This window comes from Rhipicephalus microplus, chromosome X (assembly GCF_043290135.1).
Source record: "Rhipicephalus microplus isolate Deutch F79 chromosome X, USDA_Rmic, whole genome shotgun sequence".
Lineage (NCBI taxonomy): Eukaryota > Metazoa > Arthropoda > Arachnida > Ixodida > Ixodidae > Rhipicephalus > Rhipicephalus microplus.
In genome coordinates, this window is record NC_134710.1 from 39,401,092 (window position 1) to 39,635,960 (window position 234,869).

Below are 234,869 nucleotides of genomic sequence, written 5' to 3' on the forward strand. Positions count from 1 at the left end.
AACCTCGTAGTGTTACTTTCGTGCCAAGGAAGGGCCTATTTTAGAATAAAATAATGTTTTAGTGCTCCGCGTCGGGTTAGCGCTTTTCAAATTACCCGCCTCAAGAAGCGGACCGACCATACCGTCTCACGTCACTGTTGCCGTGCACAAGGTTGCCCGGCTTTACTGCGCTAGAAGCAGCAGCCCGAAAGCAGCGGGATCCACAGCAGCAACGGCCAATCATTAACTTCCCGCCATCGGCTTTCAGATTGCAGACGCTTTTGTTTCAACTGCGCCCCGCTAGATGAGACTACCCGTCCCGTGTAAACCACGCAAAAATAAAATTATAGTGTACTAGAATATGGGGTAGTGTGTTCAGGGAGGAGCCGTGGCTGAAACATTTGGTATCGAAAGCCACGAGATGGCGCAACCTTAGCATGGGCTGTCACCTCACGCTTTGCCTTTTATGCACTTCTGTGCTTTTATATTAGTAATAGCAGGGCTTTAACGTCCCAAAACCACCATAAGATCATGAGAGATGCCGTAGAGGACTGCTCCAGAAATTCGAACACCTGGTGTGCTTTAACGTGCACCTAAATCTAGGTACACGCACCTCAGTATTTGCGCCTCCGCCGAAAATGCAGCCGCCGTGGCCGGGATTTGATCCCGTGATATGCGCTTGCATACGTTAGTGGTGACACGTCCGTGAAAAGCTTTCTATTGTGTTTGTTTGCACTGCATTCAAAACAAAACGAAATTTCAAAGCCGCAACACACGGTTTAAATGCAAGTATTAACAAACGACGGCGAAGTGGTCATTCCTGGGTAAACTGCTTGCAGTTTTTAAAGCTCAGTTGGTGAACGAATAAAAAATGAGGAAGATTGAGTTATCGAAGGAGCATCTATAAACCCGAAAGTTTCTCGTTATATTACTGCTATATTGAGTCGTATTTTGCACACTGCGACAGCTTCGACTTCCTTTGTTACGCGCGTGGCACCATTCTTGTCGATAGTTGCATCATGCAATTTTAATTATGTTGCTAAGGCGACAAAACTGCCATTTGATTGAGAGGTACGCCGTAGCTGAAGACTTGGGAATAATTTGGCAATCTTGGGTCTTTAAACGAATACGCGCCCGCCGAAATACTGCTGCTGTGGCCAGAATACTGCAATGTACAGTCAAAAGAAAACATCACTTGGCACCACTGTCAGACTGTAAGAAGAAACCCTTTATTTACAAGCACGCATACTGCAGTGAGCAATAACATCAATTAAATTCGTCGCCATTCTGTTGAATTAGCAGTTTACGATCACTTCATCACGGTGGCACCTTTATGAACACCGACTGATTTTTGCGCGCAGCTTTTTTTTTTTTTTTTTTGCCTTTCGAGACTGGTTGATACCCTTCACGAAAAAATGAAGTCGTGACAGCACGTAAACTACCACCCTCTTTACACGAGATGCGGCGCGATCGCGCTCATTTTAATTGAAGGTAAATAAAGCTTGAGTAAGCGTTCCAGCGAAGCTACAGTCCCTGTAGTGTTCGCCACCTCGGGTTTGTAGTCAGCAGGAAGGTCCATCGATGAACCTGAATCAGTGGCCTCACCGTCAAGGCAGGGTGCTGCAGTTTTCTTGGAGATGGTAGATTCGACCACCGAGTTCTTCCGCTTTCTCTTAGGTCTTGGATGTGGCGCTAACTTTGATAAGTAGCTTGGGGCGTTAGGCATTAACATCGGCACAGCGTCCGGCGTTAGCTCTGGTCTCCTACGTGGTACGCGAACTTCTTCGCCGTTTATAACGTGCACGCAGTCTCCGAGAACACATAAAGGCTCGAAGTGTAGCTCACATACAGAGCAGCTTTCGTTCAAGGTCCCATCCTTTCAATGTAAATTTTGTTCCCAAACCTTCTTCGGTGCTTCGTCTTTGGGTGCAGCGAAAAGCGACGGCTGCTCACTTTTTTTCCAATGGTATACCCTGTTTCGCACTCAGGCGCAAGGCAGTGTCATTGCCATCGATGACTCGACATTGCCTCACTGTCGTGTGGCGAGCAAAAACATTGCCAGAAAAACTTTCGTTAAGCGGGCGTGAACACAAGCAACTGAACAGTACCCGAGAAGGCACAGTGGCGCGGAGCTGACAATCCTGCCAGCCCATGCTACGGCAGCGCCGCCTTGAGAACCGGTTTTCTGTCCGCGTGCGACGCTTCACGCGATGCATGGCGAGAGAAGGTGCTTGAACACACTACCCCATATTCTAGTACACTATAATAGAATTTTCGAACCACTCGCGCGATTCCTCATGTAACGTCCTGCAGTTCTTTTTTCCATTAATGAAACAGAAACGAACAAGCAGCATTTTATTGCGTCTCATAATGCACGCAACGTGCTTTATTAGGTGCAGTTAGATCCATTACTAGTGATTAATTGTAGGCGGCCCATCTGATGTCATCGGGATCATTTTGAAAATGTCCTACTGTGGCGCTTGTGTTCTTGTGCAATTACTTTAATTTCTCAGTATATAGAACACTGTTGTTCATAATATCGTCGTTTTAGATGTCGCACATTGAGCTTTCACTCTGACGTAAATTGTTATTCGACTTTACAGTCACTTTAAGGAGCAATCGCTGGCAGTCCTCGTTCGCAGCGCGATGTTGTAGCATGCGCCCTGTGTGTGAAAGAGATGGCCAGCTTGTTCCATCTATGCTTCAGCCATGTTCTTCACTAGCACTCCCGAGTTTTTACTCACGGGTACATCATACGATGCGCCTAGAAAATGTATTCCTTTGGGCTACATACGGAACAAGATGACGACGATGAAAATCTGTACAGATTGCCCATTTAATTTTGATCGAAATAATTAAAACTATACAAAAACCATAAAACCGGGCTCACCTTTCTTCTGAGAGGTGCATCGTATTGGCTGTAAAGCATGTATCCACACTATGGACGCCTCTGCAAAGCTTTCTTCCGCGAATGATGGTTCCGCTGCCCCTCCGGCTGCGAAGCACATCCAGACGGGCCCACATGTCAGGGTGGGCTGTTGGCAGCAGCTCTCAGAATCATTGCTAAGAATAGTTGGACAGGGCTACCGCGTTGATGACTAGGGTGTCACTGAGGTGTGCCGCCTTCATAGCAGGGTCGGCCTCTTCGTTCCCATCTATCGATCAGCTTCGTGTGATGGTTCACGTGAGAGATAACTTTTCACTCTTTGAACTTCCCTTTTGTTTCTATGTATTGAGATTCTGTTCTTTTAACATGAACACCTACCTGCTATTGTCTATAGGTGAGCTCTTGGTTATTAAAAGTTTTTCAGTACCTAAACTACTGTGTTCATTGATTCAGTCGGACAAATTAAAAGTAAAAAAGTCAATTAACCCATTGATATATGTATATTACTTCTGTTTTGTATTCATCTATGCAATGTGTACTATGTGCAAGGCTCCCCGAGTATGTTATCCAGTGAATTAGTCGTAGACTTTTAAGGCTGGAGGATGCCGCAACGTTGACATTAGGCCATACCCTTGGGACCTCTGGAGTAGACAAAAGTATGAGTTTGAACGAGCTTTTTTGATGTTTCCATCTAAAGGAGATGTCCACAATTTATTTCGACAGAGCGCATTCAGTTACTTAAAAAAGTAGTTGCTTGTTCTTGACCAGTTCAATGCGTCGAACCTGCCAGCACATTCCCAGTGTACGAAAGAAGTAGATAAAATTCATAGAGACGGGAACTTGTGAAGTCTGAACTTGCATATATATGTGTCTCATTTCAGAGATTGCAGAAGTATGCATGAAAAGTGTACCGAAATTCACAGGGGCGTTGGACGGGCGGCCAGATTAAACATAATTTTATGGCTCAGGCGATCAGAAGTTATGCGCGGCCTCTGAGATTTGCACCCAAAAGCGGATGCTTGGGTGCTGGATTCGTTGCGTTGAAGCCAAATCCGTACCTTTCATCAGTGTAGAGAGCGGTGAAATGTTTCTGACATCGAAATGACGTTGCAGAAGAAAAATCGGGCAATGGGTGGCGCACTGGTTGCCAAACTGCCGTCCATCATCTGCAGCTGAAATTAAGAGCCCACTAAGGGAACATCGAGAATAACTCCCCGGCCATAAAGTATGAGACAGGCGCATGCTGAGAACTGTGACCAGAGTATGGAACACAGGGAAGAGCGGCGTCGGCGAAGGTTGGTTTGAAGACGCTGATGTGAGCACGCTCGTCCATTTCCGTTTTTTTATTTCATGATCCCACAAAAAAAAAAGAAACAAGAGCCAGCTAGGAATTGTGACTCGAACCCGGCTAGGTAGCAGCTTCAGAGGACGTTGGCTTGTAGATGCTAGGCTGCCCCCCCCCCCTTTTTTTTTCTTTTCTCTCCATGATTGAAGCCCATTCCGCTCCTCTAATTAGAGCCGAGAGTTGTGAAAACTTCGTGACGTGAAAATGGCGTGTAGGAAAAAGAATCGGAAACAGGGAACGCGCTGCTTGCCGAGCTTCCACCAATCAGCGGCGGTCACTATATGGTCCTTGGTGGTGGCGCGAACGGTGTGTGCAACAGCAGGTGGCGGCGGCGCAAAGGTCCTATTTGAGGCCACTTCTTTCTTGTGTGGGTGGGAGCGTAGCCACATGTTATTTTTCCTATTTCGCGGGCTTAGTTAAGAGTGAAAAATGAGCACACAAATTGTATGTTGTTGAAAGCAGCACAGACAGATGACGTTTCAACAAGTCCATATATGCTTCATTCAATTTTTTAGAATTAGGTGAGTACTTTTGAAGTTACAAATGTAGTTATGACTGGTTAATTAATTCGAAATAATGAAAGAATAGTAGTGGCTGCTTAATTATACTATAAACATTATGTACCAGGTTTGCCTCGCCTAATGTCGTTCCCTTGTTTCTCTTTTGATTGTGCTGCAGGATATTTGGGACAGGCTGTCTGTGCAATTAAACATGGGAGTGTCAGTCAGCGCCACCAGCCATGACGGCGAGACTCCCCGCCATGGCTACTAGCGGTGCTGGCTAACACTCCCACGTTTATATGCACATACCCTCTAAAGTGTACGCCCCACCGCAGTGGTCTAGTGGCTAAGGTACTCGGCTGCTGACCCGCAGCTGGCGGGATCAAATCCCGGCGGCGGCGGCTGAATTTTAGATGGAGGCGAAAACGCTGTAGGCCCGTGTGCTCAGATTCGGGTGCACGTTAATGAATACCAAGTGGTCGAAATTTCCGAAGCCTTCCACTATGGCGTCTCTCGTATTCATGTTGCGGTTTCGGGACGTCAAGTCCTACATATCTATCATCATCAATCTCTAAAGTAGACGGGGGGATAGCCGCCGATGTAGCACAGCTGGCAGAGCATTGAACAATGTATTCGAACGTCGAAGGTGCGGTCCCTGCCAGAAGCATGTTACATTTCGTTCGCTTTACTTTAATTTTCTTTAAATTACAGTTATTAGTAATTAGTGTGTGTTAGTTATCATAATTACTACCTTAAAAAAGATGGGCCCTTAAAATTCCCCTTCTATTATTTATATGAATTAGCAGTTAATTCAGCAAGTGCTCCTTTTCTATACTCATCTTAGCAGAGTGAATGTTGCCAAGTTTAATCTCGCATTGTTAAAAAACGTGTTTATTACGTCTGAGTTTAGCACTGAACAGCACGCCAAAGTCGCGATTCCCTCAAGCGATGCTCAAAATTTTAAAAAAATGCTTTGCTTTAATCTGTCAACATTACGGTTTGTTCTAGAACGTGCGTCCGAGCAGCACAGCTTTCTCGCGTGCAATGAAAATGCGTCTGTAATCCTCATGAAGGCTGCTCATTTGTTAGAGCCTTAAAACATTGTGAGACATCAATACTAAAACAAACAGCTAAAACAAACCATCTTTGAGGCGGAATGAATTATTTGCATACAGCACGTAAAATATGCGATGCGCGGTTTACTTATAGTAAACTTAAAAGAACGGAAACATTATGAATAAAAGGGTGAAATATTTCAACGCAGTCTATACACATCGTCGATGCAGCACTGCATGCAGGTTTTATAATCTGCAGAGAAGTGAACTCAAAACACAAATCTATACGTGAATCGTCATTCCAATTTTTATGCAATACAAAAAAAAGCGAAAGAGAATAAAATACCGGGTCACCGATGGGCGGACATAAATTTCATCCTCAAGGTGCCTCAACAAGGCTATTGAAAATGAAGTAAACGTTTGCGGATCGAAAGGGAGGCTTTGCTGAGCCTATTGAGCTTACTTTCGTGCGGAAGTTGAGATATTCTGCTCTTTTTTTCTTTTTTTTCGTTAAAAACATGGATAGTTCTCTACCCAAGCAACAGAGAAGCGCGAAATTCAGCACGGTGAAACCTAAAATACGGGGCGTGTTGTCGTACACAACACACAACAAGAAGACAAAATAGTTTCACCCCGCTTGATAGATGGTAGGTTTTGCCACAAACTGTGTGCCATGGTGTTGTACGAACAAAAAAAAAAACGTCTGGTAGTTTTACTATCGGTGTCAAAGAGCACTCAAAAAGTTTGTATATTCTGGCGCTTTTATGGCCAGAATCATTATTTATAGCACCCTTGTGAGCGTGGGTGTTCCAGTTTGTGTTCTGAAATTTGTTTTAAAGGAGGTAGAAGTAGAATTTCTCTGACATCTGTAGGAGCCTCGCCATGGCGCAGTGCGCAACATTCCACGCACCGCAGGCACATTTTTATGACCTTATTACCAAGTTCACCCATCAAATAACTATGTAGCGCATATGCGAGGTTCAGTTGCAGGCGAAGCCGAACTTATAGTTCATATTTAAAATGTGTTACGACTTCTCGGTGCGCTTTTCGCCGAGGTTGGACGACAAGAGTGCCGGGACTCACAAGCATCAGTTAATGTGGAAGAGAAGAAACTAAAATAAAACCGAGTGATCTTTTTTTCTTATTCTTCATCATCCGCGTCTGCATTATAGGCGGCGCCAACAATCATTTGTGGCACGCACACTGTCTTTGTTAGGCGTACATGATCTGAGAGCCCTTTATCTGAGCTAAGCATGGCTACCGAAAGATCACAGTTTGAGACAGCGATGGGGGAAGTGAAATGAACAAACATCAGTTTCAGACGGTCAGATATCATCGGCACCACTTATTGCTTCTCGAAATACCTGTTCTACTTTAGTTCGTGGTGAATTACGTAAAAACAGTGAATGCAGCACATAACTAGGAAGAGAGAATGACAAAACATTCAGAGGCATTGTGTGTTCATGTCACTTCGCGCACCTGGACTTGTGGCCATTTTTCAAAGAATTAAATTACCTTCTCAACCCGAAAGCTTTGATTACAGTCTAACAAACTATTCACGTTCAGTCGTGGGAGAGTTTGTGTGACTATTGCAGAACACGGTTAAGCCCTCTGTCCTTGTTTGAGTGCACTTGAAAGTGCTCTGCTATGAAATGCCATCTCTCTTAAAAGCCGGTATTTGTTTTAGATTTATGTAATTGAATACTATTCATGTGTGGGAGATTTAGTGAGCTACTCATACAACACGAAAACTGCTGTTCTGTTCCCCAAAGAGCATTGTAAACAAAGTTTCTAAACTTGATATAGATATACATATGCTGATAGGATGATTCTGTATTTAGCTCTTCGACGCGGCTACAGCCTGCGTGGTGCGTCTCCGGTTGCAGCGTGCTGATTGTTGGCGCAAAATTGCCTAGAACTAATTACCATGATGACCCTATTAAAAAAAGAAGAGTCTGGAAACTGTGGCACACATTCAAGCTGGAGAATTGGCCAAGAACCGGGTAATTATAACGAAATACTTGTATTTTTATAGCTAACGGCGTTTGAAAAAATAACAAGGGGTAAAAAATAAATATTAGAGATTGAAAAAAAGAGTTACGGATATAAGTGAAAAAGCAAGTGATTTTAGCAACAATTACTACATGAATAAATGACGCAATTTGGGAAAGGTAATTTAGGAGTAATCGTTGATTCTACAGTATGAATCTCTTTGAACATTTAATAAACTTCTGCATTGCATCAGCAAATTTTCCGTCACTGAATCCTGGAAACAATTCTCTCGAAGAAAGCGCATTTGGAGTGTAACTCCAGCCTTATGAGATTGAAGCGGCACCTAATGTAATTTCGCACCATGCGGCATCTATTTTGCAATATATAGGATAATGGTCTGTTGTCTCAGAGACTCCCCAAAATCAACAATTAGGGGAAGCAGCCAGACCAGCTCTGCATGAATAAAAATGGAGATGAGGTGTTTGACAGCGCAGCCAGCCTAGAATTGCAACTACAACTGCACGCATGCGACATATTTTATTATTCCAACGATAATTTAGGTGTTGAAATTTCACTGCGTTCATTATGGATGGTAGAAAATTCTTATAACATCATTTTATTTCGAATTCTAGCCTCTATAACGAATTTAGGTGCTGGTAATAAATGAATAACCGGGCCATTTATTGATCACTCGCCAACGCATTCACCACATCAATGAGAAAAAGTCCCTTGTGTCCTGGCCCCAAACCAATTTCACCAACTGTAAATACAGTAGAACGAATTATTTGAAAGTAGTCAGCACCTGTGAGTTCTCTTTTGCAGTGAGAGAAGAACATGCCGAAAGCAAACCAGTTAACATTACGAACTAAATGATGCTGTTAATTTCCAGAGAGCTAAAACTATCGCAATATCTTTTGCCACAATAAAGGGTACAAAATCTGGAATGCGTAGAGAAAATGACCAATCTAGACAAGGTGTGAATATCCCATTTCCACAATTTGTGTTTCATTTTGCGAAGCATCCATCGCAATGATTGTCTTTATTTGTAAACGAATAATTGCTCAGAATAGAATTTAAGAGCCGGCGCGAGTTTTGCTTGTTTTGAAAAAATTTTGTCAAACTATATTTTGATATATTTCTAGCTATCACTGATTCAATATACGTCACTAATATGGAAAATTCATTTGTCAAGAAAGCTCTGTATATGTAGAATTGATGTGTGTAGAATTTCGGCCAGTATGCTTCAAAGAACAGGGGATAAAAACTGTTTCGGAACGCCATACTGGGGATTTAAAAAGCTTTAAATATAATTGTAATGCCAAACTTTTGAAACGTGACTCAAATATTGGGTGTCTAACTTCCAGATACAGAGATTTAATTGCTACAAACTTAGGAAGACCTAAACACAGTCGCAAAGCTTGCCTCTCGAGGATTACAACCGGACGAAGCTTATAAGCCGGAACCCCAGCGTATAGCATACATCCAAATTCAAGTACCAGCCGAACATACAGTGCAGTATATTGATAAAAGCGTTTGCATTCGCATACCAAAGTGACTATCATTAATCTTGCGTAGCAATCCATCCACTCCAACACCCTTTTATGCTATGTATCCAAAGTGTGCCTTCCCAAACATAGAGTGGTCGTATAACACACCAAGGTATTTTACCTGCTGTACTTGCAGAACATTCTTTAGATTATAGCAAAACGAAATATGAATGAGGTATTTCTAAGGAAATGGTAGTACAGAGCATTTGCTGGCATTTAGATGCAGGTGTCTTTTATGAAGCCACCCTTCTAGAGCTGATAAGCAGGACTGTGGTACCACAATGCCCCCCCGAAGCCCCCACAAAGCCCCCACAAAGCCAATACACTACATAAAAGTTTCACTGGATGCGGTAAAACCTTCTGGACTACAAAGAAAACGCACATTGAGTTAGTACAACTACACTACATAGTCTCAACGTGGATGAGCGGTCAAGTAGAGAAAGGTGGCAGCTCCATCTTACCAACACGCTGAGTGCTGGACGACGTTTAATAAACAGGAACGTGGTACCTCTGGCCTTAGGACGTGGCCTTGTCGGTGATGAGAGAATGCTGCAGCTGGCGATGCGTCACACTGAATTTCGGTGACGATGAGAAAACTGGAACGTGGTGTTTCCGGCCTTAGGAACCAACACCGGTTGGCTGTTGGCGATGTACGAACGCTGCCTAGTGGCGACGTGTCGAGGAACCAGGGTCAACCTATCCAGGCAGCTGTGCGCAAAGCTCGGGCCCGTAGGCCAATGGCTGTTGTTCGCCTGCCGAAACCAAAGTCTGCAGGCCTTGAGCAGGAGTTCAGGACCAGATGTCCATGGTCCTCTCGAGCGGGAACACGACGGCAGGAGGCCCCGGCTGGTTGAAGTCTTGGAGGCTCGGGTCTGACGCCCAACGGCCCATCTTCACCGCCCGGTCCAGTGATAACCTTCCCATGCCCCCATCCTGTTCGAACTCCTCTTGCTCTGCTCTGCTCAGGCTTCTGCTTTTGCTCTGGCCCACTTGTCTCGTTCTCATTGGATATACCATTGTTTCGTGAAGTCTAGCCGTTAGGCCTTGAAATCTCCGTGGTCTATGATCATAGGTGCTTTTTCATTGCATGTCTTCTCCTTTGTTTTACTGACGCCTTGCCGCACGTCCTCGTGCTTTCGCTTTTTACATAATCACCATCGTCTTCTTCTACCTCAGCTACCATCCGCGCGTTCTTCATTATTTTCCTGTTGCTCACTTTTCAAGGCGCGCACTTTAAACGTGCAATCCACTTATCACACACCCCTGCTCGAAGTCTCCTAAGCGCAAATTCCTCCGCCCTAGTAACGTGGGGGAGGAGAAAGCAGACACAGGGTGAAATGAGAGTACGTGTATCCTGCCGGAGGACATTTTTACGGGTATGGAGTAAGTTTAGGGGCTGAGGTGCAAGGGGAATGGCTAGAAGGTTAATGTCAAGAGGGCAGTGCGCCTGCTGGTCAGCAGTAAGGTTGTACGGATTTGAAGCATGGCGTTGAATTGAATGTGCTTTTACGCAAGCATCTATATATGGTTCAGCTTATGAATCGCGTCGCATATCTCCATCACCTTGTTTACTTTCTTAAGCTCCTTGATAGCTCCCAAGGAATTAGTGTATACGTCAATCTGCTTAATTGTAGATAGCTTAGAGGTGGCATCTTGAATTGCGTCATGGATGACTTGAAGTTCCATCACAAGAAGAGTGGCTTCCATAGATAGATAATGCTGGTGGCCACTGACAAAATTATGCGTAGTACTCAGGAATGATGTCATTCCGCCATCTTGTAGGAAGCAGCATCTGTATATAGTTTCCAGGTATTAGCGCATGGGCCTTGATGATGGAGCGTTCGTGAATTGTACATGATGTATCAGTGCACCGTAATTTTCTTGTCTTATTGAATGTGATGGTGGCGAATTCCCAAGAAGGCATAGACTCGGACTCGTTGTCAATGCGAGAGTCACGTTGAGAGTGAGCGTGCAACGCAGCAATAACTGGCACAAGTTGCTTTTTGATTTCATGAGCTTTTTCTTTTTGCAAAATCAGCTCTGCGATTGTGTTAAGCTGGGCGTGCTTCAGTAAAGACGGTATGAAAATGATGCGAGGTAACGCTGTTATTGTGCGCACAGCATCACAGTTATTGATCTCCAACTGTACCAACTGTGCCAAAGTTAACCGTTGAAATTGAACCTGGTATAGAATTCTTGGCTGCAGAACTGTGTGGACGAGCTGTGGAGGTACATCTGTACGAGCTTCAGCTGATTTCGATTCAACGCGGTGATTCAGATGAAGTGTTTGTGTGGAACTCTGTATGACTTTGCGAAGCCAGTGCACTCCACTGCCGGACTGGTGAATATGAAGACCTAGTATGCGGACCTCTGAAGCCTCAGGAATGGTCACTGCACCTAGAGTAAATGTAAAGGGGCACTGCTTGAGTTTTCTGCGTCTTGCCTTCTTAGCCACCAGAACAAAGCTTGATTTTTGGCCGGAGATGTCAAACCCAGAGTTCTGGGTGTAGTTCTGAAGAACATCAAAAGCTTTCTGAAGCTGTTGTGCTTGTCTTGAGACGTCTTTATGCACATACCACAAAGTCACATCATCAGCGTATATCAGCAACCTCACGTCTGGAATTCGGTGTAGTGGCCAAACTAGAGGTATTAGAGCAATGTTGAAGAGGAGAGAAGCCAAAGCGGATCCTTGCGGGACACCTCAGTTAGACATGAAGCAACCTTCAGGCTTTCCATCTACTCTTATCGCAAATTAGCGGTTGTGAAGAAAAGAGTAAATAAATCTTACTACCCACTGTCCAAGTCCGAGCTCAATGAGGTTGGATATAATGACTTAATCATTTAAGTTCTCGTAAGCTTTCGTTACTACTACAGTGCTATTACTGCGTGCCTCGTACTGCGTACTGCGTGGCTGTGTGGACAAACTTGTAAAATGTCATCCGACAACAGAGAAAGACCGCCTTCAGTCCCCAAATGAGAACGGAACCCGATTTGAGCCATATAATACTTATTGTGTCGTTCAAGCTACCAGGAAACACGTGTGGCCAGTATCTTTTCAGCAAGCTTGCAGATAGTAGCAGTCAATAAAATTGGGCGTAAGAATTGCAGGCTATTTGGAGTCTTTCCGGGTTTTGGAATCGGGACGACGACTGATTGTTTTCAATCAGATGGGACGTCGCCAGTCTACCAAACTTTATTATTGGCCTGCAGAAATGCATCAAGAGCTTCACCTTCCATGTTCTTGAGAACCTCGTAAGGAATACCATCGAGACCAGGTGCTGTTCCTTAGTGAGAAGTTTCAATCGCCGCTATTTGTTCGGCCATGCTGAAAGAACTGGATATATCGGATTTCGCACTTGGGTCAAGCTCGTCAATATCAGGGCAGGTTATAGAAGATGCGCTATCTTATTCAGGGAAAAATGCTCTTGCAGCCTGCTTTGCAAATTCTTGTGGCGCACTTTGCATCGATAAACTAACGCTCGCTGTCGGGTCAGGTTGCTTGTGACCACGTTCCATCGACCGGAACGTACGCCAAAGAACCATGTTTCCCATGCAAGATCCAAGTTTCTCACACCAATCACGCCAGCGATGTCGAGAAAGCTGCTTTTCGTGCCGACGCGCCTTTGCTTCCATGTGGTTGGCATGTGCACGGCTACCTGGTACATCTCTATTCCTCGACGCATACAGCTCCACCTGACGTCGCTTCGTCCAAAGTCTCAAAAGAGCGAGGTCCGGTTGAGGTTGTTCTTCGTAAACCATCGTCACGATTGTGTTACGGCGGAGCAGTTCTTGCAAAGCAAGAAGAATTTCTGTGGGCTCTGTGGGAACTTTATCAATTCATGATTCCCGAAATTTATCCCAATGCGTAATCTCTACGCGTCGTGGAATTTTCTTTATGCATCTTCTTTGTAAACTAATTATGATTGGCATATGATCACTGCCCCAGGTATCCGACTCCACTCGCCATTGCGGCGTCCAAGGACCCAACCACCATTTGAGAATTTGAGCGTGCATTTTAGACGTTGTACGTACAGAGCAGGTAGACACAACGTGATGGTTAATCAGAGTAAATGTGGCATCAGTCATGATGTTTTTAACCTGGCATCTTCGTTGGGAGTTGGGCTCCAACGTTGGGATCCCCAATCTGTATTTGGAGCAATGAAATTTCCATCTACGAGGATTAAAATCACCGAGTATGTAGAACGTGGTTGTGCTATCCATCCCAAGTAAAAACGTGTGCGCTGTGGTCTGGCATAAAAAGACATTAGTATGACAGGAGTCTTCAATGGTCGTGTCAGGACAGCGACAACTTCGTTGCCACTGCACCATGGTGCCATAATAATCATTGTATGAGGAATACCCGATGACACATACACTGTGGCTTTTCCCGGAGCTGAACCCATAGTCATAGCACGCTTATCTGTAATGGACGGGTTATGATACCCATTAAAATTGTACAAGGAGCACAGCCTATTATTCACTTGAATGAGTAGTGCCCATACATGTAGCTTGTTCTATTCAAGCTGGATTTTAATTTCTCCTAACTTCGAGCTCAGTACGCCTCGACAATCCTATTTAAGAATTCCATCACGTGGCAGCTGCTGCAGAAAGTTAGCCGTGATGCGAGCAATAATGTATGAGTGTCGTCGGTTAAACAAGCTTGTCCGAAACTGCTTATCCAAGCAGCTTGGTTAACCCGATGTGTCTGGTGGGCTGCAGGCGTAACTGAAGAATGCACACTCAGTCATTCGTTGCGTGTAGGTCCTGTTTTCTGGTGCCTCAGAATAACCAATTTTTTACGTTCGCGTAGCCTCTCAATTTTTTTTGGCCACTGCTTCTATCCGAGCGTCAATATTATCATGGCCATCATCCAAGTCAAGCAGTGGTTCAGCTAACTTTGGTTTCATTTTCTGGGTCTGTCTGCCTTGTGTGACCACAGAAGAGTACTGTTGTGTCTCGGAGCCTTGTGTGTCTTCTGTCGTGAGTTCCTCCGGCTCTTCAGCAAGAACTTCGAAGCCATTGTTAGTTCTTACTACATTGTTTTTAGTGTAGCCTTTCGTAGTCTCGCTGTGGCCTTCTGTTTAGTCAGACAGTTTGTGCTTTTCATGTTGTGCTCATCGGTTTACATAGGCTATATTGATATCGTGGTTGGCCCTCAGGTGTGAGCCTTTCTGGGTCAATAGTATGCTGTGGGCAAATGCCTGCATGTGTCCCCGTTGAAAGCAACGATAATATAAATCGTCCGAGGAAGATAGGGTTCAGGGCGCAACAAACACCCATAGTAGTGAAAGTTGTCTGCAATACATTGGGGGCCCTGCACTGTTAATAAGCAAGTGCGACTTTAGCCCATGGATCTGTCCGCAAGAACCTTGTGGGTCGGGGAGTACAATTCGCGACATATCTCAGGAAAGCCTTCAGGGTCAATGCCATAGACAACACACTTTTCTATATTAGGGTCCGATGCAAAGTAGCGCTACACAGGCCGCTCTCCATCTTTTGACACTGGTATAGATGTCAAAGAGCATAGTTTGTGCACATCATTGAGAGATGTGAAGTTCACAGCAATCGTGTTGGTTGATATGTATGCTGTGATCCCTTCGTATTTCTTTGGTTCAAGAGCATGGTCAATAACCCTTTGCACATATTTGGTGGACACTGAAGTTATATCGTAGCATGAGAGGGGGCGTATGTGAACTTGATAAGATAAGCACCGGGCGTTGGGTAAGACTGAGAAGCGGAGAGCGTGTAAGCATTATCAGGGGTGGCCCTTACCTTTTTCGGTGGTTGCTCCGATGCGATGACATCTTGTTGACAATGACAGGAGGACCTCGCTTTGCTCGAATCACGGGACCACCAGAAGACTGCACGTCCATGGGACCACCATTGTCTACCGGCACGACCTCTCGTTGGTTCGTACTCTCATCCTGAAGTGTACAGTCCTTGGTCGTTTCACCTTGAATCTTTGAAGTGTCAGCTGCACGTGGCTGCTTTACACTTGGCACAGAAGTGGTCATGCGCGATAGTCCAGTAGATGGCTTGGATTAACGCTCACATCTGCCACCAGCTCGTCTTCTTCTTCAGGCGAGTATGACCGCTTGGTCGCACTAGGTCTAAAGGATAGCCTTTCAGGTTCAAAGTCAATTAGTCGCACAGGATCAGCAGTACAGAGCAAAATAATGTCTTCGCTGAAATCCTCAGGTCCCCATACGTTTCCGAGAAGCTTCTTATCTGAATACGGTCGAGTTTTTTGTTGTTGTCGAGCAATTTCTAACGGAGCAAAAAAACCACGTCTGCTTACGATATAGTACGATTCAGGAAGCTAACTTGTGCTCTGTCGTGCCAAACTCCTAAAAATGCACCACAGGATTTGGGCAAGTTTCACTATCGAGTAGGGTAAGGCGTGACAGAACGAGACGCGGGGCAAAACATGCCATTTTGACAACGCCGACATCTGTAGTTAGTACAAAAAGTACTTTTTTTGTTTCAATATTCCTGTGATAGGTGCTCTTACGTGTCTACTTTATGTTTATAAGTTGATCATTACTCATAGTGTTCATCCGGAAAAAATGGCGTGGCTGGTGTCAGTGTGTAGGTGACCCGTCAAAAAGGGATGAAATTCTGCTCGAGCAAATTTTCGGATCCAAGCATGAAGCTACTCCGGTGTCAATGCAACAATGTAAGTATTTATTTTGTTGATTTCTACTTCTAGCTACTTACCACCAAAAGTTCAATTCATTTGGTGCCCGGGGCGAAAGCAGATTTTTTTTTAATTTGGCCATGTCGGGAGGGGGGGGGGGGCAAAGCATGACAAAAAGGAATAAAGTTGCCTTAGTGTCTCTTTCAATTAACCCATTTGTTGGCATTCTTTCTATATACCAACTATTTGTTCATGGGATTTGGACACACAAGACAATATTGTATAGAACTTTCTCGGAGAAAACCGACAAGAAAAAACACTGATTTCTTTTAGAACAGGATTCACTTAATTAGCGTGGTATCGATGTTGTTCCACGTTCCCAAAGATGCTCCATAGAGGTGCATGAAAAATGCAAGAAATCATCAAGTCAAGCCGTTCACAAACACATCTTGGAACCGAGTTTTGAGGAGATTCTTCCTAAACTGAAACTTTGAGCACAAAAAGTGCTAAAAAAATCTGAAATTCAATGCCTCACAAAGTCCGTCTGACGAAGTTGAGTAACAAATTACCCTTGCAGTTCTACATCAACACGCCAAAAAAAGCAGAAGATAACGTGTCAGAACATATATAGCATTCAATTCCTAAGTAATCCATTGAAGTGCAAGAGTTGCACAAAAGAGAACATTAGCACAAAAAAAGACTGGCGGTATTTGATGTGCAGGGAGCTCGGGGGCAACAGTGTGCCGGGGTCTGTCTAGATTCAATGCGTGGAGTGCAACAATTGGGCTCATGAAGACTGCGTGAGCGCCCGTGGAGTGAATTTCAAGTTCTTGTACAACAACGAATCCAGACATGCATTTATTTTTCACACTGTCTCGTTTTGTCCTGCAGGTTGGGGCAAAATGAGACACCTGGTGCATTTTATATTTCTTTTTATAAAGAAGTTCTGAACTGTGGCAACATGGTCATGTTTATGTAGCACATACATTGAGCCCAAAGGAAAGTTTCTGCATTGACTTTTAATGGTAACGAGTGGAATAAACATATATATTTGCTGTTTTCACATTTTGTTGCATTTCGCCCCCCCCCCCCTTCTCGCTACCCTATATCAGGTTCGCGAGTTAAACGAAAACTGCCCTGTGAAGCGGGGCACGCAGAAGATGTGAAAGACGGAGAAGTAGAGAAAGAAATAAACAGCGAGAATAGCGAGAACCAAAAAAATAAAAAAGAGAGAAAGCGACTATAAGAAACAGGAAGAAAAAAATAGAGATAAATAAAGAAAAGAACCAAAAAATAAAAATACAACGACGTGGCAGATAGTGAAAGCATTATGAAGAAACAGGCATGAAAAAGATAGAAAAAAAGCAGAAATTAAGACATAAAGAGGCAGAAAGTGAGAAATAAAGAGAAACAAAGTAATAGAGATCAGAAAAGAAAGAGAAGAGAAAGAAAAAGTCGGTGGGAGAAATAATGAAATCGAAGAGAACAGATACAAAGAAAAGGTACAGGAAAGTGTATTTTCTTTTATCGTTCAGGTCCGACAAATATTTCTTTTTAACAGTGTGACGGGTGATTACTGGAGTAATCGAAGTATTGCTGACCACCTATAGATTTCCTGTAAGGTGTCATCTTCAAGTTTCATAATTCAAAAGATGTCATTGTGTCTAGGAAGTTAACTCCACTAGAAGGATGCGGCATGTAAATTTAATACTAGACTGAATGAAACTTGTTACAGTGATTGTTCCTATATAATAGATATGTCGTCTACATAGCGAAAATAGCTGGAAAGCTTCACTAGAGATTATTTCGAAAGGTTTTATTCTAACTGTACCCACCCAGTTTTTTCTTTCATTTTTATTCACAGAATTTTTATTCCCTTTTGACTTTTACAATTCATCACGGATACCTCTTCCCCAACCGCAACACCAGATTCTACAGTTGCCCTCTGCTCCTGGTTTGTTAAGATTGGAAGAACGAATACAAAGCATATACCCACTTGCGCTAAGGAAATAGTTCCAGCCTTGAGGAAGACAAGTTCACTTATCGAAACATCTTTTTGAGCACGCAACTTCTGTTTACGATAATTTTAGTGCAATGTAGGAAAGTACGAGAATGGAGGACAAAACACGTGCGCTCACTTTCACAAAATGATTTATGGCAACCGAAAAAGAAATATATGCAGTGCTTATGCGGGCTCTGTCGCCCATGCCTTGATCAAGAAATACCAGCACGCAGATCAAGGTCGACAGTCCAACGGTGATGCCGCCCGAAAGAGGATAGCTGTTTTGCCATACATACAGAAAATCTCTCACAACATAAACGGGTGGCATCAGGTGCTGATGTGATAGTTTTTGCCGCCCATGCAAGCCTAGTTCAACTTGCAGGCTCAGTATTCTTCCTACTGCTTGCAAGATAAGGCACAAAATAGGTCTCAGTTCGTGGAGTGTGCAGAGGCGGTGGTGTACCAGATTCCCATTTGCTGCAGAAAGCAGTGCGTCGGGTAGACGGGGCGCTGTCTGAACGACAGTACGAGAGCACTGCAACCTCGTAGAGAAGGGTAACGAAGGCTGGCTCGCCATGACTGGCAGATCTTGTGGGTGCGCCTTGTTTTTAATTTTTGTTTTCGAATACTAAGGTGTTATTTACCAACTGTGATGAACTAAGCAAACTAATAGTAGAAGCCGCCAAAATCGCAAAGTTAGGTGGCGATTGTGTAAGTCCGCCATCCCTGTCTCTGTCGAATAAATAATTGTATTTTTCGTTCATGCATCAGTTTGCGATTTCTTTCGCCTATATTGTAAAACAAGAGTGAGGTAAGAAAAATTCACCTCTCTGCTCATATCGTGTATCAAAAAGTATTATAAGAAAAAACTAACTCCACAGCGCATTCTGGCTGTAGAGTGCGAGCATCATCACTGTAAATATATATATATATATATATATATATATATATATATATATATATATATATATATATATATATATATATATATATATATATATATATATATATAGACGATGGAGGCGATGGAGATAGATAGATAGACGATGGAGGCGATGGAGGCGATGGAGCCCGTTAAAAAACCACAGGTGGTCGAAATTTCCGACGCCCTCTACTATGGCGTCTCCTAAAATCATATGGTGGTTTTTGGTTGGTAAACCCCAGACATCAATCAATCAATTGCACTCTCCCTTAGTCGCATATATTACATGATTTTGTTCCGATACAAAAACAAGTCTTCAAGAAATTTTCTTCACGCCATTTTGCTATTGTGAAGCAAGAAACGTTTTATTGTTTTATTCTTAATTCTTGTTTCGTTTTGATAACGTGTCGCAAGTGGGGAAAATGTGTTCCTCGAATAATTTCTGGCCTAACTCAATCGCATTATGCGACAGCGTTTATATTTTCTTTTTGTCTGTCCCTCTCTAAGCACCTGGTATATCACCATCCACCGCGGCTTCACTATCGAGCGCAAGCACTTAGCGATCTTTTCGCAAAATTATTCGGCTCATGCATAAACAGGCGAGCCGACGCCTCGATTCCAAGAAAGTGGGTTTGAAATCAAAGCCATCTGTTGTTTACGGCAGCGATACTGGCGAAGTAATTACAATGCCCTCAAAAAGACCAAGGCTCCCATGGTAAAGAGCCCTCTTGCGAAATACCACCCGCCCTAACTACAGTGTCGCCTTCAATTTCGCTTCTTATTTGTCAAGACTGACCCTGAAATAGCATTCGATACCCATGTGTATCTTTAAAAAGCAAGTGCAATGTTTTTGCGACAAACATCTGAATAAATATATTAAGTATGTTTTTGTTATTGTATCTCCAACAATTTTCCTATTACACAACCATTGATGTATTGCCCAGTAATAATGCAAATGTTATGCTCGCTTATCAACCTAGCTGCCTTCATAAGGCTATGTCACATAATTTTGCAGTTCCTTTAACAAGTACAAAATAGCTACTTGAAAGATGCCCGAAAAACTAATTATCTCTGCAAAGAATCCACCAGCTTCTGAACCAAGAAATCCCTCATCCTATTAAAAATGAAGTAAGTTACAGAATCACTGTACTAGGAGAACCATTAAACAGTCTCTCCAAAAAGGCACATCGATTTCTGAAACCATTTTGTTTGAGAAGAACTTCTTATAGAAACAACATAAATTCAAACACTGCCTGCATAATGTTTCGTTATGCCTATGATTGCGTTTGAATACCAGTGCTGTGGAGGTCTAACACAAACCACTTACTACGTCATTCGCGATGCGCTAACTCAAGTCCCTTCGAAATGAGCTCCTGTTCATAGATTGCCCGCCTTGCTTGAGTGGACACGGGAACAGCATCACATCAAGTTTTCCTAATCTACTGTTCAACATGCAGGAATTACCATTACTCCTGCTGTCGTGGTCAGCGGTTACCTTTGCCAGCCCGATAACCGCCCCTGGTGTGCCGATGGTGCCGATAGTGCTTTCGTCCGGCATGGACTCCGGGCATGTGCACTTGCCGGCAAAGCTTTCTTCGGCTGTGGAATACGGACTGCCAACCGCATCGACCCTGACATCATGCCCAGAGAAGAACTTAAGCTGCTGCTTTCACCGACCTTCCTTCAGTGGACACGGGAACAGCATCACATCAAGTTTTCCTAATCTACTGTTCAACATGCAGGTGTGTAAACCATTACCGCTATTTGCTAGGAAATCAGATGACGCCTTTCTGCTAGTGTTCCCGTGTCCACAAATGTTATGTGAAATTGTATTAGACTGTTTTCAGTGGCGTTGCTTTTATTACGCTCTGGTGACATTGAAACAAATCCGGGACCAACTACGCGCTCAGAAAATCTATTACATATCGAATCTCTGCCTGAAAACCCAACTGAGCAAATGCCTGTTCTTTTTAAATTGATCAAGGATATTCATACAAGATCATTACAAAGTGCAAAGGTTCAGAACGAATTAGCAGCTGATATGAAGCCAATTAAATGTGGCAAGAAGAACATAGAGGCAAAGATTATCGCCGTACAAAAGCGCCTCGACGACCTCGAGCAAAAATCGGAAGTCCTCAAGAAATTTAAAGAAGAGCTATCTGAAGTGCATGCTTTGGTCAACAACCTCAAAGCACGCAGTTTTTCACTCCAGACACGACTTGATGACTTGGAAGATCGCTCACGGCGAAACAATCTTCTCTTCTATGGTTCTCCCAATTGCAAAGAAACATGGCAAGAGACAGAAGCCAAACTAACTTCTGAAATAAAGTCAGTTTTAAGTACCTTCACAGGCAGCATGATTGAGAGGGCACACAGGCTAGGTTCCTTTTCTCCTACCAAGTGCCACCCGATAATTGTCAAGCTTACCGACTTCAAATCTAAAGAGCAACTTTTTTCGCCCCGAGGCCAATTAAAACAAAGAAACATCGGTGTATCGGAAGATTTTTCAGCAACCACCCGCCTCGCCCACAAAAAGCTAACTGAATTTCGTAACAATCACCCATATGCTGCTTCCTTTAAACTTCGCTACAATAAGATGCTAGGTAACGGCAAGTGTTATATCTACAATAATAACCTTGGCATCATCGAAGAATCGCAATCACAAGCTTCTTATGCAGGCCACGCTCGACATCAACCTACAAACAGTTCACAATAGGGAAACAAGAGGGGAGATGGTCTATTATCTGCTTCTAAAGCGAAGCTATCCTTCCTTTATTCAAACACAAGAAGCATTGCTAACAAGTCTGACTCCTTATCATCCGCGATAGATTCGTGCGGCGCTAATGTGATTGCACTTACTGAAACGTGGCTTTCTCCAAATACGCATGACAATGAATTGTTTCATAATGCGCAAGATTTTACTAATTATCGCTGTGATCGCACACTGCGCCGAGGGAGAGGCGTGCTCTTAGCTATATCAAAATGCCTTCCATCGTCATGTGTACAGATTAATCACGACATTGAAATAAATAGGTTCTGCTAACAATTCGTCCCTTAAAAATCATCCTAGGGGTATGCTATCGGTCGCCTTCATCTTCAGAAACGTTCATAAGTGAACTCCACGATTCCATAAACATGGTCGCTTCGCACTTTCCTTTCACGTCTCTGTTTCTACTCGGTGATTTTAACCTGCCCAACTTAAATTGGAACACTGATCCACCAAGCTTATCACCTTTTTCAGCACACGCCAAAGATTTCGTAGATATGTGTTCTGTTTTTGGCCTGTGTCAACTGGTGACCCAACCTACAAGAATGACCAGTACCACTTCAAGTACCCTTGACCTTATCTTGACCAACTCGCCTGATCTAGCCTCTGAAATCACTTATATGACTGGTATCAGTGATCATTCTATGCTTGCTTTTCACCTTAAAATGCCACCCCCAAAACGAACCAAAGTGAAGAAACTCATAGTCGATTACAGTAATGCAAATTTCGATGCCATTAATGACGAACTATCGAACTTCGTTGCTTCCTTTTTCATCCAGTTCAGTGATCGCTCTGTCCAATTGAACTGGGATATTTTTGCTGCAAAAGTAAACGAACTTACTAAGGAATACATTCCTAACTGAACCATCATTTCTAATCACCAGGCACCATGGTGCAACACCTACATCAAACGCCTATCTAACCGTAAAAAACGACTTTACAGATCAGTAAAACTAGCGCCTTCTGAGGAACGTTGGGCGATTTACAAAGCAGCGCACAACGCTTACCTTACCGCCTTAAAATCCTCTAAATTACATTTCCTTTCTCGAACTCTCCCAGATATGCTTGCAAATAATGTACGTAAATTTTGGCGCTTAATTAACCCTTTACCAGATAACACCATAGTTCTAGTAGATGATTTTGACAATCCAGTTCCTACTGACATGTGCGCCGATCTACTTAATGACACTTTTAAAAACAACTTTTCTGGAGTTCTTAACGTCGTCCAACCCCATGTGCAAAACTTCAATTATATTGCCATGCCACCAATTTCAATTGATCATTCCGGTATCGCTAAACTCATAGATAACTTGCCTATTCACTCATCCCCTGGCCATGACAATATTGGTACCCAATTTCTGAAAAGCACCGTCACTTACAGTTCAGTGATTCTGACAAAAATCTTTCAACAGTCCTTAGATACATCAACCATTCCTACACAATGGAAAATCGGGAGGGTGGTCCCAATCTTTAAGTCAGGCAATAAACACTCTCCGAAAAATTATCGCCCTATTTCGTTAACAAGCACTTCCTGTAAATTATTAGAACTTGTCATTTTAACCAACCTCATTAACTTCCTTGAATCGAATTCTTTTTTTACACCAGCACAACACGGTTTTCGCAAACATTTTTCATGCGAAACACAGCTCATATATTTCACTCACAAACTGCATCACATTTTAGACCGTTCATCATGTGCTGATTGCATTTTTTCGGACTTCAGTAAGGCTTTCGATAAAGTCTGTCACCAACTAATATTGTTCAAACTGAACCTACTAAATATTGCCAATAGTTTACTCAAATGTTTTGAATGTTTTCTGTTTAACCGTGTTCATAATGTTACTGCTAACAATCACAGTTCGTCATCTGCTGCGGTCCACTCAGGTGTACCGCAAGGGTCAGTTCTTGGTCCACTTTTGTTTCTAATTTATATTACATCACCATCACCATCTGGTGCCCAGGAGGCTCATTGGCGGAGTTGGAGCAAGCCCTTCAAACTGCTCTCGATACCACAGAAGCCTACTTAAAAAACACTGGACTTCGTTTGTCGCCCACAAAATCAGAGTTGCTACTGTACCGGCAATCTCGCCAAGGCGTTCGTAACTTAACACCCTTAGGTGATCTACCCATAGCGCTACACGCCAAAGATGGGCAGCGAATACCCCGAGTGGACTCCATACGCATTCTCGGCCTCCTCGTCGAGGCCACTGGCTGTCATGCAAGAACAATTAAACATATCACAGCAAAAACAGAGAACATGCTCCGACTCATTCAGCGAGTCTCGGGTCGTAGACGAGGCCTTGGAGAGGCCAACCTTCTGCGCATATACCACGCGTTCCTAATGAGTCACATCAATTACGTCGCCTCTGCCCACAACTGGACGAAGGTAGAAAAGACGAAACTAAACACACTCATGCGCAAAAGCATTAAACAAGTCCTTGGTTTGCCTCAAAACACGAGCACTTCCCGTCTCGACCAACTAGGCATGCACAACGGCATCGATGAAGTGATCGAGGCCCAGACCACGGCCCAAGTGATCCGCCTCTCCTCCTCCAAGGCAGGCCGCCGACTTCTAAGCGAGGCCGGCATGTCCCCACACCCCTGCCTTGAACGCGCAGTAATCCTCCCCAGAGTTGTCCGAGCTACTTACATGGTAACCCCATTTCCGCGAAATGTCCACCCACAACACAACGAAGGCAGACGGCTGGCCCGCGCTCGCGCGATCCTAAACCGTACCGCCGCGAATCGCAACTCTACCGCATTCGTCGACGCAGCGCAATACGGTAACTCCTCCTCTTTCGCACTCGCGGTAGTAGATGGCGACGGAGCCCTACGCTCAGCCGCCTCGGTTAGGCTATCAACAAGCGCCATAGCCGAACAAGTTGCTATAGCTTTAGCGATGACCGACCCCTCACTCACTAATGTCTTCACAGACTCTCGCGCCGCCATTCGGGCTTACGAAACCGGCAACATCGCTCCAGAAGCAGCCCGCATTTTACAAACACGGAAATATACGGGCTCGCACTACCTCTCTTGGTTCCCTGCCCACATGGGCAAAGACGTTCACCCACAACAACCCAACCTCAACGAAATGGCTCATGATCGAGCACGAGAACTGACCCGCCGTGACGATCAATCAGCCACCGAAGAGCTGGGCCCAGACGTGCAGTTTAATGACCCACTACTCACCTTCCATGAAATTACCTCCCACTACCGACACAACAGAAGCCGATACCCTTTACCCCATTCAAAACTAGAACGCGCGCAAGAAGTAGCCTTTAGAATGTTACAAACGAGATCGTACCCATCACGGGGCCGACTCAGCCATTATAACTCAGACATAAATTCACAGTGCCCAGATTGCACAGAAGTGTACTGTTCACTCGCGCACATGCTCTGGCAATGTCCCGCGTTACCTCAGGGACCTCTCACCAGTGAGTCCGACTGGGAGGAGGCACTCAGGAGCCCCAATCTCCGAAACCAACTTAAGGCAGTCCAGAGGGCCCAAGAACTGGCGGAACGCCACCACGTTCCCGCCCCGACTCGGGCGTCGCCTACGGTAGCGGCTGCTAGGATGTCCCACGTGGGCACCCTGGTGGCTTAAACTCCTCAGGACCATATATTAAAGTTCTTGACTGACTGATTTATATTAATAACCTCACGTCTTCACTTTCTTCTAACATTCACCTTTTTGCAGATGACTGCTTCATTTTTCGTGAAATAACTAGTAATAATGACAGTTTAAGCCTCCAATCTGATCTTAACAAAGTAGCAGCTTGGTGCAGCACATGGCGAATGGACTTAAACATCGCTAAATGTAAAGTAATGCGCGTAACTAGATCTGCTAACACCCCACCAAAATACTACTTAAGCAACTTCCCGCTTGATCCAGTCTCCTCGTATAAATACCTGGGCATTCTTATCACATCTAACTTATCTTGGGCACCCCACATCGCATACATTACTAATAATGCTAATCGCATGTTAGGCTACATACGTCGTAACTTTTCAAAAGCACCTTCTGCACTAAAACTTCTGTTGTACAAAACATTAATACGTTCCAAACTTGAATATGCATCATCAGTGTGGGATCCTTACCACGATAATCTGGTTAGTTCACTTGAGCGCGTACAGAATAGCTCCGTCCGTTTCATACCTTCTAACTACAATCGCATCGCCAGTATCAGTTCAATAAAATCCAGTCTAGGCCTTCCTTCCCTTGCATGCCGTCGGAAAATATCTCGTTTGAGTACATTTCACAAATTATTCCATCATCCCACCCTACATAACCAATTAATCCTCAATCCTCAGTACATATCCCCTCGCATCGACCATCGTCATAAGGTTGGAATCGCATCCTGCAACTCCCAGTGTTTTTCTCCATCATTTATACCTCGTACATCAGTAGATTGGAACCACCTTCCCGAAGACATCGTCACTATTACAAATAACAATATTTACCGTGAAACCTTACTCAGTATTGTATGAGCTAAACGTTACTTAAAATTATATTATGTTCACCGTCGTTGCACAGCTACTATTGTATAATCAGAAGTTTTTCTTTACTTTTTTTATTTTTATGTTTTGTTGCATCATTTATTCTCATGTTGTATCTTTCTCTGCTGTACATTCTGCTGTATAATATGTATTTTTTACGCTGTATATTCTCATGCTGTATTTTCCTTTTCCTTGTAAACTTTATTTCCACTCCCCTCTATAATGCCATATGGCCCTGAGGGTAAATAAAATGAAATGAAAATGAAATATTTCTATGAGCAGTTAAGTCAGTGCAGTAATACAACATATTTTCTTTTTCATATTTTTATGTTATCGCATTTTCTTATATCATTTTATCTGGCTATTCCTACAACTCTAGCTCATTGAAACACAAAACCCAAGCAAACCTTCCCATCCTTGCACAACGCCGTCAAGTCATCCACCTTTCTCTTTCTCTCTCTTTCTCTCTCTCTCTCTCTCTCTCTGACAAGTTGTTTCACAAATCACGCTAAGCTGACCTCATTGTTCTCGCACATCGCCACTCAAGCCAGACCAAGCACATAAAGACTACATACGCCCCTCAAGCTCGCACTGTCTACCATGCACCCTCCTTCTTCAACCTGGCATCAAGGGATGGGAGTGGCCTTCCCGCCAAAGCAGTGCTTCAATCTGACCTGACTATCTTCAAACGCATCACAGAAGAACGGACTTTGCAGACATAGCTGCCACTCATCTATAAACATTTCAATTAGGGGCATTTGAGGTCATATAAATTAAAAAATAAATAACAAACGAAAACTATACATAACTTTGTCAGTTTTGTAAATCGAATTAATGCGCCAAAACAGTCTTGGTTATGCGCAGTCACCTCAAATGTTAAAAATATCACTCGAAACTCGCCATCAACTGTATGCAAACTTTCGGCTATTAAACAAGCCGAAGCACCATCTGCAGACATGAATGAATGGATAGACTTTGTTCAAAGTCCGGCAGTTTCACCGGGTGAGGTTGGGGAAGAGGGGATAAACCACTGCCCCTTCCCACTCTCCGTTGATCATGATGGCGGTACCTCAAGTGACCGCTCAAAGTCTTTGCACCCGGGCAGCATCTTCAGCTTGCCAGACGGCCCAAAGCTGGTCGGCCAGCTTGTCGCTGGCGAGTGGCGCCTCCCAGCGGCAGCGCTGCTGACGCCGCCGATCGGCAACAGTGACCGCAGCCGTGGTGGAGGCCGGCCCCTGCCCTCGCGCGGTGGTGGCAGCAGCAATTGGCCTCGGACTTCGTCTCTAGCTAACATGCGTCGCGAAGGGAGCGGAGGCAGTGCCGCTAACTTTTTCAGCACACTCCCAAAGCATGTGCTGCAGTGTGGACCTTTTCCCGCACGCTTTGCACGCGTCCGTCGGGTATAGATGACGATAACACAGGCGTAGGAACAGCGGGCTGGGGTACTTATTTGTTTGTAATAACCTCAGAGCTAGGGAGGTTTTTTTTTCTGAAAAATGGCATGAGCCCTCACACAAATAAACAAAAAGAAACAGAATTCTCTACGTGGACAAAACTAATTACATTTCGTAAACTATAGTTTTAGATATCGGCGTACCTTCCCCAGGGTTCACCCATTACTATTGTGATGCAGCATAAAGATTTAGGTAAAACAAGCAGTTTTTAAGGAAAGGAATTCAAATTCACTTTGAGACAATAATTAGTTGCTTTATATCACATCTCATTCTCTCTGTTATCCTAGTTCAAATAACACCAAACATAGGCGCTGCACGTAGATTTAAAATTTACATAAATTCTCGAAGTCAGATAGAAATAGCTCACTTTTCTTTAGACAAATGTTGCCATAAACTCAATTCACCCCGCTATAATCACAAAGCCTTCGGCTGCTCAGAGCCCCGTAATAATAATATTAATAATAATAATAATAATAATAATAATAATAATAATAATAATAATAATAATAATAATAATAATAATAATAATAATAATAATAATAATAATAATAATAATAATAATAATAATAATAATACCTTTTATTTCTTCAAATAATACAGTACATGTGACTAGGCCTGCCAAAGCCAATTGGTGGCTTGAGTGGCAGAGCCTGGAAGACAGCAAAACAAACCGCACACGTTACAAGATTGCATTTCATGGCCTAAGAAGGATGATAGGACAAAAAACAACGTGCATATAAGATTAGAAACAACAGGGCATACAAGCAATAGTTACAAGCATTATACAATAGTTACAGCAATTGAAAGTGAAAAGGTGTAAAGCAAAAAAGAAAGAATTAAAGCAAATGCTTCTTAAGCAAAGTACCACACTGGATGATTGTGCAGCATCATGCTTGAGAATGAGTGTATATGAAATAACACACGACATGCATTACAGTTGTAGACAGACACGCCGTAGCAGTTTCGATTCCAAAAATAGTTCCGCCGTAGCAGTATCGAAACGCCGTAGCAGTTTCGATTCCAAGAAGCTTCATAGTTACCATTGCCGCCGCAGGAAGCCGCGACGAGCTGGTGCATTCGCTCGTGATCAGACTATAAGCAGTGAGTTTGAAGAAAAAAAAAAAGACAAATGTGCGTGTCCCCCCCCCCCCGCATATCTTGTATAGCATACTTGCTGGTATGAAACTAGACAAAAAGCACTTAAAGCGTGCGACAAGTCCCTGTGAATGTGCTCATTCTTGACGCATTTTTTTACATTTTTGTGGCAATAAATTAGTCAGCCAACAAACTCCTCTTATGTTTAATCGACGTAGCGCGTTTGAAACATAGGACAAGGGAAGGGACAGAAGGGAGCGCTTCCCTTGTCCTATGTTTCAAAACGCGCTACGTCAATTAAGTATGTCTTACCAACATGCCCAACTTTATACTCTAGTCCTCTTATGGTACCTGGCAAAGTGTTGCGCCCTTTACACCAGCCGTGAGTAGAACCAGTATTGCAATATCTCCGAAGTCATTTTTTTCTCGTAGAGGTAGAGAAGAAGTTTTCAGAAGAAAACAATGAATCAAACGTAATAATACCATGTGAGATTTAACATCCCAAAACCACCATATGAATATGAAAGACGCTGTAGTGGAAGACTCCAGTAGTTTCGACCATCCGGGGTTCACTAACGTGCACCCAAACCTGCAGCACACGAGCACACGGGCCCATCGAAAATGCAACCGTCGAAACCGGGATTCGATCCCGCGACCTGCGGGACAGCAGCCGAGTATCACCACGGCGGGGCGATGTTTTCCGCACTCTGGCTAAAAAGGAAGAAAATACTTTCCGGTAAGTACTTTGGGTGACATCGGCTGTGGTACCGTATCCGTTTTTGGTGGTGATAGGGCAAGTCAGGAGATGCACTTTTGCTCTTGTGAAAGCAGACTGCCGTTTAGTGCACGATCGTAGCGCGTTCGAGGTGGGTAGAAATCATTGAGGTTTCACTTTATTACTAGATAATTAACAGGTACTCATATTGGTGCCACCACTTGCTCGGGAAAACCACGGTGATAACAGAAATGAGAGCCCCTTAAATGAACCGAATACAATGTGATAGAACTTCAGGGGATATGAATGTGGCTGTCCCCTAGGTGTAGCCAACACTCAGTATTGCTCGGTTGACGATAACAATCAGCCAGATTTGGCGTTGTACACTTCGAACAGAGAATTACCACAAAAAAATCACAGCATATTGATGGAGTGAATGATTTGTGGGGTGAAGCGCTGCAGGGTTTCACCGCTAAACCATGAAGCATCCATGAATATCCCCCACTACACATAAAAGACGTCACAAACACTGCATATGTTTATACAAGAAATTGTGCTATTCGTAAGGGTAGCTATACGTCGCTTCCGTTCCCCTTTATTATAACGGCTTTATGGTAGGTGAAGTGGTGGATCGGTGAAGGGGCGTAGTGGGATGTTCGCAAGGACGAAGTACAGTGGGCAGTTTACAAAGATGGAACTATAGGCGGTCACGTACAAACAAAGAATGGACAACGGGGGACAATCTATGGCTCTTTAACGCACACCTGGATACAAGTACATGACCACGTTGCATCTTGCATTTCATATTGCCTATTTCTCAACAGTATTTGCTTCATGGTCGGTGAACTGGTAGATCGGTGATGGGACGCAGTGGGGTGTTTGCAAGGACAAAGTAGTGGGTAGTTGGCTAAGAAAGAAGTATAGGTGGTCATGTACATACATGCAAGAGATGGACAGACCTACGCCTTTAGGAGATTTGCCCCTAAACTTGCCGTTTATGTGCATCCTGGCCAGCCAGTCTGGTTGACGCAAAATGGCGCGATCAGCGCAGCACTTCCACCCCTGAAAATTCCAATTAATAAGCTAGCGTTAAAAGGGAAAGAATATAAATTCATAGTTTCCCTTCAGAATAGATTCGAGGTATAAACGAGTTAACCGACGCTAGCGTTCACACAATGAACGATGATCTTACTAGTATAATCAAAGAGTGCACAATGAAAGTCGACGGTACAGTCACTTGACAGGACACTGGCAAGCTATCCCAGGAGACGAAAAATGTCATCAACAGACGGAAAACCATAAAAACATCAAATGCCACAGACAAAATACAGCTATGAGAGCTTTCCAGGTCAATCATTTGGCGTACGGTAGCCGACATAAGAAGGTATAACAAGGAGAGAATCAAACATATGGTAAAGAGAGGAAAAAGCCTGAAAGCTACAAAGTAAAGCGTGTCCATAAGCAAAAATCGGATCTATCTAATGAAGGACAAGGAAGGCAAAGACACCACAAATATGTATGAAATAGTGAATGTGGCGGAAGAATTCTACAGAGAGATGTACAGAAGCCAAAACAAACAGGATTATACCGTAACAAACAATAATGACCGTGAGAAATTCGACATGAGCAACTCAGGGGACCAATTACAACTGATGATTACTGACGTGAACACGCAAAGCAGAAGAGCAGGTTTGAACATTAGTATGCATAAAACTAAAGTAATGTGAAACAGTCTCGCCAGAAAACAGCACTATGTGATAAGTGGAAGGTTGTTGGAAGTGCTAAAGGAATATTTCTATTTAGCACAGGCAGTCAACCCAGAGCGAAGCCACGAGAGTGAAGTAACTCGAAGAATAAGGATGGGGTGCATCACATTCTGCAGGCATTCAGAAATCATGAGTACTAATCTACCACTAGCTCTTAGTAGGAATGCATATAACAGCTGCATAATGCCGGTACTTACTATTTACCTACGGTGCAGAAACCTGGAGGCTTACAAAGAGGGTTCAGCTTAAATTGAGAACGACGCCGTGAGCGATAGAAAAGAAAATGATAGAAGTAACCTTAAGAGACAAGAAGAGAGCAGGGTGGGTCAGGGAACACATCTAAGTTAACAATAATAAAGACGATAGCATTTCTTGGTGTACTTTGACGTAACAATTTTGATCTGTATGTTCTGTCTGTTTGTACATTTGTTTGTTTGTCCGCCATAACGATATACCACTAAACCCCAAACGATGCTTCTAACGACCAACCCCATCCGCAGCGCCCGCCAATATTGCTCAAGTTTCAGCTATCATACTTGTACGATTTTCAATCAAAAAGCAATATTTGTGCATATATGAGGCACAATAACAACACGTCAATATTCTGTATGTGTTTCTTTATACTATAGGAGGCATACATAAGTAATTCTAGGGACCGTGGTGTTTATCACGCTGCGCTGACAATACAACACTGTGGTCTAAAAGGCAAGTGTTTCCAACATTTTGCTAAGACGACACGGTGGTGGCACCTGTCTCTCGCTTCGAGTTCTACACCCTATCGGCTTCGAAACAGGCGTGCGCACCTTCCTTCGTTTTCGAAGATAACTGCCAGATAGCGCTCGTGTCTAACGTGCCTCGATGCGCTCGTTCGCATTCGCTGCACGGATCGAGACACTCTAACGAAGCACTTCCAGAATACAATTCACCGATTTTCTCGCGTAGAATATGAAACAAACGTTTTGTTCACTCTCTCCAGACGCAAGATTATCGTCTTTCAACGACATTTGCTGTGAAACATGCAGACACGGGGCCAATTTTATTATAGTTGAAAACAAGAAGAAGAAATGGACGTGGGTCCAGCGCGTAGCCCGTAAGCAAGATAACCGCTGGTCATTAAGGTAACTGACTGGATTCGCAGAGAAGGTGAAGGTGTGAGGAGAAGGCAGAAAGTTAGGTGGGCTGATGCGAATAAAACGTTTTCAGATATAAAGTGAAAGCAAGAATCACAAGACCGGGTTGATTGACGGATCATAGGAGAGGCGTTTGCCCTGCAGTGGGCGCAGTCAGGATGATGATGATGATGTTGGGCAATTAGTACATTCTCATAACTTCTTTTACACAAGAACGTGTGCCAGCTGCAAATCTACGATGTAATCCATGCATTTTTTTCCCTCACGTTCGTTGAGGCATTGCATATCTCTGCCATTATACGTCTTTGAAGCTTGCTGCACATAAGCCTCGCAACGTTATGAAAGCGCTTGTGTGATCTTTTTGTTCACGTATTCATGTGCTTACCGTTTTCATAATGGCGCTTTACGAACTAGCCTCAGAACAACAGCTTCTGAGCCTCACAACGACAGAAGTCGAGCTATAGTTGATGAGGATTCATCATAAAAAGTAAATCGTGCAAAATTAAACACAAAAGAATGGCGCTTGTCCTGCATTGTTCTCTTGTATTGCGTCCGTGTTTGCACGCTCTGCCTTCTTTCGTGATGGAGGTCACCACTCGCGTGAAATCCTCACACACAACTTGGCAGACCAATGCTCGTAAAAAGAAAAAGAGGGAATGTTTTTTTTTTATTCTGCTTATGTGACGTAATTGGAACCTAAGTATGAGAACATATTACGAGGTTGCTTGATAACTTCAAGAAAAAAGTGCATTGAAGAGGGCCACTATACCAAACCGAAGTTTGGATGCTGGCCGCTGCTACCGGTAATTAGCTGCCGGTCTGCTGCCGGCTTCAACCACGTCACCAAGTGACCAGGTCGTTTGGCGCAATGTCTTGGCGGGGTGTCAGTCAGGCTTCAGGTGGCATTGTTTATGTCATTTTTTTATTTATTTTCTTCCTTTTTGATGTAATTCTACCCTCAGTACCTAATGTCTTTATCCTCTCCGGGCAAGAGGTCCTTCCTGTGGATGTTCTCTTTTCTTACTTAGGACATTCCTATACAGAATTTTTTTTCTTTTGCGGAGCGTTTCAGGAGTCTTAGTGCGGGCCGATGGGGTATTAATCCATGTAAAGGATCCGAAGGCAGGAGGAGCTGCAGAAAAAGACTCCACACTTTCAGGGTATCAGCGATGTCACCCAATTCGGCAAATGTAGCCTTGTGTGTCGCTCTTTGGACAAGACCTGTGTTTCTGACTTCTTAGAGTGTGAAACACTAGCAAGTCATCTGAGGAGCCCATTTATTCCTGCTTATCTAGCTTGCGTCAGGGGCTGAACATGTTGAGTAGACTCGAGTCCTCCAGAAGTTTTGGAAAAACTGTGCTCATCAGAGGTTTTGGAAATGCTTTCTGTGGCTGGGGCCACTACAGCGTATCGCTACTCATAAGTCACTGCAGTGTACTGATCCTCAGGAGTCTCTGATAATTAAAGAGAACCAACAAAGTTGGCCATTGTAACATTTGCGGACACAAATAAGTCGCAGACATAAAACATGACCACTTCTAGACTTGAAGCACTTGCTCCCTATACACTACATTGCTTGCGCAGTTGGTGATATGTTTATACTGTACTTTTTATTCTTTATTAAATAATAACCCTGCAGTGCCTTCGGTCGTTTAAGCAGGGGGATTAGAACATAAGTACAAATATTTCATTTGAACAACATAGTTGCTCATCAGAGAGCTTGTTCCATTCTGCTACACACTTTGGAAAAAGGATTAGCGAACACGCGTGTCCAAGGCCAGTATCCACAAATTTTCAGTTTGTGATTGTTGCATTTAGAACAGTAAAAAGGTGTCTTAAGGAAATATTTCTTAGTAATGTCAATCTGATCGTAAAATGTCTCAAAAAACAATTTCAGCCTCAACTTTTGTCGACGTCAACACAATTCACAATTCAGTTCTCTTTTCATTTCATTTCATTTCATTTCATTTATTTTACCCTCAATCGCACATAGCTTTGCAGAGGGGAGTGGGGTACAGAAAAAAAAAACTATAACCAAGAGCAAACATAGTAACATCAAAATAATAAAAATTACAAAACATGAAAATTCGATGTTAGGCAGTACAATGAATGTACGTGTAAGTATCATCAGAATGGGGCAAACAGAGTACGTACAAAAATATATATGTACAATATACACTTCACGTGTCATCACGTAAGTAATTCTGTACTGTAGATGAGAACAAGTCGTGACTTGAAATGGAAACCATGTCCGAGGGAAGGTGGTTCCAGTCGTTGAATGTGCGTGGGACGAAGGAATGATGAAAAGTGTTAGTGCGGCAGCTAATGACGTGTAGCTTATGTTGATGATCTAAACGAGCTGAGTAATAGGCAGGAGTGGTAATGAACTGAGCTTTCAAAAGTGGATGATTGAATATCTTGTGAAAAAGTATGAGACGAGATGCTTTGCGACGTGATTCAAGTGACTGTAGTGAAAGGCTCTGTTTTATTGACGTAATACTGCTAGTACGATGGTAGTTAGATAGAATGAAGCGTGCTGCGTTATTCTGTACCATTTCAAGCGAGTGAGTCAAGTTCAGTTGAAAAGGATCCCAAATGGAGCATGCATATTCAAGTTTTGGACGAACTAGTGTTTTATACATGGTTAGTTTCACGGCTTGAGGGGCACGGCTAAAGTTGCGTGACATCATCACTATGACACTGTCTCTTCGATGGTACTTGCTCAGGAAATACCTGGCCGCTCTAGTTTGAATGCTTTCACACCATTTACCTTGAAGAGCTCATTGAGCAGCAATGTCGGCATATTCATTTCCCATCGCGCCGCAGTGACGTATTTGGCAGCCACTGAAATGTAATGCGGTGCCCTTTCTCGAATACAGTGTTCAGAAGATGCCTAAACGAAGACCAATTCCTCGCTTAGTCCGTGCGGCAGAGCTGAAAGCGAAGATTACAAAACTAAAGATCAAAAGGTTGTGGTAGAGGCGTCAATGTCATCGAAGACCACACACGTATTAAGAATTGCGAGAGCAAAAAGAGGCTCTCAGACGAGGGCCCATTTACACATCATATTTCAGAAAGTGCTGTTTATGTTAGTTCACAAAAAAATTGGTTGCGTGTCATCACAGCTCCTCCAAGTGGTCGTCGAGACCAGCAACTTGACTGGCTCTGGAATTAGACTGATGAGCTAGAGGAGTTTCATTCATCGTTTTTTTTTTAAGTTCTGCACTCTCTTCAAGCAAAAATTTGCAGATACCACGTAAATTTCGAATCGATTATATGCGAAGCTCGAATGAAAAAGGTTTATATGTCACTTTAAAATCACCACAACGTTACGAGGCGCATGGATGTAGTACACAGTAAACTCAAGTAGAAATGTAACGCGCACTCAGGTATCTGGATAAGATGCAAGCATGTTGTTTATAGTCGCGTGACGACGGTACCACTGACGTTTATATATATGCCTACCACTGCCCTAGCAGTGGTAGGCATATAAATTTGCCATACATGACTTCCATCTTATGATCATCGTGTTAGCGCCTGGCATTTGTTTTCGTCATCCATTGACGTCACGTAATACCAAGTTTGGTATATGTGAAGTTAGTGAAACGGCCGCGAGCGCACAAGTAGCGTGGCCTGTAGTCATGTTCTTACATGACACGCAAGTCGTGGCTATTATGTTTGCATTAATTATATACCTTCATCATCTATTCACGTCACTTCATACCAACTTTGGTATATGTGAAGATAGCGAACGACCACGAGAGCACTGTGAGCGTATGGCGTGCAGTCATAACTTACATGACATGCATGTCACAATTTCCACGTTAGAGCCTGCAATATGACATGTGAACGGAACCACCTAAAGAGCAGCACGACCATGACATGTAAATCAGGAAATTAATGACATACATGTCATAATTTTTATGTTATGACTAGTAACTTATGCTCGTCATAAAGTCCATGTTATGCCATAAAAATTTCGGTATAGATTCCATCGAAACGGACAGGAGGGCTAAAAGTCGCAGGTGGCGATAGATAGATAGATAGATAGATAGATAGATAGATAGATAGATAGATAGATAGATAGATAGATAGATAGATAGATAGATAGATATATAGATAGATAGATAGATAGATAGATAGATAGATAGATAGATAGATAGATAGATAGATAGATAGATAGATAGATAGATAGATAGATAGATAGATAGATAGATAGATAGATAGATAGATAGATAGACAGACAGACAGACAGACAGACAGACAGACAGACAGACAGAGAGACAGACAGACAGACAGACAGACAGACAGACAGACAGACAGATAGATAGATAGACAGACAGATAGATAGATAGATAGATAGATAGATAGATAGATAGATAGATAGATAGATAGATAGATAGATAGATAGATAGATAGATAGATAGATAGATAGATAGATAGATAGATAGATAGATAGATAGATAGATAGATAGATAGATAGATAGATAGATAGATAGATAGATAGATAGATAGATAGATAGATAGATAGATAGATAGATAGATAGATAGATAGATAGATAGATAGATAGATAGATAGATAGATAGATAGATAGATAGATAGATAGATAGATAGATAGATAGATAGATAGATAGATAGATAGATAGATAGATAGATAGATAGATAGATAGATAGATAGATAGATAGATAGATAGATAGATACGCTCAAAGTCGCCGAAGTGTTCGCTAAAGACTTCTTCGCATTTAAAATGATATGAATTACTTTTTTACTGCATCATGGCACTTTGCAAAGGCGAAAAACTGAAGGCTTAAAAATGGCTCAAGCTCTTTCTTCCTTTTTTTTCGTTCTTTTTCCGAAAAGAGGGGGGAGAAATTACGTTATTGAGGCAGAGATGTTGCCTACGCAAAGACGCCTTTTCTTTTAGAAACCCCCTATGACAACACGCTGTTGAAGATCATCCCATTTCTCTAATTCAGTGTACTGTTCTGAGTGTCACAAACTAAGGTATTTCTTCTTGTCCTTTCCGACTATACCAAAAGTTCTCAGTCCAATGGCTTAATCATACGGGCCTGCGGTGGTTCTTGTTCACGAGTTCCTCTATGACCTTTGCAAATAAGAGAATCTTTCAAAGGCTGCAGTAAACGTACTTCTTTTCTTACGTATAAGCAGGCGCTTTTGAAAGTCCCCAAAACTGTTTGACCATACGACGAGCCAAATAAACAAAACAGCCGGTCATTAAACGCTCCCAGGAACTGTTCGGTAATATTTGTGCGTGCTTGAAAAAGATGCGATATCTAGCATCACCTCAAGCCAAGTAACTGAAAAGGCTCGAATCCCATAAGCCATCTTCATCAGCCGCCTGGAAAAGTACGCGACTTCGAGTATTCCCAGTATTTAATGAACTCATCAAAGCTTGACACTATTGGAGTCTGATGATGCTCTCTCCTGATCTGAGAGGCCCCGTAAGATATATATATACAATATTTAGTTACTGAAGGAATGCAAAATTTATCCCTTGCAGTGTTCAAGTTTGCAATACCATTATGAATTAAAGAACAAGCCAGCAAAAATCCGGATTTTCACGATTGAATCATTGAACACCTGTGCCATGGCGAAAGATTCCCCGAAATACCGCGTGTCTTGTGCCCGCTTTAGGTCAGTTAACTAAAGCATGATTAAGTATGACAGCCAGCTGCTCTACAAGATAACCTTAGAGGAACTACACAGCACTCCATCTACAACCATTTTGACAGGACCCGAAGGAACCCTCTGCAACCGAACTGATAGTTGGGCCTGTTGGGTGCGCATGGTATAACTGTGGTTTTTTTACTGACTGTTCTCGAGTTATCGCTGTCGTACTTCTTGCCTTCACACGCATGCGTAGATATTGATTGCCTGCTTATATATTCTTCCATTTCCAATAAATATTTTAATTGCGAGAAAGCGCTTGTCCTGTGTTTCTGTGTTTAAACGTGCGTTTAAACTACAGTTAAACCCTCTGCAATTCAAGAAGGGCCCCTAAACGCACACCACTAAAAGACCCATAATATGGGCTATGGTTTAACTTCCCAAAATCACGACTATGAACGACGCCGTTGCAGAGGGCTTCGGAAACATCGACCTCCCCTCCCCCAGGTTCTTCAACGTGCGTTGATATCACGCAGAACACGGACCTCGAGCATTTCGGCATTTCGCCTGTGTCAAAGTGCGACCGTCCCAGCCGGGATCATGCCCGTATCCTTAGTCAGCAGCAAGCCCCTTATACAAGTACTGATGATTGGGCGAGTTGTTGATATATACTATATTCAAAATGTAGAGTGTCATCTACCGAAAACCCCACAATAACCGTCCACCGTTTTTTGCAGGGCACCAAAAAAAGAACCGTCACACCTCAGCATATCTGCTACTAGGTGCAGCATTTCGCCGTCGTTTTGCTGCGATGTTTTTCAACTGATGTGTGCCGCTTCGCGCGCAACAAGGGAGCTGCGGCAACACCGAGAACAAGACAGGACAGATTTTAGGTTGATTTCATAATTACTTGAGTGATGAAAAAAAATCGACCATCGCGCAAGCTTCTTTTGTCAATGACACTGGCAGTGCGTTTGTCCGAAACCATATTGAGGGCATCATTGAATCTTGCCTCTGAGTGTATTTTGAGTGCATTCCAGTTACTTTCGCTGCTACAAAAGCTATACTTAGCAAACAACCAGTGACAGAATTTTCAACAGATTCTCTACAAACAGACATCATGCGCGCGAGCGTGGTCAACCGAATGAAAGCGATCGATGGTTCGCGAGAGTAAACCACGCATGCATACGTCGACAGTGTCAAGTGAGCAGAATTTGAAAAGAGCCCAGTTTCTTAAAGGGCCCCTCAGCAGTCTTTCAAAATACATAAAAATATAATTGATCCCTCCGTCATAGGAATCGGTTATAACACGAAAGTAAAACTTGTCCTTACCAAACTTGTTCAGTGTTTACTCTACACTGATACAAGAGAGCCTCAGCAATGTCTTTTGGTGCTATAGCTATAGCAGACTTTAACGTGGATGCACCCACGTTGACGCTTGATCGTGCAGTCCAACCCGATGAAACCCTTCATGCTCCTTGAATAAACATGCACGTGGAAGTCGTAGAAGTTGTAGGGGATAGCGAAATCAGTGAACGCCATGTGACAACCAGAAGAGCGTCGCTAATTTCCCGAAGAACTTGGGCTAAAGTCGTATACTCGCGGCATGTTAGAGTTAAGAACACCACGGCTCGACTGGAGGGACGCGCAACGCGCGTCGTGTCCTCTCTGTTGGACTGCCGCAAATTTTCTTGGGGCAAGCATAAGCGGCGAACGCAGTGTTACAACCATGCTAGGCATGACATGCGTTGATTGCCCAGTAGTATACTCCAGCATAGTTATTTCTTGGTATGGATGGATGCTATGAGCGAGGCGGACGCTTGGGCTAAGGTTTCCGCCTTGTGGTCCGTTTATTCATCGCCAAAATTGCACTTTTTCTATTGAAAACGGGTCGACATATATGGACGCGTAGCAACGACGCTTTGAAGGAGCTAATCATGGAGGTATCACCAACGACCAACAGCAATGTGAGAATACAGCGTTAGATATTAAAAGCGACATGCACGGCCGTCATTGATTATGATCATGCTGTAATGATTACCTTGTCAGGCTGCTGCTATGGCGAACCTGGCGGTCGTGGTTTCGACGACCATTGATGGAACTTTTGTTCTTTGCCTGCTGATTGTGCACATTTCTTGGACAACATTTCCACGACGGAAATACTTCACTTATGCCTTGGTGGGCCCCAGCATAAAACTCTTTTGTGTTAAAAAGCACATTGATCTTCACTGGCGTTTCCTGTCTTTCTTGCGCACTTCGAGAAGCAGACAGGAATTCGCGTGACGTCTACAGTGTACATGCTCTCGATGAGTCGATATAGGCGAAACATCAGACGTGATTTGTCTCCTGCAAGGCTTTGCCCTGCAGCCACCCATTCGTTCTTCCTTGTCTCACACGACTATCATGCGCGAACAATGTATTTCACTTCATTTTGTGCGTTTACGACTACGCAAGCGGCGATAATGGTGTGTAGCCGAAAAGCACGATATCCTGAAATGCTCGAGCGCTCAGTGCTGACATTGTTCACGTGTTTTAAAAAATTAAGGGACAACCAGGGTGCATCACCTGTGCAAAGGGTAGCGAAGGTGATGAGGAAGCCTCTTCTTTGTCTTTGCAAGCGGAGTGGTGAGAGGCGCTTTAAATTTGTGCTAAAATTTTCGCACACCTTGCTCGTGGCAGCGAAACTATAATTGCGTGGGCAAAACCAAATTGCCTTAATCCTATGAGCGCACTAACTTTTAGCGCGTATGTGCCACAAATATTGGGCAAGTCCCACTGGCCATCACTGGTCCACTCAACGTCAAGGGAACACGCGTGTAGTGTAAAGGACCTAGGGGTAAATGTAGGTGACTTAGTGAGGCCTCGCGAGCCCTATCTTGAAAGCGATCTGTCAGGCCAGCCTGTGAACTGTTGTGCGCAGATACGGCTGATAAATTCATGTGAGTTATGTACTCGCAACGCAGTACCCTTACAAGTGAGTGCTATGGCGAATGCCTACGCACTGGCAATCACTCTACTAGGCCGGTGCTTCAGAAGCGTGGACATTCATTCCTCAAGGGCTGCTTCGAAGAGTGTCAACACGGGGTATATATAAAGGCTTCACAATCTATAAGACCCTGCTCCTAGGAGTCACTTGTCATCAACACTACCCTTTTACACGTCGCTTGTTGTGATCTTGAACCTCTCAATTCAAACGGGCCCAAGGAGGTTTTATATATTGGCCTAGCTACGCCATAGTACACCTTATTACATAGAGGGCTCGCTAATTCTTACTTCGCATAATATTTCAATGTCTTGCTATCGCATCAGGTGTTTAGCCGTCTGCGTATTTCTCTGCTGTTGTTTTTTAGATAAAGGTACCCCTCACGAATACATGCCTTGCATAATTCGAAGACAGATAAAATATACGATTTAAAAAGCACACAGACAGCTGCGGCTAAAGCGATTAGAGGAGGAGAACAGTCCAGCATTGCACAACTAGGTCGCGCTGAAACAGCACGGTTTTGATGTCTGAGAAACATTTGCATTCAAAGTAGTAAATACCATGGAGCATTGCATTTCAATGCAAACTTATATTCCAAGCTTTCCGCTTAAATTTCCAAGGCATCAAACGATTCCTTCAAACGCTTACCGCAGATCGGAAGTCTGCGTCACAAGACAGTGAGTTTAGGCGTTAGGTTATGCAGTGACGCGTCTTATATTCAGATGAGTCTTTGATCGCAAACCTCTGCTATTGTGTTATCGATTTGAAGGTACATAGCAACGTCCCTTGACCACTCGCCGTTGGATATCGAGTAAAACTTTTGCATAGTACCTAGATAAAAAGCCCGTGTCAAAGAATTCTAGCGCCGGTGACTGCGGCATTGGTTGTGAGAGAAAATTTATGACAGATGCAAATAAATAAATAAATAGGTTCCAGAGGTATCAGAAATCAGGCCTCCTGAGTGTAGGTCAATTGTTCGACAATCAAGTCACGCCAGTGCACATAGCTACATCGGGGAAAAAAAATCAAACACTACACATGCATTATGTACTGTGAGGCGTCCGGTCAACAAGTGTGATTCTGCGTGCCAGACGGATAGAATTGCACTAGGCGTCACACGAAGTGAACTGCGCAACGAAGTCCACCCATTACAAAGTGTTCAGACATCAGCAGCAACAACTAAGTGAGCAGTTGTGCATTTTGCCTTTCAGACGCAAAGTGGGTACTTCGCTATTTCGCAGAATGACTATTTAGGCCGTAGTGGGCTCCATAGAGTTTCTTGAAATTAACTCGAGGGGACTCCGGCGCTGCGATCGTTCAGCGACGATGGGAACGATGGGTAGTACACGGATTCGCTTAGTTTTCTTACTTGCGGGCGACGAATCGTACTTGCGGCTTCGTTTAGTGCAGGTTTTGGTTGTTTTTTGAAAGAAAAAACGAATCCTTTTGAACTTTGTGAGCCGATTTGAAATGATAAGCCTAGCAAAATAAGGTGGTGAAGCGCAACCGCTGAACATTTGCTGATTTTTGTTTCGTGAGAAAACAGCTTCAAGTCACACGAGCAGACACGGAGCCAGAAGTACGAAGATTAGACAAATACCTCTACTACCCATCATTCGCATGCTCGCTGAAGCGCCGAGCGTTGCAGCTCACATAGACACTAGCGCCAGAGTTCCCTCTAGTGCATATTATGAAGCTCTATGGCGCGCACCACGCAGAGGCGCTTGTTGTGGGCACTTTAAAAAATTTTAAAGGATGTTTCATGCACAGACGTTACTTGTAGAACATACTTAGCACAAAATTTGAAACAAGACGAAAGAAGAGAGACAGAAAAGCGCACACTCGTAACTGATTTTTATTAAACCATAGCTCATCTTCTGAAACCCTCTCACATGCATGCGTACAAACACACTAAAAGCACAAAAACTATCATCGCAGCCTATGAGATAAAAAAAGCAAACTCATTATCAAATATAGACAAGAACGGGACACTGATGCATTGTTCCCCAAATTTCTCAATGTACATCGCCTCTGCCCGTTCACCCGTGACTTTGTTTTTGCTTCTTCGTAAGATACTCGAGCTGTTCAGGAACGGTTCACACGAGCGCTCCTTGCACTGCTGCGGCGAATGCGAACGCGTGCCGCTCCTCATTTACAACCCATGTATTTTTAGGTGATCATTTATACATTGGTCCGACTGGCCGATGTTCACCTTGCCACAACAGAGCGGGATCAAGTATACATCACCTATTAAACATTTCAAAAACATTTTTGCGTACTTTTTGTATAATCAGTACATGGTGCACTACACGAGCGAGCACAAATGCCCAAAAGCTTACGAGTTGCCGAGAATACAAGAGGGACCTCAAAACGAGAGGATGTTCTTTATTAACGAATGAGCCACTCTGTGTATATAGGGAATGACCGCAGGGCGTTTCTTCGGTGTTTTATCTCTTGTGTCTGAATCGCTGATGGCAACATGTCAAAATTTTCCCATTTAATCTTCACATACTGGCGTTAACAACACGGGAGGAAAACCCGCAGATACGAGCCTGGAAATTTGCACCTTGAAACTTTCCTCAATAACGGGGTGGCCAGACTTATGGTTACAGTCATTTGTAAGCTCATTCTATAGCAATGGCCCTTTTCACCACTTTAGAATGGGCGGAATGATACGGTGAAAAAGCCATCTGAGCATGAAGATGATACACCCAACACACATGGTTCTTTTCCGGCGTGAGATGAAGATATAAAAACTGCAATTCATCATTAGTAGGAAACTAGTGGGTAAACTTAGCCCTTGTGCATGTGCTAAACTTATATAAAACAAACGGGGCACACACAGAGTAGGCTTCATATGACTCCTTTTTCAACAGAAATTAAAAATTGTCTACGTATCCAAATACGTGTAGTACCTTGTATTGGGGCAAAGCAGTGTCCAGGTGTCGGTCAATCTGAGCCAGAAAGATTACACCACACAGGTGCTATACAGACGAACCTATACGAATACCTTCCTTTTGTTCAAACATCTCGTCTTGAGAAGAAATAAAGATTGCTCCAAGATAAAATTCCAAGAGGGCCAAAAAACTGTCTACCAGAACTCTGGCATAGTTATTGAAAGACACCGACACATTCTTTTCTAGGCACAACTGCACACACCCGAGATACTTCCTGTGAGGTACAGAATAGAAAATATTCTTGACATTGATAAAGAAAAAATACCGTATAGAGTTATTGTCCTCAAGAAACGCAATTATCTCACAGGAATTGTTCACAGCGAACGGGTCGTCTAACACAAGAGTTCTAAATTGCTTCAACAGGTAACAGCTGACCATTCTGTGCCACGTATTATTTTCGCAGACAATGGTCCTAAAGACATCTCTGGTTTGCGAGCTCCAGTGCTAAAAAATACAGACAACTTATTTTTCTTATAATCAATAATGCTCTTTGCCAGCATACTCAGTCCGTGCTCACCACGCTAGACAACAGCCTTAGATTGTACCTTGTGAGCGGAAACCCGCACTTTCTTTAAGTTCTTTAGAATTAGACGACCCTTACGCTGTGAAGAATTCCTGCTACCTAATTGCGTTTCTTGAGGACAATACCTCTGTGAAGCATTTGTTTTGCTATCGATGTTGAGGATCTTTTCTATCCGGCACCACACAGTAGTGCATCGAAAAAAAGTAGGTTGGTGTCCTTCAATAACCATGCCAGAGTTTTAGTAGACACTTTTTTGGCCCTCTTGAAATTTTATCTTGGAGCAATGCACATTTCTTTTCAAGACGATTTCTTTGTACGAAAAGAAAGTATTTGTATAGGTTCGTCTGTAGCACCTGCGTTGTGTAATATCCTCCTGGCTTAGATTGACCAACACCTGGACACTGTTTTGCCCCAAGACAAGGTGCTACGCGTATTTATATACGTAGATGCTTTTTTTTTTTCGAAAAATTAGTCAGAGGAAGCTATACTCTACGTGCGCCACGTTTGTTTTAGATAGGTTTGGAGCACTTGGACAAGAGCTCAAGTTGACCCATGAGCTTCCTGCTAATGTCGAATCGCACTTTTTAAATCTTCAAGCCACGCTCAAAAAAAAACATGTGTGTTGGATGTACCACACTCGTGTTTTTTTGCCATATTATTCCACCCATTCTTAAGGGGTGGAAACGGCCATTGCTAGCACGAGCTTACAGATGGCTGTAGCTAGATCTAGCAACCACGTTCTTGAAGAACGTTTCAAGGGGCGAATTTTCAGGCCCGTGTCTGCGGGTTTTCCTTCCATGTTGTTAACGCCAGTATGTGAAGCTTCATTAGAAAAATTTCGACATGCTGCCACCAGCGATTCAGACACAAGAGATAAAACACACAAGAAGCGCCCTGCGGTCATTCCCTATATACACAGAGTGGCTCATTTATTAAAGAACATGGCCTCTCGTTTTGAGGTTCCTGTTTTGTTCTCGGCAACTCGGAGGCTTTCGGGCATTCGTGCTCATTCGTGTAGCGCATCAAGTACTGATTTTGCAAAAAATTACGCAAAAGAAGTTTTCGAAATGTTTAATAGGTGTTGATCTAGGTTTTAAATGCTGGATAGGTTTGAAATGTTTAAAACTCTTTATCCCGCTCGGTTCCGGCAAGGTGAACATCGGCCAGTCGGACCGACGTATAAATGATCGCCTAAGAATGCATGGGCTGTCAATGAGAAGCGGCACTTGTTCGCATTCGCCGCAGCAGTGCAATGAGTGTTCGTATGAACCGTTCCTGAACAGCTCGAGTATCTTACGAAGAAGCAAAGACAAAGTCGCGCGTGATTGGGCAGAGACTATGTACATTGAGCAATTTGGTTAACAATGTATCAGTGTCTCATCCTTCTTTATATTTGATAATGAGTTGGCTTTTAAAGACGATAGTGTTTCTTGGGGACCTTCGACGCAAAAATTTTTGTCTGTCTGCCTGTCTGTACATTTGTTTCTTTGTCTACCCTTAACGTTCTGGGTACTCTAAACAGCACCACCCGATAGCCCGAACGGCCGACCCCATCCGCAGCGCCCACTAATGTTGCTCAAGATTCAGCGTTCATACTTGTGCGATTATCAATTAAAAAGCAATTATTGCGCATATCTGAGGTGCCATAACAACAGGTTAATATTACGTATGTGTATTTGTTTACTAGAAAAGGCATACATAAGTAATTCGAGGGATCGTAGCGTTAATCACGCTGCGCTGTCCATGCAACGCTTGCACGAAAAGGCGAGTGTTTCCAACGTTTTTCTAAGGCGACAGGGTGGTGGCACCTACCCGTCGCCTTGTTTGTACACCTTATCACGTCTGAGACGGGCGCGCACGCCCGCCTCAGAGGCACGCGCTTTGTCTTCCAAGAACACTGCCAGATAGCGCTCATGTCTCACGTGTGACGTGACTTGATGTGCTCGTTCGCCTCTACTGCACGCTCGAGGCACTCTGAAGCAGCGCCTCCAGAATACCATTCACCAATTTTCTAGCGCAGAACATCAAATAAATTTTGTTTACTCTCTCTACACGCAAGACTATCGGCTTTTGACGGCATTTGCAGATTAACGTGCAGATACGGGGCCAATTTTTTTTATCTGATAGGTTGTGATGATAGTTGTTAAGGCTTTTCATGTGTTTGTACGCATGTGAGAGGGTTTCAGAAGATGAGCTATGATTTAATAAAAAGCAGTTACGAGTGTGCGCTTTCCCATGTTTCTTCTTTTGTCTTCTTTGAAGTTTTACACCAACTAAGCCGACAGCATACTTTACTGAGACGTCACTTTCTGAACAGTGGAGGCGCAAAACGAGAAGTGAAGCCTGGCAAGCTAATGAGAAGACAATTCGGGTGGGACACGAACACGCTATCGCGTTATACATTCGAACGCGAGGCTCAAGCGTCTTTTAAATTATTGTTGAGCTGAAAGACTCGATAACGACTGTTACTCAGCCTCTCCTAATGTACTCGCTAGCAGATGGTTGCGCAACTGTGCCCAACAATTAGCGGACGGTGGACGCGCCCAGCGTTGCCGAAGCACAAGGCACAATAAATGTCTCCTGTTAGCGCTAACAGGACATATGCCCACAGAACACAAAAACAGGACACAGACAGAAGAACAAACAAAAACAAGCCCTTGCAGTACACCGGCGGGCGCCCCGCAACGGTGGTCTAGTGGCTAAGGTACTCGGCTGCTAACCCTCAGACCGTAGGATTGAATCCCGGCTTCGGCGCCTGCATTTTCGACGGAGGCGACAATGCTGTAGGCCCGTGTGCTCAGATTCGGGTGCACGTTAAAGAACCCCAGGTGGTCAAATTTCCGGAGCCCTCCACTATGGCGTCTTTCAAAATCATATGGTAGTTTTGGGACGTTAAACCCCACATATCATCATCAGTACGCCGGCGGAGTATATCTGACCTCGAAAAAAAGAAGCACGCAAGAAAAAAATTCCCATCAAGAAGAAATCTCATCTGCGAATATCTCGCGCTGCATATTACAGCAAAACGTGTCATCAAAGAGCATACACTATAGTAGAGCAGCCAGTTAACAGTGTAACTAGAGGCCATGCCTTCGCAGCAAGGTCGACAGCAGGCTTCACGTGTGCTCCCAGGCTCTGTGCATCTTATACGCAGACATTACTGATACTGTCCCCTGTGTTCCGGTGGTGGTGGCTTTTACTGCCGTTTCGAGCTGACTCAATGGATGGAAAAGCTGTGTTTCCGGCCCAATAGCATCACTTTTCAAGCTATGTCAAGTTTACTGCGACACCACTCCTCCTGCCCATTGGTTTGTCACCTGTGCGGACAGCATACAAAAACACCAAGCGCACCGTCCACTCCTTCACTTGGCAGCAAGGCCGGCAGCAGTCGCCACGTGTGCTCAAGGGCTCGGCGCATCTTTTACGCAGGTTGGAAATCAGTTCTTTTTTTTTTTTGAAATTTCACTGCTCTTGTCACTGCTGTCCCTGTTGTCATTTGTATCATTTTGTATCATTTGGTACAGATGTTTGTTCAAAGGATGTCGACAGAGATCCGAGCACTTTTTGATGAGCTGAAGCGTGAACGTAGGGCGGTGTTTCAAGATTTCAAAGAAACAATCGAGCGAGACTTTCGCAAGATACTAAGAGACGTTAAAACCTTTTTAGCTACGGCAAACAAGGTGTAGAAAAATTTTTAAAAACTAATCCCCGAAAACCTTGAATGCTGAACTAAAGGTGCAGTGCTCTGATCTCGCACGTCAGGCAAACGACCATGAGATCAGATTACTTAGGACTCCACAGTGCTCCAGGACGACAAACATCGAAATTGAAGGCATCCCGCACGAATCCTCTGAAGACCCAGTTGAATTGGCCATAAAAATTGGGAAACATGTGGGTGTGCCACTTGTATCGACTGATATTGGACGAGCACACAGAGTTCCAACGACACACAACTCAAGCAAAAGAAAAGTGGTTGTGCAGTTCGAGAAGAGACACAGCCAGGATAACGTTTTGATGAAGGCGCCTGCGGCAAGCCTGATATGTTCTGGTTTCGGCATTGACTCTCGGTCAGCGATGTTCGTAGGTGAACCTCTTTTCTCAGAGCTGAAAGGACGTCTTGGTCGGGAGACTGATTAGAAATATGTCTGGGTTCGCGATGAAAAATCTTTGTACGACAGACCGGAAACGCACCGAAGACCGAAATTGAAAATAGTGATGACGTAAACAAAATGCACAGTTCGTCATAACAACGGTGCAGTGAAAGAGTTCGTTTGCTTTGTGGGTGCAGATATTACGGCGCCACTGTAATCGAGAATTTCGGTTTGTTTCATACTTATCTTTTTGGTTGCAAGTGGGTCAAATACCACGCGCACGCTCATAATTTTGCATTTACTAATATTCATAAAATATGTTTTACAATATCACAACAAAACATCGGCGTGTAAGTTATTTTTGAGAAAATACATTTGACTTACACTTGTTATTTTGTGATGCACCAGTACTCGTGAAGTAATCGGTTGTTTTTGGTAAATTTTTTGTCTATGATATGGTATATCAAGCTCGTGGTTGAAATTTGTTTGATGAGGATAGTTGTTGCTAATTTCGTCTTTAACTTGTCGTTCAAACGCATGGTTTATATCACAATGAACATCGACTTTATAATGCACAATTTCCTGTTGACAAATAAGCATTCTAAATGACCCCTTCTGCCGTTAGTCTGTCAGCGTTAAGGCATAATACGGTCGAGAAATGCAATTCCCCTTATACTTTCATTTATCTTAACAAGCAATCAGCACGAGGCAAACAAGATGAACTCAGTATACTTCTCAGTCGCTTCTCCTTTTCTGCAATTATGTTGACAGAAACGTAATTTTCGGCTGATGATGACATGTACCTAGAAGGTTATAATGCAGTAATCTTGAACAGGACTTTTAGAAGAGGTGGAGGCGTTCGCATGTTTATTAAATGAGATATTGATTATGAGCTGATTGATGACCAATTTTGTGTGCGTCAGATATTGAAGTAATATATTTGAAATGTGGACAGTATATTCGCTGTGTTGTACCGTCCACCTGATGGTAATTTAGGTGAGTTTTTTTTTAGCAGCTAAACGCCATATTTTTTTAGTTATTATGCATCAGTATCAATTAGTTCTCGGTGGCGACCTAAACACTGACATGTTTCCAAGTACATCAAAACAGGCGGAAATTTGTGTGCCTCTAGCATCGTATTTGTTCTCAATTGCGATGCTGAAACAAACTCACATTTCAGCGGTTATTGGATTGACGTTATTGGACCTTTCTATTACCACGTGAAACCACATGAAAGCCTATTTTCTAGGACATTGCACTTGGTGTTTATTTGCTTATATATTTACTTACTGATAAGTGCCATTTTGTATTCAACCCAACCTACCAATTTTGTAGACAGGATATAAATGAAAACTCTCTTTTACAGTTTTGAGAAGCAATACCCAGTACTGATTCGGCAGCAGTGCTCTCGTTCTCATCACGAAACGCATCTTATGACTGTTTATGGAGATACTTTCCCGAATTTGCAAGCGATATTTTCCATACCAAGAAATAAAGAAGTTGAAACGTTCGCGAAAACCATGGGTCACAAAAAACCTGTTAAAAGCGACAAATGAAAAAAAAATAGCATGTATCAAATTTTCTTCAAAAAACATAATCTAATCGCTTCGGATTGCTTTCGAAAATATAGAATTTAACTGACATCATGAGAAAAGCAAAACACAGTTACTATACTTGCATGTTTCAGGGTGTTTCAGTGATCAAGGAAATGTAGAGCAAATTAAATTCAATCATTATATTGCATAAAGCCAATTAACGCGCAGAAGAGATAACTGAATGAGATCGAACATACAGGCGCAAAGGATCGAATGAGAAATTTATTAATCGTCTTACTTCCTTAGTGTACTGTGTCATTGACACTACCGCACCACATTACATGTGCGCACCGACGGTAGCTTCATCGGTTGATGTTTCTCCGACAGATGATTATGAAGGTATGGGTGTTTAAAAAAAACTAAAAGAGGGGAAATCGGAAGATATTGCTGGTTTAAAGATAGCCCCAGTTTGTTCAGTTATATATATAGGCTGTGTTCTAATTCCAAGAGAGCATCATAGACAAGCTACACAGACAGCTTAAAAGACAGCATCACGCCCGTGTCGTCTGAAAAATGAAACGCGCCTCGATGGCTTCTACGCGACGAGGTGCCACATCGCTTCGAGAAGAGAAAGCCAAGATAAACAAACTTAACTGTTACTTTCTAGCTTATTTCTTGTTGAAATCTAAGAAAAATTGAACAATAATCACACTGAGCGTCTGTAAAAGTGTCTGCTTGCGTGCAGACAAAAATTCGGGCCATATCTGAACTTTCCGAGCAGTTCGCTGAGCTGCCATCTAGTTTAGACATCAAAGCAGTCTGCATCATATTCGTCTACGATGTTGTCTTCTTGAAGCTGCCTATTTTCATGGCTACGTGATAACTGGATTCCCACTTAGGATGGCCGTCGTCCCCTTAGCTGTCTATTTAGCCGTCTACGGGAAGTAACGGAACACACCCATAATAGTTATGCCCTTGACATACATTTACAACCTATAATTTTAGGAACAGATAATTTCCCACAACTTATGAAGCATGCAAAAGTTAATGTGCTCTTTAAGAGAGGAGACAAAAATGATTAGAACAACTATGGGCCCATATCTGTTCTGCCACCGTTTTGAAAGCTCATAGGAAAGTTAATATTTATAAGATTGTAAAACTTCTTTGAAAACACTCGGTAATTCCTCCAGAACAGTACGGTTTTAGGTCGGGGCTATCGACGAAGGTAGCATTATTGCGGCAAAAAGGAAAATATGTTGGGCAACATGAAGGACAGAAAACTTTTCCCGTGGATATTTCTTGACTTCTCCAAAGCCGTTGAGTGAAACAATCGCAATACTCGTTTACAAAAACCACCCTATTAAAGCATAAAAGGAAGTACACTGATTTTTAATCATGAGCTATTTGAGTAATAGGCAACAGTGTGTAAGTATGAGCACAAAACAATCATCTTCGCAAAACCAGGCTAGAGGTGTCCAATCGATATGTGGAGTTTAACGCCCCAACACCACCATATGATTATGAGACATGCCGTAGTGGAGGGCTCCGGAAATTTCGACTACCTGGGGTTCTTTGACATACACCCAAATCTGAGCACGCGGGTCTACAGCAGTTTCACCTCCATCGAAAATGCAGCCGCCGCAGCCGAGATTCGATCCCGTGACCTGCGGGTCAGCAGCCGAGTACCTTAGCCAGTAGACCACCACGGCGGGGCGGAAGGTGTCAAAGGTATACTATATTGGGTCCATTACATTTTAATACCTATGTTAACGACATTATCAATATAAACTGTACAATAAAATATGTCATATACGAGGATGACATTTCCTTGTTTTTGACAGGCATTGATGTAAATTATGTAATTTAATCAGCAAACATGATACCAGGTGACTTGTTTGCGTGGTGTACTGCTTAACACTCTATACGTAAATCAACTGCTCAAAAACCAAAGTGTAGTGGGAAATTTAATAAGGGTAGCCGGCAGGCAGCCGGTATGGACAGAAATGCTCGAGCAGTCTAGCGTCTCCAGCTCGTGCACACACTCGCACTTCGCACTCAGAGAGAGATGGTCCCACTAGTCAGTGCCTTGTGAATTCCCCACTACAAGAGGAGTTTCAGTTTACGAGGCTACTTCAAAGCTTCATTTGCATGATTCTATGATTGATTTTTCTGCGACGGCTAAAGAATTGGGAATTGTCTTTCATGAGCACATGTCATCGTATTCACATAGCAAAATGCTAAGAAAAAAGTTAAGGTACTCGGCATTCTTAGGAGATCTCAGTCATTTTTACCGACTGCTCAGATGTTTAATGATCTACAACACCACTTTTGTTTCAATTACGTTATAGTCGTCTCGTGTGGGGCGATGGCGCCTTACACTCAAGGCAAAAAATCATTCACACTTCGAAAAAATGCATTATATTTAATTGGAAATGCTGAATATAATGCACATATCTTGTCTTTATTCTACAAACTTACAATCTTAACATTCGAAAACATGTATAAATATTGCTGATTAGCGTATTTAAAAACCAAAATAAACAAAGAAAAAAATCCTATCTACATAGCATGCCTTGAGCGCAGCACCTCATCTCGACCTACTAGACAGAGCGATTATTGTAAGGTTCCTCGATGCCGAACAAACTATGGCTTCCAAATGCTGAAACACACTTGCGAAATAAATTCAGTTTTTCTTTGCGTTTGTTTTCGCGAGAAGACATGTCCTCTTTATTTTTAGTTAGATGACGCAAGAAAAAAAGTTTTTTTTTCAATTTTGCTTATTCTTACCTTTTTTATGTCTTTAAAGAGTGATAACCTGTCTACATGAATGAAATATTTCTGATTGTGCTACTTTTAACTATATGTATTTGTGTCTGTTTAGTTGACGTTCTGCCTTGATTGTTGGAATGTGGGGCTTGCCAGGCTGCGTTTGTATCGCAGCTTTTTTCCCGCATTCCCCACCACACTTTGTATCTCTGTAGTGACTTGAAAAAGTTGTAAATGTGTGCCTCTGTGGTGAAAAAAAAAACACAACTTCAAACTTCAAGCAGTTATTGTGAAGGCAAGCTGTGATATGAGTACTCCTGAACGTTGGTTATATATAAACTCATTATTGTCACCGGAGATTCAATGTTTACACCAAACTTATATATTAACGTTGTAGCAAACAGAGAATAAACGAATTTATCCGCTAAATGGCACTTTTTAAAGAAGAGTTGTTAACGACTACTGGTTCTTGAAGTGGCCGATTACCATAGGGGCTTTCGACAACAACACAAAAAGCGATTTTCAGTCAAGTTTTTTTTTTATTAGGCGTTACTTTGAAGGTCTACAAAGCAGTTTACTTTCTTTTTCAGTAAGTACCACACACCACATCACAAGAAAAACAGTTCCTTCTGCGTGCAAAAAAAAAAAGTCTCATGCTAAAGAAAAAAAATGCTCTCTTCTAACAGCATGGTCGCTTCTGTCGCCAGTAAGTACCACACACCACATCACAAGAAAAGCAGTTTATTTTGCGTGCAAAAAAAAGTCTCAAACTAAAGAGAAAAAAAATGGTCCCTTCTGACAGCATGGTCGCTTCTGTCGCCAGTAAGTACCACACACCACATCACGAGAAAAGCAGTTCCTATTGCTTGCAAAAAAAAGTCTCAAGCTAAAGAAAAAAATGCTCCCTTCTGACAGCATGGTCGCTTCTGTCGCCATATCTGCACTCAACTGTTGCCGGTTTCCGATGCACAAAGTTCAAGCAAATGAAAAAAAAAAAACGAGTGACCTCCAAGAGTTCTTGCACGTTATCGTTTACCACACCTTACACTTCTTCTTCGGGTTCATTTCCGTCGTGTTGGCACACATGAAGGCCTGGGAGAAGATTGCGTTGTTCTGCAAAGCGTGATTAACCCTGTGAAGAAACGCCAAAGACGAAACCGCATAAGCTCTCAGGTTGGACTCAGAACAAATGAAACAGCGTTTTCTGTTTATGTGGAGAGTGACGTATGAAGCGTTAAAAAAATTTCTTACGTTGACATCTTCCTCGGATTACGAAACATCATCACATATGAAGCAACATGGTTATGAGAAACGCTGTAGTGGAGGGCTCCTGAAATTTTGCACCTGGGGTTCTTTAAGGTATACCTAAATCTAAGCACACGGGTTTCAAACATTTCGCCTCCATTGAAGTGCAGCCGCCTGGCTGGGATTCGATCCTGCGGCCGTCGGGTCCACAGTCCAGCGCCATATCTAGCCTCTAAACCACCATGGCCGATCGAAACGAGACTTGCTAGCTATCATAGGCATCCGCCGTATACTGCATGGCATATAGTAGTATTGAGACTGTTCATTTTTATTACAGCGTGTAGGTAAGCCCTTCGTGCGTGTGGCATAATACCATTCAGTGCCATAGAAAAAAAAAGATCCCCACGTTTAATTTATTGCCCCGGTTAACGTCACGGGCTTCGTTACGATTACGAGTGCTCGTACTGCAATAACGGGACTGCAATCAGCTAGCATACGCCGTGGATTCAAACTAAAGCCTTGAAGACGTTTTGCGAAAGGGTGTGCGAACTCTTATGGATAAGTTCTCGCGAAGAACCAACTTACTGCAGGGAGCACGAGACACGTAATATGGAGAGACAAAAAAAAAATGGAGTTCTGCTCATCAGGATTCAGAGAAAGTTATGCGTCAGTCAACGGTTCTTAGCTCCAATGCGACGCGTACAAGTACGGCCACGCATGCAGCTTCACCTTCACATTGATCAGTGGGGCGCATTATGCAAGGTATGCCGTATCTTACGTTTCCGCACCTCTCAACTGCGTGGCGGCGCCTGAAGCACACCGCATGCGCGAAAATGAGTCTCGCTCTCTCTTTGTCAAATGGACGTCATTTAGGGCTTCTCAGGATAGCTCGACCGTGTACACTTGCGTGTGTCTTAAAAATTTCACTGGCGAAGACACATGCGAGTGCTATAATGTGAGTCAATACGGTGGTATACATGCAGGTGGTATATACGGGTGCAGCAGGCAAACGTGCCGGTTGAACGCGAGCAATAATGTAGCAGGCTGAGTGCTCCCTAGCTCAAAAGTGTAGCGAACCTGATCTTAGCTTACGCTCACCCGTCATTTCACCACCGAATAAAGAAAACAATAACAAAAAACGAAAATGAGTCGATGACGGAAGGTATATTACTTGCCTTCACCACGTTAACTTGACGTGTGAATAGAATGACGTTTTCGAATAGAGCTCTTTGCATACTTGGCACTTGTGCAACAGCGCAAGAGATCTGTTTCATTTAGCTTGCATATTGTAGCTACGCCCACGTGCTTCATCTGGTCATTCCCACGTCATATCTTTCTTTTTTTTTAGCCTTTACAGAAAATGTGCCGAAGCGTTCCTTACTGAAGCCGATTTGGTTTACTCTGCTGTTTGATTCGTTAAAACAGTTAAAACAGGTCTGCAAAGCAATTCGATTCACAGATAAGTGCGAACGAAACCACACATCTAAGGAGATGCACCAATAAACAACAGGTTGTCCCTGGACCATACCAACATAGGAATGATTGAACAAGACTGTTCTCTCAAACTTGAGCGTTATTTTAAAATTGAGAATGAAACATATGCTAAGTGAACTCTTGTATACTCCTAGTACTTACAGTGACGTATAGCTTACGTCACTAGCAAGTTTCGTGTCATGTATATAGCTTTTATCAGCAGTCATTTCCCTTTTTCAGCTGTTATCAAAATTATTGCAATAAAAACTCTACAAACATGCGCACTTCAATTCGTAGAATATTTGGAGACATTGTTATGAACGTCAACGCTTGGCATTCGAGACTAGTTTTCGACCTTCTTCCTCAACACTCTGGGTCTTATTTAAAGCTATATATTGTGGGTGCAGTCCGGCGCAATTATCATCAGCACAAAATAAGTATACTCCCAGAAAAATATACGTCCATATGCTTGCCAAGTCCCTCGGTCCTGCACTGTACAAACGTGGTTTATACTGGCCCATTTTCTAATCTGAGCACTTCCTTCTATTCTCTCCCACAACTGGCTGGTCGACTTTGTCATTCTTTTTTGTCGATTATCCTGCTCATTTGTACCAATCGCACGTGTTGCCACATTTCTCTCAATCTATAAGCGTTTTATTTCACATTTTTTAACCCGCGAGTTATATCAATAACTAAATACTAGAATGCTTGTAGGCGGCCTCTCATCACTTGCAGGATAGCTGTCGAATGTAATATGACCCAAGTCTCACCTACAATTGTGACTTACCGATAACGTCGTGGATGGGACGCCCTAATGATTTCATCAGCTAGCGCAGCTTCTTGGGAAGTTACCTCGCATTGACTCTGAAATCAAGAAAGAGTTAATGAGTGCATTTGTGAAACTCTGCCGTCCCAAGCTGGCCTTCGACCGAAATGCAAGGAGCAGAATTACTCACATGCTCACAAAAACGGAGGTTGGCGCGATATTAGGTAACTTAATTAACGAGAAATGAGTTGATCAAACGCATCGTGAATTGCAACATAAGTAGCACACAAACAATGGTCCAGGGTGCACTTTCAGTGCACACGCAGGGCAAGGCACACTGAAGACAAGCCAGCGTTCAACCCTCGAATGTTTATTTTTTGATAGTATAGAAGATATAAGCACCAGTCATATGCACTGAGCATTCACAAAAACTAGTCACCACATTTAACAAAAAGACTCCTTGTAAAATTTCATGCTCAATTCAAGAATTCCATCGCTTTGTCACTGATTATAACCGATAGTTCACTCAAGCACTTCTTCGTGCACTTTTTACATGGCAAGTTTCAGTCACTTCCCGTGTTTGTTTATTGTTACCTGAAAACAAAACCACAGTATCACAAAACCATGCTCACAATGGTTACAGTGGTTAGATAAGTTCATTTTTTTAGAAATGCAGGTAATTGCACGTATTTTAGCTTATCAATTTGAAGAAGCCAAGTGGATTACTGACCTAGAAAAGGTTACCACTTTGTTAACCCCCTTCCAACTCGCCATAACGAGTGACGAAACTTAAATCAGTCCATCTTCATTCGGGAAAAGCGGCAAGTAATCTCACGTGCACCAGCGAATCGCTATTTATTTGCCTGCGATGTTGGGCGTGTACCTGTTCTATTCGCACAGTGCGAAATAAAGCCTCGCCCCGCCACAGTGGTCTAGCAGTTATGGCGCTAGACAGCTAACCCGAAAGTCGCGGGACCGAATCCCGGCTGCATTTTCGATGGAGGCGAAAACGTTTAGGCCCGTATACTTCGATTTAGGTGCGCGTTAAACAACCCCAGGTGGTCGAAATTTCGGGAGCCCTCCACTACGGCGTCTCTCATGCCCCGCTGCGGTGGCCTAGTTGCTAAGGTACTCGGCTGCTGACCTGAAGGTCGCGGAATTGAATCCCGGCTGCAGCAGCTGCATTTCCGATGGAGGCGGAAATTGTACGTCCGTGTGCTCAGATTTGGGTGCACGTTAAAGAACCCCAGGGGGTTGAAATTTCCAGAGCTCTCGACTACGGCATCTCTCATAATCAAATGGTGCTTTTAAGACGTTGAACCCATGATATTATTATAGTAAATAAAGCCTCAACTTCCGCCATTGCTTTCCTTTCAAAAAGAAAGTCGGAGCAGCCACTGTAGTCTTTTTTTTTCTTTTGCGGACAGCGCGAGAGGCTGTAATATTTTGCACCTATTTATAGTTGAAGAAGAAAACAGCAGATATCACACACGGATGTAACGCCACGCGCTGGTGCAAGTGGTATGACTCGCCCTTTGCGCAAAAAGATATTGCCGTGACGCGTCTTCCTTCAAGTCGTGTCCCTCTTTTTCAATGGAAGTTCCAGCCTCACTAAATAGAGACCCTGTTTTTGGCGCAGTCACTACCGATCTTGCTATCTAAATTTGATAACTATTACCACAACGAAAACTCGTGGCTTCTGCATATCTTGAGGCTTAGCACTCAGAAACCATGCCGGACGACAGAAAACATGAAGACAGGCTACGTGTTCTTGGAACTCGGCTAATCCTCAAGAATATCTCAAATTACATACGTTTTTGGCAAGGGCAAGGCAGGTAGGGTTAAAAATGGCTTAGCCATCAGTCATAGCGCCCTAAAAATTTTATATAAATATCTGCACTCAATTTGACACTTAGAAAGTTATTATCATGTCTCCACTTATTATTTTCAACGAAACTGTAGCAGTGTCACCCATAAAGCAACGTAATAACTATAGCGGTGCTTATATATTTTTCATATTAACGCAACTTTTACTACCAAGAACACTCATACAATCACTCACTCATCCACCATAGAAACACACATAACACTTCTTTACACGCATGTATTTCCGTCTCGACGTAGAGTTGAACTGCGAAGATGACAGGTATCTCGCGGTCATTGATTTTTTAATAAAATAATTGCATTGCTTAGAAAGCGAAACAATTGGCACAGTACACTGTATCAAATGCTAACGTTTTCTCGGTACTCAGACAAAACTCTCACTCTGTACTAGAGTAGTAGATACACAATTATATACTTTTAATACAATAGCCATGCGTAAACTTAGTTCATTACACCCAATGCGCATACAGGGTGTGTCAGCTATCATGTGCCAAGTCTAGAAAATAATGTGAAGCTCCCAAAGCGGGCAAAAACAGTTTTATGCTATTATAGGCTTATAAGGACGGGCAACTCAGTTAATTTCCCTTGTTTCATTAACACCCAGATTGCCTACGCACGGGCCAACCATGGCACGATAGACGCAGTGCGGGCTCCACAAAAAATCCGAATGAGTGAAGCATTGACCGTGCGCCCGTATACCTCACTCCGTTCTTTTGTATTCAGGTAAACGCGCTTCGCCCCCATGAAGCCTTATAACCAGCCCAGTGTGATAGTAAGACAACACGGTGACGCATACCTAACCTTCATGCAGTTAATATCGAATAGACGAACTCTTGGAAAACAAAGAAAGAAGGTCGGATAACACATTGCGCAAGCTCACCGCGCCGTAGAGAAGAAAAAAAAGTTGCTCCATCGACGTTTGCGCAAAACCAGGCAGTACAAACACTCCAGGCTTGTAACCAAAGTCTTGCATGGTTTCCTTGAAGGCCTGCATACACTCTGGATGTTAAGGTGCTGAACAAAATTTGAGAGGTCCCACTTCAGTGACGTCAAGCATTATTTGAGGTTTGGGATAATTGTCAATGCAGCTTGCTGGTTCATGTTCATGGTCGAAAAAAAAATCGCAAATTGCACGAAGACTAAAACTGTTTTGTTATCAGATTCTGAATTTCCCTTTTTTTTGTGTAACGTGACTAAGTGATTTTCTTTTTATTCAAAAATTTACCACGCGCTTACCTGTTGTATGCAAGCGATTATTATGGTGGTCTTTCGTGGATTCACACTGTTTTTAGATATATATATATAAAAAAACGTTTTTGGTGATGTGCATTCGTGCGATGGATGCATAGCAACGTTCTTTTCTGAATAAACATTTTCAATTGCTAGGCACTGCGCCCTGTGTCCTTTCTAAGTATACATGCAAGTTACGCCTTTTTTTTTTTTCATCATAAATCCAACAGTATGTCTCGCGGAAGTTCTTTAAGGTATTGGGACAAAAAAAATTGTTACCACATTCTAATATGGTACCAAATGCTGCCTATCAATAGTCAGGCTTTCAGCAATGAACGCGCATGCATGTTTGTAGTTGTCTGGCTGCCGATCAGCTACATTTCTTTGGCTATAATACTTGGCTTGTGAAGCGTTATAGCAGTAGACGCGGCAAGAAGATTACAATTAGGTCTCAAAGACGGCTAGAAATCTCTAGCTCTTCTTTCGGTTAATTACGTCATTGACGGTAATAATACGTCAACGAAGGAAAAGGCACAGCCATTGGGTGATTAGAGCGACGCTATTCTCCATGGTAACCGCAGTCACCCCGGAACACAGCCACGTGCCGGCAGTGTACTACGTAGCGAAACTAACGGGCAAGTGATCTTGGTCTCGAAACTAACGGGCAAGTGATCTCGGTCACGCAGTCACAGAAACAAAACAAAAAACAAGAATAATCTTTCGATTTATGATACACCCTGATGTAGCTTCTTGTATCTTGGAAGAATTTGTTGCTGGGCTAGTTTGTACACAACTTTGAGGAAACAATTAGACGCCCAAGCACCCTCAAAAGAAAAACGAAGCGCAGGAAAAGAGTGCTCCTCGCGACTGGTTTTATTCACGGCAGAACAGCAGAAAATATATACGCTGCACCACACGCGGAAGCGGGGCTGCCTCAACAAATCACTACACATCAAACACGAAGGTGTTAAAAAGTCATTTCTAATCCAGCAAAGAAGTGCGAAATTCGAGTTCAAATGTGTGCAAAACCAGGCATGTCATTTATGTGAACTTGAACCTTTTTTTTTTTAATCTACAAGGCTTCCTGTGCTCTGGCCCGGAAATTATGCGCGCGATTTCCATTCGAAAATTACAAGAAGCGCAAACTTTGCATTCGAAACATTTGGGTGGCTCATTTGTCTACACATTGTAATTCCTGCTCGTGTTGGGCGAAGTTTTCCGGCGTTTCTGTTCTTGCCAAAAGCTCGGATGCTCGGAGCTGGTAAATAACGAACAACATTTGGGTATGAAAAGGACATGTGAATTGTGTGTGAGTGACACGTCTGTGGTTTTGTGCAGAACTGAGTTTGAATTTCGCACTTCTTTAATGGATTAGAAATGACTTTCCCATGCCCTCGTGTTCTCCGTGTAGCGATTAAGTGAGGCAGTGTTGTTTGTGGATGTCTGGCATGGCGTAAATATTTTCTGCTGTTATCCTGTCAATAAAATCAGTTGCGAGTGACGCTCTTTTTTTTTTTGCTTCATCCATATTATGCTTGTGCTTCGGCATATAAATTTTTGCTCAAAACTTCATGCACATTTGTCACCCCCTCCCCCAAGCTAGCTTTAGGCGCGCTCTTCGTGGGACGAATCTTTCCAATAGCCAGTTTTCGTAAACTCCCGTGAAGCATGAAGCGTGTCTGCAAATAAAGCTCTCTCTTCACGAGTATGCGGTCACTCTTGCGGCGCGCCTTATATTCCTGTCCATAGACCTACAATGGGAGCAGGCCAAGTGCTCAGACAATACATGACGACATGCTAGCCTAAATGGACTCATGTTAACAGCAGTTTCTCCGCACCTCAATGACGACATTGATTATGGCGTTGTCCTTCATGTCTTGGCGCAGTGGCCGAGAAGGGTGCAGACCCTGCGAAAGGAACAAAAGTGTATCAGGCGAGCTTTCAAAAGCTTCGACAACAACGACTTCCAATTTTTCAAAGAACACACTCGTGAGAATCTGTTTCCGAAAATTCTGTTGCGGGCAACTGGTTCGCATTAAGGAAACGCAGCATATCATCTTTTCTTCAAAGCACCGGTTTCTAAATGAAAAGGCGTGCTCTCACATGGACGCGCCAAAGGAGACGTCATTCGAAGAAACTACGATTCAAGAAAATACGTGTTTGTCCTCGGAGACTTCAGAAAAACACTCTTGCAGCCAGAGGATGCAGAATGTGACCTTTATTAAAGGTAAGGACGACACTTGGACGCGCTGTAGGGGATGAGGTGGGAAAGGGGCACGGGGCATAAAGGGTGAGGACCAACTTCAGGTCACGCTTTCGCATGGGTCAGGCGACGCTACTCGAAACAGGCCACTTGGACTGCCGTATATCGCGAAAGCTTTCTGCGCTTCATGGTCCTACTGTATTAAATTGCGTAGAGTGGTCATGTCGGCTTGCGGCAACTGTCGAATGCGCCGTCTGCCTTTAGATAATGCTGTGCATGTCCGAATCGGGTGTTCTAGATCTGCTTGGCACAGCGTCTAACCACGGAAAGCATGTTTCACACCGGAGTGAACCGAGTCAGCCTTTCTTTTTTTAAATTAGAAAGCAAGTTTTATGAAGACACGACATTCTAGAAATGCATGAACAGTGAGAACTGGGCTGATTACGGAAATATCTACGAATTATACGCCGCGAATGCCACATAGCCGGCTGGCCCCAGCACTGTAGTGACAGCTAATAACGAGACATGCGATTATGTGATTAGCTGTTGCCATGGGCGTATCCAGGGGCATATGGATGAGGGGGGGTGGCAAACTTTTTTTTTGAAATTCCTCACTTTCACTTGTGGATGTATACAAATACACACATAAAATGCAAAATGCAGGCACGAACATAAATTGAGTATAGTTGAAGCCCTCTTCCCTCCTCCCATTTCCTCCGAAAAACCTTTTGGCTATGCCTTGGCTGTTGAGCATCGAAGCGTTCTGTTCAGTTTTTCTTCTCTTTTTTTCATTTGGTTATGTGTTATATGCTGCACGCTAATGAAGCTTCGGTGCAAGCTACTGAGAATCAAATTTCTTTTCTGAGTGAAACATGGGAAGCAAGTTTGCCCTTATTAACCCGATAGACAATATATCGCCATGCTGATTACATTCTTTTCAGCATTAGATCCACCTCAATGAATCAGTGGATAGGGTGCTCGGCTTCTGACACAAAAGAAACGGGTTAAGTTCTGGCCGCGGTGGTCGCATTTCGATGGGTGCTAAATTCATTATAGTGCATTGTAGTCCGTCTACTGTGGGACGTCAGTGCACGCTAAAATACCGCAGGTGGTTGAAATTTTCGGAACCCTCCCCTATGGCGTCTTTCATAATCATATCGTGGTTTGGGGACGATAAAACCCCACCTATAGTATTATTATTATTATTATTATTATTATTATTATTATTATTATTATTATTATTATTATTATTATTATTATTATTATTATTATTATTATTATTATTATTATTATTATTATTATTATTATTATTATTATTAAGAACCTAGTCCTATTCAAAGCAACTAACAGCCCAGCGAATGCCACTGCCTCAAGCAAGAACGACGGGGAGCGATCTTTAGTCACTGTACATATTTTAATTGAGATTTGTCGTGTGATCCGACGTGCGGCAGTATACATGCTTCGTATGCAGCCCAAGCGATTGAAGGCACACGGGACGAATGAGCAAGCAGCACGTGCATAAGCTCTACCCACATTTAGTACACAAGTACATGCACTTTCTGAACACTTAGTTTCTCGTCAAGAAACAGAAAATAAATCTTCGAACTACCCAGCTTTCATTAACAAGAATGTAATAATAAAGTTGTGTATTCGCGAATGATGAACACATCACAACATCCTGCCACTCTTGATGCGTACAAGAGCTCAGTGGACGCCGGTGCTGATGTACAGCAGTTGTGATTAAGCGCGAGCTCGTCACACATGATCATCTTGACAACAAGATTAAAATTTGCACTCTTAAGTGATTAATGAACATAATCCATTATATTTCTCTATGCCCTCAATGTGTGAATAAAAGGTCGAAGCGAACCAGTTAGACGAGACACCAATGTAACTGTTTATTGTAGTGTCATGGTTCCTGATTTCACTAGTTTCTTGGAAGCGGGCACTGCTTTGAAAAAATTCAACACTTTACCATAGCTTTATAAAAGCTATAAATTAGTTCACATCGAAAACCAATCGGAACCAATCTTTTCCATAACACCGTGAGCGGCGATGCCGGGGCAAGAGATTTTGATGGGGAAATATAAGGGAAACGTGCACCATGTAATTGCCTCTTTCTAGGACACTTCAGCAGTGCACAGGGGAGGAGTAGTACAAACAATGCGGCAAAATGGGAATACAAAAGAAGGTTCATGCCACTCGCAATGGAGGCCACGTCGACCAAGTCTGTGCAGGCCGACAAGGTGCGTTTCAAGAACGCGCAGAGACAATCAGGGAAGAAGAGCAGGTATTCTGTTGATGCGACAACGCTTGCGTTGTAAGCCACGTGCGGCGTCTACAATCATCATCCCGGGAGATGATCTAGTGTCCCCAGATCAGCGCTGTCCACACAGAGGGAAGTACCTTTGCCTGAGAAGCGACGAGTATTTTAAGTGGTGCGATGAAAACTTGTGCGAAGGCGCAGAAGCGTGCGGTCCTTCTATGCGATCCTCTTGGGGGGAGCAGCGCCTGAGGCCGCTTGCAGGCTGTGATGCGAAAGTTGGAATGATGCTTTCGTGTGCTGCTTGCAAGAATGAGGCGATCGACGTCGGCTACTCAGCCGAAACGGACCATGGGCGTCATTAGCTGTCCGATTCGCTTCTTCGTTGGCGGGAGTTCTGACGGGAGCTCGAGATAGCAACCATATAGTTAAAACGAGCGGAGCATCCTGGTGAGCTTTCGCACTAGTGTGCCGTCGTCGCCCTCTCGCTCAAGTACGTCGAGTGTGGCGCGAGAATCGCTTAGTATCACTGACTGATGGAGTGATGTGTAGAGTTTAACGTCCCGAACCACCTTATGAGAGACGCTGCAGTGGAGGGCTCCGGAAATTCCGATCAGCTGGGGAATATCTTTGTATCGCGGCCGACTGAACCGACGGGAGCTCGTTAAGAAGGTCGACGGTCAAGCTTATAGCGCTGAGTTGCGCGATTGCGCAGAAGATGCGACACAGCGTTGGCAGCCTTGTCAAAAGTGATCGGAGCAGAGACGCAATGGTTAGCGGCATCCGCGGTGCGACCTCACCGGTCTCCCGTGTCGCCATTGACTGTGGCTATGCGATCGTGCGATCACCGCAACCAGGCGGAAGCTTCAGTATAACCTATGCAGCACAGAAACACATACCTTGAATTAATGTACTAACGTTCTTTTGAAAACATTACGTTCCCGAATCTAAAGCTATATTTGATATATACCCTTGTGAGTGGGGTAAAATAAAACTAAGGAGCCTTTTTGCTGACACGTGGGTTGTTTTTTCATCACAGGTTTCCGTGTTCCCCTGACTCCCGCCATTATTATTATTACTAGTATTATTATTTGATGCAACGCCTTTCGCGCCCCTTCTCTGTGCATGTGCGATCACTCGGCTAAAGCACTGAACTAACCAACGGTAGCTTTCAGATTGCGCAAACAAGCATGTTCAAACAGACTACTGTACTTGAAAACGTTTTCGTCTCGCGGCCTCTTTTTTGAACCACCACTTCGCACTGTCCTAAAATGCGAGCTTCAAACAGACTTCTTGCCACTTCAAAGACACCTGGCGCATATTTTTTCTGGTGGGCGCTTTTCATCGCGATGGCTGTTTGTGCAAGTACAATGAGCTCGCTTTGTTTACGGGGCACACTTCATGACGACGCTTCCAATTCAAATCACTGCGCGGCGTCAGAAAACTCTGACATTTCACGCCATTTTTCACCCTGCGAAACAACGTGCCATCAATGTCGTCAACAACCTTTCACATCCCCATCGAAAGATGGTCGCAATACAAAGTCTATCGCAAAAAATAATACAGCTTCCACGTATTGGGAGAATACGTATGCGCGAAGTTTTCAAGAGCCAGTAAGGCAGAACGAGGCATCACGACAAAACACGCACAACAGATTTTTTACAAAATCACTTTGACTTGGGCGAGTTGGTACTTAATTGGATGAAGCCTATTCAGATTTTCTACAAATGCGCATTTAACTACCACAGTAAACCTTCCCATGCAAATAAAAGTTCTATTCAACACCGAAACGTACTGAGTTATTTGACGAGAGGCGCCGTACGATTGCAAGGTACGGTGAGAGACCTCGCTCTCAGAATTTGGGTGATGACCGTGTTCTCCGGTAGCTTCGATTTTGATCGTAACCCGTCATGGCACTCCTTTTTTTTTTCCTCTTACACTGCGGGTTCATAAATGCGCGGTCTCCACTGACGCAACGAGGATAATGGAGATGCGAGCGGAAATGCTACCTAACACTTGCTCCTATTTCAATCGCGCGTGTCGTCGTCTAAGCTGAATATTTCACTTTTCACACTTTTGCGAGCACCCCACACTTGTGGATGAATTGCACATGGGAGAACTCTCAAATTTAAAAAAAAAAAGTAGCAGATCCCACGTACAGTGCGAATCGATGATAGGCGAAACAAAGATGAGAAAAGTTGATATGTAACATTAAAATTTCCACAACGTTACGAGGCGCACGGATGTATACACTACACGGTAAACACGAGAAGGAATGTTATGTGCACTCACGTATCTAGATAAGATGCGAGTGTGTTCTTAATAGTAGCGTAACGACGGCCCCACTAACGTTTGCAATACCAGCAACAGGAGTGGTAGGCATGTACATTATGCAGTGCATGACTTCCATGTCATCATTATCATGTTCTCACCTGGCGTTTGTGTTCGTCGTCCATTCACGTCACGTAATACCAAGTTTGGTATATGTGTAGCTTCGCGAAAGGGCCTCGCCGCGGTGGTCTAGTGGCTAAGGTACTCGGCTGCTGACCCGCAGGTCACGGGATCGAATCCCGGCTGCGGCGGCTGCATTTCCGATGGAGGCGGAAATGTTGTATGCCCGTGTGCTCAGATTTGGGTGCACGTTAAAGAAGCCCTTGTGGTCGAAATTTCCGAAGCCCTCCACTACGGCGCCACTCATAATCATATGGTGGTTTTTGGGACGTTAAACCCCCCATATCAATCAATCAATCAAGCTAGCGAAAGGGCCGCGAGCGCACTATGAGCTTTACATGTAGTCATGTTTAACATGACTAGCATGTAATGATTATCATGTTTCGACATGCCATTTACCTTCGTCGTCTATTCACGTACCGTTATACCAAACTTGGTATATGTGAAGCTAGCAAAACAGCCGCGATCGTGTTATGAGTAAAGCATGTTATGTTTTACACAATACGCATGTCACAGTTGTCATGTTTGACGTGTCGTTTACCTTCGTCGCCCATTCACGTCCCATAAAACCAAATTTGGTATATGTGAAGCTATCGAAATGGCTGCGAGCGTATCCTCAGCGTGGCATGTAGTCATGTTCTTGCATGACACGCACGTCATGATTATCAAGTTTGCACCGTTCATATACTTTTATCATCCATTCACGTCACGTAATACCAAATTCGGTGTATGTAAAGCTAGCCAAACGACCGTGAGCGCATCATGAGCGTGGCATGTAGTCATGACTTACATGACATGCCTGTCATGATTTTCGATTTAGTACCTGTCACTAATGTTCACCATGCAGTCATGTCATACCATACCAGTTGTGCAATATGTCATGTGAAGGAAACCACCGGAAGAGCAGGGAGACTACGACGTGTAAACCATGATATTTATGATATACATGTCATGAGTTTTATCTTATGATAAGTTAATTATGCTCTTCATGCAATAATTATGTTATGCCATACCAATTTTTGTTATAAATCCAAGTATCAAAACAGCCAGCAGAGCCAAATGTCGTGGGCAGATTGATAGATATGGCCAAAATCGCTAAAGTTTGCTGGCAAAGTGCAGCCGAACTCGTACTCCGGTCCCTGCGTTCCTTTAAATTAAAAAAGAGTCACCAAAGCATATCGCCTGACAAGCATTTACAGAACCTTAGCAGTGGTTCAGTGGTTGCGATGCTTGGCCGCTGAACCGAATTTCGCGGGTTTGATCCTGGCCGTGACGGCTCCATTTCGATGGAGGTGAAACGCTAGAAACCCGTCTACTTAGGTTTATGAGCACGTTCATGAACCACACGTAGCAGAAAGTTTCGGAGCCCTTCACCACGGCGTCATTCGTAATCATGTCGTGGTTTGAGCACGTAAAACTTGAGAAATCATTAATGATTAAGCATTTACTGAGCCTTCAAGAAACGTTGCAGGAAAACAACCTGATAAGCGACATAACAGAAATAAAGAGAATCTGCGCATGACTCTGAAGAGCACCGCATTAAAGCTTGCCGTTGCCATTGCAAGCTTTAACACAGCGTTTTTTTAACACGGTCCTTGTTTTGTCTTGGCGACAAACAATCTATACAGAACGAGTCACATGAAGAAGCGCCCTGTAACTGAAGTTTAAATCCACTGTGGAAACTTTAATAAGCTGCCAAATTGTTAACTTACGCACATGCACACATGCCATCAACTTTCGTGAATGATGCTAGAAAATCCCTTGAGCTCATGGTAAAAAACTGAACCTATATCAAGATGGTAGCGATTACACTTTCTTGCGAAAACCTCACTCATTAAAAAGCCCTTTAAGATGTGTGCTTTTTAGAAAATCTTCTGAAGCATAGTACAAAGTACCATGGCTCAAACCAGCCGGCAATTTATAACACTGAAAAATGAGAGCCCCAAAGAAAGGCCCTAGAATAAAAAGCACTGGCGTCCGACACAGCCTTTTTTTTTGTTTCTCGTTGTTCCATGTAGCAAACATTCAAATACAATTAATTGTAATAACTGTATCAACATTAAAGCCTCATGTGCTGGTCGCGAGATATCATGGGCCTCGTGAGATATCGATCGTACTGTCGGTCATATATGAGCGCTATGTTGCTTTATAATACAGTATAGCGCTATCTGTTCAGAAACAACACTTCTCAAGATCAAAATACAATGTAAATGCAGTTACAGCACGTCTGAAACGAACGCCCTTCACGTTTAATATTTAACGAGAGCGCCCGTCATGAACGAATCCTCTGTCAATAGGAAGTACATGAGAATTTTTTGAAAAAGGCTGAGTGCTTGTATGTGATATTTCTTCGCACTTGCAAGGCATCTTCCCTCGTTCATACAAATGCTAGCGCTACAGTGTAGTATAAGCGCATCTCTCTCGTCGAGTGAAGCCATTCATAATTGCGAAGGCTGTTAACGGGCCCCCATTATTCAGGCATAGTTGCGAAAAGGCACGGACATGCCCCAGTCATCGGAAGCTACCAGCAGGGCGCCATGCATTGCATAATTTATCTCATGGCGCGAAATAGACGCAGCCACAAGGGAGGACACGGGACGAAACGCCCATGCCCTGCCTTCTGTTTGCGGTTTTCGACTTGCGCAGCTCTTCGAGGGATAAGCGTGCTGTGCGTAATGAGTTGTAATGTGTAGCAAACAAGTTTATGAGGAAGTCGAAAAGAAGAAGGAGGAGGAGGACAGCGCTGACGAGGTGCGGTGCGGAAGCAATGCTTTCGTCGATAGTGATCCTCGTCATAACATGGATTGATATCGACCTCTGAAGTATACATACCAAATCACCCGTCCAAGCCAGAAAGAAACACATCGACACTTACGTGCAATAACTGCACGAACTCTCAATGTACTTAAAGAGAGGAGTGCTAGAAAGCGAATCTGTTGGCGGTTACGTGACTGCTGTACGAAAACTATGTATCGTGAGCTACAGTTTCAGGAAGAGCAGTTTCTCCTCGCAGGAATGCCGCTTAACCAATAAGCTTTTGAAAGCGACTGCAGACATCACTTCAGAGATAACTGCTGGAGGATCAAATATTCAAGTCAAAGCATGTAGTTCGAGACGGGCGTTTCATTCGCACAAACGGCATTACAAAGGAGGTGCCGACGCACGCTGGACATTGTGACTGATCATAATCATATCATATTCATGATCGTAGTTCATATTTTGTACCCTCACTACTAACCCTGCTAGACAATTTTGTAACCGTAATGTTATTTTTGTATCGTTTGCGGCCTGTCTTTAAAGCCCTCAAAAAATACAATAATGACGCAAAAAACATATTCATAAGAACAACTTCATGTGGAGCCACTGATTACGCTGTACTTTTCAAGTATGACTGATGTTTTCCAAAGAATATTTGAAATGTTTGGAAATCAGGCCTAACTAATGACAAACTAATCACCCATCAGAAAGAGTCCATATGACTCGACTGCGAACAATATACTGTTGTTACGATATGATTGTTTAAGTTGCATGCACGTAACATGAACAAAAATATTAATATATGCTTCATTTTTATATCTACCGACTAGGTTATACAGTAGTGCATTGTTCTGTTCGCTAAGCATAACCTCGCCGCTTTTTCAGTTTATTTATCTCTCCACTTCTGAAGATATTTTGTACCAACTGTATAAATTGTATGTACTTCAAGGCGGTACTTTCCTGGGCCTTTTAGGCACTTGCACAGGAACGCACTCATTTGCTCTAGTAAATTTATTTCTCCCCCAAGCTACTACTTCAGCTCCACCATCCACATCATTCACTACTATTATGGCGATAATCCAGAATAGTTTGAGGAACAGGTGAAAATGCTGATTAAAATCATGCTGATCCTCTCAGATAAGACGTGGTTATTCATCCCCGTGCTTGTAAATTATCAGTAAAATGGCGGTCGATCATAAGGAAAGGCCCCACTGTGGAAAGGCGCCCACTGTGTAAAGTATTACAAGAGGAATGGTGGAGCTTTGACTACCGAATAAATAATCCTATAGTGTCGCGCTGCGCATATGCTGGCCCTCGATGTGAACCAATTTAAGGGGTGTGTCAACATGGGGAAAATTTTGATGTCAAAATGAAATGTGACGAGCAAAAAAGTAAGTATGCGTGAAATATTTTGCAGTCATGAATCTTGTGAGCTACATGCCTATATTTACAAACGTCCTCTCTTGGACTAAACCACAATGTAACGAACAGCTATTTAGGCTTTCTCAAGGCAAGTGTGTGCTTATTCATGCATCGATATGAAAACAGTACGCGAAAATCCTATTTTTATGTCAAGCATTCTTTTTCTATCTCGCGGGGATGAAAGTATGTCGCCATTTCCACGCTGGATATTTTTACGAATACAAGTAACATGGGCCAACGGATATCCACATGTTCGGGTTGCGTCCTCATGGAGCAAAATAACTTGAGTGCCTGAATGAACTACTTGCCGCTCTATGCCATCTGGCATCACATATGACTCGGGTAATTGGCCATGCGCCACTACGTATATGAACCCACTCTTGGCCAATGCGAGGAAGATTGCGCCCGTCGCGTCGTGGCCCCAAAACCACAACATGATTATGTAAGATGCCTCAGTCGAGGGTTCTAGAAATTTCGCCCACCTTGGATATTTTTTTCACATGCAATTAAATCTAAGCACATGGGCCTCTAGCATTTTGCGTCCATATAAATGTGGCTGCCGCGGCCAGGATTCGATCAGGGTCCGAAGATTCAGACTCAGCAGTTGAGCACCAGTCACAAGACCACCACGGCGGCTGTGTACCACACTGACACAAGAAGACCTTAATATTACTTACATATTCGTGGCACATTTTTATTCGCACGACCCTGTGAATAACAACCTTGCAAACGTGCGTTGTATATAATCTTTCAGTGCAGACTGGTTGGTTGCACCATACTGTCCTTCGGTACCACTTTGACTTCACTAATTCAAACTCAAACGATCTCCCTGTGCTTTAAATTACAATATTGCGTTAAACCAACGAGTCATTTTTTTTCTATTTGGTTTGAAGATACACTAAGAAATACGGTGGTTTTTTATACTATACAATAATTATCTCTTTTGCGACAGATAGTGTTGCAGCCACACTAAATGAAGCTTTAACAAAAAGACAGCTTCTGGATATTCCTGTTGCCACTTGCATGACCCTCGAAATCTCGTTGACTATATTGCAAAAGATTAGCTTGCGTGGTGCTATCTGAAAGACGACGAGCTTGCCTGATTCTGCTTGTCAAGCGACATAAAAAAAAATATTCTTGGCCCCACTCCAGCAGAACTTCGGTGCATGCGTTAACAAAGTATTCATTATTCTGAGTGAAACGAATTCTCGCTTTCTTTCTAAAGCGGCTGCGCTGAAGCGATGACACGTGTTAAAGGGCCTGTATGTACCACGACCTATTATATTCCAGAGGGTGTATTATGCTACTGTCTGATGTGTCACGTTTTTCTCACGTTCTAAGCTTTGTCGTAGACTTTTCCCATCTAAAATTTATGCTAATTCATTAATGAACGCTGAATATAAAGGAACCATGCTCTAAGCATTAGGTAGCAGACACGGGTCTGAAGGGCAGAATTCAGTGGCATTACGAATTTCCCGAAATTATCTGAACGCCTATCATTGTCTTGTAGGGCCGGGGTAAGTTTCTACAAGGCCAAGGAAATCACTCTCAGTAGTATAATAATTTTTATTCTTTGATTGTGCTTAAGCTTGTTCTACAAAATCCACCATGGTAACTGAGGAAATTATCTGCGTGTCTGTGACCATGCTGTGCCAGTTCAACTCTGTAATTTAAAAAAATTCCGCTTCATAAATTTAATTGCTTGGATTTAATCTTGCAAAACTGTATGATTTGATTATGAGGAACACCGTAGTGGAGGCCTCCATAACTCTTGACCATCTTTTAGAAACCATAGACACTAATCTAGGTACACAAGCCTCAGGCAATTTGCCTGCGTTCACCTCCGGGATGCGATCCTGCGACCTTTGGGTCAGCAGTCAAGCATTATAATCGTGCACTAAACCTCCGTGGCGGACGCGCAACGTAAATACAAACTTTCGCGTTTCAGCACACTGATTTTCTCAAATTATGAAAGGTCCGCTTAAATGAACAGACATCAAGGATGCACCCTAAACAATTTGGACCAGTAATTCATTCCGATGCAGTTTCGCGGAAAAATGACCTGTCATTTTTTTCTGCTTTCGAAAGTGGAGGCGACTTTTTCATAAATCTCGGTCTATCGTCTCAGTTACCGGATGAGCCCACGCAACCAACTATTTAATAGTATTATGATATAGAAAACTAATGATTCTCTATCATTCATTACCCATTCAAAATCACTTATCAAAATCTCAATATACATCTACTTGTAAGAATAAAAAAATGTGAATTACTTATACGTGTAAAAAAATTATCATTTTAGAAAAAGGAAAATCTCCGCCTCATATTTGGGCTGCCTTTTCAGGACGTAGTAAAGAGAATCGCTTAACAGGCGAGATGGCCCCTAAACACTAAAAAAAAATGGGCAGTTGGCAGTTTTTTACACTCCAATTCTGTTAAGGCACACACAGCATTCGTTTTCATCATGCGTCTCAACAAATTTCTTTCGCATAAAGTTTTATTTCAGCCTTCATGGCTAGTCAGTATTCCTTGCTTCGGCTTCAACACCCAACACTGAAGCGCAGACAATTGGAGCTCCTAATAAGCCGTGTGGCCAACTTAACTTGAAGGACACTTGAGAGAGCGACATTCTTGGTGAATGAGCTACCGATGCTGAGTTGTTCCATCTGAACGAGCTTACGCAAAACTGAGAAAAGTGAACAAGGAGCGTAGTGCGAGGAGGTCGATAATGACCGGACATACGCTACGCACGCATGCAGAGAGCTTTCGATTTCAGTCGCGCATCGACAGATGAAAAACTGGACTCACGCTTGTCTGTCCAGGCACCAAGTGCGGCATGGCAGCCTTCCGGAACTGCTCCTTGAGGCAGCTGCGCAGGGAGAGGTAGCCGTCGGTGGTTGTGTAATCCCAGCTCGAAGCCTTGACCACCTCGTTATGCTGGCCGAAAAAGGAAGCTGCAAAAAATGGGAAGAGCGCAAACATTTTCTTTCTCAACCCGAGTGCATAGGAAGTGCCGATCAAAGCTGCATTTGCTCTCACTGCCATCATTTTGGCACTCCCATCTGCTCGCGTCCCGAAACACTTCGGGTGGCAAATAACACATCCGGCACCTGCTCGCAACAATACCGACTACTTCCAGGGAAGAAACATCGGGACGCTCTTTGATGTGAGCGTACGAGGAAGGAAATGCCTTACGTTGAGGTTGAACAGCAAAATGCTTTTTTTCTTTTTTTGGACGGAGCACACACTTTAGTTTATTCATATCGACAAAAAAAATGACATATACGGACGTTTTCAGCAAGCTGGAGCCTACACCATCGCTGCAAGAATATAGCAGCATGTAGGCTCTGACGAAAAACAAAAGCAGACTTTACATTCATGCCGAATATTTGACGAAAGATGAGGTGATGGTAAAATAATAAAAAAACTGCACCTTCACTTATATTTGAGGCAGTTCTGAGCGAAGCTTTATTTCTTGTATACTAGGTGTATTCGTTTCGCTTTCAATTGTTTCCGTTTTATAGCTCATCTTTCGTATTTCTTTCTGCAAACATTTCGGTTCATTTTCGTTCACTTAATGAAGTACTGACACTTTTTTTCGAAAGTTAGTTTATTCTGCCATGCAATTCTCCTGTACACGGAAATGGCCTTGAGCAAGCATAAAGCTCAGCAAACGCTGAAAAAAATATTTTGTTTTACCGATAACGTTATCGGTAAAGTCGCTTTACCGATAACGCACCTAATGACATCGCCACAAGCTTGACGTCAGGTTACAGTACTAATTCTGGTGACTTCACGCAGTCATGTGCCTATAGTTGTGCTGATGTCAGCCAACGAAATTTTAAATGACCGCTTGTGCGTCACCCTAACTTTCAAAGTGGCCACTTGTGCGTCACCAATGAAGCCACGGTGCGGACCCGCCATGGAACGACGCAACAAGACAACAGAAAATTTTTCTGCCAGCCTTCGTAAACCAAAATCCGCCCACCCGCCCGCTTGCTCGCTCAACCGTCCATCCATCCGTCTATTCATCCGTCCGCCCGTCCGTGCATCCGTTCGTAGATCCATTCATGGAGGCGAAAAGGCTAGAGGCCCATGTACTCAGATTTGGGTGCACGTAAAAGAACCCCACGTGGCCGAAATTTACGGAGCCCTTAACTACGGCATCTCCCATAATCATCTGATGGTTTTGGTACGTTCAACAACAACAATTAGTATTATTGTTATCTTGATATATACCATGATTCGCAAGGCATGAGTATGTCAAACATATATTAATGAGTCATGCATGCTTATATGCCCGAATATAGGCTTCATTAGCATAGTATGTACCGGAATGTATATGCATGCATGCGCGTCAAATACGCGACAGTGAACAAGATGCCATGACTTGAATACCTTGATTCGTATCAAAGCCAAACGTATTTGCCTTTTGCTTGTAACTACTCCCCTCCATATTGTTTATTGCCGTGAGGGTCTGTTAGATAAATAAATAAATAATAAATAAATAAATAATAAATAAATGTGTGGTGTATGCAGCTTCTCACTAGCTGCTTCGCATTGCATATATAGATTCTCACTCACTGTACGTAAAATTTGGCGGATTTTTTTTCTTTCACTGTATTCATAACTGCCCTACAAGTGCGCCACTCTTAATCGACGTTCTAGTTTAGTCTCTACTTTTTCTCTTCCACTTTTTTTAGCTGACATATTTTTTTGTATTTTGTCCCACGTGTACTTTCAGGCACCTGGCAATTTTAACACCCACAGTCGAGCCCAGTGGACGACATATTCTATTCGTAGGTGTACGCAGTGGTAAATACCCATCTCCACAAAGTTTCGCACAATAAGTGATGCTGCTACACCCAGAAAATTTATTATAAAGAAAAGTGAAGGCATTGTCGCTTCAATAAAGGATTCAGAAAGTAACAGTTCTTGTAAAATATTGCTTTTTATTGCCACCTCTTCGACATACAGAATAGCGTTGCCGAATGGGTGTATTCATTCCCTTCCAATTCCATTGCGGGGAATTTAAACTTGCCGTAATTCTATTCTTTTCAATTTCTCCAAATGAAAAAACTTAGCTTACTCCGGCAATATTCGGACAGGTCTATTTCATTCCTACAATTCCTCAACGTAGTAAAGGCACCTTAATAGCTTTATCGAGTTATGAATGAACGCCACAAAAAGCTGATGTCATCGGATGCATTAAGAACCGCAAAAGTAAACAAAACACGTTAGCACGGTCAAGGAATATAGCTTGGTCACTTATCTCCTGCAGTAAAACCACACTATACTAGTCCCTATATCGGCAGTTTTCCCGCTACCTACACTATTTGCAGGTCAGCACAATATAAGATAAACGAATTAGTAAACAGTTGGCAACGCATGTATTTACTTCGTTTGAACGCATTTTACTGCATTCGCGGCATCTCTAGTCAACTAGTAACGCTTTAAACTTATGCCGTTACCAAGCAGGAATGCTTTCTTGGTCTTTTTAACGAGGTAACTACTGAGCCACATACGTTGCCATATTTCTCATAAACATCCCCGTACCTCTTCCATCATCCAGACACTTTTCAAAAATATTATGACCGACCTTAATTTTGTCGATAATTTTGCAATAAAAATATTGCGCTAAGTGATGACACACATGTATACAAACAGAAGGGCAGACGATGATGTGTCCATTTTTTTTTTCAAAATCTATGGCTTCGAACCAGTACACAATGTGCCATCCCAAAGTAGGAGAACAAATAGCCTTCAAACAACTGCTGCTGTATACGATACCGCCTCCGTCTTGATATTCTGCGTGCGCGTTTGTGTGTATGTCCTCGTCTGTGATTCACTCATGCCTCTGTGTATGTTGCTGTGATGCGTACTTGCCATGGTAATTCAATGAATTATTTAGTGACCACTAATTGGTCCACGTGCACAATGACACATCGTTATTATGCAATATATATATTTTTATAATATAATTATTTTGATAAGGCAATGTGTACACGCACATAGAAACGCACGTTAACTAACAATTCAGTCATCTATTCATTTTTCGAGTCAACACTATTCATGAACTGCTTAGCAAGCTAGCAAGTTTCCCTAACCTTCACTAACCTTTACCTAATTTTTACAACTTTCACTTACGAGGAGGTTAATGCTTTTTGTGACAAGCGAACGGTTAGTATTTATGATAGTTACCGCGCGAGAACAGAACGATGACAAGGGACAAGAGGGAGACGAGCGCTTCTTGTCTTGTCGTCGTTCAGTTCTCGCGCTATAACTATCATCTTGTCGTACCAACTAGCCCAAACCTCCACACTTCTAAGTATTTAGTTAGTGAATATGCAGACCTTTTTTTAAGAGTGCATGTTGAACGAATGGCGACGTTTTAATATTGCTTAAGCTTAAATTCGTCAATGCTAAAATGATGGCTTAGCGATTCGACGCAGAAGAATTCCGAAAAGCGTTGCCTTGGTTTCGTAAGATCAATTGATTTTGCCCAACTGCGGTGGTCTAGTGGCTAAGGTACTCAGCTGCTGATCCGCAGGTCACGGGATTGAATCCCAGCTGCAGCACCTGCATTTTCAGTGGAGGCGAAAAGGCTCTAGGCCCGTGTACTCAGATTTGGGTCCGTTGAAATTTCTGTAGCCCTCCACTGTAGAACCGTTGAAATTTCTGTAGCCTTCCACTACGGCGTCTCTCACATTCATATGGTGAATTTGGCTCGTTAAACCCCACATATCAATCGAGATTGCCTGCTTTGGCTGGCTACCCGAACCAATGCTTTCAAAAGTCTACTCCACCTCTCACTGTGTGGTTCATCTAGTACAACAGTTATCGCACACACAGTTCACACAGCACACAGTTCATCGTGCATACACATGTGTGCTGCACTCACCTACAGTTTTCGATAGCTTTTCAGTCCAGGATGCCTATGTGTGCAGGCAGAGAGTAGCATATAGAAGAAAAAAGGCGGGGGGATAATATTTGTTGAGGCGGCGCACAAGCTCGTATACGAAAGCTCGCATTAAACAAATGCATCGAACCAGCGTCCATACGCATCACAACTTAGAGAAGCGCTTTTTTTCGAATATTTCAATACTTCATGGTTGGCACTTCTAAGCACCAGCACCAATAGCCTTTGTTTGCCCCGTGTAATGTACCGGCTGACGAGCTGAAGACAACACGCCACCGTAAATGAATCTCACCTTCTCTTTCAAGCATACCGTACAAGCCTTCCATGATGCGCCGGCCGCTCCTCGGGAAGTAGAGTGGCCTGCACAGAAGTGTATTGATTAAACGGGCTTTTAAACACACATCGCGAATCGCAAGAATGTAACCTAAGGTAAAGTATTCCCTTCTTTTAAATATGAATCAATTCTTAGCGAAATTCGGTGACTTTGGGCGTATCTATCTATCTATCTATCTATCTATCTATCTATCTATCTATCTATCTATCTATCTATCCTATCTATCTATCTATCTATCTATCTATCTGCATATCTATCTATCCATCTGCATATCTATCTACACTAGTATCATCAAAGAATGTGCAAAGAAAGTCGGAGGTGCAGTCACTAGACAGGGCACTGGCAAACTATCTCAAGAGACGAAAAATCTCATTTAGAGACGACAAACCAAGGAAGCCTCAAATGCAACCGACAATATAGAGCTAGTCGAGCTTTCGAAGTTAATCAATAGGCGCAAGGCAGCCGACATCAGAAAGTAAAACATGAATAGAATTGAGCAGGCTGTAATTAGCCGCAGAAGCTTAGAAGCTGCCAAAGCAAACTTGTGCGTAGGTAAAAATAGAACGAACGTATTATGGGACAAGGAAGTCATTGTCATAACCAATATGGATAGGGCAGTTGAGGTGGCGGAAGGGTTCTACAAAGAGCTGTGTAGAAGCTGAAATAACCAGGATGACACCGTGAGAAACATTAATAATCCAGACGAATTCTACATTTTATTAGTAATGACACAGGAACTAAGGAAAACCCTAGGAGGAATGCAAAGAGGCAACGCCACTGATGACGATAATGTAAATGACTGCTGAAAGGTGCATGGCGAAAAAATTGTGCGAGAAAAACTGACCACCTTATACACTAATTGTGTCTGGACAGGAAGGGTACCAATATCTTGGAAGCACACCAACATCATTTTAATTCATAAGAAAAGCAACGTCAAGGACTTTTAAAAATTACAGGCCAATTTCTGTCCATTCTCTACAAACTATTTACAAAAATATTAGCCAATAGAACTAAGGTGACATTAGAGTTCATTCAACCAAAGGACCAATTAGAATTTCATACAGACTACTCCATAATAGATCATATTCATACTATCAATCAGGTAATAAAGAAATGCGCGGAATGCAACCAACCCTTATGCATCAATTTCCACAAAACATGAAACCTGGAAATTTTAGCAATGGCTCTGTGTGTCGCAGCCTGATCTCCTTCCATCTTCATTTATTTATTGCAATCCTTTTAGAAGTCTATAAATACGTTTGAAGCGTGAATAAAACACGACGCCCCATTGGTCATACAAATCAAGAGTATCAATCTGCTGAAGCCAGAATATAAAAATTAATGTTGATTGAATTGAATACCAGAACCATTTCTCATTCTTCAAAAAGTCAGATGCCGGCTCTATGGTGTGCCTTTGGATGCGTCTCGTTTAAAACTCGAGATGGATACCAGAAAAAAATTTTAAACAGAAACCAAAAATATCATGTTATTGCCTGTTGCGAGTCCATTATAACATGTAATGAAAGAGGAATGAGCGCAGTAAAGTGCCTATCCCAGCCCTACCACTGTGGTCTAGTGGCTAACGTACTTCGATGCTCACCCACAGGTCGTGGGATTGAGTACCGGTTGCGACGGCTGCATTTTCGATGCAGGCGAAAATGCTGTAGACCCGTGTGCTCAGATTTGGGTGAAAAGTGAAGAGCCCCGGGTGGTTTTTTTTTCGAAATTTTAGAAAAAAAAACGTGAAAGAATAAATTTTCTTTAGCATTTGGCAATAGTTTATTGCCGTATGGTAATAGTTCTTGCCAAGTATCAAAAGCAATAACTCTCATTATGTAATTATGTAAATAGCAAAAATGAAATGCTTTCTCTTTTTGCAAAACGAGTACGGCATTTAACACATCGAAGGCAGGCCAGAATTATCACCACGAACACATCTAGCTTTCTGTGAATGGATCCGGCTTCCTAGAATTGTTACGGTAGTTAAAACAACAAACCCAGAATTGTCTGTTTCATCGTGGCTTCGGCTATGCAAACATTCATCAAGACTTGCACTAATTTCAAGACATGTCACAGTCACAGGTCATTCATTCAGCAACATCCAAGCCACAATAATTGAATCAGGTTTCAAAACACATCATGATCGCCAAGATATCGAGTCATACCTGATTCATAAATTCCGACTCCCTCAAACGGAATGAACTAAAGCACGAGAATACTCACTTGCATGTTGCAGTAGTTAATCATAACATTTTAGCAATGGCTGGTGTATGCTTGTTGTGCTAATTTAACTATTTACCTAGTATTGTGTACATAATGCATTTCGCCTGCGTCACTCAAGGCTTTGAACATACATGCTTTGCACACTTCTTGTATTGTGTTTCCTTAATACATTTTGCAATTATTTTATTTATTTTTGGGTTCATTTAAGAGATTATGCTATTATTTATGTGGTATCATGGGCAACTCTGCACAGTTTGCTAATTTGTTTGAATTTACGCAATGTGTAGCTTTATCCATTTCATTTTATTTTTTAGTGCTGTCTTGTAAATTAGGTGTGATGCACACAACCTACCACATATCTAAGATATGCCATATGACTAGTGAAAAACATCGCGTGTATGTTATATATAGCAACTTCTATAACTGATTTGCTTGCCTCGCCGCGGTGCTCTAGTGGCTAAGGTACTCGGCTACTGACCCGCAGGTCGCGGGATCGAATCCCGGCAGCGGCGGCTGAATTTCCGATGGATGCGGAAATATTGTAGGCCCGTGTGCTCAGATTTGGGTGCACGTTAAAAAAACCCCAGGTGGTCGAAATGTCTGGAGCCTTCCGCTACGGCGTCTCTCATAATCATATGGTGGTTTTGTGACGTTAAACCCCACATACCAATTAACGTATTTCCTTTGTTTATCTGTAATCTAGAGTCAAAAAGGGAAGAATGACGCATTCTGGTGATAAAAAATCCAGCCCCTTATGAATAGGCGCTCAGCAGCCTTTCATCCTTTACTCTGCCAAAACGTTAGTAAAAAATTGCATCCATTGATATTATTTCTCGCATATATATATATATATATATATATATATATATATATATATATATATATATATATATATATATATATATATATATATATATATATATATATATATATATATCACTCAGTTCATGAAAAAGACGACGTTTGGTTGGCTGGGTACACAGGCTGGTTCCGCCATTACCACTTGACTTGTCGTGACCACTCTCCTGTTTTATGAAAGAGTGCCGCTCTAAAACGCCTCATTTTAATTGGTGGAGGTGCTGGGTAACGCATAATCCTGGAATTGCGAAACCGTACGTTGCCTCCAGTTGCTACAATGTCCACGGACGACGATCAGCAGGCGGCCACCTCGGCTCCAACTACTGCAGCTCCTGTCTGTCTCGGCTCCTTTCGGCAACGTGATCCGCCTACATGCAGTGGAACCGATGAGAAAGACGTGGAAGACTGGCTCGACGAATACGACCAGGTGAGCAAGCACAACAAGTGGGACGATGCGCACAAACCACTGTCCAATTTTATTTGACCGACGTCGCCAGTTTGTGGTACCGTAATCACGAGAAAGACCTCCCCACCTTGTCGGCCTTCCAAACGGTGTTTGCGGACTTGTTTGGCCATCCAGCGCTTCGCAAACTACGGGCCTTGCGTACTAGGGCTCACTAGAATGGTGAGAATTACACTAGTTATATCGAAGATGTGGTCAACCTTTGCCGGCGTGTGAACTCGGCCATGACAGAAGCCGATAAGATCAAACACATCTTGAAAGGCGTGACTGACGACGCATTTCAGATGCTTGCCGCCAAGAGCCCACAAACGGTAGCGGAAGTGATCGAACTTTGTCAGAGCTATGACGAGCTCTGGAAACAGTGTGACACTACTCGTCATGCCAGCGCGCCGTGTGCAACAATCTCCGCGTTAACGTCGGCTGGAACTGCTATAGTCCACATCACTTTGCTTCTCGAGATCAAGCAATTTGTACGAGAGGAGGTCGCACGCCAGTTGTCCCTCGTGCCTTATACCTCCGAAGGTGCCCCATCTACTTTAGCGCCATCAATACAGCGAGTAGTTCAAAAGCAAGTGTCCGAGGCCCTACCAACAGCTCACGCACCACTTGTGGCTGCTCCACTGACCTATGCTGAAGCACTGAACGAAACCCGACGTCCGCCTGTCACGAACGCCCACGTTTCTTTGTCGCGAACGCCTACGTCCACGCGCCCCTTTTTCGTACCGACTGAGCCTATGTACCAGGCTGCCCGTCCTTTCTCCTTACCACCACGACCACGCTTTCAGAACCCTTGGCACACTCAAGACAACCGTTCCATATGCTTCGCCTGTGGAATTGCAGGTCACGTGGCGCGATTTTGTCGACGGCGTGAGTTTTTCCTGCGTGGTGACGTCCGGCCCAACAATTATGATTTCTCACCACGACCTGAGCCTGCTGTATCTGGCGAGCCTGCCACCACGGACCCATTTTCACCTCGCCAGAACTTCAACAGACACTGATCGCCTTCACCTCAACGCCGTTCCCTTTCCCCTATGCTACGTCGACCTCGCCCTGTCCCTGAGGAAAACTGAAAGCCGCAGTTCCGGCGGCAAGAACTGCGGATCTCTTACGAACTCCACAAGACCTTGTTTTTCACCGTCCAACGTCGTTGCTGTCTCCGTTGAAGGTATACCTGTTTTTGCATTGGTCGATACTGGTGCCGCAGTGTCTCTAATGACTGAAAAACTTTGCCGCCGACTAAAAAAAGTCACAATGCCTCTTCACGACTTCGTTCTGAGCACTGCGAGCGAGCAACGAATTTGCCCTTTTGCTGCATGTACAGCACGTGTCGCTATTGCTGACGATATTTATGTCGTCGAGATTGTAGTGCTCCCGCAGCGCTCCCATGACATTATATTAGGCTGGGACTTTCTCTGCACTCATCATGCCGTCATCGACTGTGCTCGCGCCGAAGTGAAGTTCACGCCTTTATGCGACGCTGCTTCACTCGACTCGCCCCTTCCACCAGCAAAAGTTTTCGTTGCCGCCGACACTTCGATACCCCCGTTCTCATCCGCCCTAGTTCCGCTTTCCTGTGACGTCTCTAGTGGCTAACTGTTATTTTTACGCTTTCTGAAACCGCTGTTCGCCGCAAGTGCTTCCTGATCCCTTTCGCCGTTCTGAACATTCACGATGAATCAAGTGCAATTATTATTTCAAATCCGTTTCCCTCACTTTCCAAGTTACTGTGTGGAGAGTGCCTGGGTATTGCTGATAACATTGATCCCTCGAGTGCACGTGTAGTTCCTGACCACTCGACTACGCTACCTATTGACGATGTTGATTACTGCGCGTCACTCTCTTCCCCATCATTCACCGACGCAATTTCACGCTGCATCGACACCAACCTTACGGCCCAGCAGCGCGCCAACATCATCGCCCTCCTCGAGCACTTCCGCGCCAGCTTCGATCACCAGCAACTTACTTTGGGCCGTGCTTCCACAGTATCTCACCAAATCGACACTGGCCTTCACGCTCCTTTACGTCAGCGTCCGTATCGGGTATCGGCACCTGAGCGTCGTATAATCGCGGAACAAGTTGACGACATGTTGAAGCACGGCGTTATTGAGCCAACAGCCCGTGGGCCTCCCCAATTCTTCTAGTCAAGAAAAAGGATGGCTCAATAAGATTCTGCGTCGACTACCGCCGGTTGAATAAGATCACGCGCGAAGATGTTTACCCGCTACCTCGCATAGATGATGCCCTTGACTGCTTACAAGGCGCTAAGTTCTTCTCGTCACTAGATCTGCGCTCAGGTTATTGGCAGGTTCCCATGGCTGAGGCTGATCGCCCCAAGACGGCTTTCGTTACCCCCGATGGCTTAGATGAATTTAACGTCATGCCATTCGGGCTCTGCAATGCGCCTGCCACTTTCGAGTGCATGATCGACAACATCCTCCGTGGCCTGAAATGGCCGACATGTCTGGGTTATTTAAACGATGTCGTGATATTTTCAAGCGACTTTGCAACGCATCTTCAGCGCCTCAAGACAGTGCTTACTTGCCTCACCTCCGCCGGTCTACAGCTCAACTTGAAGAAGTGCTGCTTCGGCGCTCGAAAACTCCTAATTTTGGGCCATGTTGTATCCAGAGATGGTATTCTTCTTGATCGGACGAAACTCCGTGCCGTTACCAAACTTTCTAAGCCAAACACCTTAAAAGAACTTCGCAGCTTCCTCGGTTTATGTTCATATTTTCGTCGTTTTATTCGCAACTTCACCTCCATCATATCGCCCTTGACTGACCTTCTTGCCGGCAACAATGACCTTTCTAGTTGGTCGTCAGCTTGTGATGATGCATTCGCCACACTCCGCCACCTTCTTACGTCACCTCCTATACTGCGACATTTTGATCCTCTTGCCCCGACGGAAATACACACGGATGCTAGCGGAGTTGATCTCGGTGCTGTGCTCGCCCAGCGTAAACCCGGATTTGATGAGTACGTCGTCTCTTACGCCAGCCGTGCACTCACAAAAGCAGAAGCCAACTATTCAGTCACCGAAAAAGAGTGTCTAACCATCATATGGGCCATAGGCAAGTTTCGACCCTATCTTTATGGGCGCCCATTCAGCGTGGTTACAGATCATCATGCATTATGTTGGCTCTCCTCGTTAAAGGATCCCACCAGCCGGCTCGCCCGTTGGGCGCTTCGGCTACAAGAGTACGACATTCACGTCGTTTACCGATCTGGGCGAAATCATTCCGACGCAGACGCTTTGTCCCCATCACCTCTACGATGTAGTGACAAGTCGCCGTCTTCACCTGCCCCCGACATATCGGCACTTAGTGTCAGCGACATGCACAGGATCAACGAAAAGACCCTGGATCGCATGTCTTATCAACTTGTTGAGTCGAACTGCCTCGCAAAATATCCCTAAAGTTACGCGCCGTCAAATACAGCCCTTCGTTATCAGAGATGGTTTGCTATACCGACGCAATTATCTCTTTGAAGGACGCCAATGGCTCCTAATTATTCTCCGACGTCTCCGCTAAGACATATGCGCTTCCTTTCACGCCGACCCACAATGTGCCCATGCTGGAGTGTTAAAAACCTACACCCGCCTGTCCCACCGCTACTTTTGGCGTGGAATATATCGCTTTGTTCGTTGCTACGTACGTTCCTGTCTCGCTTGCCAGCGTCGGAAGAATCCCACTCCAAGTTCTCCAGCTCCACTACAACCCATACCTTGTCCTGTCCGACCGTTTGACCGTGTTGGTATCGATCTGTATGGACCTCTTCAGATTACACCGACTGGAAATAACTGGATAATCGTCGCTATCGATCACCTTACGCGCTACGCAGAAACGTTACCAATCTCTTCTGCGTCAGCGAGTGACGTTGGTCATTTCATATTGCGTCAGATAATTTTACGTCACGGTGCACCACGTGAACTCCTGAGTGACCGAGGGCGTGTGTTTTTGTCGGACGCCGTCGAATCGCTTCTCAAGGAATGCCAAGTCATTCATCGCAGCACCACCGCGTATCATCCTCAAACTAATGGCATTACAGAACGATTCAACCGTACATTAGGAGATATGCTGTCAATGTACATCACAACCAATTACTCCAACTGAGACAGTATTCTCCCTTTTGTAGCATACGCGCATAATACTGCTGTCCAGACAACCACTGGTTTCCCTCCATACTTCCTCTTTTTTGGTCGGGAGCCCTCTGGCACGCTAGACACCATCCTTCCTTACCGCCCGGATGTTCCCGAGTCGACGACGATGTCACAAGCTGCTAAATACGTGGAAGAGTGTCGTCAGCTTGCCCACTCCCTCACAAGTGCTGAACAGCAGCGCCAGAAACACCACCGCGATAGCCCGACGCCTCCGACTTCTTATGCGTCGGATGACCTTGTCTGGCTTCGCATGCCTTCAACCAGCCCTGATCTCTCAACGAAACTGATGTGCAAGTACAACGGCAAGTTTGTTTATTCACACTTACCGTGTGATTAAACAAACTTCACCCGTCAATTACATCGTGGAGCCGCTTGAGCAAACCCATGATCAACGACGACGTGGACGTGAGACCGTCCACATAGACCGCCTAAACCATATTAAGATCCCTTTATTGTCTTCTGCCCATGAGTCGCCAGGATGGCTCTTTCCCGGAGGGGAGGAAAATGTAGTGAAGAAGATGAGTGCTACTCAGATAGGCAGGATGTATCACTCAGTCCGTGAAGAAGACGACGTTTGGTTGGCTGGGTACACAGACTGGTTCCGCCATTACCACTTGACTTGTCGTGACCGCTCTCCTGTTTTATAAAAGAGTGCCGCTCTAAAACGCCTCATTTTAATGTGTGAGCGCACGCGCGTGCGTGCGTGCGTGCGTGTGCACGTGTGCGAGTGCACGTGTGCGAGTGTGTGCGTGCGCGTGTGCGCGTGCGTGCGTGCGTGCGCGTGTGCGCGTGCGTGCGCGTGTGTGTGTGTGTGTGTGTGTGCGTGTGCGTGTGCGTGTGCGTGTGTGTGTGTGTGTGTGTGTGTGTGTGTGCACATTTTTGATTACGGCTTAGGAGAGAAAGATAACTTACGAATGGTAGGTGTTGTACTTGACGTCTTCCATAAACAGTGATGGTGGTATGTCTGCAAAAAAACGGCGCATTTAAGACGACGCTCACTCTTAAGCTAAGCGACGTTACAGCTTAGCTTACACAGCGTATTTTCGAAGTGGTTGTACGTAGCTACTGTGTCGAAGATCGAGCCATGCCACCTGAAATGTTCGGTTTCGTGTACAAGCGGCATACGAGCGAATTTTGTAAAACTGTTTCCACAAATAGCTCATTTATACTGACCTGAATTGAGGCCCGATACTCCCGTAGTAGCTCCAGTAGTTCTTGAGGACAATGTTCAATGTTAGAACATAATCAGTAAGGACATTAGATGGGTCGACGTCGGGCACCTGCCAGGGATGCGAGTGAAAAGACCTAAATTACTGAAGCTCGCAGATGTACTAAAAGAATACTTTGACTCGGTGTACGTACCCCGTGGTAGTGCCTCTCGCGCACTTCTGTGTTGCCGATAAGGGGACTGCTGAAGGAGTGGAATTTTAAGTCCCGTAACTGTGAAAAATCATGAAAAAGGTCACTTTGATAATGCGTATTGCTGCACAAGTTATCTTACGTACTCACACGCTGAAACGACGGTGGAAGCGCAGAATGGACAATTCACAATGTCTAATAATAATCTAGCGTTACATTTGACGAACTTGTTCCCAGCAAGCAAAACAACGCTTAAACAAAAATTCCAAGTACAGTGGGCTATCATCAAATAGAATTTCATGATTGAGTCTATTCGGTTCTCTCACACGCTTAAACGAACATTCAAAGGCTATCTTATATTTTAAAACATAACGGCTGCATTGATAGTTAATATGATGAGCAACTTGTGTTGATGAATTAACCGTTAGATAATCATGATTACATTTCAGTGTGTACACTATCGCACTCAATATTATATTATCTTAGTGGTTCCAGAGACTCCGAGACAATACACTAGCGAGGCCATCAAAACTGCTTAAAAACACTTTTCTGGTTACCCTTACTTAGTTCAAGAACAAATTGTATATAGGCTTCGCCGTGTCATCTTGTAGCCAAATGAGCAATTAAGACGGCTAACGCTGTGTACCAGAATAACCCATCTAGAACTCGTTGGTTCATCATATCGAGGCGAAAACCGCGGTAACTTCATATCGACATGGTTACCGCGGTGTTACCGGAAAACTGCGGTAACAACCAGTGCAGATATCTAGAACTCACCTTGGTGATAATCATTTGCCTTGTGCTGTGTCCGAAGCGACTCGAGTTACGCACAGTGCGGAAGAAGTGTTTCTTCAGGAGCTCCATGGTCCTGTTGATCTGCGGGGACAGGTGTCAGAGAGGAGTTCATGGGCAGTTGAGGCACTCACCGTGTGGAAGTTGTCCTTCTTCTCGAACGACTCCACCTGCAGCTGGAGAAGCGGCAGCTTGTAGATGCCCTCGAGCAGGCGCAGGCAGAAGCGCCACCGCTTGGCCGGCGTGCGCGTCGGTATCTCGCGAGCGAAGTGCAGATGCGCCAGGTCGCGCCCGTCGTTGTGAGGCAGCAGCGGCGACAGGGCCAGCACCGCACGGAAGCCTATGTAGTTGAGCAGGACATTCCTATGAGCAACAAAGCAGAAGCAACAAGGCAGGTATTTGAGGAACATTGGTCACGCTAAAGCGCGGTTGTGCGCCGGGGTGATGGTATTCGCACTTACGAAGAAAATGTTTTCGCGCCACAAGAATCTTTAAGAGCAGGTACAAGGGCATTCACTAAAGAAGAGAGCCGATTCTCATATTGTGTGACAGATTGATCGCGGCCAGAATGCAACTTCGTGGTAGCAGCACTGGCAGTTTTAATTGACAAGTGACAGAGAAATACCTTGAGCAATCAAAGGCGTCAACAGGACGGAAAATGCGTTCTGTCTCGCGTTAACAGGAAGATAGGAATGAGTGGCGTGAAAAAAAAAACAGCCCACAACTTCACGCGCACACACATGTGTGTCTGTGGCAGACTATCTGTGTAGCATCTGTAAATTGCCTCGCCGGCTTGTGTCTTTCAGGAAGCTCAACGGGTTCGTGAACGCTTTTTCGAGTTCGCGCCACACTACGGGGGATCAAGCACCATATCTCTACAGAAACGAGGAAAGAGTAAAATGCAAAATATGGGTGTTAGGAGAACTGCAGCAAAAGTTGCTGGAAATCTTCATGGTGGATGTAGTCGAGAATGGCGTGCTAGATGTAGGTAAAATGCCCCCACCTTCCACCAAGCTGTCAGCCTCCAATCGCCTTCTCTTGTTCGTGAGCCCCGCCGTGGTGGTCTAGTGGCTAAGGTACTCGGCTACTGACCCGCAGGTCATGGGATCGAATCCTGGCTCGGCGGCTACATTTTCGATGCAGGCTAAAGTGTTGTAGGCCCATGTGCTCGGATTTGGGTGCACGTTGAAGAGCCCCAGGTGGTCGAAATTTCCGGAGCCCTCCACTACGGCGTCTCTCATAATTATATGGTGGTTTTGGGACGTTAAACCTCACATATCAATCAATCAATCTTTTTGGGACATTAAAAGGCACTGCCACTCTTTCGTTTATCTTTAGCTTTTGTAGCCTGTGTTCTACTTTAGGTTTATGCGCACTTGTCTCCGTATTCGACCGATGCGCAATACTGCCCCTAGTTACGTCAGCGCAGTTGTGGAACTGGAAAAATAATTGATAATATGTTGGGTTTAACGTCCCGAAATCACCATATGATTATGAGAGACGCCGTAGTGGAGGGTTCCGGAAATTTCTACTTCCTGTGTTTCTTTAACGTGCACCCACATCTGAGCACACGGGCCTACAACATTTCTGCCTCCATCGGAAATGCAGCCACCACTGCCGGGATTCGATCCCGTGACCTGCGAGTCAGCAGCCGAGTACCTTAGCCATTAGACCACCGCGGCGGGGCAAACTGGAAAACTAACAGGTGGAAATTGAAGATTATAGCACCCTTGGAAAGGAAGTCGTAGCTCATCAGTACATATTAAGAAGACGAAGGGCGAAAAAGAGACATAGACAGGCGAGCTTCTCCGTGTCCTTTCGTCCTTCGTTGGGCGCCTATGATTTGCTTTCATGCTATGCACTGACTAGCCCGTCAGCAGCATGCGTTATAGAGCACAGTTCTTGTCCTTTTATGTTCATACCACATAAACGCTACGGTCATCGCCTTTTAAGAACATTCATCGCAGCATTTGGTCACTCAGTAAAATCCAGGAGTCAAAACTAACAATAAATGCTTTGAATTTATTATTTTGCCTCTTTCCTGATGGATGATTAATTTTTGGTGGTCAAACCACGCTTCTGTTGTTGTTGTTGTTGTTGTTGTTGTTGTTGTTGTTGTTGTTGTTGTTGTTGTTGTTGTTGTTGTTGTTGTTGTTGTTGTTGTTGTTGTTGTTGTTGTTGTTGTTGTTGTTGTTGTTGTTGTTGTTGTTGTTGTTGTTGTGTTTAACGTGCCGAAACCACCGCATAATATTATGAGAGATGCCGTAGTGGAGGGCTCCAGAAATTTAGACCACCTTGGGTTCTTTGACGTGCACCCACATTTGAGCTCACGGACCTACAACATTTCCGCCTCCATCAGAAATGCAACCGCCGCAGCCGGGATTGTTGTTCTTGTTGTTGTTGTTGTTGTCATTTTAGACAGTGCCGTTAACAGCTGGTTTGAGTGTTTGGTGTTTCAAATAGCTAGAAAATAATGTGAAGCCTGTGTCATGTGCTCCATCGCTTAGTTTTCTTGCTGCTAATAGCTAGTTGCGAGGCTTTTTGGTGCTCTTAAACTCGGCTCGTTAGTATCGGCTATGTTCATTGGCCTACAGGTCAGTGAACAGCGATTGGTCACTACAGTTTTTTTTTTATTGCTATTTTCTGCCTAATGCTCTAGGAAGCTACTCCTTCATAAGAGAATATTTTACATACGTCCAAGCCTTCGTATCTCCGCAGGAAGGATCGCATAGCACGTCTGCTGTAAACGACGCCCAGTGATATTCTGTCAACAGTCACTGTCGTGCGTACAGAGCGCATACGTTCTGCAGTTCACTAGAGAACGTATCTGAAATCAGCTATGCTAATTAAAATGCATTGTCTTCAGGCAACAGTGACCACATGCATCATTTTGATGACGGCGCCGTCGCGAGGCGGCTGTATGTGGTGAGGTTCTGCGATTATTGCCCCTTGGCTATTCGCAACTCTAAAATGCAACATTTCCCTTAAATATCCAGCCACAACTATACAACATTTAGGCTTGCCACACGACAGTGTGAATGATATAGTTTCCACGTGGCCACTGGATATTCAGGAAGCAGGTGTCACAACAGATCTTGAAGTTTTTTACCATTAGGGACCTCGCTTGGGACTGGTCATGAATGACGTTTATGTTGAGGTGTGGTATGGTGGCATGGAGAACCGGTGCAACACTGTATATTTGCGAAATAGCTCATAGGCTACCGGCTTAAATATAATTGCGTCACGCTGCGTGAGACTTTCTATAAAGCGTGCCCACGCTTCGCTTTACAAATTACATTGGTTGCATATGATAATGAAAGAGGAAAACGAAGGGGGCAATAGCCTGCAAATTTTGCAAGGCTAGATCCGCTGGCAACCAACAACATCCTAATCCTATTCTAGCATATAAATAGGGGGTAATCTTCCTACTATTTTATGAATAGGCGTACTGACACCCCCTTACTGTTAAACACTTGCATATCCGCCCACGTGGCCCTCCCACAAGAAGTATTACTTTGAAATCGAGACGTACGCCAAGCATCTTTTTGAGGTGACCTTTACTTGAAAGTGTACTCTAATAAATGGCTCATTTGTTGTTGAATCCTCGTGTTCATTGACTAAACAAACTTTGTATTGCAATATAACAATTTAAACTCATTGCGTGCAAAAAAAAAACGTTATTTGCGAACACAAAAACTGAAGTTACGGCTATGCCGTAGCCTTAGGCGGTGCTACCGAAAAAAAAAATATACCGATTCGGTTCGGGTTGCAGTTCAACATAAATCTCATTGAGGTTATCATAGTCCTCATATTGACTGATCACGTTCCTCGTCACTGTCTACAAAAAAAATTCTCTCCAGCACACTGGAAGGCAGCGATCGATGTCATTTCATTGCTATCACTGGATTTTAATGTGCAGTCACATCTACTGCATACATAAAGGTGATAATCTCGGGCAGTGGTGTTTCAAGAGCGTGTAGAGGCCGTGGTGGTTTACGTCTCTATGGTTTAAGTCTCGGCGCTCCTTCTTTCACGCGTTGGCTTTCAGTGCCATTCACAGAGAACTGCATCTTTGTCGCGGAATGTCGTTAGAAGAACAAGGACCCTTTATGTGCCTCACATTCTTTGTGAGGCTCCTTTTGAGACAAGATAACACTCAAATGTAGGTGAGTCAAAGAGAGGTTCAGTAGCGAAACCGGTGGATATCGCGTAGCCCCAGCATTCTCATCGAGAATTTCCGCCAAACGAAGCGAGTGCTTCAACTTCATGCCACCACCACAGTGAACCCAATTGAATCACAGTGCGTTCTAGTAGAATACACGCTTTACTAATAGTGACATAAAGCATAATTTTTTGCTGAAAATTAATAGCACAAATAGTAAAAATTTCTAGGGAGGAATCGGAGTTTCTATCGTCTGCGTCCTCGCTCTTTTGAGTTCAATGAGTAACATTGAGTACCATGATATCACTCCATTACCTTAGCATTACCTTTTTTTAGAGTAAGAAAGCAGGAAAGGCACCTTAGCATAAACCCGTTCTATCTTTTCTCTAACATGCTCAATTTACGAATACATTTGCGCAGATGAAGAGTAATGTTTATGTACATATCAAAGTTAATTAGTGAGGGTCCCTGCGTCTGCATGTAAAACACTTTGCTCCTAGACGCCACAGGGTAAACATCCGAGTGGAAAAACATTGCCGCGGCAACAGTGTAGTCAAATTTTCATTAGCTTCAGGTAATTGCTACTCACCTGATTGTGAGCAACCTGTTGGAAGCAGCGCGCACTTGAACTGTGTTGCAAAATTTACAGCTCACGACTTTTAGTTTCTGGCCAACAATAAAACCAAAAGTTCGCCCTAACTAAGCTTCATGTTTCCGAAAACAAAAGCAGCTCTATAGACATTAGTGCTTTTGAGGTCCGAACAAGGACAGCCGCTACTGAATCTTAACCCGATATACTTTACGCATATGGACGTGGTGCACAATGCTGTACTGATCAAAGGCACACTAAAATGTCTAAAGCACGCACATTGTGTCTCAAGAATGGTTTTCTTAAGTTCAAGGACGTTATTAACTGCTTGTAAACGTCAAAGGTACATTGAGCAATGGCAGATCCAGCAATAGTAAGGGCCCAAATTTAGAAAGTTTCATTTTTTTAAGCGTTTGTACGCTCAGCTGACTGCGGTATGTGATGTGTACGTACATCACTATGATCAGATAAAGTTTTATTTTACTGGCGATCCTAATATCGAATGCCTTGCCATAATAGCGGATTACGAGTACGCTTTTGGACTTAGCTTTCTTAACAAGCAGCTACGCAAACGTCTCTAAGAAACACAAACGGCACAATTGTGTGAGCGCAACACGATCTACATTTAGGTGGTTCTTACTTCTCAAAGGTCATTGTCACATTCTGCACGTCTTCCAAGAACGAAGTGGTGGGGATGACAAACTCCACTTCGTTGTCCAAGACTGCAATCCCGTCCATCAACGTGCTTAGATACGATCCGACGTCGAACTGCGAAAGAAAAGATGGCAGCTACATCTAAGCGAAATCTAACATGCGAAGGCGTACCTCTCTCCGCTTGTTGACGTGTTGGAGAGACTTGCGGTAGTGCTCTCTGGTGTAGTCGGTAAGCCGGCGGTTTTTTTCAACCATCTGTGGTGTTGTAACAGCAGCATCTCAATCCTCGACCCGAGAGAAGCCATTGAGGAAAGCTGACGTACCTTGTGCACTTCCTGATCAACGTAGAGGACGGGTTCTGCAAGCGCCTGTATATTTTTATCGCTGTTCACGAGCGACATAGCCTGCATGACCAGCTTCTGGTATGTTGATACCACGTCGCCCGCGAAGTAAGCGTCTTCTGTGATCACTGCCCGGGGCTCTCGAATCTGACGAAGAAAAAGCACGGGCAAACACCGGTAACCTTTCGGAGCTCGCTTGTTCTCGAAGTATCCGCGACTGTGTATCGCATATTATTATCTGAGACGTACCACAAACACCCATCCTGACGTGGTGGTAGTGTCGATCTCGAGGGAAGGAACGAAGAACGGGTTAACGTCCATCTTGCGCGTGGCAAACGCGATCGCTTCGGGAACATCCAGGTCCAACGGTTCTTCATCGTAAGGCCAGTCCGTAAGGCGAACATCGTCCAGAGCTGCTTGCAGTGCCATGGCTGGATTTCTTAGAAGGAAGCCTCCAAGCACACAAAATTTATTTTTCTCAGCGAAAGCGTACTCAATAATAGACAAATAAAATTAGACGTCTGCTACGGCTGGCCACACATCAACAATTCATTACCGCGGATTATTTTCTAACAGATAGAGCTTAATGAAGACTTTAAGTAAAAGATCTTGTCACGTCTGAACACCTCCTCATTAAGTGAACAGGTTAAGTAAATAGCACAGCCCATTTTAATGACCTGGACGTAGAGTTAAGAGTTTCAAAACACTTTATTTTTATTTTATGCCTGTAGTATCTGCTGTTTTTATCTTCTGCTGCTTATGCTTCTCACAATTAGCATACTTGTAGTATATTCTTTAGATAATGTTTTATATAACACTTGTTATAAGTCCAAGTAGCTCATTGCCAGATAATACCATCGCACAGAAATCTGTATTTATTGTTGCCCTCCATGTCATATATAATAGCCCTTCTTTTCGTATTGTATCTCTTGTCTTGGCAATAATTGCGTAAATATAAAATTAAGTTGACAATTTCTTTTGTAATGTCAACCACCGGCTTGACACGTACTTTCGAGCAACGTATAGAAACGCTATATTTCTAATGTACCCAGTCGACTTAATTAGTTCAGCGCTTACTCTTGTCGCTGCAGCCTTGAAACATTCTGGCAACGTTGTGCAGAAGAGGGTCCGTGTACGTTGCATGATCCAAAACGTTTTCTGCATATAATAATAATATTAATAATATTAATAATAAAATAGAGTGTAGACCGACATACAACGCGTATAATTCGGTCTAATATATTACCCTATACTTTCCTTTGCATTATTATCTATTAGATCCCGTTATTATTGTGAAAAACACGAAAAAAACTCGCCCTTAAGTATGCACTTCTTTCCTTAATTCATTAACGAGGGTCTCGTACTGGCAGACTTTGTGCCTTTAGGTTGTCTACGAGGTACTATTGGTCGGCTGCCCACTCGTAATAAGTTCACGTGCTACGTGACGCCAAACAGGCTCAAAAGAGTGTGCCACACCCGTGGCCATGGCTATGGGTGACGCTGACTGACGTTTAAATTCACATATAAAACACAATAAAGTGGCTGGGGGGATGGCTGAAGTGGTAGCTCAGTGGTAGAGCATCGATCGCGTTATTCTAAGGTCGCAGGTTCGGTTCCTGCACACGGCAAGTTATCTTTTCAGCCACTTTTCTTTCTTCATATTTACATTATGATTTGGTCTAATATCTTCCCCTATACTTCTTGGCATTATTGTCTGCTAGATCTCATTAATTATATGTCAAAACACGGAAAAACGAGCCCTTAAGTATATACTTCTTTCCCTTAATTATTAATGAGGGTTTCGTACTGGCAGACTTGGTGCCTTTAGGCGGTATATGAGGGACTATTGGTCGGGTGCGAGCTGATAAAAAGTTAACACGTGCCCACACAGGCTCATAAAGAGTGTGCCACGTTCGCCGGACTACTGGTGGCGCTGACTCACACACTCCAACGTTTAAATTTATCTTTATATATATATATATATATATATATATACTTTTTTGTCGCCTTACCATAGATAAACTCCATTGTTTTCTTTTCGGCAATCTGCACAACAAGGTCGTCCACAGAAACTTTCTTTCTGTTTGATGGGTACGGGTGAGTTCGAACCCAGCCACTGCATGCGAACTCGTAAAAATTTGTGCAAGGCTTCAAAGTCAGGTTAGTGAAGGTGTGCAGTCGCCCACCTGGATGCAAGAAAAAGACCACAAGTAATTATGCCTTTATGTTACGAAATCACCGTTTTATGTAATTTGAAATAACCTCTAACAGTGAAAAAACGCGCGTATTTGTCCAGTTACCGATGTTAATAGTCCTGTTTACAATGTCAGAGCGAAAACCCGGCTTGAAGTTGTCGCAATCATATAATTTTGTTCTGTTGATTCCGGTAACACTATATTTCAGAGTGGTCGTGGCAGCTTCTGCATTCAGCGCTTTATATACCGTCTTTTAAGCCACTCTTTATGCCTATCTTTTAAACTGTGGTTAAGAGTCGGCAAGACTAACCAACTCAAATAAACAACATTCGTATACGCCCCTAAATATTGCAGCAGTGGTAAAATCTGAGTTCGTAAGTAAACAAGATGATGAGGTTGACCACCGAATTTGTCGCTTATCCTTAAGGTGCAGCAGCGGCTCACTCAACAAGAATGAGAACGCAAACTACGGCAAAAAAAAGAGTAACATGTCTCCATCTTGGACACTGAATCTTACCTTCCTCCATGCAGTCTGCCGTGGGACAACGCACGACGGCACCAGGAACATCCTCTGACACTAGGGTGGCAACACTGGCCACGGTAGTCTGGGTGATCATATCCTTGTTTAAAGCATCGGACACTGGACTTTCGGTCTCATTCTTTTGTTGACTTGGGAAATAAAATGGCAACGTTCGGAGGTCATTTAAATTGTGCTTGATGTCTGCCGACCCGTTTCCACTTGATGTTTCTGTAATATTAAGGTCAGTATCGTTAAACCCGGAGCTGAAACTGCGAATGATCGGTGCATAGTTCGACGCATTTGAAACTTCTAGTGTCTTATTTGTCGCGTCCGAACTCGCATTGTCTTTTAGAGTTACCGCTGACAAAGACGTCGAAGTTATCGAGGAGTGAGACGTTGTCGCTGACGTTGTCGTCGACATTGCTTTTTTCAGGATTGAAATGGAAAATGTCCCGTGTGTGGGGCGTACGCGTTCTGCAGACCATTCTATGGGAGCCTTGTACGGTGGCCTGGTCATGACAGTGTGCTTCAGCATTCGGGGTCGGCGGTTATCACGCGGACGTTGTTTATTCTTATGCCCAGGATGTTCTTTCTGAAGTCCCGAAGCATCATTCGGATGCTCCCAAACGTTCATTCCAGCATGTTGGTAAATGTTATTCGTTAAATCCGTCTCATTCACCTGATCACCTGGCAGTTCTAGGTTTCTTTTGGTGTCGTTTGCTATGAAGTGGGCCGTTATAATCTCGCTTTGTGTATTTGGACTTTCTGTTAGAGCCGCTTCGCGTTTTTCATCCAGACTATGACGATGTGTGATCTCCACGGGCTTTATGTTGCGTTTGTATGATCCTTCAGACGTAGATGAGGCGGTTTCCCCACCTGCTCTAGCATTGCGTATCGGATCATTAGTGTTTTCTAAAGTCTCATGTGATCCGTCCTTCGATGAGGTCGACTTCAAGTACAGTTTTTCAGCTTTAGTGTTTTCATATTCTGATGACAGTCTTGTTGTAGAGGTCAATTTCGCATGATGCCTCTTCTTCGCATGTTTTCTTGGTGGGTACCGGTTCCGAGTTGGTTCGGTAGTCCCCAATGTGGTTGGAGCTGCAGACTCTTCTACAGTCGTAAGTTTCGTAGTTAATCGCTTGCGATAGCGTCCTCGTCTTGACATTCGTATCCGGCGTCTGGTGCGAAGGCTGCCTTGAGTGGAAGTTTCTGACTGGCTGATCAAATTGGCGGTTGTTCCACCAGACAACCTTAATGACGATTTCAAAGCACTCGGCGAGGTACTCCACGTTTCGTGCGAACTAGGCAGTGTTACCTGTACTTTCTTTCTCTCTCCGCTGCCATGTTTCTCTATGATAATTTCATTCCTAGCAACGTCGTGTGAAACCACAGTGGAGCTCGTTTCTACCAACGCGTTGCTGCTTTCACCACTGGAAATAGTGCTAGTGCGTACAGACGACATTAATTTATGGTGTCCGGCATGTCTAACATCAAACCCTGTGGTTATCTTGCTCACTGCGCCAACAGACTGTCGAGAGATATCTTCCACGCTATGAACTTCCGTCTGTGATTGTTTCGTCCAAGCTTTTTCTTCGCGCACGCCTTCCCTTGTGTTTATAGCCTCAACTATCGGGTTATTTTTGGTATTGTCTTTCTTCTCTTCACGTTTCGCTCCGTTCATCGCCAAGTTGAATGAGTCTGAAGAGCTTGTCGGCTCAGCTGGAGGGTGTGAGCCTTCATAAGAGAAACTTAGTGGTGAAATATCGCTGCCATTGATGTTCTCAGGAACAGTTCCCACATTTAAAAGACCAGCGGACTTTTTAGTCGTTGGGCTGCCAGTAGTTGACATAACCTCACTTTCAACTCGATTCTCACTGTGTTCAGCAATGTCACCGCTTAATGAGTTGTTGCTGCCTGTAGGTAGAATAGTTTCGTGGTTGTATCTCGTAGATGTTGCTTGAGTGCTATTGAGTAGTTCGTTTAATGAAAGCTCTTTCGACGCAGCTTCATATTCTGAAGGCTTGTGACCAATGTCAAGGGTGATATTATCTTGAATCTGTCCGTCCCTCAATGACATGGGCGGCGTTTCAGACTCGTTCTGCTGTGTAACTGCGTTGGGCTGTGACACAATCGCTGCAGTACCGTTATCAATCGACCTATTCTGGGAGGACATTGCAACTGCTTCGTTTTCTCTGGCACTTTTATTTGCCTCCGTCTCTTGTTCGAAAGTCCAAAGAGTAGGCAAGTTTCTGTCACCATTAGACACCACGTCTGTTGGAGACGATGACACGACAGTCAACATGCTTCCATTTGCTGCCGTCCATTTCTCAGGTAATGACGAAGATAAGCTCAAAACGTTGTTTTGAGACACATCGATTGGCTTGTCTGAGATTATAGTTGTAATGTTACTTCCATTCAAGGGGACAAACATTATTTCTGCTGCGAGCGTAGAGACTGATCGAAGTAATTCTGAAGGTTCACTCATGGTAGTACCGTCTGCCAGATGCTTGGGGGAATTAATTCCATTAAACAGCGACTCTGGTTTCTCCTTGTCGACACGATGGGTCTTAACGTCGACTCCTACAACGGTTGTTTTCTGTCCCGCGAAACCTGTGAGTGAAGGTGACGTTGCGTTTTGCTCTTTGCTCCCGTATAGTCCTTCCCTCTCATTTGCATAGGACACTATAATTACCGTTGACCGGCTTATGCGCTCCTCTGGCGGAACTGAGTGAGCATCCAACTTGGGCTTGTCTGATTGCTCAGAAGATACATTCTTTTGGGACTCGTCAAAGTCAAAAGCTGGCACGATACGACCTATTTCTTTGTCGTTTATGTCTTGCCGCCGACGGTCAACGACAGGTGAATGTGTTGTTACATGCCCTTTTGTCTCATATTCATGAGATCCGATTGATGGTTCGCCAAACAAACTCGTATCACGCACAGTAGGAGCTGCGGTAAGAGAAACAACACTCTTGTCCTCAGAGAAAAGGTTCACGTCATGGACTGATTTTGAGACTCTCTCCGTGACAGACGTGCTAGCAAACGCCCCACTTGAGGTCACGCCCAGCGAAGGTGGCTCATTGTCGGAGGTTTCGGGAAGCTGATTCCACTTAATGAAAGGTTCTGCCACTCCCTCAGAGGAAAATCTCTTATTCACAGTGCCGAAAGTTACCTTGCTGGAGGTAGCGGTGATGTCAATTTCACTGACCGCATTTGGGGTGCTGTTGCCGGAACGGCTCGCATTGGCGCTACCATTTATATTCCCGCCAACCCTGATGACGTAGACACTGATATTGTCATTCCCTATGGCCTTAATACTACCAATGCTGGTTGTAACTGCCGTTGTGGTGGCTACTGTAGAAAATCCGCGTCTGCCGATGAACCGGCGAACTAGATTTGGAGTGACTGGCAAGGAGTCATTAACATTGTTCCATACCGGAAGACTTTTGCTGGTTAGACCAACGTCTTTGCGACGCAGAGCTGCTCTCCAGTGAGTAGTGACGGCCTCCTGCCGGAATGGTTCGTTTACTTCCGGGTCACCGATTTCGTACGTCACCGGAGAGGCGGTTTTTTGGGTGCGCAGAGAGTCGAAATTGACGTCCGCGATTTCAATCATGGAGAACTCCGTAGTTGGTTCCCCTGCAAAGGCTCGCATCCCAGGTACCATGAACTGCTTATTCCGGGGCAAGGTCGACCAGTTACGAGGCGACTTCGCACCTCCAAGACGACCGATGAACACTGCGAATTATGTAAGTGTCGATCGAAAAAGCTCAAAGTTGAATGAGTACAAAAATTCAGTAACTCATGCTTGCAACAAGTACAAACCTCTGTGATATGGTGGGTCTTCTACAGGAGGCACGACGACATCTGCGCAACATAGACACAATGTAAAGGCATTGTCACTAGTGCATCTAGAATGTATTTCCTTTCTTTTTCCTTATTTTGAAGAGAGTGCGGTGGCGGGAGGGTGTAACCATATTTTATGTCCGTGGTAGCGTTTGTACGTGTGCACGCATATACACACATGTACACTGAAAAAATTGCGGGGCATATAAAGCCATCGGTCCCCCCTTTGCTATGCCAGTGAATAGCACCCTTTATTATTCACTCATATCTATAGTCATTTTATATCGACACTAGCAACTTTGCACAAGGTTGGTTTCGCAACACAGTCTTAGGAAAAAATTGGCCTCGTATCTGCATGTAATCTGCAAATGTCGTCGAAAGACGATAGTCTTGCGTGTGAAGAGAGTGAACAATTAATTTGATCATTGGCGCAAGAAAATCGGTGAACGATATTTTGGAGGCGCTGCGTTAGAGTGCCTCGAGCGTGCAGCGGAGGTGAACGAGCGCATCAAGTCACGTCATGGATGAATGGATGGATGGATATGGCTGTACCCTTTAGATCGGGCGGTGGCTAGCGCCACCAAGCCGTAATACTTAATGAACTCAAAACTATATTTATTTATTTATTCCTTAAAAAGTGAGTTTGAGGATTCGTACTTTGCAGTGAAGAGTTTAATTTTCACTCGTGCCTTGACTTTAGCCACCAATCAGATAACCTCCTTCTAGTTAAGTCTACTTGCTTAAAGTCTATTTTGCCATCCCGGTCCCTAAACCCCAGTGCTTTGAAAAACTCTGCGCCATCATCCTGAACTATAGGGTGAAGCCCTTTACAGAACATTATCAAGTGTTCGGCAGTTTCTTCTTCCTCTCCACACGCACTGCATTCTGTGTCTACCCATTCGTATTTGGCCCAATATGTTTTGGTTCGCAGTACTCCCGTCCTCGCCTCAAACAGTAGAGAACTACCCCGAGTATTATCATAGATCCTTTCCTTGGCGATTTCCTGCTTAAAAGTTCGATAGATCTCTAGTGCGCACTTCTTAATCATGCCCATTTTCCACATGTCAGTCTCCATTTCCTTCACTTTCTTCTTAACCGATAGTTCTTTTTGGTTTGGCCACCTGCTGTTTTCTAAGCATTTACCAGTCAACTTCCTGGTTCGCTTCCTCCATTTTGTATCGACATTCTTCATGTACAAGTAGCTGAAAACCTTCCTAGCCCAACGCTCCTCCTTCATTTCTCTCAATCGCTTCTCAAATTCTATCTTGCTGCTAGCTTCCCTGCCCTCAAATGATGTCCATCCCATATCACCTTGTACTCCCTGATTTGGTGTATACCCGTGAGCTCCTAAAGCAAGCCTACCTATTCCACGTTGCTTAATTTGTAATCTTGCTTGAACTTCTGATCTCATGCACAAGACCGCATTGCCGAACGTCAGCCCAGGAACCATGACCCCTTTCCATATTCCTCTCACAACATCATACCTATTGTAATTTCACAGTGCCCTATTTTTCATCACTGCTGCATTCCTGTTACCTTCAGTCGTCACGTATATTTCGTTTTCTCTCAGGTACTCGGTCCCATTGCTTATCCATACGCCCAGATATTTGTATTTATCTGTGTGAGTATTTATCTGTGTGTATTTATCTGTGTGAGACATGTGAGACATGAGCGCCACCTGCCAGTCTTCTTACAAAACGCAAGCGCGTGCCTCTGAGACAGGTGTGCGTGCCCGTCTCAGACGTGATAGGATGAGAAACGCAAAGCGACGGGTAGGTGCCACCATCATCGCGTCTAAGCAAAGCGTTGAAAAAAACTCACCATTTCGTGCAAGCATTGCATGGTCAGCGAAGCGTGATAAGCGCTACGGTCCTTAAAATTACTTTTGTATCCCTTTTCTACTAAGAGATGCACATGCAGAATATATACGTGTTGTTATTGGTTTCCCAGTCTTGCGCAGTAATTTCTTATTAATTGAAAAGTACACAAGTATGAATGCTAAACCTTGAGCAACATTGGTGGGCGCTGCGGATGGGGTCGGTCATTTCAAGTACCCGGTGCCGTTAAGAGTGGACAAACAGACAAATTTACAGACAGACAGACCAAAATTTTTGCATCGAAGGTCCCCAAGAAAGACTATCGTCTTTAAAAGTAAGCACATTTGTAACAATTAGGGTGAATGAAGGTGGAACATACGAGTGAGCTTTTAAGATGGGCATAAGGTGGCACATTATACCAAACTATGAGACTGTGCGTGGTTAACTGTTCCTCGAATATGCTCCCCACTACCTCATCTGTACCAGCAGACTGGTTAGCTGTTGTTCATATACCAGTTAAAGTAACTCGGACGGCCAGGCGTGCAAAAGGCAAATTGCTAGGTCAAATGTCCATTTATCACGGCATATACATTTTTCTCAAGCGGTGAGTATCTGACTATCAATAGCATGACCGGCAGACGTGTTCAAATACATGCCAGCTCGAATTTGCGACCCCCAAAGCGTTTGTGGACTCACCCGATGGTGGCACGAATTCCCGTTTATCTGTCTTCTTCCAGGCGATGGCCAGCATCGAAAGAACGAGCAAAGTGATGGCCATGCTGGCAATGAGGATTGTTTTAGAACACTCTTGACGACGCCCATGACTACTCGTTGTCCTGCAATTGATTGATTGATTGATTGATTGATTGATTGATTGATTGATTGATTGATTGATTGATTGATTGATTGATTGATTGATTGACTGATTGATTGATTGATTGATACGTGGTGTTTAATGTCCCAAAAGACCTGCGATTAAGATAGCCTGGTCAGTGAGGCCGCAGTGATATCTTGGTTTAAAATTACATATAGCGACAGATAGTGATCTCTTCGCCTAACGAGTAGTCGATATACAGAAAGCCATTGGAGTGACGCTAGAATCCTTAAATCTAACCACAATGCTGAGCAGAATAAACGGCTATGACGCTGCTGCGAGTGTGCGGTGGCTGAATTAATGCCTGTAGTGTTGACTGTCTAATTCTGCTCCAAGTAATGCTGTAGCCGTCCGAGTAAAGTACTCACCGTTGATCCCCCCCCCCTCACCCCACGGTACATGCAGCATACCACACGGCCATCGGAAGCAAGCGAACTCTCTATAATATTGTCTGGTGTTCTACATCACTAAACTATCATATAAATGTGATAGACGCCGTAGTGAAAAGCTGTGGAAATTTCGACCTCCCGGTGTTTTTTAACGTGCACTAGTGTTTATTTTTCTTTATTCAATGGTTACCACGCTTAGCCTGAAGACACTGCAGCAGGGGGGTTACAATGTCGAGAAAAGGCACACCTTCATTGATACAGTCAACTTGTTCATTTGATAAGCGATTCTATTCTCTAATGGAACGAACAAAAAACGATTTAGCATACAAATTAGATCTGATATGGCACTCTAAAATCTTGAAACAATGATCATTTTGCGAAGAGATATAATGAGAACTGTGAAGGTACTTTTCTCTTCGAATGCCCGTTTTACCATAAAATATTGGGTACAGGATCTTTAGCAGCAGTTTCATTCGAAGCGACGAGAGCAATTCCCATCCTAGTTCATTTTTTTTTTATGTTATAGCAACTGTCATTTCTTGAGTACCGGCTTAGGGAAAACGTTGCAGCTCTATTTTGTATTTTTTCAAGTTTTTAACTTCAAGTACTTTGCCAGGAGTCCCACACGGCAGAAGCGTAATCAAGCATAGGGCGAATGTATGCTCAAGACGGCGTTGATTTTAAACATGCCGGCGCACGTCACAGGCTGCTCCGATAAAATCTAGTCATCGCACAGTTCGTGGGCCTCTAACATTTCGCCTACACCAAAATGAGACTGGCATGGCCGGTATCGAACCCACGACCTGAGCAGCTGAGAACCGTGACCGCTACGCCCCCTGGCGGATAGCGAGGCATTTCCGCCGTATTTTCCTTGTGGCATTCACCCTAACCGTGCATATTCGTCAAACGATGTGGTTCAGGGTAGTCTACAATTGACTCGGTGTGATGTGGACTCCTGATGTATCAGTACCAGAGCATCAAAAGGTATCTTATATAGCCACGTAGCAGTGACTCGTTCAACACCGTTCATGATATCGAACTGCAGGCGCTGCTTCCAGACAAATCCCAATGGCAAGACACTTTGTACCAGTGGAGTGGGCAGCATTTATTTTTGTTATTTATTCAAAATGCCCCTAAGGGTCCTCTTACGAGTGTATTACATAGAGGGGTGGGTACCTTGAAGAAAGAAGCGGAAAAAAGCTACATCAGTGGACGAAATACAATTCGGTGACATGTTAAGCACTGCGATAAAATTTGCCAGGCAAGTAATCAATTGCGTCTATTCAGTGTGAAAACCAAATCAATAATATTCCCCACCTAAGAGGCGATGCAGGCACAAGAAATGAAATCCCGATGGTTCGATGTCAAGTTATGCAACAAGAATGCAATATATGCCAGTAAACTGCCTACGCATAATTCGTTGTTTAGACGGAAGTGTCGTGGTGTAACGGTTAGAACTCCTAATTCACACGCGAAAATACTTATCCCGAATTATTTGGTTGTACGTGTTTCATGGTTGCATTCAATTTAATACGGATAGGTGAAGCTGTGCAATGGAGAGATCGGGTAGCGTATACGTCAAAGAGTAGGTGAAGCTGTACAAGTTAGTGAATGGAATTTTAAATAAGAATATTACGTTGATTTACAACACTGGAAACGCTGCAATGTGTTAAACACAATGCTCAGTGCATGGACTGGTGCTCTAAGAAGTGGTTTATGTGTAACGCGAAAAGCAACATGACTGTCAAAACTACACATGTTCTACGCTGCCTTTGATGGTGTCAGACTGAAATACCGAGTGAAAATCAAGTACCACGTAATTAACAATACACTGCCTCCCCCAGATAAAAAAAAATCTGGTTCATCCCGGATAAAACACCGCGCGCGGCGAAATGTGGTGTCGTGTTTAAGCTAGATGTGGCCTACAGTTTTTTTTAAGCCGCATATAAAGCATCGCACACTACAAATGCAGATAATGTGGGCGCCAAAAATGTAACACTTGTTGCATTTACGAGAAAAAATATTCGTTCGCACAATTGCAGAATACTTATTCTTGATTCACAACCTGCCGAGGGAAAAACGATTGCCGAAGAACGTTAGCTTTAAAAAGCACGAGCATGCAGTTCACAAATCTATCACTGTATGTCAAAAAAAAATGTAATTGTTGAGGTTCAACGTCCCAGAACCATCTCATGATAATGAGAGACGCCATAGTAGAGTGCTCTGGAAACATCGACCACTTGGTGTGTTTTGAACGTGTTCCGGTCTAAATCTAAGTGTGTCTGTCATCTTCTATTTTTTTGTACGTGCCCCTAAGCTGGTTTTTCCGTTTCTTCAGCTTACGACGTCTTACTACGCTCTACGATGTATTTCGTATAACTGGTAACAATCTACAACCATGGGGAAAACGTGCATAGACCTTGTTTTTGGCAACATTACGCTAGATCCGATAGAAGAACCACTGGCTCACCATTTCATGGACTACAGAGCAGTAATAATGAAAGCAAAACTAAATCCACAGCTCAACGCAACATACAATTTATGACCAATAAGTATTGTGTGTAACTTACACCACTTTATCACGTGCACGCGTGGGCGTCGGCAGGGGGGTGCAAAAGGGGCACTTTCCCCCCTGAAACCTCGCCATTTTTTGCCCTCATCCGCTACGCCACTGCTTCTCCCCTCTCCCAGCCGTGATGCAACACTAGTTTGCATCCCCCAAAGAAAACTCCTGCCGACGACCATGCATGCGTGACTGTTCAATGTCACGGGTGATTTACGGTAACACTGAACGATCCAACTGTTTCGCCCATGCATCATCTACTACTCTGCGAAAATGCATTTTTTTTTTTTTTTGACGGAGGAGCAAATTCCGGAGGCCCGTGAACTCAGCTTTCGGTACCCCGGTGGTCAACATTTTTGGAGTCCTTCACTACGGCGTACCTCATTGTCATATCGCGGTTCGGTACATAAACTCCAACAATTATTTTTGGGTACCCGGTCAGTTTTCATATCAAGCGTACCCATATCAAGTGTACCCGGTCAATTTTTGACCATCTCCGATCATGCTGAAAAAAACGTACAGGTATGTGGGAATGTGAGAATTAATTACCGAGGTGCTATATTTCGTGAAAAAAAAACTTTTGTGCAGCCTAGAGGGTGCTTCAAACTTTAGGCACTCAAGTGAAACTGTGTCGCGCTAAATAATTTATGTAATATTACTGCTTTGAGAAATTACCATGAAACATTTTTTTTTCTTTAATCTGAAGGCGCTACACATTCATTACCTTGATAGTTCACTTAGTGCTCGTTTATCTATTTTTCCCCTTGGCGAAAAACTGCAATATGCTGCATCTTTATCGTTTAGTATAATTTTTTATCGTGAGTAATGTATTTACATTTTATGTTACATATGTTCCTATAACAAACATATAAGCTACTTCGGGAGTGAATAAAGCACGAATATTGGCAAAATATTTTGAAAAAATTGGCAAAAACGGCATTAGACTCATATTGCGGCTTCATTTTCGCAATGTAGCGTTCCAAGTAAAAACATGGCTTATATAGTATTGCATAGTATGATTTGTCAGTAATACATGCAGGAGGTTTCAAATGATTAGATTTTGTTTTAAGGCAGAAGAAGTTTTCCATCTGAACAACATCAAGTTGTACAAAGCTTGCCTCACCTTCACTGCAAAGCACGTCCGCACGAACTTCTAGCGGGGGCTTTCCGACAGTGAGTAACCAATGTCCTACAACTGCTTGTCACTTGTTTAAGTAATACTGCTGCATAGAACGTCAAAAAGGGTCAATGGTGCTAGTTTTACGAAATGGTATCTTCGCCCTTGCACCATTGAAGGGTAGGTTTCGCATTTTAACAGCTTCTCCGCCCCAAGGGGCCGAATTGTAATGCAGTCGATGGCCTGAAATACAGTATTGGGACAGTGTGTTTGACTTCTGATAAAACAATGGTTTTATAATAATTACTGATATAATTAAAGTATAGTTTACCTAAGATATGCTTTTATGATGTTTTAGATATAGGCTGAGGTGTTATCGCTTACCACTGGTGTGCGCGCATGAAAAAATGATGTATTCAAGGTCCCCACATTAGAAATGGTTCGATATCGTGTCCGTAAATTACACTGCTGTTGCCATTTCCGAAGGGATATAAACATTCTCATTCTTCTCTTTATTAATGGTCCGAATGAGCTGAAAATGTTTTAATTAAAAGCCCGTCTCGTAATGGTGACCTGCGTCTGGTAATCTGGACCATTAAAAAAAGATGTATTACAAGTTTATATGAAAAGCGGAAATAGCTAATTACTTGTCATTCAAGAGCATGATAACGAATCTCCTATGTATATACCTAGGATACAACATTTCATCATGCACACCAGCAGTAAGCGATCATGCATCGGACTATATACCTGAAACGTCATATCGCTGCTTAGGTAAACTATACTAAAATTATGTCGTTATACATTAACGCAATAGTGTTAGATAGCTCGTGTCGCAGATTTTCCGCCGTCGGCGTCGGCACCGTTGGTTGTGAGCAAAAAATCGTCTGTAAGCAAAAAATCGAGAGAAAAGCAAATAAAATAAAGAATAAAATTTTCGGTCCCATTGAGGATCGGACCCGGTTGTTCAGGTGGCAAACAGGTGTCCGAAGCCACGATGCTCGGGAAAAAAATTGGCCCCGTATCTGCATGTAATCTGTAAATGTTGTCGAAAGACGATAGTCTTGCGTGTGGAGAGAGTGAACAAAACATTTATTTCATGTTTTGCGCAAGAAAATCGGTGAATGGTATTACTAGAGGTGCTCAGTAGAGTGCCTCGAGTCTGCAACGGAAGCGAACGAACGCATCAAGTCACGTCACATGCGAGATATGAGCGCCATCTGGCAGTTTTATTTGGAAAACAAAGCGCGTGGCTGTGCGTGCGCGTCTCAGAGGTGATAAGGTGTAGTATGCAAGGCGAGGGGTAGGTGCCATCGCCGTGTCGTCTTCGCAAAGCGCTGGAAACACTTTCCATTTCGTGCAAGCGTTGCATGGTCAGCGCAGCATGATAAGCGCTACGGTCCTTAGAATTACTTATGTGTGCCTTTTCTAGTAAAACACGAACATGCAGAATATATACGTGTTGTTATGGTGCCTCAGATATGCGCAATAATTGTTTTTAATTGCAATCGCACACGTATGAACGCTGATCCTTGAGCAACATTGTTGGGCGCTGCGGATTGGGTCGGCCGTTCGGGGTATCTGCTGGTGCTGTTTAGAGTACCCGGTTCTCGGTAACGGTGGACAAACAGACAAATATACAGAAAGACGGACGGACGGACGGACGGACGGACGGACGGACAGACAGACCGAAGTTTTTGCGTCGAAGGTCCCCAAGAAAGACTATCAGTGACCCGAGTCTTTAAAACACTGGATAAATGCCATGTAGTGGAATGAATCTTAACTCATTTAGTTCGACAGGTGTCACGACGAAAACGTGCCCGTTCGGCGATTTGTAGGCGCATTTGGGAGGCCATCAAACTACGTAGAAAAAGGCCGGGATATTGCAGCGATCGCCGCTAAAAACACACACGAGCTTTAAACTATTCTAAATATGGACAACTACATCCATCTAGCGGAAAACATACTATGCCTTTCTAGAGGCGTGGATCAAGCAAACAGCAAACGCTAGATAATGTGCTGCCATCTGTGAGGCATTGTGAGACTCTTTATTGCCATTTTTTTTTTATTAAGACCATGTGTATTATTTTCAGAAGCCAAACACAATGCCTCGATACTGTATTGCAGTCCATCGGCTGTATTTTAGTTCTGCTGCGTGGGACTAAGTAATGGTTCAATTCAACCTGCTCTTTGATGGTTCAAAGGGGAAGTTTCTGTTCCATAAGGAAAGCTATTCTGCCCCTTTTTGTCGCTTATTGCAGAAGTATTACAGAACAAAAAGTGACAAGCAGCTGTATGACATGCATTCCTCGCTGCCGGAAAGCGCCCGATGGAACCTCACGCTGACGTGATATGCAGTGAAGGTGAGGCAATGGCAAGCTTCCTACTACTTTGTGGTTGTTCAGATCAAACATTTTTCCCCTTAAAACAAAATCTACTCTTCTGATTCTTTCTGAATGTTTTACTGACAAACCATTCATTGATATGTGTGGTTCAACGTCCCAAAACCACCATATGATTATGAAAGACGCCGTAGTGGAGAGCTCCGGAAATTTCGACCACCTGTGGTTCTTTAACGTGCACCCAAATCTGAGCACACGGGCCTACAACATTTCCGCCTCCATCGCAAATGCAGCCGCCGCAGCCGGGATTCGATCCCGCGACCTGCGGGTCAGCAGCCGAGTACCTTTGCTACTAGACCACTGCGGCGGGGCTACTGATAAACTAAACTATGCAACAGTATACGAGCCATATTTTTACTTCAAATGCTACATCGCGAAAACTAAGCCGTTATGTGAGTCACAATGCTACTTTTTTCAAACTTTGTGACAATATTCTGGCAACGTTTTTGCTCAATTCACTTACGAAGTGGTTTAATCATATAGTATAACAACATATAGAACAGAAAATGTAAATACATTGCTCTAGAAAAAATTGTGATTTCTATAAAAAAGCACTAAACATTCAATATATTGGAATTTTTTGCCAACGTGAAAAACAAGTTGAAATAAATATTAATGCGCTATCATAGTCGTGAATGTGTAGCACCTTGAGAATAAAGAAAATTTTTTTCTCGCGGCAATTCTTCAAACCAGTAATATTACATAAGTTATTTAGCGCGACACAGTTTCCCTTGGGTACCCAAAGATTGAAGCGCTCTCTGAGTAATACAATTTTTTTTTTTGGAAATATAATGCCCCATTAACTACTTCTCGCATTCACTATACCGGCACGTTTTTTTTTTCTCCAGGCTGATTGTAGATGGTCAAAAACTGACCGGGTACACCTCATATGGACTGACCCTATTATTATTATTATTATCGTTATTATTATTCCCCTTTATTTTTCACTTCCTTCCCATAATTCTCACCCTGTCCTTTTTATTATTCTAATTTTACGCTGATTTTTTTTGTGAGTGTTTTCACTCTTTATTCAATTTTTCTAAAGAGACTGATTGATTGTTCTGTGGGTTCTAACGGCCCAAAACCACCATGTGATTATGAGAGGCGCCGTAGTGTAAGGCTCCGGAAATTTTGATCATCTGGGGTTTTTTAACGTGCACCCAAATCTGAGCACACAGGCCTACATTTTCGCCTCCATCGGAAATGCACCCGCCGTAGCCAGGATTCGATCCCGTAACCTGCGGGTTAGCAGCGCCGTAGATTAGCCACTAGACCACTGCGGCGGGGATTTCTGAAGAGTGTCTGTAATATATTGTTTTATTGCTTTATTTACTGTTTATTTGTATTGTTTTATTTTTGCCTGCGAATCCACCAAGACCTCAAGGTTGTTTCAGGGCACGTTAAGTAATTGACTCATTTATTTATTTATTTATTTATTTATTTATTTATTTATTTATTTATTTATTTATTTATTTATTTATTTATTTATTTATTTATTTATTTATTAGTATCACTAGGAAACACCCAAGTCAAGACCAGGGGCGCCTTGAAATTTTACAATAATGTCACAACTGAAGTACCATTTACAAAAGTGATATCGCATGCCGCGATTCTGTCTCGCTGTCTAACAAAGGCAACATGTCTCAGAACAATTTCCTGGTTCACGTGTACGTGACGTCCACCATGTCACCAGCTTCGGTTCCAGCCTCTCAAGCTCCAAAGAAGTACAGTGCATTTAAGTCCTCGAAAGAGAACCATTATGATTACAATGTTTAAACGGCCACAAAAATACCATGTGACGAACGCACACTTTACGCCCTTGGGCTCTAAGTGTTTCGGGGTATGTTTACCACACGAAGAGCTCCAATGTAACCTGATATATTTCCACTCCTCGCGCAACGGCCCCAGTTTTCAGCCAGACGAACCACTACCAATACTGGGGTACTTATTTGCCCCGGCTATGAAGCGTTGGTTATTCGCAGATATAAAAACGTCATTTACGCTTAAATCGTATAAAGATGTTCATATCTAAAATAAACAAAACCAGAAAGTGAGAGAAAGCGTTCATTTAGACCAACCGTTAAAAATAGTACATACATCGCACAGAGTGGGCGCAATTGACTTATATTGCATGATACATGTTCGATACGCAGAATTACGAATAAAGTAGGAAACTTTGTGACATGACGGTACGCACATGAACGACATGAACGTACCTTCAAAAAACGAAAAACGAGTTGTTACATTCTATATTTCTCTGCGCGTGCTTGCGTGTGTGTCATTCACACATACATACGACACGTGACAATACTTTTAGGGTTTATAAACAATACGCAATGTCTTGCCCAATTATACTGTAAGAAATTCACATCATAAAGAGTCTCAAGCTTCTCGCGAACCATCATCATGTAGTCACACGAATTGTCTCTTGTTTTTTTTTACTTTTAAGGGGGGGGGGGAGACATATTGAGAGTTATTTTACGTGCTTGCGTTTTGCATATGCAGAGTTTTCAAAGTAGAAATTGTCAGTTAGACCTCCAATTAGTTATAGATACATAATCGCATTTCACGCAGCAGGTAATGGTGGTACAAGCTTATTAAGCTTTAAAAAGAACACACAATATTTTCAACTTCTTTTTCTGCACGTTATTATTAAAGTTAAAAATGAAAGAAAACTCTGACTCACTTGTAAAATAATTACAGAGACGCGTTAATATGAATCGGCACGGCTGTGAGGCCTGCCGGCACTTTTTCTGAAGTCATATAACTCCAGTATTATTTATAGCGATAACAAATATACGGTCTCCATTGTTAATTCGGCAGCCCGCCTAAAGACGCGGCATTATCCGAGTGACTAGTGGCAAACACCTGCACTCACAAACTTCTCCTCTCTTCATCCTCATCTTCATCTGTGAGCTGAGAGGAGTTCAAGTCGACGTCCGAAAATTCACTCAGGAACGATGTCTCTTGCCTGAAACCACAAAGGAAAAAAATGTTATCTCAGCCACTCGAGTACCTCGAGGTAACTCGTCCCGTGAGACCTTCAAGCTCTTATCTGGACATATACTATGTTTCCGTGAAAAAAAAAAGTACTGCAATAATGCTGCATGGATGGCTGGATGGATTAATATGGCTGTACCCTTTAGATCGGGCGGTGGCTAACGCCAACAAAATTTTAAGTGCACGCCATCTGGCGGCGTTGAGTTACAATACAAAAGACGTGGCAACGATAACGCTGCGTATACGTTGCTTCGAGTGCCGTTGCCGTCGTACTAGAGAACTGTGTCAAACAAATGAACTTCTCTGAACACTGTGCAGCGTATCGGTCGATCTCTACGAAAAGCGTGCCCGAATCATGTCACTTTAAACGACTCAGGTGTGCCCAACGCGTGCTGGGCAGAATCCGGGATGACCGAAGCCGCAGGCACTGCGAGCAGCAAAAATGAAGGGAAGAAAACGCTGGTCAGTTTATTTTTTTGCTTTTTCTTTTGTATATTGCACCTGAAATTATGATGAAAAAGGCCTCTTCACCTCGTAAACTATCGTCAATGGGCACTCGCTAAATCAATGAAGTTATTGGGATCTTACTGGCTTACATATTTCCGACATCGACTTTCTGCCCATGAGTCAATAATTTTTTGTCATAAAAGAGCGTACGTTTATGTTGCTATAGGAGCCACCTAATTTGAGAGTACGTGCCGCAGTACGCCCCTCGCGCTCCATTTACGTGCGTCCTGGGAGCTCGCATTATTCGATCACCTTTGCGAAAATATTTGCGTCGTCGACGAATCCTAATAATTGCTGCCCTTCTCTGTGCCAAGGTTACATCACTTTTTTTCCCGCCCTTTTGTTCCATCCTTCAGAACCATGTCATATTCCACCCGTGATTTAAACGATTCAAGCATGACGCGTGAAACGGCCGAACTAGCGTCGATAAGGACCGCTGTGAACCAAACTCTCCGATAGGAGGCCAGCGAAAGTGGCCGTTTGTCACAAACGGTGCTCCGCGCATGACCAGGCCGATTAGGAAGAAAAGAGCGTCTACTCACAGCTTCTCCGTACTCATTCTGAACGAAGTGGCGTAGATTACGGAGCCGAGACAAACACTGAGCCCTTAACTCAAGGCCTAAGAAAGGGCTATCCCAGGAACGTTGCGGAGCAGCGCTCGCTCAGCACGGGTGGCAAGCACGCACTGGCAAGCACGCACTGGCAATCACGCGCTGGCAAGCACGAACTGGCAAGCACGCGTGGGCCGCAGCGGACGACGGCGATGTGAATTGTAAGTACGTTGACGTCTACAGCAGCAGAACAGGTACAAGTTTGCATTCTCTCAAAGGGAGCATGAGCTTAGGTAATGTTACTCATTAGCGTCCTTCAATTCTCCACCGTAGGTATGAGCAAGCAAAAAATAATTATTATTAATATTATAATAAAGATAAATGAGTACTCTCGCTCATTTTACAATAGCGGGTCTACGCCATCACTAAAATTAGTAGCAAGTTAAAGTTCACTCTATACTTTTCAAGCTACCCTGCTCGGGAGAATTGTTACGAAAACGTTGGTGCAGCTCGTATCTGTAACTGAAGACAGTGATTTAGCAAGCATTATTGATTTTCCTTGCACTCTCATTATTCTGGTCCTTTTCATTACGCCTACCAGATTGTACACCAATATTTGAAGCGGAATTAATGGCCGTTATACTAGCTCTTCGTAAACTTCCCGCGACTTATTCGACAGCTGTGGTAGTGACTGACTCGTATACCTTATGTTAATTTTTATCATCGTTGTCGGAATCAGCAGTACTAGAAACTTTTAAATCATTAATCCCACCAAAAATTCGTCTAGTGCGAATGATATGGGTGCCAGGCTATCGTAGTATACTTATAAATGAGATTGCTGACTCACTCGCGCGAGCATCCCTTGATCTTCTGATTGTGTCAATCATGCCTCTTACAGTTTATGTAACAGCTGTGAGGTTCAGAAAATTTTCCCTTCTTAAAGACTCATTAAAAATTATGATACCGAATCCAGATTTCTCGCACTTGCACTTCGCATGCAATAATAATTAAATGGTGTCCCGCGCGTAAATTGGAAGTTTCTATAACAAAATACATTGCCATGTACCACCTCCTAATTTCTACTTTAACAGGTCTAGTCTGGTGCCATTCCTTCTGTGCTCAAGCTGTAATGAACCCGAAAATATCCACCATTTTCTTCTCACATGTCACCATTTTAAAAATAAAAGAAAAAAATTGTTCTGAAATTTTATTCAAAAAACTAGGAATATCCCTAACTACTCCTAATATTTTGTCCTTTGGGGCTGCTTCATTAGCAGTGAGCGACAGGAACATCTGCGGGGCTCTCTGCAAATTCCTATGTAAATAAAAAAGATTGCCTTGTAGCCATTGATCAGCTCTCAATTTTTACTGGCCAATCTAACATTTAATAATTAACTATTACACTGTAATGACTTAACCTTCAGAAGAATTTCATATAACGATTACACCTCAGTTTTTTCAACAAATTCTATTATTTGTCTTCTTTTCCCCTTTTTTTTTACATTGTGCCAACTTATTTCCGCCAAGTAAAAACAAAGTAATTCTGTTGCACTAGTTTGGATAATCTTAAGGTATTTCCTTACATTGATCGCCGGCTTCTGGGCCAATGCCCTTTAGTGGGTGAGAGCCACAAAAAAAGATCAAGCAAACCGATTTATTTCTGCGGTGTTTTAAGCGTGTAAAATTTTCCCTCAAACTATGTACAGTTGCCAAAAGAAAAGAGAATTCGCACAGTTGTCGACCCACAACAATAATCGCCTGATTCTAGCCACCTAAACCCATCATTCCATCCAAAAATAAATAAATTTGGCAGACCCCACGCCTCGTGGCAATCGGTCTCGACGCTGAGTTTTCTGGCTTTGGGCCAAGCATTACGAGGTGGACCGACGCTTTTTTTGTGAGTTTAGTAGTTGTGTGCACATCAGCGGGTTACCAGGAACGTCGACTCCAACGGAGTATAAAGGGTAATTCTTGCCCCGATGTAACGGCAGCACTCACGTTAGAGCAACACGTCTTGGATTAACAGCACGTGAAGTGCCCTCTGTGGTGCGATGACGTGAATTTCATGCGGAACTTTTCTTAGCGTAGGTTCGCCTCGGATGATCAGTGGCTAGGGCACTCGGCTGCTAACCTGAAGGTCACGGGATCGATCCCAGCCGTGGCAGTCACATCTCTGTGGAGGCAAAATGACAGAGGCAATTCCAGGCTAATTTATTTCAAGCTTCTTTATTTTGTGCTTGAGTGTACGTGAGAGAAAGAATGAACTTTTATTTGAGCAAACGCATTGTACGCCCAAGGTAGGCGGCCTCCTTGTTCCAGGCAGCCGCGGGCCTTCGCGATCTCCCACGGCCGTTGTACCACGCTGTGGTGATTCTTCAGGCCTGGGTCTGATAACATGGCCTCCCGATGCTCTTCGGTTAGTGTAGTGGCTCTGGGGCGTTGTCTGCTTCCCCATACCATATGCAATAGGGTTTCCGGGACACGAAAGTGAGAAAAATTAATTTCGGATGAGCAATGAAATACAAAATTGGCGAAAGTTAATTATTTTACTGAATGGAATCATTTAAAATTGATTTAAATTAAAGAACTGTGAACCGCAATCACCAACATAGCTTGTACCTAAGTATTTATTAAAGCTTTCGTGGACATCTTCCAGTGGTGCTGTCAAACATACTATAGGTAAAAATAAACTACAGAAAAATCTGAAATGACGAAAAAGATGACATCTGCTGGGAAACGCCATTTTCGTACACACCGTGCGTCACAGATGCCCGGCATGGAGCGTCATGTAGTTTAGCCTAAGTAAAGTGCTAACACTCTCCGCTCGAGAAATTCAAGTTAAAGGTAACAAACATTTGCTTCAGAATTAGCTGGGATTGCTCAAAGCTATGGCTGCAAATGAGGTCACTGAGGAGGATAGGAATAAATGCACCTTAGAAATTTTGTTTACAATTATCTTTCTTTATTCGATACATGTACTAAGCGAAAGAGGCATATACAGTAGGCTCAAAGTAATTCAAACTCCACTAAACCACAAAATTTTGTTTCACTTATCAGAAGTATTTTTTTCACAGATGTGACTATGGGCAACATACCAACTAGCGTTGTGATTGTTTCTCAGCGCCGTGGCAATATTACAGACAGTAATGCATGGTTGTCAGTAAATTTTCCAGACATAGGCGATCATAGTGGTACTTGTTGTTGTACAAGGCGTGTATAAACTTGTGTAATTGAAGGACGAAATGTGTTGTGTCCCAAGACAGCTGGTAGCCCCTTCCCAATCAACGCACGCTTTCTCGCATGACATTTGGAACTGCGTCGAAAATAGCCGAAAATAACTTCCGAAAGCGTTCGGAACGTGATAAATAAAATACAAACCTTATCAACTTCGACGGAAAACTTCAACCTTCGACGGAAAAATTTTGGTCGGTCTGTTTGTCTACCTGTCTGTCTGTCTGTCTGTCTGTCTGTACAATTGTCTATTTGTCTGCCCTAACGATACCTCAAACGGCACCAAAACGGCCGACCCCATCCGCAGCGCCAACGAATATTGCTCAAGATTCAGCGTTCGTACTTGTGCGATTGTCAATTAAAAAGCAATCATTGCGCATATCTGAAGCACCATAACAACACGTCGATGTTTTGTATGTGTGCCTTTATACTAGAGAAGGTACACGCAAGTAACTCTAAGGATCGTAGCGTTTATCACGCTGCTCTGGCAGTGCAATGCGATTGCTCAAAGAAGTTAGTCTTTCCAACACTTTGATAAGACGACACGGTGGTGGCACCTGCCCGTTGCTTTGCGTTCTACACCTTATCACCTCCGAGACAGGCACGCATGTTTACGCCGTCGTTTTCAAAAAGAACTGCGAGATGCCGCTCGAGTCTAACGTGCCTCGATGTGCTCGTTCGACTTCGCTACATTCTCGAGGCACTCTAACGTAGCGCCTACGCAATACTATTCACCAATTTTCTTGCGCACAACATTAAATAAACGTTTTCTTCACTCTCTCCAGATGCAAGACTATTGTCTTTTGACGACATTTGCAGTGTAACATGTAGATTTGGGGCCAATTTTTTCCTCGGTCAGTACACGATTGTTAGTGCGCGCGGATTGCATGTTTGACTGTTTTGGAGCCAGACAATTGGCTTTATTTAATGCTGTTAATTTATATGAAAAGGCAAATTTTCAGACAGATGTTTCCACGCATGGACAAACAAGAAGTTTAAATTGACCGAGTTTGTACAATATGGAAGTTTGAAATAAGTGGCTATGAAATACGTTGAAAACAAAGCCGGCCTACCAAAAGTTTAATATTTATTTGAATCAACAGTAAGTTTGGATACTTACAGTTTGATTTAGTGAATGTCTACTCTATGCTGTAACTTTCATGTTTTACGTCGGAGGCGCTTGTTCCGAATTGTACAGTGCCGATTATGAACAAGTTGTAGCAAAGCTCATTTATTATCATCATTCTCAGATTGCTTAGTCCACTGCGCGCTGGACGTACGCCTCTCCCAATGATCTCCAGTTTACCATATATTTTGTGTGAACTGATTCCCTTTCATCCCTTCGAACTTCCTAGTTTCGTCAATCCATTTATCTCTCTCCCTTCTCCGACTGCGTTATCCATTCATTCGTAACAACTCTGTTGCTTTTACTGAGCACCAGTTGTGTTTTCTACGCGTTACGTGACCAGCCTGCGGGTCCATTTTTGTCGCTTCATCTCAACCGCATCTTCGCAACTGCTGTGTGTTCTCTTAGTCGTTCAGTCATCCTGAAATCTGTCAATGTCATTCCCATTAGTCTGCGTTTCATTGCACGCTGCATGGTCCGCATCGTTTGCTCTAGTTGTCTTTTTTTTAATCTCCCCATACGTCAGAACTGGCATATGCAGTGGTTCTATACTTTTCGCTTTGATGATAGTGGCAAATTTCCGGACATTACTTGGGAATGCCACCCTAGTGAGCTCCAGCCTATTCCTATTCTTAGGTGAATTTTTTGTGTGATTAGGTTCTCCCGTAAATAGTTTTCCTAGGTTAACGTCTTCTCGTATACACACGAATGTATTGTTGTCTATCTTAACTTCTTTCTGTTTCACCAGGTAATTTAGCTTGTACCTTTCTTTTTTGCCCATACTCATTTTGAGTTCTACCTTAATATTATTTGCTCAGTTTAGTTCCTCATTCATTTTTCGCAATTCGCTTCTATCATTACTGAAGAGCACATATCGTCTGCAAATAGCATGTCGTTAAGCTATTATCCGTCAACCGTGATTCCTTGCTTTGCTTTACCGATGACTTTGCTTGCCTATGGCAGAGCTATCGACAAGCAAATTATAAACCCCTGGTCATTTAAATTGGGAGGCTCTTCGTAGATGTCTTGGCCTCTAGAAGGTTTCTCGGGGCGCCTTCTTTGGGTTACAGCAACAAGAACATCGGCTTAGCCATATGCAAATTTCTTGGTTACAAAAAAGGAATTCCTTGTTATTTTATTCCTAATCAAAATTTCGTACTTCCAAATTCCTCTCTATAATAACTTGTCCTCAGAACTTCTAAATGCTCTCATTAATTTATTGTTTCTTATCATTGTACTATTGTTATTTTAATTATTATATAAACAATTTCTTTTTACTTTACCTCGCCAAACAATTCATCCTTCCTTCTTCGTTTCAACTGAATTTTTTTTTCTTTATTAAGCGCTGCTTTTATGGCCGATCCGCCTTAGAGGTTTATAATAATTAATGGGGTTTAACGTCCTAAAACAACAGTATGATAACGAAAGACGCCGTAGTGGAGGGCTTCGGGAAATTCTACCACCTGGGTTTTTTTTAACGTGCGTCTAAATCCAAGTTCACGGGCCTCAATCACGTTCGCCTACACAGAAAATGCGGCCGCCGCTACCGAGATTTGATTCCGCGACCTACGGATCAGCAGCCGAGTAGCCTTTTGAGTCGTTATGGGTCTAGACTCAAAGCACAAGTGAGCCAGCATCGTCACTTGAGCGACGCTGCGAATGCTGAAAGCGTTCACTTTGAACATAACGATGAACGCGTTGATAATGATGATGAACGACATAACAATGAAGACGACCGGGTCGAAACAGAGCTGTGTGCCCGCACGAGCGCCTTTAAATATGAGAATACGATTATGATTTTTCAAAGAGTTGAGCATAAAGATTGAGCAGGTTGATTGTTAAGGCAGTCGAAGAGAATCACGAACGTGTTCATGCACAATTTTGTTAACAAGATAAGACCTCATTAACCATTATGGTGATATTGATGAATGCTTTGAACGAGAGCTGTGGGCAAGCTAAGTTCCTAGGGGCAATAAAGAAGATTATGGACCTGTACAATACACTAGGTGCTTTGGCTCTAGGCTTCAGCCACAAGAATGCTTTTGATGCCGTTTGCCGCTACCTTCACGAAACGAAACAAATTCTTAGAAGAACCGGGCATTGGGCGAGTTGGTATTCCACTGTGGTTGGCATTTTGCGCAAAAAAAATGAACAAGAAGAAAAAGAGCACAGAGAGGTGCGGTCTGCGTCTCCTTTTTCTGCTTCTTCTCCTCTGTCTGTTTTTTTTCTTCCATCTTGTCCGTTTTTCTTTATTTTGTGCAAAATACCATCCACAATGAAACAGAAGCGGCTGCAGGTTACTACTTGCGGAAGTATTTTATTGCAGTAATGAATTATTTTTTAGGTCTTTTTATCCCCTACATTTCTGTTCAAGATAACGAAAATATGGTCTCATCTCAATGGGGGGAAGCAGTTATTTCACTTTTTCTCTTTATGGACGCTGTTTTAGGTATCAATATTCTATACTGAAAGTGTGTCAGAAAATCACATAATTAATTCTAGGCCGATCCCTCAGAATGGGTATGAGCCATGTTAGAGGAGACATAGAGGTATCATCATCATCACCACCACCATGCCACCTTGTTACCAACGTTCACAATAGTAATCACTCGTTTTCTTTTAGAAGTAAATCTACATATTCCTGGTTTTAATTGCGAAGCATTTCTTGGTGAACTTCCGTGACTTTGAGCGTATCTATCTATCTATCTATCTATCTATCTATCTATCTGTCTATCTATCTATCTATCTATCTATCTATCTATCTATCTATCTATCTATCTATCTATCTATCTATCTATCTATCTATCTATCTAGTCGCTTACGTTTGGGTGCTCTCGTGGCCACCCCCTTAACTTGGCGTGAACCAAAATTAGCATGGGAGGGTAACGTGGCTTGACGAGTTTGACGCGCTGGTCAGAACATGAATAATGTCAACTTTCCATCGCGTACGTCGTCAAACACTTCCCGCAAGACAGTGGCACCTACCTACGGGCGGGTATGTGCCCCTGGCATGCGGGTATGTGCCACAGGTGATTGACACTTAGTATCTACCCAGGAACGACAAGAACACACATGGGCAATTTTAACGCGTGAGCGCTAAGCAATACCCGACATTGGTAGCGTCGACCCAACGAAGGCATAGAATAAAAGTCAGTGTTAAGAAAAAACAGACATAGGCAGCGTTGACAACCCGAAAAATGCAAATAACAAATTTCAGGGTTCCAGCAGGAATAAAACCTAAGCATTCTGCGTGGCAGTCAAGCATTCAACCACAGAGCTACACCAGGTCTCGGAACTACTTTTCAAATAGACGGTAATCTTCATGAAACGTCAATAACGGTTGCAGTACTGCCTACCCAATTTTACAAATATTACATATGAACTCCTTTAATACAGCCATTACGTCGGCTTAACGTCAATTGTGGTGAGGTGCCATGCGCTGAAGTTGATTTATGTAGCAGTGTCTCGGGCCAGTATCTTCGCGAGCATTAGCGCTTCATATCAGCTTCTGGTGTTGCTAATAGGCTTGTTCCTGTTAGCATCATTGCACTGGTGCAAACAACTGGTTATATAAATATCTGCAACTCTTCAACATATGTCTGTGTGTGCGACAATTGTACATATATGTAGCATCCTTTCATGACGTGTCTTTCGAAAAAAAAATTCGACACGGTCACTTTTCCTGCGCATGCTTCGCATATCGTAGATTCCCAGGTACGTGGAATCTGCCAAACATTTTCGGTTATTCTCATTCTCGATCATTTGTATTCTCATTACACGTGTTAACTGGATAACTGATAACTGAATAACTGATAACTGGATAACTGATAACTGGATAAGTGACCATGGCATATGCTGGCAAATTTCATCATTCACGCATCAACCCATGCACACTCTATTTACAGACTGTAAAAGTGCATACATCAGTGTACAAGGACTCGCCGTTCTTATTTCTGGGCGTCAGCAACTATACGATGACTGCTTTGATGACGCGTCCCTGTCCCCTGAGTCGACACTTGCTTCGTTTTGCTTAACTTCCCAAAATAACAATACTTGGGCGATGGGAGGCCTGGAAAGGCTGTGGCATCGAAACTATCGTTGTTCTCGTTTTTTTTTTTTGCTTTTCAAAAAAAAAACATTTATCTCGTGATCGCATGGTTACCGAACTGTCCGACAATCAGCAAAGCATGAAGTCGTCGTCGAAACCTCTTGTCTGGAGTTTTGATGGCCGTGTACCTTCAAAAGATGTTATGCAATGCTTCGAGTATGAATGCCACACGGTATTTCTGTGAGCTTGCCTCGTACCCAAGCTTGAGCCAACGGAAACCAACGTACTAGTAATCATTAAAAATAAGCAAATAAATAAATAAAATTGCAAATCGAGTGCTCTAAAAATGCAAATGTTTGTTATTAATTAAATGAAATTGCGTCGAAACATTTTCTATAGGTGCAGATGTTCGCTTAAGACCTATCTCTTATACAGGAGTAATGGGTTGAATTGTAGACACAATCAGGCACCCTTGAGGGCGCAAATTTACTTCTCGTGCACTTTTCCATTGTTGAAGTCCACAGTTTGGCAAAACAGATGTACTTATACAGTACATCCCAACTAATTCGGGCGGTGATAAAAGTAAAACAAAGTAACCCGAGATACGACCAACGGCATTTTGTTAGTGGCAGCCTATTGCTTGGCACCTCCTTGCTTTTTCGTTGTTGTAGTTGACGCTTGCTTATTTACCTAAATGATTAACTGCACCACTACAAAAATTCAGACGTCCCATAATATATTCTATTTGAAAAAATCAACCTGAAAGGTAGCCCTTCACCATTTCTATAAATTTTGAAGCGTTTGCCACTTATAGTAATTGATTTACATGTGGGATTTACATCCCAAAACTACCATATGTTTATTAAATACGCCTTAGCGGAAAACTCCAGAAATTTCGCCCACCTGGGGTTCTTTATGGTGCGCTCAAATCTGAGCACATGGGCCTGCAGCATTTTTGCCTCCATCGAAAATACAGCCGCCGCCGCCTGAATTCCATCCCGTGAGCTGCGGGTCAGCAGCCGACTACCTTAGCTATTAGACTACCGCGGCGGGGCTTTCACACTTATAGGGCAAAATTAATAAATTGCATCATTCAAAACGAGAGAACAGAGGGACAATAAAGTCAAATAACAATTTACGTCAGAGTGAAAGCTCAATGTATGACAACATCTAAAACGACAATATTATCAACTACGGTACTCTGCTTACCGAGATATTAGGGTAAATGCACAAAAACACAAGTGCCGCAGTAGGACATTTTCAAAATGATCCCGATGACATCGGACAGACCGTCTTCAATTATTCACTAGTAATCAATCTAACTGCACTAAATAAAGAACCTTCTGTGCATCAAGAGACGCAATGAAATGTGTCTTGTTTGTGTCTGTTTGATTCATGGAAAAAAGAACCGCCGTACCTTACTATAGGGAATGGCGCGAGTTGTTCAAAAATTGAATTTTCCCGTGGTGACCAAGGAGGATACATAAAACTTGCGTTTTATTTACCCTCCTTGGTGGTGACGCGGTACAGGTAATGCCATCTAATGGGGCGCAGTTGAAACAAAAAAAATGGCAGCATATCCATGGAGTGAATGATGGAGAGTGGGGCGAAGCATCTGTCCGTCCATTCGTTCTTGCTTCCGTCCGTCCATGCGTGCGTCTGTGTGGTCGCCCATGCGTCCATCCGCCCGTCCGTGTGTGCGTATGTTCGTGCTTCCGCCCGTCCATCTATTCGTCCGTCCCTGCGTTCGTCCATGCATCTGTTCCTGTGTCCGTCCATGCGTCCATCCGTCCATGGAGCCATCCGTGCGTCCGTCCATGCATCTGGCTGTGTGTCCGTTCATCCACCTATTCAACACTCCAAGTACCACCATCTCGCATCTTGTCATCATGTATTCCTCATACGGAAGCACCGCCACCTAGTGGACATTCCAAGGACTGAACGAGAGGAGGCACACGCACACTTTCTTACGGCTTGCGCTTCGTGTCTACTTCCCACCATTAACCACCTCGAGTTCATGGTATATACTAGTCCACAGTATTCATGGCACTGCGGCCCAACGCTCGCTAAACCTTTCTAAAACCAAGGAGGTTACGCCCAGCGAGTATAACCATAGCAACCCTTTCTTGTCAGATAGTGCTCAATGTACATGTCAATGGCTGCCAATGGGGAATGAGAGACAGGAGAATTTGGGTTTGAGTTAACGCACATTAACGCCGACGCTGCGAATTTTGTATTGTTCAACAACGCACAGAAGAAATCTCCCACCGGCACCACCTTGGAGGTCAAATGTAAGACTGCTTACACACTACTACTACGACTACGAGGGACGAACGGGTGCCGCTATAAGGAGTTTCGCCCCTAAAACGTCGGCAATCTCGAAGCTAATGGCGGGAAATGGATCAATGACCATTGTTGCTGCTGTGGCTCCAGCTTCGGTCTGCTGCTACTATCGCAGTAAAGCCGGGCGATGTTGTTCACGGCAACAGTGGCGTGAGACGGTCCGGTGAGCCCGCTTATTGAGGCGGGTAACTTTAAGTGCGCTAACCCGATGGGGACCACTAAAGCGTAATTTTATTTCCAAATAGGCCCTTCCTTGACACAAAAGTAACACTACGAGGTTTCTGGACTGCCATTTTTGAACAATCAACGTCGACTAGTGTCCCTTTAAGCTAACGAGCACCCGCACCCGTCGCGCGTGACAGCGGTACTCCCGAGGGGGGCCTTGAAGAACTGCAGCCCTTTTTCAGGCTGGCTTTATTGGCGCAAGAATTTGAAAAGGCACTTGACACGAAAGACTGATCACGGACTATTTCGTCAACTTGTTTTGTGTCACATAATAAATTCGTGGAGACTTCTATTTTTTTTCTTGCTAATGTTATAATTTCTAAATAAATAAAGAAAACAAATACTTAGAGGCAGCGGCGTAGGATAACATTTTTTTTTTCGAGGGATGGGGCGTTTCCTCAATTTCAGGGGGAGGGGCAGGAAAATGTGGTTGAGCGCCATTTTGTGCTCCATAAGCTATTAGCGGTTCGGTGTGCCATTCACTGACTACGCGACTGCTTAGAGGCCCGTATACTGTGTGATACAGGGTCCAAATTTTCGGAGGCCTCCACTACGGCGTCCTTCTTAATCATATCATGGTTTCGAGACGCACAACCCCACATATTCATCCAAGGTAACAATACAGGACTGCCTGCAGGTACAGTGCCTAGAATAATGCACTGCAGGCACGAAGTAACCACATGACTACTATCAAAACACCGCTGGTCACGTCTTGGTATATCGTTACATTTGGGCGCGTTGGTCACTAGCCAGAGGAAAGGGGAAGAGGGGGGAATTCGAGGTATTCAACACTCCGTTCATCTTCATCCTTCGCACGAAAAAAGTTTTTGGCTACGCCCCTTGCGTAAATTATTACTTCACGTTGGATAGAGCAACTATTCGCTTTAGATCATTGGAAAAAAGTCAATCAGTGAAAAAAAATTCTTCCAAATGTTTTAGCATGAGAAGGGCTATTTATTTAGAAATATAAGAGAAACTTTCTTCCGTTTTGAACTTTGTTCACGTCGCGGAGGTGTATTTTTATGGCGTATCAGGTGTCTGACACAGCAGTACATGGAATCGACTTCCTGATATTGAACGCTAGTTCTGTGTTTTTGTGTGTGTCTGGTCGGTTTACGAGGCTAGTTGTTCTCGTATACCCGCAGACTGTACAGGATTTAATCAGTACCCGTGGCTTCAGTGTCCTCAAATATCGTGCCTCTCGCATGACTTCCAGTTATCACGTGTAATTATTTTTTTGCTAAACAGGAAGCAAACAGCTGAGCCCTTGTGTCATGAATTAAGCTGATGAATGGTTTTTCGGGGATGGTGTATAGCTGTCCTCGGTCGTCACGCGTTCTTCGTTTGTCGTTCCTCGTTTTGCAGTATTCTGGTCTTCGTTTCGAAGCTATCCCGGCTGTGGCGGCTGCATTTCCGATGGAGGCGGAAATGTTGTAGGCCCGTGTGCTCAGATTTGGGTGCACGTTAAAAAACCCCAGGTGGTCTAAATTTCCGGAGCCCTCCACTACGGCATCTCTCATAATCATATGGTGGTGTTGGGACGTTAAACCCCACATATCAATCAATCAATCAATCAATCAATCATTAAAGACCACCATATGGTCGAACACTCCGGAGCCCTCCACTACGCGCGAACGACCCACATGCGAACGTACGCGTTTCAACGCTTCGAGTGTCGCAGTCAGATCTTTTTTGCTAGCGAAATGCCAGTACACTGCTGTGTGCCACTGTGCAAGCAGCGCGGAGTCACAGACAGCGATGGGAGCAAGGTATGTGGCATGAATTACAATTTTGCAGCGATCATTTAAACGCAAAACAGGGTATGGCGTGCACAAGCTTTATGGGCACAGTCTAGGATGCATGTATCTCCGCAGTGCGTGGGCTGCACGAGAGCAATGCAGGACTAACCATTTTACTGTGTTACGAGGACAGGCCGTGTTTTTATAGGTTTGTCAGCTTTGCGGCTAGGTGTTTTCACTACGTCGGGCCTCTACACGACAGTGGTGATCTTCGATTTACCGTCTCGAACTCGCTGAGAAGCTGTGCGGCATTCAAATTTTCTTATGACTTCGGGGAACCCTTGGACTACCCGCGGTGAGTCTGAGATGGTAAATCGAAGAGCCCCGGTGATTCCCTGCAGTCAAATAGAGAGCCCGCCACTGCTGGTGGTGTAACTAGTGCGACAGAACTGAACTGTTAGGACGGGCTTTTTTGTGACGAGATTACACCATGTAGGTAGACGACGTATAAATGTTATTTTTGAAGGTGATTGCGCACAGAGACGTGCAGAGCTTCCGCTACTCCGAGTAACATGTCGTACACGCATCCTAGAAAGGCAGCTTGGTTGCTTGTCCGCGTTCAAGCTCCGTTGTGTCTGTAAGTGCGGTCACCGCGCAGCAATAAAACAGTCATTCGGAAGATAAGGGCTATGCCCACTTTGGAACAAAAAAGTATCTGCTCAGGCACTTAACTTCAATTTCCCCAACGTCCGCACCCGCAACTTTTTCATTGGGGCCTCTCTCACTAATTTTCCTTTACCAACGAAATAAAATCGAAAAGATAGCGGGGCGCACTGCTGTAGGTTTCAAAAACTGGCACCATAAGTATCGCCAGGACTTGACTGAATAACGTTCTGTATGAGTTCAGAGCACGGCAGTCCTATTTATTCGTAAGATGGGATTCATTCTCTGCATTTTTGTCTCTTTGGCTCAGTTGCGTTGCAGCTGTTTTTTTTTTTTTGTGTTGCAACTCACCTCACTTAAAAAAATGTTTCATGTTGCATTATAAAACATACAGCTGTGGAGACAGCCATAACGTAGTTGTATGGGATTCAGCATTTTGGCTGCCTTACACTCACAGCTCCTAGAAACCTTTGAAGCTACTTAGATATGAAAAATAACTGCAATGCACATATAAGTGGGACCTCTATTCCCTGTGAGATGAATCTGTGATAGTGCCTATGTTTGTAAAGAACAATCGTTTAAACAGCGAAAAGAAACCTAGCTCATGACGTCGCACTGAATGTTTGTTTGCTTATATCTTGTAGGTATCCTTCCACCGCTTTCCGAAAGATGCAATGACATACTAGTGGTAAGATGTGGCAAGATTCCTAAACAGTTTGTCCACATGACATGTTCGGGCACTGGGAAATGTTTTGCTGTGGCCATCGCAGTAGCTCAGCGCAGTGAAGCAAGTGTTCAGGAGTCGTACGCCCGTACTAGCGAACGCGTTGCCGTCGACCGCTCGCCCACATTAAAATGGCGGCGGGGTCAAAATGCACAGTGTTGCCAGAGCACAAAGCAATTTCGCATATGGTCCATTGGGTTTACTGCCGATGAATTTGAAAGTTTGAGGCCATTTATAAAATTATGCGTTTGAGGTACAGCCATGGTATTGACATTCAATATTGTAAACATTATGTTCTAGTAGGTCGCAAAGTTATGAAACACTAGCTGGTTTAGCTTAGGTGGAAAAAAAATCTCAAATTAAGCAACTTTTAAAAAATGTCACCTGTTCAAATATTTTTCTGAAACACTTTGCTTCAGCATACAAGCTTCAAACAATGCTGCTTCACTCTTCATTACTTGTACATTTATTAGAAAAAAATCATCAAGCTAATATTTGTGTTTTTATATGCTAGTTAACTTTCGAAAATGACAAGAGACGAAATTGGTCCCTCTGTACAAAATAAGTACAAAATTTTTTTTGTCCTAAACTATGCAGTTAGTAAAAAAAAAACAAGCTGCACTTTCAGGCTACTGGGTGGTATGTGCACAAAATATAAAATAAACAATCGAACCTAAAATATCAACTTTTTTACACGTGTCGATCTCTCATTGAATCACCCTCAACTATTTTTTTAAAGGAATTACATCCTTCTTTTCTTCCGTGTGTGCTCAAAAAAAGTTAGAAATGTCAATACATACCAACTCTCCCAGCTATCTGTTTTACTGCTATCGCCCTTTTCCACAATTAATACCATGCCGTCCTCAGTTTTACTGCTGTAGCACTTTTTTTAAAATCAATACCATGCAGTGCTCAGCGAGAAGCAAATTACATAGAGTGAGCCTGTGCCACAGCAATTGCACGGCGCCTCGGCAAGACGTACATGGGAAACGGGCCGCAGGCTCCACAAAGATACAAGCAGAGAGAATTCAGCTGGCTTGAGCGTTGCATACTAACAATGCACAGCGATGAATCCAGAATAATTCATTTGCTGCAGAAGACTACAAATATGTCTCGTACAAATCTTAGACCTCTAAATTAAGCATATAAACAGCGTGTCGTTTACGACCTGGCCTTATATGCAAACAAGTTGGGCCCGGTGAAAACTAAATTTAGTAGTTCCATACAAAGAGGTTCATACAAAGCCTTGTACCGTATTTACTCGCGTAATGATCGCACTCGCATAATGATCGCACCCCTAAATTTTGTCGCCTAAATTCGACTTCTTTTCCCCCCGCGTAATGATGGCACCCTGAACTTGCCGCATCGACATGTTATGTGCCAAATCTAGCTGAACGCGCCTATCATTGTTTCTGTGATCTGAAGGCGGGCATCACTATGCTAATGCCGTAAATTTACTGATTTAAATGAAAGCATTCCTTATTTAGATGGAAGAAACTGTTTCGACGCGCGTGACGTACTCACAACCTTCATAACTGACGCAAAGAAGAAAAAAAAAAAGCGGTGGCTTCGCTCCACGGAGTGCTTCGCTCCGTTACAGTGTACTAAAAGAGGGCAGTGGGCTTACTCCACCGCTACTCTGACGCATTTGGCGTCACATAGGAGAGATGGCGCCACAGGCATCTTCAATGGAAGCTTCACCTGCAGAAGCTGCTCACCGATGGCCGCTCGTAAAAGTTGGAACGTGCATTTATTCGATATTTGTAATAAACTTGCATGTTTTGACTGCCCTCTGATTATATTAAGAGCTTCTGGTGCTCTCGCTTCACAGTAAATGCGACCCCGCATAAGCATTCATTATTTGGAATTTTGGTCGTTTGTGCTTATAGCGGGTGGGGCCCTGCTAGCGACGGTGGCTGGTCGGCGGGGTCCTATTTACAGGTACGCGCGAGTCGCGCTTAATTCGCTCCAACTTCGTCGATAAAGCAGCCTTCCAGGCGCATTTAGCTGTAGCATATCCGACGTACCCCAATTAGCCAGCCTTGGGACGTTTATTCGTCACATGTACACGAGTCCGAACGATATGTCTTGTACTGACACAGCTAGGGGAAGCGTAGCGTCCCCGTCCTGGCACGCGGTCGACGCGGCACGATCAGCTGTGAAAAAAAAAAAAAGAAATGGGGGGTGGGGGGTGGCAGCGCACCGCCTGCTGCGACTCTATTGTTTTCCCCGTCGTCCCTAATACTGAGACGCGATCTCTTAATTGCACAGCTGCGCACACAGCAAGAGAACGCGCGGTTCATTGCGTTAATTACGTCGTACACACACTCGCGGACAAGTTCATCGCACTCGCGAAACGCACGGCGGACGACGCGTCGTTGATTACCTAACTCTGAGACACGATCTCTTCATTGCAGAGCAGCGCAAACAGCAAGAGAACGCACCCCAACGTCTGCAAGGCGCGGTTCATTCCGTTAATTAAAACGGCCAGCATCGCTCATGCACTCGCAAAATGCACCGCGGACGACACCAAACTCTCGCGAGGAAGCCACAACTACAGGGGCAAATTTCTCTACCAAATTTGGCGGCAGTCTGGCAACACTGACCCTCTTAGTGTGGCAACAAATTATACAACGCTATAACAACGCCAAATAGAACCTTGCCCAACCCGCTCGACAGAACGGAAGATGACCCTCTGTAGCCCCGTGTACATGGACGCGACGGGGGCGAGCTGAGTTGAGTGGCGGGTTCAGCTTACCTCGACGCGCCCGAGTTTGGACAGTGCGACCCTCTGTGGGACACTGCCGGTTCCGACAGGGAATCGTGCGGCGACGACACTGACGCCAGTGATGCTTCGGAATCTGAATGAACGTAGGGGGTCATAGAGGTAAAAAATAAAGTGTGCCATGCATGTAGCTCCTGCCTAATGCGTGCATTTTATTACAAAGGTAAGCTTTAATTGACTTTTATTTTTGGTTATGTTCATAATAGCTACCGTAAGAATACTGATTAGCGACTTTTTTGCGTTTCCGGTGCTCAGAATATTTTTTCACAGAAAATTTACCCCGCGTAATAATCGCATGCGAGTATATACGGTATGCAACGTTATTGCACAAGCATGTTCGTTTCAATACATTTGATTCCAATTTTAGTTGTCAACCACCAATATTTCCGTCATAGAGATTATTCATTAAATATCATTTATCAGTATCTTCATATTTCTTCCCACTAGTTGCATGGCAAAATGTCTGAAAGTTACATTTAGTCCCATGCACAAAAGTGACCACTGCTGCTAAAATATACCTGAAATGTGAAGAGCTTCCCAGTTAGCTAAAACTTTGTGTACTTCAATCATCAGCAAACTGCATTTGATTGATTGATTTGTGGGGTGTAACGTCCCAAAACCACCATATGATTATGAGAGACGCCGTAGTGGAGGGCTCCGGAAATTTCGACCACCTGGGGTTCTTTAAAGTGCACCCAAATCTGAGCACACGGGCCTACAACATTTCCGCCTCCATCGGAAATGCAGTCGCCGCAGCCTGGAATCGAACCCGCGACCTGCGGGTCAGCAGCCGAGTACCTTAGCCACTAGACCACCACGGCGAGGCCAAACTGCATTTGACCATCACTTATATACCTAGCAGAATTCAGGTCCAAAAAAAAATATCGAAGTAAGTGAGAGCACTTGCCCCAATACGGTATGCTCGTGGTAATATTATGTACTCCCAGGGTGCAGCACACAGAAACAACACCCGAAGCACTTGCCCCAATACGGTATGCTCGTGGTAATATTATGTACTCCCAGAGCGCAGCACACAGAAACAACACCCGAAGCACTTGCCCCAATACCGTATGCTCGTGGTAATACTATGCACTCCCAGGGTGCAGCACACAGAAACAACACCCGAAGCACTTGCCCCAACACCGTATGCTCGTGGTAATACTATGCACTCCCAGGGTGCAGCACACAGAAACAACACCCGAAGCACTTGCCCCAACACTCGTGATAATACTATGCACTCCCAGGGTGCAGCACACAGAAACAACACCCGAAGCACTTGCCCCATTACGGTATGCTCGTGGTAATACTATGCACTCCCAGGGTGCAGCACACAAAAACAACACCCGAAGCACTTGCCCCATTACGGTATGCTAGTGGTAATACTATGCACTCCCAGGGTGCAGCACACAGAAACAACACCCGAAGCACTTGCCCCAATACGGTATGCTTGTGGTAATATTATGTACTCTTAGGGTGCAGCACACGGAAACAACACCCGAAACTTTTTTTTTAGAGCCGAGACATAGTTTGCTGTGCTCATTGAGTTTCCTCCTAACTCATGTAAGGGTGGAAGACACTTTCCAAATTTTTTGTATTTGGAAAAGTGATATAACCAGGGTTGCAACTGCCAAAATAGACTAGAGCAATTTTTGGAGCAGCAAAATGCTACTTTTGAAGCCCTAAAAGCCAAATTCGGAGCAGGTTTCTGGGAAAAAAACATTCATGTTTCATCACAAAAGATTGAACTTGGAGCCGTTTATTTATTTATTTATTCATGTTACTTTACAAGTTCCCGTGGGGACATTGAGTCAGGGGGAAAAGAAAACACAAAACATAACAGAAGCAACAGAGTACAAAACATTACAATGTGGTAATATAACATAACTTACAGAGGAAGGACATGCAAAAACAATGTAGTTACAATGGTGGTGTCTAATAGAAAGTTGAATAAATGGCAGGTACTCAAAATAAATGGTGCCAAAACATGAGCACGAGGAACAAAGAACACATTTGCAGATATGTACAGGTATACAGAGCTAAATTTCATTGATTGAAAGTGTTGTGTTAGGAAGATCATTCTATAGTGTTACGGCTGTGGGCAGTGCTGATAAGTTAAATGCTTGGGTGCGGCCGTAAATGCGTTTGAAACTTCGCTGGTTGTTTAGTCAATTTGACATGCGCAGGGAAGTTTCTAGGGGAAGGGGGGATAAAGGCAGTTTACATATTTGTGAAGTAAGCAAACGATTGTAACAGTGCGACGTGTTCCCAAGAGTTCAAGAGAGTTTTCAAATTTTATTTGAGTTGCACTAAAAAGACAGCTATATTTCTGAGAGATGAAACGTGCAGCATGGTTTTGAATTGATTCAATCAATCAATCAATCCATCATTTTATTTCCTTTAGATAAGGTGGAGTACAGGACTAAAAGCTCAAGAGCTTGACGAGGTCCTGACCCCGTTCACAAGTTGACAAAGCAGCAGGAATGGCAGTCAATCATGCACAACAAATATGAAATAAACATATAAATATAACAGCACAAAAAAGTAATACAAAAAGTTTATGAAAACAGGGCTAAGATAAAAAGAGAGTAGTTCAAATGTATGGTCATGAAGTGGCATCAACATGAAAAGCAATAATAAAAAGGAAAAAAATTCTGAGAGATGTATCATTGAGGATAATGTATCAGTTGGACTAAGTGTTTAATCCGACAGTTTTGTTTAGAGGAAGGATCGAAATCTTCGTGGTTTAAAAAGTTTAACAAAGAAGGTAGTCTGTAGGACAATGATTGTTTGTCATAAAAAGTCCTTGGGGTGGGTACAGTCCAAACTTCTTTGTGCCTGGTGAGTCGAACACTTGTGTTTACGCTAAGTTTAGCAAGATTTATTGTGGTATTGGTACCATGTTTGACAGACTCTTTATAGCATAACATCAGCCTGTAATTGTACAAAAAGAAAACTGGAAGAATATCATATTTTAGAAAAATAAGTTTTGTAGAGGACAGATAGTGTTCAGCCGCAATATGTCGTACGGCCCTTTTCTGTAGTAAGTGCAACTTGCGCAAATTCGTCACACCAGTTCTGCACCACACTAAGCTACAGTACTGTAACAAAGATAATACCAGTGCATTGTATATTATAATTTTTACCTTAGTGGGAAGAAGAGATCGCATACGTGCAAGGACACCAATGGCCGATGACATCTTAGAGTATAAAATATCAACATGTACATTCCACGTAAGGTGTGGTGAAAAATATACACCAAGAATACTATCAGAATCAACGATGTCTAACTGCTGAGAGCCCAGAAATAAGCTCATCTTATTTATCAAGGTTTTTTCTTTAGGCGTATATAAAATGACTTGTGTTTTTAAAGGGTTTAGTTTTAGTAAATTTACTGAAGCCCAGGCATCTATAGCAGACAGTGTTTCATTAGCCATTTCTTCTATCTCTTGTTTCCATGCTCCCTGTAATAAAAACTGTTTTGTCATCGGCGTAAGAGACAAATGTTGCGTTGTTTGTGCAGTGTACAATGTCATTAATATAAATCAAAAATAAAAGTGGCCCTAAAATACTTGCTTGTGGCACACCTACAACGACCGGCTTCTTTGCAGATATTTCATTGTTGGCATCTACGAATCGTGTCCTGTCTGAAAGATAGGATTTTAAAAGAGCATGCGCTGTCCCACGCACACCATAATGTTCGAATTTGCTGAGAAGGACAGAATGATTGATTAGGTCAAATGCCTTAGAAAAATCGACGTATATGCCTAATGCCATTTTTTTACGACTAAATGCATCTATGATTATTTCTTTACAAGTCAAGAGGGCTGTTTCAGTAGAGCGATGCTTCCTGAACCCATGTTGAAAATCTTCAAGCAAATTGTGATTAAAAAATGATAACAATCTGATATGCATCAATTTTTCCATTGCTTTTGAAAACACTGGGATTATTGAAATAGTTTGATAATTGTTAATGTTCTCTTTAGTACCATGCTTGTAAACAGCAATAACGCGTGAAATCTGCATTTCTTTTGGAAATACACCTGTAGATAATATTAAATTATAAATATGGGTAAGAACAGGGCATATGATGTCAAGCACATGCTTTATGGGGCGAATCTGGATACCATCGGCGTCCAAGGAGCGGCTGTTACTAATAGTACTGAAGCAAGAAAAACTTTCCAGTGGTGTAGTTGGGGCAAGAAACAGAGTGTTACTAAACGCGTTTACAGGCAGGAACTGAGCATAGTTATCGAGGCCATCAACATTATTTAACTGAGGTTTTAATGAAAACAATTCATTAAACGCATCTGGTATCGCATTTCCCAAAAGTTTTTGGCCATTGTGACTCAATACGCCCGGAAGTACTGAAAGTGAAGTAGGCTTTAACAAAGCATTCAGTTTGCGCCAGACCGCATCACTTTTTTGATTGACTGGGTCACTAAACATTGCTACGATCATAGAAATTCTCGATCATAGAAATGAAGTATTTTTGATAAGGGGACCTAACAGATGAAGCGCACTCAAGTTGAGGACAGACGTAGATTAAATAGGCTAGTTTACGGACATTCGTAGGGCAGTGTTTCAAATTACGACGTAAGTATCCCAAGGTTCTGGAGGCTTTTGCGCAAACAGTAGTTATATGCAGGGACCAGTAAAGATTGTGAGTTAGATAAGAAGATTTATATAGTTTGAGAAGACTTATAAAAAAATACATATGTATAAGCGATTCAACATTCCCTAAATCATGCAGAGAGAATATGAGCGCTGCTATTTCAACTAAAATAGTATTTTCTTTAACCACCCCACTCAGCAAACAATGATGAGGTCCACATTAGAATTCGCCACGCCTGTCAAATTGTTCGACAGTCTGAAGATGGTGATAACGAGATTCGTAGAACTAAAAAAAAAAACTAGTGCACAGTTCCCGCAAAAGCTCTTCAGGATCACATAAAGTTCATTGTCTGTCTGCCTGTCTAGTGCACAGTTTTGTAGGTATTTTTTCATGGCTGCAGAAATGTTATACAATACTCCAAATCATTTTGACAGTAACTTTTCTAGACCTCAGCAAACATATTGGTATTCACAATTATGCGGCGTATACAGGCATCAGTAATTGAACAAACTGTGCTGCGTCTAGAGACAACTGCGATATGCCCCTTCCAAATCTTAACTTTTCCACAGGCCACCCTTATACTGCGGTGAAGGTGGCTTAAGTGGTGTTTTTGCACAGGTTAGAGCAAGACCAATAAATTTTCAAAACACTACTCCCCCCCCCCCCCCCCCAACTCCCTTTTTTTTTTCCATGAAAGGGTCAAGTTTAGGGCATAACTTCTCAGCTTGCTTGCAAGGCACGTTTGATCAAATAAAGTAAACAACAGCATACCCCTGTTGGCCTGGCTATGGCACCAGGTATCTTTTGCATGTGGCATTGCTATGGCAACTAATGTGGTCAAGGCATGATCTAGAGCTGGAAACTCGCATACTCGATGTGCTGCGAGTTTATGCGCTTCCAGCTTTAGTTCTTAATGATTCCCAACATGCCATGGCCATGTTTACGAAATAGGTAATTCATATTTCCCGTGAAGTGTTGCTCGCAACCACAATACAACTTTGTATTGAAGTTGCGTCGTCCCATTGGTATATCCACTGTGGTCAGCAGACTGACGGGCGCGCGGCGTTGTTACTTCATCTGGTTTATCGCGCTTCGCAAGTGTCTTGGCCTAATGCGCAACCTATCTTACACCGTGGTTTAGGGTTAGGGTCTGCCCACTTGAACAATTGATTGATGACGACTCAAACTACAGGTGGCCAAGGTGGCCTCCTTTCTCGCTCAAATTAGAGCAAATTTGAAAATTTTGAGGCTGGTTGGGCATTTCGGCACAGCATGGCAAAATTTCGGCAAATTTCATGATTTTGGCGCAGCTCGAAGAATTGTATAAAATTGGCGCAGCTGTTGCACCCCTGTAGAACACATACTGGGCCACGTACTTTATTGGGGACAGCTCAATTTGCTCTCCATAATATCCTTTATGGCTATCACAGTGACGCTGGAGGCCAATATATAACCTTACAAAGAAAAACAACTTTTCAAGGCACCCCAATTGTTGGATAGGGTATAGCATGAGTCTGAAAAAGTGACCACAATAAAAAGTACATAGCATGTGAATAATTTTATTACCAGCAAACAACAAAAAAAAAAAAAACATTTGCACTCTGTTCAACTTCCCAAGTAAAGAGACCACAGCAAGCTAAATTAAACATGTCTTTCATGGCTGCTTGAAAAATAGAAGTAAAAACAAATATTTGCAGCTTATGTAAAGGTGCCACACAAACATCAGTAAATGAAGCTTGAAGAACGTAAATGTTGTAATCCTCACAATGAGATGGTGATGTTAGACATTTTAAATACTACATTAGCTCTGTGAAATGGAAACAGAAGCTCAATCCTCTTGTCCAGTAGCCATTATGACGACTGAGGTGCTTCAGAGCGAATTACATTAATCAGGTCCTGGTTGACAAGAAATATGAACTTCAAATTACCAATCTGAAAAAGAAGCAAAGGTTCAAGTCAGGATTGCGGTAGACTAAACACTCAAAAATATACTGTCAACTTTTGGTATCATGAAGACATACTTTCAGCTAAAAATGTTCATAGACTTCTTCCTAACTGCACCCATGGAAATCGATTAATTTGACATACTGAAAAACACTGCCATCAAAAATTTTCTATCAACTATTTTAGGCATATTGGAGTGACTTCAACAGAAGTTACCACTGGAGTAAAGCTTCAACAGAAGTTACCACTGGAGCCAGTTCCATGAAATGAGCCTCTTTGATGTATACACTGCATCAAGGTTTCCTCAAGCCTGGGTACATGCTTACAGGTGCACAGCGTTTGGGTTATTGGTTAGAATAAGTATGAGTACAACTTTTTAAGGAGTTACTTTTCAATAACACAAGTATAACTTATGCAGAATGCTTAGCATTGAGTAGAGTCCTACTCACACAATTGGACAAAGTTAATTTATTTCAGACTAACCTTTCACAAGATCTCAACCATCAGTCTGACCACTTACATTTTTAACCTCCCCTGTTCTAATGGTCTCATTCATTGCTTTACAACACTAACAACAATATACACTGCTATAGAGCACACTGCAAGTACAGCAGACTCTTTTTAAATAGAAATATTTTAAACAGTACTGTTACCTAAATGGAGCAATTGACTATCATGATTAGTATAGTAAATGTATTTTGCACCGCTGTTCACCTCTCAGTAAACACAACTACCGGTAAATGAAACACATTTCCCTGGTCCCTTAGATTTTGTTTAATGAGTATACTGTACCCTACAACGTATTTGAAGGCTACAGTGTGTTCCAAGGTGTACGATTACGCCAGCTTACTTACGCAGCCAGGCTGATTAGCATGAAAATGGAATATAAGAAGGCTTATGGTTAACCAGGCAATAATTAGTGTAAAGCCTAAAAAATAAAGAAAATTAATTTACCAGGTGATCGCTGCAAGGAGCATACAAAGCCATACACGTACAAAGTATGAGTACATCCCCTCTAAAGATGGAAGCAACTCCACCCACCCTTCTCTCTGTCTTATCTCCATGTGCCTTATCCAGTGAAAGAGACTGCCGGCTTGTTTATCTCTGCTTGAGCCTAGTTGGCCAGCAGCATTCGTGCACTTTCACTCGCGCATAGAACACGCAATGCATGGCGTGATGTAATCGCGATTTCGACTTCATATGGAAAGTGATGGCAGCGATAAAGTTCGCCTGGAGTGTCCACTTGATTGCAATCAAAACAAAAAAAAACAGTGCTATTCATGACACATTCATCTTGATCGCAATGTACCTGTTTTGTGACATCGTGGCGAATTGAGTGAATGAGACCCGCAACAATTCGCCAATTGCTAGTTGCCTCTATACAGGGGCTCAGCAGGAGTAGTACTGCAATTCAACTTTGTCAGAAAACATCCCCATTGTGCCGTAAGCAGCGGTGTGGCCAGTGAGTGCGTGCTGCAGCTCCAAAAAATATTGGCTGACTGCTTAAGACTTATTTCAGCAGTGCCCTCCAAAAACAAGAAAAGAGCTTTCCCTAACACCTCAGAATATCAAAGAACATCTTCAAAACTCTGCTCACAGGGTGCAAGAGTTATCTGGTATCCATCAACAAATGGCAGCGTTTGTTTCCACATCGATTGGAACTGCTTGCAAGATACCAGTCTTGTAGGAACGTCCGCTTACCGAATGATGGCGATAGTTTATGATAACTTAGCTTTTTACATCTACAGCTACCACCTTTTTGACTACTAATGCTTGTTACTGATTACGCTGCAATAGCAAAAACGACATATCTGGCACTAACGCATGGCATGCAGTACAACTAATGTGTAACTGCTTCGCATAGTCCTCAAAGAACAAGAACAACTTAATAAACAGCGTCGATAGGACGTGCCATGGTTCTTGGTTACCCAATGCTATGCATCAGCAGGGTGCTCTCATTTCATCACTTTGAAGTCAAGGAGAGCACCGCAGTGCACTGTTTTGGAGCTGCAGGGGCCACATGATTTGAAAAATGTAGGCTTGTGCAAATAGATAATTTCGAGAAATAATTTTGATGCAAATTCCAATAGTACATATCATATATTATAAATAAAAATGGGCTTTCAGTAGAATGCAAGTGATTAACTGTAAAATGCATTGTTTTACAATTTACTAGGAGTTTATAGGCCGACATAACAGGCTTTTAAACTTTAAAAAAAGAGGAATCGATGTGAGGTTAGTATGTTCATGTAGCTTTGAAATGGGGCTTCGTGGCAGTGCAGATTTCCCCTGGACACATGTTCTCACAACTCAGCACACCTTCACTGCAGTGAAACCACTCTTACAAAAAAATTGCATTCGAACTGATGTACACTTGAATAGATGCTTTCATGGCTTAGCACCTTTCCATCGCAGCATAACCACTTTTAAAAAGGGGTCACAGGCGGACTTGTATGCCCCTATTAGTTCATTTCAAATACCTCGAGACTTTCAATAACTTAAATTCAAATACTGTAATATTTGCAAAAGCCTAGAACATTGCGTTCACAAAATATCAAGGCAGCATTATCGAACTTCCATTCCCTTAAAATGAAGTTGCAGCGAATTTTCCTGATGGGAGCACTTCAGAGATCTCTCCCTATGTTTTCCCCGCCTATTAGAAATCCCTGAGAATTCCCATTTTTCTACCGACGGTAGACACCTTGGAGTGGTTTCAAGTGAGACCACATCCCTCAGGGACTGATGACGAGTTTGGTGCAGGATCTGTGCACCAGTTTTTTTACGGAATTAGCCGAGTGACAGAGAGAAGCATCCACTGACACCAGGCAGACTTTGTTAAATGAACAACAAGTACTCTGTCCAACTTTTTGTCCTCACATCGCACAATATTCCTAAGAAACAACTCATTTTTTCAGCAGCATATTACGCTTCAACACTGTGCAGGGAGGAGGCCTGCGACTGTCTACAGTATAGGTTAACACTACTGGGACCTGCATGTCCTCCATCGTATAGGTTGACCTTACTTGGACCTGTATGTCCTCATTGGCACTTGACCTAACGCAAACTTGTTTACAGCTTTTCTCCAGCACTGCATGTGCCAATGCCATGTGAACATAGACCGACATCTGGTAGCATTGGTCATGTGGCTCAGTTAAAGTCAACTTCATTCTGCAGCTTTATAACAAACTGATGAAATGTCACAAGTTGTTTTACTTGAATTTCAGAAAGTTTGTGTGATACTGATTAAAGTTAAAGTTTAGTCCGCACACTCTGCCTGCCGAGACCTGCGGTCTTCTCAAGATACAATGCGAACACTGGACAGCCTGGCGTACAGCATACTATCCTTCGAGATATCTAGTGCAGGGGTGTCTCAGACACAGAGCGGCACATGCAGCCCGTGGGTTCAAGAGGAATAAAATGTTTATGACCTTGCTGAATGGTATTTACATTATCACTCGTGTATTGCAAATAATAACGCTTCGTTCAGGTGAGCTACAGAGACTGGACTGATCTCAAACATTTTCTTTTTTCAGGCGCCTTGTTGGGTCAAGTATTGAAACATGACAGCAGAACAAAATATCAATATTTCACAAACTCCGTCCAGGTTTCAAGTAATTGTGGTATATCTGTGCAATTCTCGAGTCTCAACCCACATCATTTTCAGAAATGATACAAGTGTGAGATTTGAGGACTTGACATTTTTTCAACACCCTTCCGCTTCAATCTTGTTCACCGTCCGAGCCCCTGCAGGGCAATATTTTGTCTCTCTGGCCCGCTGAGGCTCAGGAGAGTTTGAGAACTCAGATCTACTGCATTAAATATGCTCAACTCAGTGAATGATCTGAGTCACCGCCACTTCTAACGAAACGGCTGCCCAAGCCTGGGATACGAAGCACAGGACATCTTGCCGGTCGGTTTTTATGGGTTTTGGAGGGAAGGGGGGGGGGGGGGGCACTAGCTCAGTGATTGGCACTTATTTCAGATCTCCTGAAAAAGGGAGAAGGGTGCTTGCTTAGGAGAGGGCGCTTGAAAATGACCACTTCAACCGAAACAGCTGCCCCTGCCTAGGATTTGAAGCACAGGACACCTTGCCGGTCAGTTTTCGCAGGTTTCGGAGAGAATGGGGGCGTTTGTTCAGTCATTAGCGCTTATTTCGGATCTCCTGAAAAAAAGAGGAAGGCGCTTGCTCGGCATTTTATGATATACAATATAGATTGCTTATAATGTAAATCGCGGGAGTCTCGAATATCCCCACTGTAAGCAGTACCGCACTATATCCAAAACAACCTTTTTCAAGGGCTGCACTTGTGCAAAACACGTTTAGCGTGTAGCCTCAATTGCCGGAGGTTCGAAACATGTGATGCATAGTGCTTACAAGCATGTAAATTTTCAAATTATAAATGAAAATTCCCGCGTTGCCAACTAAATGAATGTGAAAAGGGGGGAGGGAGGGTCCTAACAGAAAGAAGCACCATCGTGGGAATTCGCGGACTACTCCTTAGACTCGAATCACTTCCGAAATTTCATGCACTAAAAGAAGACGATCATTCGATTTCGCGGGTGCGCTCTCGATTTCAAGACATCGCAATCAAATTGCGAACCACCATTCGAGCGATACACGTGCCACCCTCGTTTACATTAACGATAGGTATCTCTTCCTGCGAAGTGCAGCTACTGCAAAGATTTGTTCATTTCGTACGAAACCGCAACTTATAAATAGCACACGACCTCTACTGAAACGCATCCAACGTCGATTAGGCATAGCCTGCCGTTCTGTATGTTGTGACGGAAAGTTCGTCAAAGAAATGAAGATACGGGGTCGAAAAGATTGTATTCAAGCACTGAATGAAGAACAGTGTGCATGATACGAAGTTTGCGTTCGCGGCCGGGAAATCAACAACGACCGAAACTTATCATGCTTACATAAGACCGCTCACTGGCAGCAAATGTGAACGCTCGCATCATAAAACCATAAATGTTTTCAAATTTACGTGTGAGGGAGCTAACGCAATATCTATAGCAAGCTCGATAATGACGCTTTTACCGACAAGAAACTTAAGCGCAGTTGATAAGGACGGGATCGCACGTGCCCTAGTGAGCCGTGAGGAGCTGGAGTCACGCTAGCGAGGCATACACAGTAGCCACATCGGCGCCGGTGAAAGTGGCAAGCACACACAGCCTGCCAGCGTCTTTGTTCCTTTTCTTCCCTTTGCTCTTTGTCGTTTACTCTGCGTACCCTTCATAACAACATCATCGCTCACTCCCCAGCGGTGCACCCAGCGTGCCTCCTTTCAGACACGCATTCTCTACCACGTTTGTCAAAAAGATTTTCCGGCAACCGCATTATAACCAATCTTTCATCTTGGGGGACTGCACAATAAGCGGTATGCATACATGGGGCTCTATGGGAGGGTCAATAGGAGTCGCAAAAGACCCCATTGTAACCGATTCTGCACTATAAGTGGTTAACTTTTAAGTGGTCTACCCTGTATACCTACAGTCTTTCCCAGCACAGGGTAGCCAGCTGGTCTGAGAACTGGCTCACATCCCAGTCCCTTCCTTCATTTCCTCCTCTTCCTCAATATGAATTTTGGAAGAGTGGGCATGTATGTCAATAGCCATATATTAAAAGCTTGTTATATGATGCCGAACTATTATTCAGCCTTTAAGTCCCATTCTAGCGGTGGCATATTGCTAGTGCAGCAGCTTCTTACGTACATGAAGTCACATACGCTGTCAAAGTTAATGTAATACACCTCTCAATCTACACAATCGATCATATCCCGTAAAGCTAGACCAAGGTTTTTTTAATGACCAGGAACTGCTTCAGTAAAAATTTCTCAGCAAATTTCCACTACTACATGCTAGGCTTGTACAACTTGTGAATTTTAGGTTCACAGCGAATAGTAATTTCACTCGAATAATTTCGAATCAAATTCAACTAGTACGTATGATGTATAAAGAAAAATGGGCATATTTATCATGACCCAACTAACTTGCACAATATTTTTCAAAAATTGAAATAGGGTCTCTATGGAAATGCCATTTTCTTTTCGTTCAAAGGAAGTCAAATGAACTTTGAGTAGTAGCAGCATTTAACTTTCAGCAGGATGAGAGTCATAACCCTTAAAATTCGTAAAATTTAGAAGTTTATTATACTTGGAGCATATGGGCAATCATAACTAGCTTTCAAGCTTTATAAAATGAATTAATTTGAGAGTAATATTTTCATTTAAAGGGGCCGTACAACATTTTTCCAAGTAGCCATGGAATGTATTCACTAGAGACTTATTTATGGCCTCATGAATTCCCCACCACAAATATTTTTCGAATCCGTTCAGTACGTGCGGAGTTGCAAATATTTCTCGCACGCTGCAAGTGCATTCTCTCTTCTCATCCCAACAAAAACATTGAAAGCTAAGCAGGGAGGGATGACACAGGGAAAGAGAAAACGTTGCACCTGCTTTCTGAGCTTGTTATTTGGCGAGAGAAGAGAGCAATTTTTAACTGACTGAGAAAATTTTGTGAAACGCACACCGCGTGCTGTGCTGTAATATTTGGCTTGTGTGTCCTTGGTAGCCTCGACTATAGATCGGCAGCGTTTTCTGACAATACTCAAAAAGTGTTGCAGGGCCCCTTTAAATTTGCAGAGGGGTTTCGCGACAAAGCGGGTTTCTTCTGAATAGATGCTTTCACGGTTCACTACCCCTACACTGCAGTGAAACCACTTTTGCAAGCAGTAGATTCGGACTAATATGCATCTATTCATTCCTTGTGAATACTTTGAAATTTTCAATAATTTAAATTCGGATCAAAGTCAATTCTAATACCCTACTATTCATTTGAATATATTTGAAGCATCTGAATATTCCCACAAGCCTACTATACGCACATACACTTCTATACCCATTCAAAAAGTAACATCAAGAGAAATGAGGGCTTTTCAGATTTGAGGACACGTTAAAGAACTCCAGGTGGTCGAAATTATTGGAGCCCTCCACTACGGCGTCTCTTATAATAATATGGTGGTTTTGGGACGTTAAACCCAACATATCAATCATACCAATTAGCATGAGGGCTTTTGACATTAGTATAAAGTAAACTTTAAAGTAAAATAAAGGAAAGAGCAGGAACAGAAGTAACATAACAAGAAAAGGTAATTCATTACCTCCACAACAGAGTTGTTGTTCAGCTTTTGCTTGTTGCCAGCTAGAACTGGCTTGCCATCAATGTAGATTGGCCTCTTGCCCTCGTTAGCAATGAAGAATTCCCCGGTGTTGCGAAGCTTGATCACACCTTGGCGACGCGATATTTTCCATGACGGGCCCTCCAAAGACAGGTCAACGTCAATGGCATTGTCTTTTGTCAAACGTCCAAGTGTTATCTGAAATTATAACACCATTTAGTATGGCAATGGCTCAAGCACACTTTTGCCAATACTGAGGTCATTCAGAAAGTATTAGAAGACATTTTCGTAAGGCCTGCATAGTCAGTACTTACTTCTTTGGATCGCATAAGATACCGTACAAGGCGACCACGAAGTACAGCAAGAGTTTGATTGTCAAAATCGGGTGGCGATACACCTGCAAGAATGATGACACAAAAGCTGGCATATCATTATAGTTTTTCCGCAAAGAAAGAAGTGTGTCAGCTTTGACACAACTCAGCTAGAAACAAAAACTACAAAATAAAGCAGCACAATCATATCAATCAATAAATCAATCAATAACCAATAAATAAATCAATAAAGCAGCACCAATGCAGTACCAGGTTATGGTGCGAGCTGAAATCTGGCATTTCTACTGAAATCTCCGTTTATGGCTGCGTAAATTTTATTACAGACAGTTTCACTACTACTGCATGCTGACAACTAACACTTCCCTTCCAACAACTGCACAAAAATATGGAGCATAAATGCATAAAACATAATCAGACAATAAAAAGTGCATTTACATCAGAGATATCAAGACGTTAATCTGTTTTTGGTTGTGACAGGGTTATTAAATGCCCTAACATGAGGGCCACTCAAAAAGTAAGGGCCGCTTGGTCCCCAAAATAAATATTCCACAGTAGAAGTTTCTGTTGGTGTGTTTACTTTAGTACAACCCTAGTTCACTTTCGTATAACAATCACCGTGAACTTGGAAGAACTTTTTGTACAGCGGCACCAGTTTCTTTAGTCCCTCTGCATAGAAGTTTGCCACCTGGAAGTATTTAGCTGTTCGAGTTGGCTGGTAAGCATTTCTGGTACAAAACTGGGACACACTTTGTGATTTCTAAATTTTTTAGCAACAATCTTGTAAATCGTAGAGCGGTAAACAAAAGAAAACCTATTAGACAGACTGCGAACAGTCAGTCGTTGATCTAATCGCAATTCTCAATCCATTTGTCGAACATTTTCTTTAGTCTTGATGCCCCACTCTTCGTCCTACAAATTATGTGGCAATTTGTGAAGTATCGACAGTATTGTCTGACCTTTCCGTTAATCATCTCTGTAGGTCCTAAACTAGGCACAACTCCCCATGAATTTGAGAAGCTGATGATCGTTTTTAGAAAAAATCCAATTACAGCTCGCACTTCCCAACTGGCAGGAGCGAAGATTCTCGCGGACAGTCATCTTCATTGCACGTCAAGCAGATGACTATTGAGACAGAACCAATAACTTCAGCACCTTGGTAAAGAATAAACAGAAGGCTCTGAGTGATTAAATTTTCAATCTGACTCATAATTATTTAAATATAAGCAAACGGCATTCACTTTTTGAATAACCCTTGTATAATGCTACTTTCACAAGGTGCAATTTTGCTCGAAATCGAACAACTAAATTTTCAGCATGACAAATGTGCTATAAGACCTTTCATGCCCCTAATTTATTATTTTCAAAAGTTCTAAACTTTGTAAGATCACAGCACATACAACACTGATGGGGAACCAATAGCATAGAGAAAATCACATGCATGTTTGTGGCTTGTCTTCTTTTTTGGGGCAGAGTAAAGAGCTTACATGAAAGCATGCTACAAGAGTTCCTAGCTGTATTTGGTTTTTATAGAGCCACAGTAAATAAGCCTGCACCAATAACTTAACTAGGTACTTAAAAATGGTAGACAGCAATGTATTGAAGGTCACCTTGAAAGCCTCCATTGCATAATTTTGTTATGTACTGTTAGTTGTAATGCTACATTTCTATGGGAGCACTTTATTGAACAAGTTTTCTTTTTCAGACTGGTTGATTAGAGGAGCTAAAAACGAGAAATTAAGTGTCTTGTTAGCATGCTACCAGGCGACAACCTTCAATATCAATATACAATGCTCTCCTTCAGTGTTTCCACAAGTCTGCAAGTGGAGTTTATCTGCCTTGTTATGAATTTGCTCTGTCGCGATGGTAGCGGTGGCGAAGAACGGCTAGCCGTCGAGCGGACTTCGATGAAGCCTTAGCCCGAAGGTGAAACAGGGAGGCAATCCGTTTGGAAAACAGCAACAAAAGTAGCGTTTACTGTAGCAGATTGTCGTTTTACAGAGCCGGCCAGCACGACAACGTCGGCTGGGGCAAAATCTTCTAACATGGGGCCGGCTCGGCCTTAAATAGCGTCCTTGGTCCATTCTCTCGGACCAGTTCTCGGGCTCGGAGGGGGAGATGTAGCCATACCCGGAACTGCAAAGTGGCCCGGCGGAGGAAACGACGTTATCCCCAGACTGCACGGTTCTCCTGCACAGAAGGCGGCGCTGGGAGGGGGGGGAGACAGTTCTTCGAAACAGGGCTCGATCTCGTGAGACGTGCTGCCGAACGAGGAACGTGTCGGTGGCACAACAGCACCCCCGCCGCCAGACAATGCATCCGGAGTTTCGAGCCGTCAGCGCGGCTCGGAAGGAGGGATGCTGGTTGACCGTCGGTAGCCGTTCCGCTCTCTCCGCCCGTTGAGACTTCCAAAGGCCTGCAGATGTTCACTGGAACGACGGAGTCGAACACAAAGGCGAACCACTCCGGCCAAAGCAAGCACCCTCCAAATGCTGATCAAGTCGCCAGACCAGCAGACACCAAATGTTTCCTCGAGATTACGCTGGGCTAACAAATAGCATCACGAGCAACGAATCTCGGGAGGAATACACAGTGCTGACACTCCTTTAGCCAAGTGTCAGTGCATGACACCGCTAAACCAAACAGAATTTTCTTTTCAAGCGATTCTCAATTGTGACTGAGGCAGAGTCTGGACGATCGAAGCTGCTGAGTTTAACTCAATTTGGCCCCGTAACTACAATTTAGAATACCAAGCAATTATGAATCACGCACATTGCCGTCACTTGCAAGCGTCAGACTGTTAAACATAACAAAGTTCGTCATCCTACAAGCAATCATTCAATGCGTGCCGCCAACGATCATCACGACAAGAGTAAGCACGCTTGAAAAACTAATAAAATAAGACTGAAAATGAAAACGTGCGTTGTACAAAACAAAGTGAAAAGTTGATCTATATTTACGTGCATACTTAAACGTAATGCAAAACCCAAAAGGTACTTTAAACAGAAGTTTTTACTCAGCCTTCTCTGTTAAAACAAAACACACTGACTGTTACCTTTTGAAATATTATGAAAACAAAATAATGAAACAAACATAGCAATGTCAGTTTTTTCTTTTACGAGAAGGAAAGTAAAACTTATAAAAATTCAAACGCATTGCTTCCTCATCGGCGAGCAACACAACTAGAAAAAGTTATTCTTAGAAAAAGTTATTAGGGTAAGGCAGCACTACCTCAGACGAACTCTGGGGAGTCGCGCACTCCACAGCTTTCGAGGGTTGCGGTCTGGACAATGGGACGACGAACCAACTTGTTCGCCGAACTTAGTAGCACCGACCCACTTAAGTCGAAGAAAAGGGGCACCTGCACTGCGTCGTTTACCCCTCCGGTTCGACCAGCGACCTTTTCGCCATGGTGGAGAACAACCGCTCGTGTTACCGCTCAAGCGCTCACAACGTTTCCCCACTTGCCTGCATCTACGCGGCAGTGAAAAGGATAAGACCAGGCGGGGATCTCGGCGTTCGAATTTCCCTGAAATTCGGTGTTTCTTCATGTGCTTCCCGCCTAATCTCGGTCTCAGTGATGGTATGAGCCTCAAACATTTTCTATAGAACCCTTTCGCGATCCTACGCGTAGCCCTCAACCTGGCGTCTCCAATGAAGACGTCACGGCACTTAACAACTGCTTTAGCATGTTTGACGCTTCTCGTCTTTTCCGTGCTACGCTTTCGCCGATGCCTCCTTTTGACGGAAAGGCTAGGAATGCGGGCTGCTTCGACACACCTAATTTCAAGTGCGCTGCCTTCTTTGTGTTGAGTCGAAGCTCCCGATTTGCTAGCTAGCGTTCCCTCGGGCCCGTTGCTAGCTGTCTCTGCCTGTGACGGAACGGGAGTCCCGATGACTTTGAAGCTAACCAACACGCTTACAGAGCTATCTATCGGTGTGGGTCTATCGCTGTCGTGGATAGCCCTTTTTCTCTCGCCTTCGAAGTCGGCCTTTTCCGCTCTTTCACGAGCTTTATTCTGTAGCGCTTTATGCCGCGCATCCTGAGGTGTCCGATTGGCCTCCGCCCCTAACTCCTCGTGAGGGTCCTCAGTGTCCGGCTCTCTCTGACGCCCTTCAGCGGCTTGCACTTCGCGACGGGCCTCAGTTTCTATAGCTTTTCGGCATGCCTTTTCTTTACGCGCTTTTTGACGCGCTTCTACTTCTAGCGCTCTTCGGCGAGCCTCATTTTCACGCGCTTCCGCCTCGATCACCTTACGCCGAGCCTCATCTCGCTCTCTCTGACGCACATCGGCCTCCTGCGCTTTGCGATGGGCCTCAATTTCTAGCGCTTTGCTGCGCGCTTCAGTGCTGTACTTGTATGCTCGACTTTCGCAGTCGGCATCACTCAGAGCAGCAAAGTGGCAGAACAAAGCGTATTTAACTCTATCAAAGTCAGGCGCTTCGTCGGCGGATAAGCGCTCCAAAACGCTTGCGACTTTGCACGGAAGCAACGTAGCAAGCTTCTCCGACCATAAGTCTCGGCCAACACCAACATCGTCACAGACCTCTTCAAAACTAAGGAGAAAAGACACGATGTTCTCGTTCATTCTGAAGAGTCCGAGTCGGTATTGTGCTCGCTGCCACTTAATCGCTTCAATTTTATGATCAAGCTCTTTCATTCTGAGAGCATGCTCTCTCCTTTTTCTGCTCTCCTCGGCCTTCCATTGTTCATGCCTTTGAGCTTCTTCGGCCTTCTGCTGTTCCTCACAGATGAGCTCCCAAAACTCGTCAGCTTCCTCGGCCGTCACATTCTCTGTCCGCATCACCTCGAGAATCGCTTCCCTTGTTTTAGCGGACCCGGTGGAAATCCCCATGGCTCGACAAATTTCGAGGAGGTCCCCCACAAGGTACTGCTCCATCGCGACCTCGTTTCTCGTGATGCTCTGCTGCTGATATTCACCTTACTCTAAAACTAATCTCGTGGTTTAAAGTAGGTGAATATCAAATTGTAACCACCAAAACAAAACAAAACAAAACACTCTCTTAACATCTGCCTGTGCTAGAGAGGTCTGGCGAAATGAACAGTAAACGTTGGGCACTCACCCAACCAAAGTAGCCGACGATGGTCCAACTCGTGGCTGCCGTTGAACAGTGTCAGGCCTTCAGGGATCCGGTCCAACTTGCCAATGTTGAGATCCGGGGTTGCTTGTCCCAGCTTGACTAACGATGAGAACAGGGTAGCGTGTCGCAGCGTAGCCAAACGCTATCACGGCGGTCGTCTTCGTGCTCAGAGATCCGATCCAACTTTTCAGCCGTTGAGATCGGGGTAGCGGGTCCCAGAGCAGCTAAACGTTGAGGACAGGGGTCTGATCCGGCGTGCCAAACGTAGGATATCGTATCCCGAAGCTGCCAACCACTGTTAGGATTTTCTCTCTGTTTCGATGGTAGCGGTGGCGAAGAACGGCTAGCCGTCGAGCGGACTTCGATGAAGCCTTAGCCCGAAGGTGAAACAGGGAGGCAATCCGTTTGGAAAACAGCAACAAAAGTAGCGTTTACTGTAGCAGGTTGTCGTTTTACAGAGCCAGCCAGCACGACAACGTCGGCTGGGGCAAAATCTTCTAACATGGGGCCGGCTTGGCCTTAAATAGCGTCCTTGGTCCATTCTCTCGGACCAGTTCTCGGGCTCGGAGGGGGAGATGTAGCCATACCCGGAACTGCAAAGTGGCCCGGCGGAGGAAACGACGTTATCCCCGGACTGCACGGTTCTCCTGCACAGAAGGCGGCGCTGGGAGGGGGGGGAGACAGTTCTTCGAAACAGGGCTCGATCTCGTGAGACGTGCTGCCGAACGAGGAACATGTCGGTGGCACAACAGCCTGCTTCGATGTAGCAGAACTGAAGTATTGGTGCAACAGACGAAAGACATATAACATTCACATGATGAGTGCCGCCTTCTTTTTTATTCTTGGCCTCTTTATCTTCACAAGGCATTTCTAGTGGCAGCATTCTGCACCTCCCATAGGATGACCAAGTGAAATTGTGTGCGACTCAGTCTTTCTTACAGTTCAGATGCTGTGAAAGACAGGGCACGTGGCCTCCCTTTGAAATTTGAATCCTTTTTAATGTTACACAACAGCTTTATACTTAGCAGACTTCAGCTTACAATAAGTTACACATGCCACTTGCCATACTTGTTTGTTCACAATGCCCAAACCTACAGAATGGCTTTTTATATAGAATGTTTTAATGGCAAAACAAACGACGAATGTGAATGCAAAAGGTCGACGACGTACCAGTGACACTCTCCACAAGCACATGCCACTTTGGTATTTCATTTTCCAACTGACGAATCTCTTTCAAGGCATTTCGTTGCAATAGATAGCGTTCTGGAAGTGAATAGAATTAAGTGGAAAATAAAAGATACAATATGTCATCAGGGAGTGTTTCAATTGTACATACCGTGATCCATGACTTCATCCTTCACCCAACCACTGTGAAAAAAAGCAAATGAAAATCACCTTTATTTTCTGTTGCCACGTATAGCAATACAGTTTGCACTAGACTGGAATATCTTCATTTAAGAAATTATTAGTAGCAAAGCCAACTCAAAAACAGATCAAAACAAAAGACATTCTCATTATACTAGAAAAGAGAAGTTTTATTAATCATAATTATCCCAAATAAGAATAAACTATTATTTAAGTGAATCAAACTTTTACAAAGTCTAAGTGCCCTGTACATCAGTTATATGGAGGACACTGTTTTAATAGTACCTACATACATTCGCTCTAAACAGGTGTTTTAAAAAATGTATGCACCGAAAAGAACTTCCTAAATTACAGTGAAATGTGATTGATGAGGACCCGATGTCAAAAATTCCATCAGACTAATGAAAGATTGATAAATTCAAAGTAAAAAGCCTACTATCCTAATGCATAAATACTAATGAACTACGAACTTCAAAATGGTATTACGGTGAAACATTTGAGTTTGATTCTTTGCATTAGGGCCCTTCAAAAAAAGAAGTTTTTATTCAGAAATATTAGTACGACCATATGAGAACTAACCCATACCTCTACAACATTTTCAATTCTTGTATCATCTCTTGTCAATGTTTAAACATTGATTGCAGTATTGCACACACTCACAACTTATGATGCTGCCAAATATTATTCATTACACCACTGGCAGCAGACATTCCCAGATGGCAGTGATTATAACATCCACTAGCTCTGCCACAATTACCCACGGAAGTAAAACTGATGCAAATCGGGAGTGCCAAAATTACCAGGTTTCTTTATTTGAATTTGAGCTACTCAAAAAAAGTTAGGTGCTGTGGTAGGTTAATTGGCTGCATGGCTATACAGGCGAACACGACTTTATCAAACATGGCTGAATCAAACTGTCCGATATATCAACTATTTTCGAGCACAATTCTTTAATGACATGCCATAGGAAAAGGTTCGGCTACATCACGCAAAAGTAGCCTGAACACTTGATATATTGAACATTGTGCAGCGCACAATGCCCTATTAGGTTGGCTTTCCCTCAAAAATTTTTCGCTTTGCCACATGATTTCTCATCGTTACGTCTAGGGCCCTTTGTGCTGAGTTGCTGTTCAGATTCTCCACTCAATTCGTTAACGTAACGGATGTCGTAAAACAGAAAAACCTGCTGTTCTTCGCAAAGCTGGCTGTAATAAATATGTTCTTATTTGGAGAAACTGCTGTGTACAGCATCACAACAAGTGTGCCAAGTACGATATTGAAAAATAAGGCCGACACTAAGGCCAAGGAAGATTGGACACTTCTGATGCCTCACAAGTATGGACAGCTGTGCATGAAGGTCCTGAGAAGCTATTGACATCGATATTGTATTTCCTCCCATGTAAGCACACTTCTGCATATACCGTATTTACTCGCATAATCCTCGCACTTTTTTTGCCAGAAAACCGATGCACGATGCAAAGTTGAGGGGTGCGAGAATTATGCGGGAAAAACTTTCTATGAAAACGCAGAGAGCGAAAAAGAAAACGAAGTGGCTGCAAATCGTAATTCTCACAAAAGCACCTTACAGCAAGCTTTAAGTACTAATTACAACTTACCTCAACAATGAAAGCAAAGGTTCAACACAAGGCAAGATTTATTTGAGACACAAAAAGTGGAAGCAAATAGTCGAGAATTAGAATACCATACGCGAAGCTTGTGGGCGTTGCGGGCGTAGCGGTAGCGGTCGGCGCTCTAAAGGAGCCTTCAAAAAGAAAGTGTAAGACGTCAGTATTGGGCTGATGGCTATTTAACAGAATCGTCCGCAGTTCCCTTCTGAAAAAATAGAGGTTACCATCAATCCCAGTTTTAGGCACACGGCAGGCCCAACGCGTCTTGGTGGCTTTCAGCTGCCGTCACCAGTAGCGAACACAAAACTCGTAGGCTCCGAACCTCTCCCCGACCGTTATGCACCCTTTTGTCCCCTCACTACTCAGAGTACCCCACATTACCAGACGAGGCACAGACAAGGCATGTGTGCACAGAGGTTTGTGCAGGGTGTTGTACTCGAACAACGCCCAGATGTTGGGGCGGGCTTCAAAGGAGCTTGCACATCTTTGCAAGGCTCTCCAGCTCCCTAAAACAGTGAGCATTTTTTTTTTTGCCAATAGCAACACAGCGTGGAAATTCATCGAACATGCACCATGGTAAGGCTTTTCTATGAATTACTTGTTCTCAGCATAAAAAAAACGGCCTTGAAAAAGGTTGTAGGCTGCCAGTGCCTTGCCTTTGTTGAGCTTTCAACAGTACTGGTGGAACTAGAGGCTGTTGTCAAATCTCAACCCCTAACGCAGGTGCAGGACGACCAGAATGACAGCGTCCCATTGACTTCAGCCGATTTGCTTGCTGGCAGACGTCTTAAGCCTTCCGCAAACAAAAACCACAGCGTGGAAAATGAGTCTTCCCTTTGTACGCTTTGGAAGAGGCAAAGGCAGATACTCCGCGCGTTTTGCCAGGCATTGCAGCAGGGCCTGAAGTTGGGGACATCTCTTAGTGCAAGAAAATATTTTGTGCCTGCTGTGGAAACATGCTGTAATCGTTCCAGTCATTTTCGGAAGGAATGTGAAGGTTGGCTCATGTCTGGTCAAGATCCTGGAAGGCAAACCTGTGAGGCATCACTGGCAACGATTGTTCGCCGTAAAAGTTTCGGAACATTGGAATGAGCAAGCTCATTCGGCAGGGCAGTGTTGTGAACGGCACACGTTTTTCCTTTCGTTGACAAGGGCTTGGCAACAAAGCCTTTCTTGTTACGCCGCTTTAGTGAGCCCATTCGGGGGAAAGAGAGGTGCCTATGGGGCGAAACTGGGGTGCTCCGAGGGGACAAGCGGCGGCGGAGCAGAGAGCCGAAAAGAAAGAGCGGTCGAGTAAAGACGTATGGACAGCCACTCGGATACTTCCTTGTGATGTTCGGAAGTGTTTTTTTTTTTAGTGCCTGTAAACAGTGCAAATAAATACAGTGTACTCTTAGTGAACTGTGCTTTCCCTGATCGACATCGTATACAAGGAATTCACTACAGATTCCACGTACCGTCCACAAAGTCTTCTTCAGACTGCGAAGTTTCGACGTCAAAGCCCTTTCCGTTTTCCGAGGGGTGCTTTCAATTTTGTTGAGACGGTGGCAGAGGATCTTCGGCAGTTCATCGTACAGCAACTGCACCTCCATCAGTTGCTGCCCTTAGTTTTCCAAATATCGGCTCAGGGAACAGCCCCAAGTCGGGACGGCATACTAGCGGCGCTGCGGCAACATGTAGAGGCCTAGCGACAGTGAACGGTAAGGTCATCGGAGTGTCTGCTGCGCTCCTGCGAGGTAATTAACAATATATTGAGGTCGTTCACCCTGCTTTGGACACGGCATGTTCACGTCCAAACCACTTAGCCCCATTTTCTGGTACTAGCAGCAGCAGCATGCCTGCCTGGCTTCACCAGAGTGGTAGCGTAGGGGGCAATGATGAGGGGCGCGCCAGACGTCAGTCTTCCTAGGAGTGTAGCGTATGGCCGGCAGGTGGGCGATATGGAGGCGAAACTGCAGTGCAGCAGCGTCCAGACGTGACCTTTGAGGAGCACTGCGGTAGATTGCGGCGGCGTAGCTCATAGCTTCCAGCTCAGTTTGCAGCACTTCAGGAATTCCAAGGTATTGTCTAACTTTCTCACGAACAATGTCGGTGATTGAATCCACTTGAGGCTGCGGCGAAGATAGCAGCTTGCACGGCTCCTCTCGCACGATCACTCAGATTGTCTTGTGAAGGTCGTCAGTGCCGAGGGCATGAGCCTCGGTGTAGTTGACCGATGAAGAGCGGCGGTTATACTGCCTTGTGCGCATCTAAAGTGCCTTCTCTATTTTCGTGGCCTCGGTGAAGAATTATTCGACAGTCTTGAGTGGGTTGCACACAAGCCCTGCAAACTACTCTTCCTCGACACCTCGCATCAGGAATCGGAGCTGCCTTCTCCTCGGCCATAGTGGAGTCAGCGTTACTGAACAGCCAGACCGTCTCTTAGACGAAGATGGTCACGTTTTCACTGGGGAGTAGCACACGCGTCTCCAAGATAGCAGTGGCATGTTCCTTACGAACAACGCTCGTGAACGTGCCGAGGAATGTTGTCCGAGAGATAACCCAGCTTTGTAGCGTGGACTCCCATCGAGCCACGTCTTCGCGGCATCTTCTAAGTAAAAGTAGATATGGCACAGTTTTTCATTGAGGTCCTAGCCGTTCAAGGCGGTGACTCAGTCGTACGTCTCCAGCCAGCTTTCTGGGTCTTCCATTATTGATCTGCTGAATGTTGGTGGCTCTTTGGGCTGCAGAGCACAATTAGTGCAGGTAGCACAGCGGTGGTAATCGTGCCTGCAGTTGAAGCCACGGTCTTGGCTTGCCTGGTGTTTTGTGGCAGAAGCCTGTGCTCCGGCTGTAGGCCCTGCTGCCTGCGGCTGGTTCAACGATAAGGGTTGTCTTTTGGGTTGTCTTCACGGCTGGGGCTAGGTTCACAGCTTGACGGGGGTGTCCAGTACATGAACAAGCAGCACCTCCACCAGATGTCTTGAGGTTCTGACGTGGACAAAAGTAGCAGAGTGGATGTTCAGGTGAAAACTGTTTATTAGGTCGATAGTGTGGCCAGTAAATGGAAAGGCAGATTACCTAACACAGCAGCACTAATAGCGGCGAACGGAGCGTCGGCCATCGATAAACTGACAAGCGGTGAAGCGCGTCGGCATTTATACACATGCCGTCGAATATTCCAACGTTATTGCTAGCGATTACATAGGTTCCAGAATAACCTGTAATGTTCAGGAAATGGGTGTAATCTTCACAAAATGATCTACTACAGTCCTGAAGCTTCTCAAACACTGCAGGCATAGTTTGTCTGCGAATTACTGACAGTGTAACAGGGCGGTAACAAAACTTGAGAAATGAATGTGGCAATATATCCTGAGTCTACTGCAGACAATTATTCTGGAGAAAAATTTCAAGGTTTAAGTCTGACACTGCCAATAAAAAAAAGAGACAACCCATGAACAAACTTCCACTTATGAAACAACAGTTGTTTTCATTGTTTCAGCAACAGACTTTCCATATAGCATTTCAATAGCATATGCAGGGGCGCAACACCGAAATAAAATTTGGAACAACTTTTAAAGCAGCAAAATGTTACTTATAGAGCACTAAAATTCAAATTTGGAGCAGGTTATGAGGAAAAAGCATGCATTTTTTATCATAAATTACCAAATTCGGAGCAGTATAAAAAGGCTTACATTCAGAAATATAAACCATTCAACATCACCTGAATTGTGCAGTGTGAACATAAGCACTGCTATTTCAACGAAAGTAGTATTTTGAACAACCCCACTGAGCAAACAATGATAAAGTCCATTTTAGCATTTGCTGTACCTGTCCTATCATTTGACTGACTCTGCAAATTTAAACATTGTGAAAAGGTGATCGCCTACGCCAGCAGGACGCTCTCCCGAGCGGAAGCTAACTACATTACGACGACGACGGAGAAAGAATATCTTGCAATCATATCGGCAGTCCTGAAGTTTCGTCTTTATTTGTACGGCCGCCCATTCACTGTTATCAGCAATCACCACTCTCTCTGTTGGTTAGTCAACTTGAAAGATCCGTATGGCCGTCTTGCCCGATGGAGTCTTCGGCTCCAAGAATTTGACTTAACTGTTGCCTACAAGCCGGGAAAACAACACACCAATGCCGACTATCTTTCTTGGTCTCCTATTGAGACGGCATCCCCGGACAACGACGATGACGACACGGTCTTTCTGGGAATTGTGGACACTGCCACCTTTTCTCAACAGCAGCGTGACGATGCGGAACTGCTACCTCTCATAAATTACCTGCAAGGGCGAACGAATAGCGTGCCGAAGTTATTTGCGAGAGGGCTGCAGTCGTACTGCTTGCTCGTCGTTCCTTCTTCGCTTCGCCATGAGGTCCTGCAAGCATGCCACGACGAACCTACCGCTGGTCACTTGGGTTATGCAAGAACATTGGCAAGAATAAGGCAGAACTATTACTGGCCAAGACTTTTCCAAGTTGTCAAAACTTACGTGCAGGCATGTCTAGATTGCCAGCGTCGCAAGCCATCATCCATCAAACTAGCTGGCCTGCTGCAGCCTGTCCGAGTGCCAGCGACACCGTTCACACAAATTGGCATGGATTTTCTGGTCCCCTTCTCAAAGTCTGCCACTGGAAACAGGTGGCTAATTGTCGCCACGGATTACCTGACCTGATACGCGGGGACAGGCGCTGTGCCACGGGCAATGGCAGCTGAAGCGGCGCAATTTTTCATCGAAGCCATCGTCTTAAGACACGGTACTCCCACAATAGTCATCACCGACAGAGGTACTGCATTCATGGCCGAGCTTTTGGACACCATTTTCCGACTAAGTGGTACACCTCACAGGAAGACAACGGCATATCATCCCCAGACCAACGGGCTCACCGAACACCTCAACAAGACCCTGGCTGACATGATAAGCATGTATGTAGATGTAGAGCACAAGAACTGGGACGTCATTGTGCCCTACGTCACGTTCGCGTACAACACGGCTTGTCAGAAGATCACTCGGAAGACACCCTTCAGTCTCCTTTACGGACGCGAGGTTACGACAACGTTAGACACAATGTTCTCTCATGAAAATGATGGCAATGAGACGGATGCCAAAGAGTTTACCAAGCACCTCCACCAGTGTGACGACGCGGGATCGACGAGCACACAAAGCGCCTCGAACAAATACGCTTTATCAATCGTAGGAAAAAGACTGCAACAACTTCGTCTTTTTTCCTTGGTCAAGGACACTCGCACTGCTTCGTTCTCGCCACCACTGGCACATACGCGCGGCAATATGGATGTGCCAAGCTCGCGACCTTAAAATTTAAGAAATTCGTAAAACTGAGAAGTAGGGGTGACGAAAAAAAATAAAAACTGGCACACAACTCAGTTTCTTTTTTAGGGAAACAGAAATGCCGTACACTGCTCCAAATCTTTGCCAGTAGCTTATTTAGGCGTCAGTGATTGGTATGCAGAATTATGCGGTGAACACATGAGTAACTGAACAAAATGAGCAGTGTCCAATGACTAGCATTAACAGCCCCTTCAAAATCTCAAAAATTTTTCCGCAGCACACCAGTGTGCCACAGTGAACGTGGCTTAAGCAACATTCTTTGCAAGAGTTTGAACCCAAGTCAAGACATTTTCTTACCGCTACGCTGTGCTCCCCTCCCCCCGCCCTGTCCCACCTTTTTTCTTCTTACACCAAAGGGTTAGGTGCCGCTTCGTCTCCCTTGCAAGGTGTGTTCGACCAAGTAAAGTAACAACGACGCATGCCCGTTGACTCGGCGACGGTACCGGGCATCTATCGCCAGGACCGTGGCCGGGACAACGCAACTTCAAGGCAAAATGTTTTATGTGCCACTGCTAAGGCAATCAACGTGGTCGATGGTACCGCTGGCGTTCGCGGCCCCTCGAGCTTGTTTAGGCGAAGAATATGTGGCATACGCTTTGAGCTTCAGTTTCTAACAAGCCATAGCCGCATTCAGGGGTGGAAGCGGGCTTCAGTCTTTTCGAGTAGCTTTAGGACCAGCTTTGGAGCACCAATAGCATGTTTTAGAGCATCAAAATTTAGTTTTGGAGCAGATTTGTTGGGTCACACATCACCATTAATTAAAATTTTTGTTTTCTCTTTGCTTTCTCATCAACACAACAAATTTCAGTGGTTTTTACTAAGCATTCAATGCTGATCAAGTGACGAGACTTACTCAAAATTGATAAATATATATTAAAGCTTACAACATCGAAGCTGAAAGCACAGCGACTCAAAGAAAAAACATCAGCAGCTCTCGGAACAGCTACGACGAATAAAAAAATGTTAAAACGTGGCAATATACAAAATGTGATTAAAACAATGCATCTAACATGAACAACAACTCAAAACTAGAGGAACTAATATAAAAAAAAATATTTCCGTACTGAACCATTAGAGCTCTGTTAAAATAAATGTGAAAAAACTTATGTTTCGCTCAATGAAGTGCCACAGCAGACATGAGAACCGCAAAGAAATTTACTTGAGAAGCACGGACTGCTAGGCGAGTTGGTGATTGGTCTTAAAATGAGTTGCATAAAAAAATTTAGATGTGCTCGCCGCACCACTGCTAGGCAATTAAATGATTTTTTTTATTAGGATAAAAACTACATGGGCACTCGACGAGTTTTCGCCATTGCCGTCATGTTCCGCATAAACTACAAGTTGGTAACAATTCCCACGCATCATACGTTCTACCCGCGCATATATTGGGCAAGATGAGCGCGTGAGCGCTGCTCAAGCAGAGGTTAAATAAGGTGACCGATCTCGGTCGCTCGAAGGGTGCATGCGATACTATCCCACCGCATGTTCGACCTACAGTCGAATGCTCAAGCAGAGATGAAACACCACACGTAGTGAACGAGCATGAAAAAATATGCAGGGGAAAGGGGGGGGGGGGGTCGCTCAAGCAGCAGCGGTGAACTTTGATTCTAAGGTCATCGTTGTAATAAGCTGGCTCCCACGCGCAATCGGCAAGCATCAGAGCGCAGCTCGTAAACATTTCTATGTGGTGCGCTCTCAACGGAAAGAGATCGTGCGATAAGACCATCTCTCCCTAAAGCAGCCGTACACCTTTTCTTACACCAGCAATTTTGTAGAGTGTCGAGATGTAGGATCGAAAAGCGTTAACTTTCAGCCTTCGTATCGTCATGGGGTCATGAGGTTGACAAAAGCAGCAGCCGCTGTTTTCATGAGTGAACCTTCTTTGGGTGACCCTGTGCCCAGAGAACGAAACGTCACTTTTGAAGCAATACAAGCTGTAGACTGATAGCAGCAAACCAGAGCTTCAGCTGTCAATAATCTGCCAAGCAGTAACGTGTGTCGGCATTTATACATGTGCCATCGAAGATTCCCGCGTTATCGCTAGCGGTTGGGTCCCAGAACAACTTCTAATGCACGCGTGGTGCACGTTATCTCATCAGAGGGTTCCAAGATTATCTAGATTGTTCCCAGTCATTCGGGAGCGGTTAGCTCAAGGCCAAGTTATACGGGTAATGGTGCGGTAGCAAAAATAGAAAGAAGCTCGTGCGGTATTACCATTATAACATTACGAATTTTTGCTATTGCACTCATCGCTTCACCGGTGAAACTTTTTTTTTTTCAGTTTGTATGGTTTGGCTAACAGCTTTGCTGGTAAAACATACATATATATAGATTCGCATAATGAGGAATGCACACAAACACCACTTCAACAAGACTCATGCATGAACCGAAATAAGACATGACAGAACTAATTTGATATGGACACCGTTGCGTCCTTTGTGTAGCCCTCGCGTGTTGCTCAGTCGATGATAAAACTCGACTAAATTTGACGTTGCACACGCAAATTGTCGTTTAGGCGCAGCAGATCAGATTGGTGCAAAAAGACGCAGCACTTCCACCCCTGCGCGTTTACAGGCCAAGATATTCCCATTTCCCGTGAAGCGTTGGTGGCTACAGCAATGCATTTTTGTTTTGAAGTTCTGTCGTGCCGCCGATAGGTATCAGCCGCGGTCAGTGGACCGATGCATGCACAGTGTCATTACTTTATTTGGTTGATCGTGTCTTGCGAGCATAGGGCAGGTGCCTAGAATATTTTAAGAACAGTAAACTCTCAGTAAACGAAAATCTGTTAAACGGAAGTACTGCTTAAATGGAACCATTACTTAGAAGTGTGGCGGTTTGGGCTAGTTGGTAAGACATGACAATAGATATAGCGTGAGAACAGAACGACGACAAAGGGACAAGAAGGAGACGAGCGCTACACGGATAATCATTACCTCTGCAACGCTTGGTTTTGGACTTGTATTCTGCACTTATGTTCACCTCTCAGTAAATGGAACTCCTGGTAAATGAAACATATTTTCCGAGTCCTTCCGGTTCCGTTTACTGAGGATCTACTGTATATTGACTGATGACGCAAACAGCAGGTGGCCGACATGGCCTGCATTTCTCGCCAAAATTAGTGCACACGAGAACGTTTTGAGGCTGGCTGGGCATTTTAACGCAGTGTGACACAATAAAAGCGAATTTCCCGGTTTTGGCACAGCTCGGTGCAACTGTCGGGAATTTTATCAAATTGGCGCAATCGGTGCAGCTGTTGCATCCCTGCATAAGCCCAAGTTGAACTTTTGAAGAGTTAAAACACACTTGAAGGGGTGGTGCCATCCTATTTAGAGACTATAAAAGTTTTGTGGGTTTCCTCTGTATGCAAGGACGCTCCACACAAATGGTCGGAGACAGCAAACATTCAGAATATATTTTAATCCACTTCCAAAATGTACCTGAATGCTCATTCTCCAGATTAAAGACCATCGCTAGAGCTTCCAATACTGACACAGCACTATAGAAAGGGCAGCAAAAGTTGTAGTGACGTCAGACTTGATCTGCGTGTGCGGGGTTTCCCTTCTTGGGGGACGAAGGCTCATCGCTGCGCCCGTGTGCCCATGTACACACCGCCAAAGCATCGCGGCTGCTGTAGATGGACATCACAACAGTCGGTGCGTTTCGTTTTGCTGATGCTGGTGTGGCATGTGCGCGAGAGCAGACAATACTCAGCATGAAGCCCCGCCGCAGTGGTCTAGTAGCTAAGGTACTCGGCTGCTGGCGCGCAGGTCGCGGGTTCGAATCCCGGCTGCGGCGGCTGCATTTCCGATGGAGGCGGAAATGTTGTAGGCCCATGTGCTCAGATTTGGGTGCACGTTAAAGAACCCCAGGTGGTCTAAATTTTCGGAGCCCTCCGCTACGGCGTCTCTCATAATCAAACGGTGGTTTTGAGACCTTACACCCCACATATCATCAATACTCAGCATGAAGTGCATCACAGCTTTATGTGGTCATGTGACCAAGCCACCTACACATCAATATCACTGCCTGAAAGTTTTACACATTAAGAAGGCAACATTAAATTGTTTAACGAAAATAAATGAATCTTAGTGCTTGTATCATGTTTCTTGGAGCTAAAGAAATGTTTACAGCAAAGATCATGCAAGCCACAAATATGGTGACACCAGTCCTTTAAGGTAAAAACTGAAAATGGCTTGATACATGAAAGACTGTACTTACACAAGCTGCTCATCATCAAGTTCATCTTCTACATCAGAGAAGTTGAGTGCTTGGTCACCTTCTTCTCCCTGAGGAGCTGAAATATGTAAAAGCAGTTTCTATAGACCTTCTTACTGAAAGCTCCCTGGGTGCCGCCATAAGCCCCTCTGGGCTGTTATTAAGATGTGTGACACGCCTAAAAATGCAGGGTCGGAGTTGTGACGTCTGCTTTAGTACTCCCATGCAACAGCCCAGAAAGGAGGGGATCCTCCTCTCCGTTGAAAACTTCTATATGATGACAAGCAAAGACTTTTCAGGAGAGAAAAAAAAAAAAAGAACCCAGTTTCCCTGCAAGGGAAAGCAGTGGATGCAATAGCAACAAATTGTAATATTTGACAAAATAAGAGAGCTTTTCAGATCTAATCTCGCGTTACTCGGCAAAACACTGCTATGAGAGAATACGGCTGCTCCAGGAAAAGGAACAGTTTTTGCACAGTCTCTGTGCTGAGCACCCCTGTATGCGAGACACTGATGTTAGAGACAAATTGGTATAAGAGACATCACTGTAGCTACATTGAAATAGGTGTTGATGAACATTACATACATGGTACCTTGCTTGTAAGGGACACCTCGTATAAAATACAGGAATTGAAGCCTAGTGTACGTCTGTTATAACGGGGCTCAACTGTACAAGCCAATCGATGCTAATGCCTGCTGAGATAGCAAGCATGCCAGCAATCACGACCATGTCCCAATAGCTGTTCGCAGTAGCTGCTTTGTAAACGTCAGTTTTGTTTTGTAAACGCCAAGGGCAAAAAAAGCATAGTTGCTATGCTGATGAATGACGACAGTGTAGTCACTATGACCTTTAATCTAGTGGTCATCCGCTGAAAAAGTAAATAATAACAATAAACGTAGTTCCATTGTGAACCCTCTTCCCAGCTATAACAATGGCACTGAAGGGACCGTGATCTACGATCAACCTACGAATACAGCTTTCATACCCGAGAAAAACTGGTACCAGCCCCTATTTACCCAGATAATCGAAATGGCTACAGACCACAAAGAAAGGGTCTGGTGCACTAGAGGTTTCAACAAAACCTCTCTGCCTTGACTATTGTCCTTTAGTCGCAGAATAGCAAGACACTGACTGAGCCTTGTGGTGCCCAGCATAAGTATCCAGAAATCACCAGCGTCCCCTGTGCTTGCTGTTATCCTCTATCCGTACGAACATTTTCACAGGGAGCTGGGAAAACAATTAAGGTCTGCCACAATACATAAAAATTTTGTTGCGAGAAGAGTGACGTGACGCTTTTAATAAAGTGCTGGTGCTTCACCAAGTCACATCGGTCTAGATAACTTAGGTATTCAGTTGGCAAGGGCCTAACGTACTCTCCATTCTTGAATCAAACCAGCTTTATTGTTGCTATGTCGAGAGCCCAGCATACTTTGTAAAGTTCAGTACCGTAAATTGTAAAAAAAAATCTTAAAACTATGAAAACAGGCCTGTATTCTTTTACATTGCATTCACTTAAAGGGACCCTGCAACACTTCTTGAGCATGGTCAGCAAACGCTGCCGATGGATAGTAGACGCTCCCTAGTATATGCGAGCCAAATGTTATAGCGTAGCACACGGTCTGGAATTCACAATAAATTATCAGTCAACTATATACTGCTTTCCCTTCCCTCGACAAATGACAGAAAATGCTCAAAAATCGCACGTAGAATGCCCATCTATTAGCCATTGGCTGATTTGAACATGGCGCGCTCGGTCGTTACACAGCTGACCGCGGCAGGCCATCGCTTGTCCAGGTGTGTGCGTGCGATCGCACTGAAAAAGCCCCGTATTCGAAGAAGAAAAACAAGAAGGGCTCAAGGTTACAAGGGGCGCATGACGTTTTTTAGTTTGCCCCTCCCATCCATTCCTGCTTAGCTTCCAGCACTTTCGTCGGGAAGAGATAAGAGAAAATGCTATTGCAGCGTGTGACAAATTTTTGCAACTCCGCTCCTACTGGACGGATTCTTAAAATTTTTGTGGCATTTAATTTGCGAGGCAATAAGCTCTTTCAGTGAATTCCATGGTTACTCAAAAAAGTACTTCAGGACCCCTTTAAACTCCCTAAATCTCAATAAAATCCAACTAGTAGTTCTTGCGTGGGCCTTATTGGGTTTGATAAATAATCCAGAATGCTCACACACACTGGTTAGACTTTCTAATAACAGGTCTGAGCACAGTACGAAAAAAGGGCATGTTCCCCTTTTTCCCTTGCGTTGCTTAACAGTTATCAAGTTTCTATAGAGCTGCAGGGTGCTCTTTTAACTCTACAGACCACTGACTGAACGGCATTCAAAACGTCCCATGTAGCAGCTCATGCATGACCAATGAGTCAATAGACTAATACTAGTTGGGAGGCCTTCCAAACACATATGTGACGAAAGCATCAAACTGAAGTTTTAAAAAGTGAATGATGGGCTCACACCTTAATCTCCCAACACACCAACATCATGCTAGACATAAGAGCAGTAAAAAAAAAACTGTTCATACTCATTTGATCAGGAAAGAGGAAATACTGTTTCATTAATGTCCAATGGTGCAACAACTCCTTGGGTGTGCGTGAGGGTAAAAAGACGTCCGCATGGTTCACGAGAAGTTGTTGAAAATCTTCAAGTGTGGGCTGCGAAGTCTGCACAAGATGCACATAATAAGGTCCAGAGCACCGTAAATGCATGAATAGCATTACCAACATACCGATGGTATAGTGCACAAGATGCGCTCTTCTTCTTTACTATAGAGGGCTTTGGCTTGCACGCTTGCTAAAACATCTGGGTGGAGCTGTTTCATTGAAGTTACAGCCAATCTGAATGAAAAGTTTACAGTAAGAATCATAAACACACAGCGCAACTTAATATAAAGTTATTGCAGCCCTTACTTGGATATAACTGGGTCATACAGCAGTGCATACCACCTTTCTTTGATTTCTTGTAGAGTGAAATTGCAAGAAAACTTGACTCCACGGAACACAGCCTCCAGGCTTGTTGTCTAGCAGTGTCAGAATGAATTTAAGATAAGATTCATGCACAGTGAAACTGAATCAGAAACAAAGTGGCTGCAAACCTACCTGCTGTACAGCCAAACAAAGAGTGTAGTCATCAACAGGCTTCCATCGACCAAGGTCCTTTGTGACCAAGGCCTGTGTATTCTGCACAAAATTGCCACGTGCTCTCTCAATAATAAAGCTGCAATGCAACTATTTCAAATGGGCACACAAGGTGAAATGGTAAAACAAAACAAAAATAATAATAAAGACTGTCTTGAAGCACAAACCTTGGAAGACTTTTTCACTCGCTTTGGTGTGGACTTTGATGACTACAAAAAAAAGTTATTTAAATGAATAGATTGAATGATCTATCTCAAAAAATAAATAGCAAAAATGAACACATCCAGAGATTTCAGTAGTACCCATTCTCTAACATTAGCACTTTGTCATACAGAAAAGTGTATCAGGTAGTTACAGTAAAACCTCACTAATTCAAACTTGGTTATTTCAAGTTTGAGCGGATAATTTGAAGCGGCAGTCAGCACCAGTCCGGTTAATTCGAAAATTTTGAGTACAGTGTGCCGATTCCCGATCCCGATTTCGCCGCAAAACCGCGGCAACAACAGCCCTTAAGAGCCACTAGGCAATGTACTGCAGTGATACTAATGAGTGACAGCTGAAGCACGCCAACCTTGATACTTCCATTTCGAAAAATAAAATTGTAAAAAAAAAAACTGTCGCGTGATCAACTGAAATGTGCACCTGTGGAAAATGAGACGTTCTTCACTGCAACACAGCCGTCCCGCTTGGGCAGCATGTAGCATGCTTCTCGAAACGTCAGCGTGTCATGATTTACCCATTCTTTCTGGAAATATAAAGAAAGTAATAAAGGACAGTCTGGAAGAATTCGCAATGTTTCGAACTTTCGAGTGCCTGTTGCTGCATTTTCGCACTTGCACTGCTGGCAAAGTCTTGCCTGCAACGCCTACTTCGAAAACTCAGTTTGAAAGCTCCAATGATCATGTTTTCTAGCCAGAACATACAGCGAATTTTGTCACAATGTCTCATGATTAAATTCTTCATTTTACTAGAAAGAATGGGCGAATGGTCACAAGATGACGTGCTGAAGCAGCGAGGAGCAGGCGACATGCTGCCCACGTGTCACTATTGTATTGCAGTGAAGATGCCTTGTTTTTTGCAGGTGTGCATTTCAATTGAGCACGACGGTCTTTTTTTTTTTTTGTGGCATTGCTGTACAACATAACCCTTCGAGCAGCAAACTAGCCGGCACAGCAAACTATCACCCCTGATTACTTTGAATAATTTCAAGTTTTTTGCATCCCACTTTAATTATGTTCTATTAATTCGAAAAGCCGCAAAATTTGAAGATTTCTCACGGTCCCGGTGACTTCAAATTAACGTGGTTTTACTGTATAAATGTCCATCCACAGTAATCCATCAACACAACCCAAAAACTTTGCTTAGCAAAACCTATTTCATCTCAGCCTCTAAAAACAACCCAGGTTAATAGAGTATACATAATTAAGAAAGGGGCCATGAGTAAAGATTAGGGCAACGCAATGCAAACTGTTAGGCAGACAACGTTACTTTTAGAAGATATTTACTTGAGAATTGTCAATGACACCTGTTGTTGACAAACTACCACCATCTCTCACTCTGCGGGCAATTCCAGGGTCGATTGGTGCTTACCTTTTTCCTCTCTGAATACATGGAGACAATTGAATCCACCTGACTGCTGTCAGAGTAAGTGGCAAGCACTGGTGCTGAACCTGAGCTGCCGACAGGGGCAACGCTTTGGGTCAGTGATGTTGAAGGGGTGCCAGGCAAAGGTCGCGTACGAGGCGTCTTAATGAGACTGCTCTCAACAAGCTCATCGTCGAACTTCTTGCGCTTTATGGACCGAGATGAGCTGCGTCTCTTCTGCAAATGCTCAGGCTATACAAACAAAGGAAACACAAAAAGTAGGTAAAGGGCGATCAAGCAAGCTCCGCCGAACCTTCCAGAAAGACACTAATAAAGCAACAATGAAATTATCAGATTTACTCATCACTTCCACATATAAAGGGACCATGCAACAAAAGCTCTGCCCAGAAAATAGAAGCTCTGTACATGCATGCCCTAGGCTAAGTGTTGTTTAAGGGGACATGCTACTCGAAGACGTGTTTTTTTTTAATATTCACCCGAGAGCAATGACACTTGAGCTGTTTATGAAACTTTTAAAGCTAGTTTCAAATATATAATTAGTTTTTTTTACAATACAGATACCTTTAGCTCTGCAACATGACAAAGTGAAAACCTTAAGCCTTTTGCGCCCTCTTTTCATCAATAAACCACCAAAATTTTTTACTGTTTATAGTTCATGTTTTAGATAAAGTGTAGATTACAAATAACCAATCGGAAAGTGCATACAAAATATGTAATAGATGTGAAAATGTCCATACTTCTCTCACCCTAGTAAACATTTATAGAAATTTTTATTATATAATAGATAATAAAATTATAACTAGATAATTACTTTTGCCATACTTTGGAAAACAGTTTGGCAAACTCATGTAGATCTGAGATATAAGCACCTCAAAAAAAAGGGGTTTAAATGAAAAAAATGCCAATATCCGTTTTGAGAAAAACGAGATTTAAAGTTAAAATAACTGCGATAAAATTTGCACACCAAAAAGAACTATACTTCTTGTAGTGGCTACTGCCACTAAAATGTGCCAACATCATAAACGCTTGCCAAACTACTGCTCGATCTGGCCGAGCTTTTGTGCCGACTGAAACTACTTCTTGACAAGACTTCGAAATTTAAATAAAGTCCAGTGTTGAGGGACACAACAGTGCCAATGTCATTGTGGCTTTTGTGGTTGCGTTTGCGCCACGTACCGTAGTAAATAACTGCAGTGTCATCCCCCCTAACTTCCCTCACTGTGAGCTCCCTCCACCTGAGATCATTGGCACAGATTGCATTCACTGCTGCATCATGGACTTTCTGGCTAATGGCTGTGAATGACTGATGCATTAGCTTTTGCAAGCCAAGAATTGTCGTTAATCGGACCAGCTGCTCGTAGCCCATTCTGCCAGACACGCGGCCACAACATCTTGCACGTTGACAGCGTAGCTGTCGCGCTAGCTACTGCTTTCTTCATCTATAATGGAGAGAAACACAAGAGAAAAGCGTTGTTCAGCTACGCTGCTATAAGAGACACGGACCCTGCAAGTGGGTTTATAGCACATACAGGCTTGCAGCAGGCAATGACAGCCCCGATCCATACCATGCCATCTAAAAGTCAGTCGCAGCACTAAAAAAAAATGCCGCAAAAGCTTGCTTCTTTTTATTATTTCTTGCGCTACAGCAACGCAGAAAACTGTCGTTATTTGTGTTATTTGAAGAGTGAGGCTCGGCTTTTCGCCTCATACAATCGACAAGGACAAGGAAATTTCATTAGAAGTCAGCAAATCTTTGAAATTTCTTATATATTTCCAATAGTTCCTGCTATTCAATTCAATTTTACCTGGAATTTTTATATTCGAACTTGCCCAGGACAATTACAGTCGGCGTCTGACTGGCAGTGGCCTCTTGAAATTTTCAATAAGCTTCACCCCATCACACCCTTGTACTGCGGCAGAGCCACCTTTAAGGCTGTTTTGGGTTAGGTCGCAAGAGTATTAACTCGAGAAAATACTGGTTCCAACATAGAGATGATAGATGTGGCAGACGTGGGGTCCTTAATTACGCTGTTTCAGTCCTGATATTCAGGCAGGAAGTCCGAAAAAACAGACGCCGAAGATTTCTAGCGTCCACAGTTTTAGATGTTTATCTTGCTGTGTCACAGCTATCACCACCATGGAGCGAGTACACTCACTTCACGTTGCACTAGCACGCCGACTGCTTGTCGCGGTGCCCCGTCGACGCCCCAGATCTCACAACGGACGACACGCCTGTCAGCATTTCCTCGCTTTCCGATTTTTTTGCAATATGGGTGGCAAACAAAGGCGTGACGCTTCCCTACGAGATTTTGTCAGCCGCCTGCCTACCGACTCGTCGGACAGTTCGCTTCGCATGTTCGTTATCATAGACAGCATCTTATACAACCGAAACATGTTATCGGAGGGATAGGCATTAATCGTAGTACCCACTCATCTGCGATCAACCGTGCTCCAGCCACTACATGATGTACCAACGGCCGGCCACCTGCCAGCACGTACGATCGTGTCCGCCGCCGCTTTTACTAGCCCAGCCTCAAACGTTCCGTGCATCGTTACGTTGCTTCCTGCGAGTCGCGTCAAAAAAAAAAAAGGAAAAATACAGCAATACACCGATGCGGGCTCCCGCAAACTATCGACACACCTGCAGAGCCTTTTTGTCCGAGTCGGCCTCTCGACCACCGCGGTACCCAATTTCAAACAACGGAAACATGTGGATCGCCGTTGCCACAGATTATTCGACCCGTTTTGCCTCACGAGACCTCTTCCGAGCAGCAACTCCACCGACGTCGCCGACTTCTTGACACCAGAAGTCATTTTACATCACGGCGCCCCGAGTTAACTTCTCACGGACCGAGATCACTAGTTTTTATGTGATCGATGACCTACTTCGTTCTTGCGCAACAAAGCACTAGCTCACGACGGCCTACCATCCCCTAACAAAAGGCCTCACAGAACGTTTGGATCGCACTATCACAGACATGCTCGCCATTTATGTTACGGCTGACCATTGCGACGCTGCACTTCCATCTGACACATTTGCGTACAACACCTCGCGCCACGACACTGCTGGGTATTCCCCCTTCTATCTCTTGTACGACAGAAAACAAAATCCGGCCTTTTGACACGCTCGTACTCAACCCTGCCGAGCTGTCAGCCGCGTATGCTCGACCGTGAGATTGCCCATCGATGGCTCTACAACTCGCCGCTGCGAAAGCATACTTACGGCAATCATCGTCAACCGAATGTCGTCTTTACCCGGTCGACCTCGTTTTGCTTGGGGCTTTTGCAACGTGTTGGCTTGTCCTGCAACAGTCATCACTGGAACGTCGCTTTTACGCAGGCGACCTTTACGCAGGCGACCTCGTCTTGGTTTGGACGCTACCAACGAGTCGGCTTGTCCTACGACAGTGATCGGCGGAGGGTCACTTTTACGCGGGCGACCTCGTTTTGGTATGGACGGGACCAACGTGCCGGCTTGTCCTACGGCAGTCGTCAGTAGAGCGTCCTTTTTAGGCGGGCGACCTCGTTTTGGTATGGACGGGTCCAACGTGCCGGCTTGTCCTACGGCAGTCATCAGTAGAGCGTCGTTTTTAGGCGGGCGACCTCGTTTTGGTATGGACGGGTCCAACATGCCGGCTTGTCCTACGGCAGTCATCAGTAGAACGTCGTTTTTAGGCGGGCGACCTCGTTTTGGTATGGACGGGTCCAACATGCCGTCTTGTCCTACGGCAGGCATCAACAGAACGTCGCTTTTACGCTGGCGACCTCTTCCTCTGGGCGGTCTTATCATGTCGACTTGTCCGAAAAGGTCCTTCCGAAATATTATGGCTCCTACCGCGTGCTACTCGAGGTGACCGATGTCACTTATGAAATGGCCCCTCTAGACTTCACCGCACCGCCCACGTCTTCAGGCGCAGTTCAAGTCACCTGCAATTAAGCCTTATCTTTCGCCCAATGTTTGCGAACAAAGGTCCACGCTTTCGCCACCTGGGGTCAATGTTGCGGTGTTGCAGCTATCACCATCGTGAAGTGAGAGAAGAAGAGGGAGACGACGTATAGACTTCTGGTTAATAACAGCCATCATCTTCATTGCTGGAATATTTTTTTTTCATTGTAAATATCTTGAAAATATATTCGCATCAATATAGTGATGTCTAAGAGGAAGGTTTAAGCCTACATACCCGAAGGGAGCACACTTTGCCACAACAGTTAGGGTTCCACATACGTTAAAAAAGGAGAGCCTGCAGAAATATATTTTATTTTTTCTGGGAAAGGGGGGGAGGCTACCCTACCTACTTTGTCTACAGAAGGGGCTGAGCAGGCAGATGTGGTCAAGTGTCAGTTTTGGCAACGCCTCCTAGAAAAACTATGCCTGGAACGTCGCTCTCTTTTCAATTGGGAGCCTCCTGCCAGCACCAGCACGCGATCTCGGAGGCCGTGCCTCCTGCATTGTGTTGCGACCGGCCGCCGCGGGAAACCGCTGGCCTCCGTACCGCTCTGTCACGTGATATCATAGCTGCCCGGAAGCAACTGTGAGAGTATTGCTGTAAAATCAGGGGGTAGGGCAGCGCTTCGCGAATCACGTTCCAGGCATAATTTTTAGGGGGCGTTGGTTTGGGCTCTACCATTACAAAAAAAAAATATCGCGGTAGAGGGGGGGGGGGGGGGGCGGGCCTGGTGCGCCGCCCGCTGGCTAAGCCACAGGTGTGCGCACGCGGGGGGGGGGGGGGGGGTCAGGGTGGCACATTGACATAATAGAGGGAGGGGGGGGAGGCGCTGCAACGAAACTTTGCCCTCTTTTGAAGGGGATCCCCGCACACGCTATTCGGCTATGCCACTGGCTGTTGGCAACACTTTGGCGGCACCACACTAAGCCTGGGCAGTGACCATAACAACATCACACTGTCTTTCGGCACCCCTCCACAAAGTACAGAACGTGGGCTACCCACAGCACACCAAAGATCTCGCTAACAGTGGAATTGACGCAGTAGTTGAACTGTTAGAAGAGGAAGCCCTTCACAAATGTACAGAACTATGAGGACATGAAGGAATGGTTTCAGTGTGCTAATCTAAAGCACAGGGAAGGACGCACACAACAGGCAGTAGGGCAAGACGGCGGCCTAAAGCATGGTGGGACAGTGAGGTAACAGTAGCTTTGGCAGCCCATAAACAATGCTGCCGAGATCATCGCCATGCCCTATCTCAAGAGCAAATGCTAAAGAGATTGTGGTGCTGAAAACCAATACCTTGAGGCCAAGAGAGGGATAGTGCAAAAAACAATGGCAGAAGTCAAGAAAAGACTGCTCCGGACAATAAAAAGGCAGGAAGAGATGCAGCCAAGAAACTTTGGAGACATGTGAAGGCACAGCAGCGGGGAGCCACCCAAGCTATCACTTCCCTACAAGACCCCCGCACCGGTGTCGCGTATGAGGCAGAGCAATGTACACCTTACATTGAAAGGTACATGGCTGAAATGTTGCAGGCGAGGCTACTCCACCATGCCGAGAGCAGACCAATACCAACAGATAACCCCATCCCCCACTACGAGCACATAACACCAAGGGAACTAGACTCAAGGTGCCTGTTTCTAACACCAAGGGAACTAGATTCAAGGCGCCTGTCTAATAGGGCTGCTGGATTGAACGGCATCCCCTTAGCCATACCAAAGGGTACAGGAAAGCAGACAAAGCAGATATTGCTTGAGGTCCTCAATGAGGTGATGACAATGGTGACAATACCACAAGCGTAGAAATGCACACGAGCGAGAATGGTTGAGAGGCATGGAAAGGACAGCTCACCGCTGGACAACTATAGACCCATTGCAGTGACATCAGCTTTATATAGGCTTTTCGGCCATATCTTGCTGGCACAACTGATGAGGTGGGCGAAAAAGGAGGTTCTCTGTGAGCTACAGAACAGGTTCAGACCTGACCACTGTCTCGAGGACTACCTTTTGGTGCTTCTACAAGTGATAGAGATTGCACGCAAAGAACATTGCCCCCCTAATGCTAACCTTCTTGGATAACGGCCAGGACAGCATCGAGCAGGCTCTGGAATATCTTACAGGACCTGAAGGTGCTGGCAGAATGGCTGAGCATGCTCGATACTCCGTTTCATACATCATGTGCAATGCTGTCAAAGCTAGCGCTCTTGTTTGCGCTGTGTAATGCCACGACCAAAAAGTAGTGCGTCGCTTGGGGTGTACGAGAATCAATAAATGCTTCTCGGGAAACTTCTAAGCATACATATTTGTCATCAGGTTAAAAAACAAATGCCTGTGTTGTCGGATGAACAATCCAAATATGCGAGTTGGTAATTTATGTTTGTCGCTTTCGTACCAGGTTTTCGCTCTCCCCGCGACCCGCGCCGCCGTTTTTTTTTTTTTTCTTGTTGTGGCAGCTTCGAAAAAATGGCATCCAGCTCTGCGTCCTCGACCACCTCTCCTGCGCGAATTTTTTCGAAGCTTCGCACATCAAAGCTGTCAAAGCACGCCAAGCAAGTAATTGCAAATGTGTACGCCCGTACCAGGATGCGTTTCCCGGAGAAATCTGTGCGGGAAGTGCCGAGTGTTGTGAGCGAGGACACTGGAATATCTCCCCGTACCGTGGCAAAATTGAAGGCGGAGCGTCTGTGTGTACCTTTGGTGTCACCGAAAAAACGAGAAAAAATGCGAATCACCGAAAAACGATAAAAAATGCGGTATAATCGCGACAAAATCGCCATGCTGGTCAAACCTCGGTGCCAGCTCAGCAGGTTCCAGCCCTCACAAGGGAACACGGTATGCTACAAATGAATAGATACGTACAGTTCACTTCCGCGTGCAAGTTGAAGTTACTGAAAAAAAAAAAAGATTTCAAATTGAACTCGCAAAAATTATTAAAAAAAATGGCACCACGTGGATTCAAACCCATGCACGTCAAAACTACGGTGAACTCTCCGGAGCGACGCGTCAGACCACTCGGCTACGAAACCGCGCGGACCAACACCTCGTGTTTTCTTTACGGACTACTTGCCTAGCCTTCACAGCGTTGCACCTGATGTATGAAACGGAGTACAGGGGCTATATGCAGACACAACAGCAGTCATTGACAGGGAAAACCTGACCACCCAACCGATTGACATTACTCAGGGGCTGCGGCAGGGCTGTCCTATGTCACCACTCCTTTTCATAATATACATAATTGGAATTGAAAAGCATCTGACAGAGAGTGGCCTAGGCTTTAACCTCAGTGACATGAAACACATTGTGTCGTGCGATAGAAGACTGCCTCACCTCTTTTATGAGGATGAGGGAGCATGGAATAGCTTCAATCCCTGCTGGACATATGCACAGAGGAGGGCAACAGGCTTGGGCTGAGATTCAGTGGAAAGAAGTGGGTGGCTATGCACTTCCCATTTAAAGAAGCAGAGCAGATTCCTCCAGCGCAACTGCAAAGCAATAGCATTGCTTAGGTAGGAACCTACAACTACCTAAAAATATTAGTGTCGGCAACTATCAACTACACCCAGGAGTACGAAGAGTAGCTCCGAGCAAAGACAGCAGCCCGGTGAGCCTTTCTACGTTCTAGGGCTCTATGGGCCTTTAGTCGATATTGCTACACGCATGTTGACATTTTGTGGGACGATGCGCGTGTGTGTCTGACAAAGAGAAAGAAAGGTAGTCCCCACTCGGTGGCTGGTCAACTATTCATGCCGCTGGTGCTGGTTCGAAATATATTTCATCCACAGCCTCGTCGACACAGTGTCTTCTCTTCCGTAACATATTTAGCGGAGGTGGAACGTTCCCCGCCCTCATCCTGAAGCTTCGCAGTGGCCCCGCACCGTCCAGCCTCCTGCCATGGCTTCTAATGATAACAACCCGTCACTGCCTCCAGCTGGAACGCCAGCCACTAAGTACCTTGCGATGTCCCACCCCCGTGATCCCGGTACGCTCTCCGCCCAATCTGATCTTAACATCACCTACTGGCTCCGCATGTACGAGCGCGTTAGCCAGACTCACCGATGGGACGCTACCATGATGCTCGCCAACGTAATCGTTTACTTGAATAGCACCCCGCGTGTATGGTTCGACGCTCATGAGACCGAACTCACCAGCTGGGACATCTTCAAAGAACGGCTACGTGGCATCTTTGCGGACCCGTCCTGTCGACAAATGGCCACGCGATAAAAACTTTCCACCCATGTACAGTCATCAACCGAGTCGTATGTCTCATAAATACAGGACCTACTCGCGTTGTGCCGCGTAGTGGACGAGCAAATGACCGAGAGTGACAAGGCAGGCCACATACTCCCGACCCCACTACAGACCGATGCCAATGAATGCACCACGCCATTACCCATATTTTCTGCCCAGATCCCACAATCCGACAGAATGAAGAAAAGCAGATGACAAGCCAATCTGCTTCCGCTGTCACCGAGTTGGCCATGTCTCTCACTACTGCCGCAGCACTTGGACCCCCCCCCCCCCCCCCGTTCGAGCCAATTTTCTTCTCCTCGCCCATACACGGACCTCCGTCAGTATTAGCCCAGCCGTGAGTATCCTGCTTGGGACGCACCTAAAAGTTCACTGTCACCGCAACGCCGCCATTCCCCATCACCCCAACCCCGCCGATATCAACCGCCGACTAACTATGGATCCCCCGGACAGAAAACTGGATCCCGCAGCTCCTGGAGGTAGTGCTGCATCAAGTGCAACTGACCTGAACCCTCCGTTGACGCTCCCTACTAATAAGAACTTGCTGGAAGTGCATGTGGACGGTCTTCCTTTGACAGCTTTAGTTGACACAGGAGCTCGGGTGTCTATAATGAGTGCTCGTTTCTGTCGCCGCCTTAAAAAAGTACTCACGCCTGTCGCAACACAAACCGTGTCGCCGATGGTGAACTGTGGCCATCATTGGAATATGTACCGCTCGTACTAGCCTTGCCAGCCACCACGTTCCTGTTTTATTTACCGTGCTCAACAATTGCCCTCATGACCTCATCTTCGGGGTGGACTTCTTATCGACGTATTCTGACCTGATCGACTGTTCCACCTGCACTCTCTGTTCAGAACTTCCTCTTCTTCCAGATTCTCGCCCCGAGCTGCCGAAAAGCCTCCGTACCACAGACTTCAGTCGGATACCTTCAAAAACCCTCAAACTCATTGAATTGGTAACAAGTTCCCCCGTTATTGACGGTGATTATGTCATCACGCCTATTCCTAATGTTTTCCTGGCACACAACATCATTGTGCCACACTCCGTCGTAACCATGGCCTCCAACCGGACCCCATGTCTCCCTATTATCAATTTCAATTTCACGCAGCAAGTACTACTACACGAAATTTCAGGTGCCATGGTTTCAGTTGACCCTTAATAGACGCCCACATCACCACTTTTGCTGCAGGCGCATGCTCCGATCTTCTATGTTGCCCGCAGAATGCCACATCCCTCGATGCGGCCTTGCGCCCCATGATCGACCCGAAACTCAAACCTGAACAGTCCAATGCCCTTTTCCGCCTTCTGGCTTCCTACCGCGACATATTTGACATCGACAGCAGTCCACTCGGCCAGACTTCCCTCGTAAAGCACCGCATTTCTACTGCTGAATCTCCTCCCATTCACCGCCGACCATACCGGGTGTCTGTCACAGAGCGTAAGGCAATTCGAGAAGAAGTCAACAAGATGCTAGCTAAAGGAATTATTGAATCCTCCTCAAGAACTTGGGCACCTCCCGTTGTGCTCGTTAAAAAGAAAGACGACACGTAGCGCTTCTGCGTTGATTACCGCCATCTTAATCGAATCACGAAAAAGGACATTTACCCTTTGCCCTGCATTGATGACGCCCTCGATTGTCTTCACGGTGCGAGATACTTTTCTTCAATTGACCTACGTTCTGGCTATTGGCAGATTGAAGAACAAGAGAAGACTACGTTTGTAACTCCCGACAGCCTATACCAATTCAAGGCGATGCCATTTGGGCTATGCAATGCCCCGGCCACGTTCGAGCGTATGATGGACTCGCTATGGCAAGGGTTCAAGTGGTGAACATGCCTGTGTTACCTGGATGATGTCCTTGTATATTCGCCTACATTTGAGACACACCTACAGCGTTTGTCAGCGGTTCTCAACACCTTCCGCACTGCTGCCTTCAACTAAACTCGTCGAAATGTCGTGTCGGCCGCCAGTAGATTACGGTGTTGGGCCACTTTGTCGACGCATCAGTTGTGCAGCCTGACCAGAGAAAATTCGTGCCGTCACGAGCTTTCCTGTACCCCAGTCGGTCAAGGACGTCCGGAGCTTTGTGGGACTTTGCTCCTATTTTAGAAGGTTCGTGAAAAATTTTGCAACGATCCCTCGACCACTCACCGACTTTCTGAAGAAAAACTCGACTTTTACGTGGGGTTCCGCTCAAGCTGCAGCTTTTTTCTCACCTCCTCACACTCCTGGCGACTCCACCTATATTGGCCCACTTTGACCTTTCCACTCCGACACAAGTCCGAACCGAAGCGAGCGGTCACAGGATTGGAGCCGTCCTAGCCCAACGCCAGCAAAGACACGACCGAGTTATCACCTACGCTGGCCACCTTCTCACAGCTGCCGAGCACAACTATTCAATTACAGAGCGTGAATGCCTTGCTCTTGTTTGGGCAGTCACAAAGTTCCGCCCATATTTATATGGCACGAATTTCTCTGTAGTAAAGAACCATCATGCGCTATGTTGGCTTTCGTCACAGAAGGATCCTACTGGCCAGCTTGGGCGCTGCGCTCTGCGACTGCAAGAATATACCTATACAGTCACGTACAAGTTGGGACGCCTACATCAGCACGCTGACTGCCTGTCCCGCTACCCGGTCGATGAATTGAGTACCATCTCTGACATTGACAACCGATAAATGCGTCTTTTCAGTTTCCCAACTGACCCGCATCAATGACGAGCAACACCGTGATGTATCCTTGCGTGTTATAATCGAACATCTCGATTCACCATTTTCCGACAGGTCCCATCATTCATTCATCCTCCAAGATGGCGTCCTATACCACAAAAACTTGTACCCAGACCAGCTGCTCATCATTCCGAGACACCTTCGCTCGGCGGTTCTCCACAAACTTCATGACCTTACAACTGCCGTCCACCTTGGTGTATCGCGCACTTACGACCGGATTCACCAATGCTTCTTTTGGCCAGGGCTTTCACGCTCAGTCGGAAGATACGTTGCGTCTTGAGATAAATGTCAGCAACGCAAAATACCATCGACGCTTCCCGCCGGACATTTTCACCACTTGACATTTCATCAGAACCTTTCTCTCGCATTGGCTTAGACCTCCTGGGCCCTTTTCCCTTGTCTCCTTCTGGCAACAGGCGGATAGCTGTGGCCACAGACTATGCCATCCCACGAGCACTTCCAATAAGCTGTGACACAGATGTCGCCGACTTCCTCCTGCATGACAGGATTTTGCAGCATGGAGCTCCCTCCACGCCAGCTGTTTACAGACCGTGGCCGCACCTTTCTATAAAAGGTCATAGCCGATATCCTACAGTCATGTGAAACAAGGCACAAGCTCACTACATCGTACCACCCGCAGACAAATGGACTCGCGGAGCGTCAGAATCGAACACTTACAGACATGCTTACGAAGTATGTTTCTTCCAAACACTGACTGAGACCTTGCTTTGCCATACAAGACATTTGCATACAATTCTCGTTATGACACTGCAGCTTACTCTCCATTTTTTCTGTTGTTCAACCGAGAACCTACATTATCCCTGTATACAGTCATTTCATCTACCGCGACACTGACCAGTGAATATGCCCTCGACGCTATACACGAGCTGCCTATGCACGCGAATCGCCCGCACTCGCTTTCTGGCCTCTCAAGAGAACCAGCAGCATTTGTAGAATCAACGGCACCACGACGTGCACTTTTTACCGGGTTCATTGGTCCTGCTGTGGTGCCCTACTAGTCAAGTTGGCTTGTTGGAAAAACTTCTGTCTCGCTACACAGGCTCATACCGAGTTCTTCGTAAGGTTACTCTGTGACATATGAAACTGCCCTTACTGCTTCATCACCTTCAACTGCCCCACAGACCATCGATATCGTACATGTGGCACACTTGAAGCCTTACCACTCTCCCGCTGACGTTGACATCTAGATGCGTTGAGACAGCACTTCTGCTGCCGGGGATTATGCTACATGCATGGTGACATTTTGTGAGACAATGGGTGTGTGTGCCTGACAAAGAGGACGAAGGGTTGTCTCTGCTCAGTGGCTGGTCAACCGGTCATGTCGCTGCTGCTGGTTTGAAATATATTTCATCCACAGCCTCGTCGATACGGCTCCTCTTCTCTTCCGTAACAATATAAAGTGGTCCGGGAGCCGTGGAAGTGCTTGACCGTACCAGCGCTAACTTTAGGCAATGCGGTGGTCTGCATCGCCACGTCGACAAGACTGGCACTGGAGACCCGACAGAGAGAAATTGGCCGCACGGCTTTGGGAGTCCATGGCAGCACACCAAATGAGGCTTTACAGGGGGACCTTGGGTGGTCATCCTTCAAGGCTCGCGAAGCGACAGCGAGGCTGGCATACAAGCTCCGCCTTAGTGGTCTGCCGGATGGCCGTCGAAAGCGGGACCTGAACCTTCGAAGCGTGAACTCCAAGCGGGTCATCGGGACCCGAAAGCTGGCTGAGCGATACGGGACACCAACCATCAGTCTGACCGAGCCACCACAATGAGGTGGGAGGCAGAAGGTCAGAGTAAGAGTGAAGAAGGCGGATCTCACAAGGTGACACACATGGGCTCTGTCTGGCAAAGTCTCCACTGACGACCTACTGTGCGAGCAAGGAGGTCATCATCAGCAAGGAACCTCAGTATGACAACTCCAAGGAAAGTGCGCTGCTGTTTGAGGGGCACAGCATGGTGCTGCGTACACATGCCCTATGGGCGAAGTACACGGAAAACTTTGACACGAAATGACTTCTGTTGAACTGCGCAGAAGAGACCATGCGTCACATCGTGCTTTATTGCCCGGGTCTACTCCCCAGTTCACTTCACACCAGCAGACAGGTTGCAGAAAACCGAGAAAACTCAACGACTACCGGCAACGCCGCAGACAAAGCTGAATGCAGACTCGCAATAGCACAGAGTTTCCGGAAACCGAATGAGCACCCAAATTTGGAGCGGTTGCTGCTGCGAAAAGGCATCTGGAGGGATGGTGGCAGGCGTCTTGGTGGTACAGCAGCACCAAACAGTGAGACCGTAGAGGCACACATTTTAGTCACCCCAAACAGAGCTTCACGTGGTTTTGGTTCTTTTATGTATTAGTTTTATAGGCCAAGATCCAGAAACACCGTTAATCGCCTGCTACAAAGGGCAGAGCCACAGAAATCATCATCATTATTATTAACATAAGTACAATTCAGGCTGTGCATTGGCTTACGCTTGATAAGACAACTATGAATCATCACCCCGTCAGCACTTCGTGTTGGCGGGGTGATGCAACATGAAGAAAGACTTTCATGTTGCAATCTAATAGTGGTATGCTTAGAATAATCATTTTTATTCATGTTGCAATATGATAGTGGTATGCTTAGAATAATCATTTTCTTGCAATTTCAATTCGAAGTATTTTAAAAATATTCTAGAAATATTCTATTCGATTTGCACTCCCACTTCAATATTCGAATTCATTTCGTATACTAAATTTTGTTATTCACACAGCTCTAATTTTTATGAAACTTCCTGTTAGGCAAGTTTGTTCTGTATCATAGACATTTGTTGTGTTTTATTGCAAAAAAACGGAAAAGAAAAGAACACTCAGACAAGATTGATTGATTGATATGTGGGGTTTAACGTCCCAAAACCACCCTATGATTATGAGAGACGCCGTAGTGGAGGGCTCCGGAAATTTCGACCACCTGGGGTTCTTTAACGTGCACCCAAATCTGAGCACACGGGCTTACAACATTTCCGCCTCCATCGGAAATGCAGCCGCCGCAGCCACGATTCGATCCCGCGACCTGCGGGTCAGCAGCCGAGTACCTTAGCCACTAAACCACCGCGGCGGGGCAACACTCAGAGAAGAAAAACACAGGGTAACTTCTCCCCCTTTATACTGTATTCTCATCTCTTCTCGGCACTCCTTTGTTTTCCACATTTTTGCAAAAAAATGTAATCTATTTTTATATGAACATAACTACACGGGAAATATCTAATCTCGAAAGATGCCAATAATTTATCATTACTCTTAGCCTTTATCTACAGTTATCGGATTAATCTTAGTTTGTCGATGTAACTGACAGAAGAGAGCTCAATAGGGTTATTCAAGCAAGAAACGGAGCTCCAAGTACATGTTAACTAAAACGAATTTAAAGGGTACTGAATCAATATTTCGCGGTCAAGATAGCCGGTGAGGTCGATTCCCGTGACCATTCGTATATCATCTGCAAAATATCAACAGTGTGCATAACTTGGAAGGCATTTTGATTTAATTTTGACGTTTGCGCGAGCTCTCAACTCCATCGTGTCATTGACATTCTTTAAGGGGACGCTTTGGGGACTTCCTACTTCCTTCCAGTCACCATGCTGCCATTAAGTGATGACCACATCATAGCCACTGTTTTTCTTTTGCCACATTTGTTCCCGCAGTGTCTACTACTTGGCGGCTGGTTGTAACTGCATGGCTATGCTGTACGCTTTGACAGTTTTGTGTTCGGCGACACTGCAGTTCCGTTTCCTATTCGAAACTAATTCTTGATGCGGATCGTGCGGAAGTATGTTACAGTTACGTGTGCCGACATGGTCAAGAGCAGCACACGCTAGGTGGCGATAGTTGCACTCAGTTTTCGGAGCTCTCTCGAACCGAAACTGGAGGATAATGAAGACCCCATAATTAATTATCTGTCACGTGCTGCAGCAAACGAAGTGTCGTGTCATGACTAACAGGCCACTGCAACACACTGCAGCAGAAAAACGCGAGTCCAAGGTTTTCGTGTCAGTACCCCTTTAACTCTTTTGTTACCGCGCGAAAATGGTTACTTTTCTTATGTCTCGGGAAGATCCTTTTAGCCAGTTTGAAAAGTACTCCAGCACGGATTGTAGCATACCAAACTTTGCAGAATGAAATGCGCTTTCTAAAAAATATGTTATGAAGCAACAAAAATATTTTAGAATTAATAAAAATGTGAAAAGTACAACATTTTTCATCACCAGCTGGTAAACAGTGAAACAAAAACACTATACATGAAAAAATATTCAAAACAAAAAATTCGGAATATACATATAATACATAAATGACCCAGTACCAGTATAAAAATAATGTGCCATGAAATGTTTCTCTTCACATAGACAACCAATATCAGAACCGAGGTGCTGCTTCATTGCTCATGCCATCTGGTGAATCATTGCATGATTTTTCGTGAGACTCAAGTGTACTCGAACACTCTTCTGAGAAAACTTTTGTTGCCTTGCGATAAGAGTGTCCAGGTATTCCAATATAGATGGATACCGGTGATGTGAATAATCCCTCTATAAATGAGATGTCCAATGAACTTCGCTATTTCATCTAGCGTCACCTGTTTCCATGAGCCACCTCACTCCGCATAAGTTGGCGTTCCAATATATACATCCAAGCATATTCCTTTACATCTTTACTCATCTCTTAACATAAAAATGACACTATCGCGCGTAGTTCTAAAATGTTTCGCACTGCTCCGTAGTCAGGGCTAAGATGTGCTCCGAGGCCTTATTGCCGTTAGGAGCTCTGTCGCAGTACCACCACACCGCGCCCTAGCGAAGTGTGGACCTCGCACATAACCCGAGTAACTATAACATTTTGCACAAAGGTCCGAAGCTATACGCACTTGCAGCAGAGAAGATAATTTGAAGATGTAAACAAAACAAGCCCATGAATGGCTACGAATGTCTCAGGCTGATGCAAAACATCTCCATGAAGCTTGGCGCCGAGATGCTGTCATCCATGAAATATCAGCTCGTTCTCACTTAATTCAGGTGGGGTCGCAAGACATTTCCAAGCAACGCATGTGTTTTGCAGCGCTGATGCGCACCCATGTGCGCGTGATGACTGCGTAATAGGAGCGACTAGTGACACTAGGTGTGACCCTGTGTCTGATATAACAATAGAAGCAAAACCAATGTGGCTAAAAACTGGCTGTGAGAGCCACCTGAACACTTTGTACATGCAGCGGACCTTGGAAAATATTTTTTGTAGAGTTAATTGTCCCTGTCTTCTAGCAACAACTCTCTATTGATTAGTGGGCATAAATTTCCGACAATTATTACTGCTCAACTCGGTGAAATTGCGACGCTAACCATCAATTCAATAATTTGCTTGCAAAGTTTCTTTTCATTACAGAAATTCGATATTACTGTAGCATAAACACGAAGGGCATGCACTTCTGTCAAGTTTGCCAACCTAGTACATTTTTCCATCTATACAAGCACATTGGCTCATATTGCTCCAAATTAACTGTAGAATGCAAATAACAATCAATAGAGTGTGTATAAAACATTTTGATGGTCAATAAAAATTGTAACGCGAGAATTCTAACGAGTCCTTGGCCCGTACTGATCTCTTACTTTAAGTTCGTATGAATTATACAAGCTATATCAAGTTTCAAAGGAGATACTTGCCCCCTTCACATGGTAAGTACTATGTGGGCTAAAATTTAATCCTGATCGGGCTATGAGAAGTACCAAAATCATGATGTCCAAACTCGAGCTGCCCAAATTGAATCTCGAAAAAAATGCATTTTAGAGGTAAAAGTGAAAGCTCATCTATGCAGAAAAGATGTGTTTTTAAAGATGATTTCTTCCATCATAAGACCTTGGCAATCATGGTCATTTTGAATATGTGGCTTTAGTGAACCCCTCATCGAAATGTAATGGCAAGTGGCCAGGAGACAATTTCCAGAGGACTCTTAGACAATGAGAACTTTCAAATTTTTCAGTAGCCACCTTGTGCTATTTAAAAGCAATTTTAACCTATCTTGAGTTTAATTATAATTGTCAGTTTTAGGGGGGGGTTTTGTCATGAAAGTAAATAACCTCAACCTGTAAAAGCAAAGAAAAATGAAAAATACGTATTTTGGGGAAAAATGCATTTTCCCATTTGTAACTCCACTTAAATTCAAGGTTCTATACTCCTCCCACTAGCAGTCACAGTGACCCCCATTTTGGCATGCACCAACTGAAGTAAAAAAAAGGAGCCACTGCTTTGTCATCTGCTTGAAAACAATATGACACCACACTAGACAAAAAAATCAACATGGTCTAATGCCAAATGAGACATCAAGGGCATCACTGTTAAATTGTACCTACAATTCCTTCCCTTGCGAGATGACCTAATATCACAAACTGCAGAAGTGCCCTCTCTCTCTCTCTCTCTCTCACACACACACACACACACACACACACACATACACACACACACTCACAGAAAGATAAAAACAAAACATTGCATTGTTTTTCAGCTGCTTTAACTACGTTCCATTTTTGCAGTGTATAAAAGCACGACAAGGTCGACTTCTATAACTCGAGGGAGTCATTTCTCAAGGTGTCAGCTCATTTCATCAACACTCAAGACTGGTGTGCTGCTGTGTCATCTATCTACTACATAATAAAGTTCAAATTTTGCAAGCTTGCCATGGGACACACATAGGTTAGTGGACAATGCACAATTCAACACTGAAAAGTTGCTATGGTGCTTTAATGTACCATTCAGCATTGGGCTTACTATACGTATGTTCTGTCAAATACCAAGTGACTGAGTTGGTCACTTGCCTCATACGAAATATGCTATGGCAGTATTCACTAATGCATACCACTGCATTTACAGGTCACCTGCGCACTTGAGCGCATGCAAGCCCTCATTTATGTGCCTTACACCAGCTGCATCTCATGAGCTTGACACCCTGGTAGACATTACTTTGTATTGAGTTTATGAATGTTTACAAACAAGCAATCCGAATTTTATTACTGTTCATTCACCCAATGTTCGCATAGCTTAGCCGCACCGGAGCCCAAAATCACAAGCATCATGCATATAGTAGCAGTCTCAAGTATCTATATGCTCTGTCCACTGCATAGTATAGATACCATGCCACCACGGGGTGCTGTGATGAGCCCTTTTGCCAGCTCACATACACCAGTTTTGCTTAGTCCTTTTGGGTGATGTAGCCAGGCACCCCGCACCTCCAAGTAACATCAGCACCACTCCTTTCACATTCCCTGTCACCAAAAAACTGGTCCTGTCAGCCTTCTCTTCCTGAGATTGAAAATTCAAAGGCGAAACACCATTTTCTCAAAGGTACAATCACTGGAGAAGGAAATGAAATGGCCACTAAGCATTGGTTATTGAAACAATCCCGTTTTAGATGGAGCCCCAATCAAACCTCAGTTTTGTGAACACATCTTCCGAATTGTGCCCGATGCAAACGACTTTTAGGACTTCTACCAGACCAACACATAAAGGCAACCAAAGTTCGCAATGTCATATCATGAAACAACAAAGGTCTTCACTATTTGATGCTGGTGATATCCTGGCCACACAGACCTTTTTGTGAAAGACATGTCTGCAGAATGTGTCAGTCATGCTGCCAGAGCAAACATGTTACAACAGCACCTTACCAAGTAAGTGCTGACCTTAAGGCTAGCATGGGGCACAGCTGGAGCAGGCCTAGGTGCCGATTCACCATCAGAATTAGAAAATGCACACTTCACATTTCCGACTGTTGGTGGAGATTCTGAAATGAAAAGCATTATTACATTCCGTTAGAAGGAAGAGAAGACAAAAGCGAAAGCAAAGCATATTATTAAATTCTGCAATATCTGATGTATCATTTTGCATCAATCAAATTTTAACAAATACAGCAGAAGATCAATGCAGCTTTACCCCATCCTTCTAAATTACCACTTCAGATGAATGGCAGCTAAAATATAATAGGACACTGTAAAGATGTCATGATCATAATTTCTGATAAATTTAGCAAGTTAAATGTGTGGAAAACATAATGTAAATTACATGGCTTTTCCCCCGGAATTAAACAGGCTATTTAAGCAAAACAAAGGCCTTTATTGACATGACATGTAAAATCCACAAATACTGTAGCACAAGGCAACAAAATTATGCTAATATCAATACCAACCCACACTTGCCTTGAAGTTGTTACAAGAGATGAAAGTACTTCCCACATTTGCAGTGGCAAAACAATAATATTTCACAGCATGAATTCACTTGGTATCAAACATAGTGCAAACTATTTGGTGAATCATAACACTCCCACTTGTATATCACAATGGCACCTATTTTCTAAGAACCAATTATCACAAAAAATTAGTTGTTAATAAACAATGCCAAAGAGCTGCTTCGAGATGAAATCAAAGCTGATTATGCCTAACAAAATGACATTTTAAAAAAATATCAATAACTCTTAAGCAGCACTGAAATATGGCCCTACAGCTTGCATACAACTATAGCTTAGAAACACTGGGCATACTAGCACAATCACTTAACTCTTTCACTGCCATTGCCAAGATAATACAGACGATGACACGCACAAGCTCTGCCAATCCAGAGTATGCTCGTTTTGCCTCTCTCGCTGCCACTAGCGAGACTGTTCTTTATAAACAGATAATGCAGGCATTTCAATCCCTCTGCGGAGGGAGAAATATAATGGCTAGTCAAAATGTTGAAAACAGATGGAGTGCATGCTGCCAAATCAGCGTCGGTTGCAATCTCTTTACAAGCGTTTGAACAGTGCAGCCATGGAAAGTCAGCTTCCCACATACATGCGTGCGCTATTTGACATATGAAAACCAGCAGCTCTTGCTGAACTTTAACTCCAAATAAAATAGATGAATAGTGACTCAGCCACTCTGAATTAATGGCTAATTATATGACTTAGATAGCTAGTTGATTGCTTGTAATTTTCTAGTAATCATTAATTTGGTTGTGCAACTTTTTATTTGATCAGATAATCTTCATTAAAAATTTTTACGTGACTTGAAAAGCATCCTACCCCATTGGGAACATAAAAAGTTCACATAACATAAAAAAATATACCAGGGAGAGTGCAGCAGTACATAAAGAAAAGCCCAGCAGTGAAAGGGTTAATGAGCCCACATAATACACATTTAAGAGTGCTCTAAAAAATTCAATGAGATGTTCTAGATCATTGTACAATCATTTTCCCCCACAATAGCACAACATTTACTAAGATATGCATTAAGACTGCAGCTTTCAGTGTCATGCCAAGGAATGTGTGCAAAAATATTTAATGTTCAACCAGGAATGTAAAATAACACAATTTATATTTGACATTCAGACATTGACAATGCAGATAATGTGCTCGAAAAGTTTTCAGAAGCCCATATCTAAAATAAGCACAAAGACATGTTTAAAAGAAAGTAGCCAAACATACAAGTTCGAAACACATGTCCGGGGGTGCTGGGCCTGCCTCTGAAATCACTACCATATTCAAGGCCATGGTACATTAGTTTTACTAATCCTAAAAGACTGCACAGTTTACAAGACAAGGTTTGTGGCAGTTGCAGAAACAGAAATTTTACACAGTATTATTCAGGGGTAAAGCAATGTTATTTTTGACAGCATGAAAATAAAATATTACCTTCAAACGTATTGCATGTAACTGAAAATGCAAAATAAAAATAAAATAAAGCCAGCAAAAGAGGTGGGAGAGAGGGGGAGTGGAGGCTTAGCCATTACACCGCCATTAGAATGTACGAGAATATGCCCATATTTTTGCCCACTCTTAACAACGACCGCAAAACTGCAAACGCAAGTTTTGTGGTTACATGCCATAATAAAATCCACTAATCTATGCAGAAGTAAGAAGTGCTACAAAGATTAGAAATTTATGCAAGTGTGACTCAAGCTCTTCCATGTATTGTGAACTCCTCAAAATGAGTGCAAAGGCAGTTATATCTATACGCCATTTCAAACCGTGTGCAACACTAAAACCATAGGCAACATTCCGTATCAGCACCTGCATCTGCACAAGAACAGTTTGTTTTACATTAGAATAATAACTTTTAAAAGCTCCCCATCCAGGGCCCAATGCAAATTTTCATTATGCATTAGAAGATGTAAGGCTCCTTCCAAAGGGGGTTTTACCAAAAGAATTTTTCTAACTGATTCATTACTGTAAAAATAATAAAAAAATTGCCCGCAGCTTCCCTCGGGGGAACACTGAGGAGGATGCGGAGCATATAATTGGTTAACGGGGTGTTAAAGTGCGACTTACTTGGGTCGATGGCTAAATTGGTTAACGTGGTTGTGAAATGGGGTGTTAAATTGCGACTTACTTGGGTCGATGGCTAAATTGGTTAACGTGGTTGTATGAGGGGGTGTTAAATGAGTGAACACGTACACACGTATGCGAAAGGGCGGCGCTGGTCGAAGGGACGTCGATCATTGTGTTTGTGGATTCGTTGGAATTCATTTCACCGCGACTTTGGACGTCGACGCGCCGTACAAACCAACCAACGAGCGGCAACTGAGCGAGCGAGCGCCGACCTTGAGTATATATACAGCACGACGGCGCATGCACTGTCAGCTGTTGAATGTTCTCGAAGCGCGACGCCACATGCGCGTCCACTGGAGAATCAGGAGAATTGTAGATGTCGAACGCGGTGTGTAGAGGAGGAAGGGTGCACAGATGGTGGAGGAGTGAAGCGCGCGCGGTGTGTAGAGGAGGAAGGGATGCACAGATGGTGGAAGAGTGGGCGACGGCGCGACGGCGCATGCGCGCGCGTCAGCTGTCGAATGTTCGAGAAGCGGTGCGGACGGCGCGGACGGCGCACTACAAGGCGCGAGTATAAGATGCTTCTGCATCTAAAAGTTAAACTGTGTTGTTACCATGCCTTCAGGAGGCAAGTTTCATTGCAAAGTGGACACACTTTTCCTGTGCCTTGGCTAATGTCTACAAGGAGCAGAAGAAAGTCTCGTGCTTATTTCCTTTTTCACTCCCTCTATATATTTTTTCTGTTTTCCTTTGCAGAGTATGCATTGTGGTCTCTGCAATGGAAATAAGCAGTGCCTCTTACATTAACACAAGCCCATTGCCAAGGCCTTAGCACTCCCTCTCTCTCCAAGTACACCTCCCTCGAAAGGAAAAAATGTGCAGCTTTCTTTTTGTTTTAAATTTAGACCATTTTCACATCGCACAGACACTTCAAAATTTGCAGACGTGATCACCATTGGCTTATGTACGCATTGGGCTGATTTTTTTTTTTTTTTTTTTTTTTTTTTTGCAATGCCCAAACCTTGTGAGAGGCTTTATAAGTGACTTCAACTCACTGATGCTGATTAAGTCAATAGTTGAAAGAGCCGTCAATGAAGGTGCTATTATACAGATGGTCACTTACATTACATCGCCTTACTTTAGTTTAACATGCTGTCTTCCCCATATCTCGTGGACCTTTGTCAATGCTCGGAGGGCTGTCAGTGCTGGTGCTAGCAGGTGAGAGTAGTACACTACCAGGATCCACAAGCAGAAGCCACCTACAGGACAAAGCTAGCATGACACAGTATGCATTGCAAAGCCAACAAGCGTCACCACTTCCAGCTCTTATGCACATGCTATGCGCAGCTCACTCATCACGTACAACTGCATGCTTGTGCATCTCATGATCAGGCAGAACCATCAGAAATGAGCATGACCACGAGTGGGGCAGCCTTGTCTACGTGGCGATGCATGCACAGAAGCTCAGTGCTCTCATGCTTAAAGCTGCCATAAAGGTTGCTGTACATGAGCCACAAAAGAAAGTAAGGGGCAAGCGTTTGCATTAAGCCAGCAGCTGAGAAGCGCAAGCACATTCAGATGCAAGGTACCTGCACAGGTGCCACATACCACAGTATCAGACACACGTCTTCTCCCTTCACTAAATTATGGTACACAAACTTAGCAAAATAGCCGATGTGCTACACAACAGCCTCTACCAAAAGAATTCACCCTTATGGTGACGAGTGGTCTTAGCTAATATTCCCAGGGTTACATATATGCCCACGAAAGTGGATGGGGAATACCTCCTATGCTTTCTTCGGTCTCACTGTCTCAAGGCCTCTAACCGCTAAAAAGGAGTTTATACCATCACTCAACAGGCTAGTACATTTGTGCACGATGAAAGTTCATAAGCTCTTTTTGCCTTGCTTCAAACCTTTCAGACCCAGTGATTCCAATTGCAATCATTAGTTTTGTAGGTCAGTCAGCAACCACCTAGTAAAAAAGAAGGGTTATTCTTCTAGTAGAAATCATATTTACCTATATTCTAAATATGCTGCCAACCTGATACACACAAGTGAGGTCATGTGTGAACAAAAAATTTACAGATGTGGTTGTGCTGTTCCTATTATTCACTGAAGGAGCTTTTTCCACAACGCAGAAGCAGGACAATTACTTCAGCTCTGTATCAAAAATTTGAATTTTAGCATTAGGATAGTATGCCATCCCAGTGAAATAAATTTTAAATAAAAATTAACAAAAAGTAGCAGAAACAAGAAATATTACAAATTACTGATTCACAAACTCATTTGGTCTCTGATTACTATCGATTGAAAAGTATGAGCGCAAATTCCTTTTTTTTTTTTTTTGGTCTATCATGATCATGTGCATCTGAAATTGTAAAAATCAGTTGCTTACACAGAAAACAAATATTTGTTTGCTAAAGGTTACGAAGCAATGCTGGAATATTCAATAGCTTGAACATACGAGTCGCATGCACCGTTAGATTTTCCATCCCCATGCTCTGCCGTACCCCTCTACAAACTGGCTGCCAGCAAAAAGAGTACTCTCGAGCCAAATTAATTTTTTTTTCTTTTGACGTGCCAAAGTTACTAACTTGTCTGAATGCTGCATAATGACTAAGCTACAAAAGATATAAATATATACAAGGGTATCTAGCATGCCACAATATAGAATAGTTTGCTACTCTAATACCAAACAATGTTTTCTTAGTTTTTTTTAATAAACTTTCTTTAATAAACCACGAGACCCACATCTGTACATCAAGCTAATTTGTATGCTACCCAAGACATACTATCCCTTATAAAATTAACTTGTCCCCTACTCTTTGCAGTTTACTGGCTAACAGCTAACACTAAATAATAAGGGCAAATCAGTTCACCAGAACCCCACAAGACATAATAAGGCTGATGAAAGGGAGCAATTTTAGTTACTTGTAGCCTTTTGCTACAAATTAACTGATGTAAATTTTCTAATTACACTAAATAGCAGTGATCCGCAGTGTACTAAACATTCCACAAGTGAATGTGAAGAGACCATGCTAAACCATCCTCACTGTCATTACAGTAAAATGTAAAGCAAGCAAGCAGCACAGCTTGAAATTTAAAAGAAATTTCTGCCCTTGTCCCCGCTCAAGTGCACCTAAACCTACTCTAGCCCAGCTACTTCACAATCAACATGTCGCAAATAGAGCTACCCAATACTAGATATACAGGGTGCCCCGGCTATCTTTGGCCAGAGTTTAAAATATGCCGACACATGCAATGACGATGCGACCACATGCATGTTGCTGATCATTGTCTACAGTGAGTCAGACTATTTTTTGAATTGAATAATTCTTTTGAATTCCAAATAATTCTTTAATTAGGCCAATTAACTAACTTTTAAAGGAACAAAGATGCATTGAAAATTCCATTGAGAAATTTGTAGATTGGTTAGTCAAAATCCGCCAAGACAGTTTTGAACTTGACATCAGCATTAGTGTTTTTCTGCTAACTACACATGCCCGCGAAATACGAAAAAAATGCTACATGACAAACCCACTGGCACGCCTATGTGCGCCACAATTCTGGTGCTCCCTGCATTCCTCATACAAATGATATGCTTCCCTCCCACCGGTTCATTAATAGCAATAAGCAGTTACAGCGGTTATATAACCGATAGCAAAACATGCTCATAGCAAAGCCACCACCATTGTAGCAGCCTCATCGAGATAGCACAATCAGGCAAATGCTATGGTCATTCCTACGTGGAACATTAGGGATCCTTCATATGGACGGCAAAATAAAAAGTGCTTTAACTACATTGGAGGCAGGGAACCTTCACATCTACAGTGAGAGCACAAGTAGTGTATACTACAGTGTGAAACCAATTAATGATAAAAAGGCTTAACTAGGCCAATTTTACAATATATCTGAAACATCTGACTCCTCTAGAAATAAACACAGACAAGGCACACTGTTCTCAAATGCTAACACAAAGAAAATAACAAAATGTGAAATCCTCAGGCTTTGAAGAACAGTACAAGCGAAACAGCAAACCCATTCACGAGCAAGATATTTCGAAACCCTAAGGTACAACTGTTATTTCATATTAAGAAAGATTATTGCTGCATGTAAACTAATAAATCATCGAGAAAATACATTTGCAGAATTCACAATAGCAAGCTAATATTGTATTGTGGCATGACTATGATTAATAAATAGTATGATTACACAGAAACAACTGATTATATACACACACACACACTATATGTATATATAATATGGTGAGCCAACAATAAAAAGGCAAATCACAGAAACAGCAAATAAGTCCAAGCAGCACTGTAATTCATTCCAAAATACAAATGTAAAAAAGACACTGAACAAAAAGTGCTGAACCAAGATTTTTTTTTAAGTTCAACAAACTTAGTCGACTCAAATATAGTCACCTGTAAAACACTACTTTTATGCACCCTAAATTTAGTAAATTTTAGGATAAAAAATACAGGGCAACTTTTAAACACATGCTTTCAGAGAAAAAACATAAAAACATGTCGAAAACTAAGATTTTTCACCAGTTTGTTCTGTTGGTTCCCCTAAAATATGGCATATAAAAGCTACTCCACCGTGCCAACTTGTGCTATACCAGACCTCTCAAATGTTTTACGAGCCTATAACCTTGAGAGAAGGTGTCATACTTACATGGGCCAAAGGCGTGCAATGGCTCCATCTATGGGGCCATTAGAGGCATTTTATAAGAGACTATCTGGCTAGCTTTTCAATGGAGACCTCAGGAAACTCCTCTTGCTTTGCAAGCAGTTTCACTCCAACTGCATTTCCTTCGTTGAGGTAAATACAGATACCTCAGGTACCTCTCTAAATATCAACAATTTGTTTGTCCCCAATAGTTGCAAAGCAGCTTCCTTAATCATTTTCCCACAAAGTGCCTACGGACTATGTTCATATTTACCAGTTAGGTTATACCTCCCAACTAAATAACTACTGCTGCTGTTGCCATTTACCTGAAACAAGCTAAATTCCAAATATCATATTTAGCATTCACCAAAGAATCGGTATACACGGCTCCATGAAGCTCTTCAATAGACTGCACATATAACTGTCATATTAAGCAGTGTTCGGAGATTCTAAAGCAGCTCTCACATGATGACACTGCACAGGAAGAGTTGATTTGTAAATGATATAATAAATCATAAGCAGGTCAATTTTTCTGCCACTTCGCCAAAGCTGTCTACAGAGCAACACACAAACAAATAGGGAGGCTTGTAGTAACCGAGGACGCTCACATTGGCCTATGAAATGTGTTCTCCACATTGCACGGTGAAAATGTTGAAAAATTACACACTACCTTGACAGACCCACGCACAAAATAAGAAGAGGTCGGCAGTGGCTAAAAGCCTCACGTATAAACTACTGTGTGCATTCCTTTCATTGCCTTGCATGATTCCATTCGCAGAGCTGACTGCTACTCATGCATGGAAAAGGGAAAAAAGATGCACTTAAGCAAATATTACAGCAACATTCATTCTCTTTCAACAATGCCTCATTTAAGCTATAAAATTAATGGTTTCAACTGACCCGGGTTAGCCTGGGTGTGGCCGGGATCTTTTAGGTTTGGGATGAGCGAGACAAGAAATCGCAGTGCCATGTTTGAGGGGATCAGCGTGTGGCACTTTATGAATCAGGCAAGGCCGGAAAAAATGGTCTGTGCAGTGCTTCAAGTATTGCCTGTTGTCTAGCAAGTACGTATATGTTAACCACAGGAGCTCTCATCTAAATTTTTTACCTTCGATATGCTCAAATAGGCAGTCTACCAGACTTTTTGAGCATTTATAAAACTGGCTCAGAATAGTTCTCCCATAAGTTCTAGTTCAGGTTCAATTGTAAGATGGCAGCAAAATAACCATTCGACACATGTACATCTGAAAAACAATGCTTAAGTTTCAGATCTCTAGTCGGTTAACTTCAGGTGGTATTCAGTTCAACAGAATGGCTCAATGGAATAATATAGACAGCTTTAACCAATCCATTTTGCAAGCCAGATTTTGAAGCTGGGTGGCAACAGTAACTACAGAGCATATAAAAAAAAGACAGCAGTTATAAGCACAACTACGCATGCAAGGTTCTCCATTCGTGATGAAACACTGGGGTAAGCCAGTCGTTACAAATTTGTCAATAGCATTTACAATGCATTAATAAACATGGCAGTTCGTACGCGATAAATATAAGAATTGAAAATTCGCTCCGGCCTTCCTAAGCAAAAGTCCGTAGAGTTTTCATCTTTGGGACACATGAAAGTAGTATATTTAAAAATCCTTGAGAAAAGCAGCATGTGCTTTGCATGCAGAGTAAAGCGAAACCGTAGCGAAAGGCGGGCTAGTTGGTACAAATTTTAAAGAAGGGATTCACAGCATTCACAAAGGACAAAGAGAGGCAAAGTGCACTATTAATACCTTCTTTTAAAAAAAATGACTCTTTGTCCATATCAGAGCTAACTGCTCCTTAATGATTGATGCTCAAACGATCCTTCACAGGCCGCTGCACGGAGCAAAAGTGCCTCGAGACAATCCAGGATTAGCGGCCTGAAGAGTGTCGCGAGTGGCGCATGCGTGCCTGCAAGTCCCCGATTTCAAGCTGCAGCTTTTGGCGCTCAAGCTCAAGATTTTCCTTCTGAAGCTGTAACTTCTGTGTCTCAACAACCAGCTTCTTCTCTTCAAGCTCCATGCGACGCAGCTCACGCTCCAGCACCAGCTCCTGGAGTTCTTCCAGGCGTCGCCGTTCCCGCCTTGGCGCTGCCGTGGGCCCACTGCTGCCTCCACCAGCTGGGCTCGTAGGGCTTTGGGATGCCATGGCCCCCGTTTCTTGCAGGCTCGGCCGAAAGCCCAGGAACTCTGCCCCTAGCAAGAGGCGCCGGCTGTCAGGTTTCCCTTAAAGCCAGCGCCCCACCACATGCAGCCATAGAATTTCCTGTGCTGACTACATTTTCCTCCTCGCTATTCCAAACAAGCTAGACACTTTTTACAAACACATTCTGACTTCTGAATGCAGTGCATCTACAATGACCTGTGAAATTCCCTGCTAATTTCTTCCCGCCTAATCTGTCTTTTGTTGAAAAGCTAGTGAGAGCTGTCAGAAATGTTATTATACTACTGCATAAGTAGACATTTATTGGTCTATGACATAACCCTCAAACTCACTTGAGCTAGTGGGCCACAGCCACAGAACTTACTTCTTCAAGGGCAGAAACAGTAAAGAAGGTGGAAATGGAGAAAAGCGAGGGAGGGGGAGAGTAAACAAAATGCCAGCTAATGTTGCTAATTAAAAGGCCTTTCCCATATCTTACATTTGAGGGTTATTTCTAAATGACATCTAGCTTAAGGATTGGAGAAACACATCGCAGCAATCTTAAGAATGACCAGTGAAATTTGAGTTAGAGTGCGCCTTTCTGGCGTATAAACTCTATTCTCCTGTTATGTTTTGAAGAAACACTGGTCACATGGTGTGCCTAATGAAAAAACTGTGCCCATTTACCTCTCTATAGTTCACTCAAACCAATTGTTAAATTATAATAGGGAAGAAAATGTAGTACCATTCAGCAAAATTTAAACAAGTCAGAAAAGTTTTTCCTAGTGAAGCACAAAATAACATTAACAGCCAAAGTTTGAAACAAGCTCGCTTAAACACACTGTTGGCTTTACCAGCCAGGTTCCTTACTGCTGCAAGCACCTGTAAATTGCGGGTCGAAAAAGCTCGAATTGCTTACAACTACAATTTTTTTTTTAAATGGGATGAACACAGTTATGTGTAGGATGGGCCACTGGCAATAAGTCCCAAGACACACGCTGCCCACCTGTTTGAGACCCATAATCTACAAAAAAGTGCTGCCCTTTTGACATCACATGTCATAATGCATGAAGTATTGGTGAACTGGCTTTCTCTTCTCAAGGACCATGCCTGCATTAGTGTATTGCCAGTTTATGGCTTCACACTGGCTTATACAAGTCTTTTAAAAAGTTGGTGAGCTTTGCATCTCTTACATCTGGCCTTTACCCTGTTAGGTTTGCAATCGTTCCATAAAATGCAAAACATTTACGACACTAGTGAAGCTCCTTTTCACTAAAAAAAAAAAATCCTTCAATCGTGCTTATAGTACTGCAGCCCTGGAACGAAGCTGGTGGGAAATTTCAACCGAAACAATTCTGCAGTATTACTGAGTGAGCTTTACCTACTTATGCAGCATCTTATTGATGCAACAGAGCCAAGCAGTACCAAAGAGCCAAAACTGAACATAGTTTTAAGTTACCATACTGGAAAGAAACAAGTTGTTGACTACAGTGCATGTCAAGATCTGAACAACTTAAAACATTAAGTAAACGATGTGCCAGGGCTGAAAAGTACTTAACTTAGATTTGTCCAGATAACCTCTACTTATTTGGCAGACTTCAAAATGCCTTCCCATACTTCACTACATTAAAAGTGCGGCTGGAACACAAAGCCTTGTACCTACTGGACAGCAGTGTTTTTGTGTGAAGCCTCAGTCGTTAGCATGGGACAGAAGAATAGAAAACACAAGCACTGAACTCTCTCAAATTTTTGGGATACTGGTTCAAATGCCTGCAGAGGCAGTCATGAAGAGATTTTCTTTTTGTTCTAGCTGTGAAAGTGAAAAAGCTGGAAACACTAACGTGGCATGATGACAGCAAAAATTTCTACTGTGTCATCAGCAAAATGGTGCTGCGTTTTACAAGTGCTGAAAACCAATGCTGCATTTTTGTTGCACCTTTTGAACCACCCTTTTGAGGTGTTATTTTGGGGAATAGTTTCATTCTTTTGGAGAATTTCATTTGGAGAATAGTTTCAGACTGGCAATGAAATGAAGGATCTAGCTGACAGATCAGAAAAAAAAAAGACCACAGTTTTGCCTGAAAGGGTGGCTGATAGCGATAGCAATGTATCATAGTTTTATCAGCCATGTTTAGTGTAAACATTTGCATACTAATTAAATTAATAAGCATGTTGTCTACATGCACAGCAAACACAAACACATCTAACTCTGTGACCCAGAATACAGGCTTTCACAAAGCTTGTGTGAAAAGTAGCAGCAAGAAAATGTACTGAGCAGCTTCCCGCTTCTTTGAGATTGCTCCAGCTGTAGCATTATGCACGCAGAGGTTCATAGATGCAGGCAGAAACAGCCACAAGCCAAATAAGGCTAGCAGCGTCTTCAGTATGCCTCAATCCGAAACCACCCAAATGGCTTACGAGATAGGACATAACGTGTGCACCACAGAGGGCGCAACCCGACTTCGACCTCCAAATGCAGGGTTTACCAAAGAGACGCACGATCCCCCTTCACTGGGCACACTTGATGTCTCTCCCTTCTCTCAATTTCACCCCATACGGTACGGGGTGTGATAGGATTTTACTGCACTTGGACCTTGCACGGATCACCAAAGCAAAGTCAGCTAATTTCCAGTTGGAATGTCCCTACAACTGCTTTTGCATTAATTTGTGCTACACAACTTCACAATAGATTAACCATTTAAATAATTACGCCGATTCCCCATTACAGTTGTCCAGACTGAAGCACTTCAAACGTTCATTGCAAAGCCTACATAGAGCTATGAAATAGCACACAACAATATGTATTGCCATCGCACCCACTGCACATTGTTATGCCACAGACATTTTCCTAGTTCGGGAGCACGTCTCACGAGATCGAGCGTTGTTCCGACGAACTGTCTCCCCCTCCCAGCGCCGCCTTCTGTGCAGAAGAACCGTGCAGTTCCGGGGATAACGTCGCTTCCTCCACCGAACCACCTTGCAGTTCCGGGTATGGCAGAGTCTTCTCCTCCGAGCCCGAGAACTGGTCTGAGAGAATGGACCACAGACATTGTTTAAGGCCGTGCCGGCCCCATGTTTGGGAGGATTCGCCCCAGCCGACTTTGTCGTGCTGGCCAGCTCTGTACAAACGACAACCTGCTACAGTAAACGCTCCTTCTTGTTGCTGTTTTCAAAACGGATTGCCTCCCTGTTTCGCCTTCGGGCAAAGGCTTCAGCGAAGTCCGCTCGACTGCTCGCCACTCTTCGCCACTGCTACCATCGCGACACAGCAAATTCCTAACAGTGGTTGGCAGCTACGGGATACGATATCCTACGTTTGGCAAGTCTGATCGGATCTCTGAGCACGAGGACGACCGCCGTGATAGCGTTTGGCTACGCTGTGATGTGCTTGGCTACGCTGTGATACGTTTGGCTACGCTGTGATCGGACCCCTGGAAGCCCGAGCACGACCGACCTGATATTAGCGTTTGAATACGCTGGGATACGCTACCGCTGTTCTCATCGTTCGGCAAGCTGGGACAAGCTACCCCGGATCTCAACATTGGCAAGTTGGACCGGATCCGTGCAGACCTGACGGCACCCACGGCACTGTTCGAAGGCAGCCACAAGTTCAGCCATCGTCGGCTACTTTGATTTGGTGAGTGTCCAACGTTTACTGTTCATTTCGCCAGACCTCTCTAGCACAGGCAGATGTTAGGAGAGCGTTTTGTGTTTTGTTGGTTGTAATTTATTATTCACGTGCTCTAAAATAAGAGATTAGTTTTAGAATAAGGTGATTATCAGCAGTAGATCATCACGAGAAACGAGATCGTGATGGAGCAGTAGTACCTTGTGGAGGACCTCCTCAAAATTTGTGGAGCCATGGGAATTTCCACCGGGTCCGCTAAAACAAGGGAAGCGATTCTCGAAGTGAAGCGGGCAGAGAATGTGACTGTTGAGGAAGCTGACGAGTTTTTGGAGCTTGTTTTTGAGAAAAGCCGAGAAGAGCTCGAAGCTCAGAGGCATGAACAATGGAAGGCTGAAGAGAGCAGAAAAAGGAAAGAGCATGCTCTTAGAATGAAAGAGCTTGATCATAAAATTGAAGCGATTAAGTGGCAGCGAGCACAATACCGACTCGAACTCTTCAGAATGGACGAGAACATCGTGTCTTTTCTCGTTAGCTTTGAAGAGGTCTGCGACGATGTTGGTGTTGGGCGAGACTTGTGGTCGGAAAAGCTTGCCACGTTGCTTCCGCGCAAAATAGCAAGCGTTTTGGAGCGCTTATCCGCCGAGGAAGCGCATGACTTTGATAGGGTTAAATACGCTTTGTTCCGCCACTTTGCTGCTATTAGTGCTGCCAACTGCGAAAGTCGAGCATACAAGTACAGCACTGAAGCGCGCAGCAAAGCGCTAGAAATTGAGGCCCATCGCAAAGCACAAGCCACCGCAGTGCGCCAGAGAGAGCGTGACGCCGAGGTGCATCGCGAGCAGTTAGGGGCCGAGGCCCATCGCATAGCTAAGGATGCCGAGGTGCATCATAAAGCACTGGAGATGAAGCCACTTTGCAGCGCGGATTATCAAGATGAATCGCGTGGAAAAGAGCTTGACGAGTCGCGTTGCAGGGCGCTAGAGGTTGACGCCTGTGGACAAAAGCTTGAGCAGGTTGCGCGACATAAAGCGCTACAAAATAAAGCTCGTGAAAGAGAGCCTCAGGCCGACTTCGAAGGCCAGAGAACAAGGGCTATCCACGACAGCAATAGACCCCCTCCGATCGAAAGCTCTGTAAGCGCGTTTCTTAGCCTTGAAGTCATCGGGACTACCGTTCTGTCACAGGCAAAGACAGCTCGCGACGGGCTCGAGGAAATGCTCGCTAACAAATTGGGAACTTAGACTTCGCACAAAGAATGCAGCTCACTTGTGGAGAAGTGTGTCGAGGCTGCCAGTATTGGGAGAAGTTCCGACAGAAAGAGGCGCCGGCATAAGCGTAGCGCGGTAAAGACGACTGATGCCAAACACGCTAAAGCCGCCGTTAAATGCTGTGACGTATTCATTCGAGGAGCCGGGTTTAGGGCTAGGCATAGGATCGCGAAAAGGTCCTCTATGAAACGTTTGAAGTGCAGATTGCCGCGGAGATCGAGATTAGGCGAGAAGTGCGTCAAGAAAAAGCGAATTTCAGGAAAATTTGGACACCGAGATCATCACCTGGTCTCATATTTTTCTCTGCCGCATAGAGGCAACCAGGAAGGGAAGCGTAGCTTACGCCTGAGCCGTAACACAGGCCGTTGTTCCCCGCCGTGGCAAAATGGTCACGGATCAAACGGGCGGGATAAAGGACGCAGGACAGATGCCCCCTTGTTCGAGTTAAGCGGCTGTACGTCGAAAGTTGGGGCTACCGAGTTTGGCAAACAGCTTTGTTCGTTGTGCCTTTGTCAAGACCGGATCCCACGAAAGCTATTGCGAGACTCCCCAGAGTTCGTCTGAGAGGGCCCCCCCGTCTTGCCGTTGCTAAGAATGAATATTGTAATTAGCTTTGAAAATAACTTTTCTAGTTTTGTCGTCAGCCGTTGAACAAGGAATGCGTCGGAATGTTTACAAGTTTTACTTTCCTTCTCATCGAAAAAGCTGACATTGATTTGTTTGTTTGATTATTTTATTTCCATAATATTTCGAAAGGTAACAGTCAGTGTGTTTTATTTTAACAGAGAAGGCATAGTAAAAGCCCCTGTTCAAGATACCTTCTGTGTTTAGCATTATGTGTTATTATGCACGTCAGTGTAGGTTAACTTTTAACTTTGTTTTGTATAACGCACGAGAGTTTGATTTTCATGCTTACTTTCTTACTTTTCAAGCATGTTTCCTCTTGTTTTGATGATAATTGGCCGAGCCCATTGAAGTGAGGGCTTGTAGGAGGACGAACTTTGTCAAGTTTGACAATGTTATGCTTGCAGGCGACGCAAATGTGCGTGATTCGGGAGTTCTTGGTATTCTAAATTGTAGATTCGTGGCCAAATTGGGTTAACCTTAGCACCTTCGATCGTCCCCAATCTGCCCGGGTCACAATCAAGAATCGCTCACGAAAAAAAAAATTGTTTGGTTTAGCAGTGTCATGCACTGTAAAGGAGTGTCAGCATTGTGTATTCCTCCCGAGATTCGTTGCTCGTGATGCTATTTATTAGCTCAGCGTAATCTCGAGGAAGCATTTGGTGTCTGCTGGTCTGGCGATTTGATCAGCATTTGGACGGTGCTTGCTTTGGCCAGAGTGGTTCGGCTTTGTGTTTGAATCCGTCATTCCAGTGAACCTCTGCATGCCTATGAAAGTCTCAACGGGCGGAGAGAGCGAAACAGCTACGGACGGTCAACCAGCATCCCTCCTTCCGAGCCGCGCTGACGGCTCAAAACTACGGATGCATTGTCTGGCGGCGGGGGTGCTGTTATGCCACAGACATTTTCCTAGTTCAGGAGCACGTCTCACAAGATCGAGCGCTGTTCCGACGAACTGTCTCCCCCTTCCAGTGCCACCTTCCGTGCAGAAGAATCGCGCAGTTCCGATGATAACGTCGCTTCCTCCACCGAACCACCTTGCAGTTCCAGGTATGGCTGCGTCTTCTCTTCCGAGCCCGAGAACTGGTCTGAGAGAATGGACCACAGACGCTATTTAAGGCCGTGCCAGCCCCATGTTTGGGAGGATTCGCCTCAGCCGACTTTGTCGTGCTGGCCGGCTCTGTACAAACGACAACCTGCTCCAGTAAACGCTCCTTCTTGTTGCTGTTTTCAAAACGGATTGCCTCCCTGCTTCGCCTTCGGGCAAAGGCTTCAGCGAAGTCCGCTCGACTGCTCGCCACTCTTCGCCACTGCTACCATCGCGACACAGCAAATTCCTAACAACATACACCCAAGCCTCACTATAACAAAGTTGCATCTTACAAAAAAAAAAATAACTTCCTTATATGTAAAAATATGTTATAAAGGTTCTTTCTAACACTATATTGCAAGACTATTCATTTCCTTCATTATAAGCAATATTTTGTTATATCCATGTTCGTTCTTTTGAGGTCTGAGTGTACATGCAACAGATCCACTCTCCCAAGTCTTAAAGAAAATCCACACACTGACCCCCGAATGCAGAGATGTTACTTGGCTCGCGCCTTCGACTTGACTTGAGTAAGTCGATGTGAAGCAAGCAGCGGACTTGAAAACACCCAAGTCAGCCTTCGCGCTTCATAGATGCTCAGGCTGTCTTGCTTGGTCAAGTCAAGAACGAGCTTCAAAGCAGAAACACGCTGCTCGCCTGCTAACGAGGTTAATAATAAAGTTGTTCGCATAAGGCACGTGTTGTAGCAAAAAAAAGAACATACCCTTGAAAATAACTATAAAAACGACGTGCCACAACATATTTTTGCCATTTTATGGCTAACGAGTGGCACGAGGTGCCTGCCGCCACAGCGATGCACAGTGTTGTTTCTGTAAAGCGTACGTTGCCCGCGGGTTTTAGTGGCCACCCAAATGCGGCGCGTTTATCCATGCTTGCTTGTTTGAGGTAAAACGAGTATGGCGTTGAGTTTTTTTGACGTTATATTTTTTTTTCAATCGAACGCCACGGCGTGTATTTGTGTTGACCTGGCTCACGAAGTAACGAGATTTTCACTGTATTCGGCTTTCTAATCGCCGGTGGACATGCTTGTAGCGGGATAGGTCGCAGTTCTATATGGAAAAAAAATAAAACAAGTTCTGGGAAAAAAAGTGATTCATATCCCTTTGTTGAGCTTGGTAAACAACAGAAAAAGCGGGGGTCAGGACATTGCCCTCAGCAGAATTTTGTTTCGCGGGGTGCAGCAATGTTTCGCTGCATGATGCTGAAGGGACCAGTGATCAATAAACCCGCGATAGGGGTACCTCTTTTTTGTGTGTGTGTGGAATTTTTCATATCGTTGTGCTGAGAGCGATGCCTTTCTGAGCGAGAAACAGTGCCCTAGACGGGACGAAAGGATAGACGAGGCACAGACACAGCGCCGAGTCAAGTTTGTACCGAAGAAGACGGAAAATGTGTTTTAGAAAAACAGAAACAGACTTTGCTGTTACAGAACACTTCGGCGGCGGCATCACCAGGGCTATTTATACGCACATGTCTGTAGTCGACACAACCTGTAACGCCAGGAAACTCAGCCACTTCATATAAGTCCCACGTAACTATAGGAAGTGCCACCGGCTACGGAAAGCGCACCAGCATTGCGTACAGGTGCTCTGCGATGAGTAGCGTAACTTTTCCGACTGCACGGCACACTGTCTACGGAATGCGGACTAGATCCCTGTTGACTGTTTAGAATGTGCCAGCGCCGTAAAACCTGAGAGCCATCAATAGCTGTAACACTGGAGGCACAGGCTGTCATCGGTTGTCCTTCCTTTCACGGAGCGGCAACATAGACAGCAGCTGCCGCACGACGTTCTTCGTGAATCTGTACTGAGCGTGGAATTGTTGCTCGTCGTACAACTCCATCGGATTTCCTCGGCCACGTAAAGCGGGTCAAGGAATCTTCGGCAGGCAGTGCGCCTTAGAAAATGTTACGCTTATGGCGAGGCAAGCAAACACAAAAGCGGCCACCCTCCGGGTGACGTCCATTCGAGAGGTGGCCATGTTGGAATAAAGCATGAAGTCGTTTTCAAGCTAGCTTCACAGCTGACTTGAAACTTGACCTGACTTTGACCGAGCCAAGTCACCTTCAAGTCATCTGCAAGTTCGAGAACGATTTATGGCGACCGGCAAGACTGTCTTGAGTCAAGAACAAGTCAAGTACGAGTGAAGTAACTCTCTACATACGGAGGTAATGCACGCACATGTTGCATGCGCATTCAATTTCATTATTATAATACAGACTTTCTATAAAAAATCACTGACTTATCTTGCAAAATGGATTAATATACATGATTGATAAGTGAACAGGTATCCAGTTACTAATTCAGTTGATTCCTTACGCACGATTCTTGCACTAATAAAATCTGTGGGATAACACAACAGGCAACTGGTTTCAAATCTTAACCTGTTGTGACCTTGACACTATGTTTCTCCCCATTTCTCGATTCCAATCAAAGAAAAGTGGGTTGTTGTACTGCTAAAATATTTATTCATAGTATACCAACACAACTAAATCAAATGAAATCCCACCACAAAATATTTAACATAATATACATGACTGCCTTGTTTCATAGACATGACAATTTAACTGACTAGTCAAATTGCACCAATCAAGGAAACTCTTGAGAGATGCATGGCAGATAGGTCCGAATCATTTACCAACTTAACATGCAGCCAAAGTTGAGCGCAGGCACACTGTTCTTATTTGAATGCAGCTTCCTGAACATGTCTCACAATTACATTGGTACTACTCAGCATCAAAGAAATAAACCAGCTCACACATACAGCCAGCATTACTCTTAGCCGATAGCCCAACAAAATCTTAAAGGATCCACCATGAAGGCAGCCCGAGAACAATGGTCACGTGGTCACACCCTTACTGACATCACCTTTCAGAGCATGCATTCTAACACAGAAAATTTTTGTGATGTTAGTCTGGCTTAGTCAAAATTTTGGAATTGTTACCTGAGAAACAGAGCAGTTATTTCACCTTCTGCAGCTGTTTTATTTGAACCTGCACAAAAACCTGCACCACCTGGTTTTCTTTGCATTTTTTTCCTATACATTGTTACATTTGTTTTGCAGCTTTTGTAATCACTTGTTCAGTCTAGTTGCCCACATTAGCTGGTGGCACAAATTTCTCTCAACTGTTGTGCCAGTGATAAGAGCCATTAAATGTAACATTATCTGGCATTCTTGTGCTTTAATGTGGCCTTGCAAGCTAGGAGTGCCCCGACTCTTATCCTAACCAGAAAACTTTGACCCGAAATTGCTGCACTCTCTAGTGAAAGTATTTCCTAGTGTTGGCCCTTCCACTCCCTGATAAGGAGCACTACAGAGGTCACATCTCAAAAACTCCACTTGTCACATCGACAGTGCCCGATTCAAACAGCTGCACCTTTCCTCTTTAGGCAAAGTGCCTGAAGAGAAAGGCTGATGAACTCACTTGAGTGTTAAGTGCAAGCAATGTAAACAATGCTGCAAGAAATAAGCGTGTGCTAAAGGAGCCCTGAAACACTTCAAGTAACCATGGGATAAATTCACTTGAACTTATTGCCTCGCGAATTCAACGCCGCAAACATTCTAAGGATCCGTCCAGTGCGAGTGGAGTTACAAAGATTTGTCGCATGCTGCAATTGCATTCTCTCTACTTTCACCCCGATGAAAGCACTAGAAGCTAAGCAGGTAGGGATGACAGGGGCAAAGAAAATACGTCATGTGGGCCTGGTGACCTTATGCACTTTTCTAGTTTTTTTTCTTAAAATATGCAACTTTTTCTGTATGCTCGCACGCACACGCGTGGACAAGTCGCAGCCTCCCGTGGCAATCTAACGCCCGCGCGAACCATGTTCAAATAAACCAATGCTTGATCGATGGCTTTCTACGAGTGATTTTTTAGGGTCTTCTGTCATTTGTCGAGAGAAAAGACAGCAATTTTTAGCTGACTAATAATTTATTGTGAATTCCAAGCCGTGTGCTGTGCTACATTATTTGGCTCGCCTATTATCGAGAGCCTCTACTTGATCTGAAAGAAATATAACCATGTTCCCACGAACACCGCACTTCCAGCAAATACTGACGGTGGTAGGACACCTTCAAAAGTCATTTTTTTTTCTGCGAAATAAATTTTTAGGGTTTTGTTTTTCTTGCACGCCCAAACATTCACATACATGTTGCAACAAAAATTATCCTCCTAGCGTCATTAGTTTGCCAGTTACAGTAAGTTTTCTATACCCTATGCTCCTATAGCAAAACCGAAACCACATTTACAACTGTGGTTTCGGTTTCGTAAAATAGCTTTCAAAAGCATGTGTTGTTTCGTCTACATTAATGCTATTCAAAATACTTTATGCATTTTATTGTGACTGTTATATAGGATGATGTCATTAAATACAACTTTGTGTTTAAAAGTCTTCGTTAATCTCTAACAACAGCCACAAGGGGGACGCACGATGCTCGTCGGAATTTTTGTTGTTTGCCTTGGTCAGGCTACGTCAGGCTTCGTTCTGCAGTTGTTCCACGTGTCAACGCTACCAGGACTGTATCCTTAGGCCACCTGGACCATATTACGACCAGCATGGGGAAGTGCAGAACACAGAAGCGCAAGTGTGCTGGAAATCGCTACACGACGACGAGGCTGCCTACTGACACCGACGGCGGTATTTCGGCTACCGCAAAGAAGCTTGGGGACATAAGCAAGGCGTACCAGGCTCCACTAGAGAATTCTGCGCTCCAAGGGAACAGAATAATGGACATTGGTATTCTTTCTTCAGTGTTTTCATCGCTGGCATGTTCCGAATGCATGAACACAACACTGAAGCTCGAGGAACGCTCTCACCAAGGGATATGCTCGGCTTGTCCGGTCGTGTGTACCAACTGTGGATTCAAGCGCCCATTTCTTACGTCGAGAAAGGTGGGTCGTACCAATGAGAACAATTTACGTCTGGTTTACACGATGTGCCAGTTAGGAAAAGGGCACGCTGGGGCGAAAACTTTTTCCAAAGTGATGAACATGCCTGCTCCTCCATGTCACTCCGCCTTCCGTCATTAGTTTGCCAGTTACAGTAAGTTTTCTATACCCTATGCTCCTATAGCAAAACCGAAACCACATTTACAACTGTGGTTTCGGTTTCGTAAAATAGCTTTCAAAAGCATGTGTTGTTTCGTCTACATTAATGCTATTCAAAATACTTTATGCATTTTATTGTGACTGTTATATAGGATGATGTCATTAAATACAACTTTGTGTTTAAAAGTCTTCGTTAATCTCTAACAACAGCCACAAGGGGGACGCACGATGCTCGTCGGAATTTTTGTTGTTTGCCTTGGTCAGGCTACGTCAGGCTTCGTTCTGCAGTTGTTCCACGTGTCAACGCTACCAGGACTGTATCCTTAGGCCACCTGGACCATATTACGACCAGCATGGGGAAGTGCAGAACACAGAAGCGCAAGTGTGCTGGAAATCGCTACACGACGACGAGGCTGCCTACTGACACCGACGGCGGTATTTCGGCTACCGCAAAGAAGCTTGGGGACATAAGCAAGGCGTACCAGGCTCCACTAGAGAATTCTGCGCTCCAAGGGAACAGAATAATGGACATTGGTATTCTTTCTTCAGTGTTTTCATCGCTGGCATGTTCCGAATGCATGAACACAACACTGAAGCTCGAGGAACGCTCTCACCAAGGGATATGCTCGGCTTGTCCGGTCGTGTGTACCAACTGTGGATTCAAGCGCCCATTTCTTACGTCGAGAAAGGTGGGTCGTACCAATGAGAACAATTTACGTCTGGTTTACACGATGTGCCAGTTAGGAAAAGGGCACGCTGGGGCGAAAACTTTTTCCAAAGTGATGAACATGCCTGCTCCTCCACGTCACTCCGCCTACGACAAATTGTCATCTCGGCTTTCTGCAGCGGCAGAAGTGGCGTCGTAGTCGATGACTGATGCTGCTGTGGAAGTTCCATCGTGTTGTGGGGAGTGCCAAGTGTGGTGTTTCAGGTGATGGAACGTGGCAGAAGCGTAGCCATTCATCTTTGAATGGTTGTGTGTCTGTGATTTCTGTTGACACGGGAAAGGTTATTGATGTTGAGGCCCTTTCTAGTTCGTGTAAGTCTTGTAATACCAAAAGCAACTTGAGGCAAGATAGTGCTTCGTACCAGGAATGGAAAGCAAACCACACTTCCTGTCAAGCAAACCATGAAGGAAGTGCTGGCAGTATGGAGACGGTTGGTCTATACCGAATATTTGATAGGTCGAAAGGAAAAAGAGATTTGAAGTACCTGCAGTACTATGGAGATGGTGATTCCAAGAGCTATGCCGCTGTCAAAAACATGTATGGAAAGGACAGTGCAGAAACTGGAATGTATTGGGCATGTCCAGAAGCGTGCTGGCTGCCGCCTCAGAAAACTGAAGACAGTGCGTCGACTCGGTGGTAAGGGAAAGCTGACTGATGCCCTCATTGACTGCCTGCAAAACTACTGTGGTATCGCCTTAAGGGCTAATGTGGGGAACCTTTCTGGAATAAAAAAGGCTACCCTTGCCAGTCTTTTTCATTGCAGCTCTACTGACAAGCAGCCGAGACATGGCCTGTGTCCACTTGGACCGAAAAGCTGGTGCGGATACCAAAGGGTCGATGCACTCAGCCAAGGGAAATATGTACACAAAGGAGGACTCAACAAATTTATGCTCAACAAACAAACGATGTGCTCAACAAAGTTAAAACTGTCTACAGTGATCTGTGCTCTGATGAACTTTTAATGAAGTGCCTTCATGGAAAGACTCAAAATGCTAATGAGTGCTTCAATGGTCTAATATGGCAGCGGGCACCCAAAGAGGTCTACGTAATCTTGCCTACAGTAATGTTTGCCTTGCATGATGCTGTGGCACACTTTAATAATGGCAGTGTAAGCACCCTAGATATCCCGAGCCAAGCTGGCATAGAACCAGGGTACCACACGACGAAAGCTTGCATCGCCAGGGATCACCTGCGCATGCAGAATGCTAAATGCAAGTCAGCGGATGGGACAAAGCAGGCCAGGAAGAAAAGGCAAGCAGCCACCCGAACAAAAGGAGACAATAATGCTTCCGCAGAAGGGCCCAGCTATGAATCTGGTGAATTTTAGACCTGCATGCGAAGATTGTGACCCTTTTTACAAGCTCGGAAATCTTTGTTTACGTTTTTCTGAAAATAACAATTTGCTCCAAATGTTGCGACGCAAACTTTCGTAACGTATTTCTCAGCGTATACTTTGAACTGAGATTTTGCACAATGATTTACAACATATATATCTGTGCAGTGAACTAGAATAAAAGAAATCCATCGAATATTTTTCATTTCACAGCTGAATTCTCCAACGGGTTCAGTCTAAATTGGCTCTTTTCCCCCGTTTTTTTTTTTTGTTTTTTTAGCATTACTTCCTTGATATTCACTGCATAATATTTATTCTAGTTCACTGCATAGCTCCAACCATTAGTTACACAAATGTCAAAGCTTTACTGAATAAAGCCACCCATTAGTCACTTATCACAGCTGGCGTGGCTAGCACTTTTAACACAATTTTTGACAAAGATTACCTCCCAATAAATAAATATTCAATATTTTGCACTGTAAAAAGCTGGGTAAATTAAATAAGACATGCTGGTTTTGAGGAAAAAGTTATTTCAATGCTGCCTGCCCTTAAAAAAAATTTTGTTTTTGAGCGGCCTACCACCTTAAAGCTCATGCACAACACCACAAATGCCAACATGCTGCTTCACTGAAGTACATAATCGACAACTACGATAAAAGGGGTACCGACATGAAAGTGTTCACTTTTTTTTGCGTCAAATATTAGACCAAGTCTCTGAAAGTGTAACAAAAATGCCTGTAAGGGTGAGTGCGCCCCAAAAAATTAACTACCGCATGCTTTTAAAAGCTAGTTTCGATTCCTACAGTAACCTGACGTCACGGATGGATGAATGGATGGATCCGGCTGTGCCCTCTAAATCTGGCGGTGGCTCACGCCACCTAGCCATAAAGTTAAGTACTATCACTGTACGTTTAAGGATTGAATTTCACTTGCACCTCGATTGTAGTCACCAATCAGTTAGCCTCCTCCTGGTTATTTCTACCAGTTTCAAGTCTATTTTGCCTTCACTGCCCCTAAACCCCAATGCTTTGAAAAAATCTACAATATTTTCTTGCATTATAGGGCTGAGCCCTTTACAGAACATTATCAAATGTTCAGCCGTTTCCTCCTCTCCACACGCACTACATACTGTGTCTGTGCCTTCGTATTTTGCTCAGTACGTATTGGTGCACAATACACCCATTCTAGCATTGAGAAGCAAAGAGCTACCCCAAGTACCATCGTAGATCTTTTCCCTTGCAATTTCCTGCTTAAAAGTTCAGTAGGCCTCCAGTGATGATTTCGTAAGCATTCCCATCTTCCACACGCCCCTCTCTGTTTCCTTCACCTTCTTAACCGATGTTTCCTTTAGGCTTGGTATTCCGCTGTTGTCTAAATACTTGCTTGACAATTTTCGAGTTCGCTTTCTCCATTTAGTATCAACATTCTTCGTGTACAAGTAGCTGAAATTTTCCTAGCCCAACGCTCCTCTCCTATTTTTCTCAATCGCTCCTCAAATTCTATCTTGCTGCTAGCTTCCCTGCACTGAAACGATGTCCACCCCATGTCTCCCTGTACCACGACATCCTCTATAAAGTTACGACCTACTCACCGGCGCCACTCCTAGGGAGGCGTGTGGGCCTGAAAATTGGCGCGTAGGGACCAGAGATACCGCGAGGTGCCGCCACAAGCAGACGACACGCTGCCGTAGTGGTGCATTCGTATGCGCACATTTCTGCAATTTTCTATCTTATTTATAACGGGCCGATCGAGCAACCCACAGATTAACGAATCGAAGCAACACTCTAGCTGTGAGAAGCACCACGGTGGTTGGCTCCAGGATGTTCATTACAGTAACTCCATAGGAACTCGATCTGCATGAGCGCTTTTGTGTCCTCGTCTAAGCGCAGACGAGCAACATGCGGCACGCCACCCATTTGTTTTGCGAAGTGCGCCCCACCTAAACGCAGTCTAGAAGGTGCAGAAATAATTCGTCCATGGGCAAGACTGCGATCTTGTAACAAGTTGAAACCTGAAATCAGAGTTTCTGCGTCACAAATAAAGACGCATACGGTACTAACAACGCATGCGATGACCTGTGTAAGTTTTCACGCCCTGCATATCGTCCTTAAATAATACTACTTACGAATAATAATAGAAGGGAGTAGTTGTGCTATCGTCTGGCGAACGTCGAACGATCGATAGAAGCGCGCAATAACACCGGCGGATTATCGCAATATTGTTACAGCGATTTCTCGCACCTGCAGCAATTCGTCACAGTTATTGCCACTGTTCGAGCGCCACTGGCGTTTCCATGTATGTCTCACCGACCATGTCATCAAGCTTTTATCACTGGAGCAGCAAAATACAACACATTAAGGGGGGACATGGCGTGTGGAGATATTTTCTGTATTTGCGGACCAAACATGATAAAAATATACATGCGTATGTAGTTTCTCCTGCCGATTTCAAATATGCAAAAAATTTTCATTGTCAGTCAATTAATTTAGAAGATAGACAATGCTGCCACTCTATTGTTTTCGGAGACAATAGAACAGAAAGTGCTTATCAAAAAGAAAATATTATTGCATAGCTAGACAGTGCAATTAGCAATAAGTGCAATGCTGCAAGCAGATTTCAAATTAAAGAAAAACTACTGATTCTGCAGATGATGAAAGTTGAAGAGTCATGTCATGGCTATCACATACAAAGAAATTTAATACCTTCTAAATTTATATGAGCAGCAAATGGAAATTCTGCTCTCAGCACTTTGTAATACACAGATTGGGCTTTACGTTAATGAAAAAATGATTGCTCTAGCTGTTCTAGATTGCAAGATATCAACCCGACAAACTAGTAAAGTCACCAAAAAGCATGTTTTCAGAAAACTGAGAAAATGAAATAAAACTGATTCATTTACATAACTGCACTTGAAAATGCTCAGTATGCACCGGGCATGTAGTCCTTTTGACTATGAGTCCCTGTGTGGCACTTTTTCAGGGACTGGTGCATGTTCTCCGTTAATTGTCGCTTCTTGAATGATGCTGCCGTGAATCGTCGATTCTTTTCAGCCATGCGGATACGGCTTTGCCAGCTGGAGTTTAGGCTCAGCTCTTTCATAATGTCTTCTGATGCCTTTTTATTGCCTGCAGTGAACTTGAGCACTGCTTCTACCACAGCTGCCTCCACCGTGATTAGCGAAGCATGTCGCTAAATTGCTGCCAGCACCCAGATCATTGAGTGCAGGCATTCGCTGTTATTTTGGGTTTTCCCTCGCTGGCATCATTGCAACAGCTTTCTGTCTGACAAGCGCTCATAAATGGGAAGTAAGGCTTGGCAGACATGTGGAGGCAGCTTTCGACGATGTTTGGGAATGGGCTTCCCCTGGGCCTTTGCCGCATTTTGTTTGCACCAGGAATTTGGTCTAGGTGGGCACAGAGTGTGGTTTGCCACATCTTCATTGGATGTGATGTGATAAGTGGCCATCACTGCTGTGTGCATAGTATCAACATCAGCAATCTGTGTCTTCAGAGCCCACCCATAATAATCGGTGAGCTTGGAGATCAGGTCTCCTGTCAAGCGGCCCTTTCCCCCAAGACTCTCAAGGCCAGGGCCTTTGTGTTTTGCAATCAAGTTGCGCAAAGCAGTGCTCATACCCTTTTGGTCATGATTAATGCAGTCCTCTTTTTCCACTGGGATATACCCATAAACCTTATCTTCTTGTAGCGCAAGGTAACTGCAGCTGTCCCCGTAGCAAACCACCGTGGTGTAGTGCAGGTTGTGCCGCTCAAGTGAACTTTTGAAGAGGATGAGGGCAGCCTCAACCTCCATTTCCCCAGCCTTCTTGTCACTGTTTTTCTGACACTGGTGATGTTCCTTCCACGCTGCATAAGAAGGGTCACCTTCCTTTGGGCCCGACTCGCATCCAGCACAAAAGTTGCTCGAAACAACGAAGTCAAGCACCAGCCCGCTAAACAATTCTATGACGGTGCCAAGACCGATATGCGACGAATGACCGCGATTCATCCATGACCCATCAAACGACACCGCGATGTTTCCCATGTGGCCTATATTAAGTTCCGCGTAAAGTTCGCGAACTGGCCGCGCGCAGTCGCTCGTGAAATTGCGTGCAGCACGATCGGCCGCGGGTGCCAACTTCATCTTCACGTAGTGTTGCCACGTTTTTGTGCGAAGACTGCGACGACCGATGCCCATCAACGAGAACACATCATTCAGCGTGGTCTGTCTGTTCCCCATTGCCTGCATGGCATGCGCGGCCAAAACGTTCACAGCAAAAGGTGTCATGCATTCATCGCTACGTACGTGCGGCGAGCTCCAAAACGACGCAGTTGTGGGGCTATGTTTTCTAGAAATGCGAGTATCAGTCTGTTTTCTAGAGACGCGAAAATCAGTCTAAACCATGCGTTCTAACTGGCTAAATCACTTTGAACTGTCCCTGCTCTATTCCACGAGCTTTTAGCATTGACGCTGTCGAATCTAAGTGACGGGAAACTCGTCAAACGATATCCCAGTTAACCGCCGGCTACTCAACTTGCAGAATAGAACGCAGCAATACACCATTATGTGAATGGTGCTGTACCTGTTGTATCCTAACGCTTCCGAGTCCTGAACAAATATCTCGACAAACGCTAACGTTGAAATAGCACAAAAACAAGTCAACGCACGTACGCACCATGCAGAAAAGCACTTTGGCGGCTGCAGGGATGAGGGTTAGTTGTGGCGCCATGGCGTGATGTGGCACCTTTAAGAACTAAAAAAAATAAATAAACAAAAGCAAACCTGGCGACATGGGGAGCGGTGGCATGAGCAGGTCGCAAGTTTATAGAGAAAGTCGTGCCCTGTACCCTCTGATTTGGGGTATCCCCGTGTGCTCCCAAAGCACGCCTACTTATGCCATGCTGTTTAATTTCCAATCTTGCTTGAACTTCTGATTTCATGCACAAGACCGCATTGCCAAACGTCAAAAAACGTCAAACCCGGGACCACAACACCTTTTCAAATCCCTCTTACAACGTCATACCTAATGTAGTTCCACAGTGCCCTACTTTTCATTACAGCTGCATTCCTGGTGCCCTTAGTCATTACGTATCCTTCGTGCTCCTTTAGATACTCAACTCCATTATTTATTCATATGCCCAACTATTTGTATTTATCCATGATTTCTAGTGTGACTTCCTGTATCTTAGTTATGCTCACTACCTTTGTTATCATTATAAATCATGATTGCTGATTTTTCCCTGCTGAACTTCAAATTTAACCTATCTCCCTATTACCACAGATGTCTATCAATCCCTGCAGATCTTCCTTGTTGTCGGCTATTAACACTATATCATCTGCATATATCAATTCTGGTAATGACTGTTCTATGTGTTTTCCTTGCTTGGCAAAATAGAGGCTGAAGTCTAGTCGAGTCCCCTCTAATTTGGCTTCTCGTCCCTAAAGATACAGCATAAATAACAATAACAAGACGACTTGGTATACGCAGCACCACCAGGTGGCAGTATGCGCATGCACAAGCTGTGGACAATGAAAATGGACCCAAGTGTAGAAGCGGACGGAGAAGAGGCTGACGCGAAGTGTAGGCAATGTGAGGTCGAGGAAAAAAATGGAGAAAATTATGGTTGCCCAGAGTGAACTGCTGATGAGAATCACCGAGCTGGAGCCTGCGTTGAAGACAGGTCAAGAGAAAACGAGGGCAATGGGAGAAAGGCTGAAGTCCGCTGAGGAAGCACTAGCGAAGCTGAACAAAGGAGCGGCCTACGGAGAGAGCAGTAGAGAACCGGCAATCAGAACGGCGGAGAAGAAAGAGCAAGCAAGTTTGGAAAAAACAGGTTCAGCCGGTTCAATTGTCGCAAGGCCCAGCTTCAGCGAAGTAGTAGTGGGGCTGGGAGGGGACAAAGAAGCCGGCGTCACAGGTGCAAGAAACCCCCAGGTGCAGGACACTCCAGCTGAAAAGTCAGCATGTGATAATCGCCGGGGACTCGAACTGAAATCGATGCACAAAAGCAATCAAAGAGAGGGTAAGAGGTGACAAGAGGGTTGTAGTAGGGGCGTTCCCAGGACGCAAGCTGGAAGCATTCATGAGGCAAGCGAGTGCAAAACTCAAAACAACAACTGATAGACGAAACCTCGTGATAATTTCAGGCCGTTTAAACGATGTCTTAAATGGAGATAAAGCAGGACTAGCAACCACACTGGCGAAAGGGGTCGATAACATGCGCGCCACTTCTCCATAGGTACAGGTAGTGATATGCACGATACCGGAGGTACTGGTGCGCGACAGCAACCTGCAAAGAGCGGTTGTCAACGAAAACCAAGAAATATGGCGGATGAGTCGAGAGAAAGGCTTTGAGGTGGTGGAAATAAGCAGAGAGGTGCATGGGTGGGGAGGTTTTTCAACAAGACAGAATTCACTATGATGGGCGGCTAGGTCATGAAGTGGATTGGAGACTTGCAGAATGCGCAGTAGCTTTTTTGGGGGACACGCGGGCCCTTCGGGTTGCAGGATAGCTAGTAACGAGGAAAACAACCAGGGAGACTCTTTGACAGGTGGTATGGACAGATACGATTCCAAAGTGGCACCAGTATCTAAGATAGGTAGAGTCCGGGGCAGAAATAGACGTAGCCACGAGCGCCGAGCCAATTCAGACATAGGGTATATTGACATGCAGGGTAGCAGGAACAGGCTGAAGTGGGAAGAGATAGAAGAACTGCTAAGGGAGGAGAGGCCGATGGTATACAGTTTTGTAGAAACACATCTTAGGGACATGGAACAACCTCCTAACAATCCGGACGATGTGTGGGAATATTGTAATAGAACAGAAGGCAGCAGAAAGGGGGGGTGGTATTGCGGCATTCATTCATAAAAGTACAGACTGGCAAAGGGTCAAGCAGGAGTGCAAGGAACATATATGGCTAAAAGAGAAAGTGGCAGGGCAAACGACACTCCTTGGTTTCGTGTACTTGTGGAAGGGAGCAAAGGCCAGAGAGGAAAACCAGGCAACGGTAGAGTGTTTATCAAGGGACATTGAGGAGTTGGGAGGAGAGTGCGAGATAATTATACTAGGAGATATGAAAGCGCACTTAGAAGATATAGATGGGTATACCGACCCGACAGGCAAAATGATCATGGATATGTGTGAAAGGCATGATTTGATCATTTGCAACAGTACCGAGAAGTGTGAAGGGCAAATAACATGGGAGGTAGGAAGGCTGCAGTCGACGATAGATTACGCACTGATGTCACATAGAATGTATGATAAGCTCAAGGGAATGCACATAGATGAAGGTGGCTCCAGAAGTCTGGGTAGTGATCACAAAAGTATCAAGCTAAGTTTTGGAAGAGCAGTGAAAGTGGGAAGGAGAAGAGAAAAGCAACTACAGAAAAATTTTTATTGAGAAAGGCAATTAGAAATAGCTACTAAACAAAATTGAGAAAGTAATCACTGAGGATAATAAAACAGTGTGGACATACACGAATCTAATTAGACTGTTTGAGCTAGAGCTTAATAATGCACGAGACAAGTCACCCCGGAAAAGAAGACACAAACCCAAAAGTTAGTGGGATGAGGAAGTTAAGAGAGCCATAGCAAAATGTCAGGAAGCCTCTAAAATGCTAAGCAGCGGGGTGAACCGACAGATGATGTTGAACGAAAGTGAGGAGTCTTTCTAAGCTGTAGAAGGGATGCATCCCTTCTGATCAATGAAAAGATTAGAAGAAAGGGAGCTCAGTGGCTGGCAGAAGTACATAAAAAAGATAGGAAGGCAACTGCGAAATTTTGGGACCATCTAAACTCCCTTAGATATGAGACGAGCCTACAGCAGAGATTTATAACTACAGCTCAAGGTGCTAGGCTAGAAGGAGACGAAGCTATTGACTATATAAGAACAAGGGTGACAGAAAAATTTCAACAAAGTGCTTTATGCACCACAATAGACAAGGATGATTCAAGTGGCACGATGGCTCCACTTTCGCAACGAGAGTGGGAAAGGGCTGAAAAGAGGGTTCCTAGTAGTACATCAACAGGCCCAGATGGCATTCCAATTATGCTGATAAAGACATTAGGTCCGAAGTCTAAGCAGGCTTTGAGAGAGGCAGTGAGCAAAATAATAATCGATAATGAAGTCCCCGATGGATGGATACTTAGCAGGATGAGCATGATCTATAAAGGAAAGGGGGACAAAGCTGACATAAACAACTACCGTCCTATAACAGTGACATCAGTGGTCTATAGGCTGGCGATGCAGATTATAAAGGAAAGACTGCAGGCATGGATAGAGGATGACAGGGTGCTGGGGGAACTGCAGAATGGGTTTCGGAAACACAGGAGGTTGGAAGACAATCTGTTCTCACTGACGCAGTGCATCGAAATAGCAGAAAAGAAACACGGGCACCTGTGGCTAGAATTTTTGGATATCAAGGAAGCATACGATAGCGTGGTTCAAGAGGAATTGTGGAGAATACTGGACACAATAGACGTGGAAGATGTAGTCACTAATCTTTTAAAAGATATCTATAAAAGTAACAAGGTAGTTATAAAGTGGAAAAAACAGGTATCCAAACCTGCAGAGGTAAAACGGGGGCTTAGGCAGGGGCGTCCTATGTCACCCTTATTATTTATGATGTACCTACAAGAATTAGAGGCCAAATTAGAGGGAAGTGGACTGGGCTTCAACTTTTCTTTCGTCAAACAAGGAAAACTCATTGAACAGGCACTCCCAGCATTGATGTACGCAGATGATATAGTGCTAATGGCCGACAACAAGGAAGATTTGCAGAGATTGATGCACATCTGCGGTAATGAGGGAGATAGGTTAGATTTCAGATTCAGTAAGGAAAAATCAGCAGTCATGATTTTTAATGACAATGAAGGTAGTGAGCTTAGAATACAGGAGGTCACGCTAGAGATAACAGATAAATACAAATATCTGGGCGTATGGATAAGCAATGGGGCCGAGTACCTAAGAGAACACGAAATATACGTGACGACTAAAGGTAACAGGAATGCAGCGGTGATGAAAAACAGGGCACTGTGGAATTACAATAGGTATGATGTTGTGACAGGAATATGAAAAGGGGTCATGGTTCCTGGTCTGACGTTCTGCAATGCAGTCTTGTGCATGAGATCAGAAGTTCAAGCAAGATTAGAAATTGAGCAACGTGGAATAGGTAGGCTTGCCTTAGGAGCTCACGGGAATACACCAAATCAGGGAGTACAACGTGATATGGGATGGACATCATTTGAGGGCAGCGAAGCTAGCAGCAAGATAAAATTTGAGAAGCGATTAAGAGAAATGGGGGAGGAGCGTTGGGCTAGGAAGGTATTCAGTTACTTGTACATGAAGAATTTCGATACAAAATGGACGAAGCGAACCAGAAAATTGACTGGTAAATACTTAGAAAACAGCAGGGGGTCAAACCAAAAAGAATTATCGGTTCAGAAGAAGGTGAAGGAAGCTGAGACTGATATGTGGAGAATGGGCATGATTAAGAAGTCCGCACTAGAGATCTCTCGAACTTTTAAGCAGGAAATCGCCAAGGATCTATGATAATACTCGGGGTAGTTCTCTACTGTTTGAGGCCAGGACGGGAGTATTGAGAACCAAGACATATCGGGCCAAATACGAAGGGGTAAACATGGTATGCAGTGCGTGTGGAGAGGAAGAGGAAACTGCCGAACACTTGATAATGTTCTGTAAAGGGCTTCACCCTATAGTTCAGGATGATGGCGCAGAGTTTTTCAAAGCACTGGGGTTTAGGGACAGGGAGGGCAAAATAGACTTTAAGCGGGTAGAATTAACTAGAAGGAGGTTATCTGATTGGTGGCTAAAGTCAAGGCACGAGTGAAAATTAAACCCTTCACTGCAAAGTACGAATCCTCAACCTCACTATTTAAAGGAAAAAAAATCTAGTGTTTGGTTCATTAAGTATTACGGCTTGGTGGCGCTAGCCACCGCCCGATCTAGAGGGTACAGCCATATCCATCCATCCAGCTTTCCTGATGTATCTGCGTCCGCACGTGGCTTTTTCGATCATCTGCTGCGTGCCGCACGTGTGGCAACTGTAGCAGCAGAGAGGCACAACGTTGGGTTGCCATCACTTTTAAGGTGCAGGTTCTTTGTCGACAATCCAAAGTCAGTGAGCAAGTGAATTTTGCGCGGTACATGTCCGGAGTTAAGTGCAGCAGACAGTGTAAACTCTGCTAGACTGGCGTCCAGTTTCCACCACGACCCCCCGTCGTCTCAGTGCCGGATCGGACTGGTATTGGTGGAACTTGCACCTATTGTCTTTCGTTTCACTCGAGCAAGACAATTCACAGGGCAAAATATTGGTGCCATGACGACAAATTCAAAATCAAACGAGTCATTTGTTCTCTGATAAGCATATGTCTTGTATACCCGTGCATGTACACTATTCCAGACTCCGCTAGCTCGCTTCATGTATGTACGCAAAGGTTTACAATTTCGCACATCATAAATGGTGATGCTAACTGCATTTAAGCTATCCTTAACTCAGATAGGATTCAATCACCGCTCTGGCAAAATCACGACTTTCCTTTTTCGCGTACAATATCCTCCTACGCGCAAAAGAGTGAAGAAAGATGTCGCCACGATGACGTCGACATCTTGCGACATTTCATTCAACTACAGTGATGAACATGCTGGCTTATACGTAATGTTTTTGAGGTGAAAATTATTCAAACAGTAACTCATTCCTATGAACGGCACTGCGTGGTTTTCACGCCAGACGTACAATGCACATGTTTCAGCAATAACAATTTTGTGTTTTCCTGGTTTATTTTGGCCCGGCTAGAGTCTCCTGATGGCTAGATGGCTATCAAGCCATCAGGGGACTTGCACGTTCACAATTCTGACGTTTTAGGCCAATCTAGCTTTAGTATAATCTGGCTGAAACAATTTAATCGCTACTGGTGCTCGCACTTCGGCTTATTTTGACATGACGGCTGGAGTCTCCGCAATGTGAATATCGCGAGTCCTTATGAACGAAAGTGGATTTGCAAGATAGGGCCACAAACGTAAAGCCTACCTGGCGGGTAGCTTACATTATGTAAAGGTTTATGTTCTGTAAAGACCGGCGGATGCGCACATTCTATTTGGTACACGGTAACATTAAGAAGTATCCGTACAAGCTAAAAGCTCCTAGTGACAGCACGGCTTGAGCAGACGATAGAGACGGCGACTCGCAAGCTGCAATTTCTGGTGTTTGGGTGCTCGATATCATCACAACTTGCCAGACTCCTGCGTGAAGTCACCATGATTAGTAATGTAGCCCAACGTCAAGTTAGTGTCGATGACGGTAGGTGCGCCACGAGAAATTTTACTAATATCGAAACAAAATATCTAAACATTTGCTTAGCGTCACACTTGCTCAAAGCCATCTCTGTATTGTAAGGCAGAGTAAACTCGCCCCCGAAAAAACGTGTCAGTACCCTACTAGCAGGAAAAAAGGAAATAATATGCGCACATACACACACATAAAATTCCAATACAGCCAAAGAACAGAACATAAAAGTGTTGTCCAAAGCATAACCCCACAGAGACCGATACCACTGCAATTATATAAATATTTATATGTACCTGTTATTGTTGAAAAGCACAAATGAACAATAATGCTAAAGCTTTCTCATCAAAATATGATTTCCTGATATTTGATCACAGTTGCAAGCTAGAGACAGTAAATTGTTGCAGTGACCGTGTCAGGCACCAAACATGCACTCACTAAACCTGTTTTTATTGCAATATGCCCCCTCAGTTTACATAAAATAAACCTTGCACATTAGGTGTTCACATATGACATAAGCAACATAATGTGCTTCAGCAGCGATAATGCCCACATGGGTGCAGCTGACGAGTGCATCCCCTGGCTATTATAACTTTTTAAAATTTCTATAATGCTAAATGCATTTAAATATTAGCCTGGATGTTTCCATGCCAAAACATAATAATATAGTCCATGATTGTAGTTTCCACCCTGAAACATCAACTAAGTGACAGAAACTGAAGGCTACAGATCAATTCAGAGTACTTGCGATCCATCAAGAAACAATAGAAGCATTTTACCTCACATCCACATCAGTATGTTGCTGCTATGGGAAAGAAACCACCCACAACCTGGTTCTCTGAACAGAATGATATATCTCCTGATTCACAATGATAGCTCACATCATTTGAACAACAAAAGTGTGTCCAAAGACCTGGCTGATGAGAACACTTCAAATAAGAATAACTTTCATATAGTGCTTTTAAATGTTTGGTATGTCAGTGCAAGGTTATACATAAACAAGTTGTACTAAGCTTGAATAAAAAAAGCACATACTATTTACAATATATGCACAGCCAATAAAATGAGTGTGACAAAAGATAATCAACAGCAAAAAAGCATACAAGCATTCAAATAAGCAGAAACACTGCTATGTAGTGCAAACTACTAAATATATAGCACAAAGCCCTGCTACATGAAACACATTTAGTCAGCTGTGATGTTCAGGATCCTAAATAAATTTATGGCTTTATAACATTATTTTAACTGCATAAGGTTAATATTTAAAAACAATACTAATCTTAAAAATACATTGTAGAATGTATTAACGGGAAAGAGCAAGAATAGAAGGAAAGAACTTGACAGGACAAACCTTCCTTGTATTCCTGCCGTTTCCCACTTTTACAATATACAATATGTTGTACCAAGTGGCCCATCATACCACCATATTGATATTTTGGAAAAGATATGAGCAGATGCCATGTATTAAATGATTAAACTCTGAAGCTTTACACCAATAAGGAAGTATTGCTCACGCCCAATTCGACACAAAAGCCAGGTAAAGCACTGATGTGCAGCCTTTAATGGCAGGCAATAAAACTGTCAAGACTTCAACATACATGTAAAACATAAGCCCTGTTGTAATATAAAGAATATTATTTGTACATTACAGTTTCGATAGAATAGCTAAAAATTTTTAGTTTACGCTTGAACAATATTTTAGATATTTACTCATAAGTTAAGCCTTTCTCAATGTATTATGAAAAAACCAGCCAATTTCTCAGTTTAATATTACTCGTTACAATCCCACTGCACAAATGAAAGAACTAATCACAAGACTGGATTCACCACAGTCATCTAAATTGCAGTCTTTTAGCACCTTTCTCCCATATGCTTATTGGTGCAGGTCCAATTCTATATGCTTTATCAAGTATACGACCCAAGTGAAATGCTCGAATTTTATTGTTAGCTCCAATTAAGCATTATATTGCCATGTGCAATGAAGACTGCAGTGCCAGAAGTAGTTGTACCATTCATAATTTATTGTACATAGAGAATCCATGAGCACTACGTGAGAGTAAATATCCTCTGCTTCAGCAAGTGGCACAAAAACAGCATTAAAAAAATGCTCATAAGATGACTGACATTGGCTTGCATAACCAAGCTATGATTCCTTACAAAAGCATAGTGACACAGACGACTTCAGAGCTACGATTTGATAAAAAGTGCACTGAATGACAGTCGCTTTACACTAAGGGTTACATAAGCAAGTTGCAGGGATTCAAAGATGTTATGAGTCACCTTCTCTGGTTCACGAGTTCTCAATTTCGTAACAATTTACAGCAGACAGTTCTAAATGAAGCCCATGACAGAGCACAATGCCAAAATTTCACCTTCAGTTTTTAGTTCCTACTCCACATTTCAGCTGGCTTAGCTGTAGAGCATCTGTGCGACTAATACAAGTACTGAAGAAGATACAATAGTAGGCTCACCTGGGGCTTGCGATGTTTCGCTTACATCTTGAGAGTTGTCACTTGCAACATTACCCAACACAAGGTTCGACGACATGCTGGCTGTGCGAGTCTGTAAGTACAAGCCATCGACAACTGAGCCCAGGAAGGCGGCAAAAGGAGTAGGAACGAACAGTTTACATTGTTCAGTATAATGACTCGCAAATATGGTGCACGTGATTCGGTCCACCAGCGGCTTTGCTTCTTTGCACTACTTTTAGGGCTTTCTTACTTCCCCTGTCGTTATCGGCTTATCGGCAGTATTTCGAATTCCTTTAGGCTATTATTGCTTATTACAATATCATTCTGGTTGTTTCGGCTTCTCTAACGCTCTCTGTAGAACTCTTCCACTACATCAACTATCCTAACCATATTGGTTATGACATCACCTTTCTAGTCCATTAATGCATACATCTGATTTTCACCTATGCCCAAGCTTGCCTTCGCAGCTTATAGGCTTCTGCCGCTTGTTACAACCTGCTCAATTCTCACCATGTTATACCTTCTGATGTCCGCTACCTTGCACCTATGGATTAACTTTGAAAGCTCCGCTAACTCTATATTGTCGGTTGCATTTGAGGCTTTGATGATTGATATGTGGGGTTTAACGTCCCAAAACCACCATATGATTATGAGAGACGCCTTAGCGGAGGGCTCCTGAAATTTTGACCACCTGGAGTTCTTTAACGTGCACCCAAATCTGAGCACACGGACCTACAGAATTTCCGCCTTCATCGGAAATGCAGCCGCCGCAGCCGGGATTCGATCCCGCGACCTGCGGGTCAGCAGCCAAGTACCTTAGCCACTAGACCACTGCGGCGGGGCAACAATACAGCATATTCATGCTATCAATCAGGTAATAGAGAAATGCGTGGAATACAATATATCTCTACACATAGCATTCATAGAACATGAGAAGGCGTTTGACTCAGTCGAGACATCAGCAGTAGTGCAGGCATAACAGAACCAGGGCATAGAAGAACTCTACATAAACATACTGGAAGAAAGTCACCATAGTTCTCCACCAAGAAAGTGACATAATCTCAATAATGAAGGGTGTTAGGCAGGGAGACGCAATATCTCCAATGCTATCCACCATGTGTTTACAGGAAGTTTTCAGGACCTTACATTGGAAAGAGTTAGGCATGAGAGTTATGGGGAGTATCTTAGTAACATGCGATTCGCTGATGACATTGCCTTGAGTAACTCAGGGGACGAATAACAGCTCATGACTACTGAACTGGACACGGAAATCAGAAGAGTAGGTCTGAAAATTAATGTGCAAAAAACTTAAGTAATGTGTAACCGTCTCGGCAGAAAACAGCACTTTGCAATAGGTGGTGAGACACTGAAAGTTGTAAAGGTCTGTCTGTTTAGGACAGGTGTTAACCACGGAGCCGAACCATGAGAGTGAAATGACTAGAAGAATAAGAATGGGGTAAATCACATTCGCCAAGCATTCTGAAATCATAAATGGTAATCTGCCACTAACCCTCAATAGGAAGGTATATAACAGCTGCATCTTGCAGATACCTACGGAGCAGAAACCTGCAGGCTTACAATGAGGGTTCAGCTTAAATTGAGCACGACGCAGCCAGCAATGGAAAGGAAAATGATAAGTGTAACCTCAACCGACAAGAAGATAGCAGAGTGGATCAGGGAACGAACCGGGGTGAAGGATATCATAGTTGAAGTCAACAAGAAGAAATGGACATGGGTAAGGCACGTAGTAGATAGGCAGGATACCCACTGGTCATTATAAGTAACTAATAAGTAACGCACGAAGGGGAGACAAAGTTAGGAGAGCCGATGAGATCAGAAGTTCGCCGGTATAACGTGGCGGCAGAGAGCACATGACTGGGTTGATTGGCGGATCATAGGAGGGGCCTTTGCCCTGCCGTAAGCGTAGTCCGGCTGATAATTACGTTCGGGAAGACCACTTCTAGAGACGACTTCCAGCACACAAGGCAGTGCTTTTTTATCTAGCGACAATGATAGGGGCAATGAAGAGGCTACAAAAGGGTTTTAGAATGTCAAAGCTGATCTAATAGGTAGGCATTTGTGTGAAGAAAACTGGGCGTGCTACCACAGACACAAGAGAGAAGATTTTGTAGTGCCTTGACTTCTCTCTTGTGCCCGTGTTACCGCACCCAGTTTTCTTAACACAAATACGGTTTTGTGTGAGGACGATCGTCCGCAAATACACACAGTAAGAGCAACAGATAAGCATTACGAAGAACTCGGTATTGCATATTCAATAAAAGCCCGATGTTCATTTTTGTCTTACATCAAATGAGTGGCACCGCTTACATTGTATCAATTGAGACCCAGTTTTGCGCGGGAAAGATGCGCACCCAGCGTATGTCTGAGGGAACACTCATCAAAATAATGCGTGTTCCTAAGCTACGGGTAACGCTCAAAGCATATATTACTTACCTATTTTTTCCAAGACTAGCGCAGTTCTACCACGCAGGAATCGCTCACATTGCCGCACAGCAGACGATAGCAACAGCGCCCACAGAGTTACACAGGTTACACCCCCACACCACTCGCACAAACGCGCAGACCACGGCGCAGACAACCATAGAGTAAAGAATAAAGAACCAACCACGGAGGAAGGAAAAAGGTGGAACCACGGAGGAAGGTGGGTGGAACCAACGATACAAACAAACCAACAAACTAACTGATTGGACAGCTACTGTGTAGTAACCGCAACAACGCAAATAAAACTTTATAAAGGGAAGCCTATAATAGACGAATAAGAACACATCAGTTTATAAAATTTATGGATATTTTACTTAGATGTTATACAATTTTTTAGTATCATTGCAGTAGTTGACAATTACGGCAATGACACTCATAACCATCGGTCGATGATTCGACTACAGTGGCTCTGCAGTGGCTAGAATAAAAAAATGTGATGAGTGGCAACTGGCAAGTGGCAAGTAGAGGTGTGCGCCGTGCGGTCGGCGCGCCGCCGCCAACAATTTTTCGCATAGAGGAAGGAGAAAGTTAAAAAGTTTTTCTTCCTCCGTGGGTTTTTGCTGCGCTGTCGCCGCCGACGCCAACCGATTGGCGCGCCGCCACCGTCGCCACCGACGTGTTTTTTTAGCGCGCCATTTAAATAAGATTTTTTTTTTTTTTTTAGATAACCTACATGTAATTTTTAGCTTCTGTCACCAGCCTGGCCTTAATTCTGTCCACTTCGTTAACGCATCAAAATTGGTTCACCTGCCATTTCAAGTTAAATAAGTGAACAATAAAAAAAGAAAAAACTTCTCGAATCCCGGTCAATGACAGCGCCGATGGTGGTGTTTGGTGATGACTATCGACATTTTCTAGCTGACGAGAATATGTAATATGTGAGACGGGCTTTGAACAATGATGAAATGTGTGGAAAGTTGGTACTGGAGTATTCATAATTATGACTGTGCAAGCGAGCCGAAGAACGACGGCAGTTCAAATGCGAAGGGTGGGGACCAGAACTGGGGATGGGCAGGGTGGAAACGCAATGTGTATGGAAGACTTTGTTATAACTGAGGAAGGGCTAGCTGTTTAGGGCATATTTAAAAAAAATCATTTAAAAAACTGGACCACATGCACGGCCTTTAATAAAAAAAGAAAAGTAAAATGACAATTATTATACAAATGCTCTATCAACCAGAAACGATCCCCATTGTATTGGAACGTTGAGCAAGATCAACAATATTGGACGAAATGGTGATCACCATAAATTAATAATCACCATAAAAGTTTGTGTGAACTATGAACTAACGCACAGAAGATGAATGCGGACGAAACACTGAAGCGTGGGCTTGTACTTTCAACGTGCTTTGTCCTGCACACCATGCGATGCTCCACACCACGCTATCAAACCAAGTAATCTGCGTTTCGTTCAGCAGTTTTTATCTCGGACTTAATTCAACTACCTATAGATGCCAATTTGTCACAACCTTGTTTCAAAAAGGACGCCACATACGTAGCTTGCTCGGTGAGTTGGTTTATAATATTTTTGGAAGAACAAACTAAGGAGCTCAACCTGACAGGACATCGAGCGAAATGTTTATGGCGGAAAGCTCCCAAACCCATGTACCAGAGGCGCATTTATGAAAATAGGGCTGAGGCGTTCAACAGCTGCACACCTAACACTACAACGGCAAGAAGTGTGTCGAAATGGTACAAACAGCACACTGCCATGATCGACGCCACGTGCACCCGCTATCTAGCAACGCGAATTCCTTATCTAGCTGTAAGGACAACTGAAGAATCACTTATACATGCGTTGCACTTTGCCTTTCCTTTTTTTAAGGCTTCAAAATCTTCACGTTCAATCTATTTCTTCCTTTGCCGACGACACTGATATATTGGGACGCAGAGACTAGCGAGGAAGTCAGTTTTGTGCCTGAAGGATGTTCACACTCCCTACAGGTGTCACTAGGCCTCGAACCATTATAACTCTGTAGACATGGCCGCAAGACAAATGAATTTCTTTCAAATCGTTTAATGACATTGGCAAAGAAAAAAAAAGATTGAACGCGAAACTCGTGAAGCCTTCGAAATAAAAACAGAGTGAAGTGTCATGTGTGAGTGATCCCCCAGCTTTCTTCGCAGATAAAGAACCCGCGGTATAGATAGCGAATATACTTGGTGTATGGTTAATTGTATGGTTAATTGGCATGGTTAATAAAAAATGTATGGTTAATTGCGCAACTGTGGTTTATATGGCCTTTTTTAAGCATGTGCGTCTGGTTAATTTTTGTTGGCCTTTCTTTAATAACATTTAGTTTTAGGTCCAGCACTTGTCTTTTCTGTAACTACGCTGAATTCGTGTTTTTTTTTTGTTGGTTTCTTACGTAGATCGGTAAGGATCATCCCTATTATCGTCATAGCAATCACCCTTCCATTCTTCCTCATTCTCTCATATTTCTCCATCGTGAACGCACGCAAAAGGTCTTCATCAACGCGTGACGTGAATGAGAGATGTGTTTCGATTATAAGTCGGCAAACTCACTGATGAGCTCATCAGAGGAATTGAAAAACTCAGATTGAGGTTGAGTGATAGTCTGAGTGAGTCCGGCTGAGTTATACTTGGGTAAGCCTCAGTCCGAGTGAGCCCAGTTGAGTTTTACCACGGTGATTTTGAGTTCAAGCGAGTTCCTAGTTCGATTCAGCAAAATTTTGTTCAGTCTGGGTCTTTGTGAGTCCTATGCGAAAAAAAAAAGCTTATTTAATGTGGGCGTCTTTTTATTTTGCTGACCTATGGTTACAAATATTTAGTTTCATTTTATGGCGTGCCTTGTAATCGTGTATGTGCCGGCTTGTAAAGCAACAGAATTGATTTTCCAAATTGTAAATCTGTCTGATTCCCACACCCTTGGAACTCGTTCCAGTGAAAGTCCTTGATAAAAACCACTTGCTCATATCTTCGAATAAAAGTAATAACCTTAACTTAAAGACACGGAATTAAATGGCGACATAAAATGCACCACTGAGATGAGATATCAACATTAAAATGTTCACATGAGTAAGAAGCTAATGTATACTGCCTACTTCCAAAGTGCACAGCTATTTGTTAATTTATTTGCAGTTTCACGGAGCTAATGCCGTTTGCGTTGGCATGATTTCACAATTTGATGTTAGAATTTCCAACAAGACGTTTGGAGTTTATCCTTAAAAAACCCGTCATTTTTGGTGATGTTATAGTGATTTTGTGCCGCACTGGCTTCATCTTTAATGCTAATAGGTAATGTGTTTATAGAGTACACCGTTCGCAGACTATGACAAAGTATAATGAGCGATTTATGCTCACGCATGCTACAAAACTCGTATGATCTTTTCTCAGAGAAGAACACATATCGGAATAACGAAAGAAAAACCGAATAATTGTCCATAACTCCATTATTGTGTATCTAGTGTAATTCACAATTGTTTGAAAATAAATTAACATGGCTTTAAGAGTGCGGGGAAGCGGGCTGTGCAGCATGTTCTGGCACACATGCAACTCCCGGGAATTTCATTGCGCAACATCGTGATTTACATTGAGTTTGATCTACAATAATGTACACAACCAAAGGAGAATGAGCACTGTATTCCACCTTCATAAATAATGCGGCTTTCAGGGTGACAGAGCAGCACGATTCACAAGCATTGAGCGCCCCTTCGCTCTCTCCTGCATTGAACTGCTTGTCCTCAGACGCCGCTTCCGTTTTTGCATGAATAAATGTGGCGACTGCAAAATCACGGAGTGCAAAACAAAATGTTCACAAGAACGGGAGAGACGGGGTGGGTGCTTGTGAATGCCCTGTCAATGCATTGTTTTGCGCTAAAAAAGTTTCCACTAGCAACGCCCCATCTCGACGAATTTCAAATTTTGTTCAAAATGTAGTGACAACACATGCTATCAGCTTTTACATCATTTCCTGCCATGTGATACGTTGAAAGCTTTACGAGTGGATTTCAAGGAGGAAGGGGGCAGTAATACACCACTCCTGTCGTGCACGACGCTTAATAACTGACAAAACAAATCCCTTCAAGCTGTAATGCTCTCAAAGCTTCTAAACATTTTGGAGCTTCTAAACATTTTGCCAGCACGCCAGCAGTTCAGGACTCCATACCGACATAGCATAGCAGCGCTACTTTTTCGTATTTTTCTTTTTTTTTCTTATTTAAACTCTTTTCCATTCATAGTCAGGTTCACCCGTCATTGTGTTCGCCCAGTTCATTCTGCGAAAAGCTTGATGACACAGGCTTTTCCCAGGCTCAAGTTACTCATACCTGAGCTTTTGCGTTCTTTGTACACCCCAAGGAATGCAGACAGGCTACAAAACGCAGCAACGAGCTCTACGCTCCGGGTTTAGGGCGTGCAACGCAGATATTTGTATTCTATCAAAGGTGAACATTCGGCAGAAGTCTAGTTGGTTGGGGTAACATAAAAATGGAAAAGAAAAACTGAAAACTCCAGCCAATATTTATATTCAGAAACCCGGTTGTTTTGAAGCCTGATCGGCTTTTTTCTTCAGGCGTGAGCAGGCCCGAGATGTTTGCTGCGGCTCGTCGCAAGCCCTGGAAGTAGAGGGAGGGAAGTGTCCCCAGTGGTGAGGTTGTTGTCTCCCACTGTCTGCTGACTGTGCCAAGATTCAAAGGGGAGCCTCCTGCGAAAGATTCTTTTTGTTCAGAAGATCACCGCGCCGTCAGGACTGGTATGGTGGCCAACCCGCTTGCAGTGTTCTGCCTCTGGGCTCCGTTCACTGTTCATTTCACGGAAGTCATTCCTGTGCTGCCGCATTTTTTCATGGAAGTCCTTGGTTTAGCGAGCGCACGCGATCCTGTGCACGAGGCCCTGCGCTCTTCCCGCAGGTGCAAGGTCTTTGGACCAGCGGATGAAACTGCGGATGGTGGTGGAAGGCAACGTCGACCCCTGCCTTTTTAAATTCGCTGGCGCCCCCGATGTAGGGGATCAACACGTGGCTTTGTTGCGGCGCTGTTGGTGTCACATTTTCCCCTTCTTTTCTCTTACGGAGGGCCTTGCGAATAAACGCCTTTGTAAATAACCCTTGGTGCCAAGGTCATGGATTATTTTCTTTCTTCTGCTGCTGTGGGGACGAGTGGTGATTGGATGATTGGTTATTCTGATTGGAGATATGTTGAGGTTATAAGAGGGAAAATAAGAGAAAAGTGAGCCCCGTAACCGTCTGCATCAGCGTGCGACACCTCAACAGCAGCTCACAAGGGATGGGGGTGAGGAGGGATTAAAAGGATGGGATTAAAGGTATAGAGAGAGAGAGAGAGAGAGAGAGATGCGCTAGGACAGCGAGTGACGACATTAGAAAGATAGGAGAGATAGGAAAGATGGAAACACGATCACAGGAGTGCGAGGACGGGGCACCACTTGCGAGAGCTCTTGCCGGCGACAGGAGATGGTTTAGGGCAAATCCAGTCGGTAAGAGCAGCGAGCGAATCCCTATTTTGGTTTGGAGTTTTCATGTTTGTTCAGATGTCTTCATTCTTGCCCGAGAAAGGTGATTTCGAACATTTTTGTACGTCTATGGTTGCTTTCCAGGGGAAGCTTGCAGCGACTGATCTGGGAGGCTGGTGGGAACTAAACCTCACCTCACCCACAGCTGCCAAGCACAAAACGAAATTTAGGGGGTGGGAGGGGGTCATGAGAAGTCATGGAGAAAGCACAGCAAGATGAAAAGAGATGATCTTTTGCGCAATGAAGCGTTTCTGAAGACTTTGTGGCAACCATTCAATTTACGACCATCCCCACTTCGAGTCGTACATTACGCCCTAGCCCCCCCTTCCCCCCGTCCTCAACACACTGTGATAGGGGATAAGACTGGTGCGCGTCATAAATACCAGTCTTATCCGCTATCCCAGTGTGTTGAGGACGGGGGGGGGGGGGGTTAGGGCGTAATGTACGACTTGAAGTGCGAATAGCCCCCCCCCCTTTTTTTTTGTCTCTATGAGCACAGGAGCACTTACACAAAAAATGCCGTCTTTTTTTATTTGCAACCCAGGGCCAGAAAGCTCATTTGGTCGAGCGCGCGATGTTAATTGTTGAAGTTTAGGTTCCACAGAACGCCGAATGAGGCGAGACCCAGAGGGGTTTTCGCGTGGAGGAAAGGAATCCTAGGTTTTCGCGCAAAACTGACTAGCTGGGTGGATGCACAAACCGCATGCACGTGAATCACCATGTGGAAAAGTCTTTTCAACAAAGGTTTAGTGGGCGCTGCTGTGATCTCCTCTCCGGCGTTGTAAATATGCGTGACCCTTCCGAAAAACGCTGCTGAAGCTCGAAGATCAGCCTTTGTATTCCCGTACTAGTCTGCCCCTCTTTCCATTGAAATGGTTCACCAGGAGAGAGGGGCAGCCAGCACAAAACTCTTGACGTGGGGGGGGGGGGGGGGTGTTTACCCCAATGACGAAGGCATATTTAGTATGCCATAGGGCAACACGCAATTCAAATTTTTTTTAAATACGTTCTGGGCTACAATATTGGTTCACACAATTCGTAGATGTGTGTATCTACACAAATCTATTTGACAGGTTATCTCGCTTCGAAATTTTGCTTTAGAACTGCTTATAAGAGAAAGAAAGGGGGAGGGAGTATGGGCTGGTATGCAGATAAAGAGGGGTCTCACAAAGGAACAAGACTCAGACACTGTCCCCCCCCCCCCCCCCTGCACCTGCTTGTGTCTTTCAAGGATGTAGTCTCTGAAAAAGGAAACAAAAAAAAAAACAGCATGTCCTATATTCATTTCGCTCCTTTTGTATTCGTTGTAGAACTTGCGTCATAAGTCGTTGAGCAGTGTCCCCTCATGGGGGACCAATTAGCGCCTTCCTCGTGTATTTCAAAATCACTATATGCCATTGTGACCTACATAAATTGTCCACCTGTCTGTTACTCAAAAAAAGCAGTACATTACGCACGAAGACTGTGAGCTCCTCTTGGACTCCTACTTACCCGTTGAAAAGAGGCTTCTACATTATTCATTTATATAATAGTAGCCTAAAGGCTGAAAGCATTACAGAGGCAAGTGCTACATTTGGTAATAAATAAAAGATTAACAGTTACTTGGAAGTAAAAAAAACAATAGAAAGTGTAAGCAGATATAAAAGCATCGCTGGGAGAGTAAAAAGAAGTAAAATTTCTTGTGATACAGTGTTAACTTTGTGAACAAATTGGGTGTGCTGAAAGAAAATTTATTCAATATGTATGCTGAAAAATAAATCACTCACAGAACGTTTGCCTGTACTCTTACATCTCCTCTTATATTATCTAAGGTATCACTCTTTAAAGTCTTGAATTTCAGCTAAATAAGCAGAGAATGGCACAATGTAGTAGCCTTGTTTTTTTTTTTTTTTTTTTGAAATTCAAGTTTCGGTTTTCACACCGCTGGCACCGCCACCACCGACAAAAAGTGGCCGTGCGCCGTCGCTGATTATTTTGCTCGGCGTGCACCGACGACGCCGCTGCCGGTCCAAACCACCTCGGCGCACACCTCTAGTCGTACATCGTATATAGTTCGTCCAGTTATAACTATTCCAGTCTCCGAATGTGTTTTTTTCGTGCGGTGACACAGTGAATGCGCTTCTTGCTGAATCCTAGTCAGTGACCGTGGGGCGTGACGTTGTGACAAGTGATTACAGCCGGCTTGTGCACACGCAAGGAAAAACCATGGTCAGACTGGTACGAACGCTTGACTATAGCAGCACTGCGATGACGGGTTTTTTTAATGTGCCCATTTTGACAATCGCGATGCCAGGTGATTCTGGTGCGGTGCGCGGATCTTGCTGAAAACTGAATTCCCGGCTGCGGCGGCTGCATTTCCGATGGAGGCTGAAATGTTGTAGGCCCGTGTACTCAGATTTGGGTGCACGTTAAAGAACCCCAGGTGGTCAAAATTTCCGGAGTCCTCCACTACGGCGTCTCTCATAATCAAACGGTGGTTTTGGGACGTTAAACCCCACAAATCAATCAATTGCTGAAAACTGAGAGTTCTACTCGGGAGGTGGCCCGAAGCAGCGCGTTTAGGCTCCTTTAAGTGAAATGTTTCTGAAGGTGCATTGATTACACTCTCCAGCTGCTCTGTATACGTGCATATGCGCAAGTATTTGTAACAAGTGACATGTACTAGACGTAGATTGGACGCGCTGTTTGCGTTTCAATAAAAACTGACAAATAAACTTGTTTCGCGAATCCGCGTCGACGTACGTCGACAGAGTTGCACGAAAGCGTTTGCGTGAAACGTTTCATGGCTACACTTCACGGCGTGCATTTTTTCTGACAGTACAAGGTAAATTCAAGAGAGCGAAACCGTTTTCTCGAGGAAAGCGAAGACGGCAACCCAGCACTGTTGGAAAACTCGGATATTGCATTGAACGAGCACCACGTTTTTGCTTTGCCTTTGCTTTGCTTCCCTAGATACATGGCACGTACAAACTTTATGTATTGGCGAAGAATGCAACGTAGAGACTATTAAATGTTATTTTAGCTGAGCTATGAAATTTAAAACCAAAAATAAAGAAATGACATGGGAATAATACGTAAAATATTCAGTTTACCTCCAAGTAATATGTTTTTGAGCCTGTATTGCAGACTGCCATAATAACCTGACGGGAATAATTTTGAAAACTTACGTCATAACTTAAAGAAATGACGAAGAATTTCTATTACAAGATTAAAATGGTACTCGCTCAGTAGTTATGATGAAATCACACACGGCATCAAAGGCATCCTTGTGGCAGCATCCCAAACCTGAGGCACCGAAGCTTAAAACATTTTCCTCCGATAAGGTCAAGCCTATTTTTGTAAAAGGAGTAATTAAGTAATTAGAAGTCGAGTTCTGATACGAGAATATCTTGCACTTGACAAAAGTAATGTGTGATGTTTTCCAGCTCTCCACAAAATTGGCAGAGCGGTGATATCGTCAGACGAGCCCTGTACCAGTAAAAGGTTAATAGGGGACACGACATCGAAATCTGGTGATCATCTCTTCTGATTGTCGAGAATGGCTCAACAGCGATTTCCATGAATATTTTAGGTGATTATATTTCGTCAACGTGGTTACTGCTTCCATCCTATCTGTGTGGATAGCTGATCTTCTAAACTTGATTGCGGTGAAGTATTCTACCACCAGGATAACCAGAATTGTTGGGAGAGGCTATAGCGATGAGTGGGCTAAGGCGTCGGCCATTTCATTATTGTTAACGCACAATGACCTGGTACCCATACTAATTTCAGGTACTTCAGCTGAGACGGAACTAAAGATCGTAACGTCATGATGGCACGAAAGGTATGCGAAGTTGTAGGAGCTGTGCATACCAAGAGCGAATCAGTAATTATTATTGCCCTATTCTCGTTCCTCAGAAATTTTCGCAGTGCCATGATGACTCCCATTAGCTCCGCCTCAAAAACAGGAGTGAAATCAGGTAGCCTCACGGCAAATGACCAGCCAAGTGATTGAGAGACTATTCCTACGCCTGCCCTTACCTCATTGACGGAAGCATTTGTGGCTAATATGTTACGTGTCTGTGTATGCTGCATGTATCTGCTAGCCTGTTCTCTAAGAATATGCGGGATTGAAATTTATATTGTGGGGGAAAAACCTAATCAAACTCTATATTAAGAATATGGTTTGAGATATTAGGTGCAATTACCTCACCAATGTTGACATTTATGCTTGTTAGTTTTTTTTGTACATAGATTATCTGCGGTGTATGAAAACGAGGCCAATGAGTGAGAAAGAAAGAATCTGGGTCAGTGATCGAAACGTATCCAGGTCTTGTCACTTGTAACCTTTAAAGTTTTAAAAATGTCTCTACTGTTAACAAGCGGAATCGACAGAGCAATGTAGGCAGATGCACCTTTTGATAAATAACATTAATTGCTGTAAACCTTGGAAGCCCCAGACACAAGCGCAGAGCTTCCCGCTCCAAGAGAACCAATGGCTTAGTGTTGTACGCAGGTCCTCCTGAAAACAAGACACATCCGAATTCTAATATTAGGCGCATATACATTTTGGAACAATAACATGGTGTCTCTACGTACACAAAGTTTGCGATTACTCATTCTTCGCAGTAAGCCTAAAGCCCGTTGAGCCTTAGCTGCAATGTATCCTATAAGTGGAATCCAGTTAAGTTTTTCATTGTACAACACACCCAAATATATAAGGGAGTCTATGTGGAATGGGTTCCCTATTATATACAATGGCGATTGAAATGGAATCGCCTATGGGAAACGCCAAGAAAGCACTCTTATTTACACTTAAAGCCATT

General features: G+C 43.9%; 3 protein-coding genes across 6 annotated transcripts; 1 reads left to right on the forward strand and 2 right to left on the reverse strand.

Annotated features, from left to right (window-relative positions):
• Positions 1-53,595: 53,595 nt before the first annotated feature.
• Positions 53,596-113,369, reverse strand: LOC142775008 (uncharacterized). Its single transcript, XM_075876263.1, has 23 exons — positions 113,095-113,369; positions 111,924-112,016; positions 102,397-102,536; positions 99,863-99,904; positions 96,035-99,775; positions 95,335-95,508; positions 94,400-94,480; positions 93,572-93,774; positions 93,305-93,469; positions 93,153-93,236; positions 92,968-93,095; positions 87,711-87,939; positions 87,562-87,660; positions 86,788-86,865; positions 86,599-86,705; positions 86,458-86,516; positions 86,338-86,389; positions 77,681-77,748; positions 73,278-73,423; positions 61,212-61,280; positions 59,024-59,131; positions 56,281-56,357; positions 53,596-53,907 (listed from the first exon to the last, which is right to left on the reverse strand). The coding sequence occupies exons 1-23, from the start codon at positions 113,109-113,111 to the stop codon at positions 53,808-53,810; spliced, it is 6,060 nt and encodes a 2,019-aa protein (XP_075732378.1). The 5' UTR covers positions 113,112-113,369; the 3' UTR covers positions 53,596-53,807.
• LOC142775009 (uncharacterized) lies at positions 112,299-195,512 on the forward strand. Of its 2 annotated transcripts, XM_075876267.1 has the most exons (3): positions 112,299-112,507; positions 113,192-113,324; positions 194,250-195,512. In XM_075876267.1, the coding sequence occupies exons 1-3, from the start codon at positions 112,454-112,456 to the stop codon at positions 194,291-194,293; spliced, it is 231 nt and encodes a 76-aa protein (XP_075732382.1). In that variant the 5' UTR covers positions 112,299-112,453; the 3' UTR covers positions 194,294-195,512. The 2 variants fall into 2 exon arrangements, with proteins under 2 accessions (XP_075732382.1, XP_075732381.1); XM_075876266.1 differs by lacking the exon at positions 113,192-113,324.
• On the reverse strand, positions 136,143-224,874 carry Rcd5 (microspherule protein Rcd5). Of its 3 annotated transcripts, none has more exons than XM_075876264.1 (15): positions 224,698-224,874; positions 222,072-222,162; positions 185,082-185,197; positions 166,443-166,688; positions 165,020-165,061; positions 164,814-164,894; positions 164,625-164,734; positions 164,444-164,552; positions 164,240-164,378; positions 161,715-161,790; positions 150,498-150,529; positions 150,332-150,424; positions 144,044-144,126; positions 143,712-143,927; positions 136,143-136,531 (listed from the first exon to the last, which is right to left on the reverse strand). In XM_075876264.1, the coding sequence occupies exons 2-15, from the start codon at positions 222,145-222,147 to the stop codon at positions 136,451-136,453; spliced, it is 1,500 nt and encodes a 499-aa protein (XP_075732379.1). In that variant the 5' UTR covers positions 222,148-222,162; positions 224,698-224,874; the 3' UTR covers positions 136,143-136,450. The 3 variants fall into 3 exon arrangements, with proteins under 3 accessions (XP_075732379.1, XP_037282727.2, XP_037282726.2); XM_037426830.2 differs by lacking the exon at positions 224,698-224,874 and adding an exon at positions 224,526-224,691 and having other exon boundaries at positions 185,097-185,197; XM_037426829.2 differs by lacking the exon at positions 224,698-224,874 and adding an exon at positions 224,526-224,691.
• Between the last annotated feature and the right edge of the window lie 9,995 nt (positions 224,875-234,869).

Bases quoted from the DNA above. Each gene is read 5' to 3' on its own strand.
- LOC142775009 (XM_075876266.1), top strand. From the start codon at position 112,454: ATGACCGAAGCCGCAGGCACTGCGAGCAGCAAAAATGAAGGGAAGAAA. The intron at 112,508-194,249 runs GTCAGTTTATTT...GATCCTTCACAG, and splicing joins ATGAAGGGAAGAAAACGCTG to GCCGCTGCACGGAGCAAAAG.
- LOC142775008 (XM_075876263.1), bottom strand. The intron at 93,470-93,571 runs GTACGTCTCAGA...TTTCTTCGTCAG, and splicing joins CGTCAGGATGGGTGTTTGTG to ATTCGAGAGCCCCGGGCAGT. The intron at 56,358-59,023 runs GTGAGCTTGCGC...TCTTGATTTCAG, and splicing joins TTTTTCTTCTCTACGGCGCG to AGTCAATGCGAGGTAACTTC.
- Rcd5 (XM_075876264.1), bottom strand. From the start codon at position 222,147: ATGTCGTCGAACCTTGTGTTGGGTAATGTTGCAAGTGACAACTCTCAA. The intron at 185,198-222,071 runs GTGAGCCTACTA...TTTTCATTTCAG, and splicing joins CGAAACATCGCAAGCCCCAG to AATCTCCACCAACAGTCGGA. The intron at 165,062-166,442 runs GTAAGCACCAAT...TTTTTTTTGTAG, and splicing joins TGTATTCAGAGAGGAAAAAG to TCATCAAAGTCCACACCAAA.